General features: G+C 35.5%; 4 protein-coding genes and 12 long non-coding RNA genes across 21 annotated transcripts; 4 read left to right on the top strand and 12 right to left on the bottom strand.

Annotated features, from left to right (window-relative positions):
- Window positions 1–27,630: 27,630 nt before the first annotated feature.
- On the bottom strand, window positions 27,631–29,020 carry LOC142230217 (uncharacterized). Its single transcript, XR_012720606.1, has 2 exons — window positions 28,935–29,020; window positions 27,631–28,875 (listed from the first exon to the last, which is right to left on the bottom strand). It is a non-coding gene; the product is annotated as an uncharacterized LOC142230217 (long non-coding RNA).
- A 5,922-nt stretch (window positions 29,021–34,942) lies between these two features.
- On the bottom strand, window positions 34,943–36,332 carry LOC142230193 (uncharacterized). Its single transcript, XR_012720599.1, has 2 exons — window positions 36,247–36,332; window positions 34,943–36,187 (listed from the first exon to the last, which is right to left on the bottom strand). It is a non-coding gene; the product is annotated as an uncharacterized LOC142230193 (long non-coding RNA).
- Window positions 36,333–56,219: 19,887 nt separating this feature from the next.
- LOC142230921 (activity-regulated cytoskeleton associated protein 2-like) lies at window positions 56,220–56,795 on the bottom strand. Its single transcript, XM_075301538.1, has one exon. The coding sequence runs from the start codon at window positions 56,793–56,795 to the stop codon at window positions 56,220–56,222; it is 576 nt and encodes a 191-aa protein (XP_075157653.1).
- Window positions 56,796–67,060: 10,265 nt separating this feature from the next.
- On the top strand, window positions 67,061–68,108 carry LOC142230920 (uncharacterized). The gene is made up of 2 exons (XM_075301537.1): window positions 67,061–67,178; window positions 67,651–68,108. The coding sequence occupies exons 1-2, from the start codon at window positions 67,061–67,063 to the stop codon at window positions 68,106–68,108; spliced, it is 576 nt and encodes a 191-aa protein (XP_075157652.1).
- Window positions 68,109–72,206: 4,098 nt separating this feature from the next.
- Window positions 72,207–73,982, bottom strand: LOC142229339 (uncharacterized). Of its 2 annotated transcripts, XR_012720383.1 has the most exons (3): window positions 73,890–73,982; window positions 73,291–73,827; window positions 72,207–73,204 (listed from the first exon to the last, which is right to left on the bottom strand). It is a non-coding gene; the product is annotated as an uncharacterized LOC142229339 (long non-coding RNA). The 2 variants fall into 2 exon arrangements; XR_012720382.1 differs by having other exon boundaries at window positions 73,291–73,982.
- Window positions 73,983–85,867: 11,885 nt separating this feature from the next.
- Naa15-16 (N-alpha-acetyltransferase 15/16) lies at window positions 85,868–209,215 on the bottom strand. Its single transcript, XM_075298576.1, has 5 exons — window positions 208,856–209,215; window positions 106,229–106,717; window positions 104,944–106,159; window positions 86,974–87,620; window positions 85,868–86,916 (listed from the first exon to the last, which is right to left on the bottom strand). Exons 1-5 carry the CDS (start codon window positions 208,910–208,912, stop codon window positions 86,710–86,712), a joined length of 2,616 nt encoding a protein of 871 aa, XP_075154691.1. The 5' UTR covers window positions 208,913–209,215; the 3' UTR covers window positions 85,868–86,709.
- Window positions 209,216–209,946: 731 nt separating this feature from the next.
- Window positions 209,947–211,398, top strand: LOC142229120 (uncharacterized). The gene is made up of 3 exons (XR_012720338.1): window positions 209,947–210,337; window positions 210,403–210,829; window positions 210,894–211,398. It is a non-coding gene; the product is annotated as an uncharacterized LOC142229120 (long non-coding RNA).
- A 406-nt stretch (window positions 211,399–211,804) lies between these two features.
- Window positions 211,805–212,761, top strand: LOC142231777 (uncharacterized). The gene is made up of 3 exons (XR_012720916.1): window positions 211,805–211,933; window positions 212,136–212,241; window positions 212,307–212,761. It is a non-coding gene; the product is annotated as an uncharacterized LOC142231777 (long non-coding RNA).
- A 3,245-nt stretch (window positions 212,762–216,006) lies between these two features.
- Window positions 216,007–216,966, bottom strand: LOC142229724 (uncharacterized). Its single transcript, XR_012720477.1, has 2 exons — window positions 216,543–216,966; window positions 216,007–216,482 (listed from the first exon to the last, which is right to left on the bottom strand). It is a non-coding gene; the product is annotated as an uncharacterized LOC142229724 (long non-coding RNA).
- A 1,187-nt stretch (window positions 216,967–218,153) lies between these two features.
- LOC142229901 (uncharacterized) lies at window positions 218,154–219,113 on the bottom strand. Its single transcript, XR_012720525.1, has 2 exons — window positions 218,690–219,113; window positions 218,154–218,629 (listed from the first exon to the last, which is right to left on the bottom strand). It is a non-coding gene; the product is annotated as an uncharacterized LOC142229901 (long non-coding RNA).
- A 1,453-nt stretch (window positions 219,114–220,566) lies between these two features.
- On the bottom strand, window positions 220,567–221,451 carry LOC142229407 (uncharacterized). Its single transcript, XR_012720399.1, has 3 exons — window positions 221,276–221,451; window positions 220,847–221,210; window positions 220,567–220,782 (listed from the first exon to the last, which is right to left on the bottom strand). It is a non-coding gene; the product is annotated as an uncharacterized LOC142229407 (long non-coding RNA).
- A 3,317-nt stretch (window positions 221,452–224,768) lies between these two features.
- LOC142229183 (uncharacterized) lies at window positions 224,769–226,772 on the bottom strand. 5 transcript variants are annotated; one of them, XR_012720351.1, is made up of 6 exons: window positions 226,632–226,772; window positions 226,130–226,509; window positions 225,667–226,068; window positions 225,382–225,547; window positions 225,220–225,317; window positions 224,769–225,154 (listed from the first exon to the last, which is right to left on the bottom strand). It is a non-coding gene; the product is annotated as an uncharacterized LOC142229183 (long non-coding RNA). The 5 variants fall into 5 exon arrangements; XR_012720353.1 differs by having other exon boundaries at window positions 225,382–226,068; window positions 226,130–226,239; window positions 226,301–226,509; XR_012720350.1 differs by having other exon boundaries at window positions 225,382–226,068; window positions 226,130–226,370; window positions 226,425–226,509.
- A 5,105-nt stretch (window positions 226,773–231,877) lies between these two features.
- LOC142229558 (uncharacterized) lies at window positions 231,878–233,124 on the top strand. Its single transcript, XR_012720429.1, has 3 exons — window positions 231,878–232,416; window positions 232,482–232,844; window positions 232,909–233,124. It is a non-coding gene; the product is annotated as an uncharacterized LOC142229558 (long non-coding RNA).
- Window positions 233,125–236,834: 3,710 nt separating this feature from the next.
- On the bottom strand, window positions 236,835–237,344 carry LOC142229163 (uncharacterized). Its single transcript, XR_012720345.1, has 2 exons — window positions 237,106–237,344; window positions 236,835–237,048 (listed from the first exon to the last, which is right to left on the bottom strand). It is a non-coding gene; the product is annotated as an uncharacterized LOC142229163 (long non-coding RNA).
- Window positions 237,345–239,566: 2,222 nt separating this feature from the next.
- On the bottom strand, window positions 239,567–240,320 carry LOC142229886 (uncharacterized). The gene is made up of 2 exons (XR_012720521.1): window positions 239,838–240,320; window positions 239,567–239,780 (listed from the first exon to the last, which is right to left on the bottom strand). It is a non-coding gene; the product is annotated as an uncharacterized LOC142229886 (long non-coding RNA).
- Window positions 240,321–240,702: 382 nt separating this feature from the next.
- Window positions 240,703–241,505, bottom strand: LOC142231902 (regulator of telomere elongation helicase 1 homolog). Its single transcript, XM_075302565.1, has 2 exons — window positions 241,318–241,505; window positions 240,703–241,262 (listed from the first exon to the last, which is right to left on the bottom strand). Exons 1-2 carry the CDS (start codon window positions 241,376–241,378, stop codon window positions 241,126–241,128), a joined length of 198 nt encoding a protein of 65 aa, XP_075158680.1. The 5' UTR covers window positions 241,379–241,505; the 3' UTR covers window positions 240,703–241,125.
- Window positions 241,506–288,358: the final 46,853 nt, after the last annotated feature.

The raw sequence follows: 288,358 nt of genomic DNA, 5'->3' as shown, positions 1-288,358 counted from the left end.
GTTCGTGACGTAGAATCATGTATGGCTGATCTATACGACAGCAAAAACTTTGGTATATGATTGTCCCAGTTTCGTTGGCCGTTATCCACCACCTTTCGAAGATGTTCTTCCAGAGTGCGATTAAACATTTCTACCATGCCATCAGACTGCGGATGCAATGGCGTAGTCCTTGTTTTCTTGATACCAAGGGAGTCACACATCTCTTGGAATATGGCCGATTCAAAATTTCTTCCTTGGTCTGAGTGTATCTCGGACGGCACACCATAGCGACATATCCAGTTCTAGTCGACTACGTCTACAATCGTCTTCGCCTCTTGGTTTGGAATGGCATAAACTTCTGGCCACTTGCTGAAGTAATCCATGACCAAAAGGACATATCGGTTTCCAGAATCACTTACTGGGAAAGGCCCTGCAACGTCCATTGCTATTCTTTCAAATGGCGCTCCTGGACTATACTCTTGCATAAGACCTCTACTTTTTCGTCTTGGCCCTTTCGCCTTTATGCACTTTTCACAATTTGCCACCCATTCAACAATTGATTTCTGGCATCCAACCCAGTAGAATCGTTGCTTCACTTTCTCTGCTGTTTTGGTTATTCCTAAGTGACCTTCACTAGGTCCATTGTGGAATTCCATCAAAATATCCTTTACCTTGGAATCTAGCACGATTATCAAGTTACGGCTATTCTTGCCATATTCACTTTCCCACTTACGTTGTAGGGTTCCGTTGACTATACATAGACTGTCCCATTGAGCCCAGTATGATTTCATTAGTGGACTTTCGGCTGTGATGTCCTTCTTGCTAGGTTTCTTATCTTCCTCCTTTGTCGAAATAATTTTTCTCAAGGTTGGGTCTTTGCGCTGTTCTGTTGGCCAGTCTGTGCCAGATTCGATGTGTAACTGCCTGACATTTACAACTGTCTCCTTTGGTTCACCCTTCGAGTAGCGTGTGCTTTCTATATTGCAATGCCGTCGTGTCAAGGCTTGATCAATAACTTGTTTGCCACCTTTTCTATTATCCGCAAAATTTGAATTTGAGTCGCTTGGCATTCTGGTCACCTTCTTATGATTATTGTTTAATGGAGATGGCGAGATTGACCTCGTTTTACGCCACGCTTTACATTCCCGGGAAAGATGTCCAGCCTTATCACAGTTGTAGCATTTTATTCTAGATTTATTTGCTTGCTGCTTCATTTCTTGCATTATCTGCCTTAGAGCCTCTTTTACCAATTCAATGACTGATTTGGATTCTTCACACTCGGTGAGGCCGTGCCAGCAATCTCGCAGTCTCTTGTGCAAGGGCAAACGTTATTGTTTCTGCGAATGTAGCCTTTTGTGACGCATATGTGGCACATTTTATATCAGGGTCTCTAATTCCATTCCCAAAGGTCTCGATCTTGATGCGGTCCACAAGTGGATGACTTTCTCCTGGATATGTCAAAAGCACCAACCGCTCAACCTCTGTTGCAAAGTCTTGTAGAGTCTCATTTGACTTCTGGACTCTTCAAGGCTGTATTCAGGGGGGGGGGGGGGATGAGGGGGATCAAACCCCCCCGAAATGAATGAATATTTTTATATAAATAAATATATATTTTTAGCTGCATAGAAAATTCTTATCGAAGATGTTGAAGAAAAGCTGGAAGTTTTATTTTGAAGAACGCTTACCTATAAAACTTGCACAAATCATAGAATACTAGTTGAAAAGCCCGTCAAACGATGGTCGAAAAAAACAAATTATTTTTGTTCTCGCACCACAAATTTCATTTTTGGAAAATTTATTTCTGCTTTTTATGTGTGTTTGTTGTTCTTTTTGTCAACATGACTCGCTTTGTTTGGCCACAGCAACAACAACGAAACAGCCAAACACACATGTGTAAATGAAATGGCGCAAAACCTGCGAAAAGAAACTGCCTAATTCAGCGATGGAAGCAATAAAGAGATTTTTCCAAACGTGCATATTCTTTTAAAAATTTTGGTCACTTTGCCAGTTACTCAGGGATGGAAAATACAATTTTTAAGAAAGTACAAAAAAGGTATTTTTTGAGCGGAAAGATACTTTTTACTAAATTTCAACAAAAATTTCACTGGAAGATTATTGTCAAGAGACTGAATTTTAAAGAAAATAAAATTTTGACAAAATTTTCTATAGAAATAAAATTTTGCAAAAATTTCCTATAGAAATAAAATTTTTACAAAATTTTCAATTGAAATAAAATTTTGACAAAATTTTCTATAAAAATAAAATTTTGCAAAAATTCTATATAGAAATAAAATGTTGACAACTATTTCTACTATTTCGATAATATAGAATCGCATTCTTTTTTCGACTAAAACTTTCTTGAAGTTCAATAAAATCCTGTTTTTGACTATGTCTTTTACAAAATCTAGATTTTCTTCCCGCATGAACATGTCTGTTTTGCCATATGTATAAAAGACTATTAGCAAATAAGGTTGATAAAGACTTTCTCAAAATATTAAAATATTTTGTCAAAGCTATTGTACCATAAATCTGATATCGACTCAAAAATGTCTACACAAAAGGTACTAAATCATTCGCGGGGGTACTACGGTACTGACCGTGGTGAAAAAGGTTTGAAAAAAGTACTATAGTACTGCATTTTCCATCCCTGCAGTTACTACGTGCTCATCCGAACGTTCATTTTCAACAATGAAGAGATTAAAGACGTATCTTAGAAATTCGACTAGCGAGAGTAGACGCGAAGGATTGGCATTAATGTCGGTTCATCGCCGAATAAATGTGCCGACTGAAGAAGTCATTGATTTATTTGCTGCCCAAAAAGCCCGTCGGCTCAATTTAATATTATAACAAGTATATACAGCACTAAGTTCGGCCGGGCCGAATCTTAAATACCCACCACCATGAACCAAATATTAGGGTTTCCTTTGAAATTTCAGGAGGGCTTGAGGACTTGAGGATATTCCCGAAGATAAATTTAAAGATTTCACCTATGAGGACTATATCAGATTCTGGATTTACACAGTCTCACATAAGTTTACATACCCTTGAGGTTTTTACCTTATAACTAAACATGTTTCTTGTTGTTGTTTATATTCCAGACTAAAAACATCTTCTTGAAAATGGACAAATACTTTGTTTTTCAAATTAATTTACAAAATCTAAAGCATATATATGCATATTTTATTATATTTTAATAATTAAAGAAAATACAATTTCTTAAACCGTATGTAAACTTGTGTAAGACTGTGTATAAGAACCATTTTTGTTTGAGTTTTAAAGGAATCATTAACATCTCTTGTAAGTGTGCAAGAAAATTATAAAATAAAGTCTTGATTTGAAATCTTAAATCTGTAGAAGTAAAATCTGGAAATTTTACATTGAGTTTCAAGCAATTTTCATGATCAGTGCGCCTTCTACACCCTCAAGAAGTGAAGTCGGTCTATTTGGAGGCATTACCAAATGGATCGATAAAAACTTAATCCGATACACGTATTTGTGGTCCTACAATACCTCTAGATTTCCAATTTCAGGTAAATTGAATAAAAACTGCGGTTTCTATAAGCCCAAGAAGTAAAATCGGGAGATCGGTCTATATGGGGGCTATACCAAAACATGGACCGATAATCACCATTTTTGCACACCTCTTTATGGCCATAAAATACCTCTAGGTTTCAAATTTCTGGCAAATTGGATAAAAACTACGATTTCTATAAGCCCAAGACCCCAAATCGGGAGGTCGGTTTATATGGGGACTATATCAAAACCTGGACCGATATAGCCCATCTTCGAACTTGACCTGCCTGCAGACAAAAGACGAGTTTGTGCAAAATGTCAGTACGATTGCTTCATTATTGAAGACTGTAGCGTGATTACAACAGACAGACAGCCAGACAGACAGACGGACATGGTTATATCGTCTTAGAATTTCTCCCCGATCAAGAATATATATACTTTATATAGTCGGAAATCGATATTTCGATGTGTTACAAACGGAATGACAAACTTATTATACCCCCGTCACCATTCTATGGTGGTGGGTATAAAAATATTGTATACATACCTATGCATAAATAAAATTTTCTACACATGAGATTATATGATTTTTTTTTTTAAAGTTGAAAAATTAAATTAAAAAAAAACGCTTTTGCAGCTGAGCTTTGTTTCCTGTAGAGATTCTATTCAACCGTCGAACTGAACGGACGTGTTTTCTAATAGCGGAGTATTTCATCGTAATAAGTACTTATTACGAATTTCACGTGTGGTGGAAATAATAAACAACCATGCAGTGAAATTCAAAGTCATCCACTTGTTGCTAACTTCAGGGTCCAGTGGACGGGTAACGACTGAAGTTATAAATTTGGGCAGCGATCAAGAGTCAGGCCCAATTAGTCGACCTGTAGACGGGTCGACTGGCGGTGACACTTTGGCAAGTCGAACCTTTTCTAAGGTGACGACATCAAAAGGAGGCAATCCCTCTCGAAAGAGATTCAAGGAACGAAGAAATGCTTTGTTTATACTAAAGAAATTAGGATCAGTCGACCCAAGCACGTTGTCGGCTAAGTAAAGCGATTCCTTAAAATGGGCTCAAGGAATTCTTGAAGCTGGAAAAAGGGAACGATCACCGGATGAGCTGCCATCATCTAAACGGGATCAAAGATCGTTTGCCTTAGTTGCAAAAGACAGCCTTGTGATGGTTATTATTAATAAAGGAGCATTGGACGTTATAATTCCAAGGCAAAAATGGGGGGAAATTGAGAACGCGATGTCTGGTGTCTACTCAAAGATGCGAAAAAAGTTTTCCGGACCAAGTCCTCGACGGCAAGATGCTTGATGGTATCAAGGACGATATAAGTTAATAGCTTTTGCGGACCAGAGGTCTATGGGTTGCTTTAAAGCTGCATTGATGCTAATTGGTGAAGTTTGGGAAGGAGCCGCTTTGGAGTTAGTCGATAAAAAAGACATACCGGCTAAATCTCGAGCACATGCATGGATACCCGCAAACCCTCCTGATCCTGAGTCAATACTAGAGAGACTAAAAGAATGTAACCCAGATCTTCCAACCGCCGATTGCAAGGTTGGTCGTTTGGATGAGGTGGATGGACCAAGACGGCATGCGGTGTTTATATTAAACGTAGAGTCGCTGCCACATTTAGCCCAGACCCAAGGACGTGTATGTTATGGCTTTCATGATATCCATATGAAGGTATACAAAAGCGATCAGCCAAAGGATTCCGGAACGGACAAGCCTCCGGTAGAGGTGACGGTGGTTGAACATTTGGATGGTTCTACGGTTCCTCCATATAAATCTTCACCATTGTAAGGCCGCTTGTGCTGCCTTAAAAGTTCTCCTGATGAAAGGAGACATAGATATAGTTCTTATTCAAGAACCATACATATATAAGGAAAAGATCTGCGAATTAAGCACTCCGGGTTTCAAACTTTTGCATAATACCGGTAACGATATAAATCGAGCATGCATAATTGCTAAAAACGAACTAAACTTGTTTCTACTTCCTTCATTGAGCAATGCAGACACTGTCGTAGCCAGTCTAGAGATATCCAAATGCAAATATTGGGTATCTTCGGTCTACATGGGACATGATAGGGAGATGCCACCCTGTGCCGTTAAGACCTTAGTTGAGGAGTCACTAAAAACAAAGACAAAACTCATTATGGGATGCGATGCAAATGCACATCATAGTAGCTGGGGAAGTAGTGATACTAATGCAAGGGGAGAGTCGCTAATAGAGTTTATTTTGCGTACTAACCAGGTAGTTTGCAATAAGGGAGATGCACCAACCTTCGTCACCAGGAACAGACAAGAGGTTTTGGACGTCACGTTGACCTCTCCGGAACTGAATGATATCTGAGTGGAAAGTTTTGAGGGAACATAGCTTCTCAGATCATCGCTACATCAGTTTCAGATTGGCTGTTCGTACTTCAAAGACCATATTTCCGCCAAATGTTAGGAAAGCTGATTGGAATAGGTATAGGGAATCGTTCAATTTGATGATACCGGAAATGCCAGAGACAAATATGAGCACTGTGCGAGATATCGAACACGCAGTGGAGCGGATTACTAAGGCGTTCAACATGTCACTGAAAGCTGCTTGCACTAGAGGAAAGCCAAGGGGAAAAAATCGGCCGCCATGGTGGACTACGGAGTTAAGTAATATGAGGAAATCCTGCAGGAAGCTCTTTAACAAAGCAAAGTTCACAAGAGCTCCGGAGGATTGGGACACTTACAAGATGAATCTGAGATCATATAAACGAGAACTGAGAAGGTCTCAACAAAACTCTTGGGACGATTACTGTAGCAGTATTGAGAATACGCCAGAGGCTTCCAGACTACGGAAGGTACTAGCATCCACTAACACCGCTCCAGGTTTCATTAAAACATCGGAGGGAAATTGGACAACGTCCAGTGAGGAGACGTTGGAGGTACTTTTGGACACACACTTCCCTGGAAATCAGACGGTTGAAACATGTTCTGGCGGTGTAACAGAGGCCCAGCGGTCATTTCCTAGCGAGGAAATTGTGTCGGAATCTAGAATAAAATGGGCTTTAAATAGCTTTGGACCATTCAAATCCCCCGGACCTGATGGAATTATTCAGGCGGAATTACAAGCAGTGGCTGAAACAATTATCCCCTGGTTGACGGTGATATATATAGGATGCATCAACTTAGCATATATTCCAGAAAAGTGGAGGGAAACAAAAGTCGTCTTCATACCTAAAGCAGGAATAGCCTCTCGAGTGCGAAGGATTTCCGACCAATCAGCTTATCCTCACTCCTACTTAAGACCCTGGAGAAGATGATAGACATGTATCTTAGAACTAGCGTGGATTCAAGTTTGCTCTCGAAACGACAGCATGCATACTCGAAGGGCAGGTCTACTGAGACCGCATTGCATGAACTATTCAGCTTTATTGAAAGCTCACTATCTGTCAAAGAATACACAATCGTGGCGTTTCTAGACATCGAAGGGGCGTTCAATAATGTCCATCCGAGCTCGATATTAAATGGACTGAAAACTCTGAATGTTGATCCAGATATTCTTAGGCTGTTAGACGAACTTCTAATAAAGATACGTATTTCAGCCACACTAGGGCAAAGGTATGTGAACAGAGGCACTCCCCAAGGAGGAGTTCTATCACCTCTTCTTTGGAATGTTGCTATAAACAACCTTCTGGTTTCCCTAGAAAAAGAAAGGATAAAAGTGGTGGCATACGTAGATGATGTGGCGCAAGCAGTCAGGGGAAAATTCCCATCCACAATCAGAGATATTATACAGAGAGCTCTCCGGGTGACTGAGAAATGGGCGAAAGATAAAGGTCTTGGTGTAAATCCAGCAAAGACAGAACTAGTCATGTATTGCAAAGATCGCAAAACTCCCACGGTTAGGCCCATTTCCTTTGGGGGTACTGAAATTCCCTTTGGTGCATTGGCTATACACGGCAGTAGTTAGACCTATAATGCTATATGGTGTTGTAGTCTGGTGGCCGGCACATCAGAAACCGACTTGTTTAGATAAAATTCAGCGTATGGCGAGCTTATGTATCTCAGGCGCATTTAGTAAGACAGGAACAGACTCCCTTAATGTCATGCTACATCTATTGCCTTTAGACATTTTGGCCAAACAGTCAGCTGCAACAACGACTGTGCGGTTGCGCGAGCTATCGCTGTGGTCGGAAAAAATGTACGGTCATAGTTCGGTCCTCAAAGTAACGCCAGACGTGCCTAACGTAGTGGATTACACCCTGGCAAAACCACTTTTCGACAAAAAAGTTTGAAACTCTAATTCCCAACAGTGAGGCGTGGTGTACACAGACCTCGGGAAATAAAAGATATATAGATTTCTATACTGATGGCTCCAAATTGAATGGACAAGTGGGGTTCGGAGTATATTCTAAAGATCTGGAAATTCGAATAGCGAAAAGATTACCTAATCACTGTAGTGTTTTTCAGGCTGAAATATTGGCAATAAGAGAGGTGGTGAATTGGCTGAGAAGTAATGTTCCAACAAATATTGGCATTAATATATACTCAGACAGTCAACCTGCAATAAAATCCTTGGACTCTGTGTTCCTTAACTCGAAAACGGCCAGAGACTGCCGCAAATCTCTCAACGAGATGGCTGAACAGTGCAATATTCACCTAATATGGGTGCCTGGCCATAGGAACATACCGGGGAACTGCGAAGCAGATGTGTTAGCAAGGCTAGGACCTACCTTACATATTCCAGGGGAACTAGAATATGTTGGTATGCCTCTGGCCACCTGCAAGCTCTTTCTGCGTGAGAAGGCTGTTATGATGGCCAATATTCGATGGCAGAATTGCAAGGGTTGTAACGACACCAAGCAAATATGGCCCCATTTCAACTTAAACCGCACACTAGATATGCTAGTGTTCTCAAGGCGTCAGATATCACTCCTGATATCTGCTATAACGGGTCGCTGCCTGATACGCGAATTTGCAAAAACTATAGGTGTGAAGTATAATGACTATTGTATAAGCTGTCATGATGTGGAGGAAAAGGAATCAATTAAACACCTCTTGTGTGAGTGTCCTGCTTTTTGTGTAAGGCGTAAGCGAATTTTAGGAGCATATAGCTTTAGATTACTGGCTGACCTGGAAAACGTTAAATTAAGCAGTTTGTTAATGTTTTTGGAGCAATCTGGTTGGTTCCACAAAAGTAAATAATAGAGAAGGTTCAGTGGTTAAGACTAGAAGTGCCCATATGTAATAGGTACTTTTAGTTAAATGTGGTATCACAATGGACTGAATAGTCTAAGTGAGCCTGAAATTTAATCGGGCTGCCACTTTAACCTAACCTAACATTGCTTCATGTAGTCTGCTGCTCCAGTTTGCTCAATTCCTTTTTTAAGTCTTCCACTCGAAGTTCATTAAACTTCATTGTTGATTTTTTTTTTCGTTATTTCACTTCTGACACCAATTGTTGCGTTTTTATATTGATACGTATTTAATTACCTGAAAATTAAAACACAGTTCTCTTCAAATAACGACAATCTACAATTTATTTGTTTAACTGATTGGTTTCACTTATTTGCTCTACGATGTGTACTGTATAAACTTTAGCTTACGACTGACTTGACTGCTCTCTCCGCTAGGGGTTTATATACCGAGATATGACGATTTCGAATGTTCTCGCTAATTGGCCTACAACCTTCTAGATTAATCTACTACCTGGTAGATGTCGCACGGGCGACATCGCACATATTTATCGACTTATGTTCATTGTCTCGGCTATCTAGAACTTTCTATGGGGCGTTATTATACAGGCGATACGGCACACATATCAATAATACCAGAGAATGAAGCCGACCCATTTTTGTCGGCGGCGGCTAACACTGAATTTTTGCCTCCGGCGGCGGCGGCTTGACGGCTAAGCCGATAAAAAATTGTCTGTTCGGCGGCGCACAATTATCTATTATAAAATCAATTTAAAGTTTTCCGAATTGTAATGAGATTAGTTGTACAACCAATCTTACAATCAAATTTACATTTCATTCAAATTTTTGAGCTAAATTTTTGTAAAACTATTATAGCAACTTGATACTAATTGATTGAAAGTGGAAAGTTAAAAAAAATTTTGGCAGAATCTATAACAAAAATTATTAAATTTTTCTGATATAAATCAATATTTTAGATTAATTGGCGGCTAAATTTGAGTCGAGATGAGTCGACATATTCGGCGGCGGCGTCGACTGCTAAAAACGGGTCGGCGACGGCTAAAATCGGCGGCGCGACTCGGCGGCTTCATTCTCTGAATAATACTCGTCATTGGTTTCGGACGTGTTGTCTTGTGGCTCCACTAAATCAATAATTATCGACGGAAAACATTGTCAGATCGCTACCAAAAACTAATTAATCTAACAAATAAACACGCTACATCAATATAATGCAAGTGAAATAAGTGATTGTTTTTACAAATGGCAAATTGCAAATCAATAAGTACATTATCACATAAACAATCAATCATAAACAGAGAGAGTGCGAAGTGTTTCTTGATAATAAACGTCACACACTAGTCTCTCATCTTAATGAAAGCTTTTATCTGACATAACATTTAATTAAATGCTTAAAGGCCGTTAAATTCAAACAAATTAACTACAACATTGAATAATATTTTCATCTGAAAATTATACCACAAAAAAATTTGTTTTTCTTAATTTTCATGGTTCATGTCCGAAATAAGATTATTGCAGGGTGCTTCAAACTTTACATATTTTTCAATTACTCCACACCGCCCTCTGTATGCCTATTTCTAGCACACAGATCGAGCTCATAAGCGAATACAAAACCCAACATACAAATAAAGGGTGATTCTTTTGAGGTTAGGATTTTCATGCATTAGTATTTGACAGATCACGTGGGATTTCAGACATGGTGTCAAAGAGAAAGATGCTCAGTATGCTTTGACATTTCATCATGAATAGACTTACTAACGAGCAACGCTTGCAAATCATTGAATTTTATTACCAAAATCAGTGTTCGGTTCATTTCATCATTGAATTTTATTACCAAAATCAGTGTTCGGTTCATTTCTGGTTGAATGGCTACGTAAATAAGCAAAATTGCCGCATTTGGAGTGAAGAGCAACCAGAAGCCGTTCAAGAACTGCCCATGCATCCCGAAAAATGCACTGTTTGGTGTGGTTTGTACGCTGGTGGAATCATTGGACCGTATTTTTTCAAAGATGCTGTTGGACGCAACGTTACGGTGAATAGCGATCGCTATCGTTCGATGCTAACAAACTTTTTGTTGCCAAAAATGGAAGAACTGAACTTGGTTGACATGTGGTTTCAACAAGATGGCGCTACATGCCACACAGCTCGCGATTCTATGGCCATTTTGAGGGAAAACTTCGGAGAACAATTCATCTCAAGAAATGGACCGGTAAGTTGGCCACCAAGATCATGCGATTTGACGCCTTTAGACTATTTTTTGTGGGGCTACGTCAAGTCTAAAGTCTACAGAAATAAGCCAGCAACTATTCCAGCTTTGGAAGACAACATTTCCGAAGAAATTCGGGCTATTCCGGCCGAAATGCTCGAAAAAGTTGCCCAAAATTGGACTTTCCGAATGGACCACCTAAGACGCAGCCGCGGTCAACATTTAAATGAAATTATCTTCAAAAAGTAAATGTCATGGACCAATCTAACGTTTCAAATAAAGAACCGATGAGATTTTGCAAATTTTATGCGTTTTTTTTTAAAAAAAAGTTATCAAGCTCTTAACAAATCACCCTTTACAATACTCGTCACAATTACTGTTGACACAAACCGGAGATATCAAAACAAAGATAAAAAAATTTCAGCGAAGACAATACCCAACATAAACATACTAAACCCATCAAATCACTATGGACACACCTACGCAAAAACGCCTGCAAAAATCATTACTTGAAAGTGAATCAAAAAATCCTCGCACTTTTCTAGGAAATATTGATTCACCTTTCAAACTGATGCAAGCTATGGACAAACGATTCGATAAACTAACTGAAACGATCGAAGCTAAACTGATGACTATGTTGAATGAAAGTGAGAAACGAATTCTACCACAACTAGAAAAAAGTTAGACTCGATTAATGAGCAGTTAAGAGCAGTGACTGTAAGAGTCGACAAAATTGAAGCTGCGACAAAAGATGCTCTAATAGCCATGAGGCAAGAAATTAATAAGATTGAGACGGAACTCAAAGAGCAAAATAACAAATATAAAATACTTAAAACTGAATTAAAAGAGCAAAAGAACAATACGGTTGCATCTGATCTTCGTATTAGTGGAATACCTTTCTTGCAGAATGAAAATTTGCCTGAAATTTTTTACAATATATGCTGAACAATAAACACTCCAACGCCAGCTTACCAGTATGTATACAGGCTCCAAAACCAAAATAACAAACATAAAGATAATTCGCGTGATGCAGCAATCATTTTCAAGATGTGGTCTCCCTATGATAAGAATTTCTTTCTCAAATCATTATCGATCTACAGGAGGCAGAACAAGAATTTCAACTTCAAGCTTTCACATATTGGATTTATTTCAGATTTTACATTTTTTGTCAATGAAAGTTTAACTAAGCCGAACTACTTAATACTACAGGAAGCTGTACGACTAAAACGACAGAAACTATTACACAGTGCTTTTTCAATGCGTGGTTTCGTGTATGTTAAAAAACTGCTGATGGCCCTTCGATTCGGATTTTGGAAATGGATGACTTGAACAATAATATTTTTTTTGAACAAGAGGATGCTTTCCGAAACCAAAAACAAAATCCACATCAAATCCAAGCAGCTAATTAACATCATAATACATAAAATTTGTCACACAAATTTTTTTCTAGAATTGTCTTTATATTACATCAGTACTTATGTTAAACACTATTGCATAATAATTATTTTTTGTTTTTGAATCTTCTACGACTTTTTATCTTGAGCAAACACGGGATAACTGCATCTCTGACAAATACTTTCATCTGCATTACTTTATTTTTAAATCAGATCGTTCCTATGACACACAATGGTGACATAGGTTTAAGTTCCACAGAAGGTACAGCCAATATGATAAAGATTCTATGTAAACAGCGTAGAGGTATAAAAAATTGGCATCTGAATCCCCAAAGCTTGAGGAACAAAATGGATGAATTCCGTATAATCTTTGAAACTTCGGACGTTGACCTTGTTTGTGTTTCTGAGACATGGCTGAATTCAGATGTTAGACCATTTAGTATCACTTAAGGGATACCGAGTTTTTAGAGCTGACAGAGGGAGGCTGGGGGAGGTGTTGCCATTTATGTCAAGCATGGAATAAAATGTAGATTTATTAGTAGTTCTATGTGAATGGATATTAGCTCCGTTCGAGAACCCGATAATTTTTGATAATTATTACAAATGTTTACTGGAAGTCGTTCGTTTACATCAAAACGACAGCAAAAGAGAGCCGGAGAGAGACTACATTTGACAGCTATGCGATAGAGAAATTGTAAGTTTTTGCTAGAGATTTTTTTTCCAGTAAAATCTTGCAAACCATAGCATACGTTGCCAGCTGGTTATTGATAATAAACAAAGAACCAATACAATGTACATGTTCGGCAACTACGATTGGAAGTGAAATATACAAGATTCGTTTTTTGTTTTCAATGTTTTAGCAGGTGAAATTTTCATTGTGCAAATAGTTACTGGATACCGTTCGTGTACTTTTCAGCAATTTTAAGCAAAGAGTGTAAAATACACTCTTACTCTCTTGCTAGTTTTTACTGGTTATTTTTTACTGGAAAAGTACGCGAACAGACCTAATATCGAATATATATTTCTTGAGGTGACGAATGGTTCCTCCAATTTGCTGGTTGGATGTGTATATAGGCCAAACAATAGTATTTCCTTGGACGATTTTATGACGATTCTTGACTCTTTAACTGTTCGCTATGAAAATATAGTTATAGCTGGGGATTTTAATAGTAATGCTCTCATAGATTTCAGATTTGTTGATGCTATGCTATTGTGGGGCCCACTCTGTATTTAAATACTTTATGTTTAAATATTTGATTTTCACAAAGAGACTAGATTTTTATGTTCAAACAAATACCAATAAAGATATTATTAATTTTTTGATTTTTCCTTTAAACAAAAGTGAACTTTTAAATTCGCTCTCAAAAATACCTATAAATTGGTGACCCCGACATGTCGACGGAAGACAATGGAAGTTCCTCAAATGGAGGAGCAACTGGTTCAGCTCAACAAGCGAATTCAACACCTGAAATCGCAGCAACTACCACGGTTCAAAAATTACCACAATTTTGGACGGAGCAGCCTCAATTATGGTTCATACAAATTGAATCCATATTCCAAATATCCAGAATTACAAGGGATGAAATCAAATACTCCCATGTTGTTGCTAGTTTGGATTCTACTTATCTGAAGTTTATTGGTGATATTCTCATCTCGCCTCCACCTATCAACAAATACGAAGCCATTAAAACAAGGTTAATTAGTTCATTTGAAATTTCAGAGGAAGCGAAATTGAAAAAATTATTTAGCGGTTTAAGTATCGGCGATATGAAGCCATCTCATTTCTTGCAAACTATGAAGGCGCTCGCAACTGGTAATGATGTCAGCTCAAATGTGCTCAAAACGCTTTTTTTGGAGCAATTGCCGGAGAATATACGTTCAATTTTAGCAACGAGCAATTTGAACCTTGATCAATTAGCCCTACAAGCTGACAAAATTGTGGAAATAACGCACCCCCAAATAGCTAATGTCAGTCTCACTGATAAGTTTAGTCAACTCACCGCAAAAATCGAAGCTATAGACAGAAAACTCAACACATATGCAAAAGAAAGAAATGAACAGGCTGGGAAAAGAAACCATCGTCGCAGTCGCAGTAAGTCCCAAGGACGTAAAGACTGGTGTTGGTATCACAAAAAGTTTGACATAAAGGCTACCAAATGCGTCGCACCTTGCAACCATCCATCCGCAAAAAACTAAGTGCTATTTCGGGTCCAGCGGCCCCCGAAATACCAATAACTACAACATGCCGCTTATTAGTTAAGGACAACACAACCAAGCGTACATTTTTAATTGACACTGGTGCCGATATTTCGGTGATACCACCAATGTTAAAGAAACAAACGTCAATAAATAGTGCTTTTCCCATGAAATTGTACGCAGCAAATGGTACGGAAATTCGAACTTACGGTACTCAATTGCTACAAATTGATTTTGGAATGCGACGACCCTTCCCGTGGATATTTGTAGTAGCAGACGTAACGCATCCGATTGTGGGTTCAGATTTCCTCAAACATCACCATTTACTACCAGATCTAAAAAACCGCATTTTAGTTGACGGAAAGACGTTTTTCAAAACTCCGGTCAAAATTGATCGTTCACAAGTGCCAACGTTATTAAAATAGAGAGTTCTCCATATAAAGATTTCGTAAAAAAGTTTCCAGAAATCATAAGTGTGAATTCTTCACTGAAATGTAACAAGACAACAAGCGCTATACATTTCATCGAAACATCTGGAAGACCGGTTACAGCAAAAGCTCGAAGACTTGATCCTAAAAGATTGGAAATAGCCAAGAAAGAATTCCAATTCATGCTGGATCAAGGTATTATACAACCCTCAAAGAGCGAATGGGCTAATCCGTTACATATGGTGCCAAAATCTAACGGAGATTGGCGTCCTTGTGGAGATTATCGGTTTCTAAATAAAATAACTACTCCAGATAAGTATCCTATTCCATTTATAACTGATTTTACCCATAATGTTAGAGGATGTAAAGTTTTTTCAAAATTGCATCTCGTACGTGCCTACCATCAAATAAGAGTTAACACTGCCGATGTACCGAAAACGGCTATAATTACTCCATTTGGGCTGTATGAATTCTTGAAGATGCCTTTCGGATTGAGAAATGCAGCACAAACATTCCAAAGATATATGGATGAAGTTTGTCGTGGCCTCGCATTCGTTTTTGTGTACATTGACGATGTATTAATTGCGTCCAAAAACGAAGACGAACATATGAATCACCTCAAAATACTATTCGAACGTCTTAGACATCAGGGAATCCTTATCAATCCTGGCAAATGTACATTCGGCGTAGATAATATTGATTTCCTTGGTTTCAATATTTCATCAGAGGGTCTTAAACCTACCACATCAAAAGTTGAAACCATTATCCAATACCCAAAACCAAAAAATGTTATGGAACTCCGCAGATTTATGGGGATGTTAAATTTCTACCGCAAGTTCATGCCTAGCGCTGCAAAGTATCAGGCGCGACTTAACGATTGTTTAAAAGGAGCTGTAAAAAACGATAAAACTCCTATTGTTTGGAATGAAGATCTTGAAGCCGACTTCAAGGAATGCAAAAACCTACTATCAACCGCTACCATGCTATCTCATCCTCAATTTGAGGGAGAAATTTGTTTGAAAGTAGATGCTTCGAACACGGCAATCGGCGCAGCCTTAGAGCAATTCGAAAATGGTAATTGGAAACCATTGGGTTTTTTTTCTAAGAAACTTTCAAAAGCCGAGACAAAATATAGCACGTATGACCGAGAATTGTTAGCTGCTTATTCAGCCATCAAGTATTTCCGGCATCTATTGGAAGGTAACAAATTTGTTCTATACACGGATCATAAGCCTTTAATCTTTGCATTTAACCAAAAACCCGAAAAGGTTACATCAAGACAATTTCGCCATCTAGACTACATATCACAATTTACGACAGACATTCGTCACATATCTGGAAAATTCAATGTAGTCGCAGACGCTTTATCACGCATTGACGAAATCGTGCATATAAATTACGAGGCTATTGCGAAAGATCAAAAAATAGAGGATTTCCAAACCCTTGGTAACAAAACATCACTCAATTTTAAACTCTTGACAATACCAAACAGTAACATTTCTTTATATTGCGATGTTTCAACCAAACACGCAAGGCCGTATATTCCACTTCAATACCGCAAGATGATATTCAACAACATACACGGACTTTCCCATCCTGGTGTACGTTCAACTAAACGTTTGTTAACCCAGAAGTACATCTGGCCATCCATAAAAAAGGATTGTGCAAACTGGGTCAGAAATTGCAAAATTTGTCAAGCTTCAAAAATCAATAGGAACACAAAGTCTCAATACGGAGACTTTCCTGTAGAAACTCAACGATTTTCCACGATTCACATGGACATAGTCGGTCCATTACCACCTTCCGAAGAGTTTCAATACTTACTAACAATAATAGATCGTTTTACACGATGGATAGAGGTGATTCCGATGAAAAGAATAACGTCCGAGGAAGTTTGCAGAAAATTTTTCGAAGGTTGGGTATGTCGATTTGGTTGCCCACAAAGAATACAAACAGACAGAGGTAGACAATTCACTTCAAAGACATTTGCAGATATGATAAAAAAGATAGGCGCTGAACATCAAAAGACAACCGCGTATCATCCGCAAGCCAATGGAATGATTGAGCGTGTACATCGCACTTTGAAAACGGCACTCATATCGCAAGAAAACATACAGTGGACAAAAACATTAGCCACAGTACTACTTGGTATGAGGACAGCTTACAAAGAGGATCTGAAAACATCAGCAGCCGAACTAGTATATGGCGAAGTTTTACGCTTGCCGGGCGATTTCTTGAAAGAAAGTTCAGACTACAATGCAACTCCCTCAGAAGTTTTATCCTACCTTCAGCAGTCGTTTAACAATCTAAGACCGGTCCCCACCAGTAGACATACCAATCAAAAACCATTTGTCCACAAGGACTTAAATCAAACATCACATGTTTGGATAAAATCACAACCAACCAAACCGTTACAATTCAAATACACTGGTCCCTACAAGGTGCTTCAAAGGAATGACAAGTATTTCAAAGTCCAAATTGGCAGCAAAGAAGAAAACATTTCAATAGATAGATTGAAACCAGCGTTTATTGAAAAGGAAATAGCTGAACAGAGAATTAGCGTAACAAATACTTGTCCGTCTAAAATGGTGTCGTTTAAGTAAGCTTAAACTAAGAAGGGGGTAATGTGGGGCCCACTCTGTATTTAAATACTTTATGTTTAAATATTTGATTTTCACAAAGAGACTAGATTTTTATGTTCAAACAAATACCAATAAAGATATTATTAATTTTTTGATTTTTCCTTTAAACAAAAGTGAACTTTTAAATTCGCTCTCAAAAATACCTATACTATCATTAGGCCTCTTTTCTGTTAATAATACTACACCTACACATTATACTTCTACCAACGAGACCTTACTGGACCTTTACTTTGTTAGTGATTTATCGAATATACTATTGTATGATCAACTTTCAGTACCTTGCTTTTCATGTCATGGCCTTATTTTCCTGACATATGACTATCACTTGGATGTCAGAAAACATTTTATCAAGTTTCGTGATTTTAGGAATATTAATTACGATCGACTGAATGTAGAGTTTGACAGCATTGACTGGGGTTTGATTTATAGTATGGTATCGATCGATGACCAATTGACTTATCTTGAGGAAAATATAGTTAGGCTTTACGATATAGCGGTGCCTTTGAGAAGTAAGACCATATGCCCAAGAAATCGTCCTTGGTTTACACATCAAGTTGCAAATGCCTTAAGAGTAAGAGATGTTGCCTACAGGAGGTGGAAGAGATATAGAACTCCTGAATTACGCGGTGAGTACCGTAATGCAAGGAGGAAAGCTCATGATAAAGAAAGCTAAGTCTAAATACTATATGTCTAAATTTGGTGATGCCATTGGATCGAAACGGATATGGAGTTTGGTACGCGAGCTTGATGTCGGTGGAAAGGGCAATTATGTGGATGAAGAATCAATTGATGTTGACGATATTAACGAGAAATTTTTAGACATTCCCATGCGGGACGCTGATTCCTCCTTCTATGATATGACAACCGTTGCTTTCGATAATCGTTTTGAGTTCATTGGAGTAGATGAGATGCATGTCCAGGCAAGTGTCATGTCCATTAAATCTAACTCTATTGGTGCTGATGGTGTAGACCCAAAATTTGTCAGAATCATATTGCAAGCACTCCTCCCCTTTATTACCTTTATATTTAATAGGATAATAACTAATAGTTATTACCCAAGTAAGTGGAAGGTTGCTCGGATAGTTCCTGTACCAAAGACAAGTGGAGATTACAGACCCATAGCGATTCTTCCGTTCCTCTCAAAGGCTCTTGAGCGTGTTTTGAGGAACCAGATGGTTGAGTACTTGCGCAGAAATGCCATGTTAACGGTGGTGGTAAACAGGGGTGTTCCGCAAGGTTCTATATTGGGACCCTTGCTTTTCTCCCTATATTCTAATGATCTACCTATGCAAGTAAGGCACTGTCGGATGCGAATGTATGCAGATGATATTCAGTTATATATTGGGTGCGAACTGTCAACAATTGGTAGCTGTGAGGCATTATTGAATGAGGACCTGGAAAGGATATCAATGTGGGCATCGGCCAATTGCCTTACTATTAACCCAATGAAATCTAAGTGTTTGGTGATTAAAGGGCGAACAGTGAGGTCTAGGATTAATGTCGACATAAAAATAGATAATCAGACGATTGAGATAGTAGAGCGTGCCAGGAATCTTGGGGTAATATTAAACAGTACTCTGACGTGGTCCGATCACATTACTGCCATGTGTGGACGAGTCTATTCAATACTTCGGACACTATGGCGATCACAACATTGTACTCCTCTAAGAATAAGGGTTATCTTAGCCAAATCATTTTTGCCTATTATGCTATACGGTTGTGAACTTTTTGCTAAGTGCGATGCTTTAAGCATGCAGAGACTGAATAGGACGTACAATAGCATTACTCGCCACGTCTATGGCATACGAAGATATGATAGTATTTCAGCTTTCTCCGAATGTTTATATAATATGACTTTTCACAATCTTCTTAAGTTAAGAGTCCTTATTTTCCTGCATAGGATTATTTATAGTGGTCACCCTGTGCATTTATTTCAACGCTTGCGTTTCTCAAGATTTAATAGGGGAAAAAGATTAATTTTACTTCGTCATAGTTGTTTGGTCTCAGAGTGGCAATTTTTTATTAACTCCATCCATCTGTGGAACTCGCTTAGTCATAATATTCAATGTATAAATAACGCAGTTGATTTTAAGAATAATGTTATCTCGTTTTTGAGTAATAATTAAATTTGATTCTCTCTTTTTGTTTTCTATATTGTTTGCTTTCCAATTTTAAAATCTTAAAATAATGTTGATTTTGTATTTATGCAATATGTACCTTTATTTATACCTTTCCGTTATTTGTTATTAAAAATTTATTTTACTTTTTCTTCTTTTTGCTTTTATTTTCAAATTTAAATTTTAATATTTTTTCCCTTTACCTGTTATTATAAATTTTATTTTATTATTTTTTTATTTTTTTAATCGTTTTACTATTTTCAAATTTAAATCTTAATATTTTTCAGTCTGTGATTTATATATTGTTCAAATTCTAAACTTCCTTCAATTTAATATATTAATGTTATTTTGCTTATAGATTTTCTTTTGATTAAATAATTTAAGTTAACTTTACATTGTATTTATATAATATTTAATTGTACATTATGATCTTAAACTTCCCATGCTGGAATATGAGACCTTCGTGGTCCTGTGCATGGGAAAGCAAATAAAGAATAATAATAATACTTTTAAGCTTATTTTCATCTTGGCTAGTGCATTCACCATCTGGTAGATGTCGTGCAGGCATAAGGGATTATGGTCATATTACCGATAATTATAACAGTAAAACAAAAGGTGTTACTTTTACAATGAACGATTGGAAAACTAAGAAAACAAAAGATGTTTAGGAAAGTACTAGAAAATAAAGAAATGACTCTAACAAGTTATGACGTAATTTTATCGTTACAATTTGAAATTTAAATTAACGGAAACTAATTTAAATAAACTTATATCTAGAAATATCACATTCGTAACAATATTGTTCAAGTATTTACTCCAGCTTCCACTCTTTGAGAAACTCATGTTCTATATCAAGGAGTCCTGAGCTGAACGAACACAAATCTATTGATATAAAAATGCGCTATTTATACTAAATTGACAAAGATCTGTATATATAGTCATATATATTGGTCATCACATTTACATCATAAGGTGAGTACTAAGTTCGAGTTTAGCCGCTAAAGTGAAAACTAAATCAGTAAAAAAAGGCGTAAAATATGTATAATATTTGTTGCGTATTTCATTATAACTTGATGGGGAATAGCCCAAAGCAAATTTTCACTAGGTTTGTATTCCTTAAAATAGATTATTAAAGAAAGGTAATCGTGAAAAAATGGCGATTTTAGCGGCTAAACTCGAACTTAATACCCACCTATAGAAAAGAAAACTGCACAATTAAAGTAAACGAGTTGATTTTTTCATTTATTTTTAATAGAAACCCTTCAAGACTAATGTATTTTATTTAGCACCAAACTTAGATAATGTAAATCATTTCCCGAGTCAAATTTATCATTTATTATTTTTACATATTACGCAAATAATTAAAATATGAATTACACCCATAGAAAAATTATTACCATACGGGCTCAAATCGAAACCGTACGTTAGTGATAGTTAGTCAACCCCGTATGGTACAATATCAATACCGAATGGTACAGGCGGTACAAGCATGAAACTACCATTCGGTATTATGAAAGTACCAATATGATATTGAAAATAATACCTAAGCGGTACTATTATTTATACCATAAAGGTATTGATGTATAAACAGTGCGGTATTACCAAATAATACCAAAATGGGATTGGTTTAATAATATTTAGTTTAATAAAACACACGTAAATTGTCTTTGTTACGTACTTCATTTAATACATAACATACATACAAAAACCTAATCATTTCTCCCAATTCAGATCCATGTCGCAATTCAGGCACAGCATCCCTCAAGTCATTTCTCTATGCAAATTTTTTCTCCCAATTCTGCTACATGTCGCAATTCAGGCACTGCATCCCTCAAGTCGTCTGTTGTTGTATTTGGAAGGTTTTTGTATGTCAGTTGCGCATCTAATTATAGGATGATCGAATTAGAAAACATAAATAATGCTAAACAATATTATACTTACCTATACTTCGCATTATTCACTGAATTCATTTAATTTTCGTCATCTTATCCCAAACTATTGTTATTTACAAGCCACATGAAAAAAACTAAACTACCAAGGCGACCAATTACAATTGGTCGCAACGTCTACATATCATGTGTTACGGCGTTGTGATAGTCAATACCACAATAATACCGGATGTAAATTATTTGATACAAAGTGGTACCAAAATTAAAAGATAACGTGAATCAATTTATTAATACCAAACGGTAATGACCACATACCGCCTTTTTTCTACCAGCGTATGAATATCGGAATAAATTAGGAATTCTCCGACATTATCAGCATCCTGTATGCAATTGAGGCTGTAATATATTTGACAAAGTTTCTCCAGTCATGATCCCCTCTTCCATTACGATTTGTACAATTTCTTGCTCGGACAAGTATGTTTTACAAAAGAATTGAGTCCGCTGGCCTCTAAAAATTGGACAAACAGCTAAGAAATGGTAAAGTGTCTCTCTCTCCGAAAGGTTGCAAAGCGAACATTGATCATCTGCATTGCGATTATGTGAATTTAGATATATTAAGTCCACACGTGCCTTTAGAATCCATGTAATCTCTCAAGGTTGAAGAGTGTATAGATGGCTTTCTTCTTTTCCCGTTTCGATGTATAAAGCGTAATTTGGTGTACATTCTGGTAATCGTAGAACTAGTTTAAGGAAGAAGTGTTGAAGCTGGTCTACTTGTTCGAAATTTCCATATCCCCAAATTAGCCCCGTATGCCTTTACTGATCTACATGCAGCCGTGTACAAATTTTCCAAGGGAAATATCGTCCTTTCTCAAAAAGTTATTCCATGTGCACTTTATAGCACTTTTTGCATGGTTATTTCGAGTCTGCATATGTTTCGAAAATTTCATCTGTGGTGTTAGTATTACTCCTAAATACTTGTAGGTTATATTAAGGTTAGGTTAAAGTGGCAGCCCGATTAAGTTTCAGGCTCACTTAGACTATTCAGTCCATTGTGATACCACATTTAACTAAAAGTACCTATTACATATGGGCACCTCTAGTTTTAACCACTGAACCTTCATTATTATTTTCTTTTGTTGAACCAACCAGATTGTTCCAAAAACATTAACAGACTGCTCAAGTTAACGTTTTCCAGTTCCGCCAGTAATCTAAAGCTATATGCCCCTAAAATTCGCTTACGCCTTAAGACCGGTACTCTGTTCGGTTTTCGCGTTGAAACTCTATACAAAACCAAAAAGTGCGAAAAACTAGCAAAATTTTTTCAATTTGTGGTACTTTGTTTATTTCGAGTTGAAAAACTGACGTTTATAGCATTAAACATCTCACACAAGAGGTGTTTAATTGATTCCTTTTCCTCCGGATCATGATAGCTCATACAGTAGTCATTATAAAGGGTGATTCTTTTGAGGTTAGGATTTTCATGCATTAGTATTTGACAGATCACGTGGGATTTCAGACATGGTGTCAAAGAGAAAGATGCTCAGTATGCTTTGACATTTCATCATGAATAGACTTACTAACGAGCCACAACGTCGAATTTTCAGTGAATGGGCCCTAGAAAAGTTGGCAGAAAATCCGCTTTTTTATCGACAAATTTTGTTCAGCGATGAGGCTCATTTCTGGTTGAATGGCTACGTAAATAAGCAAAATTGCCGCATTTGGAGTGAAGAGCAACCAGAAGCCGTTCAAGAACTGCCCATGCATCCCGAAAAATGCACTGTTTGGTGTGGTTTGTACGCTGGTGGAATCATTGGACCGTATTTTTTCAAAGATGCTGTTGGACGCAACGTTACGGTGAATGGCGATCGCTATCGTTCGATGCTAACAAACTTTTTGTTGCCAAAAATGGAAGAACTGAACTTGGTTGACATGTGGTTTCAACAAGATGGCGCTACATGCCACACAGCTCGCGATTCTATGGCCATTTTGAGGGAAAACTTCGGAGAACAATTCATCTCAAGAAATGGACCGGTAAGTTGGCCACCAATATCATGCGATTTGACGCCTTTAGACTATTTTTTGTGGGGCTACGTCAAGTCTAAAGTCTACAGAAATAAGCCAGCAACTATTCCAGCTTTGGAAGACAACATTTCCGAAGAAATTCGGGCTATTCCGGCCGAAATGCTCGAAAAAGTTGCCCAAAATTGGACTTTCCGAATGGACCACCTAAGACGCAGCCGCGGTCAACATTTAAATGAAATTATCTTCAAAAAGTAAATGTCATGGACCAATCTAACGTTTCAAATAAAGAACCGATGAGATTTTGCAAATTTTATGCGTTTTTTTTTAAAAAGAAGTTATCAAGCTCTTAACAAATCACCCTTTACTTCACACCAATAGTTTTTGCAAATTCGCCTATCAGGCAGCGACCCGTTATAGCAGATATCAGAAGTGATATCTGACGTCTTGAGAACACTAGCATATCTAGTGTGCGGTTCAAGTTTAAATGGGGCCATATTTGCATGGTGTCGTTACAACCCTCGCATTCTCCCATCGAACATTTGCCATCATGACAGCCTTCTCACGCAGTAAGAGCTTGCAGGTAGCCAAAGACATACCAACAGATTCTAGTCCCCTGTAATATGTAAGGTAGTTTCTAACCTTGCTAACTCATCCATTTCGCAGTTACCCGGTATGTTCCTATGGCCAGGCACCCATATTAGGTGAATATTGTACTGCTCAGCCATCTTTTTTGGAACCAACATTTTTTGGAACATTACTTCTCAGCCAATTCGTCACCTCTCTTATTGCTAATATTTCAGCCTGAAAAACACCACAGCGAGAACTTTCGATGCAGATTTACAGTTGGTCCCGTTGTCGGTATAAATTTCATTTGGTATCCCTCTGCGAACCATGAAATTGCGTATGCACATAATACATTAACTGTTATCTAAGCTAAGTGCAATTTTGAGATGTAGAGCTCGAATGGTGAGGCACGTGAATTGTACACCCCATCTCTTTTCTTTTATGCGCTTTACAGACTATCAGTTATTCCGGACGGAATGTCGGTGTTTGTAAAGAATCTTACAGTGTGTCAGATCGATACGACTTGTCGGCGATGACTAAATAATCGGTAAATGTGTTATCGATCCCATAAACATGTCGCAGTATCGATTGTGCCTTCGGACTTATCTTATAATGTGCACAATATATAGGATATGTTCGACACGAGCACTGTCGTCCGTAATAACTGATAATCTGTAAAGCGCATTATGTACCGAAGTAGTAAATGCCCACGTAAGTGATTGGCCTCTCAAAACTTGCTAGCTCGAAGGTTGAAACGTTGATATTTGTGGCGTCATAGGTGAGCGGATGCATTTTTACAAGAAGAGAACCAACCAGATTGTTCCAACAACATTAGCAGACTAAAGCTATATGCCCCCAAAATTCGCTTACGCCTTACACAAAATGCAGGACGGCAAATGTTCGATGGGTTGAGTATATCGTATCAGTAGTTGCGCAAAATGTGATTTATCAGCGATAATTAATAGGATACCTTTCTTCATAGCTACATGCATTCTTTAGGCGTCCTCCTACACGTGGCAAACCCAATTTGTCTAGGTTAGGTTAGGTTAGGTTAGGTGGCAGCCCGATGTATCAGGCTCACTTAGCCCAATAAACTCAAACGTTTGAAAAATGCTAAATTTCAACAATTTTTCAAACATTTTTTCAAATGATTAGGGTAATATTCACGTTGAGAAATTGTTGAGAAAATCGCGTTCTCAACAAAAAACAGACATTACCCTCAACAGTGAAATTCAACACATTAGCAATAATATCTCAAGTGTTATCCTCAAATTGAAATGCATCGCTACTCAATAATTTGTCAAACAATTTTCGATGCGAGTCAAATTCAAAATTAACATCGTTGCAAATACTTTTCAACCTAAATTTGTATGAATGATATCCCCACTTCAAATTGAAAGTCAAAGCCAAAATTCTATGAATTTTGTATAATTTATTCATTTTCATCAAAATAAAATATATAATAATAGACTACACTACATAATACACTACAATACCAATTGATAAATAATAATCTTATTAAACATATCAACAAATAAGAACAAAAAAAAAAACAAACAAACAACAAAACTTTAAATATCTTAAACATTATTAGTAAACACTTTTGCATTAATAATTCGATTTCCTTCCTTTTGGTGTCATAAAACAACATTAAAATTTGCGGGCAATTTGAAATTAGGAACGTACTGGACCGCGTGTTAGAATTGATTTCCAGCAGAAGGAATTCACAAAATATCCATTTTAAACTGATAATAGCATATGAATTAAACTGACGATGTGAAGCACATTTTCATCCAGTAGTTGTTAATTTCAACAATTTGTTGTTTTTAACAATTTTAATTGGTTGCACTTGTAATGTTTCTGGAAACGTTTTCTTGTCGATAAGCCACTCATTTTTCATTGGTCAGCTTCTTACAGCCTGTTTCTGTATGTCGAACTATCGATCGACTAAAATGCATAGAAACAGCTGATGTTTAGTTATAAATTCAGCTGTTTGTTTCCATTTCAGTCGATTGGTTCAGTCGCTCGTTCGACATACAGAAACAGGCTGTTAATGTTTGAATGAATGTAGCATCCAAAGATTTTAGTTTTCTGCAAACAGATTTAAATTTAGTGACTTCTCTAATGCGCTTTACAGACTATCAGTTATTCCGGACGGAATGTCGGTGTTTGTAAAGAATCTTACAATGTGTCGGATCGATACGACTTGTCGGCGATGACTAAATAATCGGTAAATGTGTTATCGATCCCATAAACATGCAGCAGTATCGATTATGTCTTCGGACTTAACTTATAATGTGCACAATATATGGGATATGTTCGGCACACACAACGAAAAACTTGTCAAAAATTATACTATAAAAGCATACAATTTACCTAATTTACTAGTATGAAATACGACTTTAGAAGTTTTTTCGGCAAGGGATACAGAGATGAACTGCTAAAATTGTCACAATAATGTTATTGGTAAATCATACCAAAAATTGGCAAACTTTACAAATTTTTAACTCGGTTATTTGAGAAAGCATTTTCAGGCAGAAATTAAAAAAAATAATTAAATAATGTTTATATAATATGACTTTTCACAATCTTCTTAAGTTAAGAGTCCTTATTTTCCTGCATAGGATTATTTATAGTGGTCACCCTGTGCATTTATTTCAACGCTTGCGTTTCTCAAGATTTAATAGGGGAAAAAGATTAATTTTACTTCGTCATAGTTGTTTGGTCTCAGAGTGGCAATTTTTTATTAACTCCATCCATCTGTGGAACTCGCTTAGTCATAATATTCAATGTATAAATAACGCAGTTGATTTTAAGAATAATGTTATCTCGTTTTTGAGTAATAATTAAATTTGATTCTCTCTTTTTGTTTTCTATATTGTTTGCTTTCCAATTTTAAAATCTTAAAATAATGTTGATTTTGTATTTATGCAATATGTACCTTTATTTATACCTTTCCGTTATTTGTTATTAAAAATTTATTTTACTTTTTCTTCTTTTTGCTTTTATTTTCAAATTTAAATTTTAATATTTTTTCCCTTTACCTGTTATTATAAATTTTATTTTATTATTTTTTTATTTTTTTAATCGTTTTACTATTTTCAAATTTAAATCTTAATATTTTTCAGTCTGTGATTTATATATTGTTCAAATTCTAAACTTCCTTCAATTTAATATATTAATGTTATTTTGCTTATAGATTTTCTTTTGATTAAATAATTTAAGTTAACTTTACATTGTATTTATATAATATTTAATTGTACATTATGATCTTAAACTTCCCATGCTGGAATATGAGACCTTCGTGGTCCTGTGCATGGGAAAGCAAATAAAGAATAATAATAATACTTTTAAGCTTATTTTCATCTTGGCTAGTGCATTCACCATCTGGTAGATGTCGTGCAGGCATAAGGGATTATGGTCATATTACCGATAATTATAACAGTAAAACAAAAGGTGTTACTTTTACAATGAACGATTGGAAAACTAAGAAAACAAAAGATGTTTAGGAAAGTACTAGAAAATAAAGAAATGACTCTAACAAGTTATGACGTAATTTTATCGTTACAATTTGAAATTTAAATTAACGGAAACTAATTTAAATAAACTTATATCTAGAAATATCACATTCGTAACAATATTGTTCAAGTATTTACTCCAGCTTCCACTCTTTGAGAAACTCATGTTCTATATCAAGGAGTCCTGAGCTGAACGAACACAAATCTATTGATATAAAAATGCGCTATTTATACTAAATTGACAAAGATCTGTATATATAGTCATATATATTGGTCATCACATTTACATCATAAGGTGAGTACTAAGTTCGAGTTTAGCCGCTAAAGTGAAAACTAAATCAGTAAAAAAAGGCGTAAAATATGTATAATATTTGTTGCGTATTTCATTATAACTTGATGGGGAATAGCCCAAAGCAAATTTTCACTAGGTTTGTATTCCTTAAAATAGATTATTAAAGAAAGGTAATCGTGAAAAAATGGCGATTTTAGCGGCTAAACTCGAACTTAATACCCACCTATAGAAAAGAAAACTGCACAATTAAAGTAAACGAGTTGATTTTTTCATTTATTTTTAATAGAAACCCTTCAAGACTAATGTATTTTATTTAGCACCAAACTTAGATAATGTAAATCATTTCCCGAGTCAAATTTATCATTTATTATTTTTACATATTACGCAAATAATTAAAATATGAATTACACCCATAGAAAAATTATTACCATACGGGCTCAAATCGAAACCGTACGTTAGTGATAGTTAGTCAACCCCGTATGGTACAATATCAATACCGAATGGTACAGGCGGTACAAGCATGAAACTACCATTCGGTATTATGAAAGTACCAATATGATATTGAAAATAATACCTAAGCGGTACTATTATTTATACCATAAAGGTATTGATGTATAAACAGTGCGGTATTACCAAATAATACCAAAATGGGATTGGTTTAATAATATTTAGTTTAATAAAACACACGTAAATTGTCTTTGTTACGTACTTCATTTAATACATAACATACATACAAAAACCTAATCATTTCTCCCAATTCAGATCCATGTCGCAATTCAGGCACAGCATCCCTCAAGTCATTTCTCTATGCAAATTTTTTCTCCCAATTCTGCTCCATGTCGCAATTCAGGCACTGCATCCCTCAAGTCGTCTGTTGTTGTATTTGGAAGGTTTTTGTATGTCAGTTGCGCATCTAATTATAGGATGATCGAATTAGAAAACATAAATAATGCTAAACAATATTATACTTACCTATACTTCGCATTATTCACTGAATTCATTTAATTTTCGTCATCTTATCCCAAACTATTGTTATTTACAAGCCACATGAAAAAAACTAAACTACCAAGGCGACCAATTACAATTGGTCGCAACGTCTACATATCATGTGTTACGGCGTTGTGATAGTCAATACCACAATAATACCGGATGTAAATTATTTGATACAAAGTGGTACCAAAATTAAAAGATAACGTGAATCAATTTATTAATACCAAACGGTAATGACCACATACCGCCTTTTTTCTACCAGCGTATGAATATCGGAATAAATTAGGAATTCTCCGACATTATCAGCATCCTGTATGCAATTGAGGCTGTAATATATTTGACAAAGTTTCTCCAGTCATGATCCCCTCTTCCATTACGATTTGTACAATTTCTTGCTCGGACAAGTATGTTTTACAAAAGAATTGAGTCCGCTGGCCTCTAAAAATTGGACAAACAGCTAAGAAATGGTAAAGTGTCTCTCTCTCCGAAAGGTTGCAAAGCGAACATTGATCATCTGCATTGCGATTATGTGAATTTAGATATATTAAGTCCACACGTGCCTTTAGAATCCATGTAATCTCTCAAGGTTGAAGAGTGTATAGATGGCTTTCTTCTTTTCCCGTTTCGATGTATAAAGCGTAATTTGGTGTACATTCTGGTAATCGTAGAACTAGTTTAAGGAAGAAGTGTTGAAGCTGGTCTACTTGTTCGAAATTTCCATATCCCCAAATTAGAGCCCCGTATGCCTTTACTGATCTACATGCAGCCGTGTACAAATTTTCCAAGGGAAATATCGTCCTTTCTCAAAAAGTTATTCCATGTGCACTTTATAGCACTTTTTGCATGGTTATTTCGAGTCTGCATATGTTTCGAAAATTTCATCTGTGGTGTTAGTATTACTCCTAAATACTTGTAGGTTATATTAAGGTTAGGTTAAAGTGGCAGCCCGATTAAGTTTCAGGCTCACTTAGACTATTCAGTCCATTGTGATACCACATTTAACTAAAAGTACCTATTACATATGGGCACCTCTAGTTTTAACCACTGAACCTTCATTATTATTTTCTTTTGTTGAACCAACCAGATTGTTCCAAAAACATTAACAGACTGCTCAAGTTAACGTTTTCCAGTTCCGCCAGTAATCTAAAGCTATATGCCCCTAAAATTCGCTTACGCCTTAAGACCGGTACTCTGTTCGGTTTTCGCGTTGAAACTCTATACAAAACCAAAAAGTGCGAAAAACTAGCAAAATTTTTTCAATTTGTGGTACTTTGTTTATTTCGAGTTGAAAAACTGACGTTTATAGCATTAAACACCTCACACAAGAGGTGTTTAATTGATTCCTTTTCCTCCGGATCATGATAGCTCATACAGTAGTCATTATAAAGGGTGATTCTTTTGAGGTTAGGATTTTCATGCATTAGTATTTGACAGATCACGTGGGATTTCAGACATGGTGTCAAAGAGAAAGATGCTCAGTATGCTTTGACATTTCATCATGAATAGACTTACTAACGAGCCACAACGTCGAATTTTCAGTGAATGGGCCCTAGAAAAGTTGGCAGAAAATCCGCTTTTTTATCGACAAATTTTGTTCAGCGATGAGGCTCATTTCTGGTTGAATGGCTACGTAAATAAGCAAAATTGCCGCATTTGGAGTGAAGAGCAACCAGAAGCCGTTCAAGAACTGCCCATGCATCCCGAAAAATGCACTGTTTGGTGTGGTTTGTACGCTGGTGGAATCATTGGACCGTATTTTTTCAAAGATGCTGTTGGACGCAACGTTACGGTGAATGGCGATCGCTATCGTTCGATGCTAACAAACTTTTTGTTGCCAAAAATGGAAGAACTGAACTTGGTTGACATGTGGTTTCAACAAGATGGCGCTACATGCCACACAGCTCGCGATTCTATGGCCATTTTGAGGGAAAACTTCGGAGAACAATTCATCTCAAGAAATGGACCGGTAAGTTGGCCACCAATATCATGCGATTTGACGCCTTTAGACTATTTTTTGTGGGGCTACGTCAAGTCTAAAGTCTACAGAAATAAGCCAGCAACTATTCCAGCTTTGGAAGACAACATTTCCGAAGAAATTCGGGCTATTCCGGCCGAAATGCTCGAAAAAGTTGCCCAAAATTGGACTTTCCGAATGGACCACCTAAGACGCAGCCGCGGTCAACATTTAAATGAAATTATCTTCAAAAAGTAAATGTCATGGACCAATCTAACGTTTCAAATAAAGAACCGATGAGATTTTGCAAATTTTATGCGTTTTTTTTTTTAAAGAAGTTATCAAGCTCTTAACAAATCACCCTTTACTTCACACCAATAGTTTTTGCAAATTCGCCTATCAGGCAGCGACCCGTTATAGCAGATATCAGAAGTGATATCTGACGTCTTGAGAACACTAGCATATCTAGTGTGCGGTTCAAGTTTAAATGGGGCCATATTTGCATGGTGTCGTTACAACCCTTGCATTCTCCCATCGAACATTTGCCATCATGACAGCCTTCTCACGCAGTAAGAGCTTGCAGGTAGCTAAAGACATACCAACAGATTCTAGTCCCCTGTAATATGTAAGGTAGTTTCTAACCTTGCTAACTCATCCATTTCGCAGTTCCCCGGTATGTTCCTATGGCCAGGCACCCATATTAGGTGAATATTGTACTGCTCAGCCATCTTTTTTGGAACCAAAATTTTTTGGAACATTACTTCTCAGCCAATTCGTCACCTCTCTTATTGCTAATATTTCAGCCTGAAAAACACCACAGCGAGAACTTTCGATGCAGATTTACAGTTGGTCCCGTTGTCGGTATAAATTTCATTTGGTATCCCTCTGCGAACCATGAAATTGCGTATGCACATAATACATTAACTGTTATCTAAGCTAAGTGCAATTTTGAGATGTAGAGCTCGAATGGTGAGGCACGTGAATTGTACACCCCATCTCTTTTCTTTTATGCGCTTTACAGACTATCAGTTATTCCGGACGGAATGTCGGTGTTTGTAAAGAATCTTACAGTGTGTCAGATCGATACGACTTGTCGGCGATGACTAAATAATCGGTAAATGTGTTATCGATCCCATAAACATGTCGCAGTATCGATTGTGCCTTCGGACTTATCTTATAATGTGCACAATATATAGGATATGTTCGACACGAGCACTGTCGTCCGGAATAACTGATAATCTGTAAAGCGCATTATGTACCGAAGTAGTAAATGCCCACGTAAGTGATTGGCCTCTCAAAACTTGCTAGCTCGAAGGTTGAAACGTTGATATTTGTGGCGTCATAGGTGAGCGGATGCATTTTTACAAGAAGAGAACCAACCAGATTGTTCCAACAACATTAGCAGACTAAAGCTATATGCCCCCAAAATTCGCTTACGCCTTACACAAAATGCAGGACGGCAAATGTTCGATGGGTTGAGTATATCGTATCAGTAGTTGCGCAAAATGTGATTTATCAGCGATAATTAATAGGATACCTTTCTTCATAGCTACATGCATTCTTTAGGCGTCCTCCTACACGTGGCAAACCCAATTTGTCTAGGTTAGGTTAGGTTAGGTGGCAGCCCGATGTATCAGGCTCACTTAGCCCAATAAACTCAAACGTTTGAAAAATGCTAAATTTCAACAATTTTTCAAACATTTTTTCAAATGATTAGGGTAATATTCAAGTTGAGAAATTGTTGAGAAAATCGCGTTCTCAACAAAAAACAGACATTACCCTCAACAGTGAAATTCAACACATTAGCAATAATATCTCAAGTGTTATCCTCAAATTGAAATGCATCGCTACTCAATAATTTGTCAAACAATTTTCGATGCGAGTCAAATTCAAAATTAACATCGTTGCAAATACTTTTCAACCTAAATTTGTATGAATGATATCCCCACTTCAAATTGAAAGTCAAAGCCAAAATTCTATGAATTTTGTATAATTTATTCATTTTCATCAAAATAAAATATATAATAATAGACTACACTACATAATACACTACAATACCAATTGATAAATAATAATCTTATTAAACATATCAACAAATAAGAACAAAAAAAAAAAACAAACAAACAACAAAACTTTAAATATCTTAAACATTATTAGTAAACACTTTTGCATTAATAATTCGATTTCCTTCCTTTTGGTGTCATAAAACAACATTAAAATTTGCGGGCAATTTGAAATTAGGAACGTACTGGACCGCGTGTTAGAATTGATTTCCAGCAGAAGGAATTCACAAAATATCCATTTTAAACTGATAATAGCATATGAATTAAACTGACGATGTGAAGCACATTTTCATCCAGTAGTTGTTAATTTCAACAATTTGTTGTTTTTAACAATTTTAATTGGTTGCACTTGTAATGTTTCTGGAAACGTTTTCTTGTCGATAAGCCACTCATTTTTCATTGGTCAGCTTCTTACAGCCTGTTTCTGTATGTCGAACTATCGATCGACTAAAATGCATAGAAACAGCTGATGTTTAGTTATAAATTCAGCTGTTTGTTTCCATTTCAGTCGATTGGTTCAGTCGCTCGTTCGACATACAGAAACAGGCTGTTAATGTTTGAATGAATGTAGCATCCAAAGATTTTAGTTTTCTGCAAACAGATTTAAATTTAGTGACTTCTCTAATGCGCTTTACAGACTATCAGTTATTCCGGACGGAATGTCGGTGTTTGTAAAGAATCTTACAATGTGTCGGATCGATACGACTTGTCGGCGATGACTAAATAATCGGTAAATGTGTTATCGATCCCATAAACATGCAGCAGTATATGTCTTCGGACTTAACTTATAATGTGCACAATATATGGGATATGTTCGGCACACACAACGAAAAACTTGTCAAAAATTATACTATAAAAGCATACAATTTACCTAATTTACTAGTATGAAATACGACTTTAGAAGTTTTTTCGGCAAGGGATACAGAGATGAACTGCTAAAATTGTCACAATAATGTTATTGGTAAATCATACCAAAAATTGGCAAACTTTACAAATTTTTAACTCTGTTATTTGAGAAAGCATTTTCAGGCAGAAATTAAAAAAAATAATTAAATAATGTTTATATAATATGACTTTTCACAATCTTCTTAAGTTAAGAGTCCTTATTTTCCTGCATAGGATTATTTATAGTGGTCACCCTGTGCATTTATTTCAACGCTTGCGTTTCTCAAGATTTAATAGGGGAAAAAGATTAATTTTACTTCGTCATAGTTGTTTGGTCTCAGAGTGGCAATTTTTTATTAACTCCATCCATCTGTGGAACTCGCTTAGTCATAATATTCAATGTATAAATAACGCAGTTGATTTTAAGAATAATGTTATCTCGTTTTTGAGTAATAATTAAATTTGATTCTCTCTTTTTGTTTTCTATATTGTTTGCTTTCCAATTTTAAAATCTTAAAATAATGTTGATTTTGTATTTATGCAATATGTACCTTTATTTATACCTTTCCGTTATTTGTTATTAAAAATTTATTTTACTTTTTCTTCTTTTTGCTTTTATTTTCAAATTTAAATTTTAATATTTTTTCCCTTTACCTGTTATTATAAATTTTATTTTATTATTTTTTTATTTTTTTAATCGTTTTACTATTTTCAAATTTAAATCTTAATATTTTTCAGTCTGTGATTTATATATTGTTCAAATTCTAAACTTCCTTCAATTTAATATATTAATGTTATTTTGCTTATAGATTTTCTTTTGATTAAATAATTTAAGTTAACTTTACATTGTATTTATATAATATTTAATTGTACATTATGATCTTAAACTTCCCATGCTGGAATATGAGACCTTCGTGGTCCTGTGCATGGGAAAGCAAATAAAGAATAATAATAATACTTTTAAGCTTATTTTCATCTTGGCTAGTGCATTCACCATTTGGTAGATGTCGTGCAGGCATAAGGGATTATGGTCATATTACCGATAATTATAACAGTAAAACAAAAGGTGTTACTTTTACAATGAACGATTGGAAAACTAAGAAAACAAAAGATGTTTAGGAAAGTACTAGAAAATAAAGAAATGACTCTAACAAGTTATGACGTAATTTTATCGTTACAATTTGAAATTTAAATTAACGGAAACTAATTTAAATAAACTTATATCTAGAAATATCACATTCGTAACAATATTGTTCAAGTATTTACTCCAGCTTCCACTCTTTGAGAAACTCATGTTCTATATCAAGGAGTCCTGAGCTGAACGAACACAAATCTATTGATATAAAAATGCGCTATTTATACTAAATTGACAAAGATCTGTATATATAGTCATATATATTGGTCATCACATTTACATCATAAGGTGAGTACTAAGTTCGAGTTTAGCCGCTAAAGTGAAAACTAAATCAGTAAAAAAAGGCGTAAAATATGTATAATATTTGTTGCGTATTTCATTATAACTTGATGGGGAATAGCCCAAAGCAAATTTTCACTAGGTTTGTATTCCTTAAAATAGATTATTAAAGAAAGGTAATCGTGAAAAAATGGCGATTTTAGCGGCTAAACTCGAACTTAATACCCACCTATAGAAAAGAAAACTGCACAATTAAAGTAAACGAGTTGATTTTTTCATTTATTTTTAATAGAAACCCTTCAAGACTAATGTATTTTATTTAGCACCAAACTTAGATAATGTAAATCATTTCCCGAGTCAAATTTATCATTTATTATTTTTACATATTACGCAAATAATTAAAATATGAATTACACCCATAGAAAAATTATTACCATACGGGCTCAAATCGAAACCGTACGTTAGTGATAGTTAGTCAACCCCGTATGGTACAATATCAATACCGAATGGTACAGGCGGTACAAGCATGAAACTACCATTCGGTATTATGAAAGTACCAATATGATATTGAAAATAATACCTAAGCGGTACTATTATTTATACCATAAAGGTATTGATGTATAAACAGTGCGGTATTACCAAATAATACCAAAATGGGATTGGTTTAATAATATTTAGTTTAATAAAACACACGTAAATTGTCTTTGTTACGTACTTCATTTAATACATAACATACATACAAAAACCTAATCATTTCTCCCAATTCAGATCCATGTCGCAATTCAGGCACAGCATCCCTCAAGTCATTTCTCTATGCAAATTTTTTCTCCCAATTCTGCTCCATGTCGCAATTCAGGCACTGCATCCCTCAAGTCGTCTGTTGTTGTATTTGGAAGGTTTTTGTATGTCAGTTGCGCATCTAATTATAGGATGATCGAATTAGAAAACATAAATAATGCTAAACAATATTATACTTACCTATACTTCGCATTATTCACTGAATTCATTTAATTTTCGTCATCTTATCCCAAACTATTGTTATTTACAAGCCACATGAAAAAAACTAAACTACCAAGGCGACCAATTACAATTGGTCGCAACGTCTACATATCATGTGTTACGGCGTTGTGATAGTCAATACCACAATAATACCGGATGTAAATTATTTGATACAAAGTGGTACCAAAATTAAAAGATAACGTGAATCAATTTATTAATACCAAACGGTAATGACCACATACCGCCTTTTTTCTACCAGCGTATGAATATCGGAATAAATTAGGAATTCTCCGACATTATCAGCATCCTGTATGCAATTGAGGCTGTAATATATTTGACAAAGTTTCTCCAGTCATGATCCCCTCTTCCATTACGATTTGTACAATTTCTTGCTCGGACAAGTATGTTTTACAAAAGAATTGAGTCCGCTGGCCTCTAAAAATTGGACAAACAGCTAAGAAATGGTAAAGTGTCTCTCTCTCCGAAAGGTTGCAAAGCGAACATTGATCATCTGCATTGCGATTATGTGAATTTAGATATATTAAGTCCACACGTGCCTTTAGAATCCATGTAATCTCTCAAGGTTGAAGAGTGTATAGATGGCTTTCTTCTTTTCCCGTTTCGATGTATAAAGCGTAATTTGGTGTACATTCTGGTAATCGTAGAACTAGTTTAAGGAAGAAGTGTTGAAGCTGGTCTACTTGTTCGAAATTTCCATATCCCCAAATTAGAGCCCCGTATGCCTTTACTGATCTACATGCAGCCGTGTACAAATTTTCCAAGGGAAATATCGTCCTTTCTCAAAAAGTTATTCCATGTGCACTTTATAGCACTTTTTGCATGGTTATTTCGAGTCTGCATATGTTTCGAAAATTTCATCTGTGGTGTTAGTATTACTCCTAAATACTTGTAGGTTATATTAAGGTTAGGTTAAAGTGGCAGCCCGATTAAGTTTCAGGCTCACTTAGACTATTCAGTCCATTGTGATACCACATTTAACTAAAAGTACCTATTACATATGGGCACCTCTAGTTTTAACCACTGAACCTTCATTATTATTTTCTTTTGTTGAACCAACCAGATTGTTCCAAAAACATTAACAGACTGCTCAAGTTAACGTTTTCCAGTTCCGCCAGTAATCTAAAGCTATATGCCCCTAAAATTCGCTTACGCCTTAAGACCGGCACTCTGTTCGGTTTTCGCGTTGAAACTCTATACAAAACCAAAAAGTGCGAAAAACTAGCAAAATTTTTTCAATTTGTGGTACTTTGTTTATTTCGAGTTGAAAAACTGACGTTTATAGCATTAAACACCTCACACAAGAGGTGTTTAATTGATTCCTTTTCCTCCGGATCATGATAGCTCATACAGTAGTCATTATAAAGGGTGATTCTTTTGAGGTTAGGATTTTCATGTATTAGTATTTGACAGATCACGTGGGATTTCAGACATGGTGTCAAAGAGAAAGATGCTCAGTATGCTTTGACATTTCATCATGAATAGACTTACTAACGAGCCACAACGTCGAATTTTCAGTGAATGGGCCCTAGAAAAGTTGGCAGAAAATCCGCTTTTTTATCGACAAATTTTGTTCAGCGATGAGGCTCATTTCTGGTTGAATGGCTACGTAAATAAGCAAAATTGCCGCATTTGGAGTGAAGAGCAACCAGAAGCCGTTCAAGAACTGCCCATGCATCCCGAAAAATGCACTGTTTGGTGTGGTTTGTACGCTGGTGGAATCATTGGACCGTATTTTTTCAAAGATGCTGTTGGACGCAACGTTACGGTGAATGGCGATCGCTATCGTTCGATGCTAACAAACTTTTTGTTGCCAAAAATGGAAGAACTGAACTTGGTTGACATGTGGTTTCAACAAGATGGCGCTACATGCCACACAGCTCGCGATTCTATGGCCATTTTGAGGGAAAACTTCGGAGAACAATTCATCTCAAGAAATGGACCGGTAAGTTGGCCACCAATATCATGCGATTTGACGCCTTTAGACTATTTTTTGTGGGGCTACGTCAAGTCTAAAGTCTACAGAAATAAGCCAGCAACTATTCCAGCTTTGGAAGACAACATTTCCGAAGAAATTCGGGCTATTCCGGCCGAAATGCTCGAAAAAGTTGCCCAAAATTGGACTTTCCGAATGGACCACCTAAGACGCAGCCGCGGTCAACATTTAAATGAAATTATCTTCAAAAAGTAAATGTCATGGACCAATCTAACGTTTCAAATAAAGAACCGATGAGATTTTGCAAATTTTATGCGTTTTTTTTTAAAAAGAAGTTATCAAGCTCTTAACAAATCACCCTTTACTTCACACCAATAGTTTTTGCAAATTCGCCTATCAGGCAGCGACCCGTTATAGCAGATATCAGAAGTGATATCTGACGTCTTGAGAACACTAGCATATCTAGTGTGCGGTTCAAGTTTAAATGGGGCCATATTTGCATGGTGTCGTTACAACCCTTGCATTCTCCCATCGAACATTTGCCATCATGACAGCCTTCTCACGCAGTAAGAGCTTGCAGGTAGCCAAAGACATACCAACAGATTCTAGTCCCCTGTAATATGTAAGGTAGTTTCTAACCTTGCTAACTCATCCATTTCGCAGTTCCCCGGTATGTTCCTATGGCCAGGCACCCATATTAGGTGAATATTGTACTGCTCAGCCATCTTTTTTGGAACCAACATTTTTTGGAACATTACTTCTCAGCCAATTCGTCACCTCTCTTATTGCTAATATTTCAGCCTGAAAAACACCACAGCGAGAACTTTCGATGCAGATTTACAGTTGGTCCCGTTGTCGGTATAAATTTCATTTGGTATCCCTCTGCGAACCATGAAATTGCGTATGCACATAATACATTAACTGTTATCTAAGCTAAGTGCAATTTTGAGATGTAGAGCTCGAATGGTGAGGCACGTGAATTGTACACCCCATCTCTTTTCTTTTATGCGCTTTACAGACTATCAGTTATTCCGGACGGAATGTCGGTGTTTGTAAAGAATCTTACAGTGTGTCAGATCGATACGACTTGTCGGCGATGACTAAATAATCGGTAAATGTGTTATCGATCCCATAAACATGTCGCAGTATCGATTGTGCCTTCGGACTTATCTTATAATGTGCACAATATATAGGATATGTTCGACACGAGCACTGTCGTCCGTAATAACTGATAATCTGTAAAGCGCATTATGTACCGAAGTAGTAAATGCCCACGTAAGTGATTGGCCTCTCAAAACTTGCTAGCTCGAAGGTTGAAACGTTGATATTTGTGGCGTCATAGGTGAGCGGATGCATTTTTACAAGAAGAGAACCAACCAGATTGTTCCAACAACATTAGCAGACTAAAGCTATATGCCCCCAAAATTCGCTTACGCCTTACACAAAATGCAGGACGGCAAATGTTCGATGGGTTGAGTATATCGTATCAGTAGTTGCGCAAAATGTGATTTATCAGCGATAATTATTAGGATACCTTTCTTCATAGCTACATGCATTCTTTAGGCGTCCTCCTACACGTGGCAAACCCAATTTGTCTAGGTTAGGTTAGGTTAGGTGGCAGCCCGATGTATCAGGCTCACTTAGCCCAATAAACTCAAACGTTTGAAAAATGCTAAATTTCAACAATTTTTCAAACATTTTTTCAAATGATTAGGGTAATATTCAAGTTGAGAAATTGTTGAGAAAATCGCGTTCTCAACAAAAAACAGACATTACCCTCAACAGTGAAATTCAACACATTAGCAATAATATCTCAAGTGTTATCCTCAAATTGAAATGCATCGCTACTCAATAATTTGTCAAACAATTTTCGATGCGAGTCAAATTCAAAATTAACATCGTTGCAAATACTTTTCAACCTAAATTTGTATGAATGATATCCCCACTTCAAATTGAAAGTCAAAGCCAAAATTCTATGAATTTTGTATAATTTATTCATTTTCATCAAAATAAAATATATAATAATAGACTACACTACATAATACACTACAATACCAATTGATAAATAATAATCTTATTAAACATATCAACAAATAAGAACAAAAAAAAAACAAACAAACAACAAAACTTTAAATATCTTAAACATTATTAGTAAACACTTTTGCATTAATAATTCGATTTCCTTCCTTTTGGTGTCATAAAACAACATTAAAATTTGCGGGCAATTTGAAATTAGGAACGTACTGGACCGCGTGTTAGAATTGATTTCCAGCAGAAGGAATTCACAAAATATCCATTTTAAACTGATAATAGCATATGAATTAAACTGACGATGTGAAGCACATTTTCATCCAGTAGTTGTTAATTTCAACAATTTGTTGTTTTTAACAATTTTAATTGGTTGCACTTGTAATGTTTCTGGAAACGTTTTCTTGTCGATAAGCCACTCATTTTTCATTGGTCAGCTTCTTACAGCCTGTTTCTGTATGTCGAACTATCGATCGACTAAAATGCATAGAAACAGCTGATGTTTAGTTATAAATTCAGCTGTTTGTTTCCATTTCAGTCGATTGGTTCAGTCGCTCGTTCGACATACAGAAACAGGCTGTTAATGTTTGAATGAATGTAGCATCCAAAGATTTTAGTTTTCTGCAAACAGATTTAAATTTAGTGACTTCTCTAATGCGCTTTACAGACTATCAGTTATTCCGGACGGAATGTCGGTGTTTGTAAAGAATCTTACAATGTGTCGGATCGATACGACTTGTCGGCGATGACTAAATAATCGGTAAATGTGTTATCGATCCCATAAACATGCAGCAGTATCGATTATGTCTTCGGACTTAACTTATAATGTGCACAATATATGGGATATGTTCGGCACACACAACGAAAAACTTGTCAAAAATTATACTATAAAAGCATACAATTTACCTAATTTACTAGTATGAAATACGACTTTAGAAGTTTTTTCGGCAAGGGATACAGAGATGAACTGCTAAAATTGTCACAATAATGTTATTGGTAAATCATACCAAAAATTGGTAAACTTTACAAATTTTTAACTCGGTTATTTGAGAAAGCATTTTCAGGCAGAAATTAAAAAAAAATAATTAAATAACAAAAAATGTACTGTTTCTATTTGCTAAAATATATTGTGAAGTTAGTAAAAGAGAGACAGTGGAAATAATACATTTCCCATATTTAAATGATCGCTTTTTCAATAATATCCCCAAATAAAACTCAAAATGTCTTATTGCTATATTGTTGCAAAATATTTATTACACACGGAAAGCAGAAAACGTTACAATAGCAATTTAAAAAATAATATTAGACAATATCATTGAATTTATAAAATAATCTCAGTACAGATCGGTATAAAATTCGTGTTTCACAGAAAAATTTAAACTAAAAGTTGAACCAAAAACAATAACTTCACTTTTCGTGGCTACATTCAATATAATTTGTAGGGTATGAATGAAAACAATTACAAAACTTTTTTTTTAATAAACAAAAGTAATTGCGAAATACGAACTCAGTACCGGTATAAAGATATTAAAGGAAAATTTAAACCAATGTTATGGAGCTAGTTATTTATAGGGTATAATTCAGTTCTGTATAAACAATTATAGTCAAAGAAAATAAAGATTCACATATTTAAAAGATATTTGTAAACAATTTGTCATTTGATATTATTCATTAGGTACAGTTTTTTAAATCGTTGACGAAAGTAACAACATTTGGGACTGACTTTTCAAGAGGGAAATCAAATAAGTATGTTTCTACAAAAAGCCACAAATTTTTACATTCCAATGCAAATGCATGGTTTATAGTCTTGTGTAATTTAAATGAGAAAATTATTGCATCTAAATAAGAATGAAATTTAAGGACGACTTTCCCAAACGCCACAAAGCACCCTTTATATGAAATGTGATCTGTTACTAAAATTGTTATTTCCTCTTCATTGCTTTCATATTGGGAAATATCTTGTATTTGTTTAGTAAAGCTGTGTTGAGAGTTGACTATTGTGGTCTTTTTACGAACTCCATTTTTCCAATACATACTTGGTTTCAATATTCCATGAAGCATTGTGAAAATTTTTGCCGTCTTCTCATCTACAAAAAAATTTAAGGTTACATATATTTTTTACTAAAATGATATTTTACAAAGCACATACCAATTTCAATCGATTCCGCTGCCATTAGACTTCGTAACATATTTAAAAGAATAGGGTCCTTAATCCATAATGGAAATATTTTCTCGTGGTTATTCAATAATTTAGTCCAATTTTCGTAGTTGAATGAATAATTTGGAAAAGAAACGTTATAATCTATATCAACCTGAAAAAGAAAGTTTTTTTTTTTTATTTTGTTTAGACTGCCAAATATACGGAATACATTTTTATGAAACTTAAAATGGTACAAACAAATATATATCGCCATATTTTCGGCCAAATCTTAAATACCATTATGGATCGCATGCAAGAGGTGTTTAAATTCTAGCCGGTTTTTCTTTTTTCTATATTTTCTGTAGCAAATACCTCAACCATGGAGGGTTCGGCCGAACTATGCACCAATTTAAGATGGGTTTGAATATAGTACGCAAATTTAATTATTTTAAAAAATATGATTTGTGAGAACGATGCAAAGTTCGGCTTAATCGAAGACTATATATCCTCCAACATGGATCTTAGATTAAAAGCACTGCTGCAAAAATCTTGAATAAACCAATGATTTCATTTTCAAATCTGTTTTTATTTATTTTTCTTAAGGTCGGTACTATGTTCGGTTTTTAAGTTGAAAATCACTTTATATTCTAGATCTAGTTAAATCTAGATGGAATCTCAACGACAAAGAGAGTTCGTAAAACTTTAAGGTGTGTACTATGTTCGGCTTTCGAGTTGAAATCACTTTATTTTCGTGATTACTTTTGGAGAAATAATCAAAATTAAAAATGAAAACAAATATATTCCCGCAAAGTCATGCCGAAATCTAGAGGAACAAGAAACTGCGTATCAATTGAGTTAATTTATCAGCTTTATATTGATCTGCCTTAATAAAGTAACCGCAAAAATTTCAACTCGAAAACGAATATAGTACTTACTTTTAAATTAAAGTAGCCTCGAAAATTTCAACGCGAAAAGGAACATAGTACCGGCCTTTATACGTTATTACTTACCAAATCTGCAATCCTTTCGTCTTTGTAAATTGGCCATAAATCAATGGTTGTTTTAATACAACCTTTCAAAGTTTTCTTTCTGTATGTTGAAGTTAATGACCATTTCTGTTTAATAATTGTCCAATCTTTAATATAGTATAACATGTTTCTTTCCACTTCCATTTCTTTCTCATTTTCTATTAATCCAATAATAAGTGACTCATCCTTTGGACTTGACTTATTTTTACAAGATAAATGTATATCAATTTTTTTCAAGTATCGTTTTTGACCTTGGTATCTGTCCCATATTTTACCTTTGGGAGGTTGATTCTTTTTGTGTTGAATAAAATAGGTTTCCTAGACAAAAATAATATTATTCAAACATATTTAAGTGTATTTTAAACGAACATATGTCGTAATAACAAAATAAAAGTAGGAATTTAGGGGTCAAATATGTAGTGAAGCAATGAATTAAATATTCAAAAGAAAGTGCTTTGCCTTTTGTCTTCTCAGAATGCTAATATTAAAATGTTGCCAGCCACATAAAAAATGCTATCGTTTCAGCGGGCAAAAATTTTATCAAAATTTTTTTAATTGAAAATTTTGTCAAAATTTTATTTCTATAGAAAATTTGTCAACATTTTATTTCTATAAAAAATGTTTAGAGAGGAAAATTTTGTCAAAATTTTATTTCTATAGAAATTTTGGCAAAATTATATTTCTGTAGAAAATTATGCCAAAATTTTATTTCTGTAGAAAATTGTGTCAAAATTTTATTTCTCTAGAAAATTTTGTCAACATTTTATTTCTATAGAAAATTATGTCAAAATTTTATTTCTATAGAAAATTTTGTCAAAATTTTAATTTTATAGAAAATTTTGTCAAAATTTGATTTCTTTAGAAATATTTGTCAAAATTTTATTTCTCTAGAAAATTTTGTCAACATTTTATTTCTATAGAAAATTATGTCAAAATTTTATTTCGTTGTTGTTTTTTTATTTCAGCTTAAAACCATACATTGACTAAACTACAAGAGTAGCTTAACCAACAGAGGAAAAGAATGTTTGTCAAATTTATTTGGGCAAAGCCCTATAGACTGCAAGATGGTTGGATGGACGCACGTTTCGGAATTACCACATTCCTCATCAGCATCCTCTACTTGCAGCAAAACTATCAACCAATTATCAGAATAAATTCAGGCAGTTTATTAAACCCAACAAAAACCACACTTGAACCCTCCGAAAAAAGGTTTTACATTGATAGCCGGCTTATGCCGAAATAAACTCGAAACAAACATATCTCTTTTCCTATGCCACTGTCAAATCATCGATTTGAATTCACATGGCTGGGTTTATTTTGAGCGTGCCTCCTCTTCTTTTTCCATTTGTTTTGTTTTGTTATTGTTGGTTTTGTTCTTTAAGCATTGTTGTTGTTTTTTTATTTCAGCTTAAAACCATACATTGACTAAACTACAAGAGTAGCTTAACCAACAGAGGAAAAGAATGTTTGTCAAATTTATTTGGGCAAAGCCCTATAGACTGCAAGATGGTTGGATGGACGCACGTTTCGGAATTACCACATTCCTCATCAGCATCCTCTACTTGCAGCAAAACTATCAACCAATTATCAGAATAAATTCAGGCAGTTTATTAAACCCAACAAAAACCACACTTGAACCCTCCGAAAAAAGGTTTTACATTGATAGCCGGCTTATGCCGAAATAAACTCGAAACAAACATATCTCTTTTCCTATGCCACTGTCAAATCATCGATTTGAATTCACATGGCTGGGTTTATTTTGAGCGTGCCTCCTCTTCTTTTTCCATTTGTTTTGTTTTGTTATTGTTGGTTTTGTTCTTTAAGCATTGTTGTTGTTTTTTTATTTCAGCTTAAAACCATACATTGACTAAACTACAAGAGTAGCTTAACCAACAGAGGAAAAGAATGTTTGTCAAATTTATTTGGGCAAAGCCCTATAGACTGCAAGATGGTTGGATGGACGCACGTTTCGGAATTACCACATTCCTCATCAGCATCCTCTACTTGCAGCAAAACTATCAACCAATTATCAGAATAAATTCAGGCAGTTTATTAAACCCAACAAAAACCACACTTGAACCCTCCGAAAAAAGGTTTTACATTGATAGCCGGCTTATGCCGAAATAAACTCGAAACAAACATATCTCTTTTCCTATGCCACTGTCAAATCATCGATTTGAATTCACATGGCTGGGTTTATTTTGAGCGTGCCTCCTCTTCTTTTTCCATTTGTTTTGTTTTGTTATTGTTGGTTTTGTTCTTTAAGCATTGTTGTTGTTTTTTTATTTCAGCTTAAAACCATACATTGACTAAACTACAAGAGTAGCTTAACCAACAGAGGAAAAGAATGTTTGTCAAATTTATTTGGGCAAAGCCCTATAGACTGCAAGATGGTTGGATGGACGCACGTTTCGGAATTACCACATTCCTCATCAGCATCCTCTACTTGCAGCAAAACTATCAACCAATTATCAGAATAAATTCAGGCAGTTTATTAAACCCAACAAAAACCACACTTGAACCCTCCGAAAAAAGGTTTTACATTGATAGCCGGCTTATGCCGAAATAAACTCGAAACAAACATATCTCTTTTCCTATGCCACTGTCAAATCATCGATTTGAATTCACATGGCTGGGTTTATTTTGAGCGTGCCTCCTCTTCTTTTTCCATTTGTTTTGTTTTGTTATTGTTGGTTTTGTTCTTTAAGCATTGTTGTTGTTTTTTTATTTCAGCTTAAAACCATACATTGACTAAACTACAAGAGTAGCTTAACCAACAGAGGAAAAGAATGTTTGTCAAATTTATTTGGGCAAAGCCCTATAGACTGCAAGATGGTTGGATGGACGCACGTTTCGGAATTACCACATTCCTCATCAGCATCCTCTACTTGCAGCAAAACTATCAACCAATTATCAGAATAAATTCAGGCAGTTTATTAAACCCAACAAAAACCACACTTGAACCCTCCGAAAAAAGGTTTTACATTGATAGCCGGCTTATGCCGAAATAAACTCGAAACAAACATATCTCTTTTCCTATGCCACTGTCAAATCATCGATTTGAATTCACATGGCTGGGTTTATTTTGAGCGTGCCTCCTCTTCTTTTTCCATTTGTTTTGTTTTGTTATTGTTGGTTTTGTTCTTTAAGGCATAAGCCGGCTATCAATGTAAAACCTTTTTTCGGAGGGTTCAAGTGTGGTTTTTGTTGGGTTTAATAAACTGCCTGCATTTATTCTGATAATTGGTTGATAGTTTTGCTGCAAGTAGAGGATGCTGATGAGGAATGTGGTAATTCCGAAACGTGCGTCCATCCAACCATCTTGCAGTCTATAGGGCTTTGCCCAAATAAATTTGACAAACATTCTTTTCCTCTGTTGGTTAAGCTACTCTTGTAGTTTAGTCAATGTATGGTTTTAAGCTGAAATAAAAAAACAACAACAATGCTTAAAGAACAAAACCAACAATAACAAAACAAAACAAATGGAAAAAGAAGAGGAGGCACGCTCAAAATAAACCCAGCCATGTGAATTCAAATCGATGATTTGACAGTGGCATAGGAAAAGAGATATGTTTGTTTCGAGTTTATTTCGGCATAAGCCGGCTATCAATGTAAAACCTTTTTTCGGAGGGTTCAAGTGTGGTTTTTGTTGGGTTTAATAAACTGCCTTAATTTATTCTGATAATTGGTTGATAGTTTTGCTGCAAGTAGAGGATGCTGATGAGGAATGTGGTAATTCCGAAACGTGCGTCCATCCAACCATCTTGCTGTCTATAGGGCTTTGCCCAAATAAATTTGACAAACATTCTTTTCCTCTGTTGGTTAAGCTACTCTTGTAGTTTAGTCAATGTATGGTTTTAAGCTGAAATAAAAAAACAACAACAATGCTTAAAGAACAAAACCAACAATAACAAAACAAAACAAATGGAAAAAGAAGAGGAGGCACGCTCAAAATAAACCCAGCCATGTGAATTCAAATCGATGATTTGACAGTGGCATAGGAAAAGAGATATGTTTGTTTCGAGTTTATTTCGGCATAAGCCGGCTATCAATGTAAAACCTTTTTTCGGAGGGTTCAAGTGTGGTTTTTGTTGGGTTTAATAAACTGCCTGAATTTATTCTGATAATTGGTTGATAGTTTTGCTGCAAGTAGAGGATGCTGATGAGGAATGTGGTAATTCCGAAACGTGCGTCCATCCAACCATCTTGCAGTCTATAGGGCTTTGCCCAAATAAATTTGACAAACATTCTTTTCCTCTGTTGGTTAAGCTACTCTTGTAGTTTAGTCAATGTATGGTTTTAAGCTGAAATAAAAAAACAACAACAATGCTTAAAGAACAAAACCAACAATAACAAAACAAAACAAATGGAAAAAGAAGAGGAGGCACGCTCAAAATAAACCCAGCCATGTGAATTCAAATCGATGATTTGACAGTGGCATAGGAAAAGAGATATGTTTGTTTCGAGTTTATTTCGGCATAAGCCGGCTATCAATGTAAAACCTTTTTTCGGAGGGTTCAAGTGTGGTTTTTGTTGGGTTTAATAAACTGCCTGAATTTATTCTGATAATTGGTTGATAGTTTTGCTGCAAGTAGAGGATGCTGATGAGGAATGTGGTAATTCCGAAACGTGCGTCCATCCAACCATCTTGCAGTCTATAGGGCTTTGCCCAAATAAATTTGACAAACATTCTTTTCCTCTGTTGGTTAAGCTACTCTTGTAGTTTAGTCAATGTATGGTTTTAAGCTGAAATAAAAAAACAACAACAATGCTTAAAGAACAAAACCAACAATAACAAAACAAAACAAATGGAAAAAGAAGAGGAGGCACGCTCAAAATAAACCCAGCCATGTGAATTCAAATCGATGATTTGACAGTGGCATAGGAAAAGAGATATGTTTGTTTCGAGTTTATTTCGGCATAAGCCGGCTATCAATGTAAAACCTTTTTTCGGAGGGTTCAAGTGTGGTTTTTGTTGGGTTTAATAAACTGCCTGAATTTATTCTGATAATTGGTTGATAGTTTTGCTGCAAGTAGAGGATGCTGATGAGGAATGTGGTAATTCCGAAACGTGCGTCCATCCAACCATCTTGCAGTCTATAGGGCTTTGCCCAAATAAATTTGACAAACATTCTTTTCCTCTGTTGGTTAAGCTACTCTTGTAGTTTAGTCAATGTATGGTTTTAAGCTGAAATAAAAAAAAAACAACAACAATGCTTAAAGAACAAAACCAACAATAACAAAACAAAACAAATGGAAAAAGAAGAGGAGGCACGCTCAAAATAAACCCAGCCATGTGAATTCAAATCGATGATTTGACAGTGGCATAGGAAAAGAGATATGTTTGTTTCGAGTTTATTTCGGCATAAGCCGGCTATCAATGTAAAACCTTTTTTCGGAGGGTTCAAGTGTGGTTTTTGTTGGGTTTAATAAACTGCCTGAATTTATTCTGATAATTGGTTGATAGTTTTGCTGCAAGTAGAGGATGCTGATGAGGAATGTGGTAATTCCGAAACGTGCGTCCATCCAACCATCTTGCAGTCTATAGGGCTTTGCCCAAATAAATTTGACAAACATTCTTTTCCTCTGTTGGTTAAGCTACTCTTGTAGTTTAGTCAATGTATGGTTTTAAGCTGAAATAAAAAAACAACAACAATGCTTAAAGAACAAAACCAACAATAACAAAACAAAACAAATGGAAAAAGAAGAGGAGGCACGCTCAAAATAAACCCAGCCATGTGAATTCAAATCGATGATTTGACAGTGGCATAGGAAAAGAGATATGTTTGTTTCGAGTTTATTTCGGCATAAGCCGGCTATCAATGTAAAACCTTTTTTCGGAGGGTTCAAGTGTGGTTTTTGTTGGGTTTAATAAACTGCCTGAATTTATTCTGATAATTGGTTGATAGTTTTGCTGCAAGTAGAGGATGCTGATGAGGAATGTGGTAATTCCGAAACGTGCGTCCATCCAACCATCTTGCAGTCTATAGGGCTTTGCCCAAATAAATTTGACAAACATTCTTTTCCTCTGTTGGTTAAGCTACTCTTGTAGTTTAGTCAATGTATGGTTTTAAGCTGAAATAAAAAAACAACAACAATGCTTAAAGAACAAAACCAACAATAACAAAACAAAACAAATGGAAAAATTTTATTTCTATAGAAAATTTTGTCAAAATTTTATTTCTCTAGAAAATTTTGCCGAAATTTTATATCTATAGAAATTTTGTCAAAATTGTATTTCTATAAAAAATGTTTAGAGAGGAATATTCTTCAAAATCTACCAAAACATTGCGTTATAGTGAAACTTACCAGACACTCTGTTGGAAAACATTCGACTATTTGGTGTGCTAATTCTTTACATTTTGCAACACTTAATTTTTCCAGTTTTTCAATAAAAAACTGTACAATCTTTCGCACAATAAATGTCCTATTAGCAGGCGATAGAATCTGTTTGATGTTGTATGTTGCAATTACATGTCGGCCATCTGGTGTCGCATTCAATATATCTCGAACCTAATAAAAAAGAAATTTTTCAACAATCACAATAAATTCAAAGCAGAATTTGATACAGATCTATTTAATTCATGTTAAAAATCAGTAAATTGCTTCTAGTTACCGTATTATAACTTGAAAAGGCGATACATTTCGCATCAGAATTGGAAAAATTTTGATTCTTTTTAATATCATTTGTATCTAGTGAATATTGGGGTTTGACTAAATTGTGTGATTTTGGCTGAGTTTTTCTTTCGCATTGTAATAGATTTTGTAGAGGTTTTGATGCGGTATAATTCCAATTTCCCCAGAAATAATAACGCGCAAGATTTCTACATAAGACGTTATAAACTTTATTTAGTAAAGTTTAAGTTTACACAATATATTTATATATTAACAATCGTTAATGCCTCAGGCATAAACACAAGTGACTGCTTTCGCTTTCGCCAAGTGTTGTTTGCCGTCGGCAAAGCAAGATTAAAGACAACCGGCCACGCTAATGCGTTCCCCAAGTAGTCTTAGCTCTTACCTCAACGACTGGTAAGCCAGTAACTAAACTTTATGCTTCTATGCATCTCCTTTTATAATAACACAGAACGATTTACAATTATTGCTCAATAAACATATGAGAGTAATGATAGATCATAAACCTATGCATACAAGTGAGAATCAAACAATTAGTTACTCAAGTACTCAATTTAACACTCTAAATAACTCTCTTTCTCTTTTGTTTGTTAAATATTACAAGCTTCTTACACTCAATTACAATGAAACATAAAAGTATGCGTCATATAAACAAAATAGAAACGGTAGAAATATTTATCTTTTCAATGTATGTAATTGTTAGTGATGAAATATATAAATATAAGAAAAATATAATAAATGCATGTATAATGATTTAAATATAAAAATGAAATATGTCGTATAATAATAACATGCGCTACAATCTCCCCCTTTGGAGTGCGACAACGACTCGATGGCACGACAACGACCTAGGACTTCTTTGGTCTTCCTCGCTTGCGTATGGGATGAACTGGTTTACGGTTGTTATCTCGGAACATAGTTAAAGCGGATGAATGATATGTTCTCAAAGGTACATCTAAATTATCAGGTGCGGCGATTTCATAAGAAGTAGAACCAATTTTCTTTATAATGATGTAGGGACCATCCCTTTTCGGCACAAATTTAGAAGTCAGTCCTTTTGATGATTGGCTTAGCACATGAGTATTGACCATAACTTTGGAACCAATATCGAAATTCGGCTGAGGTCGTTTATGGGCATCATAAGCTCTTTTGTTCTCATCCTGTCTATGTTGCTCGGATTCTACGGCGTCTTTGTAGATCTTAGATAGATTCTGTAGATATTTGGTTATTTGTGGAATAAAGTTTTCGCTTTCCACAACAGACCGTAGATCATTTTGGACGTCATCTATTGTTCTTAACTCACGGCCAAAAGTTAAATAGGAGGCTGTGAATCCAGTAGACTGGCATTTAGATGTGTTCATCGCGAACCGTATAGCACTGAGATGGGTTGCCCAAGTGTTGTGATGGGATTGAACCAGAATAGCTAATTGCGCCTTCAGATCACGGTTCTTGCGTTCGACTGGGTTAGCTTGTGGGTGGTAGACTGGCGTGAATTGCTGTTGTATATTTAGACAAAAAGTCACTTGTTGCATTATGGCGGAAATAAATTGGACACCATTGTCGCTTTTAAGACGTCTAGGTACACCATATCTGAGAAAAACTTCCTCGATCAACATTTTTGCACAATTTTCGGCTGTAGCTTCTTTAAGGGCAAACAGTTCTACCCAACGGGATGCTATATCTTCCGCTATGAGTATCCACTGAAATCCGTTTTCTGTCAAAGGTAACGGACCAAAAAGATCAACAGCCAATACCTCAAAACGTTGCTTGGAACTTGTTGTTTTCATTAGACCGACTGGTTTCACATTTGATGCTTTGAATCGTTGGCATTCAACACATGTCTTGACATATTTGGTTATTTCGGCTCTCATGCCTGGCCAAAAATATCGGCTTGCGATTCTCTGTATTGTCCTTTCAGCGCCATAATGACCAGCTGTGCTTTCGTCGTGGTAGATTTTAAGGATATCATTTCGCTCATGCTCGGGAATAACTAATTGAGCTTCATCGGTTTCGTCGCTATTATATCGATACAAAACACCATCATTCATAACATAACCACGATTTAGCCAGTGGCTTAAATTTTCATTTTCCGATTCTATAGAAATAATGATTTCTTTAAGTTTTTCGTCCTTAAACTGTTCATCTCGCACTTTTTCGGGAGTTTTGTGTGGGAAATCGATTTGAAAACTGAATAAAGGCATACTACCAGGATCATCATCTTTTTCATTAGGTCTGGATAACATATCAGCAACCGAGTTACTTTTCCCAGGAGTGTATTCGACACGAAAATTGTACTGCTGGATTTGCAATGCCCATCTGGCAAGGCGACCAACAGGACATTTCATGGTTAGCAACCACTTAAGAGGCTGATGATCAGTCATAAGGATAATTTCAGCGCCTTCGATATATCCTCGAAATTTTGAACATGCCCACACGATTGCATGTGCTTCTCTTTCGGTGGTTGAATAATTTCTTTCAGCACTAGAAAGTAGTCTGCTGATATACTCAATCGGATGCTCGTCAGGGCCCTCCCCCTGGATCAAAACTGCACCGAGAGCGATTGAACTTGCATCTGTTTTAATTATGAATGGTAGTCCATCTTGTGCTTGCTTTAAAACCGGTGGGGTTATCAGCTTATCCTTCAGAGCCTGGAAAGCTTTTCTCTGGGTATCTCCCCACATCCATATTGCTGTTTTCTTGGTTAGATCGGTGAGAGGTTTTGCTATCTGGGCGTAGTTATCAATAAATTTTCTATACCAAGAACAGGTTAGGATAAACGAAATCAGTTGCTTGACGTTCTTTGGTTCCTTTTTCTCCGAAATTGCCAACGTTTTAGCCGGATCGATAGCTATACCATCTGGAGTTAAAATGTGACCAAGGTATCTTACCTCTTGACAGCAAAATCGACATTTAGCATTATTAACTCGCAGGTTAAACAGTTTCAAACGGGCAAACACTAAGTTTAAATCATTCATATGAGCCTTAAAAGAAGGAGAACATATAATTAAGTCATCCAAATAGGCCAGGATCATCATGTCCTTCAACGGGGCTTTAAAGCGATCTATCAGGCGTTGGAATGTTGCTGGTGCATTTCTAAGGCCAAAAGGCATTCGTGTGAAACGGAACAGGCCAAATGGAGTAATGAAACAGGTCTTGTCTCTGTCTTTTGAAGTAACTGCGATCTGGTAGTAACCGCTCTGGAGATCAAGCGTGGTCATGAACTTCGTACTTTTTGCTGCATGGATCAAGTCATCTATACGGGGCAATGGGTATCTGTCTGGCTCTGTAATAGCATTTAACTTTCTGTAATCAACACAGACTCCTATACCACCATCTCGTTTTGGAACCATTACAACCGGTGAAGCCCAGGCAGATTCACATTCCTCAACTATACCCAGCTCAAGCATTCGGTCCACTTCTACTCTCAACTCTTTACTTTTTGCGAAAGACAATCTATATGCCGGCGATGCTATAGGCTGATGATTACCTGTATTTAGGCTGTGCTCCATATAAGGAGTTGGCTCTCCGATTTCACCAAAAATTACGCAATGTTTTTGCAAAAGTTGGTCTAACTCCCGTTTTTCATTATATTGTAAAAATTCGCCATCTGATTGTTTTAGAATTTTGAAATCGACCATTAACATCGGTATGGGAATTGGGTCAATATTCTCAGTATCATAGACCAAATTAGGAGATCCAAAGAGATTTGACTTAGAACCACGATTAGGCGTGTCTTTTTCACTATCTGGCAAACAATCTTTAAAAATAGCCTGAATCGAATGAGGTGAGTAATCATTTCCCGTAATTTCTGGACCATAACTTTCAAATTCTGCCATATGAACTTCGTGGTGATACTGTTTTGGTTTCGTTGGTCCATCTCTCATAAGATCCTTTTGAACTGGTTCTCTAGTGGTTTTCCTTTTCTTGCTAGATACTAGTTGTGTTCCTTTACGTACTACTAGTTACTACTTTTACTAGTTTTTACTAGAAACCGTTCCTCAACCCCAAAAAATAGTAAAAGTAGTAAACAATTTTAAGAGAACAATGTCAAAATGCATGTCTCTTTTAAAATTTTTTTACTACAAGTTACTCGACAAATTCTTTCGAGTAAAAGTTGTAGATATGTCATTACAAAAATAATTATTTGTTTTCAAATTTTCAAAACTAAAGTAGTTCCAAATCGCTTTTTTTTGGAAATAAATCTGTAACTTTTTAATGGATTAAGATATCATCATAATTTTTTTTTTGTGCCAAAGCTGAAATGTTTTTCTCTATATTTAGAGGTTTGTAGGTCCCTAGTGGATTCACGGGCTGGTCTATAGACGTTGGAAGTTGGACACCTCGGATGTATGCAATTTAGTGTTACTTGGCAAACGCGCAATTATGCACCGATTTTCATGATTTTTGCTTTGCTGGATAGAACTTATAAACTACCATAAAAAGATTGTGTATGTGTGCGAATATATCTAATATTTCCGAGATAGGGCCTTACAATTTATTTTTTTGCAAAATTTGAACAAAGTGGGGTCTGTATTTTGAGTCTAGAAGGACTACATTCCTTATAAAATTCTACGTATTCTGGAGGAAAATTTTGTGCACCTTTGTGCTTTAGATTTAACGTGTAGACTCCACAATTTGGAATTTCAAAACAATGCCGAACCAATACCACTTGCTTCGAAAAAAGTACCAAAACATTGACCGACTCACACCAAATTCGGCACACCCTTTAATGGACCAAAAGTACCTCTACGTTTTGAATTTCATGCAAATCGGATAAAAGTTTTAATGTCTATGTCATGAAGACCCCAATACGGGGGTCGGTTCATATGGAAGCAAAATCGAAACTTAGGCCGAAGTAGTCCCATCTTCAAAATTGACCTGCATGTAGAAGAAAAACGTGTCTGTTAAAATTTCAGCACTATAGGTTCATTATTGAAGGAAGTAGCCTGATTACAACAGATAGCCAGACAGAGAGACATCGTCTTATAATTTCTCCCTGATCAAGACTATATATACGTTATATAGTTAGAATTCGTTATTTGTATGTGTTACAAACGGAATGAAAAACCCCACCTTATAAGATACTGATAATATGCGCTATTACTCTACTTTATGGCCCAGAAGCCAGAGTTTTACTTTGGTTAAAAATTTTGCAAAAGGAGTACTTTTTATAACAAAGTAAAAACCATAGCTTCTTTCTATCGTAATAAGGATTTCAAAGTTTCCTGCAAAAAATCTGCCATTTGGCAAAAAAATTTTCGATATAAAAGTATTTAATTTACCTACATGTTTTGAAAATATTTATTCAAATCACAATGCTTCTTTTGTTTTTTATTTGACATTTTTAAAATTTTTACTATATTTTCGTTCCTGTACATTTAACAAATATAGAAATCTGAGAGGATTTTCAATATTTCTCTCTTTTACTACTTTTTACTACGAGTAAAGTAAAGGAACACACCTACTTTGATTGTTTCAAGTAGGTTCAAATTCAAAGGAAGCAATTCAGGGAATTCAAAATGTTTACTGGGATCGTCCTCGAAATACCAGTAACCTTGACCCATATTTAAAACAATGGCCGCTTGCTCTAGAAAATCAGAACCTAACAGGGTTCGATTATTGTTAGCATAAGGCAATATGACGAATTGTACATCAAAGGATCTTCCACCAATTGCAATCTTACAAACCGTCGACAGGCATTCTTGCACAGATCTGCTTCCATCTGCCAAAGAAATTTCCATCCGTACATTATTGTATACACAATCGTGAAAATCCAAAATTGCCTTTAGATTTGCACTGGCAATGCTAGTTCGTGCTCCCGTATCTAAATATGCTTGGCCAGGGACTCCGAACATGTGAATATTGGCCACAGGAATCTCTCTTCCGACTAATCGAAGAGTCATTGTATTAAAATTTACAAAGCCTTCTGGATTTTGTTGCCTTTTGTTACCGCTACAATATGGACAATTCGCGCGGACGTATCCCGGTGTATTGCATCCATAACATGCCAATTTGGGTTTTGCCGTGGTAGTTTGTGCGATAATAGTAGCTTCTTGTCTAGCCTCAGCTTCATACTTCTCCCTTTTAAAACAATTGTCTCTCGTATGTCCTTTCTTTCGACAATACGTACAACGAACTGGACCACCGACGGACAGAACCTCAGTGTTCACAGACTTTCGTTTATAGCTTCTTCAGCCTCCCGTGCATCCTTGAGTAATTCGTCGAAGTTCACTACTTTGTGTCGAAAAACTCTATCACGGATTTGGACATGAAGCATTCCAAATAGGATATCGATTTGATCGCCTTCCGATGGAGCTTTTGGAAGTTTCGCGAATAATGCCCTTTTCTTTCGTATGAAAGTATCAGTTGCCTCGTTTTTCTGCTGTTTTCCCTCGAATATCTCAGCATATATACGCCATGCAGGTTTCGGTGGACAGAATGAATCACGCAACATTTTAAGGACATCTTCAAATTTCTTCGCCTTACCTTTCACACCACTCCACCACTCAGAAGCGTCACCCAGCAACAGCATCGGCATGCTATTGATAGCATCATCATCTCCAATCTTCCCCACAGTCTTGAAAGTTGTAATGGCTGATATAAACTCCTCAAGTTTAGCCGGATCTCTCTCACCGTTGTAACGAGCAGTACAGTGGCTATACGTTCCGGGCTTCACATTGGCAGTTGATACAGCCTGCATCAATTTCTCAAACTGCTCCGTTGTTAAAGTTGGGTTAGTCATGTTTTGTAATCTTGGACTTCTTCGTGAGGTAACAGGTTCCATACAAATCCAAACAAAACTGGCCACTACGGATGGGCGCCAAATTTATGTAGAGGTTTTGATGCGGTATAATTCCAATTTCCCCAGAAATAATAACGCGCAAGATTTCTACATAAGACGTTATAAACTTTATTTAGTAAAGTTTAAGTTTACACAATATATTTATATATTAACAATCGTTAATGCCTCAGGCATAAACACAAGTGACTGCTTTCGCTTTCGCCAAGTGTTGTTTGCCGTCGGCAAAGCAAGATTAAAGACAACCGGCCACGCTAATGCGTTCCCCAAGTAGTCTTAGCTCTTACCTCAACGACTGGTAAGCCAGTAACTAAACTTTATGCTTCTATGCATCTCCTTTTATAATAACACAGAACGATTTACAATTATTGCTCAATAAACATATGAGAGTAATGATAGATCATAAACCTATGCATACAAGTGAGAATCAAACAATTAGTTACTCAAGTACTCAATTTAACACTCAAAATAACTCTCTTTCTCTTTTGTTTGTTAAATATTACAAGCTTCTTACACTCAATTACAATGAAACATAAAAGTATGCGTCATATAAACAAAATAGAAACGGTAGAAATATTTATCTTTTCAATGTATGTAATTGTTAGTGATGAAATATATAAATATAAGAAAAATATAATAAATGCATGTATTGATTTAAATATAAAAATGAAATATGTCGTATAATAATAACATGCGCTACAATTTGAATTTGAATAAAAGCTATCTTCATCTTCTCCATCACTGTAGAACTCGAGGCACTCAATGTCAATATATTCGGCTTTGTCTGCCATAGCTTAAGAGAAAAAACTGCAAAAAATTGTTTAATAGTAATGATGTATAGCAGAAAGTAAGAGGTTGTTTACTTTTAGATAAAATATTTTTTAAATGAAATATTTTTTTGGTCGCACCAACTTTTTTCCATTTTTTAAAGTGTGTGGCCATGTTGGAGGTCTATCAAAATGATTTGTTTCGAGTAGATCATGAATACAGTTTTCCGAATTTTGAATTTCATAAGAAAGATAGTGGGAACTCCATGTATAGACTTCTTTCTGAACTTTCAGATAAATATTCCGGGTTTCTAACACAACTACTTCTAGAAGTAAATATAAGTCTGTTGTTTCGTTTTCATCTGATTTTGTTAAGTATTGGCCTGATTTGTATTGGTATCCACAATAACAAATTTCATTAAATATCTTTAGATTATTTTTATTTGCATCGAAGTGAAGGCAATAGAAATCTTTGTCAGTATTCTTTCTTTCATGTAATTCATTGTATTTGAAGTCTTCGTTTTTGCTTTTGACCATTTGATTAACAAATTTAAGGCTACTTTTTTTAGCTATAGAGAATAAAATATTTTTTCTGCTCTTCGTGCATTTTGCATAGTCTTTCAACTCCTTATGCTTTGCTTCGTATCTGAAGCACCAGTACTCCTTCAATGGACCGGAATATTTCATTACCCTAGGGTAATGAGTTAGTATATGATACTTTGGTCTCAGATGGTCATTAAAAATTCGAATATACTCTTTGTTGTGGATCTCAATTAATTGCTTCAATTCTTCTAAATGATAGGGTTTAAAAGAAGAACGATGGCAAATATCCAAAATTTGCAAAAATATAAGAAAGAAAAGCCAAACTTCATCGCCGGGTGCAACTTTTTCGCCAATTATGAAAGGCAGGCAATGTAAAAAGTTCCACATTTCTCTAGCAGATGTGTCAAGTCTTCGACGTTCTAAATGTTTCTTTGTGATATCTTTGAAAGTGTAACAATTATCATACGAAAACGTGTTTTTTATTTCATTCAATTCTTTTAGACTCAAAACTTTCTCTCTGATAAAGTAATTCAATATATGACACACATTATAATGTGCTATTCCTTCGTATATGTCATGCATCAAATCGACCGCAAAGTTTTCGGTTACGTGAAATCCTGGTATTTTATTAAAAACTGATTCATTCTGGAGTCCTTTCATAACATCAATGTTGTAATTTTCTGGATTTCTTATACTTGTAGGATTCTCTAATGCTAATTTTTTTGTGTTATCTTTACTTTCTGTGCAGAAACGACAAAACTTTGTTGCCGAAAATGATTTTGAAAAATTTAGTATTGAATTTATGCCTAAATTATCACCAGTTATTGCAGCTAGACTAAATCGAACATTTACGTTTTTCCCATACAAAGTGAAATTAATACCAAAATCTTGAAGACCAACAATTTCGTCTATAAGTCCCTTTAGTAGTTGTTCCTGGTTATACTTTTTTATATGTTTTGATTTATATAATGCGGCTATAAATATGTTGTCTAATTTGGAGGATTTGTTTACTTTTGGAAATGAGTAATAAAAGCCAGTAACATTTTGAGTGCCCGAATGTGAACCCAATGCATTATTGGTTTCGAAGTCATCTGTGTATAAAAAAAATGGTATTACAATCTTATCAGAAAAATGCTTCGATTTCCAAGATTCGCCATCCATATAGCTACTAATGTCACTTTTCGTCGATATTCGATTTCCGTAGCATTTAAAAAATTTTTCTAAATAGTTTTCTTTTTCAAAGAATGTTTTTATTTGGAAACGAATTGGCATAAGTGTATAAGACTCATAATATGTTAATCGTTGTCGTTTCTTGCCAACTTTTCGTGAACTGACTTGAGTTATAGTTATCACTTTTGGAGATTTATAAAGCTGTTGTTCTTTTAAGTGCTTAATTAGTTTGTAATGTGTGTTAATAGAGCTAAATGATGACGGAATGAAGCGTATTAATTCATTTAAAGAATAACTTTCAATTTGGGGCGCAATACTCATCAAAAATTTTACCAGCGGATTTAAAATATGGCTTTCGATTTTTTCAATCACAAATTGCACATCTTTAAAGGTAAAATTATTTTTATCTTGTAGAGAAATTACAAAACGTAGAATATTTTCTTGGTATTCCTTTTGGAAATCAATACTACTAGATGTAGAAACTTCAATTTTACTCGATTTTTCTTGGTTCCTGATTGATTCATTTGAAGAAAGATGAAAATTGTCCTCTGTTTCTGGCTGAATAAAATCCTTGTTATGGTTTGTAACTTCATGTTGCATTTTCAGATGTCTCTTGAAAACAGAGGAGCTGGTAAATCCCAATTTGCAATTAGCAAAAGGACATCGAAATGTGCTTGATAAACCATGAAAGTGTTTGAAATGACGAACGAAATTGTCCACATTTTTAAATTCAATATTGCACATCTCACAATTCATTTTCACTGTAAACGAATATAGTACCGGCCTTATGGTATGTTTTGTAATGGAAAATGGAACTTACCTTTTTCGATTGAGAAATATATTATTCCAAAATTAAATTGGATCCCTTTTGTTCCTTCTGCTTTTTGCGCCAGCTGACTAAAAATATGAGTTGCCGTACATAATTTAACAGGTTCCATTTGACGTTATGCACTTCGAAAAGTTGCCATATTAAAAATATGGAAATTTATCATGTTCTTGTAATAGTTGCCATATTTTATTGTAGAGACACACGATTTAAAATGGAAATTTAACTAATTTTAGAAATATGCAACTGTCATTAGAATAATATTATAAGGGACTTAATAACTTAGCATGAACCAAGTTTACTTTGTAAAATATTCGAATTGCCGGTTCATAAATCAACAAAAGCTTGTATAAATCGGTGTATCTTCATATAAAAAAAAAATTACAAAGTCAACTTAGGTATTTCGTTTTTTGTGTGCACGAGCACTGTCGTCCGGAATAACTGATAGTCTGTAAAGCGCATAAAGTGTTGATTTAATTTTTCATATTGACGTACCAATTATTATAAACAATTTGAAGCAGTTCCAGTTAATTGTCCACCATTTTTTCATCGGTCAGCTTTTTAATGTTTTCAAGAACGTAGAATCCATAATTTTAGTTTTCTGCAAAGAGATATACATTTAGTGACTTCCTTAAAGTTTTATTTCATTTATTATTTTCACTTACCTATTTTTATAAACTATTTGGTTATTTGTCTAAAATTTTCCATTTTTTTATTTCTTGCAATTGACCACGAACTTCGTTGCACATATAAGTATTGAAAACCACATGGTTTTTTCGTTGCATTTTAGGGTAGTGTTTTGTCAAAGTTTTCTCATATTATCTTCAACAACTTTTCAAAGATTTCGTCAACATTTTGGCAAATTGGAAGTAATCGCAAACAATTTGAAGATGTATTGAAGATGAGCTATTTCAAGTCAAGTTGAATTTATGTTGAAAATTATATTTACCCTCAAGGCCGGTATGCACCTCTAGCGAAATTTTCGGTAGCAAAAATTTATTTAAGTCTACAACAAAAAAACAGGGCTGTGTAAACAAATTTTAAACCAGCTAATCGCTTTTAAAAATTGTGAATATATGTTCTAAATATTCCTCAAATAAATTGTTTATTATTTACAGACCTTTTAAAACTTTTACGCACACACTGATTGTAATAAATTAAATGTTTGCTGCCAAAATATGCCTTCGACAACCCTGTTATTTTCATTAGAGGTGCGTACCAGCTTACGAAATTGAACGCTACCGAAAATTTCGTTAGCATAAATAGCAATGCATTTCTTATGGGAATGAAATTTTTCGCTAGAGGTGCATACCGGCCTTCAAACTGAAAAGTTGTTGCATTTGAAAAACGCTCATCCTGTGTTTATTGGGAGACTATTCAGTCCATTGTGATACCATATTGGTGAACTTCTCTCTTATCACTGAGTGCTGCCTGATTCCATGTTAAGCTCAATGACAAGGGACCTCCTTTTTATAGCCGAGTCCGAACAGCGTTCCACATTGCAGTGAAACCACTTAGAGAAGCTTTGAAATCCGCAGAAATGTCAACAGCATTACTGAGGTGGAATAATCCACCTCTGAAAAACTTTCTGGTGTTCGGTCGAAGCAGGAATCGAACCCACGACCTTGTGTATGAAAGGCGGGTATGCTAACCATTGCACCACGGTGGCTCCCAATTTTAGGGGCATATAGCTTTAGATTACTGGTGGGCCTGGAAAACGTTAACTTAAGGAGTCTGCTAATGTTGAAACAATCTGGTTGATTCAACAGAAGAAAATAATCGAGAAGTTTCAGCGGTTAAAACTAGAAATGTGTATATATACCCTGCCAAAATTTTTTGAATTTGACGGCGCTTCTGAGAATCCCCACCACGTCGAAAAGAATCGTATACGACATCCAAAAATCGTCGGAAAAGCGCTGTCACTATTGAAAAGTTGTATCACGCCATGTTACTACAAAAAGTATCGTATCGGTGCAATTATTAGGGTTTTTTTTAAATAAATTTAGAACGACGCCAATAATGCGCTTTTTAGACTATCAGTTATTCCGGACGACAGTGCTCGTGTCGAACATATCCCATATATTGTGCACATTAGAAGTTAAGTCCGAAGGCATAATCGATACTGGGATCGATAACACATTTACCGATTATTTAGTCATCGCCGACAAGTCGTATCGATCCGACACACTGTAAGATTCTTTACAAACACCGACATTCCGTCCGGAATAACTGATAGTCTGTAAAGCGCATAAGAGCCCCTTCAAACAATCAGAAAAAGTGCTTTTTAAGATAGTTGTAAAAGAATCATTGTGGTCAAGTAAAATACTATTTTTTAGATGCTTATTAATTTGATTAAACATTTACAAATTCTTATATATATAACATTTATACCACTATCGCAACACATTTAACATAATTTTTGTCATTAATAATAGAATGATTGATTTACTAGTGCACCCAGACAAATTCGTTGCTTCAACCGAATTATTTGCCAACCGAAAGCAGGTGGTTCCATCAACTATCAATGATATCTGTCAGCACAACTAACATTTGGCAATTGTAACTACATGGTAGTATGTTGGATCAACTTTGCATTGGTTGTCGCAATTTCATATTAATTGTTTTGTTTGTTGGTGCAACCAACATTTCTCGATTTTCTTTACTATTATCCTAACCAAATTCCAATATCAAATGAAAGGGCAGATTAAGTAGAGATTTTATTAATTTATTACAAGATTAACAATCATAATAAACTACGAAAATAAATACAAAAGGTGCTAACAACAAAGGCTTTTGATCTACATATATGTGAGATCAATTTACATTACAATTTACAATTTTTTATAGGTAATGTTTGTATACCAATGACAGATGGTTATTAGGTTGCAATTATGTGGTCAAACTACAGAACCTAATTCAATATATACTTGCCAGAAATTTCTTCCTTAAGCCTCTAGATATAAATACAGATCGACTTAGACTCGTCCTGTATTCGTAATACAATAAAAAAGCTCGCTTGCCGTAAAAAGTATTTGTGTTTGTTGGTGTATGAAGCCTGCAATTTTTATGGAAACTTTTGTAATATTCCTTTTTTATAAATCGGTGCGATACTTACCTGAAGGCAACTTCTTTTCTTTATTCAATGTATTGCAAATTTTGTAGCGTCATACCATTTACCATGTCGATGTTGATATAAATATTTATTTGTTGCAACTACTACCTTACGCCCGTCCTATAATTGAACTAAGATTCTATTAGTATACTCAACTTTTGGTTGTACCAGCCATTTGTTGATTCCCATGATGTAGGTCTCACTATGCTGGTGGTTAGTTCAACTATTTTATGCAGCATAAAACCAAATTTATCGACATTAGTTATTGTAACCAATTGAATGGTTATGGGAATTTCGTTTTGATCCTGTGAACTTTTTTATGGTCGTGTTGGATGTATAATGGGGAAAATAATCAAAACATTGCTCTTGTAACAAATGTCATCATTTCCTCATTGTAATTATCGAATTGCAACCAACCATTTCTCTGGGTGTGGCAAGTTACATGTTGCAGCGTCTATGAGCCAGTTCGTTTATTCCCGATGGAGGCAGCGTGTCTGTAAAATATTTCAGGCTCACTTAGACTACACGCTCACAAAAAATCGCTTCTGTAACATATACTCCCAAACATATTTTGCTTCAAGCATATACATATTTGGGTATTGCCCAAACATTTATATGTTTGATCTCTTCCCATATATAATATGTTTGAAAGCATATTGGTCTAAACAATATATGTTTGGGTAGTCTAAGTTCCAAACATTTTGTATTTTTGCATCCAAATTCAATAATGTTGTCTTCCAAAACAACAATATGTTATTATATGAACATATAATATGTTTGGAAGCATTTTGCACCCAAAATTATTATATGCTTAAAAAAAAATTCTCAAAATTTTATTTATTTATTTATATATTTACAATCATAATGAATTATGAAAATAAACAGGTAATATAGGTGCTGACAACATAGGTTTTCGACCTGAATGCTCAAAATTTTGTTTCTGCCCAATTGTATATTCCCCCACATCTTTCGCACTTCCACGAGATTTTTTAGTTCTTAGCACCTTTTTCTGTAATACAAACATTGTAGAAGAAATTATTCAATTGTATGATTTTTTTTATTTTAATTTTGCCTTTTGCCGGACGGGGATTCGAACACCGGACCACACAGTTTGTAAGGATCAAAGAAGTAGCTGATCAATTGCCCAAGGAAAAATAAAATGTTAATTTTGTAATAACAAGCAACAACCACCAACTTAATTCAATATCGCTCCCTGTTAAATAGCGCTCCAAGCTACTAAACACATATATGTTTATAGGCTATTTCTAAATTAATATATGTTTGCATCCAAGCATATTATATTTACAAACATTTTATGTCCCAAACATAATATGTTCTAACATATTAACATATATGTCCCAAACATGTTATGCTAGTTTATGAACATTATATGCTTGCACTCAAAAATATTGTGTTTAAAAATTTGTGTTCCAAACATATAATGTTTATAGCCAAACATATGAAAAACAGTCTTTTTCAACCGTGTATTCAGTCCATTGCACAGTGGTCGGTGCTGTATGGAGTTAGCGGCCAAAAATACTTCCAGTATATGTATCATCGTGAAACGGCTTTGTAATTATGCCAGAACTATTTAATGATAAAATGGAATTGATTGACGACGTTTTGATATAGTCCCCTATATTGAGGAATCTCCCGATTTTACTTTTTTGGCTTCTAGAAACTGTACTCTCCATCCGATTTGGCTGAAAATTGGAATCTAGGGGCATTTTTAGGACCAAAAATAGGTGTGCTGAAAATCCCAGCAAAAAAATTTGGAAGTTCTTCCAAAGGCACAACTTTAAAAGCACTTCCAGAAGATGCACTCCCAATGATGTTCTTTATTTTAACTACTCAGGAAGTTCTTTTAATTCAAATTTTTATAACTTCGTTTTTTCATACTTTTAATGCGTAATTTTAACTTTTTTTGTTTCAAATAGGTTATAAACAGAGCACGAATTCATAAAATGGTACAAATCATTTAAATTTTGTCGAGAAAAATTCTAAATCCAATCTGAAAAGATTGTGAATTTTTGAAAATATTTGAGGTCAAACGTTTCCGACAAGCGTTAGAATCCATTAAAAATTATAAAAAATTATAAAAATTATTTATTTGACAAAATATCACAGCATTTGTTAATTTACATCCAAAACATTGAATTCGGATCATACCTAAAGAAGTGATGCAAATTCAGTGCAAGGGCTGTTGAAATGGAGGACTTCCGTCCTATGACAAGCCCATGTTAAATTCATCGCTTCTGCGTCAATTTTGCACCACTTCCACATCCAAAAAGAACATTTTCATTACTTTTTGGGCGACGCTTTTTTTGCTGGGATGGTGTGTATCGGTCCATGTTTTGGTATAGACCCCGGTTTTACTTCTTGGGCTTCTAGAAACCATAGTTTCTATCCGATTTCCCTGAAATTGGACATCTAGATCACGACCACAAATAGGAGTGCTGAAAATGGTGCCTATCGGTCCATGTATTTATATAGCCCCATATAGACCGATATCCCGATTTTACTTCTTGGGCTTCTAGAAACCGTATTTTCTATTCGATTTCCGAGTCCATGAGTTGTTATAGCTTCTAGAAACAATAGTTTTTATCCGATTTTCATGAAATTATATATCTTGTGGTATTTTATATAGTCATTGAAAAACAAGATTTTTTGAAAATTCGCCCTATTTTCATCGATATATTTTGAACCACTTAACTTATCACAGATCCAATTATACACGTCATCTCAATATCTTGCATTCAAGTGCCAACAATGATATAGTCTAACTCGTGTTATAATTTGTTTAGTGAAAAAAGTCAGAAAAACTAAAAATTACCTACACGCAAAAAAATAATTCTTTCCTCCCAAACGAAATTTTAGACAAACAAAGTTCGTTTCTCATTTGCTTTTCGTTGAAAGGAAGTACATTTGGAAGAAAAGTATATACTTTTTGTGATAAACGTTTATTCTTTTCCAGGATGTAAAAACAATTTCATAAAGACTAACTCAAAAAAAAATTTTTCTGGCTAATTGCATTTTCCCTCACATCTTTCTCACTTCCACGAAGTTTTTTAGTTCTTAGCACCTTTTTCTGTAATACCAACAATGTAGAAGAAATTATACGATTTTATAAATTTTTAAAATTTTTTTACCTTTCGCCTGGACGGAGAATCGAACCGCGGACCATGCACTTTGTAAGCCAACACACTAACCACTGAGCTATGTACCTGTTATGGTCATCAATAGATAAATATCCATATAAGTTATATTTATATAGCATAGCTTGCGGCGCCCACGAACCGAATAAACAAAGTTTATTTAACAGAAACAAACATTTAGTTTGGCACCGTGGAGCAGTGGTTGCTACGTCCGACTTGCATGCCAAGGGTCGTGGGTTCGATCCCCGCTTCGACCAAAGTTTTTTTTTTGTTTTTTTTTTTTACATATATTCCAGATATGTTCGGAAGATTCCGAAAAAATGTTCAACATTACATTGTACTATATTAAATTTTGAACTGTAAACTGTGTCTTATTAAAGACCTAAAGTCGGAAAAGAACAGTGTTTGATATAAACGAAATGGACTGTGTTGTTGTTTCAAAAATAACTTTTTTTATTGAAAAAATAAAAATTTTGTAACAAACGAATTTTTTTGGTGATAAAAGTTTAAAATTTTCGAAGCAATTCAAAAAACTCTAACAAAAGAAAAAAGTTTTCGGTACACGTTTTCCAAACGTTTTTTTTCTTTGCGTGTATATATTTAATTAAAAACCCAAACAAGCCGGGAAAATTAGAATGTTCTGGGTCTGGGATGCCGCTGCCAAAAGTAATGGCGCTTTTCTCAATGGCTATATGCACAGCGGACCTGATCTATTAAAACCCCTTGTCAATGTGTTGCTAAATTTCCGAGTGGGTAAAGTTGCAGTTTGCGGAGATATAGCAGAAATGTTTCACCAAATAAAAGAGAAAGCGTGAAGCACACTCAAAGATTCCTGTGGTAGGACCAAAATGATCTTCCGGAGGTAGCCGAGTGTTTATGTAAGGTGTTCATTAACATTTGGAATTTCATGTGCTCCATGCATAACACATTACGTCCGAGATTTCACGCCGCTGCTGGATTTCACATTCGAAACTGGTCTTACTTAGTCCTTACCTCTACAGTGAAACCTACAAAAGGCTTTAGAAATACAGAAAAGATTTTGGGTATGTATTGGGACCCCAATAAAGATGTTTTTGTATACATTTTCAGATTTACCAGATTTCTGCGAGACATACCACAGGAATAATTCCCACGAAGAGAGAACTGTTGCAAGCTCTGATGTCCATTTTCAATCCACTGGGCTTTATATCATGATATACAACAACACTCAAAATTCTTCTTCAAGAAGTCTGGCGATCTGATATCAATTGGGATGACGAAATCCACAACTGTTTATATATTAAATGGCACAATTGGAAAGCTGCAATCGACCTTATATCAGCTTTTGAGATTCCAAGATGTTACTCCCAATATTTGAACGAAGCAACACAAATAGAATTACACACATTGGTTGATGCGGGTGAAGACGTTTACACAGCAGTTTGCTACATCCGGATCGTAACTCAACACCTGTGTGATGTTGCCATAATTGCAAGCAAATCTAAGGTAGCTCCATTGAAACCAATGTATATTCCCAGATTAGACCTACAACCTGCTATCATTGGCGTGAGAATTGCGGAAAAAGTTCTGGAAATCAGTCGATTAAATGTCACATCGAAATACTTCTGCAAAGACTCCGAAACAGTTTTACAGTGGCTTCGCATGGATCCCAAAAAGTTCCAACAATTTGTATGCACCGTGTAGGTGAAATAATGGAAGTCACATACATAACACAATGGCGATGGGTGCCTTCAAAAATTAATTCTGCAGATCTTGCAATAAAATATCAACATAATTGGAATGTTTCAATGTGGATCACGGGACCCCAATTTCTTCGCGAAAGCAGGTCAACTTGGCCAGTATATATGAAATTAGACGTGTGCGGCAATGACGAAATTAGCTATCATTTTCTTCACATTCATAAAGAAAAAGCTGCTACTTTAAATGTGGCATATTTTTCCATCTGGAGGAGACTGTATCGAGCTGTAGCTACGTTCATACTTTACGTTAAAAGGCTGAAGTTGAGCGCAAAGGAGACAATTATGTTACCAAATCAAGTTTCCTACAATATGGTACAGCAAGCTCAATGCATTCTATAAAAATATGCACAAAAAACTGAATTTCGCGAAAAAAAATATATTGTTTAAAAAATGGTAAGCTTACCCAAAAATACAGTAAAATTATCAAAATTTTAATGTCTTTCTAGATGACTGATTAACTTCAGCGTACGGCTTGCTTGTGTTTCTCAGGCGCATTCAGTAAGACAGGAAGAGATTCCCTTAATGTCATGCTGCATCTATTGCCTTTGGATATTTTGGCTAAACAGTCAGCTGCAACAACGGCTTTGCGGTTGCGCAAGCTATCGGTGTGGTCGGAAAAAAAGGTAGTTCACAGTTCGGTCCTGAAAATAATGCCAGATGTGCCTAACGTAGTGGATTACACTCTGGCGAAAACACTTTTCGACAAGAAGTTTGAAACACTAATTCCCAAAAGTGAGGCGTGGTGCTCAGGGAATAAACGTCATATAGATTTCTACACTGATGGCTCCAAATTGGATAGACAAATGAGTTTCGGAGTATATACTAAAGACCTGGAACCTCGAATAGCGAAAAGATTACCTAATCACTGTAGTGCTGAAATATTAGCATAAAGAGAGGTGGCGAATTTGCCGAGAAATGTTCCAAAAAATGTTGGCATTAATATATACTCAGACAATGAAATCCTTGGATTCTGTGTTCCTTAAGGCCGGTATGCACCTCTAGCGAAAAATTTCATTCCCATAACAAATGCATTGCTATGTATGCTAACGAAATTTTCGGTAGCGTTCATTTCGTAAGCTGGTACGCACATCTAATGAAAATAACAGGGTTGCCAAAAGCATATTTTGGCAGCAAACATTTAATTTATTACAATCATTGTATGCGTAAACGTTTTAAAAGGTCTGTAAATAATAAACAATTTTTTGAGGAATATTTGGAAAATATATTAACAATTTTTAAAAGCGATTAGCTGATTTAAAATTTGTGTACACAGCCCTGTTTTTTTATTGTACACTTAAATAAATTTTTGCTACCGAAAATTTCGCTAGAGGTGCATACCGGCCTTTAACACGAAAACGGCCATCGACTGCCGCAAATCTCTCAACGAGATGGCAGAGCAGTACAATATTCACTTAATATGGGTGCCTGATCATAGGAACATACCGGGGAACTGCGAAACGGATGAGTTAGCAAGGTTAGAAACTACCTTACATATGAGTTAGTAAGGTTAGAAACTACCTTTCATATTCCATAACAGCCGGTAGCCTCTGGCTACCTGCAAACTCATACTGCGTTAGAAGGCTGTTATGATGGCAGATGTTCGATGGGAGAATTGCAAGAGTTGTAACGACACCAAGCAAATATGACCCCATTTAAACTTAAACCGCACACTAGATATGCTAGTGTTCTCAAGACATCAGATTTCACTCCTGATATCTGCTATAACGGGTCGCTGCCTGATAGGCGATTTTGCAAAAACTATTGGCGCGAAGTATAATGATTACTGTATGAGTTGTCATGATGCGGAGGAAAAGGAATCAATTAAACACCTCTGGTGTGAGTGTCTTGCATTTTGTGTACGGCGTAAGCGAATTTTAAGGGCATATAGCTTTAGTCTGCTAATGTTTTTGGAACAACCTGGTTGGTTCAACAGAAGAAAACAATCGAGAAGGTTCAGCGGTTAAAACTAGAAGTGCCCATATGTAATATGTACATTTAGTTAATGTGGTATTACAATTGACTGACTTTAACCTAACCTAACTTGGATGACGTCGTTCCTAAACGAAGACGTTGTAAATCATCATGTGACTACTCTTCTGGTTCGTCATCATATATCACATGAGACCGTCATCAACAACATTAAAGGCAAATACCATATACCACGTCTACAAGTCCTGTTCAAAAGCGTGAGAAATTCGGGCTCAACTGCAGTTTATGGGCCCCTCACCGAATTGCTTAAAATTAATATATGTTGTGTCATTCGGTGAGCTGATTCCAACAAAGTGACCCATACCCGGGGGAAGTACCCGGGTCTTGAGATATAGCCCTTCAAAGGGTCAATAAAAACTTGATATATCTCTTTTGTTTTTTGTCCAATCTAGAAAAACTTGGTATCATATGAAGGCTTATTCAATGCACTTTTATATATAAATAAAAAAACCCTATCCTATTTTTTTGTTATTTTCGTTATATCTCAAAAAGACTTCGATTATACCCTAACATTTTTTACACATAGATTGAAAGCCTATATTCTGGCCTTTCGATTGATGTACAACATGTCTTTATAAGTCCACTTTTAGCAAAGTTATGGAGTTTTTATTCTGAGAAGAAAAATAAAAATGTAAAGGGTGATTTGTTAAGAGCTTGATAACTTTTTTAAAAAAAAAAAAACGCATAAAATTTGCAAAATCTCATCGGTTCTTTATTTGAAACGTTAGATTGGTCCATGACATTTACTTTTTGAAGATAATTTCATTTAAATGTTGACCGCGGCTGCGTCTTAGGTGGTCCATTCGGAAAGTCCAATTTTGGGCAACTTTTTCGAGCATTTCGGCCGGAATAGCCCGAATTTCTTCGGAAATGTTGTCTTCCAAAGCTGGAATAGTTGCTGGCTTATTTCTGTAGACTTTAGACTTGACGTAGCCCCACAAAAAATAGTCTAAAGGCGTCAAATCGCATGATCTTGGTGGCCAACTTACCGGTCCATTTCTTGAGATGAATTGTTCTCCGAAGTTTTCCCTCAAAATGGCCATAGAATCGCGAGCTGTGTGGCATGTAGCGCCATCTTGTTGAAACCACATGTCAACCAAGTTCAGTTCTTCCATTTTTGGCAACAAAAAGTTTGTTAGCATCGAACGATAGCGATCGCCATTCACCGTAACGTTGCGTCCAACAGCATCTTTGAAAAAATACGGTCCAATGATTCCACCAGCGTACAAACCACACCAAACAGTGCATTTTTCGGGATGCATGGGCAGTTCTTGAACGGCTTCTGGTTGCTATTCACTCCAAATGCGGCAATTTTGCTTATTTACGTAGCCATTCAACCAGAAATGAGCCTCATCGCTGAACAAAATTTGTCGATAAAAAAGCGGATTTTCTGCCAACTTTTCTAGGGCCCATTCACTGAAAATTCGACGTTGTGGCTCGTTAGTAAGTCTATTCATGATGAAATGTCAAAGCATACTGAGCATCTTTCTCTTTGACACCATGTCTGAAATCCCACGTGATCTGTCAAATACTAATGCATGAAAATCCTAACCTCAAAAGAATCACCCTTTATTATTACTGAAATATTTTCTCCCCTTGTGTTTGCGTTAGCCAACTTTGGACTCTGTCCATAGGAGAAAGTCTTAAACCCCGGCCGAAAGCCGGCTACATTTCCCCCCTTGGGCCAGCGTTAGCCCACTTAGGACACTGTCCATAGGAGAAAGTCTTAAACCCCGGCCGAAGGCCGGCTACATTTCCCCCCTTGGGCAAGCGTTAGCCCACTTTGGACTCTGTCCATAGGAGAAAGTCTTAAACCCCGGCCGAAGGCCGGCTACTCTCCCCCTTTGGGTTAATACTTATAACATACAAAAATTATTTCAGTAATAAAACTTCTTCTACTCAGAATAAAAATTCCATAACTTTGCTAAAAGTGGACCTATAAAGACATGTTGTACATCAATCAAAACGCCAGAATATAGGCTTTCAATCTATATATAAAAAATGTAGGGTATAATCGAAGCGTTTTTGAGATATAACGAAAAAAACAAAAAAATTGGGTAAAAATTTTCTTTTTTTATTTTTATCTAAATTAAATATAAAAAAATATATATACAGTATAAAAGTGCATTGAATAAGCTTTCATATGCTACCAAATTTGTCACGCTTGGGCAAAAAACAAAAGAGATATATCAAGTTTTTATTGACCCTTTGGAGGGCTATATCTCAAGACCCGGGTACTTCCCCCGGGTATGGGTCACTTTGTTGGAATCAGCTAATCGAATGACACAACATATATTAATTTTAAGCAATTCGGTGAGGGGCCCATAAACTGCAGTTGCTCCGAAATTCGTGCCAAATTTGTAAAAATGCATCCGCGTCACCTATGACGCCACAAATATCAACGTTTCAACCTTCGAGACTAGCAAGTTTTGAGAGGTCAATCACCTACGTGGGCATTTACTACTTAGGTCCATAAAAGAAAAGAGATGGGGTGACAATTCACGTGCCTCACCATTCCAGCTCTACATCTCGAAATTTCACTTAGCTTAGATAACAGTTCCTGTATTATGTGCATACGCAATTTCATGGCTGGCAGAAGGATACCAAAGGAAATTTATGTCGACAACGAGACCAACTTTATATCTGCCTCGAAAGTTCTCGCAACTGAAATTAACTACAAGATGATTTCACTCGATGGCGTAAAATGGGTTTTCAATCCGCCTGCAGCGCCACATATGTGTGGAGCCTGGAAGAAATTAGTGCAGTAAGTTAAAACAGCACTTTACCAAATATGCCCACAGATTACATTCACCGACGAAACAACCAAAAATGCATTTGCTGAAGTCGAGTTTATGGTAAACTCAAGACATCTTACATTCGTTTCACTAGAATCAAACGACGATGAAGCATTGGCCCCAAGTCATTTGCTGATTGGATCATCCGATGGCCACAAAAAAGAAAATTTCGAATGAGCCGATCTACGACAACGGTGGCATCAAACTCAGCTCTTTGTAGATAAATTTTGGAAGCGTTGGATTAAAGAATATACACCTATACTCACAAGAAGGGGAAATGGTTAGAGAAAACGGCACCACTTAAAGTCGGAGATATCTTTATTATTATAGACGATAGCTTACCTTGCCATTGCTGGAAGAATTGGGGAACGGTTATTGCCAAAGACGGACAAGTGCGCCAAGCAACAGTCCAACCAGCAAACAGTATTTACCAACGACCAGCAACAAAATTAGCAAAATTGAATATTGGAATTACAGCAAGGTAAACTCCTCCATTCGACTCATTTACGAGGGGGGGAATGTTGCCGCCATAAATCAACGAGATAAAAGTATTAACTTATTAAAATATTTTTCATTTTAAATTTTTAATTATTTCAATAGGGACACATTCCATTAGAATTTGCAAAAGTTAATATGTACATATATTAATGTAACAAATATTTGTTTATTTACTTCTTCATATGTACATACCAAACGTCTGCAACGAATACTTCAAGCACACGCCACACAATTCGAGTAGTAACTTCAGTGTCCATTTCTCAAACGAGTGAAATTGTGAGCCAAAACAAATAGAACCCAGTAAAGCAAGCACCCAACAATGTTTTGAAGTATTCGAATGTAATCGGAATTCCAAATCCATTCGTTTTATAATTTCCATTTCTGTGTAGATGAAGTTATTTCGTTTTCTCAACTATAAGAGTATGCTACACACACATACACACCATTCCTATTTTGTTTATTGTTGGCACATACAATAAAAAGCACAGACCCGCTCACAGCCTGCATTCATTGACTTCTGCCAATCAACTGATCGACGATTGCAGTGTTGCCAACTCCCAAAGGCCAAAAAGCACCAAAATATATTATAAAAAATATATTATAAATATAACATACCACCTTCCACCACAAAATCGAAAATTAAATGCTCTCTAAAAAAAAAAAAAACTTCAGAAGATGTATTATAGAACTTTTGTGAATTGAATTTTAAGAAGTTAAGGTGGGTATTAAGATCGAGTTTAGCTGCTAAAATAGTCATTTTTTTACAATTACTTTTCTTTAATAATTAATTTTAAGGAATACAAACTTTGTGAAAATTTGCTTTTGGCTATTCCCCATCAAGTTATAATAAAATTTGCAGCAAATATGCATAATTTTATGCCTTTTTTACTGATATAGTTTTCACTTTAGCGGCAAAACTCGAACTTAGTACTCACCATTATGAACCGCTATTCAAGTATACACTTTGATCAGTTTTATTGCTTTCGTCCAATTCATTTTGATCAGTGATGTTTTTCAACTTTGAAAATATTAATATATGGAAGGAGTCTATTGCTTATTTCAGTTGTGCGTGCTTTTGTGAATTTAATACAAACGTTTTTAATTACATCTTTACCAAATTCAAAAATTCGACACTCATCGCTCGACTTTCCTACAGAATACCCTAAATAACAATATTAATTACAAAATAATCAATACCAACTTCATAACAATCAAATTCTATATTTGGCAATAAATTTGAGTTTCTTGTGCTCTTGAAAGTCTAATCAAAATTTTTGTATCAATTAAACTTAATACTGTTCAAAATAAAAAAAGCACCAAAAGCACTAAATGAAAATGCCAGAAAGCACCAAGTTGGTGCTTTTTTTGAAAAGGCACCAAAAAGGCAATTTGGTGCTTTTTAGAAATCAAAAAGCACTAAATTTGGTGCTAAAAGCACCAAATTGGCAACACTGGACGATTGTGTTTGTCTTTTGTTTGATAGTTACTTCGTGTCTCATACGAAGTTTCGTCGTTGCTAAAGCAAAGTATTCTATCTTCACTAAAAATGTTTTGATTTACTCGTTTCGTGACGATTACTTCAAAACCAAAATATTGAAAAGAACTGTAACACGATTCCCTTTGAATGTGATGGCTCTGCAATGCTTGACACTGTAATAGTTTTACAGTGGTTTTGTTTTATTCATTAAGGTGGGTATTAAGTTCGAGCTTAGTCGCTAAAATCGTCATTTTTTCACGATTTTCTTTAATAATCCATTTTAATGAATACAAACTTTGTGCAAATTTACTTTGGAATATTCCCCATCAAGTTATAATGAAATCTGCAACAAATATGTATAATTTTATGACTTTTTTTACTGATTTAGTTTTCACTTTAGTGAAAATTAGCGGCTAAACTCGTACTTAATACTCACCTTTAATCGAAGTATTCGAAGTTTCGTGGAGTGTATTGCCTGCACTAGAACATCGGTTACTTCGAATAGGCTTGTGCAGGCCTTTGGTCCGCCTATTTATTATAATTCCTTCTGCTTTCATATTTGTTTATGATATTTGTTGAAATAACTTTGTATGATAATACTGTATTACAACACAATTAATTTTAACGTAGTAGGTTTGCTACATTTACTTTATATTCAAACATTCTAATATTCTTTTTGTTCACTCTAATTTTAAACGTCATTAAATAAAGACAAACTTCCATTGCTTAAATTATTTGTCTCAATAGGTTATGGGCCTACACTCATAACGAAATTGCCAAAAAAAAACAGGATCGCGATTTTGATTTTCTATTACTCTGTGTGTCGGATAAAGGAAAATCTGAGGAAAGCTGTGTGCTAGATGTAGTTTGGAATAAGGCGTTGATATATAAATTGGTAAATTCGTGGAGACATGACGTCGTACAATGGTCGAATTCCGTTGTTGAACGGAAGCAATTTTTCAACATGGAAGACGCAGATGGAAGCAATTTTACATAAAAATCGATTATTAAATATCGCATTGGGTATTGAGAAATGTCCTGCATGTCAAGGTATATCGGACACCGCGTCGAATGCTGAAAAAATTTGTTATGAAAACAAAGTCAGAGACTTCCAAGAAAGAGATATGGATGCAAGAGCTGAAATTTTATTATGTTTAGAGCCGAGTATTGTTAACATGGTAAGAAATATCAAAACTTCGTCGGAAATGTGGACATATTTGCAAGATACCTTTGACCGAAAGTCAATAAGAAAGAAAATTGAGTGCTACAGAAAACTTCTAAATTTAAAGATGTTGGATAACCAGAATGTTTCAGAGTTTATGACACACATTTGTGTGTCATCAATCCTAGAAATGGGAGTCAAACTTGATGAAGATTTGCTCTCTGTTGTTTTAGTTGATGCACTACCTGGAACATTTTCGGCAATCAAAGCGGCGGTTGATACAGCGAATGAATTTCCAAAAATTGATGTTTTGAAGTCAAGACATCTTGAAATTGGCAACATAGTCGAAGTAGATCAAGATGCTGCAATGAAAGTAAAGCATTATCGGAACAAAAAGAACTATGTATCCACGAGCTACAAAAGAAACGGGGAAGAAGGTATGTACAAGTCTGAAATTAAGTGTTACCGATGTAAGAAAAGGGGGCATAAGGCAAACGATTGTAGGACAAATTTGTCTGCTGAAAAAAGTTCACATGAAGACGGCGATAATATTTTAGGAGCTGTAGAGAATGTTTTTTCTGCTAAATCTTTTCAAGATTGGGTAATAGACAGCGCAGTATCCTCGCACATGTGCAATCAGCAATCCCTATTTGTAAATATTGATTCAAGATATGCAGGGACAGTTAAATTAGCGGATGATAAAGAAATTTGTATAAAGGGCAAAGGGAAAGTCGGAGTTTATGTTATAGTCAATGGTCGTCGATCCCTTGTATATTTGGAGAACACGCTTTATGTTCCAGACTTAAAACATAATCTTATATCAACAAGCAAGGCGACGGATTTGGGCTGTGATGTGACCATGAAAGGTTCGAAGGCCCTGATTTCTAGAAATGGAAAGATATTGATAGAGGGTTGCAAAAGAAATAATATCTATATCGTTCATATGTGTGACGAGGTAACCAGTTCAGTACAGAAGTCCGAAAAGGAAATTTTCAAATTATGGCACGGACGCTACGGACACTTAAATGCTAAGGATTTGATTAAATTGGTATCTAATAATATGGTCGAAGGGATGCCAAATTTAAAGAATCAGGATATAGATTGTATTGCGTGCATACGTGGTAAGCAAACCCGATTTCCGTTTCCACACAAAAGTGACAAATCAACCAAAGAAATTTTGGAATTAATCCATACAGATTTGTGTGGACCCATGAATTGTGTATCAATGGGTGGAAGTCATTATTTCGCAACATTCATCGATGATTATTCTCGCAAAACGTATGTTTATTTTATGAAACGGAAAGACGAATATTTGGACAAATTTAAGGAGTTCAAGGTAATGGTTGAGAATGGAACTGGAAAAAGAATTAAAATATTACGTAGCGACAATTCTAAAGAATTAGTAAGCGCTGAATTCTTGAAGGGAAATGGTATAAGAAGGCAACTTTCGGCAGAATATACACCACAACAAAACGGAGTTGCTGAACGCATGAACAGAACATTGGTTGATATGGGTCGTTGTTACATGCTTGAAGCAAATTTTCCGCAAAGTCTTTGGGCAGAAATGATAAATACCGCTGTTTTTATCAGAAATAATTGTCCAACCAATTTGAATAATTCGATAACTCCTGAGGAAATGTGGTCGGGAAAAAAGCCTTGTGTTAAGTTTTTTCGCCAGATTGGATGTAAGGCATATGCGTTGAACAAGAAAGATAAATCTAAATGAGATGCTAAATCTTCTGAATATGTATTAGTCGGATACTCAAATGAATCGAAAGCTTACAGATTATGGAAACCAGGAACTAGGACCATAACAAAGAGTAGGGACGTAAAGTTCATTGAGAGCGCATTATATAAACAAAATGAGACCCCTTATGGTCAAATGTTTTACGAATTCGAATTATTAAAACCCACTCGATCTGGAAATGGATCACCAGGTCAAATTAGCTCAGACATTGAAGAAGAAAACGATTCGTCACAAATGCAGGATGATGATGATTTTGTTGATTCTATAAGTGGTACAGAAGCCGAAAATACTGCAGGCCCGCAGAACAATTTATCAGAAATTCCAGTTCAAGGGGAATCAATTAAGGAAAGACTGCGATCCTGGGCTTTTAAGAAATGTAACGAATCTTCAAATAAGGTATCAGAACATTTGATGGATCCAAAGTCATTACGTGAGGCATTGACATCAAATCAAGCAGATTCCTGGTATAGAGCCATGGAAGAGGAATATGCGTCACTAATGAAGAATTATACCTGTACATTAACTGATTTACCAGAAGGAAGAACTCCTATGGGATGTAGATGGGTGTTCAAATCAAAAATAAAACCGGACGGAACAATAGAAAAAAGAAAGGCCAGATTAGTTGCAAAAGGGTATACTCAAGTACCAGGCTTGGATTACATGGATACTTATGCTCCTGTCGTGAAACAAACATCCTTACGGTTGATATATGCTCTATCTGTTGAATTCAATTTATACCTTCGTCAGCTTGATGTTTCTACAGCTTTTTTAAATGGAAAATTGGACGAGGAGATATATATGCAACGACCAGAAATGTTTGTGCAGGAGGGATCGAAGAATAAGGTATGTAAACTTCAAAAATCTATTTACGGACTTAAGCAATACGGAAGGCAGTGGTTCAAATGTATAGATACTGTAATCAAGAAATTTGGCCTCCATCAATCGAAATACGATCAATGTGTTTACTACTTCAATGATAATAAGACAATGATGATAGTCGCGCTGTATGTTGATGACATTGTCATCGCCTGCAATAGTATGGAATATACTAATAAATTTGTACAGGAATTGCAATCGAATTTTGAAATCCGTGACTTAGGTGTTCCTAAACATTGTATTGGCATAGAAGTGGACGTTAAGCCTGAGGAAATATCTATTTCACAGTCGGGATATATAAAACAACTTGTAAAAAGATATGGTTTGGAAAATTGTAAACCGGTACGAATACCTATGCCTGCTAACATTAAACTTGAAAGCGAACCTGCCTATGAAAGAGATTCAGAAAAAGTAGACGAGAAAGCTTACCAGGAATTAATTGGGTATTTGCTATATATTTCACTTCATAGTCGGCCAGATATTACTTGCGCTGTTAGCATGTTATCTCAATTTTCCAATAACCCAAGAGAACAACATTTAAATGCTGCTATCCATGTACTCAAATAGTTAGGTACGACTAGCGATGCAATCATAAAGTACAAAAAATCCTCAAAATCGATTACAGGATTTTGTGATGCAAATTGGGCTCAAGATGTAAACGATCGAAAATCTCAATCTGGATTTTGCTTTATATTAGCAAACGGAGTTGTAACATGGGAATCTAAAAAGCAAAAAGTTGTGGCGACTTCAAGTGCTGAAGCAGAGTATATTGCCCTAACGGAATCAGCAAAAGAAGCATTATACTTGAGCTACATCCTTGAAGAACTGGGATTTAGAACCACAGAGCCAATAATAATACATACGGATTCTCAAAGTGCTCAACAGATGGCTAAATTTCACTTCATCAAAGACACAATTGAACGAGGACTTGTCGAATTAAAATATTTACCAAGTGAATCGATGGTAGCCGATTTCTTCACGAATCCCGTACCAAAGCCGAAACATTATTATTGTTGTAATAACATTGGAATTAATTTTAATTTAGATTAATTAAATAATTTTGAATGCTATAAAATTACTTATGTTGAGGAGGCATGTTGAAATAACTTTGTATGATAATACTGGGTTACAACACAATTAATTTTAACGTAGTAGGTTTGCTAGATTTACTTTATATTCAAACATTCTAATATTCTTCTTGTTCACTCTAATTTTAAACGTCATTAAATAAAGACAAACTTCCATTGCTTAAATTATTTGTCTCAATAATATTCAACCCCGTATAGAATTCTAACGGTCCATATTCATTTGTCACGTATGACAATCAATAGCTACTACCTAACCGCGGATTGTTGCGAGAGTCACCGAGATCTGTGAAGAGGAAGCCCTTGATGACTCAATTGAAGCGGCTGATGTGACGGTGGTTGAAAATTTGGATGGTTCTACGGTTCCTCCAGATAAATCTTTACCATTGTAAGGCCGCTTGTGCTGCCTTAAAAGTTCTCCTGATGAAAGGAGACATAGGTATAGTTCTTATTCAAGAACCATACATATATAAGAACAAGATCTGTGAATTAAGCACTCCGGGTTTCAAACTTTTGCATAATACCGGTAACGATATAAATCGAGCATGTATAATTGCTAAAAACGAACTAAACTTGTTTCTGCTTCCTTCATTGAGCAATGCAGACACTGTCGTAGCCAGTCTAGAGATATCCAAATGCAAATATTGGGTATCTTCGGTCTACATGGGATATGATAGGGAGATGCCACCCTGTGCCGTTAGGACCTTAGTTGAGGAGTCACTAAAAACAAAGACAAAACTCATTATGGGATGCGATGCAAATGCACATCATAGTATTTGGGGAAGTAGTGATACTAATGCAAGGGGACCATTAGTACAATACCATATTTCCGCCAAATGTTAGGAAAGCTGATTAGATTAGGTATAGGGAATCGTTCAATTTGATGATACCGGAAATGTCAGAGACAAATATGAGCACTGTGCAAGATATTGAACACGCAGTGGAGCGGATTACTAAGGCCTTCAACATGTCACTGAAAGCTGCTTGCCCTAGAGGAATGCCAAGGGGAAAAAATCGGCCGCCATGGTAGACTACGGAGTTAAGTAATATGAGGAAATCCTGCAGGAAGCTCTTTAACAAAGCAAAGTCCACAAGAGCTCCGGAGGATTGGGACACTTACAAGACGAATCTGAGAACATATAAACGAGAACTGTGAAGGTCTCAACAAAACTCTTGGGATGATTACTGTAGCAGTATTGAGAATACGTCAGAGGCTTCCAGACTACGGAAGGTACTAGCATCCACTAACACCGCTCCAGGTTTCATTAAAACATCGGAGGGAAATTGGACAACGTCCAGTGAGGAGACGTTGGAGGTACTTTTGGACACACACTTCCCTGGAAATCAGACGGTTTAACCATGTTCTGGTGGTGTAACAGAGGCTCAGCGGTCATTTCCTATCGAGGAAATTGTGTCGGAATCTAGAATAAAATGGGCTTTAAATAGCTTTGGACCATTCAAATCCCCCGGACCTGATGGAATTACTCCGGCGGAATTACAAGCAGTGGCTGAAAGAATTATCCCCTGGTTGACGGTGATATATAAACGATGTGTAAACTTAGCATATATTCCAGAAAAGTGGAGGGAAACAAAAGTCGTCTTCATACCTAAAGCAGGAAAAGCCTCTCACTCGAGCGCGAAGAATTTCCGACCAATCAGCTTATACTCATTCAATCTTTATCACAATGGACTGAATAGTCTAAGTGAGCCTGAATCTTAATCGGGCTGCCACTTTAACCTTATACTCATTCCTACTTAAGACTCTGGAGAGGATGATATACATGTATCTTAGAACTAGCGTGCAGTGAGATTCAAGTTTGCTCTCGAAACGACAGCATGTATACTCGAAGGGCAGGACTACTGGCGTTTCTAGACATCGAAGGGGCGTTCAATATTGTCCATCCGAGCTCGATATTAAATGGACTGACAACTCTGAATGTTGATCCAGGTATACTTAGGCTGTTAGACGAACTTCTAATAAAGAGACGTATTTCAGCCACACTAAGACAAGCAAACATACAAAGGTATGTGAACAGAGGCGCTCCCCAAGGAGGAGTTCTATCACCTCTTCTTTGGATTGTTTCTATAAACAACCTTCTGGTTTCCCTAGAAAAAGAAAGGATAAAAGTGGTGGCATACGCAGATGAAGTGGCGCTAGCAGTCAGGGGAAAATTCCCATCCACAATCAGAGATATTATACAGAGAGCTCTCCGGATGACTGAGAAATGGGCGAAAGATAATGGTCTTGGTGTAAATCCAGCAAAGACAGAACTAGTCATGTACTGCAAAGATCGAAAAACTCCCACGGTTAGTCCCATTTCCTTAGGGGGTACTGAAATTCCCTTTGGTGAGTGTGCAAAATACCTTGGCGTTATTTTGGACAGGAAGCTGAATTTTAGGCTTAATATTGAAGAGAGGGCGAGAAAAGCCACGATAGCTTTGTACTCGTGCAAAAAGGCAATAGGGAAAAAGTGGGGACTAAAACCAAAAATTGTGCATTGGCTGTACACGGCAGTAGTTAGACCTATAATGCTATATGGTGTTGTAGTCTGGTGGCCGTCACTTCAGAAACCGACTTGTTTAGATAAAGTTCAGCGTATGGCGAGCTTATGTATCTCAGGCGCATTTAGTAAGACAGGGACAGACTCCCTTAATATCATGCTACATCTATTGCCTTTAGACATTTTGGCCAAACAGTCAGCTGCAACAACGGCTGTGCGGTTGCGCGAGCTATCGCTGTGGTCGGAAAAAATGTACGGCCATAGTTCGGTCCTCAAAGTTATGCCAGATGTGCCTAACGTAGTGGGTTACACCCTGACAAAACCACTTTTCGACAAAAAGTTTGAAACTCTAATTCCCAACAGTGAGCCGTGGTTTACACAGACCCCGGGGAATAAAAGATATATAGATAGACAAGTGGGGTTCGGAGTATATTCTAAAGATCTGGAAATTCGAATAGCGAAAAGATTACCTAATCACTGTAGTGTTTTTCAGGCTGAAATATTGGCAATAAGAGAGGTGGTGAATTGGCTGAGAAGTAATGTTCCAACAAATATTAATATACTCAGACAGTCAACCTGCAATAAAATCCTTCGACTCTGTGTTCCTTAACTCGAAAACGGCCATAGACTGCCGCAACGAGATGGCTGAGCAGTACAATATTCACCTAATATGGGTGCCTGGCCATAGGAACATACCGGGGAACTGCGAAGCAGATGTGTTAGCAAGGCTAGGAACTACCTTACATATTCCAGGGGAACTAGAATCTGTTGGTATGCCTCTGGCCACCTGCAAGCTCTTACTGCGTGAGAAGGCTGTTATGATGGCCAATATTCGATGGCAGAATTGCAAGGGTTGTAACGACACCAAGCAAATATGGCCCCATTTAAACTTAAACCGCACACTAGATATGCTAGTGTTCTCAAGGCGTCAGATATCACTCCTGATATCTGCTATAACGGGTCGCTGCCTGATACGCGAATTTGCAAAAACTATAGGTGCGAAGTATAATGACATTGTATAAGCTGTCATGATGTGGAGGAAAAGGAATCAATTAAACACCTCTTGTGTGAGTGTCCTGCTTTTTGTGTAAGGCGTAAGCGAATTTTAGGAGCATATAGCTTTAGATTACTGGCGGACCTGGAAAACGTTAACTTAAGCAGTTTGTTAATGTTTTTGGAGCAATCTGGTTGGTTCCACAAAAGTAAATAATAGAGAAGGTTCAGTGGTTAACGCTAGAAGTGCCCATATGTAATAGGTACTTTTAGTTAAATGTGGTATCACAATGGACTGAATAGTCTAAGTGAGCCTGAAATTTAATCGGGCTGCCACTTTAACCTAACCTACTACCTAACAAGAGGGCAAATGAGTTTGGACATATCAGTCGATTAATAGGTCACGGTCAAATACAAAATTATTTTAAAACGCTCGTTTTAGTTATTTATATTAACTTAAATAAATAGTTAAAACACATGGAGTGCTCTTAAACATTTTGTGTTTTATTTAAACTCGACTCAGTCAACCGTGCCGCAACAGACCCACTAGGGACCTTTAGAGGAAAATACGTCAGCTTTCACATAAAAAATTGATATCTTTATCCGTTCAAAAGTTACAGAATTATTCGTTTTTTCCAAATCGTTTCACAGTTCACACCGAGTTGAGATGTTTTAATTTGACAGTTGCCATAGAATCTAGAAATTGTCATTTACTATAAATTCAAATATATGAAACAATTTTTCAAATTAATGCAGCGACCGCAAAAGAGAAAAAATTAAGGTACTCGTTAAAATATTAGTGGATCTAATTAGATATTATCAGATTTCAAAATTGGCCACATTGGATCTAACCAGATATGATGTGATATAATTAGATGTAACTAGAAATGATTCCATACATATATTTTGAAAAAGAGTATGTTCAGCCAGAGCATATTCCAAGTTAGGGGCGTTTACATGTTTTGGAGGAAAACTTGTGTTTTGAACTTGCGTTTTTGTATAGGGAAAACGACTTTGAAATGCTTATAAAGGGAAACATTTCAAACCCCAAAACATGCTTGGTGAGAACGCCATATAAGGCATTAGATCTAGACCAACTTTCTGATTCTGATCAGATCTAATACTGCTCATATCTAATTAGATCTCTCAATTTTTACTCGGGTATTTTCAAACCCCTATCTAGACCAATTTTCTGATTCTGATCAGATCTAATACTATAGCAATTAGATATAATCATATCTTACCGATTTTCGGATCTGCTCATATCTAATTAGATCTCTCAATTTTTACTTGGGCATTTTCAAACCCCTATGTTTTGCAAAGCCATTGAAATTTATTAGTTTTATAAAATTTATTTCAAAATACTTTGAAAAGAGTATGTTTAGTCAAAGCAAGTTTTCAAGCTGAAACCGAGCTTGTTTTGACGGTTACTTTTTTGAATCAATCAATTCCTAGGATCTTCTCCATCAATAATTTGACAAGATTTGTTAAAAATATATTCGTATTCATATACATTTTTGCAGTTTTATTGTTGTTTTGGTGAACATAGTACAACCCTGCCAGCATTTCAAAGTTCCATTTCAAAGATAGACGCTGCAATATGTAACTTGCTATTTAAAACTCAACATCATTCTTTTATTAATGCAAAAAATTATGTTAAATGTGATGAGATAAACCGAAAAATGTTATATTTAAAAGAAATTATAAATGTTTAATCAAATCAATAAACATCTACACAATCGTGTTTTACTTGACCACAATGATTCTTCTACAATTACCTTAAAATGCACTTTTTCTGATAGTTTGCAGGGGTTCTTATTGGCGTCCTTCGAAATTGATCTAAATAGGCACCTAATAATTGCACTGATGAGAAACTTTTTCGTAGTAACTTGGCGTGGTACAACTTCTCAATAGTGACGGCGCTTTTCCGACGAGTTTTTGATGTCGTATATGATTGTTTTCGACGTGGTGGGGATTCTCAGAAGCGCCCCCAAATTCAAAAAATGTTGGCAGGGTAAACATTTACTTGTTCGTTTTCTGCTTTTAATATAAACTTTGCTCACACCTGGCCAGATTCTTGGCTACGCCAAGTACAAGGACAATAACAGATCCCAAAGCTATAAAATTGAAGACCACACTGAAATTCTTGGACCTAGGGTTGTCCAGTCAACCGTTTTGAAAATGATGTCGGAAGTCCTATATGCAACTGAAGCCACAATATGCATTCAGTGGATAAAGCTTGAAATTCGATTAAAACATTGCCGTTAAATAGTTATTGAATACACATTTACTTTACTAACAGGGCTCTCTTCATCATCATCCTCTACTACGGCATGGGGCTGACAAGGACTGGACTGCAAACCCCCAATTGGAGTATGTTTATTTCCTACAAAAATACAAACAACTCTACAATAACAACAGCAATTATTCAGAATAAATTCGGGGAATTTTAACTCGAAACTTTCCGAAGAAGATAGTGGATGATGATGAGGAATGTAGGAGCAAATTATAATTACAAACGATTTCCGATGTTTTACTTTGTAGTTTTTAGTTATTGTCATATAGATGAAGATTTCATACTATGGTTTCTCAATTTTTTATTGTTTTCAATTTCAATATTTTCCTTTTATCTTATTTATATAAAATACATTAAAATTGTAGTTTGTTGTTCATTTTAACAATGGCTGATTCTGGGCATATGAGTTTGTTTGGGAATAATTGGTTCACTAATCATAGGTTCTCCACCTCTTTTTTATATTTATGGTAAAAATTGGTCTTCATCTTTCCACGGCCAATCTGAAAAAATATGCAACTACTTTTATTTATATTTATCACTTTTTCAGTTATGCGTGTTCGTGATTTTAACAGTCAAATAAAAGTGAACAAAATAATTTCAGTCATATTAATTGATCAGTATGTATTGTAAAACATTTCTAAATTTGACATGTTGTCAATATTCTAATCGTATGTCTATTTACCAAATTTCAAATTGTACACTGGTTCTTATAATCATATTAAAATTGAAGCTTATTTAAACATTATAAATTTATATATAGTTTCAATCTATTATTATTCCATGTTTGTTTGTTAATCGGCGAAAATATCAAAACTGATGGGTAATAAACTTCTTTTGAAAGGAATTTTCTAGCAATAAATATGTCAGGATAGAACCAACGACTAACCTATTGCTCCAATATGCTACTTTACTTAGGTCGTTAGAAATTGTTATTATTTTTTATAAAAAGTTTGATGCGTGATAGATTTTCACAATTTGTATTATTAGATGTTAAACTTTTTTGTCCCGTCGAGTTGTTTAATGTGAGCTTTTATTAATTTGTGTTTACAGTTAAAATTAATGAAGTGTCGATGCTGCAGTGGTAATAGAAGATGCTGCTGATATCTAGACAATTAATATAATTTCATTACAAGTCTGCTTTCGTCTTATCCACATGTTGACCATCATCTGTATAATCGTCTTCGGTGATTTTGTCTTTTGTTGTTTCTATACAATCACGAAATAGGCGAGCATATTTAAAGCGTTTATGGCAAGTTGCTTTGTAAGTTAACAAGGCTGCTTCACAACTGCCAAAGACACCATCACGCAGCGATTCGAATATCTTTGTAGCGTCCTGTAGAAAAAATTAATTAATTATATATATTTCGAAGTCTAGTGTAAATCAGCTTACCTCCAATTTAAGTTTCGCTACGTCGTAAGAAGTTATCAACGTAATGGCCTTATCTTTTTTCTTTGCATCTAGTTCATACATGATACGTGCAGCTTCGTATAAATGCAATATGGAAGAATTGTGCTTGGCAATGAACTCCTCATTCAATTGCTGAGCACTCTTAGTTCCTATCAGTTCTTGAACGGCTTTGTCCACCACCATTTTGGCATGAACATTCAAATCATTCGCCAATTTTGGCAGTCCTTGTATCAATTGAACTATGCAACGATGCACTTGCGGATGTTCAGCATCTATTGCCAGTGCACGTTTAATAGATTGAATCATAAGTAGGATTTTACTCTTGCGGGAATATAATTCAAAGGCCAGCAAATGTGTTTCGATGTGTTCTTTGGCTAATTGCTGAAGTGGTTTCAATAACTCAATGGCCTTCTCCAAGGGATCTTCTGGACGTTCCAGTTTTTCAGGTATTAGTTCATCGAGTTGTGGAGCCTCAGGGTCTGCTTCCTGATTCGCCTGTTGTTTAGATTTTTGATGCTGTTCGCGTTTGATTTGTGCTTGAGCCGCTTGTGCACTTTCGAGTTCAGCTTTTTTCTTTGCTTTACGTTGCTTACTGCGAAGTTTTTTTAATTCTGATGGTGGTAGATTTTCTGAAATAAACGAAACAAAAACAGAAGTTAAGAAACAAGTACATAAAAAATATTAAAACGTGGATGTTGTCTTTGTTATTACACAGATTGTAATCGCAATCTCATAGTGAAATCGCTTTTCTGATTTTTTTTGAATTCAGATTATTAAAGAAGGGTTAATTGGATATTTGGCAAATGCCATTCGAACTCCGGTGAAATAGGATGCACAGAATGATGCGAAACAACATGGAGAGGACTTCACCATTTTGTATGAGGGTATGAGATCTGATTCGGACTTATAATTAAGTAGAATAACTACAGAACATCATACGTTCGTCCGAGAACATATGAGATTTCAATTCGGCATTGACGATTTTAGTCAGCATTTGGCAGGCAAGGAAATTGGTTTCATGGGTTTAGGTTAGGTTAGGTGGCAGTCCGATGTATCAGGCTCACTTAGACTATTGTGATACCACATTGGTGAACTTCTCTCTTATCACTGAGTGCTGCCCGATTCCATTTTAAGCTCAATGACATGGATTTGTTCATTGGAGGGATATGCTATGTTTGTAGTGCTGGTGAAATACATGGGGGGCAAACTGATGGTTAATCAGAAAAATGTGTTTCAAGAATACTGTACCCCAAAGTCGAAACACATCTATATGTGTAAAATCCCAATTATGTTTGTTAATTTGTTTTTTTTTTCTTCCGCGTAAGATCGAAAACGGGTGAACCAATTTTCTTGAAATTTTCGGGAAATGGGAAGGGCGAACACGTGGTGAAATTAGGTTACCTAATTTTTCGGAAAATGGAATTAAGTTCTCCATTTTACTTGAAATTTTCAGGGAAGGTTGGAGACGGACTCTAGTCAAAGATTCGATACTTTATTTTTTAATTTTTAGGCAGACCAGGGGGGCTTTCGCTTTGGCTGAATTTTTTAAATTATAGTGAAAACACTAAACTTCTCCGATTAACTTGTAATTTACAAGTTAAGTTATAAAATTGACGTGGGATACTTAACTTTTTGATATTTGGATGGGGGACAGGAAACAAAGAGTATTTTTATCTCTGCGAGGGCAGTTCGGAAACTTCTTAGCCTAGCATAAAAAGCGCGGTATAAACAGAAAAAAGTTAAGTGTTTTGGAAACTTCCATCTCCAGATCGCACGAACCGATTTCCACGGTTTTGCATTCGTTGGAAAGGTCTCGCGCTCCGTAAGGTTAGCAAAGAAAATTCTACAAAAGTTTCAAAGAAAAAGCAGGAAAATCTTTTTTATATATAGCGCCATTTCGGATGCATCTCCGGAACGCACAAACCGATTTCCACGGTTTCAACGGAAAGTCTCGGGCTCCGTGAGGTTTATAGCTCAGAAAATTCAAGAAAAGTTTAAACGGAAAATCGGGAAAATCGTTTTGTACATACAGCGCCGTCTTTGATGCAACTCCAGAACTCACGAACCGATTTCCACGGTTTTGCATTCGTTGGAAAGGTCTCGGGCTCTGTGAGGTTTATACATATAGAAAATTCAAGAAAAGTTTCAACGGAAAAGCTGGAAAATCTTCTTTTACATACAGCGCACATTACAAAAAATTATAACTTGAATTCATCTCAGTTGCTTTTTATTTTTAATTTTTTTAATTTTATTTTTTCAAATGAATTGTCATTAAATTTTTTCAAATGAATTGTCATTCAATAAAATATATGTTTATATTGCGAAATATTTAAGAAGTTGCAAAAGTGATGTGACAAATGTTCATGTGGCAAACCGCCATTGTGTACACTGTGAAATTGTGAAAAAATATTAAAAAAATAATAACTTAATCGTTTACTAACATTTCATATATATTATTCAACCGTCGAACTGAACGGACGTGTTTTCTAATAGCGGAGTATTTCATCGTAATAAGTACTTATTACGAATTTCACGTGTGGTGGAAATAATAAACCACCATGCAGCGAAATTCAAAGTCATCCACTGGGTTGCTAACTTCAGGGCCCAGTGGACGGGTAACGACTGAAGTTATAAATTTGGGCAGCGACCAAGAATCAGGCCCAATTAATCGACCTGTAGACGGGTCGACTGGCGGTGACACTTTGGCAAGTCGAACCTTTTCTAAGGTGACGACATCAAAAGGAGGCAATCCCTCTCGAAAGAGATTCAAGGAACGAAGAAATGCTTTGTTTATCCTAAAGAAATTAGGATCAGTCGATCCAAGCACGTTGTCGGCTAAGCAAAGCGATTCCTTAAAATGGGCTCAAGGAATTCTTGAAGCTGGAAAAAGGGAACGATCACCGGATGAGCTACCATCCTCTAAACGGGATCAAAGATCGTTTGCCTCAGTTGCAAAAGACAGCCTTGTGATGGCTATTATTAATAAAGGAGCATTGGACGGTATGATTCCAAGGCAAAAATGGGGGGAAATTGAGAACGCGATGTCTGGTGTCTACTCAGAGGTGCGAAAAAAGTTTCCCGGACCAAGTCCTCGACGGCAAGATGCTGGATGGTATCAAGGACGATATAAGTTAATAGCTTTTGCAGACCAGAGGTCTATGGATTGCTTTAAAGCTGCATTGATGCTAATTGGTGAAGTTTGGGAAGGAGCCGCTTTGGAGTTAGTCGATAAAAAAGACATACCGGCTAAACCTAGAGCACATGCATGGATACCGGCAAACCCTCCTGATCCTGAGTCAATACTGGAGAGACTAAAAGAATGTAACCCAGATCTTCCAACCGCCGATTGGAAGGTTGGTCGTTTGGATGAGGTGGATGGACCAAGACGACATGCGGTGTTTATATTATACATAGAGTCGCTGCCACATCTAGCCCAGACCCAAGGACGCGTAAGTTATGGCTTTCATGATATCCATATGAAGGTATACAAAAGCGATCAGCCAAAGGATACCGAAACGGACAAGCCTCCGGTATAGTCAGCAATGAAAAAATCTCCTAGCGAAGCCGAAGGAGACATAAAACCTACAGACTATGGCGAAAATCATATGCGGGAAGTTTCTACAGGCTTAAGCCTCACCAAAGCTGAACCGCGGATTGTTGCGAGAGTCACCGAGATCTGTGAAGAGGAAGCCCTTGATGACTCAATTGAAGCGGCTGATGTGACGGTGGTTGAAAATTTGGATGGTTCTACGGTTCCTCCAGATAAATCTTCACCATTGTAAGGCCGCTTGTGCTGCCTTAAAAGTTCTCCTGATGAAAGGAGACATAGATATAGTTCTTATTCAAGAACCATATATATATATAAGAACAAGATCTGTGAATTAAGCACTCCGGGTTTCAAACTTTTGCATAATACCGGTAACGATATAAATCGAGCATGTATATTTGCTAAAAACGAACTAAACTTGTTTCTGCTTCCTTCATTGAGCAATGCAGACACTGTCGTAGCCAGTCTAGAGATATCCACATGCAAATATTGGGTATCTTCGGTCTACATGGGACATGATAGGGATATGCCACCCTGTGCCGTTAAGACCTTAGTTGAGGAGTCACTAAAAACAAAGACAAAACTCATTATGGGATGCGATGCAAATGCACATCATAGTATTTGGGGAAGTAGTGATACTAATGCAAGGGGAGAGTCGCTAATAGAGTTTATTTTGCGTACTAACCTGGTAGTTTGCAATAAGGGAGATTCACCAACCTTCGTCACCAGGAACAGACAAGAGGTTTTGGACGTAACGTTGACCTCTCCGGAACTGAATGATAAGATATCTGAGTGGCAAGTTTTGAGGGAACATAGCTTCTCAGATCATCGCTACATCAGTTTCAGATTGGCTGTTCGTACTTCAAAGACCATATTTCCGCCAAATGTTAGGAAAGCTGATTGGAATAGGTATAGGGAATCGTTCAATTTGATGATACCGGAAGTGCCGGAGACAAATATGAGCACTGTGCAAGATATCGAACACGCAGTGGAGCGGATTACTAAGGCCTTCAACATTTCACTGAAAGCTGCATGCCCTAGAGGAAAGCCAAGGGGAAAAATCGGCCGCCATGGTGGACTACGGAGTTAAGTAATATGAGGAAATCCTGCAGGAAGCTCTTTAACAAAGCAAAGTCCACAAGAGCTCCGGAGGATTGGGACACTTACAAGATGAATCTGAGAGAATATAAACGAGAACTGAGAAGGTCTCAACAAAACTCTTGGGATGATTACTGTAGCAGTATTGAGAATACGTCAGAGGCTTCCAGACTACGGAAGGTACTAGCATCCACTAACACCGCTCCAGGTTTCATCAAAACATCGGAGGGAATTGGACAACGTCCAGTGAGGAGACGTTGGAGGTACTTTTGGACACACACTTCCCTGGAAATCAGACGGTTGAACCATGTTCCGGCGGTGCAACAGAGGCTCGGCGATCACTTCCTATCGAGGAAATTGTGTCGGAATCTAGAATAAAATGGGCTTTAAATAGCTTTGGACCATTCAAATCCCCCGGACCTGATGGAATTACTCCGGCGGAGTTACAGGCAGTGGCTGAAAGAATTATCCCCTGGTTGACGGTGATATATAAACAATGTGTAAACTTAGCATATATTCCAGAAAAGTGGAGGGAAACAAAAGTCGTATTCATACCTAAAGCAGGAAAAGCCTCTCACTCGAGTGCGAAGGATTTCCGACCAATCAGTTTATCCTCATTCCTACTTAAGACCCTGGAGAGGATGATAGACATGTATCTTAGAACTAGCGTGGATTCAAGTTTGCTCTCGAAACGACAGCATGCATACTCGAAGGGCAGGTCTACTGAGACCGCATTGCATGAACTGGTCAGCTTTATTGAAAGCTCACTATCTGTCAAAGAATACACAATCGTGGCGTTTCTAGACATCGAAGGGGCGTTCAATAATGTCCATCCGAGCTCGATATTAAATGGACTGACGACTCTGAATGTTGATCCAGGTATACTTAGGCTGTTAGACGAACTTCTAATAAAGAGACGTATTTCAGCCACACTAGGACAAGCAAACATACAAAGGTATGTGAACAGAGGCACTCCCCAAGGAGGAGTTCTATCACCTCTTCTTTGGAATGTTGCTATAAACAACCTTCTGGTTTCTCTAGAAAAAGAAAGGATAAAAGTGGTGGCATACGCAGATGATGTGGCGCTAGCAGTCAGGGGAAAATTCCCATCCACAATCAGAGATATTATACAGAGAGCTCTCCAGATGACTGAGAAATGGGCGAAAGATAATGGTCTTGGTGTAAATCCAGCAAAGACAGAAATAGTCATGTACTGCAAAGATCGCAAAACTCCCACGGTTAGGCCCATTTCCTTAGGGGGTACTGAAATTCCCTTTGGTGAGTGTGCAAAATACCTTGGCGTTATTTTGGACAGGAAGCTGAATTTTAGGCTTAATATTGAAGAGAGGGCGAGAAAAGCCACGGTAGCTTTGTACTCGTGCAAAAAAGCAATAGGGAGAAAGTGGGGACTAAGACCAAAAATTGTGCATTGGCTATACACGGCAGTGGTTAGACCTATAATGCTATATGGTGTTGTAGTCTGGTGGCCGGCACTTCAGAAACCGACTTGTTTAGATAAAGTTCAGCGTATGGCGAGTTTATGTATCTCAGGCGCATTTAGTAAGACAGGAACAGACTCCCTTAATGTCATGCTACATCTATTGCCTTTAGACATTTTGGCCAAACAGTCAGCTGCAACAACGGCTGTGCGGTTGCGCGAGCTATCGCTGTGGTCGGAAAAAATGTACGGTCATAGTTCGGTCCTCAAAGTAATGCCAGATGTGCCTAACGTAGTGGATTACACCCTGGCAAAACCACTTTTCGACAAAAAGTTTGAAACTCTAATTCCCAACAGTGAGGCGTGGTGTACACAGACCCCGGGGAATAAAAGATATATAGATTTCTATACTGATGGCTCCAAATTGAATGGACAAGTGGGGTTCGGAGTATATTCTAAAGATCTGGAAATTCGAATAGCGAAAAGATTACCTAATCACTGTAGTGTTTTTCAGGCTGAAATATTGGCAATAAGAGAGGTGGTGAATTGGCTGAGAAGTAATGTTCCAACAAATATTGGCATTAATATATACTCAGACAGTCAACCTGCAATAAAATCCTTGGACTCTGTGTTCCTTAACTCAAAAACGGCCATAGACTGCCGCAAATCTCTCAACGAGATGGCTGAGCAGTACAATATTCACCTAATATGGGTGCCTGGTCATAGGAACATACCGGGGAACTGTGAAGCAGATGTGTTAGCAAGGCTAGGAACTACCTTACATATTCCAGGGGAACTAGAATCTGTTGGTATGCCTCTGGCCCCCTGCAAGCTCTTACTGCGTGAGAAGGCTGTTATGATGGCCAATATTCGATGGGAAAATTGCAAGGGTTGCAACGACACCAAGCAAATATGGCCCCGTTTAAACTTAAACCGCACACTAGATATGCTAGTGTTCTCAAGGCGTCAGATAGCACTCCTAATATCTGCTATAACGGGTCGCTGCCTGATAGGCGAATTTGCAAAAACTATAGGTGCGAAGTATAATGACTATTGTATAAGCTGTCATGACGTGGAGGAAAAGGAATCAATTAAACACCTCTTGTGTGAGTGTCCTGCTTTTTGTGTAAGGCGTACGCGAATTTTAGGAGCATATAGCTTTAGATTACTGGCTGACCTGGAAAACGTTAACTTAAGCAGTTTGTTAATGTTTTTGGAGCAATCTGGTTGGTTCCACAAAAGTTAATAATAGAGAAGGTTCAGTGGTTAAGACTAGAAGTGCCCATATGTAATAGGTACTTTTAGTTAAATGTGGTATCACAATGGACTGAATAGTCTAAGTGAGCCTGAAATTTAATCGGGCTGCCACTTTAACCTAACCTAACCTAACATTTCAATTGGAAATCATCAAATCAAATACGTGTATTGTGCAAATTTTTAGTGAATTTAAACAACAGACATTTGTCTTTAAGGTAGTAAGTTAAAATGTGTAAATTATGGGGATCGTGCATTTGAAGTTAACTACACCACTCTGTCCATAGAACAAAATGCCTTTAGGGCGACGTGCGAACATCGGCCGCCTCACAAGACATGCAAGCCAGCAACAAGTGTATTCACAAAATTTAAGGGAAGAAAGACAAAATATAATAAGAGAAAATGTCCGATTGATACAACGCGTGAGCACACGAAAATCATTGGCATAATACAATCGCTTGGCATTCCAATATGATCCCATTGCGAAATGCAGTGATGATGAAAATTTAGATATTGGACCAACGACTATATGCCGATATTGCAATGCGTTAAAGTTCAAAAGAGAAACGGCTGGATTGTGCTGCGCAAGTGGACAAGTCAAACTGGATCCATTACTTACATCACCACAGCCACTGAAACCATTGTTCGATGGAAGTGATCCCGATTCCAGCAATTTTCTTCAACACACCCTTGAATACAATAACTGCTTTCGCATGACTTCCTTTGGAGCTAATATGATTCGAAAAGGCGGTTTAATGCCGACTTGCAAGGTAAAAGATACAACACATATAACAAATCACTCACACCAACATAATGAATTGCAACACATAACAACTACGTGTACACGATCAGAAGTCACACCGTATTTCTTCAATAAATGATTGTTTGCAAATACAGATACAAGAACAAATATATCATTTGCATGGTTCAATGGTGCCAACATTAGATGAACCGCATCAATTTCTGCAAATTTATTTCATTTCGTCGTTTGTGGATCAGCTAGGTTAGGTTAGGTTAAAGTGGCAGCCCGATTAAGATTCAGGCTCACTTAGGCTATTCAGTCCATTGTGATACCACATTAACTAAAAGTACCTATTACATATGGGCACTTCTAGTTTTAACCGTTGAACCTTCTCGATTATTTTCTTCTGTTGAACCAAACAGATTGTTCCAAAAACATTAGCAGACTGCTTAAGTTAACGTTTTCCAGGTCCGCCAGTAATCTGAAGCTATATGCTCCTAAAAGTTGCTTGCGCTTTACACAAAATGCAGGACACTCACACAAGGGTGTTTAATTGATTCCTTTTCCTCCGCATCATGGCAGCTCATACAATAGTCATTATACTTCGCGCCTATAGTTTTTGCAAAATCGCCTATCAGGCAGCGACCCGTTATAGCAGATATCAGGAGTGATATCTGACGCCTTGAGAACACTAGCATATCTAGTGTGCGGTTTAAGTTTAAATGGGGCCATATTTGCTTGGTGTCGTTACAGCCCTTGCAATTCTCTCATCGAACATTTGCCATCATAACAGCCTTCTCACGCAGCATGAGCTTGCAGATAGCCAGGGGCATACCAACAGGTTCTAGTTCCCCTGGAATATGTAAGGTAGACCCTAGCCTTGCAAACTCATCCGCTTCGCAGTTCCCAGGTATGTTCCTATGGCCAGGCACCCATATTAGGTGAATATTGTACTGCTCAGCCATCTCGTTGCGGCAGTCTATGGCCGTTTTCGAGTTAAGGAACACAGAGTCCAAGGATTTTATTGCAGGTTGACTGTCTGAGTATATATTAATGCCAATATTTGTTGGAACATTACTTCTCAGCCAATTCACCACCTCTCTTATTGCCAATATTTCAGCCTGAAAAACACTACAGTGATTAGGTAATCTTTTCGCTATTCGAATTTCCAGATCTTTAGAATATACTCCGAACCCCACTTGTCCATTCAATTTGGAGCCATCTGTATAGAAATCTATATATCTTTTATTCCCCGGGGTCTGTGTACACCACGCCTCACTGTTGGGAATTAGAGTTTCAAACTTTTTGTCGAAAAGTGGTTTTGCCAGGGTGTAATCCACTACGTTAGGCACATCTGGCATTACTTTGAGGACCGAACTATGACCGTACATTTTTTCCGACCACAGCGATAGCTCGCGCAACCGCACAGCCGTTGTTGCAGCTGACTGTTTGGCCAAAATGTCTAAAGGCAATAGATGTAGCATGACATTAAGGGAGTCTGTTCCTGTCTTACTAAATGCGCCTGAGATACATAAGCTCGCCATACGCTGAACTTTATCTAAACAAGTCGGTTTCTGAAGTGCCGGCCACCAGACTACAACACCATATAGCATTATAGGTCTAACTACTGCCGTGTATAGCCAATGCACAATTTTTGGTTTTAGTCCCCACTTTTACCCTATTGCCTTTTTGCACGAGTACAAAGCTTTTCTCGCCCTCTCTTCAATATTAAGCCTAAAATTCAGCTTCCTGTCCAAAATAACGCCAAGGTATTTTGCACACTCACCAAAGGGAATTTCAGTACCCCCTAAGGAAATGGGCCTAACCGTGGGAGTTTTTCGATCTTTCGAGTACATGACTAGTTCTGTCTTTGCTGGATTTACACCAAGACCATTATCTTTCGCCCATTTCTCAGTCATCCGGAGAGCTCTCTGTATAATATCTCTGATTGTGGATGGGAATTTTCCCCTGACTGCTAGCGCCACTTCATCTGCGTATGCCACCACTTTTATCCTTTCTTCTTCTAGGGAAACCAGAAGGTTGTTTATAGCAACATTCCAAAGAAGAGGTGATAGAACTCCTCCTTGGGGAGTGCTCTGTTCACATACCTTTGTATGTTTGCTTGCCCTAGTGTGGCTGAAATACGTCTCTTTACTAGAAGTTCGTCTAACAGCCTAAGTATACCTGGATCAACATTCAGAGTTGTAAGTCCATTTAATATCGAGCTCGGATGGACATTATTGAACGCCCCTTCGATGTCTAGAAACGCCACGATTGTGTATTCTTTGACAGATAGTGAGCTTTCAATAAAGCTGACTAGTTTATGCAATGCGGTCTCAGTAGACCTGCCCTTCGAGTATACATGCTGTCGTTTCGAGAGAAAACTTGAATCCACGCTAGTTCTAAGATACATGTCTATCATCCTCTCCAGGGTCTTAAGTAGGAGTGAAGATAAGCTGATTGGTCGGAAATCCTTCGCACTCGAGTGAGAGGCTATTCCTGCTTTAGGTATGAAGACGACTTTTGTTTCCCTCCACTTTTCTGCAATATATGCTAAGTTGATGCATCCTATATATATCACCGTCAACCAGGGGATAATTGTTTCAGCCACTGCTTGTAATTCCGCCTGAGTAATTCCATCAGGTCCGGGGGATTTGAATGGTCCAAAGCTATTTAAAGCCCATTTTATTCTAGATTCCGACACAATTTCCTCGATAGGAAATGACCCCTGAGCCTCTGTTACACCACCAGAACATGGTTCAACTGTCTGATTTCCAGGGAAGTGTGTGTCCAAAAGTACCTCCAACGTCTCCTCACTGGACGTTGTCCAATTTCCCTCCGATGTTTTAATGAAACCTGGAGCGGTGTTAGTGGATGCTAGTACCTTCCGTAGTCTGGAAGCCTCTGACGTATTCTCAATACTGCTACAGTAATCATCCCAAGAGTTTTGTTGAGACCTTCTCAGTTCTCGTTTATATTCTCTCAGATTCATCTTGTAAGTGTCCCAATCCTCCGGAGCTCTTGTGGACTTTACTTTGTTAAAGAGCTTCCTGCAGGATTTCCTCATATTACTTAACTCCGTAGTCCACCATGGCGGCCGATTTTTTCCCCTTGGCTTTCCTCTAGGGCAAGCAGCTTTCAGTGACATGTTGAAGGCCTTAGTAATCCGCTTCACTGCGTGTTCGATATCTTGCACAGTGCTCATATTTGTCTCTGGCATTTCCGGTATCATCAAATTGAACGATTCCCTATACCTATTCCAATCAGCTTTCCTAACATTTGGCGGAACTATGGTCTTTGAAGTACAAACAGCCAATCTGAAACTGATGTAGCGATGATCTGAGAAGCTATGTTCCCTCAAAACTTGCCACTCAGATATCTTATCATTCAGTTCCGTAGAGGTCAACGTGACGTCCAAAACCTCTTGCCTGTTTCTGGTGACGAAGGTTGGTGCATCTCCCTTATTGCAAACTACCAGGTTAGTACGCAAAATAAACTCTATTAGCGACTCTCCCCTTGCATTAGTATCACTACTTCCCCAAATACTATGATGTGCATTTGCATCGCATCCCATAATGAGTTTTGTCTTTGTTTTTAGTGACTCCTCAACTAAGGTCCTAACGGCACAGGGTGGCATCTCCCTATCATGTCCCATCCAATATTTGCATTTGGATATCTCTAGACTGGCTACGACAGTGTCTGCATTGCTCAATGAAGGAAGCAGAAACAAGTTTAGTTCGTTTTTAGCAACTATACATGCTCGATTTATATCGTTACCGGTATTATGCAAAAGTTTGAAACCCGGAGTGCTTAATTCACAGATCTTGTTCTTATATATGTATGGTTCTTGAATAAGAACTATATCTATGTCTCCTTTCATCAGGAGAATTTTTAAGGCAGCACAAGCGGCCTTACAATGGTGAAGATTTATCTGGAGGAACGGTAGAACCATCCAAATTTTCAACCACCGTCACATCAACCGCTTCAATTGAGTCATCAAGGGCTTCCTCTTCACAGATCTCGGTGACTCTCGCAACAAGCCGCGGTTCAGCTTTGGTGAGGTTTGAGCCTGTAGAAACTTCCCGCTTATGATTTTCGCCATAGTCTGCAGGTTTTATGTCTCCTTCGGCTTCGCTAGGAGATTTTTTCACTGCTGACTCTACCGGAGGCTTGTCCGTTTCGGAATCCTTTGGTTGATCGCTTTTGTATACCTTCATATGGACATCATGAAAGCCATAACTTACGCGTCCTTGGGTCTGGGCTAGATGTGGCAGCGACTCTATGTTTAATATAAACACCGCATGTCGTCTTGGTCCATCCACTTCATCCAAACGACCAACCTTCCCATCGGCGGTTGGAAGATCTGGGTTACATTCTTTTAGTCTCTCTAGTATTGACTCAGGATCAGGAGGGTTTGCCGGTATCCATGTGCTCTAGGTTTAGCCGGTATGTCTTTTTTATCGACTAACTCCAAAGCGGCTCCTTCCCAAACTTCACCAATTAGCAACAATGCAGCTTTAAAGCAATCCATAGACCTCTGGTCCGCAAAAGCTATTAACTTATATCGTCCTTGATACCATCCAGCATCTTGCCGTCGAGGTCCGGGAAACTTTTTTCGCACCTCTAAGTAGACACCAGACATCGCGTTCTCAACTTCCCCCCATTTTTACCTTGGAATCATACCGTCCAATGCTCCTTTATTAATAATAGCCATCACAAGGCTGTATTTTGCAACTGAGGCAAACGATCTTTGATCCCGTTTGTGATGGCAGCTCATCCGGTGATCGTTCCCTTTTTCCAGCTTCAAGAATTCCTTGAGCTCGCTTTGCTGAGCCGATAACGTGCTTGGGTCGACTGATCCTAATTTCTTTAGGATAAAAAAAGCATTTCTTCGTTCCTTGAATCTCTTTCGAGAGGGATTGCCTCCTTTTGATGTCGTCACCTTAGAAAAGGTTCGACTTGCCAAAGTGTCACCGCCAGTCGACCCGTCTACAGGTCGACTAATTGGGCCTGACTCTTGGTCGCTGCCCAAATTTATAACTTCAGTCGTTACCCTCCACTGGGCCCTGAAGTTAGCAACCCAGTGGATGACTTTGAATTTCGCTGCATGGTGGTTTATTATTTCCACCACACTTGAAATTCGTAATAAGTACTTATTACGATGAAATCTCCGCTATTAGAAAACACGTCCGTTCAGTTCGACGGTTGAATAATTCGGCACACGAATTATTGCTATTATTTGTTTCCATTAACAATTCATTTAATTTTTCAACGAAGAAAATCTAAGCGCAATGAATTACTAGGCGTATCGTATGATGATTCGTACACATGAGGAGAATGTCATTCTTTAGTGCCGTCGGCTATTCCAACAATTCGCTGTCGATATGTATGTCAAAGTCGAGACCGAACGTTTAGGGTTCATCCGATTCAATCAGGCAAAGCTACGATCTGAGGAATATATACACTTGCGTGATGCTATTCATTCAGATGGTGATGTTCAGAATATTGGACGTCTGACTATTCTCCCATCATCTTATACCGGAAGCCCACTTCACATGCACGAATACGCTCAAGACGCTATGACGTACGTGCGAAATTATAGAACTCCGGATTTATTTATTACGTTCACATGCAATCCGAAGTGGACGGAAATTGAACGTGAGTTGGAACCGGGTCAAAAACTGCAAGATCGCCATGAAATAATCGCCAGAGTATTTCAGCAAAAACTCAAGGTTATGATGGATGTCCTTTCTACGTATCGAGTTTTTGGTGACACACGTTGTTATATGTACTCGGTGGAATGGCAAAAGCGTGGACTACCGCATGCTCATATACTAATTTGGTTGCTGAACAAATTACATTCAAAGGAAGTGGACATCATAACCGCTGAATTTCCTGGTCCAGTCACTGATCCCCACCTACACGAGATTGTGACAATACAGATGGTGCATGGACTGTGCGGTGCATTAAATCCATTATCGCCTTGCATGGCTGATGGAAAGTGCCCAAAACGATATCCGCGACCATTAGTTGCTGAAACAGTCACAGGTAACGATGGATATCCAGTTTATCGTCGGCGTTCAAAAGAAGATAATTGTCAAACTATCAAAGTTAAAGTCAAAAATCAAGATATTGAGATCGGAAATGAATTTATTGTACCATATTGCCCGCTTGTATCACATTCGTGATATAAGCGCGACTTTGCAACGGAACTCTACTTTCGGTAAAAAGACTTATCCCGAATTTGATAGAGGCAACCATTATTAACGGAAAGTACCCAGGTAAATATGTATGCATTTCTCGAATACCAATGATTCCAACTGATCTTCCGTTTGACTTCAAAAGATTGCAATTTCCAGTTCGCCTTGCGTTCGCAATGACCATTAACAAATCATGAGGACAATCGCTTAGTGTTTGCGGGATAAATTTAGAAAATCATTGTTTTTCACATGGTCAGTTATACGTTGCGTGTTCACGAGTTAAGGCCTGGTTATGCATCTAAAAATGTAGCGTAGCCGTAACATAACGGCAACGTATGATTTTTTGGCAATTAGATAATTAAAAACAAAAACGTACCAACAAACTATCAAAAACTGGCAGAAGAAAAAAATGTTTTTACATGTTAAGGTGGGTATTAAGTTCGAGTTTAGCCGCTAAAATCGATAAAGTGAAAACTAAATCAGTAAAAAAGGCATAAAATTATACATATATTATAACTTGTTGGGGAATAGCTCAAACAAGTTTTCACAAAGTTTGTAGTCCTTAAAATGGATTAAGAAAAGTAATCGTGAAAAAATTGCGATTTTAGCGGCTAAACTCGAACTTAATACCCACCTTTAAATGAACTTCTCATCATCCATTTTACCCGAAAACAACACAATACCGCATTTTTAATGAAATATATTTTCAGGCTAATCGCATTTTCATCGATGACGCTTGTTTTTTGATCATCTGATACGACAACGACACGTAAATTTTTGTTTTTTTCCGAATTTTACGACACGCTTACGTTGTGTAAACGTTGGATAATCGTTTGTATGGGCTGTCGTATATCAAAAACAAACAGCTGACACGCCACGTTACGCTTACGTCCCGTTTTTTGATGCATAACCAGGCCTTTATGCGCTTTACAGACTATCAGTTATTCCGGACGGACTGTCGGTGTTTGTAAAGAATCTTACAGGTGTCGGATCGATACGACTTGTCGGCGATGACTAAATAATCGGTAAATGTGTTATCGATCCCATAAACATGGGATCGATAACACATTTACCGATTATGCCTTCGGACTTAACTTAGCACTGTCGTCCGGAATAACTTATAGTCTGTAAAGCGCATAAGGAAACCATCCGCTTTGTTTGTGTTAACTTTAGACCAACAAAAGTGGTTTACCAAAGAATAAACGAATAATTTGCGGACACGTATAACACTTCGATTCAGTAATTATTGCTTTGGATTCACTCTCATTTAGATAAGTTCAACTAAATAACACTATCTTTTTGTAATCGAAATAAATTCATTACTGCTGTGAAATGAAATAAAATTTTTCTTTTTCAAATATAAAATAAAATTAAAAATTTTGCTTCATCTTTTAATCATCAAACGAAATGTTACATAAGACGAAACTAGCAAAACGGGGAACGGTGTTTCTTAGTCTGTTCTAAATCTTATTGTGGAAATTATTAAATCATTTTGTTCTTGATTTTTTATTGAAGCTTAATATAAAGCATATTTTTGTGGATTGATAATTGAATTTAATTGATAAAACGCGTTTTTTAAACATATATTGCATGGACAGTAACAGGCAGAGTCGAATGTCTGAGTTTGATCAAGAAATACAGACACGAACCACAACCTTGGGAGTAGTTAAACACCAGGTATGGAAAAAAATGGTGATGATCTAGGAAATCAGGCAGATAGTCAGAGGCCTGCTTCGGAGAGATGTAATCGAAAGAATATTAGTCAACAGGATGGTATTAGTAGTATGTCGCCCAGCCGATTTGTTTGCTATTTTAGCTGTAAACAATGCTGTTTCAACTAACGAATGTTTGCTGAAACAATTACATCCTACTGCAGTCCCTTTTTCAGCAAAAACCTGCTGTTTTAGCAAACATTTCTGCTGTTGTGAATAACAAAATTTTTTGGGTGCAAGATCGAGAGAATGAATGGGAAGAAAAAATTGAATTTGTTTGTTTTTCTATCCTTTTGTTTTTAAGTTAATTAAAGCGAATGAACAAAAATGACACCCCCGCTGCTTAAGTTTAACGGGGAAGAAGTAAGGATAATATAACATATTATCATAAAATCACCGTTAACTAATTTATTTTGTATTTACATTCTCTCCTGTTATTGTTATGACACGTTAATGGTACTGAAACAAAATATGCCGTGAACTAAATTGTTCTCGATGTGCACAAGATCACGAGAAAACTCTTCCTCACGAAAGCAATCACGTTTACGATAAAATTGGCGTTCAAAATAAAATTCATGTTCACGGTAGAATTCACACTACCGAACAAATCAGCCTCACGATCTAATAGCGTTCATTGTTTGATGGTTAGCTGGTGAGCAATGTGTTACTTCTACTTCTTCTATTTGTACTTTACTGATGTTCCATATGTGCCGTGCGTACTATATTTTTATCCGACCAATAATCGACAAATCCCATTTCTTCGTCATAACATCAATTTCGTATTTACCAATTTTATCCTATATTATGGTGTCGCGAGGCACAAATACTATCATGAATTGTGCTAGGGATCTATAGTACAAACCAATAATCGATTTTTCGACTTTTCGATTATTGACTTTTAATCAAAAATCGATTTTCGATTATTTTTACCATTCAAAATTCGAATATTCGATTTTTCGTAATCGAATTTCATAGAAATAATGTTTATACAAAATATTCGATTTTATGAAATCTATTTTGTTTTTGCGAGTTGGAGAGAAATGCAAAAATTAGTGTTCTAGTCAAACATGTTATTTTTTTTTAAATTTGTTTAATATATTTTTAGAATGTTAAGTAGAAAATTTTTAACATGTACGAATCATTTATCATTATTTCACAAAATAAATTCAAGGAAATTGAAAACACAAAGGATTCATTTAAACCAATTTGATATTTAACTTAATCAAATCAATATTTTTGTTCTTATTGGTAATAGAATTCTATAAATAAAAATGAAGAAATATCTCGGTATTTTTCAATTAAATTGAAACCAATGAATATGAAAACAGAAAACACTAAAATCGAGTTTTGATAATCTTAAATCGATTTTGCGATTATTTTTAGGTTAGGTTAGGTTATGTGGCAGCCCGATGTATCAGGCTCACTTAGACTATTCAGTCCATTGTGATACCACATTGGTGAACTTCTCTCTTATCACTGAGTGCTGCCCGATTCCATGTTAAGCTCAATGATAAGGGACCTCCTTTTTATAGCCGAGTCCGAACGGCGTTCCACATTGCAGTGAAACCACTTAGAGAAGCTTTGAAACCCTCAGAAATGTCACCAGCATTACTGAGGTGGGATAATCCACCGCTGAAAAACTTTTTGGTGTTCGGTCGAAGCAGGAATCGATCCCACGACCTTGTGTATGCAAGGCGGGCATGCTAACCATTGCACCACGGTTAATAATCGATTTCGATTTTTTTAGATTTTCATGCCAAAATTCGAATAATCGATTTTCGATTTATAGATCCCTAAATTGTGCGTGGACATGAGTTTAACGTCGTTTGTGAGTGTGCGCCACTATTCATTTCGTGTACGTGCTTTTTGCCATACATATCGTGCGTGAATGTGAGTTCCTTGGCGAGTGTGAGTGAAATTTCACTCACGCGTATATCTGAAACATTTATTAAATTGCTTACCAGTGTCCATTTCTTCAATTGTCTCCTCAGGCTTAAGAGGTTTATCATACAAACGTATATAAACGTCAATGGCACATTTTGCTGCTTTAAAGTAGAACGGGTGACGTCGTAACACATCTTCCAATCGCAGGAGTCCCACATAGGCACGCATGGTCATTTTTCTCATACAATATGTGTGGAAATCAAATTGATCTTCTATAATCTCTGAATAATGGCGGTCCACTTCATGACATTTCTTCAAAGCCTCACCCCATCGTCCCATACGTTGATACGCCAACGCACACTCTGTCTGGAACCACATACATTGCATTTCGTTGAGGTTTTCCATTGCAGATACCCCCTCTCGTGTAAATTTTGCACAAATTTCTTCGGCCTCCTTGATTAAATTTGCTCGCATCATGTACTTAGCACACTTGGAATTTATATATCGATCCGCGGTGTCCATACTTTGGGCTTCATCTAGCCATACATAAGCCTCAACCTCATCTCCGGCATGCTTATAAATTCGACCCTTGGCTATAAATAATTCTATAAGGGTTGGTGTATGTTCAATGGCGGCATTTATGTATTCCAAAGCCTTCTCAGTTTCACGTTTATGATCGTAATGTTGTGCTAAGAACAGAAGAGTCCATACCACAGTAGAGGCAGGTTCAACAGGTAAATTTTTGTCAGCGTCCTCACGCGAGAAATGACCTGACCGTGTAAGGTTCTCATAATACTGCAGTATCAATTCTTCCACTAACGTTGCCTTTTCGGGTTGAGAATATAGCGACCGAACATTAACAAATAGAGGAGGTACTCCCTTGCGAAGACCAAGCCTTAGATAATTATCTAGGACCGATTTGAAAGTATCACCGGTGGCAACATCCAAAGGCAATCGTTTTGGACACATCGCTCGAGGGTAGATTTGTTGAAAGTTTTTAAAAACACTTAATTTTTCGTCGACATCGGTAATTTGTTTAGCCAAGAAATATTGGTTATAGTATAGGGTGTTTTCTGGATTGCGATTAATTAGTTCTTCAAATATAATAACAGCTTTAGTGTGTTGACCTAATTTAATATACAAATCACCCATAGTTTCTTGAACGGCCAACTTGTCTACCATTTGGTTTTCGTATTTGATCAAATGATCCAATGCTTCCTGGAATTTTTCCGCTTCGACAAGAATTTGATTTTGGTACAGAAGCAATTCAGAGTGTCGGTAATCGTTGGGTTCCTATAGACGACATAAGAATTTAAGTAAACATATTAAGAAAAATTGGCGAATTATGGACACTTCACTTACAATTGATGTTTGTGACTGATTGAAAGCATCTAGTATACTATTGGCCATTTCTAAATCGCCCAACAAGTGATAACTCATTGCGAAACCGATCCAAGAGGCATGTTGAGATGGTCTTAATTTGAATAGATGATGTCTAGTTTCTTTATAACCTTCCAAGTCACGCATTTGTATTTGCAATAGTGACAAATCTTTAAGGATTTGTAAATTATCCTTTTCCCACTTTAAGGCATTGCGATAGCATTTAATGGCTTCATCATACTTTTTATCGCTACGTTGTAAAAGACCGTAAACATGCCAACAAACATGAGATCGTAGGTCGTTACGTAATCCTAGGCGTACATATTTGTAGGCTTCTTCTCGACGGCCAAGACCGTTGAGTGTCAAACCTTTCATGGCAAGGGTTTCGCCATGTTCTGTGTATTTTGGATTCGAGAGGATCTGCTTTGCCAACTTCAGACCATTCTTGTACTGTTTCATTTCGTAACATTTCTGAAAGAAATAAGGTTAGGTAAATATATATATATATATATATATATATATATATATATATATATATATATATATATATATATATATATATATATATATATATATATATATATATATATATATATATATATCTGAAATCTGAAGTGTCCTTATTTTTTTTGTACCCTAAATTTACATTTTATATTTAAAATAGTAAAAAGAATAAAAATAAAACGATAATGAATTTTAAAACATGTCAAAAACCATTTAAATATTGCATAAAATTAAAACTAGGTAAATAAAATCAGGAACAGTATGCAAAATTAACTAGCTTTTAGCAAAATTTCAATCTTTAGTACTACTGTCCCTATTATTTCGCACATAACACACATATATATATATATATATATATATATATATATATATATATATATATATATATATATATATATATATATATATATATATATATATATATATATATATATATATATATATATATATATATATATATATATATATATATATATATATATATATATATATATATATATATATATATATATATATATATATATATATATATATATATATATATATATATATATATATATATATATATATATATATATATATATATATATATATATATATATATATATATGTGTGTGTTATGTGCGAAATAATAGGGACAGTAGTACTAAAGATTGAAATTTTGCTAAAAGCTAGTTAATTTTGCATACTGTTCCTGATTTTATTTACCTAGTTTTAATTTTATGCAATATTTAAATGGTTTTTGACATGTTTTAAAATTCATTATCGTTTTATTTTTATTCTTTTTACTATTTTAAATATAAAATGTAAATTTAGGGTACAAAAAAAATAAGGACACTTCAGATTTTTCATCAAATAAAAAGGAAAAAATAAAAAAGTAAGACAAGATTACTTTAACGAATGTTACAAAAAACATTTTTTAATAGCTTAATATTTAGTGGACGATCCCTTGTTTGTTAATACTGCCTGGCACCGCCTAGGCGTGGAGTCGACTAAGTTCTGGCAGATTGAAACTGGTATAGCGTACCAAGAATCCTGAATAAGTTTCCAAAGTTCATCAGAGTTGGACGGACATTTTCCTCTTGTTGAAGTTTTTACGAAATTCCACGAGTTCTCAATCGGATTCAGATCCGGGGACTGTGGCGGCCACTCCAAGACAGTAATGTTATTGTCCTTAAACCACGTTTGTGTGTATTTTGCCGTGTGCTTGGGGTCCTTATCCTGTTGGAATATCCATCTGATTGGCATATTATCTTCAGCATACGGAAGCATACTATTTTGGAGAATTTCAACATAATTGACTGCTTTCATGGTGCCCTGTATACGGTACAAAGGTCCCACACCATTATACGAAAACGATCCCCAAACCACGATGTTACCACCGCCATGTTTGACGGTTTTAATGGTGTACTTGGGGTTTGTCGCTGCATTAACTGGTCTTCTTACGTGATGTAAACCTCGATCTGAGTTGAACAAATTGATTTTGGTTTCATCAGACCAAAGAATATTACGCCATTTTTCTTTAGGCCAACAGATATGCATTTCAGCGAATATTAACCTTTGTTCAATATTCTTTTTTGACAACATAGGCAATTTTCTGGCACTTCGAGCTCTTAAGCTACGGTCAGACTAGTCAAATATTTGATCAAAACTGTCAAATATTTCTTTGCCATAGTCTGACCAACAAACTTTTGTTTGAAGCAAACAACAAAACAGCTGATTTTCGGCAAAGAAAGATGTTTGACATCAAATAAATATTTACCATGTTTGATCATAGTGTGACCACCATATGGCAAATATTTGCGCCACATTCCGTCAAATATTTATTTGATCTTACAAAAATTTTGCAAGAGCAAGGTTAGGTTAGGTTAGGTTATGTGGCAGCCCGATGTATCAGGCTCACTTAGACTATTCAGTCCATTGTGATACCACAGTGGTGAACTTCTCTCTTATCACTGAGTGCTGCCCGATTCCATGTTAAACTCAATGACAAGGGACCTCCTTTTTATAGCCGAGTCCGAACGGCGTTCCACATTCCAGTGAAACCACTTAGAGAAGCTTTGAAACCCTCAGAAATGTCACCAGCATTACTGAGGTGGGATAATCCACCGCTGAAAAACTTTTTGGTGTTCGGTCGTAGCAGGAATCGAACCCACGACCTTGTGTATGCAAGGCGGGCATGCTAACCATTGCACCACGGTGGCTCCCTAACCATTGCACCACGGTGCAAGAGCAAACACGGTCAAACAAAAATATAAATTGTTTTATTTTAATGGAAAAGATGCATGTTTTTAATAAAAGATTAATGGTTATGCTCTATATGTGGAAGGCAGCGATTCGTGGATTCAATCCCATATGGGTAAAATGTGGGTGATAGGAGTATTTATGTGAATATTTGACGGTTCATTGATATAGGAGATATGATTGAAATTTTGTACGTCCAGGAGCAGATTTTATTTAAGGTGTGTACGTGACACAAAATTGTTGTTGCCTACGTAAATTGTGCTTATGGCAACAGCTTGAGTGTGTGTGATTAAAGGTCATGCGTGAGCGTGAGTCACGCAAATAATCTATTTGTGAGTGTGCGTGAGTAATAAAGAAATGCACTCACGCTTACCAATTGAATTCGCTTACAATTTTAGCCACACATATGATATTAAAAGCTTAGTAACAATCTCGATTTCAATGCTTACGTTGTCAGCCAGATTCACCAGCGAAATTATTCTGGCAAGAATAGGATTGACCATAAAACTAATAACGTCTATTATTTTCTTTAGTGAGGCGATAATTTCTAAGTCGAGAGAATTTTCTTGAGCCACGAGTATGTATGAGACTTTACAGAGATTTCGTGAATAAAGACATTTCTGATCGTGAGTATGCGTGAATCAAATTTTTACACTTGTGGGTGTGCGGACGTGAGCCTTTAAAAGATTTGCCTGAGTGAGGGTTCGTGAAAGTGACTCGTACCAAAAATATCGTGCGTGAGTAAAAATCTTTCGTCCTAGATGTTCGTGACCATGAGTAAAATATTGCACACCTCTACAATTTGTGAAGTTTAATATTTACCACTGTGTTGTAAAAAAATATTTTTATTTTTTTACACCCTGCGCCAAACAGGGTATTATAAATTAGTGCATACACGCTCACAAAAAATCGCTTCTGTAACATATACTCCCAAACATATTTTGCTTCAAGCATATACATTTTTGGCTATTGCCCAAGCATTTATATGTTTGATCTCTTCCAATATATAATATGTTTGAAAGCATATTGGTCTAAACAATATATGATTGGGTAGTCAACTTCCAAACATTTTGTATTTTTGCATCCAAATTCAATAATGTTGTCTTCCAAAAAACAATATGTTATTATGTGAACATATATGTTTGGAAGCATTTTGCACCCAAAAATATTATATGCTTAAAAAAAATTCTCCCAAACAATATTGTGCTCAAAATGTTATTTATTTATTTATATATTTACAATCATAATGAATTATGAAAATAAACAGGTAATATAGGTGCTAACAACATAGGTTTTTGACCTGAATGCTCAAAATTTTGTTTCTGCCCAATTGTAAAGGGTGATTCTTTTGAGGTTAGGATTTTCATGCATTAGTATTTGACAGATCACGTGGGATTTCAGACATGGTGTCAAAGAGAAAGATGCTCAGTATGCTTTGACATTTCATCATGAATAGACTTACTAACGAGCAACGCTTGCAAATCATTGAATTTTATTACCAAAATCAGTGTTCGGTTCGAAATGTGTTTCGCGCTTTACGTCCGATTTATGGTCTACATAATCGACCAAGTGAGCAAACAATTAATGCGATTGTGACCAAGTTTCGCACTCAGTTTACTTTATTGGACATTAAACCAACCACACGAATGCGTACAGTGCGTACAGAAGAGAATATTGCGTCTGTTTCTGAGAGTGTTGCTGAAGACCGTGAAATGTCGATTCGTCGCCGTTCGCAGCAATTGGGTTTGTGTTATTCGACCACATGGAAGATTTTACGCAAAGATCTTGGTGTAAAACCGTATAAAATACAGCTCGTGCAAGAACTGAAGCCGAACGATCTGCCACAACGTCGAATTTTCAGTGAATGGGCCCTAGAAAAGTTGGCAGAAAATCCGCTTTTTTATCGACAAATTTTGTTCAGCGATGAGGCTCATTTCTGGTTGAATGGCTACGTAAATAAGCAAAATTGCCGCATTTGGAGTGAAGAGCAACCAGAAGCCGTTCAAGAACTGCCCATGCATCCCGAAAAATGCACTGTTTGGTGTGGTTTGTACGCTGGTGGAATCATTGGACCGTATTTTTTCAAAGATGCTGTTGGACGCAACGTTACGGTGAATGGCGATCGCTATCGTTCGATGCTAACAAACTTTTTGTTGCCAAAAATGGAAGAACTGAACTTGGTTGACATGTGGTTTCAACAAGATGGCGCTACATGCCACACAGCTCGCGATTCTATGGCCATTTTGAGGGAAAACTTCGGAGAACAATTCATCTCAAGAAATGGACCGGTAAGTTGGCCACCAAGATCATGCGATTTGACGCCTTTAGACTATTTTTTGTGGGGCTACGTCAAGTCTAAAGTCTACAGAAATAAGCCAGCAACTATTCCAGCTTTGGAAGACAACATTTCCGAAGAAATTCGGGCTATTCCGGCCGAAATGCTCGAAAAAGTTGCCCAAAATTGGACTTTCCGAATGGACCACCTAAGACGCAGCCGCGGTCAACATTTAAATGAAATTATCTTCAAAAAGTAAATGTCATGGACCAATCTAACGTTTCAAATAAAGAACCGATGAGATTTTGCAAATTTTATGCGTTTTTTTTTTTAAAAAATTTATCAAGCTCTTAACAAATCACCCTTTATATTCCCCCACATCTTTCTCACTTCCACGAGATTTTTTAGTTCTTAGCACCTTTTTCTGTAATACAAACATTGTAGAAGAAATTATTCAATTGTATGATTTTTTTTATTTTAATTTTACCTTTTGCCGGACGGGGATTCGAACAGCGGACCACACAGTTTGTAAGGATTAAAGAAGTAGCTGATCAATTGCCGAAGGAAAAATAAAATGTTAATTTTGTAATAACAAGCAACAACCACCAACTTAATTCAATATCGCTCCCTGTTAAATAGCGCTCCAAGCTACTAAACACATATATGTTTATAGGCTATTTCTAAATTAATATATGTTTGCATCCAAGCATATTATATTTAAAAACATCTTATGTCCCAAACATAATATGTTCTAACATATTAACATATATGTCCCAAACATGTTACGCTAGTTTATGAACATTATATGCTTGCACTCAAAAATATTGTGTTTAAAAATTTGTGTTCCAAACATATAATGTTTATAGCCAAACATATGAAAAACAGTCTTTTTCATACATATATGGAAGGAGAAGAGATAGACACATAGAGTCTTTTACAATATTGCTCAGTGTCGGCATCTGAGCCGATCTAACCATGTCCGATTGTCTGTGAACACATTTTTGTAATTAAAGTCTAGGTCACAGGTTAAATCCAATCTATTTGAAATTTTGCACAAGTGTGTTTTGGAAGAAATCAGTTCAGATTTAGATATATCTCCCACATATATATTTCGCCCGATATTCTTATTCTTATATGCTTCAAATTTTGGGGAAGGAATACAATACAATAGAAGTGTGATAAATTTGACTGAAATCGATTCAGATTTTTATATAGCTCTCATATCTTTCGCCCGATTTAGATTCATATGACCACTGGAGGTCAAAATTTCACTCCGAGTTAAGTGTCATTTTGGCCAGATAGATAGATAATATATATATCGACCGATAAATCATAAATGCACTTTTACGAAATTGCATTAAAATGCTTTGTTTTCTAACATTGTGCTCCGCTCCAAGGCATTAGCTAAAGCTTTTTCATAAATGAAATATTTTTTATTGGAATAAAGTATTTATTTAATTTCATTGTAATTTTTCTTAATGTACACTTGGATATCGATATTTTAATTAGTTCCGCCTTATTCCCCATTAACTAGCTTTATTTATGTCACATCAGTGCTCAAAAACATTTGGTCAAACAAAATTATCCATTTTGATGATTTGATCAAACTTTTGTTGCAAGAAAATATTTGCCATAGTGTGAACACAGGTCAAACATGTTTTCCCTAACTTTTATTTGAACGTGTTTGATCAAATAAAAACTGTCAAATATTTGAACGCAGTGTGACCGCAAATAAAACTTTGTGTCAAACAGGTTCTGTTTGAAACAAATTCGATCAAACACATTTGTGTCAAATATTTGACTAGTCTGACCGACTTTAGATTTTCAAGAATAAGTGTTTTTCGAATTGTTGAAGTATCAACATCAATATTTAAATCATTTTTGATTTGTTTAGACCACGCAAATGGATTTTTTTACACATCGCACTATGTTTCGTCTCACTACAGGTGTAATTTTTGGTTTTCTGCCACGTCTTTCTGGCTTGGCTACCCACTTTACAGCATTTTCTACCTTCGACACTGCAAGCAATTCAGCCACTTTCCGATAAGAATTTCCTGAGTTGTACAATTTTTGGATATTTATACCCTGTGCCACACTGTGGAACAGGGTATTATAAGTTAGTGCATATGTTTGTAACACCCAGAAGGAGACGAGATAGACACATGGTGTCTTTGGCAATAATGCTCAGGATTGGTCCCTGAGTCGATATAACCATGTCCGTCTGTCCGTCCGTCCGTCCGTCTGTCTGTGAACACATTTTTGTGATCAAAGTCTAGGTCGCAATTTACGTCCAATCGCCTTCAAATTTGGCACATGTTCCCGATTTGGGTCAGAATAGAACCCTATTGATTTTGGAAGAAATCGGATCAGATTTAGATATAGCTCCCATATATATCTTTCGCCCGATATGCACTAATATGGACCCAGCAGCCAGAGTTTTATACCGATTTGCTTGAAATTTTGTACAAACATAACACTTAGTCGTATAGTCAAGTGTGGGAAATATGATTGAAATCGGTTCAGATTTAGATATAGCTCCCATATATATCTTTCGCCCGATATGGACTAATATGGTCCTAAAAGCCAGAGTTTTGGCCCAATTTAGTTTTGCACAGGGAGTAGATTTAGCATTGTAGCTATGCGTGCCAAATTTGGTTGAAATCGATTCAGATTTAGATATAGCTCCCATATATATCTTTCGCCCGATATGCACTTATATGGACCCAGAAGCCAGAGTTTTATCCCGATTAGCTTGAAATTTTGCACAAGGAGTACAATTGGTAGTATAGTTATGTGTGCTAAATTTGATTGAAATCGGTTCAGATTTAGATATAGCTCTCATATATATGATTTTCTGATTTCGACAAAAATGGTCAAAATACCAAAATTTTCCTTGTAAAATCGCCACTGCTTAGTCGAAAAGTTGTAAAAATGACTCTAATTTTCCTAAAATTCTAATACATATATATCGAGCGATAAATCATAAATAAACTTTTGCGAAGTTTCCTTAAAATTGCTTCAGATTTAAATGTTTCCCATATTTATTTTTTACTAAAATTGTGTTCGACCCTAGTGCATTAGCCAACTTAAATTTTGAGTGTATAGATTTTGTAAACGTCTATCAAATTCTGTCCAAATCGAGTGATATTTAAATGTATGTATTTGGGACAAACCTTTATATATAGCACCCAACACATTTGACGGATGTGATATGGTATCGAAAATTTAGATCTACAAAGTGGTGCAGGGTTTAATATAGTCGGCCCCGCCCGACTTTAGACTTTCCTTACTTGTTTTTCTTGTTACTGGGTCACAGTGCTTCGATCTACCCATATCTACATAGATAACAAGATCAAAAATACCAACGAAATTAAAATTTTCAGCCTAAACTCTTGTTTTTGCCTTTAAACGAACCAATTACGCCTTTTTATTCACTGTGGATATTAGTTTTCATCGAGTTTTCTAACTTATTTAAGCGAATTAACTTGCTGTCCCTAGACGGACGAAAAAGACTGTTTTTCATATGTTTGGGTATAAACATTATATGTTTGGAACTCAAAATTTTAAACACAATATGTTTGAGTAAACTAGCATAATATGTTTGGGACATATATGTTAATATGTTAGAACATATTATGTTTGGGACATAAAATGTTTGTAAATATAATATGCTTGGATTCAAACATATATTAATTTAGAAATAGCCCATAAACATATATGTGTACAAAGAGAGACAAAGTGTATGCTGGAAGTAAAATAATGAAAGTAACCAATTGGCACATTACAAATATAAAGGGTGATTTGTTAAGAGCTTGATAACTTTTTTTTTTTAAAAAACGAATAAAATTTGCAAAATCTCATCGGTTCTTTATTTGAAACGTTAGATTGGTCCATGACATTTACTTTTTGAAGATAATTTCATTTAAATGTTGACCGCGGCTGCGTCTTAGGTGGTCCATTCGGAAAGTCCAATTTTGGGCAACTTTTTCGAGCATTTCGGCCGGAATAGCCCGAATTTCTTCGGAAATGTTGTCTTCCAAAGCTGGAATAGTTGCTGGCTTATTTCTGTAGACTTTAGACTTGACGTAGCCCCACAAAAAATAGTCTAAAGGCGTCAAATCGCATGATCTTGGTGGCCAACTTACCGGTCCATTTCTTGAGATGAATTGTTCTCCGAAGTTTTCCCTCAAAATGGCCATAGAATCGCGAGCTGTGTGGCATGTAGCGCCATCTTGTTGAAACCACATGTCAACCAAGTTCAGTTCTTCCATTTTTGGCAACAAAAAGTTTGTTAGCATCGAACGATAGCGATCGCCATTCACCGTAACGTTGCGTCCAACAGCATCTTTGAAAAAATACGGTCCAATGATTCCACCAGCGTACAAACCACACCAAACAGTGCATTTTTCGGGATGCATGGGCAGTTCTTGAACGGCTTCTGGTTGCTCTTCACTCCAAATGCGGCAATTTTGCTTATTTACGTAGCCATTCAACCAGAAATGAGCCTCATCGCTGAACAAAATTTGTCGATAAAAAAGCGGATTTTCTGCCAACTTTTCTAGGGCCCATTCACTGAAAATTCGACGTTGTGGCTCGTTAGTAAGTCTATTCATGATGAAATGTCAAAGCATACTGAGCATCTTTCTCTTTGACACCATGTCTGAAATCCCACGTGATCTGTCAAATACTAATGCATGAAAATCCTAACCTCAAAAGAATCACCCTTTATATACACAAAGAAAATTTCATTAAATATAGGAAAAATACTACGTGTGAATATAAACAAGTATAAATTTACATATTATGAGTAAACATATATATGTTGTGATATAAGACTTCGCCAAAAATTGTATATGCTTAAGTAAAATAATAACATGAGTATTCGAAGAGAAAATTCATTCGGAACCAAGATAAAATATATTTGAAAAAAAGAACATGAGTTTTGTTTATCATTTTCGCATTACGTTTGTTTTTTTTTTTTCGTCAAAACAAATCGGAACGTAGGACGAGTAAGTCAAAATATTCAAACAAAGGTAATTAAAGGGATCTTCATAAAAACTAACGAAAGGGCACTAATGTGTGTGAAGATAAATACGTATTTAAAACCCTAGACACAAACCAATTGTAATAGATTAGGGTAAAAACATTTTGGGATTTTTTCGAAAAACTGATTTTTTGGAAAAACTACTGGGAATTTAAAATTAAAATTTCGCAGGAACAATGCCAGGGGAACACCCTACATAACGGTTTATTTATTTTGGAAATACATTAACCACCGCAAGAGATATGTGGTGGGACATTTGGCAATGGGAGGGGAATCATATCTCTGGAACGGGATATCCTGCCAGGACTACTTATGCGGCAGTGTATAGTCCTATGAAATACCTATCGAACAAGGTATAGCATATATCAAGATTTGATTTTTAAGACACCAAATACGCTCTTTTAATTTCTGTATTTATTATCCTAAATTTCTGGAGGGGATCAGTGGCCAAATTAATGTGCTTGTAACACCCTTCAATCAGAGGGTAAACATTTGTTGAAGCGATATTTCAGAACTCCAAAATTGTTCCTCCAATATTGGTTATTTTACCTATGAATTTTCGGAGGGGAGGAATGCGTCCAGGAGGAGTGGGGTACATCCTGCCGACATAGCTCCCACACAAATCCATACTCCTAAAGACGCCTTTTCGAACAAAAGAAACAGCGAATCAAGAATTGATTTTGGGATTGCTCCAGCTCCTCATCAATATGACCCTTTTTCAGACCAAAAAATACAAAACTGAATAGAAGCAAAGCAGAAAAATTTCGCACCAGATGCTTGGCCAGGAGCAGTGCTAATATCGATGGAACGGGATCTCCTTCCGACATATGTGTGTGAAGATAAATACGTATTTAAAACCCTAGACACAAACCAATTGTAATAGATTAGGGTAAAAACATTTTGGGATTTTTTCGAAAAACTGATTTTTTGGAAAAACTACTGGGAATTTAAAATTAAAATTTCGCAGGAACAATGCCAGGGGAACACCCTACATAACGGTTTATTTATTTTGGAAATACATTAACCACCGCAAGAGATATGTGGTGGGACATTTGGCAATGGGAGGGGAATCATATCTCTGGAACGGGATATCCTGCCAGGACTACTTATGCGGCAGTGTATAGTCCTATGAAATACCTATCGAACAAGGTATAGCATATATCAAGATTTGATTTTTAAGACACCAAATACGCTCTTTTAATTTCTGTATTTATTATCCTAAATTTCTGGAGGGGATCAGTGGCCAAATTAATGTGCTTGTAACACCCTTCAATCAGAGGGTAAACATTTGTTGAAGCGATATTTCAGAACTCCAAAATTGTTCCTCCAATATTGGTTATTTTACCTATGAATTTTCGGAGGGGAGGAATGCGTCCAGGAGGAGTGGGGTACATCCTGCCGACATAGCTCCCACACAAATCCATACTCCTAAAGACGCCTTTTCGAACAAAAGAAACAGCGAATCAAGAATTGATTTTGGGATTGCTCCAGCTCCTCATCAATATGACCCTTTTTCAGACCAAAAAATACAAAACTGAATAGAAGCAAAGCAGAAAAATTTCGCACCAGATGCTTGGCCAGGAGCAGTGCTAATATCGATGGAACGGGATCTCCTTCCGACATGGCATAAAAACCATTATAAAGCTCCAAGAAACACCTATACGGATTGATGTCACTTTATTCCAGAATTGATTTTGGTATACCCAGATACGCCTGTTCAAATGTGGCCCATTTCATAGCAGATTCTGGCCGGGAGCAGTGGCCATATCTTTGGAACGAATTATCCTGCCGACAAGGGATGACCACTGTTGTATAGTCCTAGGAACTTACTTTCCGGAATGGTGTAACTTTATTCCAGAATTGATTTTGGTATACCCAGATACGCCTGTTCAAATGTGGCCCATTTCATAGCAGATTCTGGCCGGGAGCAGTGGCCATATCTTTGGAACGAATTATCCTGCCGACACGAGATGACCACTGTTGTACAGTCCTAGGAACCTACTTTCCGGAATGGTGTCACTTTATTCCAGAATTGATTTCGGTATACCCAGATACGCCTGTTCAAAAGTGGCCAATTTCATAGCAGATTCTGGCCGGGAGCAGTGGCCATATCTTTGGAACGAATTATCCTGCCGACACGAGATGACCAATTTTGTACAGTGCTAGGAAGCTACTTTCCGGAATGGTGTAACTTTATTCCAGAATTGATTTTGGTATACCCAGATACGCCTGTTCAAATGTGGCCCATTTCATAGCAGATTCTGGCCGGGAGCAGTGGCCATATCTTTGGAACGAATTATCCTGCCGACAACGGATGACCACTGTTGTATAGTCCTAGGAAGCTACTTTCCGGCGTGGTGTCACTTTATCCCAGAATTGATTTCGGTATACCCAGATACGCCTGTTCAAATGTGGCCCATTTCATAGCAGATTCTGGCCGGGAGCAGTGGCCATATCTTTGGAACGAATTATCGTGCCGACATCAAATAACCACTGTTGTATAGTCCTAGGAAGCTACTTTCCGGCATGGTGTCTCTTTATCCCAGAATTGATTTCGGTATACCCAGATACGCCTGTTCAAATGTGGCCCATTTCATAGCAGATTCTGGCCGGGAGCAGTGGCCATATCTTGGGAACGAATTATCCTGCCGACAAGGGATGACCACTGTTGTATAGTCCTAGGAACCTACTTTCCGGAATGGTGTCACTTTATTGCAGAATTGATTTCGGTATACCCAGATACGCCTGTTCAAATGTGGCCCATTCATAGCAGATTCTGGCCGGGAGCAGTGGCCATATCTTCGGAAAGAATTATCCTGCCGACATGAAATAACCACTGTTGTATAGTACTAGGAAGCTGCTTTCCGGAATGGTGTCAATTTGTTCCAGAATTGATTTTGGTATACCCAAATACGCCTGTTCAAATTTGGAATCAATTGTAATAGATTAGGGTAAGAAAAAAAATTTTTTTTGTGTTTGCACAAAAGTGGCTTTAAAGAAAAACTATTTTGAATTTAAAGTAAAATTTTGCAAAAACAGTGCCGCTTATATAGCAATTTTGCTCTTTCTTAAATAAATTGACTACAACTAAAGTAGTGGTGTAAGACATTTGGCAACGGACGTATAAAAAAACTCCGAAACTCTTTTCCGGATTAATGTAACATTATTTCCAAATCAAAGTTGGTGTATGCAGATGCTTTACACTTTTTCCTAAATTTTATTATTAGTGTTTAAAATAAAAATAAATTCGAATAAAATTTTATCAAAAGTAAGCCAACCTTGATTTGAACCTGCATACTTAAATAAACCTTGATTCCAACTCACTCATCAACGAGTTAGGCCACTGCCTTGACGATAATCTGCGCAACGAAACTTTCCTATGACGTAATTCCAGGTTTTGTCTTTAATTAAACACAGGTAGACCTCAACATACATAGTTTCTGTAAGATGTCTACATTTCAATTACGCCATTTTGGTTAATGCTGAGGCTTACCTGTTTCAGTTGCTTTAACAGAGTCAAGAGGGTTACCAACTCCGAAAATTAATGACAATTAATTAATGAAAAATGAAAAACCTCTGTAGAAAGTTGGTATAATCTCCACACCCAGGAAATGTCATTAGAAGTAAATTGCACAAGTAATGAATTTTTATGAAACCCTTTGCTATATTGGGTTTCATAAAAACTACCACCAAACAAGTCGTGGTTTTGCACCTACTGTAAGTTTTTATTGTTATGATTCTTTAATGCTGAGAAAACTTTCGAAGATTGATATTTACCATAAGTAGTGAATTTAGTTGTTTTCCACAAATATCAGCACTGGAACCCAAATTTTTTGTTGCTGTGCATTCAAGAGATTTCTTGGTGCTAAGCAAAGATTGACTAAATTTATTTAATATTTTTTTTTATCTAATATATTGTTAAAATTCAAAATTTTAAGTAAAATTTATAAATCTTAGACACTGTATAGAGCTAAAGTGCATAAGTGCCGTTTAGGATTTCGTTAAGTTTGTAATTAAGTTTTTAAGGTATCTAGCGTACGATGAGTAGCGTAAACTTAAGGTAATACTATAATTAAAATGAAGATGTAAACTTAGTTTATTTAGACTTAGTTTGTTGTTAACTATTTGCGTAATACAATTTTTTGCTATACAGTGTAATTCATATAATCTTTATACGTGATGCAAAAGATTGGTATCATTCACAATTTGTGTGAATGAGATGCTCTTTGGGTTAAATATAAATATAATTTTAACAAATTTTAAATTCAAGAATATTATAAAATCGCTCAATGGCAACACTATGCCGCACGTGCAATGAGGGAGCAAAGAGAAAATGTATGCTTACCCTTTTAAAGCGCAAGAGAACCAATGTCGTAACACCGTTACTATTTCAATTTTTAAGGAAATGAGTGAAACCCCAATACACACATATAAGAGATCGTTATCATTTCTTGTAGTCGTTTAGTTGAGCTATTCGCTAAAGTATTCAGTGGAGTTAGGATGGTCTAGTAGGTTAAGCGTTTGGCGTATTTTACTTTATTCAACAGATGCGAGTTCGAGTCCACGTTTGATTGACTGTGACACGTTTTTATTTATTTTGATTACTGTATTGTTTTTTTTTTTTTACTAAAAAATTCATTTCATCGACTCAGAATTTCCCCACAACCAAGAATGTATAAATACACTCTATGGTGTCTGAAACCAATATTTTAATGCATTACAAACGGATTGACGAATTTAGTATACCCCCATCCTATGATGGAGGGTTTAAAAAATATGTATATACACATATATATGTATAAATATAGTCAAAAGTGGGCTCGAACACCTAACCCTTGAACAAAATTAGATTGTACCGAACGCTCAACCTATTCGGCTATGCCAATCATTTGAACTATGTGGCGAATAACTCAACTAAACGATATACCACTACAATTGCAAGTGTTAGTTCACGCTCAAGTATGTGTGTTTGCGTTTCCACCCCAAAATCCATTTCTCAAAAATTGAAATAGTAACGGGATTAAGTTATTTGGTTCTCTTTGGTTTTTAAAGAGTTAAATGGGTATTTTCTATTTGCTCTCACGTTAAATGTTGTAGTATTGCCAATGTTCTTTTTAATATACACCATAATATTTATTAGATTTATCTAGTTAAATTACAATAGAAATGCGGACATGATTTCAAGAAAAAAACTTATTATTAAATGAATTGCAATGAATTTGGTGCACGTAGGTCACTCGAAAATAAAGTGGTTGCAATTATATTTTTTGGTTTATAAAGTAAGAATGCCTACACTAAAAACAGTGAACGCACCATGGCATTAAAGTCAACTTAACTTTATTTTAGTTCATGAAAATTATTATGTTTTAGTTTAAATTTCCCCAATATGAGAAAATTATTTAAATTTAATAATTTTTGTGTGCATGTAGATGAACTACAAAAGAAGAACAAGTTACACAAATGAAAGATTTCGTATTTTTCAGAAAAAAGTTTAAAATTTCCTAAAATTTGTAAATTTTGCTAAAAATGAACAATGAATTTCTGGAACATGTCGAAAATTATTTACTTATTTTTGTCATATGTATGTTGAGGTCTACCCGTGTTTACTTAAAGACAAAACCTGGAATTACGTCATAGGAAAGTTTCGCTGCGCAGATTATAGTCGAGGGGGTGGCCTAACTCGTTGATGAGTGAGTTGAATTCAAGGTTTATTTAAGTATCCAGGTTCAAATCACGGTTCGCTTACTTTTAATAAAATTTTATTTGAATTTATTTTTATTTTAAACACTAATAATAAAATTTAGAAAATGGTGTAAAGCATCTGCATACACCAACTTTGACTTTGAAATAATGTTACATTAATCCGGAAAAGAGTTTCGGAGTTTTTTTATACGTCCGTTGCCAAATGTCTTACACCACTACTTTAGTTGTAGTCAATATATTTAAGAAAGAACAAAATTGCTATATAGGCGGCACTGTTTTTGCAAAATTTTACTTTAAATTCAAAATAGTTTTTCTTTAAAGCCACTTTTTTGCAAACACAAAAAAATTTTTTTTTCTTACCCTAATCTATTACAATTGATTCCAAATTTGACCAGGCGTATTTGGGTATACCAAAATCAATTCTGGAACAAATTGACACCATTCCGGAAAGCAGCTTCCTAGTACTATACAACAGTGGTTATTTGATGTCGGCACGATAATTCGTTCCAAAGATATGGCCACTGCTCCCGGCCAGAATCTGCTATGAAATGGGCCACATTTGAACAGGCGTATCTGGGTATACCGAAATCAATTCTGGGATAAAGTGACACCATGCCGGAAAGTAGCTTCCTAGGACTATACAACAGTGGTTATTTGATGTCGGCACGATAATTCGTTCCAAAGATATGGCCACTGCTCCCGGCCAGAATCTGCTATGAAATGGGCCACATTTGAACAGGCGTATCTGGGTATACCGAAATCAATTCTGCAATAAAGTGACACCATTCCGGAAAGTAGCTTCCTAGCACTGTACAACAGTGGTCATCTCGTGTCGGCAGGATATTTCATTCGAAAGATATGGCCACTGCTCCCGGCCAGATTCTGCTATGAAATTGACCACTTTTGAAAAGGCGTATTTGGGTATACCGAAATCAATTCTGCAATAAAGTGACACCATTCCGGAAAGTAGCTTCCTAGCACTGTACAACAGTGGTCATCTCGTGTCGGCAGGATAATTCGTTCCAAAGATATGGCCACTGCTCCCGGCCAGAATCTGCTATGAAATGGGCCACATTTGAACAGGCGTATCTGGGTATACCAAAATCAATTCTGGAATAAAGTTACACCATTCCGGAAAGTAGCTTCCTAGCACTGTACAAAATTGGTCATCTCGTGTCGGCAGGATAATTCGTTCCAAAGATATGGCCACTGCTCCCGGCCAGAATCTGCTATGAAATTGGCCACTTTTGAACAGGCGTATCTGGGTATACCGAAATCAATTCTGGAATAAAGTGACACCATTCCGGAAAGTAGGTTCCTAGGACTATACAACAGTGGTCATCCCTTGTCGGCAGGATAATTCGTTCCAAAGATATGGCCACTGCTCCCGGCCAGAATCTGCTATGAAATGGGCCACATTTGAACAGGCGTATCTGGGTATACCAAAATCAATTCTGGAATAAAGTGACATCAATCCGTATAGGTGTTTCTTGGAGCTTTATAATGGTTTTTATGCCATGTCGGAAGGAGATCCCGTTCCATCGATATTAGCACTGCTCCTGGCCAAGCATCTGGTGCGAAAATTTTCTGCTTTGCTTCTATTCAGTTTTGTATTTTTTGGTCTGAAAAAGGGTCATATTGATGAGGAGCTGGAGCAATCCCAAAATCAATTCTTGATTCGCTGTTTCTTTTGTTCGAAAAGGCGTCTTTAAGAGTATGGATTTGTGTGGGAGCTATGTCGGCAGGATGTACCCCACTCCTCCTGGACGCATTCCTCCCCTCCGAAAATTCATAGGTAAAATAACCAATATTGGAGGAACAATTTTGGAGTTCTGAAATATCGCTTCAACAAATGTTTACCCTCTGATTGAAGGGTGTTACAAGCACATTAATTTGTCATAAATTTTAGGTCAGAGGGTAGCTTCGTCCCTGAGATATGGCCACTGATCCCCTCCAGAAATTTAGGATAATAAATACAGAAATTAAAAGAGCGTATTTGGTGTCTTAAAAATCAAATCTTGATATATGCTATACCTTGTTCGATAGGTATTTCATAGGACTATACACTGCCGCATAAGTAGTCCTGGCAGGATATCCCGTTCCAGAGATATGATTCCCCTCCCATTGCCAAATGTCCCACCACATATCTCTTGCGGTGGTTAATGTATTTCCAAAATAAATAAACCGTTATGTAGGGTGTTCCCCTGGCATTGTTCCTGCGAAATTTTAATTTTAAATTCCCAGTAGTTTTTCCAAAAAATCAGTTTTTCGAAAAAATCCCAAAATGTTTTTACCCTAATCTATTACAATTGGTTTGTGTCTAGGGTTTTAAATACGTATTTATCTTCACACACATAGGGCACTATACACTGAACAAAAAGCATGTCCGGTTCCAAAGATTGTGTCTCCACTTTAACAATTTTGGTATTGATTCCGAACCAAAGAAGCGGAGAATACAAGTAAGGATGCTTTTATGACACAATTCTCTTTTAAATGGGGTTTTGTGTACTTGACTCTACGAAGCACATTTCAATTTTTCGCTTTTTCAGCTTTTTTTCATATGCTATAAAATGTCCCTTAAAAACAAGACTTCCAGTAGAAATTATGCTATGTTTCAAGTAAAAAATGTCTTTAAAATAAAGTATTGAAAAACATATCCTATTTTTTAATGATTTTTGCCTTGTAGTCAAGATGCAAAAATGCAACACATTTAAAGACAGTTTCATTAATTTTAAAGAATTTTTCTGAATTATTAAAGTCAAGTTGACCTTAGTCCAAAAATTTGTTCTTTCATGTTATGATACCCATTTTTAAGACAAATCACTTAATTATAACGACAACACGACTTCATTGAAAGCATCGACCTTGGAAAAACTTTATATTAGAGAAATGCGTCTTCTAAGCTAAGCAAAAGTTGTTTTCTTATTTTAAGGACTTGAACTCTTTGGCCTCACGACAATATTTTTTCAGTGCTCTCTTTTTAGAGTTGTGAAAGTAAAATGAAAACAGGGCGAAGCAGTGAAAAATTAAACAGTAAGATCTATAAAAACAAAGATTAGTTCCTCTTTATTAATGAGTAGACCAAGAGGAGTTGACGGATTTTTTCGAAAATAAAAGCGGGCATTGAGTTCGAGTTTTGCCGCTAAAATTATTTCTCATTTTAGCGGCAAAACCAGAATAACATTACAACTTTTTCCGGTAAATTGTATTATAACATGGTGGGGAAAGATCCAAAGCAACAATTGAATAAGTTTATTTTCTTTAAAAGAAATTATTAAAGAAACATAAAAGGGTAAACATGGTCATTTTAACGCGATAATACCAATTTATACCGGCCTTAAGAATTAAATTAAGTACAAAATTATTCGTTAATAAAAATTCATATTTATTTGTATTTCTAATTTACTGGTGTTACATGCTAGCAAACAATTGTTCACACCAAAATAAATTTATGTGCTGTTGTAAAATTACTGTTTAGAATTTAAATATAATGTGCTTTTGAATGAATGGTTATCGTTAACCTTAGGATTCGATGGAAAAATATTTTTATATACTCGAATTCACGTTCTTCTTTTGTAAGTTTTTGAATTTCTTCGAAAATTTTAAACTTGTATACAAAAACCTTTATTTGTTACACAATTTTTATTTTTGCAATAAACAAATAATATTTGATTTGAACTCAGTCCATTTCGTGTATATCAAGCATTTTTCTTTTCTGACTTTAAGTCTTTTATAAAACACACTTTACAATTTCGTAGTAAAAATTTAATATAATAGTATGTAATGCTGAACACCTTTTCGGGAACTTCCGAACGAATCTGGAATATATGTTAAAAAATATATTTAAAAAAAATGGTGTTGATCGAAGCAGGGATCGAACCCAGGACCCCTGTCACGCAAGGCGGACGACCAACCACTGCTCCACGCTGCCAACAAATGTATGTTTAACAATGTTATGTTGTTAAACAATGTTATGTTTGCATCGGCTTGTGGGCGCCGCAAGCTATGCTATATAAATATAACTTATAACGATAATTATCTCTTGATGACCATAACAGCTACGTAGCCCAGTGGTTAGTGTGCTGGCTTACAAACTGTGTGGTCCACTGTTCGAATCCCCGTCCGGCAAAAGGTAAAATTGAAAAAAATTTATAAAATTTAATAATTTCTTCTACAATGTTTGTATTACAGAAAAAGGTGCTAAGAACTAAAAAAAACTCATGGAAGTGAAAAAAATGTGAGGCAATATACAATTAGGCAGAAAATATTCAATATTCTTTGGGAGAAAATTCTTCTCATTTTGGGTCCAAAATGCCTCCAAACATATTATATGTTCACATAATAACATATAGTTTTTTGGAAGACAACATTATTGAATTTGGATGGAAAAATACAAAATGTTTGGAACTTAGACTACCCAAACATATTATATTGTTTAGACCAATATGCTTTCAAACATATTATATATTGGAAGAAATCAAACATATAAATGTTTGGGCAATACCCAAAAATGTATATGCTTGAAGCAAAATATGTTTGGGAGTATATGTTACAGAAGCGATTTTTTTTGAGGGTGTATTATTATGCAAAACCTAACGCAAGACTTTTTGAAACAATAATAAATTCTAATGAAATGTTAGCACATTTTTCACAATTTTGTAACGGGATTTGTTATTGTAGTGTGTAAGCAAAAAAAATTGTTGTACTCTATCAATCATTCTCTCATTTTACTTGCATTCGCAGGCAATCTTGATCTTGCCAGTCACTGTCCCTATTATTTCGCACATAACTATACATATATATAATCTGGTTTCAGGAAGAAGAGTAGTTGCACAACGGCACTTATAGATGTGATTGAATACATTCGCCAAAATATGGACAATAAAATGTTTTAATTTTTAGTTCTTCTCGATCATAGTAAAGCGTTTGATACCAAACACGGGATTCATTAATTATATGAAAACAATTCATAAAATAAAAAATACAGGCTTTCATTGGCTACGAATGTATACATAATATGAATGGAGTTTTTAATATTATAAATGAAGGATACATATTGTTCGTCATTGAAAAATATGTACTTTTCCATAATATATATTAAAAACGTCATGCAATATATGTAACTTTTCCTTTAGATTTTTCCCCTGATTCTTAATACCTGCATAATTGGTCAAAATGTGTGAACCCATTTACTAAAAACCGCATTATACTCCAACCAGTAAAGAACATAATTGTATGATATTTTATATTACTTATGAGCACCAACGCTTCCATTTAATATTGTTTTTTGTAAATTTTTTACAGCAATAAAAATGTCTTCGAACCGCGACGGCGACTCAAACTGTACTGAAAAACTCAACGTTATGTTTCGATTTTTTTTGTCTCGTATTATATGCTTGTATTGAGAGTAACTCTATGTTGTGGTTCTCTCACGCTAAGGGAAAACCAGTATTTTTTGATATATTAAGTAAAGTTTCATTGATTTTATGAAACCGTCCATATATATTATTAAAAAATTCATAATTTCACAACAAGTATTTACGAAAACAATATATTATGTAAGTGTACATATTTTTTATGGAAAAGCTCATAAATTTATAAAAATGTATGTACAAATTCATATTTATATTTATCTAGACGATGAATGGGACACATATGTACCATTAGTGTCGGTACCTTTTTAGAAAAAGTATGTAACCGAATTAGTCCATTTAAACCGTTATCGATAGAAGATAAATTGGTATACATAGCTACATGTGTTCTGTGTCGCACAGTGGGTTGAGCGGTAGGCAAAGTGGCGATTAATTCAGGGAAGCCGTAATTTTAAAATATTGTTATTTTTGATTGATGGATATTCATAAATACATAAAAAGGCATAACTAGAAACAAAAAAAAATTTAAAATTGTTGGTTTAATCTTTTATGGCCTTTTTTGTATTTTGGAAAAAGTGGTCTTATATCACAATTTTCGCTGTAACTTTTCAAAGAAAAACGATAAATTAGGAAATGCAACTGAAAATTAGAGCATACTTAATGTGCTTTTAGAAAAAAAAGTTTTTAAAAAATAAAAATTAATAAATATTTAATCTGTATTTATATACCCAAAATTTTAAATTAAAATCCGATAAAATCTGAAAAATAATTAAATCTTTTGGTAAAATCTACCATATCTGAAGGGTCAACGCGTGTGATTACTTCCCACCTCAGAAGATTAAATCGATCTTGAAGTGATTTTTTTCTGAATTCTTCATAATGTTATGTAACTCATGGCGAGAAATAAAAATTGTTTTGGGACTTGTTCCTGAAATTAGTCGAATTTTCAGTCGTTTAAAATTTGCAAAATACTATTCGTTTTCCCTTGTACCGAATAATTTACAAACACACAACACCTTCAATAAATAACATCACATTAAACAAAACATTGACAGTTAATAAAAAAATAAATGAACGTGGCAGTACCGAATCTTAAATACCATACGTATTAAATGCTTACCAATTAATTATCAATACATTGGTAGATGGAACATCATCAGCTTAAACCAAGATGACAACAGTACTCGTATGTTCGCACGTATGTACATAACCAACATTTATCATGTAGGGTACAAATGAAAAACTAAACTAATAGAGATGGAAGCGTGATCAATTTTTTTGATCAAAATTTATTTATCAAAACAGAAAATATAATTTTCTCATATTATTCAGATTTTCAAACGAAGCTTTGGAATTAATTAATTAATTTTTTTTTTCGTGAGTGCGCGTGATTTAAAATTACTCACGCACCCATCTCTAATAAACTGCACACTCAGTAGCTACAATAACAAATACTAAACGGAATATAAAGACAAAAGATAATAAGGTCAAAGTGATTTTTTGTTTGTTTTATTTTTTCATATATATTTTTAGCGACTGGAGTTATTTTACAAATTCTTTAATAAGTCAAAAAATGCAATAAAAAGGCAAAAAAATGTTTTGGAATTTAGAAGCTGAAACTTTATATTTTAAGAAAATATAAGCAGTTTTACCAAGTTTCACCGATAATTCAGTTGAAATCCAATACAAACATCAAAAATACCTCATTTTTTGAACAATTTCCTTATATTTTTTTTTCAATATTTCTAAAACATTTATCTAAACAAACAAATATTTATCATATGCTCAAATACCTGAAGTAGACGGCTCCATTATAAAATTTTCACTTTTAGAAGTCTTAATTAAAAAAATTATCACTGGAAATATGCAAATTTTCACTTTTAACCAATGCGCGCAAAAATAATAATAATTATTGAACTTTGAAGACACACTGCAAATAAAGTAAACAACTAAGAACTTTTATTTTGGCAAGTAGTGATGTAGAATTTTATCTTCTTTCAGCCGGTACCAAATACGGTTATTAAAGTTAAAGTTCATCTTTTGAATTAATCGCCACTTTCGATGGATTTCAACTCTCTGTGTGTCGATAGAATCTATTTTTTTGATAATTGGTTGATAAATGAAGATTTTACAACGGAAATACGAAATGGGACATATATGTCCCATACGTCGTCAAAGGGTTAAGTTTTGTTTGTGTTTTTTTTTGTCCATCTTCTTAAGGTAAGTGAAAAAAAGAATTCAATGTAAATGAATGTAATTATGCTTTGTTTATGATATATATGTTTTATGTTAAACAGTTTTGGTAGGTCGCCATGAAAATACCTTACATATTAAGACGAAATATCGGCAAAAAAAAGAAAAACAAATAACATCGAGCTTAATAAATCATTTCTTCCATTTCAAATATTAAACATTATGCGTTTTTTCGATACCATATCACATCCGTCAAATGTGTTGGGGGCTATATATAAAGGTTTGTCCCAAATACATACATTTAAATATCACTCGATCTGGACAGAATTTGATATTCTTCTACAAAATCTATAGACTCAAAATTTAAGTCGGCTAATGCACTAGGGTGGAACACAATGTTAGTAAAAAAATATGGGAAACATTTAAATCTGAAGCAATTTTAAGGAAACTTCGCAAAAGTTTATTTATGATTTATCGCTCGATATATATGTATTAGAAGTTTAGGAAAATTAGAGTCATTTTTACAACTTTTCGACTACGAAGTGGCGATTTTAAAAAGAAAATGTTGGTATTTTGACCATTTTTGTCGAAATCGAAAAAAACATATATATGGGAGTTATATCTAAATCTGAACTGATTTCAACCAAATTTGGCACGCATATCTACAATGCTAATTCTACTCCCTGTGCAAAATTTCAACTAAATCGGAGTTAAAAATTGGCCTCTGTGGTCATATGAGTGTAAATCGGGCGAAAGCTATATATGGGAGATATATCTAAATCTGAACCGATTTCAACCAAATTTGGCACGCACAACTCTTATTCTATTCCCTGTGCAAAATTTCAACTAAATCGGAGCAAAAAATTGGCCTCTGTGGTCATATGAGTGTAAATCGGGCGAAAACTATATATGGGAGATATATCTAAATCTGAACCGATTTCAACCAAATTTGGCACGCACTACAATGCTAATTCTATTCCCTGTGCAAAATTTCAACTAAATCGGAGCAAAAAATTGGCCTCTGTGGTCATATGAGTGTAAATCGGGCGAAAGCTATATATGGGAGCTATATCTAAATCTGAACCGATTTCAACCAAATTTGGCACGCACTACAATGCTAATTCTATTCCCTGTGCAAAATTTCAATTAAATCGGAGTAAAAGATTGGCCACTGTGGTCATATGAGTGTAAATCGAGCCAACGAATATATGGGAGCTATATCTAAATCTGAACCGATTTCAATAAAATTTGGCACACTTGACTACACTACTAATTGTACTCCTAGTGCAAAATTGCAACCAAATTGGGGTAAAACTCTGGCTTCTGGGACCGTATTAGTCCATATCGGGCGAAAGATATATATGGGAGCTATATCTAAATCTGAACCGATTTCAATAAAATTTGGCACACTTGATTATAGTACTAATCGTACTTCTTGTGCAAAATTTTATTAAGGTTAAAAAAATTAAGGTACTCTGCCTTCTGGGGCCATATATATATATATATATATATATATATATATATATATATATATATATATATATATATATATATATATATATATATATATATATATATATATATATATATATATATATATGGGAGCTATATATATATATATATATATATATATATATATATATATATATATATATATAGTGAGTGACAATACAATGGAAACTTTTTTATATTTCAATTTTTTTTATGATTTTAATGCAAAATAGCCACAGTTTATAATTAAAACGGAAGAAATAACAAAAACAAATATTTTATTGGTTGTTTATTTATTAAACAAAAATAAAATATTAACACAAAATCACAAGGAATTAAAAAGAAAAACAAAAATCTCATGTTATTCGTTTTTATGTTATTGGCAAAACAATGGAAACTTTTGTAATGAAACAGAAAACACATAAAAATCTTATATTAAATTTTAATATTTTGTTGGGTATCCCTTACTTTTGATCACGTCGTTGAGGCATGGAGTTAATTAAGTTGTCGATTACGTCTTTAGAAACCTTTTCCCACTCCGAAGTAACAGCTTCTATGAGATCTGATTTTTTTGTGTAATTGCGGGTACTAATATTGCGATATACTATTTCCCACAGATTTTCTATGGGGTTTAAATCCGGGGATTGGGCAGGCCATTTCAGAACTTCAACTTTATTCAACAATAGCCACTCGGTAACAACCTTGGAGGTGTGTTTTGGGTCATTGTCATGCTAGAACCGCCACACTAACAGCATGTTTTCTTCAGCAAATGGAAGCATGACATCATTTAGGATTTGTTTGTAGCCAATTCCAGTAAGGGTATTTGTAATAACATGAATTGGGCCCATTCCTTGACCAGAAAAACAACCCCACAACATTATGTTACCACCGCCAAACTTAACAGTTTTGTTTGTGTATTTGTGGTCCAGTCTTTTCCCTCTTCTCATCGGAAAAAAGAACAGTATTCCATTTCTGTCTAGACCAATTTATGTGCTCTTTAGCAAAATTTATCCGGGTGAGTCTATTTTTCTTTGAGATTAATGGTTTTTTCGCTGGACGATGACATTTAAGACCTGCTTCATCAGCTCGTCGACCAACGGTTCGGGCACTTATTTCCAGATTGAGATTATTAATGACTTCTTTAGGTAGTATTTTCGGACATTTTTTATATTCTCTTGTAATTAAATGATCCTGTCTTGGAGTTGTTTTGCGGGGCCTTCCTCCTAAATGTAAGGCGGTCATTGTTCCACATTCACGAAAATTTTTAATTATTTTTGAAATAGCTGATTTGTTCATCGAGTATTTTTCACATATTTCTTTCTGTTTTAAACCCGAGTTAAAATCATTTATTATTCGTATTTTTAGTTCTTCGCAAAACTTTACTCTTGCCATTATTTATTATATTCACTTAAACGAAATTGTGAACACGTTTGTCATTTAATAACGGTTTGTATTACATTTTTTATGTACTGTATTATGAATAAAATGGAATGGAAGAATATCTTCCCCCCTCTTTCTAAATACAAGGAGTAGGAACAGAAAAAAATCCAAAAAAAATACAACTCTGCAACTGATACTGCAAAGTTTCCATTGTTTTGCCAACATTGGTAAAACTTCAAAATTATTAGTTGTAAATTATTCTAAAAAAGTCCATTGAATACTAATGTTTTTTTAGCAATTTGGAGCTAATTGTGTTAAAACATTGTTTAATAATAAGAAATATAAGTTTTTTTTTTAACAAACAAAAACATAGGAGGGCCATAAATTTGAAAAATGAAATATTTTGAATAAGTTTCCATTGTTTTGTCACCCACTGTATATATATATATATATATATATATATATATATATATATATATATATATATCATCTTGTACCGTGTCGAGCTTCATGTGGACGGTTGTTTTATTACCAGGCAGGACCTTATAAGTCAGTCTTTTTAAGATTAAAAATAAAATTAGGAGCAACTGCACTTTACTGGCACGTCACTAAATCGCTTAAATTTCAAGGTACGTAATTTGGTGTGATGATTCCATCAAAGTAAAAATGTTGGTCCGGAAGTACCCGGGTCTTGAGAAATAACCTCTAAAAGGTCCCTAAACATTTTGCTATATCGCAGTCATTTATTTCTCAAATTGAAAGTAAGGACACGGGTGGCAGGCCTTCGGCCGGTGTTTAAGACTTTCTCCTGTGGCCAGAATCCAAAGTGAACTAACGTGAAAGTAGTGACATGGGTGACTGGCTTGGCCGGGTTTTGAGACTTTCCCCTACGGACGAAATCTAAAGTGAGCTAACGCGAAAGTAGTGAAGTGTGTGGCCGGCCTTCGGACGGGGTTTGAGACTTTCTCCTATGGCCAGAATCAAATGCGGGCTAACGTAAAAGTAGTGACATGGGTGACCGGCTTGCATTCGTTGGAAATGTCTCGGGCTCCGTGAGATTTACAGCAAAGAAAATTCAAGAAAAGTTTCAGCGGAAAATTTTTTTTACATACAGCGCCATCTCTGATGCAACTCCAGAACGCACGATTTCCGATTTCCACGTTCGTTCGAAAGGTCTCGAGCTCTGTGAGGTTTTGTAGATATAGAAAAGTTTCCATGGAAAAATCTTTTTTACATTACAGGTGTTTCCCACTGATGCACTAGGTCGCATGTATAGTTAGGTTAGGTGGCCGCCCGATATATCAGGCTTACTTAGACTATTCAGTCCATTGTGATACCACATTGGTGAACTTCTCTCTTATCACTGAGTGCTGGCCGATTCCATGTTAAGCTCAATGATAAGGGACCTCCTTTTTATAGCCGAGTCCGAACGGCGTTCCACATTGCGGTAAAACCACTTAGAGAAGCTTTGAAACCCTCAGAAATGTCAACAGCATTACTGAGGTGGAATAATCCACCTCTGAAAAACTTTTTGGTGTTCGGTCGAAGCAGGAATCGATCCCACGACCTTGTATATGAAAGGCGGGCATGCTAACCATTGCACCACGGTGGCTCCCAATTTTAGCTATATGCTTTAGATTACTGGTGGGCCTGGAAAACGTTGGTTGATTCAATAGGAGAAAATAATCGAGAAGTTTCGGCGGTTAAAACTAGAAATGTGTATATATACCCTGCCAACATTTTTTGAATTTGACGGCGCTTCTGAGAATCCCCACCACGTCGAAAAGAATCGTATACGACATCCAAAAATCGTCGGAAAAGCGCTGTCACTATTGAAAAGTTGTATCACGCCAAGTTACTACAAAAAGTATCGTATCAGTGCAATTATTAGGGGTTTTTTTAATAAATTTAGAACGAAGCCAATAATGCGCTTTTCAGACTATGCTGTTATTCCGGACGACAGTGCTCGTGCCGAACATATCCCATATATTGTGCACATTAGAAGTTAAGTCCGAAGGCATAATCGATACTGCTGCATGTTTATGGGATCGATAACACATTTACCGATTATTTAGTCATCGCCGACAAGTCGTTTCGATCCGACACACTGTAAGATTCTTTCAAAACACCGATATTCCGTCCGGAATAACTGATACAGTAATACCTCGATTTACGTCGTTATTGGTTCCGGAATTTGACGACGTTAATCGAAACGACGTAAACCGAATTAAAAATTGCTCATACTTACTCCCAAGTCCATTTATGTTGTATATGCATGTACATAATAAAAAACTTCAAAAATAAAGGTAATTCAGTAATTTCGGTAAGAATTTCAGAAAAAATGTTGGCGTTTCTGATAAAATGGGCGAAAAAATCGACGTCGTAAATCGAATGGCGACGTAAATCAAAGTTTTGTGGAACAAAAAATTTTACGACGTAAATCGAAACAACGTAAACCGAGACGACGTAAATCGTATAAGAGCCCCTTCAAACAAATAGAAAAAGTCCTTTTTAAGATAGTTGTAAAAGAATCATTGTGGTGAAGTAAAACACGATTTTTTAGATGCTTTTTAATTCGATTAAACATTTACAAATTCTTATATATATAACATTTATACCACTATCGCAACACATTTAACATAATTTTTGTCATTAATAATAGGATGATGTTGATTTACAAGTGCACCCAGAAAACAAATTCGTTGCCTCAACCGAATTATTTGCCAACCGAAAGCAGGTGGTTCCATCAACTATCAATGATATCTGTCAGCACAACTAACATTTGGCAATTGTAACTACATGGTAGTATGTTGGATCAACTTTGCATTGGTTGTCGCAATTTCATATTAATTGTTTTGTTTGTTGGTGCAACCGCCCTCGATTTTCTTTACTATTATCCTAACCAAATTTCAATATCAAATGAAAGGGCAGATTATATTGAGATTTTATTAATTTATTACAAGATTTACAATCATAATAAACTACGAAAATAAATACAAAAGGGGCTAACAACAAAGGCTTTTGATCTACATATATGTGAGATCAATTTACATTACAATTTACAATTTTTTATAGGTAATGTTTGTATACCAATGACAGATGGTTATTAGGTTGCAATTAACAGGTTGGCTGATAAGTCCCCGGTCTGACACATAGATGGCGTCGCTAGTATTAAATGAGTATTATTTTTATATAGTACCAACTAGAGGTCTGCATCGAATAACTTTTCACTACATGTATGCAATTCGCTATCGAATATAGTACATACACTGTCTTTCTCTCAGAGCGCAAGTAGTGAAGTGAAGAGAACACTTGCTTGTCAAATACCACCAAGTACTTATCCGAAACAATATGTGTTCCGAAAAAAGGAACAATAAAAATGTAAGTACTTGAGAAAAAGTACAACATGGATTCTCTTCACTTCACGTGGTACCACAAGTATTTCTCAGTTATGTGCGAAGTAAAACTTTCCATTATTATTAATCATAGATATGTATGTATATCACATATTTCATATATTTATGTATGTCACACACTTACCTTAACGTTTGCCGTTCTTTATAACAAACTAAAACATATATTATGGATAGTAACTGTTTTTTTTGTATTTCTGAAACTGCACGTGGTACATGGAGTACTCTATGAAGTTTTGTTCGCAACATACTCGACGTGATCACTCTGAGTACACTTCTATAAGAGAGAAAGAGGAATATGTGTTTGTTGGTAGTGAAGACATCAAAGTAGCAACAAGAAGTTACTCGTGGCTTTTGGTGTTCATCAAAATGTGTACCAATTGATTTGCGACTCTCTCATATAGATGTACTCATGTAGCAAGTACACGTGTACTCTGCATTTACAAATGGAATTGTGCAGACCTCTAGTACCAACCTTCAAATGATTCGTGTCAAAATTTGACGTCTGTAAGTCAATTAGTTTGTGAGATAGAGCGTCTTTTATGAAGCAACTTTTGTTATTGTGAAAAAATGGGAAAAAAGGAATTTCGTGTTTTGATAAAATACTGTTTACTGAAGGGAAAAAACACGGTGGGAGCCAAAGCTTGGCTTGATAATGAGTTTCCGGACTCTGCCCCAGGGAAATCAACAATAATTGATTGGTACGCAAAATTCAAGCGTGGTGAAATGAGCACGGAGGACGGTGAACGCAGTGGACGCCCGAACCACCTCTTACCGAAGAAAACATCAAAAAAAAATCCACAAAATGATTTTGAATGACCTAAAATGTTGATCGAGATAGCAGAGGTCTTAAAGATATCAAAGGAACGTGTTGGTCATATCATTCATCAATATTTGGATACGCGGAAGCTCTGTGCAAAATGGGTGCCGCGCGAGCTCACATTTGACCAATAACAACAACGTATATATGGCTCCATCACTACACTCCTGAGTCCATTCGAAAGTCGGCTGAACCGTCTCCGAAGCGTGGAAAGACTCAAAAGTCCGCTGGCAAAGTAATGGCCTCTGGTTTTTGGGATGCGCATGGAATAATTTTTATGGGGCTTCGAATTGCTTCCCCACCCACCGTATTCTCCAGATCTGTCCCCCAGCGACTTTTTCTTGTTATCAGACCTCAAAAGGATGCTCGCAGGGAAAAACTTTGGCTGCAATGAAGAGGTGATCGTCGAAACTGAGGCCTATTTTGAGGCAAAACAGAAGGAGTACTAACAAAATGGTATCAAAAAATTGGAAGGTCGTTATAATCGTTGTATCGCTCTTGAAGGGAACTATGTTGAATAATAAAAGCGAATTTTATGGCCTAGGTCGAATTTATCGCATTACTTATAAAATGACTCTGTTCGAATATAGCAATATATTGGAGAACACAATGCTGCCGTACGCGGAAGAAAACATACCTCTAAGGTGGGTGTTTCAACAAGACAACAATCCTAAACACACTTCTCGCTTTATTAAAAATTGGTCCCAAGACAATGACATAACCCTTCTATATTGGCTTACTTAGCCACCAGACGGTAAACCCATTGAAAACCTTTGGGGAGAGTTAAAATACAGAAGGAATGAAACATTGAAAAATAAACAACAACTTTGGAATTTTGTGCAGATTACATGGTATGAAAACTCAGATGAAACCAGTCGGAAGCTTGTAAGCAGTATGTCAAAGCGAGTATAAAATGTTTTCAAAATAAAGTTGGATACACTGGTTATTGATAATGTAACAAAATTATGCTCAATTTAAACAAAAAAAATAAATAGACCTGTATATTTCACGATTTAGAAAATGTACTTATTATTTTGTCCATTCATATTTGACTATAACTTTGTCTTATTTGGATTAGCTTTTCATTTCACTTGTCTTTTCCAGAAAATTATTTACTTTTAAGTTAAATGTATGTCATTAGTATGAATTTTAGACTTTATTTTGCTTTTCAATAAATATATTTCTTAAATTTACCATGGAACATAAAAAAACTTTACTGTACTTATTAATTTGACCAGATGTGTATATCGACGGTGAGGAAAGGATTGCTCATCGGATTCCTGTATCTCATTTATCAGATTTTCTGAACTAAAGGTATACCTATTTATTAAGGGTTATTAAGTTGTTAGAGTTCAAAAATTCTAATAGACTGTCCCCTTTTATTTGTGCTTGTACTACCCCACGCTATGTGATATGAGCAGAGAATGAAGCCGCCGAGTCGCGCCGCCTAATTTAGCCTCCGCCGACCAGTTTTTGCCAGTCGAAGCCGCCGCCGAATATGTAGACTCATCCCGACTCAAAATGAACCGCCAATTGATCAAAATATTGATTTAAATAAAATAAATATTAGTAATTGTTTTATTTTTTGTCAAAATGTTTGACTTTCCACCCAAAATCCGTCAGTATAAGTTGCTATAATTATTTTGCAAACATTTAGCTCCGAAAATTTGAATGAAATGTAAGTTAGATTGTAAGATTGGTTGTACAACTATCTCATTACCATACACTGGTAGAAAAACGTTTCGCACGATTAACGAACGGGCGTCGTTGATTATTTTTCGTTAATATTACGAAATGTTTCGTTATAAGAACGAAAGTGATCGTTAATACAACGGGATCAAAGATCGTTTGCCTCAGTTGCAAAAGACAGCCTTGTGATGGCTATTATTAATAAAGGAGCATTGGACGGTATGATTCCAAGGCAAAAATGGGGGGAAATTGAGAACGCGATGTCTGGTGTCTACTCAGAGGTGCGAAAAAAGTTTCCCGGACCAAGTCCTCGACGGCAAGATGCTGGATGGTATCAAGGACGATATAAGTTAATAGCTTTTGCAGACCAGAGGTCTATGGATTGCTTTAAAGCTGCATTGATGCTAATTGGTGAAGTTTGGGAAGGAGCCGCTTTGGAGTTAGTCGATAAAAAAGACATACCGGCTAAACCTAGAGCACATGCATGGATACCGGCAAACCCTCCTGATCCTGAGTCAATACTGGAGAGACTAAAAGAATGTAACCCAGATCTTCCAACCGCCGATTGGAAGGTTGGTCGTTTGGATGAGGTGGATGGACCAAGACGACATGCGGTGTTTATATTAAACATAGAGTCGCTGCCACATCTAGCCCAGACCCAAGGACGCGTAAGTTATGGCTTTCATGATATCCTTGTGAAGGTATACAAAAGCGATCAGCCAAAGGATACCGAAACGGACAAGCCTCCGGTAGAGTCAGCAGTGAAAAAATCTCCTAGCGAAGCCGAAGGAGACATAAAACCTGCAGACTATGGCGAAAATCATATGCGGGAAGTTTCTACAGGCTCAAACCTCACCAAAGCTGAACCGCAGATTGTTGCGAGAGTCACCGAGATCTGTGAAGAGGAAGCCCTTGATGACTCAATTGAAGCGGCTGATGTGACGGTGGTTGAAAATTTGGATGGTTCTACGGTTCCTCCAGATAAATCTTCACCATTGTAAGGCCGCTTGTGCTGCCTTAAAAGTTCTCCTGATGAAAGGAGACATAGATATAGTTCTTATTCAAGAACCATACATATATAAGAACAAGATCTGTGAATTAAGCACTCCGGGTTTCAAACTTTTGCATAATACCGGTAACGATATAAATCGAGCATGTATAATTGCTAAAAACGAACTAAACTTGTTTCTGCTTCCTTCATTGAGCAATGCAGACACTGTCGTAGCCAGTCTAGAGATATCCACATGCAAATATTGGGTATCTTCGGTCTACATGGGACATGATAGGGATATGCCACCCTGTGCCGTTAAGACCTTAGTTGAGGAGTCACTAAAAACAAAGACAAAACTCATAATGGGATGCGATGCAAATGCACATCATAGTATTTGGGGAAGTAGTGATACTAATGCAAGGGGAGAGTCGCTAATAGAGTTTATTTTGCGTACTAACCTGGTAGTTTGCAATAAGGGAGATGCACCAACCTTCGTCACCAGGAACAGACAAGAGGTTTTGGACGTAACGTTGACCTCTCCGGAACTGAATGATAAGATATCTGAGTGGCAAGTTTTGAGGGAACATAGCTTCTCAGATCATCGCTACATCAGTTTCAGATTGGCTGTTCGTACTTCAAAGACCATATTTCCGCCAAATGTTAGGAAAGCTGATTGGAATAGGTATAGGGAATCGTTCAATTTGATGATACCGGAAGTGCCGGAGACAAATATGGGCACTGTGCAAGATATCGAACACGCAGTGGAGCGGATTACTAAGGCCTTCAACATTTCACTGAAAGCTGCATGCCCTAGAGGAAAGCCAAGGGGAAAAATCGGCCGCCATGGTGGACTACGGAGTTAAGTAATATGAGGAAATCCTGCAGGAAGCTCTTTAACAAAGCAAAGTCCACAAGAGCTCCGGAGGATTGGGACACTTACAAGATGAATCTGAGAGAATATAAACGAGAACTGAGAAGGTCTCAACAAAACTCTTGGGATGATTACTGTAGCAGTATTGAGAATACGTCAGAGGCTTCCAGACTACGGAAGGTACTAGCATCCACTAACACCGCTCCAGGTTTCATTAAAACATCGGAGGGAAATTGGACAACGTCCAGTGAGGAGACGTTGGAGGTACTTTTGGACACACACTTCCCTGGAAATCAGACGGTTGAACCATGTTCCGGCGGTGTAACAGAGGCTCAGCGATCATTTCCTATCGAGGAAATTGTGTCGGAATCTAGAATAAAATGGGCTTTAAATAGCTTTGGACCATTCAAATCCCCCGGACCTGATGGAATTACTCCGGCGGAGTTACAGGCAGTGGCTGGAAGAATTATCCCCTGGTTGACGGTGATATATAAACAATGTGTAAACTTAGCATATATTCCAGAAAAGTGGAGGGAAACAAAAGTCGTCTTCATACCTAAAGCAGGAAAAGCCTCTCACTCGAGTGCGAAGGATTTCCGACCAATCAGCTTATCCTCATTCCTACTTAAGACCCTGGAGAGGATGATAGACATGTATCTTAGAACTACCGTGGATTCAGGTTTGCTCTCGAAACGACAGCATGCATACTCGAAGGGCAGGTCTACTGAGACCGCATTGCATGAACTGGTCAGCTTTATTGAAAGCTCACTATCTGTCAAAGAATACACAATCGTGGCGTTTCTAGACATCGAAGGGGCGTTCAATAATGTCCATCCGAGCTCGATATTAAATGGACTGACGACTCTGAATGTTGATCCAGGTATACTTAGGCTGTTAGACGAACTTCTAATGAAGAGACGTATTTCAGCCACACTAGGGCAAGCAAACATACAAAGGTACGTGAACAGAGGCACTCCCCAAGGAGGAGTTCTATCACCTCTTCTTTGGAATGTTGCTATAAACAACCTTCTGGTTTCTCTAAAAAAAGAAAGGATAAAAGTGGTGGCATACGCAGATGATGTGGCGCTAGCAGTCAGGGGAAAATTCCCATCCACAATCAGAGATATTATACAGAGAGCTCTCCGGATGACTGAGAAATGGGCGAAAGATAATGGTCTTGGTGTAAATCCAGCAAAGACAGAAATAGTCATGTACTGCAAAGATCGCAAAACTCCCACGGTTAGGCCCATTTCCTTAGGGGGTACTGAAATTCCCTTTGGTGAGTGTGCAAAATACCTTGGCGTTATTTTGGACAGGAAGCTGAATTTTAGGCTTAATATTGAAGAGAGGGCGAGAAAAGCCACGGTAGCTTTGTACTCGTGCAAAAAGGCAATAGGGAAAAAGTGGGGACTAAGACCAAAAATTGTGCATTGGCTATACACGGCAGTGGTTAGACCTATAATGCTATATGGTGTTGTAGTCTGGTGGCCGGCACTTCAGAAACCGACTTGTTTAGATAAAGTTCAGCGTATGGCGAGCTTATGTATCTCAGGCGCATTTAGTAAGACAGGAACAGATTCCCTTAATGTCATGCTACATCTATTGCCTTTAGACATTTTGGCCAAACAGTCAGCTGCAACAACGGCTGTGCGGTTGCGCGAGCTATCGCTGTGGTCGGAAAAAATGTACGGTCATAGTTCGGTCCTCAAAGTAATGCCAGATGTGCCTAACGTAGTGGATTACACCCTGGCAAAACCACTTTTCGACAAAAAGTTTGAAACTCTAATTCCCAACAGTGAGGCGTGGTGTACACAGACCCCGGGGAATAAAAGATATATAGATTTCTATACTGATGGCTCCAAATTGAATGGACAAGTGGGGTTCGGAGTATATTCTAAAGATCTGGAAATTCGAATAGCGAAAAGATTACCTAATCACTGTAGTGTTTTTCAGGCTGAAATATTGGCAATAAGAGAGGTGGTGAACTGGCTGAGAAGTAATGTTCCAACAAATTTTGGCATTAATAAAGGGTGATTTGTTAAGAGCTTGATAAACGCATAAAATTTGCAAAATCTCATCGGTTCTTTATTTGAAACGTTAGATTGGTCCATGACATTTACTTTTTGAAGATAATTTCATTTAAATGTTGACCGCGGCTGCGTCTTAGGTGGTCCATTCGGAAAGTCCAATTTTGGGCAACTTTTTCGAGCATTTCGGCCGGAATAGCCCGAATTTCTTCGGAAATGTTGTCTTCCAAAGCTGGAATAGTTGCTGGCTTATTTCTGTAGACTTTAGACTTGACGTAGCCCCACAAAAAATAGTCTAAAGGCGTCAAATCGCATGATCTTGGTGGCCAACTTACCGGTCCATTTCTTGAGATGAATTGTTCTCCGAAGTTTTCCCTCAAAATGGCCATAGAATCGCGAGCTGTGTGGCATGTAGCGCCATCTTGTTGAAACCACATGTCAACCAAGTTCAGTTCTTCCATTTTTGGCAACAAAAAGTTTGTTAGCATCGAACGATAGCGATCGCCATTCACCGTAACGTTGCGTCCAACAGCATCTTTGAAAAAATACGGTCCAATGATTCCACCAGCGTACAAACCACACCAAACAGTGCATTTTTCGGGATGCATGGGCAGTTCTTGAACGGCTTCTGGTTGCTCTTCACTCCAAATGCGGCAATTTTGCTTATTTACGTAGCCATTCAACCAGAAATGAGCCTCATCGCTGAACAAAATTTGTCGATAAAAAAGCGCGAAACACATTTCGAACCGAACACTGATTTTGGTAATAAAATTCAATGATTTGCAAGCGTTGCTCGTTAGTAAGTCTATTCATGATGAAATGTCAAAGCATACTGAGCATCTTTCTCTTTGACACCATGTCTGAAATCCCACGTGATCTGTCAAATACTAATGCATGAAAATCCTAACCTCAAAAGAATCACCCTTTATATACTCAGACAGTCAACCTGCAATAAAATCCTTGGACTCTGTGTTCCTTAACTCAAAAACGGCCATAGACTGCCGCAAATCTCTCAACGAGATGGCTGAGCAGTACAATATTCACCTAATATGGGTGCCTGGCCATAGGAACACACCGGGGAACTGCGAAGCAGATGTGTTAGCAAGGCTAGGAACTACCTTACATATTCCAGGGGAACTAGAATCTGTTGGTATGCCTCTGGCCACCTGCAAGCTCTTACTGCGTGAGAAGGCTGTTATGATGGCCAATATTCGATGGCAGAATTGCAAGGGTTGTAACGACACCAAGCAAATATGGCCCCATTTAAACTTAAACCGCACACTAGATATGCTAGTGTTCTCAAGGCGTCAGATAGCACTCCTAATATCTGCTATAACGGGTCGCTGGCTGATAGGCGAATTTGCAAAAACTATAGGTGCGAAGTATAATGACTATTGTATAAGCTGTCATGACGTGGAGGAAAAGGAATCAATTAAACACCTCTTGTGTGAGTGTCCTGCTTTTTGTGTAAGGCGTAAGCGAATTTTAGGAGCATATAGCTTTAGATTACTGGCTGACCTGGAAAACGTTAACTTAAGCAGTTTGTTAATGTTTTTGGAGCAATCTGGTTGGTTCCACAAAAGTTAATAATAGAGAAGGTTCAGTGGTTAAGACTAGAAGTGCCCATATGTAATAGGTACTTTTAGTTAAATGTGGTATCACAATGGACTGAATAGTCTAAGTGAGCCTGAAATTTAATCGGGCTGCCACTTTAACCTAACCTAACCTAATACAACGAAATCAATCGTTAAAAGACAATTTTGTGTTTTGGTTTTTCGTTATATTAATGAAACACGTTTCGTTAATATTACGAATATTAACTTTGTAATTTTTTCAAGAATTAGAATAAAAAATTTTCCAAGATGGAATTATTATAATCATTTGCACATAGAGAGTAACTTTTGGAAACTTTTAGCCTTTAAAATAGTCGTTATATATACTCCGAAACTGGAATTGAAAATTTCATTTGTAAAACGAAAGCGACCGTTAATATAATGATATGGATCGTTAAAAAATAAAATTTAAATTGTCATATTTCGTCATATTAATGAAATATGTTCATTAATAATACGAATGGGAGTTTGAGTATTTCTGCCTCTCCTTACTCTCTCTATCTAAAACGTCTCTCCATACTCTCTCTCTCTCTCTCTAATACGTCTGTAGCGTCTATGTAATTTGTACATACACATGTAAGCATGGCAATAAGCACATGTTTGCGTGTGCGCCTTGAAAAACAAACGGTAAAAAGTTCAACAGAAAACTTGTCTGATGGGCAAACCTTAACAACATTTACGTTCTTTTCGCTGAAGAGTGCACAGGCTCATTACAGTTTCGTTGTGAATAATAAACATAGATGGTGGGTGAGTTAAATTGGTGCTTTTGTATATTCGCAAGAAATTTAGTATAAATTTTTAATCTTTAGTGAAAATGCCCCGGGGGAAGTGAACTTTCAGATGAAGAAGGCGGAACAATTGCAAAAAAATTGGATAAATGGACACGGCGATACGATTATCATTTGGTCTAAGAAATACATAAAGGGCATTTTTCTTAAGTGAAAGGCACAATATATGATTATTAAATTACTTAATTTATCAATAAATATTATTTCCTAGTGTATATAAATCATATTTCAAAGATCTTAACAAAAAATAATACACTACCAATGACTACATTCATATGCAATAATTGGTTGGGTTTCATTAATATAACGCTTTGGTTCATTTATACAACGTTCGCCTTTCATTCATACAATGAAAAACTGGATTCATACAATGAATTATTTTCGTTCATACAACGTATAAGCTGCATCCATACAATGAATAAATTTCATTCATACAACGAATAATATTCGTTAATACAACGAAAAGGCTACGTAATAGCAACGTAATTATTCGTTAATACTACGAAATGTATTCCATAAATGGTTTCGTAAATATAACGTAAAATTACGTTGTTCTAACGAAATGCTACGTTGGCTGACTTTTAATGAAGAATTTCGTTAATACAACGTAGAAATTCATCGTATTAACGATACTTTTTCTACCAGTGTACGAATAACTTCAGATAGATTTTATAATGGATTATTGTCCGCCGCCGAATAGACAAATTTATATTGGCTTAGCCGTCAAGCCGGAGGCAAAAAATTAGTGTCAGCTGCCGCTGACAAAAATGGGTCGGCTTCATTCTCTGGGTGTGAGTTGGCATCACAGCCCACTAACACTTCGTTACCAGTTTGTTTTACTTTGCTTACCGGACGCTGCAAATCCGACGATGGTGATAGCATCAGATGTTGTCAACTAGTCAAAACAATGGCCGATGATATGGGAAACAAAGCGGAATCAATGGAAGATTAATTAAACTCTTGATGAAAACTCACTTTTCGAGAAACGACTGTACAAAACGAAACCACGTTACGAAGAGTAGATGGCAGAGGTTTACTATAACGGACATTATGGTTAGAGGAGCCGTAAAGTTTCTCTCCCTTTAAGTCATCAGGTCCCGGCGGGATTTTCCCTGCACTAATACAAAGTGAAGCATATCTTCTAGCACCTCAATTAGCTGTCATCTATGCAGCATACACTCCGAAGGACAGGCTGGAGGCAAAAGTAGTATTTATACCCAAACCGGGCAAAGCGAATTATGCAGTTCCAAAATCTTTCAGACCGACCAGTCATACAGCATTTCTACTCAAAACCATGAAACGCATCGTAGACACCACGATAAAGATATTAAAATAAAAAAACAAAAATACTAAGGTTCAAAAAACATGCCTACGTGAAGGGAAGATCAGTAGATAACATATGGCCCTGCATGAGGTAGTTCACAATATTGAAAAATTTTTTGACGCCAAGATGACCAATATAAGGTAAACCAGGCGCTACGGGAGCTGTCGATTGTACGATACAAAAATAAGCGACAAAGTTATACGGGGAACACCACAGGATGCAATTTTATCACATCTATTGTGGGTAACCACCATTAACAGTCTGCTGATGATTCTAACTAAGGAAGTATTTGACCATACTATTAAGCAGACGATGTTATAATACTTCTGAAGAGGATGGATTCAAACAAGCTATGGTCTAGCCCAATCATACAAATCATATAAATATAAACCCAGAGAAGCCTAATATATGCCTTTTCACCAGAAAGACGAAGTTCGGCCAATACGTGGAACCTTGCTTTTTAAGCAATACAATAGCTGTATCTGGCACGGTGAAATATTTAGGAGTAATACTTGACAGAAAGCTGAATTGGAAGTGTTACAGTCTAAACGAGCCTGAAACTTTAACCTGAAACTTTAACCACTTTAACCTAACCTAACATCAAGGAGATGGCAGAGAAAGCACACAGATGCTGGGCGCTATGCCGAAGAGCTATTGGCTCAAAATGGGGACTAAATCCCAAAAAGTCGCTCAGGATATACACCAGCGTAATAAGACTTATGGTGATGTACGCATAGTTAAGTTGAAAACCAATATAGAAGAAATGCGACGTAGAAACCCCGTAACGGGTCCAACGGACATGTTGTCTTGGTATAAGCTGGGCTATGAGGACAACTTCAACTAGAGCGCTAGAAACGATTCTATACGTCCTACCTATAGAGATACATATAAAAAGTGAAGCAGCAATGATAGCAATGAGACTCAAGATGATGGGAAAATGGTACCAAATGAGGAACAAATCAAACCATCAGAGGATAATTGAAGTGACGATAGGAGACACGTCCGATATAGGAGTACTCCATGATTGTATACCTGGAGAAACTCTAGCGACCGGTTGTGAAATTCTTATACCGGCAAACGGGGTCTAACGGAACCCTCATTGAAGCCCCTTATGGTAAAAATTTTTACACAAACAGATCGATCACGGAGGGTGTAAAATGGCTCATTACAAACACAAGGCAAGATGGCTATACGATCTATAGCATCTGTTACAGCCACTTCGAATAAATATAGTTAAATAAGAGTCATATTTTCAACAAACACTGTTCTCATTTGCATACCATATATGAATTACAAAATTGCTTTTGCATTCTCTCGCATTGAAAAGTTGTTGATGTAAAACATTGGTTTTGCTGTAACTGTCTCTTTATATATTTTTGCCTTAGTTATCTATCCCAGCCAGATCTATACTAAAGGCTGTTGAAAGGTTCATTCGCCCGAACCAAAACATGTACAGTCTACACACAGAAAACAATTTGTTTGGAAATCAGTTGTATTAACGAAAATTGTACACTCAGAATTAAATATCAGTTGTGCTGATCTATTTCTTTCAATCACAAGCGTTTGTCTGTCTTTAATATCATTTGATTATAATTTCAATAGATTTTCGTTTGTAATTGCAAACAAATGGTTGCAGCAACTAATTGTCTCTTTTGAGAAAAAAATTATTTGAATTCGATAGATATGACCTACCTAAAATAAACTGTCATTTAGTAGTTCTAACTGATATTTGGTATTCTCAGTCGAATGCCGGTTGATGAATTCTCAAATGTCGTTTTTATTTTATTTACTATCAAAGGAAGGTATATTTTTGTAGGCTTCAAATTGGTTTAAAAAAGAAACGTATATATATTGTATACAGGAAAGGAATGACAATATTAGCTATGGTTTTTAACTTTCCATTGATCCTGTCATTTTGTATCTGGTAATAGCTGTGGACCATTTTTGATGTGGGCTTATGCTTCGAAGATATGATATATTTGTGGGTAAGTTCTGGAATTAGTTTTATAAACTCTAGCAGTTTAATTTCCCTACGATAGTGACCCATTTTTAAGCTATGCAGCACTATGTACTTTGGACGACACCTTGGGCATCAACTCTGGTTAACCAGCGATATAGTCCTGGATTGTAAGAAGCTACATTTCAGATACGAAAGCAGTTGGATGTGGAAAATCTTACTAAATCTGCACGATTTTATCAATTTTCTCACACCGCGAATTTTCAATTATTGATATCCATAAAAAAGGACAATATATTTTTGATGCCGTCGAAGTTAGGTACATAATGTCCGAGAAAATAACAATGCTACATGTTCACCGTCAAAAAAAATGTTTGCTCTAAGAATCTGGGTGTGGATACATTTTGAAGCAATAAGTAGAGAATCTAGACAAAATTTTTATCTACTAATTACATACATTTAGCGTATTTAAATTTATTTGTACCACTATACCTATATGTAAATAAAATAAAATATATTTCTATATTTTTAATTAGGTCATAGGATATTTTTAATTAGGTCATGAGTATTATTTAGGTTGGGCAACACAACCGAATGATGTAGGTAGTCACAACCAATATCGTCGGCAGACCCAACCAACACCATGTGTGGTATTACTGCCAACTGGTAGTTGCTACAACTGCCAAAAGGAGGTTGGCAATAAATTCGATTGTCACAACCAATCTGTATTCTCTGTGTAGGCGTGTATAGATTTGTATCTGGCGTTTTCTTTTCAATGACTCTATTAATCAAGTTCCTTAATCTAAATTTGTCCATAAAGCTCGATTAATAATTGTAAAATTAGATATCAGGCTAACATGAAAAATAATAAGCAACGAAGAGCCCGTCGTAAAACTAGGAAAAACACTACTAATGTACGCGTTAGAATTGTTGTTGTCTCCTTCAAACTAGTTTCTGTAAGTTGTCACATGTTGATGTTGACTGTAGAAACAAAAAGCATTGTTCGATTGTTCACCACTTAGGTGAATTCAAACAAATAGCTTCTAAAAATAAATTTCGTGTTGTTGCATTACTGCAGTAACAAAACGAAATAAAAATAAGATTAAGGGACTTGTAAGTTATATGAAAAGATGATGTACAGTGGGAGAAAAAATGATTCAATTTGTAAGAGGAAAATTCCGAAATGTTTTCTCCATAAGGAGTTAGCATAAAGGGCCCAAAATTAAGTTATCTCTTCCAGCCAGATCTATACTAAAGGCTGTGGAAAGGTTCATTCGCCCGAACCGAAACATGTACAGTCCAGGCGTGTATAGATTTGTATCTGGCGTTTTCTTTTCAATTGCTCTATTAACCATGTTCCTTAATCTATATCTGTCCATAAAGCTCGAAAAATAATTGTATAATTAGATGCAATGCATTTGGACGTCAATTGCCTGTTTCGGTATCAGGCTAACATGAAATATAATAAGCAACGATGGGCCCGTCGTAAAACTAGGAAAAACACGACTAATGTACGCGTTAGAATTGTTGTTGTATCCTGGAAACCAGTTTCTGTAAGTTGTCACATGTTGTTGTAGTTGACTGTAGAAACAATAAGCATTGTTCGACTGTTCACCACTTAGGTGAATTCTAACAAATTAGCTTTCTAAAAATAATTTTCGTGTTGTTGCATTACTATGTAACAAAATGAAATAAAAATAAGATTAAGGGACTTGTAAGTTATATGAAAAGATGATGTACAGTGGGAGAAAAGATGATTCAAGAGGAAAATTCCGAAATGTTTTCTCCATAAGGAGTTAGCATAAAGGGCCCAAAATTGAGTTATCTCTTCCAGCCAGATCTATACTAAAGGCTGTGGAAAGGTTCATTCGCCCGAACCGAAACATGTACAGTCTAGGCGTGTATAGATTTGTATCTGGCGTTTTCTTTTCAATGACTATTAATCAAGTTCCTTAATCTAAATTTGTCCATAACAAGAAAAATAACTTAGACTAACATGAAAAATAATTTAGCCAGCATAGTTATATTGAAGTAATATTTTTGGAGCAAGTATATATACCTTTTGTATATACATACACTTAGCTGTAAGATGAAATTGAAATCGAATAAACTTTAGTTATACATCACCGTTCGAGACTAGCAACACTTGTCTTCTTAATAAAAAGAATGTGACTTTATCTTTTTTAAAGAAAAAAGACTTGATTTTTGGGCCCAATTTTTGGTGGAAATAGCTCTGCTAGGAAAAAAGCTTCCAGCGATATCATTGGCGCCTGAGCAGGGACAGGATTAGTTGAAACGTGAAAAATAAAAAAATCCACTTATTTTCTGGGAATTGGAAATATTGGAGGATTCCTACCTCAACTATGACAGGGCTCAAAAATTATATTTGGGAGCTTCTGGAAATCCAATAAAGGGGAGTCGAATTTTGATGAACATCGGATTTCAACAGACTTGAAAGACTGGCGTTGGGGGCAGAATCTTCATCGTATTATTCCAAGCAACCACCTCCTATGTAACAGCTCACGTGTGTCAGTCCAGGTAAATCTGAGTAATTACATTGCAAGAAATTTTGGTGTTAAGAAAACAATTAAAAATTAATACGATTAGCAATATATATTTCGAAAGGTTTTTATTTTGGATTTTCTTAATTGATTAAATTTAAAATGTCAAAAGGACAGAAAAGTAGCCAGCGATACTGGACTTATTTAAATATCGCGAGAATCACGCTACTTTAACTTTTCCCGAGTTTGATAGTCGCTGTTTTCTCAAATTTGTAATGTACAAACATCTTTGGAGCAAGGATCGGAAGAAGAAGATAAACGACAACGGTTTGATTTGGTATATGCCAAGTAAAATCAAAAATTGTATATGCTATATCTCAGTTTAGAAGAACTTCGGCCAATGTAAATGACTAAAATACGTTTGATCAAATTATAAACTGTTCTTTAGTCCTAGGAAGCCGCTCGTCCAATTTACCAGAATTGAAGCTGCCTATATTCTATGGCAAATATTCTGAGTGGACTAATTGGCATAACACCTTGCAATCCATGGTACATTCCGACGACGATCTTGATGATCTTTCTAAATTCGTCCATTTGCGATCATGCTTAGGTACAATACCTTTCGGCACCATTGAATATTTAGAATTAACAGGGGAGACTTATCCAAAGACTCTCTATTTGTTGAGAAAGCGTTTTGAGAATAAATCGGTAATTTTACAGTCACACGTAAAGGAAATCTTAGACTTAGAGCATATTTCTCAACCTTCATCAATATCTTTGCGTCGTCTTATTGGTGCGGTAAATTCGCATTTGCATTCATTAGAGACTAGGGTCTGTCGAGGAACTTAGGGATGTTTTGATATTTTACTTGGTTAGACTAAAATTGGATGAGTACACTTTGTCAAAATGGCATGAAGATTCAAATGTAAAAGAATTCATGGAAAATTTGGTGACCTTTTTAAAAAGCCGCTGTCGTTCTTAGAGAATTGCGAATACAACTCAAATAATAACTCTACTCGAACGAACAAGAATAGTTATATTAACAATGTTAGACGAAATCCGCATGGAAAGGTTTTATCTGTGACCACTACCAAACCAAGCAATAGCGTCCGACTTGCGAAGAGTCACACCAGCTGAGCCATTGTACGAAGTTTTTTAACATTAACTTCGAAGCGAAAAATAACCAGTAATGATAGGCTAATAAAAAGGCCATGATATCATTACATGTACTACGGTACACTCTGTGTACTTCGTACAGACAATTAGTCTAAATGCGCATCACAGATGATAAATGCATTGAAAAATAATTCTATCTAAGAGATTGCAAAGCATCTAATTGCGAAAATTGCAACAGACCTCACCATAAATTGTTACATAGAGAGAACATGAAGAATGGGAAATCTATGACTGGAGATAGTAATAGGCGAACAGACGGATGGTTCAGTTTTGTACAGTTCGATGCATTCGGTATCGACCATGCATTTTGTGGCTACTGATAGAATTCTCGTTCGAGAAGTAAACTGTAGTTTCCACGAGACTCGTCATGTGCTGGATTCAGGTAGTCAGTTAAATATTCACCCTTATTCCTGAAGTCGCCCTCGCCGTCGCTTTTTGTCGCTTTTCCTCTGTCGCCACTAATTGGTATTCCGTTCGTCGATATATTCTGCTATCGAAGAAAATTGGTATTCCTGGTGTCGTTTTTTGTCACCAATATCGTCGCTTTTTGTTTAAATTTACCAGCTTTAAATTTACCAGCGACGAGTTTAGTGTTTAATTTTTGAAGAAGTTTTTAGACTTTATTAATCGAACAATTGAAAAATAAATTTAAAAAACAGAAATCGGTAAGAAGTAAAGTGACTAATCTTCAACAATTACAAAAAAATGGGAAAAATCAGTATATATAGCAATTATGGTCATCACATTCGCATCATAGAAAAGAACACTGTACAATTAAAGTAAACGTGTTGATTTTCAATTCCATTTATTTTTAATAAAAACCCTTCAAGGCCAATGTATTTTATTTAGCACCAAACTTAGATAACAAATGTGTCCTTCACGAACTTTGAATGATCCTTGGGCACATAATGTCAACGTCGTTCCAATTGTATATGCCGGATGTTGTTATTGTCCTAATGTAGATATCTAAATCATTTCCCCGAGCCAAATTTATCATTTATTTTGATTTTCCAAGTCAAAATTGGATTACAAACAAATAGCATTTTAAACGCAAATAATTAAAATTCAGTTTTGTATATCAGCTGATTGTTTTCTTTCATGATGATCCTTGTGCCATTAATCTAAGCGTCGTCTCCATTTTTATAGTTTTGGAAGCTTTTACTGTCCTTGAATATATATCCACATTTTTTCCCACGTAATTAATTTTTTTCTTGATTTTCCGACATAGAATTGCGTCGGAAATAAAAATATTTTAAGCCGAAAAAATTAAAATTCATTTTTTTTGCACATCAGCTGATTGTTTTCTAGTGATATCGACCTTTTATTACCGAGTATTGTAATTGGTACAAAAAGTAATCGTCGCCGTCGCCACTTCACAGCGACAGACGACAAAAATCGACGGCGAGAGCGAGTGCGACTTCAGGAATAAGGGTGATTATTACTCGAGATATTCCCATTCAATTAGGACTACTTCTCATTCTAACTTCAATGGTAATGAACGGCATACGTCAAATTGAGAAAAATATCATATAGAAGGTGTCCACTATTATTATGTCTCGCGTGAAGAATTTCAGCTGTAATTTGGAATTACATGTAATTCCAGATATCACGTCATACTCTCCAAATTGTTCAATGGAAATTAATCATTGGAATCTACCCAACAACATAAAACTGGGTGATCTCTTATTCCATAAGGCTGGGAGAGTAAATGTATTATTAGGCGTATTTTTGTACCAACTAGAGTAAACCGGCCCGCTTCTGACTACTTGCTTTTTCGTTAATATACAGAAATAGGGTGGTTATGCAGATGTAAAACGGACCGTCTTAACAAACGTCGTGTAAGGGGTGCTCCTTTCAACCAATTTTTTGTTTTTTAATTGTTATGTAATCAAATCGTTTGACAATCTTCTACATTTCCTGTGAATTACAAGCGTTTTTTGTCAAGGGGAGGTATACTTCTCTCAACATACCGTACAATAAATCGGAAAAGGTAAATGTAGTTAAAAATTGACCATATTAACATTTGTTAAAATGTTGGAAACGGAGAACATGAGTTTCTCAAATATATACCGGAAAATGAAGCACCCTCTACGTTGCCTGTCAACTTCATGTAAATTTAAGTTTTTTACTAAAAAAAAGTCTGGCAGAAGCTTGTGGAAAAATTATAAAATTATGTACCGAGTTCCCATTTATCGACAATCCCCTACTTTGAATTTTCAAAAAATCGGGCAAAGGGGAACTCCTCTCCCCTCGCTCCTCCCCGACCAGATATCGTAAATTCACGTACCCTATATTCATTCCACATACTACCCAACTTCACTATTCATGTACCCTGTATAAATTTAATCATCTTCTCCCAATTTCAAGTAAATCGGAGAAGGTTAGACGTCACTTTCTCTGCAAATTGCAAGAAAATTTGTATACTTTCCTTCAAGTTCCATAGTGTGGGGCAAGGGCATAACCTTCCCCTACGGCCTTTGTAAATTTCAAGTAAACTTGAGAATTCTATTTTTTTCAGTTTTAGAGGATGTGTCCCTCCCCGTCCCAATATCGATAAATGATATAGCGTATATTGTGTAGACGTCCCAGAAAATCTGAAACAAATTATAAGACCAATTTTTATACAGCAGGGTAAGGGGAGGCCCTTTCCGAATATCACAAAATCAAATATCCATTATAATAATATAACCTACCCCGCATCCTCTGTAAAGTTCAAGTAAATTGGAAAAGTGTAATTGTTTCACGGTATGTACTTAATTCTCCGTAAAATTTCAGTAAGTCGACAAATTTTATTTTTTTCACTGTTCTCTAAAAAAAGTTGGACAAAGGGAAGGCCCCTCATCTACCAAATATCGAAAAATAAAGTAGCTGTTCTTTAACTTAGCTGTTCTTTCACTTTTCCGTTGAAACTTTTCTTTAATTTTCTTTGCTATAAACTAAAACAGAGCCCGAGACCTTTTCAATGAATGCAAAACCGTGGAAATCGGTTCGTTCGTTCTGGAGTTGCATCAGAGATGGCGCTGTATATAAAAAAGATTTCCCGCTTTTCCGTTGAAAATTTTCTTTGCTATAAACCTTATGGAGCCCTTTCTAACGAATGCAAAACCGTGGAATATCACTAGAAAACAATCAGCTGATGTGCAAAAAATTAATTTTAATTTTTTCGGTTTAAAATATTTTTATTTCTGACGCAATTCTATGTCGGAAAATCGAGAAAAAATATTAATTTGACGCGGAAAAAGTGGATGTAAATTCAAGAACAGTAATAGTTTCCAAAGCTATAAAAATGGCGACAACGCTCAGATCAATGGCACAAGGATCATCGTAAAAGAAAACAATCAGCTGATGTGCAAAACTGAATTTTAATTATTTGCGTTTGATGTTATTTGTTTGTAATCCAATTTTGACTTGGAAAATCAAAATAAATGATAAAAAGTTTGACTCAGGAAATGATTTACATTATCTAAGTTTGGTGCTAAATAAAATACATTGGTCTTGAAGGGTTTCTATTAAAAATAAACGGAATTGAAAATCAACACGTTTATTTTAACTGTGCAGTTTTCTTTTCTATAATGTGAATGTGATGACCATAACTACTATATAAAGATCTTTGTCAATTTAGTATAAAGAGCGCATTTTTATATCAATAGACTTGTGATTGTGGTCAGCTCAGGACTCTTTGTCAAAGAGTGGAAGCTGGAATAAATGCTTGAACAATATAGATTTTTTAATAATAGTTACAGCTTTTCTACCATTTGTAACAAAGGCCAAAGGCATTGAACTACAAACTATTTGTTCCAACCGGTTTTAAATCGTTGGAGTCAGTCTACCTCATCTAATGGTTGATCTCTAGATCAGATCAATGCTAATAGAGTCTAATTCCCCTAAGTATTTATGGAATGAAGCTGCTCTATCAGCTGTCTACATTATTAACAGATGTCCTACTCGAGCTCTTGATAATAAAGTAACTCCTGCAGAAATATGGTATGGTAAAAAGCCCAGTTTAGAAAAAATAAGAGTTTTTGGATGCAAGGTATATGTTTGGGTGCCAGATGTAAAAAGAAAGAAATTAGATCCAAAAGGGAAAAAATGACTCTGATTGGTTAGGCTCTCAATGGTTACCGATTGTGGGACATGGAAAATAGAAAAGTTGTAGTGGCACGTGACGTCAAATTTGACGAAGAATGTTGCAAGAATTCAAATAAATAATATGTCACGAGGAATTGTAACAGTTCTAGCTGTGGGAATATCTGTGGGAATAGATATTTCTTTCATCAGTTAGACGTCAAAACTGTTTTTCTGCACATACATTTAAATGAAAATATATACATGGCAATACCTGATGGTCTGTGGGAACTACCTTCCCAACACTTCCATTTTATTTACTTGTTAGTCTTAAATGTAAAAATGGCCTTTGCTGCAAACTTGAGAAATCCATATACGGATTGAAGCAAGCACCTTAATGTTAGAATGATAAATTCAATAATTTAGTTGTCTCTCTGGGCTTTTTACTTTCAAAACATGACTACTACCTCTATGTGAAGAAAAATAAGAAAAACAATGACGTACTTTTTTAATATTGTATGTAGATCACCTTCTTAAATTGTGAATCTGAGCCCATTATTGTGAATCTGAGGCAATTATTTATTTTTTGTTCAACTTTTAATTTATTTATAATTAGTTGTCTGCTAGATGAATTATTATTCTTATAATCTTACACAAGTTTAAATTTTTCATAAAATTTGCGATTTTAATTGTAGTTCGATTTTTCTTTAGATTTGCGTCAAAACTTTATTAAAAAATGTGTACGTTTATTTCCGAGAAATAAAATTCAATTGAAAAATTGTGTTTATTGAATTAAAGTGTTAAAAAAAACAATCTCTCATTTTCAGGGCTGTGGAGTCGAGTCAATTTTGCTCGACTCCGGCTCCGACTCGGACTCCAGCATTTCTTATTAACCTCGACTCCGACTCCGGAGTCGACTCCTGGGGGTGTACCTAAATCTCATTTTAACAGTATTCCAATTGTATTTTTAAGGTTCCAAAAATAGACCGATATAAGTATTCTATTTTGCCATATGTATTTATAAGTCCAAACGAACTCTAATTTTAAATGTTGATATGACTCGACGATTTCCTCAGCATTTTTGGGGTGAGAACTCTACATTTTAATTTCAGTCCAATAAATTAAAATACGACACAAGACTATATATTTGTATAAACCGGAAGAACAACTAAATTGAGGATTTATTTAAATCTGAACCAAATTAGATCACTCTGTAGAAACTATCAAGTCAATTGGAGGAAAATGCCATTAAAAATGGGATTAAAATATGAAACATTCTACCATATTTCCCCAACTCTGGCGTACACATACATGGGAGCTGTATCTAAATCTGAACCGATTTCAACCAAATTTGGCACAATTAAAGATACTATTAAATGTACTCCTTGTGCAAAATTTGAAGCATGTCAGGGCAATATTCTGGCTTTTGAGGTCATATAAGTTCAAATCGGACGAAAGATATATATGGGAGCTATATCTAAATCTGAACCAATTTCAACCAAATTTGGCACACATAACGATACCATCAAACGTACCTCTCGTGCAAAATTTGAAACAAATCGCGGCAAAACTCTGGCTTTTGAGGCCATATAAGTTCAAATCGGACGAAAGAGATATATGGGAGCTATATCTAAATCTAAACCGATTTCAACCAAATTTGGTACACTTACCGATACTATTAAACATACTTCTGTTGCAAAATTTGAAGCAAGCCAGGGCAAAACTTTGGCTTTTGAGGCCATATAAGTGTAAATCGGACGAAAGATATATATGGGAGCTATATCTAAACCAATTTAAATCAAATTTACCCAGCATTGGTAGAATGTCACTACTGCTCTCTATTCAAAATTTCACGAAAATCGGTAGTAAACGTTGGCCTCTGTGGTCATATGAGTCTAAATCGGACGAAAGATACATATGGGAGCTATATCTAAATCTGAACCGATTTGGCTCATATTTTGCAAGTTTTTCGAGACTCATAAAATATTCGGGGACAAATATATATGGCAGCTATATTTAAATCTGAACTGATTTTTTCCTAAATCAATAGCGATTGTCTCTGTCCCAAAAAACCACCCTATGCCAAATTTGAGGACGATCGGACTTAAACTGCGATCTGTACACAAAAATACATGAACAGACAGACAGACGGACATCGCTAAATCGATTCAGAATTTAATTCTAAGACGATCGGTATTCTAAACGGTGGGTTTCATACTTTTCTTCTTTGCGTTACATACAAATTCACAAACTTATTATACCCTGTACCACAGTAGTGGTGAAGCGTATAAAAATGTAATGTGTCGGATATATAAAACAAACATAAACTGACAAAAATTAGGACGGGCGGAATAACAACTATCATACAACATATGGCAGGAATAGCTGGACAGTTACGGATATTGTTTCTATAGAAATAAAAAGGTGAAACATTGATTTATAAATGGTCTATCAGTTATGGACATTACAGGCCATTAATTTAATGTAAAGAATTTCGAGTGGCTTTGATGAAACAAACTCTCTCCCAAAAGACCGGCAGTGGTTTAATTTAAAATTACAGCTTCCAAAGACATCGGGTGTATATTTCTCAAGTAATTATGTAGGGCTATCTCAAAATCTGGACCGATGGGAAAATTCAGCATTTGTTTATGAATCTCAAATAACTCTAATTTCAAAATTTCTGATAAATCGAATGAAAATTTTATACTGGGAAAAATTTCATAAAAAAATCGGAAGTTGGGTTTAAATGTGTTGTCCGGTATGACACAGGGCTGTGGAGCGGGAGTCCTTGTGCAAAATTTGAAGCATGTCAGGGCAATATTCTGGCTTTTGAGGTCATATAAGTTCAAATCGGACGAAAGATATATATGGGAGCTATATCTAAATCTGAACCAATTTCAACCAAATTTGGCACACATAACGATACCATCAAACGTACCTCTCGTGCAAAATTTGAAACAAATCGCGGCAAAACTCTGGCTTTTGAGGCCATATAAGTTCAAATCGGACGAAAGAGATATATGGGAGCTATATCTAAATCTAAACCGATTTCAACCAAATTTGGTACACTTACCGATACTATTAAACATACTTCTGTTGCAAAATTTGAAGCAAGCCAGGGCAAAACTTTGGCTTTTGAGGCCATATAAGTGTAAATCGGACGAAAGATATATATGGGAGCTATATCTAAACCAATTTAAATCAAATTTACCCAGCATTGGTAGAATGTCACTACTGCTCTCTATTCAAAATTTCACGAAAATCGGTAGTAAACGTTGGCCTCTGTGGTCATATGAGTCTAAATCGGACGAAAGATACATATGGGAGCTATATCTAAATCTGAACCGATTTGGCTCATATTTTGCAAGTTTTTCGAGACTCATAAAATATTCGGGGACAAATATATATGGCAGCTATATTTAAATCTGAACTGATTTTTTCCTAAATCAATAGCGATTGTCTCTGTCCCAAAAAACCACCCTATGCCAAATTTGAGGACGATCGGACTTAAACTGCGATCTGTACACAAAAATACATGAACAGACAGACAGACGGACATCGCTAAATCGATTCAGAATTTAATTCTAAGACGATCGGTATTCTAAACGGTGGGTTTCATACTTTTCTTCTTTGCGTTACATACAAATTCACAAACTTATTATACCCTGTACCACAGTAGTGGTGAAGCGTATAAAAATGTAATGTGTCGGATATATAAAACAAACATAAACTGACAAAAATTAGGACGGGCGGAATAACAACTATCATACAACATATGGCAGGAATAGCTGGACAGTTACGGATATTGTTTCTATAGAAATAAAAAGGTGAAACATTGATTTATAAATGGTCTATCAGTTATGGACATTACAGGCCATTAATTTAATGTAAAGAATTTCGAGTGGCTTTGATGAAACAAACTCTCTCCCAAAAGACCGGCAGTGGTTTAATTTAAAATTACAGCTTCCAAAGACATCGGGTGTATATTTCTCAAGTAATTATGTAGGGCTATCTCAAAATCTGGACCGATGGGAAAATTCAGCATTTGTTTATGAATCTCAAATAACTCTAATTTCAAAATTTCTGATAAATCGAATGAAAATTTTATACTGGGAAAAATTTCATAAAAAAATCGGAAGTTGGGTTTAAATGTGTTGTCCGGTATGACACAGGGCTGTGGAGCGGGAGTCGGAGTCTAAAGATTTTGCTCGACTCCGACTCCGACTCCGGCTAAACCAAATTTTTTAAAACACTTCACATTTTTGTAACTAAGCAAGTTTTTACGCAAATTAGTTTCCATTGCGTTATTCATTCGATCAATGTACAGCATGATTGTAAATGAAAATCAACTTCCAATTACGGCTATCTTTTTATGTTTCCTAGAATGTTAGACTAGCAGATGGGTTGTATCGATCCATTTTAATGCCCATATCAATTTATTTGAAATATTTCGAACAATCGAAATTATTTTTTTTTATTTTATTTTAAGGCCATATTCATATGTGGAATATTGACAGAAAATTTTTTCAAAGTTGTTTTTTTATAGAAAATTTTGTCAAAATGTTATTTCTATAAAAAGTTTTGTCAACATTTTATTTCTATAGCAAATTTTGTCAAAATTTTATTTCTATAAAAAATGTATTCAAAATTGTATTACTATAGTTTTCTATAGAAAAAAATATTTCTATATATAGAAATATTTTTTTCTATAGAAAATTTAGTCAAAATTTTATTTCTATAGAAAATTTTGTTTCTATAGAATATTTTGCAAAATGTTATTTCTATAGAAAATTTTGCAAAATTTTGTTTGTTACACAAACATTTTTTCAAAATTTTATTTCTATTGATAATTTTATTTCTATAAAAAAAAGTCAAAATTTTATTTCTATAAAATTTTTGCGAAAATTTTATAGTAATAGATTTTTGTATTAGAAAATTTGGTCAAAATTTTATTTCTATAGAAAATTTTGCCAAAATATTATACTAATAGATTTTTTTATTAGAAAATTTGGTCAAAATTTTATTTCCATAGAAAATTTTGTCAACATTTTATTTCTATAGAAAATTTAGCCAAAATTTTGTTTCTGTAGAATATTTTGCAGAATTTTATTTACTACACAAAAATTTTTCTAAAATTGTATTTGTATTGATAATTTTTCCAAAATTTTATTTCTATAAGAAAAAATTGTCAAATTTTATTTCTATAGCAAATTTTCTCAACATTTTTTTTCTTACTGATGCTCACTGATACTCACTGCTGTAAAAAATGTATTCAAAATTTTATTACTATAGAAATATTTTTTATACCCTGTGCCACACTGTGGAACAGGGTATTATAAGTTAGTGCATATGTTTGTAACACCCAGAAGGAGACGAGATAGACACATGGTGTCTTTGGCAATAATGCTCAGGGTGGGTCCCTGAGTCGATATAACCATGTCCGTCTGTCCGTCCGTCCGTCCGTCCGTCCGTCTGTCTGTGAACACATTTTTGTGATCAAAGTCTAGGTCACAATTTACGTCCAATCGCCTTCAAATTTGGCAAATGTTCCTGATTTGGGTCAGAATAGAACCCTATTGATTTTGGAATAAATCGGTTCAGATTTAGATATAGCTCCCATATATATCTTTCGCCCGATATGCACTAATATGGACCTAGCAGCCAGAGTTTTATACCTATTTGCTTGAAATTTTGTACAAACATAACACTTAGTCGTATAGTCAAGTGTGCGAAATATGATTGAAATCTGTTCAGATTTAGATATAGCTCCCATATATATCTTTCGCCCGATATGGACTAATATGGTCCTAAAAGCCAGAATTTTTGGCCCAATTTAGTTGAAATTTTGCACAGGGAGTAGATTTAGCATTGTAGCTATGCGTGCCAAATTTGGTTGAAATCGATTCAGATTTAGATATAGCTCCCATATATATCTTTCGCCCGATATGCACTTATATGGACCCAGAAGCCAGAGTTTTATCCCGATTTTGCACAAGGAGTACAATTGATAGTATAGTTATGTGTGCTAAATTTGATTGAAATCGGTTCAGATTTAGATATAGCTCCCATATATATGATTTCCTGATTTCGACAAAAATGGTCAAAATACCAAACATTTCCTTGTAAAATCGCCACTGCTTAGTCGAAAAGTTGTAAAAATGACTCTAATTTTCCTAAACTTCTAATACATATATATCGAGCGATAAATCATAAATAAACTTTTGCGAAGTTTCCTTAAAATTGCTTCAGATTTAAATGTTTCCCATATTTATTTTTTACTAAAATTGTGTTCGACCCTAGTGCATTAGCCAACTTAAATTTTGAGTGTATAGATTTTGTAAAAGTCTATCAAATTCTGTCCAAATCGAGTGATATTTAAATGTATGTATTTGGGACAAACCTTTATATATAGCACCCAACACATTTGACGGATGTGATATGGTATCGAAAATTTAGATCTACAAAGTGGTGCAGGGTTTAATATAGTCGGCCCCGCCCGTCTTTAGACTTTCCTTACTTGTTTCTATATAAAATTTGGCAAAATTTTGTTTGCTACACAATTTTTTTTTTAATTGTATTTCTATTGATAATTTTTTCAAACTTTTATTTCTATAAAAAATTTTGCCAAATTTTATTTCTATAAAAATTTTATTCAAAATTTGATTTCTATAGAAAATTTTGCAAAATTTTATTTACTAGGCACAAATTTTTCCAAAATTGTATACTCACTGATACTCACTGCTAAGTCGAAAATTTGTAGAAATGGCTCAAATTTTCAAATTTTTCATTGAATGAATCATAAATGCATTTTTGCGAAATTGTCTAAACAATTATAAATATTTCCCAAATATTGCCCGAGATTTTGTAGAAGTCTGATTTGAGATTTTATCAAAATGTAGATATAAATACAAAGTTGTGCAGAGAATATTACAATCGGCCAGCCCATGATATTAGCAATTTCACGCACTTTTATTCGTCGATCATTTAATACCATATCATGCACTTTGGCTATTTCTTTTGTTGTTATTGATGTTTTTGGTCTTCCACTACGTGGTTCATCTTCAATGCTTGTACGACCACGTTTAAATTCAGCAACCCCATTTTTTACTGTTGCATATGAAGGAGCACTTTCACCTAACATATTCACCAATCATTATGAATTTCTTGTCCCGATAGACCTTTTTTATGTAAATATTTAATGACAGCACGCATTTCTAATTTTTCCATTGTAAAAAAATTGCAGATGCGTCTTTTTTGAACACCTTTTTCTATATGAAGGAGTTGCCAGATCGAAACAAAATTTAACATGTGTTCATAACAGAGATTGAAGTTTCTAAAGCACTTAACATTTTTCTGTTTATACCGCGCTTTTTGTGCTAGGCGAGAATCCCAAACACGTTTCATAAAGTCCGTTTTTACCATCGGATAGAGCACTAAAAGATCTATCTTTCACATATAAATCTGGAAACCCATCTTTCTCCATATGGCCACAGTGGTCACTTTTCTCTCGAGGTGCAGTGCCTCCACTTTTTTCCAAGCCATATATTGAGACTGCCAAACACATTTAGCTGTATCCGTTATTACCATCGGATAGAGCACTAAAACATCTATCTTTCGCATATAAATCTGGAACCCCATCATTTTCCATTTGGCCACAGTGGACACATTTCTTTCTGTGTCGTATATGCAACATTACTGCGATTCGGAAAATTTCTGAGAAAAGGTTTTAGTTCAAATCGAAAGCTATCGTATCAGTTTATCTTTTGTTAAAATTTTTCTATCTCTTCCCGTTTGGCCAATTTATGCCAATTTCTATTGAGGATTATATCGCAAAAAAATTTTATTCGTATATAACTCATTTTTTCACATAGAGGTGGCACTGAAACGAATTTTCATGTAAGGATTTATTTTCCCTTAAGGTGAGTACTATGTTCGATGTTTTCACCAAAACTCTAAATTAAAAGTACAAATATATTTACGAAGACGATTATATTTTGATCAAGTCTTACCGAATAATGGATGGAAAAGATCCAAGGAATTGATTACAACTAATTCTATATTTCTAAATTAATTAATTAAAAAAAGTAACCGTGAAAACAAGCTGGTTTTCAGGTTGAAAACTGAACATAGTACACAGCTTTAAGGTGGGTATTAAGTTCAAGTTTAGCCGCTAAAATCGTCATTTTTCACGATTACTATTCTTTAATAATCCATTTTAAGGAATACAAACTTTGTGAAAATTTGCTTTAGGATATTCTACATCAAGTTATAGTAAAATTTGCAACAAATATGTATAATTTTATGCCTTTTTTACTGATTTAGTTTTCACTTTAGCGGCTAAACTCGAACTTAGTACTCACCTTTACATAAATCAAACTGCAAACTATGTATTCTTTTATTTTCTACTACTTTTACTGCGTGAAAGGAAAAGAACCCAACTATTTTAGTTTGAAAATTTACTGAGTCATTGATGACTTGAGGTTACATCGTAAATTAATTTATCATGATTTAAATAGTAGTAGTGAATTTATTTAAATGTGCCAATTTTTAATTTGTACTTTATGGTCAAACAACAAATGCCACTTGGAATAGATTGAAATGCATTCTGGCTATTCTTTAAAAATAATGTCCTTCGCTTATCAATACCTGTAAAATTTTAACAATGCCAAATAAAAAACAAAAGAAGTGTTGCGATTTGAATAAATATTTTTAAAACATGGAAGCAGATAAGTTAGGTTAGGTTAGGTTAAAGTGGCTGCCCGAATAAGTTTCAGGCTCACTTAGACTATTCAGTCCATTGTGATACCACATTCAACTAAAAGTACCTATTACATATGGGCACTTCTAGTTTTAACTGCTGAACTTTATTATTTTCTTTTGTTGAACCAACCAGATTGTTCGAAAAACATTAACAGACTGCTTAAGTTAACGTTTTCCAGGTCCGCCAGTAATCTAAAGCTATATGCTCCTAAAATTCGCTAACGCCTTACACAAAATGCAGGACACTCACAAAAGAGGTGTTTAATTGATTCCTTTTCCTCCGCATCATAACAGCTCATACAGTAGTCATTATACTTCACACCAATAGTTTTTGCAAATTCGCCTATCAGGCAGCGACCCGTTATAGCAGATATCAGGAGTGATATCTGACGTCTTGAGAACACAAGCATATCTAGTGTGCGGTTCAAGTTTAAATGGGGCCATATTTGCTTGGCGTCGTTACAACCCTTGCAATTCTCCCATCGAATATTTGCCATCATGACAGCCTTCTCACGCAGTAAGGTAGTTCCTAGCCTTGCTAACTCATCTGCTTCGCAGTTCCCCGGTATGTTCCTATGGCCAGGCACCCATATTAGGTGAATATTGTACTGCTCAGCCATCTCGTTGAGAGATGTGCGGCAGTCGATGGCCGTGTTCGAGTTAAGGAACACAGAGTCCAAGGATTTTATTGCAGGTTGACTGGAACATTACTTCTCAGCCAATTCGCCACCTCTCTTATTGCTAATATTTCAGCCTGAAAAACACTACAGTGATTAGGTAATCTTTTCGCTATTCGAAGTTCCAGATCTTTAGAATATTCTCCGAAACCCACTTGTCTATCCAATTTGGAGCCATCAGTGTAGAAATCTATATATCTTTTATTCCCCGGGGTCTGTGTACACCACGCCTCACTGTTGGGAATTAGAGTTTCAAACTTTTTGTTGAAAAGTGGTTTCGCCAGAGTGTAATCCACTCTGTTAGGCACATCAGGCATTATTTTGACCGAACTGTGACCGTACATATTTTCCGACCACAGCTTAGCTCGCGCCGTTGTTGCAGCTGACTGTTTGGCCAAAATGTCTAAAGGCAATAGATGCAGCATGACATTAAGGGAATATGCGCCTGAGATACACAAGCACGCCATACGCTGAACTTTATCTAAACCTGCCGGTTGCTGAAGTGCCGACCACCACACTACATCACCATACAGCATTATAGGTATATCCACAGCCGTGTATAGCCAATGCACAATCGGTTTTAGTCCCCACTTTTTCCCTATTGCCTTTTTGAACGAGTACAAAGCTACCGTGGCTTTTCTCGCCCTTTCTTCAACAAAGTTCAGCTTCCTGACCAGAATAACGCCAAGGTATTTTGCACACTCACCAAAGGGAATTTCAATACGCCCCAAAGGATATGGGCTTAACCATGGGAGTTTTGCGATCTTTGCAGTACATGACTAATTCCGTCTTTGCAGGATTTACTCCAAGACCATTCTCTTTCGCCCATTTCTCAGTCATCTGGAGGGCTATCTGTATAACATCTCTGATTGTAGATGGGAATTTTCCCCTGACTGCTAGAGCCACATCGTCTTCGTATGCCACCACTTTTATCCATTCTTTTTCTGGGGAAACCAGAAGGTTGTTTATGGCAACATTCCAAAGAGGTGAAAGAATTCCTCCTTGGTGTGTGCCTCTGTTCACATACCTTTGTATGTTTGCTATCCTAGTGTGGCCGAAATAAATCTCTTCATTAGCAGTTCGTCTAGCAGCCTAAGTATACCTGGATCAACATTCAGAGTTGCCAGTCCATTTAATATAGAGCTCGGATGGACGTTATTGAATGCCCCCTCGATGTCTAGAAACGCCACGATTGTGTATTCAGTGACAGATAGTGAGCTTTCAATAAAGCTGACTAGTTCATGCAAAGTGGTCTCAGTAGACTTGCCCTTCGAGTATGCTGTCGTTTCGAGAGCAAACTTGAATCGATGCTAGTTCTAAGATAAATGTCTATCATCCTCTCCAGAGTCTTAAGTAGGAATGAGGATAAGCTGATTGGTCGGAATCCTTCGCACTCGAATGGGAGACTTTTCCCGCTTTATGTATGAAAACGACTTTTGTTTCCCTCCACTTTTCTGGAATATAGGCTAAGTTTATACATCCTTTATATATCACCGTTAACCAGGGGATAATTCCGGAGTAATTCCATCAGGTCCGGGGGCTTTGAATGGCCCAAAGCTATTTAACGCCCATTTTATTCTATATTCCGATACAATTTTCTCGATAGGAAATGACCGCTGAGCCACTGTGGCACCGCCAGAACATGGTTCAACCGTCTGATTTGCAGGAAAATGTGTGTCCAATAGTATCTCCAGCGCCTCCTCACTGGACGTTGTTCAATTACCCTCCGATGATTTAATTAAACCTGGAGCGGAGTTAGTGGATGCTAGTACCTGGTCTGGTAGCCTCGGACGTATTCTCAATACTGCTGCAGTAAACATTCCAAGAGTTATGCTGAGCCTTTCTCTGTTCTCGCCTGTTAAATATACTTATTTCGATGTTTCACAATTTTAATTCTATAGAAACAATATTCATAACTGTCCAGCTATTCCTGTCACCTGTTGTATGGTAGTGTTTATTTAAAATTCCGCCCGTCCTAAGTTCTTGCAGTTTATGTTTGTTTTATATATCCGACACATTAACATCTAAACTTTCTATCTGATTAGCCTGATATTTTGATTTTTGTGTATTTTTCTGTTGTATATAGATTCATTTTTTAATAATTATGCTAAACTTCTGGAAGCAAATTTTTTGTGTTTTTACAAATACATATTCTGTCCATATTTTGATGTAGTCTCTATATAGTCTTGTATCGTATTTTAATTTATTGGCCTGAAATTAAAATGTCGTCGAGTCGTATCAAAATTAAAATTAGAGTTCTTTTGGACATATAAACACATATGGCAGAATATAATACTTATATCGGTCTATATTTGGTACACTACACCTTAAAATTACAATTGGAATACCGTTAAAATGAGATTTAGGTACACTAATTGGAGTCGACTCCGGAGTCGGAGTCGAGGCTAATAAGAAATGCTGGAGTCGGAGCCGGAGTCGAGCAAAATTGACTCGACTCCACAGCCCTGGGTTTGACTAGTACTCCTTGTGCAAAACTTGAAAGCAAACCAAAACTCTGGCTTCTGGGTCATATATGGGGGTATGTCATTCCGTTTGTTACACATACAAATAAAAATTTCTCACTATAGAAAGAGAGAAATTATATTACGATATAACGATGTCCTTGTAAAGGGTGATACGGTCAAAACTTGGTCAATAAAAACTTGACGTATTTCTTTCAATTTTGCATTTAAAAAACCTGAACACCCCTCATTTTGAAGGTGTGTGTGTGTGATTTTGGAATTCACTCTTCAGTTGTCAAAATGCCGTCCAAGCAAGAAGAGCAGCGTATCAAAATTTTGCTCGCGCATCGCGAAAATCCGAGCTACTCGCACGCAAAGCTGGCAAAATCGCTAAAAGTTAAAAAATATTTCTATATATAGAAATATTTTTTTCTATAGAAAATTTAGTCAAAATTTTATTTCTATAGAAAATTTTGTTTCTATAGAATATTTTGCAAAATGTTATTTCTATAGAAAATTTTGCAAAATTTTGTTTGTTACACAAACATTTTTTCAAAATTTTATTTCTATTGATAATTTTATTTCTATAAAAAAAGTCAAAATTTTATTTCTATAAAATTTTTGCGAAAATTTTATAGTAATAGATTTTTGTATTAGAAAATTTGGTCAAAATTTTATTTCTATAGAAAATTTTGCCAAAATATTATACTAATAGATTTTTTTATTAGAAAATTTGGTCAAAATTTTATTTCCATAGAAAATTTTGTCAACATTTTATTTCTATAGAAAATTTAGCCAAAATTTTGTTTCTGTAGAATATTTTGCAGAATTTTATTTACTACACAAAAATTTTTCTAAAATTGTATTTGTATTGATAATTTTTCCAAAATTTTATTTCTATAAGAAAAAATTGTCAAATTTTATTTCTATAGCAAATTTTCTCAACATTTTTTTTCTTACTGATGCTCACTGATACTCACTGCTGTAAAAAATGTATTCAAAATTTTATTACTATAGAAATATTTTTTATACCCTGTGCCACACTGTGGAACAGGGTATTATAAGTTAGTGCATATGTTTGTAACACCCAGAAGGAGACGAGATAGACACATGGTGCCTTTGGCAATAATGCTCAGGGTGGGTCCCTGAGTCGATATAACCATGTCCGTCTGTCCGTCCGTCCGTCCGTCCGTCTGTCTGTGAACACATTTTTGTGATCAAAGTCTAGGTCACAATTTACGTCCAATCGCCTTCAAATTTGGCAAATGTTCCTGATTTGGGTCAGAATAGAACCCTATTGATTTTGGAATAAATCGGTTCAGATTTAGATATAGCTCCCATATATATCTTTCGCCCGATATGCACTAATATGGACCTAGCAGCCAGAGTTTTATACCTATTTGCTTGAAATTTTGTACAAACATAACACTTAGTCGTATAGTCAAGTGTGCGAAATATGATTGAAATCTGTTCAGATTTAGATATAGCTCCCATATATATCTTTCGCCCGATATGGACTAATATGGTCCTAAAAGCCAGAATTTTTGGCCCAATTTAGTTGAAATTTTGCACAGGGAGTAGATTTAGCATTGTAGCTATGCGTGCCAAATTTGGTTGAAATCGATTCAGATTTAGATATAGCTCCCATATATATCTTTCGCCCGATATGCACTTATATGGACCCAGAAGCCAGAGTTTTATCCCGATTTTGCACAAGGAGTACAATTGATAGTATAGTTATGTGTGCTAAATTTGATTGAAATCGGTTCAGATTTAGATATAGCTCCCATATATATGATTTCCTGATTTCGACAAAAATGGTCAAAATACCAAACATTTCCTTGTAAAATCGCCACTGCTTAGTCGAAAAGTTGTAAAAATGACTCTAATTTTCCTAAACTTCTAATACATATATATCGAGCGATAAATCATAAATAAACTTTTGCGAAGTTTCCTTAAAATTGCTTCAGATTTAAATGTTTCCCATATTTATTTTTTACTAAAATTGTGTTCGACCCTAGTGCATTAGCCAACTTAAATTTTGAGTGTATAGATTTTGTAAAAGTCTATCAAATTCTGTCCAAATCGAGTGATATTTAAATGTATGTATTTGGGACAAACCTTTATATATAGCACCCAACACATTTGACGGATGTGATATGGTATCGAAAATTTAGATCTACAAAGTGGTGCAGGGTTTAATATAGTCGGCCCCGCCCGTCTTTAGACTTTCCTTACTTGTTTCTATATAAAATTTGGCAAAATTTTGTTTGCTACACAATTTTTTTTTTAATTGTATTTCTATTGATAATTTTTTCAAACTTTTATTTCTATAAAAAATTTTGCCAAATTTTATTTCTATAAAAATTTTATTCAAAATTTGATTTCTATAGAAAATTTTGCAAAATTTTATTTACTAGGCACAAATTTTTCCAAAATTGTATACTCACTGATACTCACTGCTAAGTCGAAAATTTGTAGAAATGGCTCAAATTTTCAAATTTTTCATTGAATGAATCATAAATGCATTTTTGCGAAATTGTCTAAACAATTATAAATATTTCCCAAATATTGCCCGAGATTTTGTAGAAGTCTGATTTGAGATTTTATCAAAATGTAGATCTAAATACAAAGTTGTGCAGAGAATATTACAATCGGCCAGCCCATGATATTAGCAATTTCACGCACTTTTATTCGTCGATCATTTAATACCATATCATGCACTTTGGCTATTTCTTTTGTTGTTATTGATGTTTTTGGTCTTCCACTACGTGGTTCATCTTCAATGCTTGTACGACCACGTTTAAATTCAGCAACCCAATTTTTTACTGTTGCATATGAAGGAGCACTTTCACCTAACATATTCACCAATCATTATGAATTTCTTGTCCCGATAGACCTTTTTTATGTAAATATTTAATGACAGCACGCATTTCTAATTTTTCCATTGTAAAAAAATTGCAGATGCGTCTTTTTTGAACACCTTTTTCTATATGAAGGAGTTGCCAGATCGAAACAAAATTTAACATGTGTTCATAACAGAGATTGAAGTTTCTAAAGCACTTAACATTTTTCTGTTTATACCGCGCTTTTTGTGCTAGGCGAGAATCCCAAACACGTTTCATAAAGTCCGTTTTTACCATCGGATAGAGCACTAAAAGATCTATCTTTCACATATAAATCTGGAAACCCATCTTTCTCCATATGGCCACAGTGGTCACTTTTCTCTCGAGGTGCAGTGCCTCCACTTTTTTCCAAGCCATATATTGAGACTGCCAAACACATTTAGCTGTATCCGTTATTACCATCGGATAGAGCACTAAAACATCTATCTTTCGCATATAAATCTGGAACCCCATCATTTTCCATTTGGCCACAGTGGACACATTTCTTTCTGTGTCGTATATGCAACATTACTGCGATTCGGAAAATTTCTGAGAAAAGGTTTTAGTTCAAATCGAAAGCTATCGTATCAGTTTATCTTTTGTTAAAATTTTTCTATCTCTTCCCGTTTGGCCAATTTATGCCAATTCCTATGGAGGATTATATCGCAAAAAAATTTTATTCGTATATAACTCATTTTTTCACATAGAGGTGGCACTGAAACGTATTTTCATGTAAGGATTTATTTTCCCTTAAGGTGAGTACTATGTTCGATGTTTTCACCAAAACTCTAAATTAAAAGTACAAATATATTTACGAAGACGATTATATTTTGATCAAGTCTTACCGAATAATGGATGGAAAAGATCCAAGGAATTGATTACAACTAATTCTATATTTCTAAATTAATTAATTAAAAAAAGTAACCGTGAAAACAAGCTGGTTTTCAGGTTGAAAACTGAACATAGTACACAGCTTTAAGGTGGGTATTAAGTTCAAGTTTAGCCGCTAAAATCGTCATTTTTCACGATTACTATTCTTTAATAATCCATTTTAAGGAATACAAACTTTGTGAAAATTTGCTTTAGGATATTCTACATCAAGTTATAGTAAAATTTGCAACAAATATGTATAATTTTATGCCTTTTTTACTGATTTAGTTTTTACTTTAGCGGCTAAACTCGAACTTAGTACTCACCTTTACATAAATCAAACTGCAAACTATGTATTCTTTTATTTTCTACTACTTTTACTGCGTGAAAGGAAAAGAACCCAACTATTTTAGTTTGAAAATTTACTGAGTCATTGATGACTTGAGGTTACATCGTAAATTAATTTATCATGATTTAAATAGTAGTAGTGAATTTATTTAAATGTGCCAATTTTTAATTTGTACTTTATGGTCAAACAACAAATGCCACTTGGAATAGATTGAAATGCATTCTGGCTATTCTTTAAAAATAATGTCCTTCGCTTATCAATACCTGTAAAATTTTAACAATGCCAAATAAAAAACAAAAGAAGTGTTGCGATTTGAATAAATATTTTTAAAACATGGAAGCAGATAAGTTAGGTTAGGTTAGGTTAAAGTGGCTGCCCGAATAAGTTTCAGGCTCACTTAGACTATTCAGTCCATTGTGATACCACATTCAACTAAAAGTACCTATTACATATGGGCACTTCTAGTTTTAACTGCTGAACTTTATTATTTTCTTTTGTTGAACCAACCAGATTGTTCGAAAAACATTAACAGACTGCTTAAGTTAACGTTTTCCAGGTCCGCCAGTAATCTAAAGCTATATGCTCCTAAAATTCGCTAACGCCTTACACAAAATGCAGGACACTCACAAAAGAGGTGTTTAATTGATTCCTTTTCCTCCGCATCATAACAGCTCATACAGTAGTCATTATACTTCACACCAATAGTTTTTGCAAATTCGCCTATCAGGCAGCGACCCGTTATAGCAGATATCAGGAGTGATATCTGACGTCTTGAGAACACAAGCATATCTAGTGTGCGGTTCAAGTTTAAATGGGGCCATATTTGCTTGGCGTCGTTACAACCCTTGCAATTCTCCCATCGAATATTTGCCATCATGACAGCCTTCTCACGCAGTAAGGTAGTTCCTAGCCTTGCTAACTCATCTGCTTCGCAGTTCCCCGGTATGTTCCTATGGCCAGGCACCCATATTAGGTGAATATTGTACTGCTCAGCCATCTCGTTGAGAGATGTGCGGCAGTCGATGGCCGTGTTCGAGTTAAGGAACACAGAGTCCAAGGATTTTATTGCAGGTTGACTGGAACATTACTTCTCAGCCAATTCGCCACCTCTCTTATTGCTAATATTTCAGCCTGAAAAACACTACAGTGATTAGGTAATCTTTTCGCTATTCGAAGTTCCAGATCTTTAGAATATTCTCCGAAACCCACTTGTCTATCCAATTTTGAGCCATCAGTGTAGAAATCTATATATCTTTTATTCCCCGGGGTCTGTGTACACCACGCCTCACTGTTGGGAATTAGAGTTTCAAACTTTTTGTTGAAAAGTGGTTTCGCCAGAGTGTAATCCACTCTGTTAGGCACATCAGGCATTATTTTGACCGAACTGTGACCGTACATATTTTCCGACCACAGCTTAGCTCGCGCCGTTGTTGCAGCTGACTGTTTGGCCAAAATGTCTAAAGGCAATAGATGCAGCATGACATTAAGGGAATATGCGCCTGAGATACACAAGCACGCCATACGCTGAACTTTATCTAAACCTGCCGGTTGCTGAAGTGCCGACCACCACACTACATCACCATACAGCATTATAGGTATATCCACAGCCGTGTATAGCCAATGCACAATCGGTTTTAGTCCCCACTTTTTCCCTATTGCCTTTTTGAACGAGTACAAAGCTACCGTGGCTTTTCTCGCCCTTTCTTCAACAAAGTTCAGCTTCCTGACCAGAATAACGCCAAGGTATTTTGCACACTCACCAAAGGGAATTTCAATACGCCCCAAAGGATATGGGCTTAACCATGGGAGTTTTGCGATCTTTGCAGTACATGACTAATTCCGTCTTTGCAGGATTTACTCCAAGACCATTCTCTTTCGCCCATTTCTCAGTCATCTGGAGGGCTATCTGTATAACATCTCTGATTGTAGATGGGAATTTTCCCCTGACTGCTAGAGCCACATCGTCTTCGTATGCCACCACTTTTATCCATTCTTTTTCTGGGGAAACCAGAAGGTTGTTTATGGCAACATTCCAAAGAGGTGAAAGAATTCCTCCTTGGTGTGTGCCTCTGTTCACATACCTTTGTATGTTTGCTATCCTAGTGTGGCCGAAATAAATCTCTTCATTAGCAGTTCGTCTAGCAGCCTAAGTATACCTGGATCAACATTCAGAGTTGCCAGTCCATTTAATATAGAGCTCGGATGGACGTTATTGAATGCCCCCTCGATGTCTAGAAACGCCACGATTGTGTATTCAGTGACAGATAGTGAGCTTTCTATAAAGCTGACTAGTTCATGCAAAGTGGTCTCAGTAGACTTGCCCTTCGAGTATGCTGTCGTTTCGAGAGCAAACTTGAATCGACGCTAGTTCTAAGATAAATGTCTATCATCCACTCCAGAGTCTTAAGTAGGAATGAGGATAAGCTGATTGGTCCTTCGCACTCGAATGGGAGACTTTTCCCGCTTTATGTATGAAAACGACTTTTGTTTCCCTCCACTTTTCTGGAATATAGGCTAAGTTTATACATCCTTTATATATCACCGTTAACCAGGGGATAATTCCGGAGTAATTCCATCAGGTCCGGGGGCTTTGAATGGCCCAAAGCTATTTAACGCCCATTTTATTCTATATTCCGATACAATTTTCTCGATAGGAAATGACCGCTGAGCCACTGTGGCACCGCCAGAACATGGTTCAACCGTCTGATTTGCAGGAAAATGTGTGTCCAATAGTATCTCCAGCGCCTCCTCACTGGACGTTGTTCAATTACCCTCCGATGATTTAATTAAACCTGGAGCGGAGTTAGTGGATGCTAGTACCTGGTCTGGTAGCCTCGGACGTATTCTCAATACTGCTGCAGTAAACATTCCAAGAGTTATGCTGAGCCTTTCTCTGTTCTCGCCTGTTAAATATACTTATTTCGATGTTTCACAATTTTAATTCTATAGAAACAATATTCATAACTGTCCAGCTATTCCTGTCACCTGTTGTATGGTAGTGTTTATTTAAAATTCCGCCCGTCCTAAGTTCTTGCAGTTTATGTTTGTTTTATATATCCGACACATTAACATCTAAACTTTCTATCTGATTAGCCTGATATTTTGATTTTTGTGTATTTTTCTGTTGTATATAGATTCATTTTTTAATAATTATGCTAAACTTCTGGAAGCAAATTTTTTGTGTTTTTACAAATACATATTCTGTCCATATTTTGATGTAGTCTCTATATAGTCTTGTATCGTATTTTAATTTATTGGCCTGAAATTAAAATGTCGTCGAGTCGTATCAAAATTAAAATTAGAGTTCTTTTGGACATATAAACACATATGGCAGAATATAATACTTATATCGGTCTATATTTGGTACACTACACCTTAAAATTACAATTGGAATACCGTTAAAATGAGATTTAGGTACACTAATTGGAGTCGACTCCGGAGTCGGAGTCGAGGCTAATAAGAAATGCTGGAGTCGGAGCCGGAGTCGAGCAAAATTGACTCGACTCCACAGCCCTGGGTTTGACTAGTACTCCTTGTGCAAAACTTGAAAGCAAACCAAAACTCTGGCTTCTGGGTCATATATGGGGGTATGTCATTCCGTTTGTTACACATACAAATAAAAATTTCTCACTATAGAAAGAGAGAAATTATATTACGATATAACGATGTCCTTGTAAAGGGTGATACGGTCAAAACTTGGTCAATAAAAACTTGACGTATTTCTTTCAATTTTGCATTTAAAAAACCTGAACACCCCTCATTTTGAAGGTGTGTGTGTGTGATTTTGGAATTCACTCTTCAGTTGTCAAAATGCCGTCCAAGCAAGAAGAGCAGCGTATCAAAATTTTGCTCGCGCATCGCGAAAATCCGAGCTACTCGCACGCAAAGCTGGCAAAATCGCTAAAAGTTAAAAAATATTTCTATATATAGAAATATTTTTTTCTATAGAAAATTTAGTCAAAATTTTATTTCTATAGAAAATTTTGTTTCTATAGAATATTTTGCAAAATGTTATTTCTATAGAAAATTTTGCAAAATTTTGTTTGTTACACAAACATTTTTTCAAAATTTTATTTCTATTGATAATTTTATTTCTATAAAAAAAGTCAAAATTTTATTTCTATAAAATTTTTGCGAAAATTTTATAGTAATAGATTTTTGTATTAGAAAATTTGGTCAAAATTTTATTTCTATAGAAAATTTTGCCAAAATATTATACTAATAGATTTTTTTATTAGAAAATTTGGTCAAAATTTTATTTCCATAGAAAATTTTGTCAACATTTTATTTCTATAGAAAATTTAGCCAAAATTTTGTTTCTGTAGAATATTTTGCAGAATTTTATTTACTACACAAAAATTTTTCTAAAATTGTATTTGTATTGATAATTTTTCCAAAATTTTATTTCTATAAGAAAAAATTGTCAAATTTTATTTCTATAGCAAATTTTCTCAACATTTTTTTTCTTACTGATGCTCACTGATACTCACTGCTGTAAAAAATGTATTCAAAATTTTATTACTATAGAAATATTTTTTATACCCTGTGCCACACTGTGGAACAGGGTATTATAAGTTAGTGCATATGTTTGTAACACCCAGAAGGAGACGAGATAGACACATGGTGCCTTTGGCAATAATGCTCAGGGTGGGTCCCTGAGTCGATATAACCATGTCCGTCTGTCCGTCCGTCCGTCCGTCCGTCTGTCTGTGAACACATTTTTGTGATCAAAGTCTAGGTCACAATTTACGTCCAATCGCCTTCAAATTTGGCAAATGTTCCTGATTTGGGTCAGAATAGAACCCTATTGATTTTGGAATAAATCGGTTCAGATTTAGATATAGCTCCCATATATATCTTTCGCCCGATATGCACTAATATGGACCTAGCAGCCAAAGTTTTATACCTATTTGCTTGAAATTTTGTACAAACATAACACTTAGTCGTATAGTCAAGTGTGCGAAATATGATTGAAATCTGTTCAGATTTAGATATAGCTCCCATATATATCTTTCGCCCGATATGGACTAATATGGTCCTAAAAGCCAGAATTTTTGGCCCAATTTAGTTGAAATTTTGCACAGGGAGTAGATTTAGCATTGTAGCTATGCGTGCCAAATTTGGTTGAAATCGATTCAGATTTAGATATAGCTCCCATATATATCTTTCGCCCGATATGCACTTATATGGACCCAGAAGCCAGAGTTTTATCCCGATTTTGCACAAGGAGTACAATTGATAGTATAGTTATGTGTGCTAAATTTGATTGAAATCGGTTCAGATTTAGATATAGCTCCCATATATATGATTTCCTGATTTCGACAAAAATGGTCAAAATACCAAACATTTCCTTGTAAAATCGCCACTGCTTAGTCGAAAAGTTGTAAAAATGACTCTAATTTTCCTAAACTTCTAATACATATATATCGAGCGATAAATCATAAATAAACTTTTGCGAAGTTTCCTTAAAATTGCTTCAGATTTAAATGTTTCCCATATTTATTTTTTACTAAAATTGTGTTCGACCCTAGTGCATTAGCCAACTTAAATTTTGAGTGTATAGATTTTGTAAAAGTCTATCAAATTCTGTCCAAATCGAGTGATATTTAAATGTATGTATTTGGGACAAACCTTTATATATAGCACCCAACACATTTGACGGATGTGATATGGTATCGAAAATTTAGATCTACAAAGTGGTGCAGGGTTTAATATAGTCGGCCCCGCCCGTCTTTAGACTTTCCTTACTTGTTTCTATATAAAATTTGGCAAAATTTTGTTTGCTACACAATTTTTTTTTTAATTGTATTTCTATTGATAATTTTTTCAAACTTTTATTTCTATAAAAAATTTTGCCAAATTTTATTTCTATAAAAATTTTATTCAAAATTTGATTTCTATAGAAAATTTTGCAAAATTTTATTTACTAGGCACAAATTTTTCCAAAATTGTATACTCACTGATACTCACTGCTAAGTCGAAAATTTGTAGAAATGGCTCAAATTTTCAAATTTTTCATTGAATGAATCATAAATGCATTTTTGCGAAATTGTCTAAACAATTATAAATATTTCCCAAATATTGCCCGAGATTTTGTAGAAGTCTGATTTGAGATTTTATCAAAATGTAGATCTAAATACAAAGTTGTGCAGAGAATATTACAATCGGCCAGCCCATGATATTAGCAATTTCACGCACTTTTATTCGTCGATCATTTAATACCATATCATGCACTTTGGCTATTTCTTTTGTTGTTATTGATGTTTTTGGTCTTCCACTACGTGGTTCATCTTCAATGCTTGTACGACCACGTTTAAATTCAGCAACCCAATTTTTTACTGTTGCATATGAAGGAGCACTTTCACCTAACATATTCACCAATCATTATGAATTTCTTGTCCCGATAGACCTTTTTTATGTAAATATTTAATGACAGCACGCATTTCTAATTTTTCCATTGTAAAAAAATTGCAGATGCGTCTTTTTTGAACACCTTTTTCTATATGAAGGAGTTGCCAGATCGAAACAAAATTTAACATGTGTTCATAACAGAGATTGAAGTTTCTAAAGCACTTAACATTTTTCTGTTTATACCGCGCTTTTTGTGCTAGGCGAGAATCCCAAACACGTTTCATAAAGTCCGTTTTTACCATCGGATAGAGCACTAAAAGATCTATCTTTCACATATAAATCTGGAAACCCATCTTTCTCCATATGGCCACAGTGGTCACTTTTCTCTCGAGGTGCAGTGCCTCCACTTTTTTCCAAGCCATATATTGAGACTGCCAAACACATTTAGCTGTATCCGTTATTACCATCGGATAGAGCACTAAAACATCTATCTTTCGCATATAAATCTGGAACCCCATCATTTTCCATTTGGCCACAGTGGACACATTTCTTTCTGTGTCGTATATGCAACATTACTGCGATTCGGAAAATTTCTGAGAAAAGGTTTTAGTTCAAATCGAAAGCTATCGTATCAGTTTATCTTTTGTTAAAATTTTTCTATCTCTTCCCGTTTGGCCAATTTATGCCAATTCCTATGGAGGATTATATCGCAAAAAAATTTTATTCGTATATAACTCATTTTTTCACATAGAGGTGGCACTGAAACGAATTTTCATGTAAGGATTTATTTTCCCTTAAGGTGAGTACTATGTTCGATGTTTTCACCAAAACTCTAAATTAAAAGTACAAATATATTTACGAAGACGATTATATTTTGATCAAGTCTTACCGAATAATGGATGGAAAAGATCCAAGGAATTGATTACAACTAATTCTATATTTCTAAATTAATTAATTAAAAAAAGTAACCGTGAAAACAAGCTGGTTTTCAGGTTGAAAACTGAACATAGTACACAGCTTTAAGGTGGGTATTAAGTTCAAGTTTAGCCGCTAAAATCGTCATTTTTCACGATTACTATTCTTTAATAATCCATTTTAAGGAATACAAACTTTGTGAAAATTTGCTTTAGGATATTCTACATCAAGTTATAGTAAAATTTGCAACAAATATGTATAATTTTATGCCTTTTTTACTGATTTAGTTTTTACTTTAGCGGCTAAACTCGAACTTAGTACTCACCTTTACATAAATCAAACTGCAAACTATGTATTCTTTTATTTTCTACTACTTTTACTGCGTGAAAGGAAAAGAACCCAACTATTTTAGTTTGAAAATTTACTGAGTCATTGATGACTTGAGGTTACATCGTAAATTAATTTATCATGATTTAAATAGTAGTAGTGAATTTATTTAAATGTGCCAATTTTTAATTTGTACTTTATGGTCAAACAACAAATGCCACTTGGAATAGATTGAAATGCATTCTGGCTATTCTTTAAAAATAATGTCCTTCGCTTATCAATACCTGTAAAATTTTAACAATGCCAAATAAAAAACAAAAGAAGTGTTGCGATTTGAATAAATATTTTTAAAACATGGAAGCAGATAAGTTAGGTTAGGTTAGGTTAAAGTGGCTGCCCGAATAAGTTTCAGGCTCACTTAGACTATTCAGTCCATTGTGATACCACATTCAACTAAAAGTACCTATTACATATGGGCACTTCTAGTTTTAACTGCTGAACTTTATTATTTTCTTTTGTTGAACCAACCAGATTGTTCGAAAAACATTAACAGACTGCTTAAGTTAACGTTTTCCAGGTCCGCCAGTAATCTAAAGCTATATGCTCCTAAAATTCGCTAACGCCTTACACAAAATGCAGGACACTCACAAAAGAGGTGTTTAATTGATTCCTTTTCCTCCGCATCATAACAGCTCATACAGTAGTCATTATACTTCACACCAATAGTTTTTGCAAATTCGCCTATCAGGCAGCGACCCGTTATAGCAGATATCAGGAGTGATATCTGACGTCTTGAGAACACAAGCATATCTAGTGTGCGGTTCAAGTTTAAATGGGGCCATATTTGCTTGGCGTCGTTACAACCCTTGCAATTCTCCCATCGAATATTTGCCATCATGACAGCCTTCTCACGCAGTAAGGTAGTTCCTAGCCTTGCTAACTCATCTGCTTCGCAGTTCCCCGGTATGTTCCTATGGCCAGGCACCCATATTAGGTGAATATTGTACTGCTCAGCCATCTCGTTGAGAGATGTGCGGCAGTCGATGGCCGTGTTCGAGTTAAGGAACACAGAGTCCAAGGATTTTATTGCAGGTTGACTGGAACATTACTTCTCAGCCAATTCGCCACCTCTCTTATTGCTAATATTTCAGCCTGAAAAACACTACAGTGATTAGGTAATCTTTTCGCTATTCGAAGTTCCAGATCTTTAGAATATTCTCCGAAACCCACTTGTCTATCCAATTTGGAGCCATCAGTGTAGAAATCTATATATCTTTTATTCCCCGGGGTCTGTGTACACCACGCCTCACTGTTGGGAATTAGAGTTTCAAACTTTTTGTTGAAAAGTGGTTTCGCCAGAGTGTAATCCACTCTGTTAGGCACATCAGGCATTATTTTGACCGAACTGTGACCGTACATATTTTCCGACCACAGCTTAGCTCGCGCCGTTGTTGCAGCTGACTGTTTGGCCAAAATGTCTAAAGGCAATAGATGCAGCATGACATTAAGGGAATATGCGCCTGAGATACACAAGCACGCCATACGCTGAACTTTATCTAAACCTGCCGGTTGCTGAAGTGCCGACCACCACACTACATCACCATACAGCATTATAGGTATATCCACAGCCGTGTATAGCCAATGCACAATCGGTTTTAGTCCCCACTTTTTCCCTATTGCCTTTTTGAACGAGTACAAAGCTACCGTGGCTTTTCTCGCCCTTTCTTCAACAAAGTTCAGCTTCCTGACCAGAATAACGCCAAGGTATTTTGCACACTCACCAAAGGGAATTTCAATACGCCCCAAAGGATATGGGCTTAACCATGGGAGTTTTGCGATCTTTGCAGTACATGACTAATTCCGTCTTTGCAGGATTTACTCCAAGACCATTCTCTTTCGCCCATTTCTCAGTCATCTGGAGGGCTATCTGTATAACATCTCTGATTGTAGATGGGAATTTTCCCCTGACTGCTAGAGCCACATCGTCTTCGTATGCCACCACTTTTATCCATTCTTTTTCTGGGGAAACCAGAAGGTTGTTTATGGCAACATTCCAAAGAGGTGAAAGAATTCCTCCTTGGTGTGTGCCTCTGTTCACATACCTTTGTATGTTTGCTATCCTAGTGTGGCCGAAATAAATCTCTTCATTAGCAGTTCGTCTAGCAGCCTAAGTATACCTGGATCAACATTCAGAGTTGCCAGTCCATTTAATATAGAGCTCGGATGGACGTTATTGAATGCCCCCTCGATGTCTAGAAACGCCACGATTGTGTATTCAGTGACAGATAGTGAGCTTTCAATAAAGCTGACTAGTTCATGCAAAGTGGTCTCAGTAGACTTGCCCTTCGAGTATGCTGTCGTTTCGAGAGCAAACTTGAATCGACGCTAGTTCTAAGATAAATGTCTATCATCCACTCCAGAGTCTTAAGTAGGAATGAGGATAAGCTGATTGGTCCTTCGCACTCGAATGGGAGACTTTTCCCGCTTTATGTATGAAAACGACTTTTGTTTCCCTCCACTTTTCTGGAATATAGGCTAAGTTTATACATCCTTTATATATCACCGTTAACCAGGGGATAATTCCGGAGTAATTCCATCAGGTCCGGGGGCTTTGAATGGCCCAAAGCTATTTAACGCCCATTTTATTCTATATTCCGATACAATTTTCTCGATAGGAAATGACCGCTGAGCCACTGTGGCACCGCCAGAACATGGTTCAACCGTCTGATTTGCAGGAAAATGTGTGTCCAATAGTATCTCCAGCGCCTCCTCACTGAACGTTGTTCAATTACCCTCCGATGATTTAATTAAACCTGGAGCGGAGTTAGTGGATGCTAGTACCTGGTCTGGTAGCCTCGGACGTATTCTCAATACTGCTGCAGTAAACATTCCAAGAGTTATGCTGAGCCTTTCTCTGTTCTCGCCTGTTAAATATACTTATTTCGATGTTTCACAATTTTAATTCTATAGAAACAATATTCATAACTGTCCAGCTATTCCTGTCACCTGTTGTATGGTAGTGTTTATTTAAAATTCCGCCCGTCCTAAGTTCTTGCAGTTTATGTTTGTTTTATATATCCGACACATTAACATCTAAACTTTCTATCTGATTAGCCTGATATTTTGATTTTTGTGTATTTTTCTGTTGTATATAGATTCATTTTTTAATAATTATGCTAAACTTCTGGAAGCAAATTTTTTGTGTTTTTACAAATACATATTCTGTCCATATTTTGATGTAGTCTCTATATAGTCTTGTATCGTATTTTAATTTATTGGCCTGAAATTAAAATGTCGTCGAGTCGTATCAAAATTAAAATTAGAGTTCTTTTGGACATATAAACACATATGGCAGAATATAATACTTATATCGGTCTATATTTGGTACACTACACCTTAAAATTACAATTGGAATACCGTTAAAATGAGATTTAGGTACACTAATTGGAGTCGACTCCGGAGTCGGAGTCGAGGCTAATAAGAAATGCTGGAGTCGGAGCCGGAGTCGAGCAAAATTGACTCGACTCCACAGCCCTGGGTTTGACTAGTACTCCTTGTGCAAAACTTGAAAGCAAACCAAAACTCTGGCTTCTGGGTCATATATGGGGGTATGTCATTCCGTTTGTTACACATACAAATAAAAATTTCTCACTATAGAAAGAGAGAAATTATATTACGATATAACGATGTCCTTGTAAAGGGTGATACGGTCAAAACTTGGTCAATAAAAACTTGACGTATTTCTTTCAATTTTGCATTTAAAAAACCTGAACACCCCTCATTTTGAAGGTGTGTGTGTGTGATTTTGGAATTCACTCTTCAGTTGTCAAAATGCCGTCCAAGCAAGAAGAGCAGCGTATCAAAATTTTGCTCGCGCATCGCGAAAATCCGAGCTACTCGCACGCAAAGCTGGCAAAATCGCTAAAAGTTAAAAAATATTTCTATATATAGAAATATTTTTTTCTATAGAAAATTTAGTCAAAATTTTATTTCTATAGAAAATTTTGTTTCTATAGTGTCATGTTCTTCGTCTCTAAAATCATTGCCTTCCTCAACGCCACTTGCACCGTTAGACTTTCGTCCTCTTCACACAGTCGTTCGAAAATGAAATTTGGCAAACCCATCACAAATTGATTTAGAACGAAGGCTTCCAAGTTTGCACCAAATTTACAATTAAGAGCTAATGTCTTAACACGGGCATACCACTCAGCCACGGTCTCACTGTCGTGTTTTGTTGATACATGGAACTTTTTCCTTTCACTGAACACAATAGTTGGTGGTGTGTAGTGGGTATCCAATATAATGCACAATTCATCATACCGCTTGGTTACAGGAGCATCCGGACTACACAAACTGTGTAACATTTTATAAACCACGGCACCAATTGATTTTAATAAAATCGACTTCTTCACATTGTCATCCGTGCAACTTATTTCACAAAAATGTATGTCCAAACGTTCTTTCCATACATTCCATGACTCCACATTAGGATTAAATTCCGTCACATTCGATGTTTGAAACACAGCAATTTGACTAGCGGCAAAACTTTGATTTGCTTCATCCATCTTGGCAGGCATTTCTTTTTTTTACTGTTTGTTTTGTTTTATTTGTTAAATTATTTAATTTATTAACTTATTAAGTTTTACTCTTTTATCCTCGTCGCCATTAATTGTGGTGTACTAATCAAATGAGAAACGACGATGCGTTCTTCTTTACTTCAAAATGCAGAGTGTTTTTTATTTACTCAATACAAAGCTTAGAACTAGATATGTTAAAGCATTTATATATGTACATGTGTGTATGTGTATGTTAACGAAAAGATGCAAGCATATAAATAGATGAGAATTGAGAGTAAGAGTGAGAGTTATTTTTACATTGTTGCAAATAGATACAAAAGAAGATAATGAGTGAAACACTGTTAGATGATACCAATGTATAATAGATTGGACCGTAACACTATATATAGAATATTTTGCAAAATGTTATTTCTATAGAAAATTTTGCAAAATTTTGTTTGTTACACAAACATTTTTTCAAAATTTTATTTCTATTGATAATTTTATTTCTATAAAAAAAGTCAAAATTTTATTTCTATAAAATTTTTGCGAAAATTTTATAGTAATAGATTTTTGTATTAGAAAATTTGGTCAAAATTTTATTTCTATAGAAAATTTTGCCAAAATATTATACTAATAGATTTTTTTATTAGAAAATTTGGTCAAAATTTTATTTCCATAGAAAATTTTGTCAACATTTTATTTCTATAGAAAATTTAGCCAAAATTTTGTTTCTGTAGAATATTTTGCAGAATTTTATTTACTACACAAAAATTTTTCTAAAATTGTATTTGTATTGATAATTTTTCCAAAATTTTATTTCTATAAGAAAAAATTGTCAAATTTTATTTCTATAGCAAATTTTCTCAACATTTTTTTTCTTACTGATGCTCACTGATACTCACTGCTGTAAAAAATGTATTCAAAATTTTATTACTATAGAAATATTTTTTATACCCTGTGCCACACTGTGGAACAGGGTATTATAAGTTAGTGCATATGTTTGTAACACCCAGAAGGAGACGAGATAGACACATGGTGTCTTTGGCAATAATGCTCAGGGTGGGTCCCTGAGTCGATATAACCATGTCCGTCTGTCCGTCCGTCCGTCCGTCCGTCCGTCCGTCTGTCTGTGAACACATTTTTGTGATTAAAGTCTAGGTCACAATTTACGTCCAATCGCCTTCAAATTTGGCAAATGTTCCTGATTTGGGTCAGAATAGAACCCTATTGATTTTGGAATAAATCGGTTCAGATTTAGATATAGCTCCCATATATATCTTTCGCCCGATATGCACTAATATGGACCTAGCAGCCAGAGTTTTATACCTATTTGCTTGAAATTTTGTACAAACATAACACTTAGTCGTATAGTCAAGTGTGCGAAATATGATTGAAATCTGTTCAGATTTAGATATAGCTCCCATATATATCTTTCGCCCGATATGGACTAATATGGTCCTAAAAGCCAGAATTTTTGGCCCAATTTAGTTGAAATTTTGCACAGGGAGTAGATTTAGCATTGTAGCTATGCGTGCCAAATTTGGTTGAAATCGATTCAGATTTAGATATAGCTCCCATATATATCTTTCGCCCGATATGCACTTATATGGACCCAGAAGCCAGAGTTTTATCCCGATTTTGCACAAGGAGTACAATTGATAGTATAGTTATGTGTGCTAAATTTGATTGAAATCGGTTCAGATTTAGATATAGCTCCCATATATATGATTTCCTGATTTCGACAAAAATGGTCAAAATACCAAACATTTCCTTGTAAAATCGCCACTGCTTAGTCGAAAAGTTGTAAAAATGACTCTAATTTTCCTAAACTTCTAATACATATATATCGAGCGATAAATCATAAATAAACTTTTGCGAAGTTTCCTTAAAATTGCTTCAGATTTAAATGTTTCCCATATTTATTTTTTACTAAAATTGTGTTCGACCCTAGTGCATTAGCCAACTTAAATTTTGAGTGTATAGATTTTGTAAAAGTCTATCAAATTCTGTCCAAATCGAGTGATATTTAAATGTATGTATTTGGGACAAACCTTTATATATAGCACCCAACACATTTGACGGATGTGATATGGTATCGAAAATTTAGATCTACAAAGTGGTGCAGGGTTTAATATAGTCGGCCCCGCCCGTCTTTAGACTTTCCTTACTTGTTTCTATATAAAATTTGGCAAAATTTTGTTTGCTACACAATTTTTTTTTAATTGTATTTCTATTGATAATTTTTTCAAACTTTTATTTCTATAAAAAATTTTGCCAAATTTTATTTCTATAAAAATTTTATTCAAAATTTGATTTCTATAGAAAATTTTGCAAAATTTTATTTACTAGGCACAAATTTTTCCAAAATTGTATACTCACTGATACTCACTGCTAAGTCGAAAATTTGTAGAAATGGCTCAAATTTTCAAATTTTTCATTGAATGAATCATAAATGCATTTTTGCGAAATTGTCTAAACAATTATAAATATTTCCCAAATATTGCCCGAGATTTTGTAGAAGTCTGATTTGAGATTTTATCAAAATGTAGATCTAAATACAAAGTTGTGCAGAGAATATTACAATCGGCCAGCCCATGATATTAGCAATTTCACGCACTTTTATTCGTCGATCATTTAATACCATATCATGCACTTTGGCTATTTCTTTTGTTGTTATTGATGTTTTTGGTCTTCCACTACGTGGTTCATCTTCAATGCTTGTACGACCACGTTTAAATTCAGCAACCCAATTTTTTACTGTTGCATATGAAGGAGCACTTTCACCTAACATATTCACCAATCATTATGAATTTCTTGTCCCGATAGACCTTTTTTATGTAAATATTTAATGACAGCACGCATTTCTAATTTTTCCATTGTAAAAAAATTGCAGATGCGTCTTTTTTGAACACCTTTTTCTATATGAAGGAGTTGCCAGATCGAAACAAAATTTAACATGTGTTCATAACAGAGATTGAAGTTTCTAAAGCACTTAACATTTTTCTGTTTATACCGCGCTTTTTGTGCTAGGCGAGAATCCCAAACACGTTTCATAAAGTCCGTTTTTACCATCGGATAGAGCACTAAAAGATCTATCTTTCACATATAAATCTGGAAACCCATCTTTCTCCATATGGCCACAGTGGTCACTTTTCTCTCGAGGTGCAGTGCCTCCACTTTTTTCCAAGCCATATATTGAGACTGCCAAACACATTTAGCTGTATCCGTTATTACCATCGGATAGAGCACTAAAACATCTATCTTTCGCATATAAATCTGGAACCCCATCATTTTCCATTTGGCCACAGTGGACACATTTCTTTCTGTGTCGTATATGCAACATTACTGCGATTCGGAAAATTTCTGAGAAAAGGTTTTAGTTCAAATCGAAAGCTATCGTATCAGTTTATCTTTTGTTAAAATTTTTCTATCTCTTCCCGTTTGGCCAATTTATGCCAATTCCTATGGAGGATTATATCGCAAAAAAATTTTATTCGTATATAACTCATTTTTTCACATAGAGGTGGCACTGAAACGAATTTTCATGTAAGGATTTATTTTCCCTTAAGGTGAGTACTATGTTCGATGTTTTCACCAAAACTCTAAATTAAAAGTACAAATATATTTACGAAGACGATTATATTTTGATCAAGTCTTACCGAATAATGGATGGAAAAGATCCAAGGAATTGATTACAACTAATTCTATATTTCTAAATTAATTAATTAAAAAAAGTAACCGTGAAAACAAGCTGGTTTTCAGGTTGAAAACTGAACATAGTACACAGCTTTAAGGTGGGTATTAAGTTCAAGTTTAGCCGCTAAAATCGTCATTTTTCACGATTACTATTCTTTAATAATCCATTTTAAGGAATACAAACTTTGTGAAAATTTGCTTTAGGATATTCTACATCAAGTTATAGTAAAATTTGCAACAAATATGTATAATTTTATGCCTTTTTTACTGATTTAGTTTTCACTTTAGCGGCTAAACTCGAACTTAGTACTCACCTTTACATAAATCAAACTGCAAACTATGTATTCTTTTATTTTCTACTACTTTTACTGCGTGAAAGGAAAAGAACCCAACTATTTTAGTTTGAAAATTTACTGAGTCATTGATGACTTGAGGTTACATCGTAAATTAATTTATCATGATTTAAATAGTAGTAGTGAATTTATTTAAATGTGCCAATTTTTAATTTGTACTTTATGGTCAAACAACAAATGCCACTTGGAATAGATTGAAATGCATTCTGGCTATTCTTTAAAAATAATGTCCTTCGCTTATCAATACCTGTAAAATTTTAACAATGCCAAATAAAAAACAAAAGAAGTGTTGCGATTTGAATAAATATTTTTAAAACATGGAAGCAGATAAGTTAGGTTAGGTTAGGTTAAAGTGGCTGCCCGAATAAGTTTCAGGCTCACTTAGACTATTCAGTCCATTGTGATACCACATTCAACTAAAAGTACCTATTACATATGGGCACTTCTAGTTTTAACTGCTGAACTTTATTATTTTCTTTTGTTGAACCAACCAGATTGTTCGAAAAACATTAACAGACTGCTTAAGTTAACGTTTTCCAGGTCCGCCAGTAATCTAAAGCTATATGCTCCTAAAATTCGCTAACGCCTTACACAAAATGCAGGACACTCACAAAAGAGGTGTTTAATTGATTCCTTTTCCTCCGCATCATAACAGCTCATACAGTAGTCATTATACTTCACACCAATAGTTTTTGCAAATTCGCCTATCAGGCAGCGACCCGTTATAGCAGATATCAGGAGTGATATCTGACGTCTTGAGAACACAAGCATATCTAGTGTGCGGTTCAAGTTTAAATGGGGCCATATTTGCTTGGCGTCGTTACAACCCTTGCAATTCTCCCATCGAATATTTGCCATCATGACAGCCTTCTCACGCAGTAAGGTAGTTCCTAGCCTTGCTAACTCATCTGCTTCGCAGTTCCCCGGTATGTTCCTATGGCCAGGCACCCATATTAGGTGAATATTGTACTGCTCAGCCATCTCGTTGAGAGATGTGCGGCAGTCGATGGCCGTGTTCGAGTTAAGGAACACAGAGTCCAAGGATTTTATTGCAGGTTGACTGGAACATTACTTCTCAGCCAATTCGCCACCTCTCTTATTGCTAATATTTCAGCCTGAAAAACACTACAGTGATTAGGTAATCTTTTCGCTATTCGAAGTTCCAGATCTTTAGAATATTCTCCGAAACCCACTTGTCTATCCAATTTGGAGCCATCAGTGTAGAAATCTATATATCTTTTATTCCCCGGGGTCTGTGTACACCACGCCTCACTGTTGGGAATTAGAGTTTCAAACTTTTTGTTGAAAAGTGGTTTCGCCAGAGTGTAATCCACTCTGTTAGGCACATCAGGCATTATTTTGACCGAACTGTGACCGTACATATTTTCCGACCACAGCTTAGCTCGCGCCGTTGTTGCAGCTGACTGTTTGGCCAAAATGTCTAAAGGCAATAGATGCAGCATGACATTAAGGGAATATGCGCCTGAGATACACAAGCACGCCATACGCTGAACTTTATCTAAACCTGCCGGTTGCTGAAGTGCCGACCACCACACTACATCACCATACAGCATTATAGGTATATCCACAGCCGTGTATAGCCAATGCACAATCGGTTTTAGTCCCCACTTTTTCCCTATTGCCTTTTTGAACGAGTACAAAGCTACCGTGGCTTTTCTCGCCCTTTCTTCAACAAAGTTCAGCTTCCTGACCAGAATAACGCCAAGGTATTTTGCACACTCACCAAAGGGAATTTCAATACGCCCCAAAGGATATGGGCTTAACCATGGGAGTTTTGCGATCTTTGCAGTACATGACTAATTCCGTCTTTGCAGGATTTACTCCAAGACCATTCTCTTTCGCCCATTTCTCAGTCATCTGGAGGGCTATCTGTATAACATCTCTGATTGTAGATGGGAATTTTCCCCTGACTGCTAGAGCCACATCGTCTTCGTATGCCACCACTTTTATCCATTCTTTTTCTGGGGAAACCAGAAGGTTGTTTATGGCAACATTCCAAAGAGGTGAAAGAATTCCTCCTTGGTGTGTGCCTCTGTTCACATACCTTTGTATGTTTGCTATCCTAGTGTGGCCGAAATAAATCTCTTCATTAGCAGTTCGTCTAGCAGCCTAAGTATACCTGGATCAACATTCAGAGTTGCCAGTCCATTTAATATAGAGCTCGGATGGACGTTATTGAATGCCCCCTCGATGTCTAGAAACGCCACGATTGTGTATTCAGTGACAGATAGTGAGCTTTCAATAAAGCTGACTAGTTCATGCAAAGTGGTCTCAGTAGACTTGCCCTTCGAGTATGCTGTCGTTTCGAGAGCAAACTTGAATCGACGCTAGTTCTAAGATAAATGTCTATCATCCACTCCAGAGTCTTAAGTAGGAATGAGGATAAGCTGATTGGTCCTTCGCACTCGAATGGGAGACTTTTCCCGCTTTATGTATGAAAACGACTTTTGTTTCCCTCCACTTTTCTGGAATATAGGCTAAGTTTATACATCCTTTATATATCACCGTTAACCAGGGGATAATTCCGGAGTAATTCCATCAGGTCCGGGGGCTTTGAATGGCCCAAAGCTATTTAACGCCCATTTTATTCTATATTCCGATACAATTTTCTCGATAGGAAATGACCGCTGAGCCACTGTGGCACCGCCAGAACATGGTTCAACCGTCTGATTTGCAGGAAAATGTGTGTCCAATAGTATCTCCAGCGCCTCCTCACTGGACGTTGTTCAATTACCCTCCGATGATTTAATTAAACCTGGAGCGGAGTTAGTGGATGCTAGTACCTGGTCTGGTAGCCTCGGACGTATTCTCAATACTGCTGCAGTAAACATTCCAAGAGTTATGCTGAGCCTTTCTTACTTATTTCGATGTTTCACAATTTTAATTCTATAGAAACAATATTCATAACTGTCCAGCTATTCCTGTCACCTGTTGTATGGTAGTGTTTATTTAAAATTCCGCCCGTCCTAAGTTCTTGCAGTTTATGTTTGTTTTATATATCCGACACATTAACATCTAAACTTTCTATCTGATTAGCCTGATATTTTGATTTTTGTGTATTTTTCTGTTGTATATAGATTCATTTTTTAATAATTATGCTAAACTTCTGGAAGCAAATTTTTTGTGTTTTTACAAATACATATTCTGTCCATATTTTGATGTAGTCTCTATATAGTCTTGTATCGTATTTTAATTTATTGGCCTGAAATTAAAATGTCGTCGAGTCGTATCAAAATTAAAATTAGAGTTCTTTTGGACATATAAACACATATGGCAGAATATAATACTTATATCGGTCTATATTTGGTACACTACACCTTAAAATTACAATTGGAATACCGTTAAAATGAGATTTAGGTACACTAATTGGAGTCGACTCCGGAGTCGGAGTCGAGGCTAATAAGAAATGCTGGAGTCGGAGCCGGAGTCGAGCAAAATTGACTCGACTCCACAGCCCTGGGTTTGACTAGTACTCCTTGTGCAAAACTTGAAAGCAAACCAAAACTCTGGCTTCTGGGTCATATATGGGGGTATGTCATTCCGTTTGTTACACATACAAATAAAAATTTCTCACTATAGAAAGAGAGAAATTATATTACGATATAACGATGTCCTTGTAAAGGGTGATACGGTCAAAACTTGGTCAATAAAAACTTGACGTATTTCTTTCAATTTTGCATTTAAAAAACCTGAACACCCCTCATTTTGAAGGTGTGTGTGTGTGATTTTGGAATTCACTCTTCAGTTGTCAAAATGCCGTCCAAGCAAGAAGAGCAGCGTATCAAAATTTTGCTCGCGCATCGCGAAAATCCGAGCTACTCGCACGCAAAGCTGGCAAAATCGCTAAAAGTTAAAAAATATTTCTATATATAGAAATATTTTTTTCTATAGAAAATTTAGTCAAAATTTTATTTCTATAGAAAATTTTGTTTCTATAGAATATTTTGCAAAATGTTATTTCTATAGAAAATTTTGCAAAATTTTGTTTGTTACACAAACATTTTTTCAAAATTTTATTTCTATTGATAATTTTATTTCTATAAAAAAAGTCAAAATTTTATTTCTATAAAATTTTTGCGAAAATTTTATAGTAATAGATTTTTGTATTAGAAAATTTGGTCAAAATTTTATTTCTATAGAAAATTTTGCCAAAATATTATACTAATAGATTTTTTTATTAGAAAATTTGGTCAAAATTTTATTTCCATAGAAAATTTTGTCAACATTTTATTTCTATAGAAAATTTAGCCAAAATTTTGTTTCTGTAGAATATTTTGCAGAATTTTATTTACTACACAAAAATTTTTCTAAAATTGTATTTGTATTGATAATTTTTCCAAAATTTTATTTCTATAAGAAAAAATTGTCAAATTTTATTTCTATAGCAAATTTTCTCAACATTTTTTTTCTTACTGATGCTCACTGATACTCACTGCTGTAAAAAATGTATTCAAAATTTTATTACTATAGAAATATTTTTTATACCCTGTGCCACACTGTGGAACAGGGTATTATAAGTTAGTGCATATGTTTGTAACACCCAGAAGGAGACGAGATAGACACATGGTGTCTTTGGCAATAATGCTCAGGGTGGGTCCCTGAGTCGATATAACCATGTCCGTCTGTCCGTCCGTCCGTCCGTCCGTCCGTCCGTCTGTCTGTGAACACATTTTTGTGATTAAAGTCTAGGTCACAATTTACGTCCAATCGCCTTCAAATTTGGCAAATGTTCCTGATTTGGGTCAGAATAGAACCCTATTGATTTTGGAATAAATCGGTTCAGATTTAGATATAGCTCCCATATATATCTTTCGCCCGATATGCACTAATATGGACCTAGCAGCCAGAGTTTTATACCTATTTGCTTGAAATTTTGTACAAACATAACACTTAGTCGTATAGTCAAGTGTGCGAAATATGATTGAAATCTGTTCAGATTTAGATATAGCTCCCATATATATCTTTCGCCCGATATGGACTAATATGGTCCTAAAAGCCAGAATTTTTGGCCCAATTTAGTTGAAATTTTGCACAGGGAGTAGATTTAGCATTGTAGCTATGCGTGCCAAATTTGGTTGAAATCGATTCAGATTTAGATATAGCTCCCATATATATCTTTCGCCCGATATGCACTTATATGGACCCAGAAGCCAGAGTTTTATCCCGATTTTGCACAAGGAGTACAATTGATAGTATAGTTATGTGTGCTAAATTTGATTGAAATCGGTTCAGATTTAGATATAGCTCCCATATATATGATTTCCTGATTTCGACAAAAATGGTCAAAATACCAAACATTTCCTTGTAAAATCGCCACTGCTTAGTCGAAAAGTTGTAAAAATGACTCTAATTTTCCTAAACTTCTAATACATATATATCGAGCGATAAATCATAAATAAACTTTTGCGAAGTTTCCTTAAAATTGCTTCAGATTTAAATGTTTCCCATATTTATTTTTTACTAAAATTGTGTTCGACCCTAGTGCATTAGCCAACTTAAATTTTGAGTGTATAGATTTTGTAAAAGTCTATCAAATTCTGTCCAAATCGAGTGATATTTAAATGTATGTATTTGGGACAAACCTTTATATATAGCACCCAACACATTTGACGGATGTGATATGGTATCGAAAATTTAGATCTACAAAGTGGTGCAGGGTTTAATATAGTCGGCCCCGCCCGTCTTTAGACTTTCCTTACTTGTTTCTATATAAAATTTGGCAAAATTTTGTTTGCTACACAATTTTTTTTTAATTGTATTTCTATTGATAATTTTTTCAAACTTTTATTTCTATAAAAAATTTTGCCAAATTTTATTTCTATAAAAATTTTATTCAAAATTTGATTTCTATAGAAAATTTTGCAAAATTTTATTTACTAGGCACAAATTTTTCCAAAATTGTATACTCACTGATACTCACTGCTAAGTCGAAAATTTGTAGAAATGGCTCAAATTTTCAAATTTTTCATTGAATGAATCATAAATGCATTTTTGCGAAATTGTCTAAACAATTATAAATATTTCCCAAATATTGCCCGAGATTTTGTAGAAGTCTGATTTGAGATTTTATCAAAATGTAGATCTAAATACAAAGTTGTGCAGAGAATATTACAATCGGCCAGCCCATGATATTAGCAATTTCACGCACTTTTATTCGTCGATCATTTAATACCATATCATGCACTTTGGCTATTTCTTTTGTTGTTATTGATGTTTTTGGTCTTCCACTACGTGGTTCATCTTCAATGCTTGTACGACCACGTTTAAATTCAGCAACCCAATTTTTTACTGTTGCATATGAAGGAGCACTTTCACCTAACATATTCACCAATCATTATGAATTTCTTGTCCCGATAGACCTTTTTTATGTAAATATTTAATGACAGCACGCATTTCTAATTTTTCCATTGTAAAAAAATTGCAGATGCGTCTTTTTTGAACACCTTTTTCTATATGAAGGAGTTGCCAGATCGAAACAAAATTTAACATGTGTTCATAACAGAGATTGAAGTTTCTAAAGCACTTAACATTTTTCTGTTTATACCGCGCTTTTTGTGCTAGGCGAGAATCCCAAACACGTTTCATAAAGTCCGTTTTTACCATCGGATAGAGCACTAAAAGATCTATCTTTCACATATAAATCTGGAAACCCATCTTTCTCCATATGGCCACAGTGGTCACTTTTCTCTCGAGGTGCAGTGCCTCCACTTTTTTCCAAGCCATATATTGAGACTGCCAAACACATTTAGCTGTATCCGTTATTACCATCGGATAGAGCACTAAAACATCTATCTTTCGCATATAAATCTGGAACCCCATCATTTTCCATTTGGCCACAGTGGACACATTTCTTTCTGTGTCGTATATGCAACATTACTGCGATTCGGAAAATTTCTGAGAAAAGGTTTTAGTTCAAATCGAAAGCTATCGTATCAGTTTATCTTTTGTTAAAATTTTTCTATCTCTTCCCGTTTGGCCAATTTATGCCAATTCCTATGGAGGATTATATCGCAAAAAAATTTTATTCGTATATAACTCATTTTTTCACATAGAGGTGGCACTGAAACGAATTTTCATGTAAGGATTTATTTTCCCTTAAGGTGAGTACTATGTTCGATGTTTTCACCAAAACTCTAAATTAAAAGTACAAATATATTTACGAAGACGATTATATTTTGATCAAGTCTTACCGAATAATGGATGGAAAAGATCCAAGGAATTGATTACAACTAATTCTATATTTCTAAATTAATTAATTAAAAAAAGTAACCGTGAAAACAAGCTGGTTTTCAGGTTGAAAACTGAACATAGTACACAGCTTTAAGGTGGGTATTAAGTTCAAGTTTAGCCGCTAAAATCGTCATTTTTCACGATTACTATTCTTTAATAATCCATTTTAAGGAATACAAACTTTGTGAAAATTTGCTTTAGGATATTCTACATCAGGTTATAGTAAAATTTGCAACAAATATGTATAATTTTATGCCTTTTTTACTGATTTAGTTTTCACTTTAGCGGCTAAACTCGAACTTAGTACTCACCTTTACATAAATCAAACTGCAAACTATGTATTCTTTTATTTTCTACTACTTTTACTGCGTGAAAGGAAAAGAACCCAACTATTTTAGTTTGAAAATTTACTGAGTCATTGATGACTTGAGGTTACATCGTAAATTAATTTATCATGATTTAAATAGTAGTAGTGAATTTATTTAAATGTGCCAATTTTTAATTTGTACTTTATGGTCAAACAACAAATGCCACTTGGAATAGATTGAAATGCATTCTGGCTATTCTTTAAAAATAATGTCCTTCGCTTATCAATACCTGTAAAATTTTAACAATGCCAAATAAAAAACAAAAGAAGTGTTGCGATTTGAATAAATATTTTTAAAACATGGAAGCAGATAAGTTAGGTTAGGTTAGGTTAAAGTGGCTGCCCGAATAAGTTTCAGGCTCACTTAGACTATTCAGTCCATTGTGATACCACATTCAACTAAAAGTACCTATTACATATGGGCACTTCTAGTTTTAACTGCTGAACTTTATTATTTTCTTTTGTTGAACCAACCAGATTGTTCGAAAAACATTAACAGACTGCTTAAGTTAACGTTTTCCAGGTCCGCCAGTAATCTAAAGCTACATGCTCCTAAAATTCGCTAACGCCTTACACAAAATGCAGGACACTCACAAAAGAGGTGTTTAATTGATTCCTTTTCCTCCGCATCATAACAGCTCATACAGTAGTCATTATACTTCACACCAATAGTTTTTGCAAATTCGCCTATCAGGCAGCGACCCGTTATAGCAGATATCAGGAGTGATATCTGACGTCTTGAGAACACAAGCATATCTAGTGTGCGGTTCAAGTTTAAATGGGGCCATATTTGCTTGGCGTCGTTACAACCCTTGCAATTCTCCCATCGAATATTTGCCATCATGACAGCCTTCTCACGCAGTAAGGTAGTTCCTAGCCTTGCTAACTCATCTGCTTCGCAGTTCCCCGGTATGTTCCTATGGCCAGGCACCCATATTAGGTGAATATTGTACTGCTCAGCCATCTCGTTGAGAGATGTGCGGCAGTCGATGGCCGTGTTCGAGTTAAGGAACACAGAGTCCAAGGATTTTATTGCAGGTTGACTGGAACATTACTTCTCAGCCAATTCGCCACCTCTCTTATTGCTAATATTTCAGCCTGAAAAACACTACAGTGATTAGGTAATCTTTTCGCTATTCGAAGTTCCAGATCTTTAGAATATTCTCCGAAACCCACTTGTCTATCCAATTTGGAGCCATCAGTGTAGAAATCTATATATCTTTTATTCCCCGGGGTCTGTGTACACCACGCCTCACTGTTGGGAATTAGAGTTTCAAACTTTTTGTTGAAAAGTGGTTTCGCCAGAGTGTAATCCACTCTGTTAGGCACATCAGGCATTATTTTGACCGAACTGTGACCGTACATATTTTCCGACCACAGCTTAGCTCGCGCCGTTGTTGCAGCTGACTGTTTGGCCAAAATGTCTAAAGGCAATAGATGCAGCATGACATTAAGGGAATATGCGCCTGAGATACACAAGCACGCCATACGCTGAACTTTATCTAAACCTGCCGGTTGCTGAAGTGCCGACCACCACACTACATCACCATACAGCATTATAGGTATATCCACAGCCGTGTATAGCCAATGCACAATCGGTTTTAGTCCCCACTTTTTCCCTATTGCCTTTTTGAACGAGTACAAAGCTACCGTGGCTTTTCTCGCCCTTTCTTCAACAAAGTTCAGCTTCCTGACCAGAATAACGCCAAGGTATTTTGCACACTCACCAAAGGGAATTTCAATACGCCCCAAAGGATATGGGCTTAACCATGGGAGTTTTGCGATCTTTGCAGTACATGACTAATTCCGTCTTTGCAGGATTTACTCCAAGACCATTCTCTTTCGCCCATTTCTCAGTCATCTGGAGGGCTATCTGTATAACATCTCTGATTGTAGATGGGAATTTTCCCCTGACTGCTAGAGCCACATCGTCTTCGTATGCCACCACTTTTATCCATTCTTTTTCTGGGGAAACCAGAAGGTTGTTTATGGCAACATTCCAAAGAGGTGAAAGAATTCCTCCTTGGTGTGTGCCTCTGTTCACATACCTTTGTATGTTTGCTATCCTAGTGTGGCCGAAATAAATCTCTTCATTAGCAGTTCGTCTAGCAGCCTAAGTATACCTGGATCAACATTCAGAGTTGCCAGTCCATTTAATATAGAGCTCGGATGGACGTTATTGAATGCCCCCTCGATGTCTAGAAACGCCACGATTGTGTATTCAGTGACAGATAGTGAGCTTTCAATAAAGCTGACTAGTTCATGCAAAGTGGTCTCAGTAGACTTGCCCTTCGAGTATGCTGTCGTTTCGAGAGCAAACTTGAATCGACGCTAGTTCTAAGATAAATGTCTATCATCCACTCCAGAGTCTTAAGTAGGAATGAGGATAAGCTGATTGGTCCTTCGCACTCGAATGGGAGACTTTTCCCGCTTTATGTATGAAAACGACTTTTGTTTCCCTCCACTTTTCTGGAATATAGGCTAAGTTTATACATCCTTTATATATCACCGTTAACCAGGGGATAATTCCGGAGTAATTCCATCAGGTCCGGGGGCTTTGAATGGCCCAAAGCTATTTAACGCCCATTTTATTCTATATTCCGATACAATTTTCTCGATAGGAAATGACCGCTGAGCCACTGTGGCACCGCCAGAACATGGTTCAACCGTCTGATTTGCAGGAAAATGTGTGTCCAATAGTATCTCCAGCGCCTCCTCACTGGACGTTGTTCAATTACCCTCCGATGATTTAATTAAACCTGGAGCGGAGTTAGTGGATGCTAGTACCTGGTCTGGTAGCCTCGGACGTATTCTCAATACTGCTGCAGTAAACATTCCAAGAGTTATGCTGAGCCTTTCTTACTTATTTCGATGTTTCACAATTTTAATTCTATAGAAACAATATTCATAACTGTCCAGCTATTCCTGTCACCTGTTGTATGGTAGTGTTTATTTAAAATTCCGCCCGTCCTAAGTTCTTGCAGTTTATGTTTGTTTTATATATCCGACACATTAACATCTAAACTTTCTATCTGATTAGCCTGATATTTTGATTTTTGTGTATTTTTCTGTTGTATATAGATTCATTTTTTAATAATTATGCTAAACTTCTGGAAGCAAATTTTTTGTGTTTTTACAAATACATATTCTGTCCATATTTTGATGTAGTCTCTATATAGTCTTGTATCGTATTTTAATTTATTGGCCTGAAATTAAAATGTCGTCGAGTCGTATCAAAATTAAAATTAGAGTTCTTTTGGACATATAAACACATATGGCAGAATATAATACTTATATCGGTCTATATTTGGTACACTACACCTTAAAATTACAATTGGAATACCGTTAAAATGAGATTTAGGTACACTAATTGGAGTCGACTCCGGAGTCGGAGTCGAGGCTAATAAGAAATGCTGGAGTCGGAGCCGGAGTCGAGCAAAATTGACTCGACTCCACAGCCCTGGGTTTGACTAGTACTCCTTGTGCAAAACTTGAAAGCAAACCAAAACTCTGGCTTCTGGGTCATATATGGGGGTATGTCATTCCGTTTGTTACACATACAAATAAAAATTTCTCACTATAGAAAGAGAGAAATTATATTACGATATAACGATGTCCTTGTAAAGGGTGATACGGTCAAAACTTGGTCAATAAAAACTTGACGTATTTCTTTCAATTTTGCATTTAAAAAACCTGAACACCCCTCATTTTGAAGGTGTGTGTGTGTGATTTTGGAATTCACTCTTCAGTTGTCAAAATGCCGTCCAAGCAAGAAGAGCAGCGTATCAAAATTTTGCTCGCGCATCGCGAAAATCCGAGCTACTCGCACGCAAAGCTGGCAAAATCGCTAAAAGTTAAAAAATATTTCTATATATAGAAATATTTTTTTCTATAGAAAATTTAGTCAAAATTTTATTTCTATAGAAAATTTTGTTTCTATAGAATATTTTGCAAAATGTTATTTCTATAGAAAATTTTGCAAAATTTTGTTTGTTACACAAACATTTTTTCAAAATTTTATTTCTATTGATAATTTTATTTCTATAAAAAAAGTCAAAATTTTATTTCTATAAAATTTTTGCGAAAATTTTATAGTAATAGATTTTTGTATTAGAAAATTTGGTCAAAATTTTATTTCTATAGAAAATTTTGCCAAAATATTATACTAATAGATTTTTTTATTAGAAAATTTGGTCAAAATTTTATTTCCATAGAAAATTTTGTCAACATTTTATTTCTATAGAAAATTTAGCCAAAATTTTGTTTCTGTAGAATATTTTGCAGAATTTTATTTACTACACAAAAATTTTTCTAAAATTGTATTTGTATTGATAATTTTTCCAAAATTTTATTTCTATAAGAAAAAATTGTCAAATTTTATTTCTATAGCAAATTTTCTCAACATTTTTTTTCTTACTGATGCTCACTGATACTCACTGCTGTAAAAAATGTATTCAAAATTTTATTACTATAGAAATATTTTTTATACCCTGTGCCACACTGTGGAACAGGGTATTATAAGTTAGTGCATATGTTTGTAACACCCAGAAGGAGACGAGATAGACACATGGTGTCTTTGGCAATAATGCTCAGGGTGGGTCCCTGAGTCGATATAACCATGTCCGTCTGTCCGTCCGTCCGTCCGTCCGTCCGTCTGTCTGTGAACACATTTTTGTGATTAAAGTCTAGGTCACAATTTACGTCCAATCGCCTTCAAATTTGGCAAATGTTCCTGATTTGGGTCAGAATAGAACCCTATTGATTTTGGAATAAATCGGTTCAGATTTAGATATAGCTCCCATATATATCTTTCGCCCGATATGCACTAATATGGACCTAGCAGCCAGAGTTTTATACCTATTTGCTTGAAATTTTGTACAAACATAACACTTAGTCGTATAGTCAAGTGTGCGAAATATGATTGAAATCTGTTCAGATTTAGATATAGCTCCCATATATATCTTTCGCCCGATATGGACTAATATGGTCCTAAAAGCCAGAATTTTTGGCCCAATTTAGTTGAAATTTTGCACAGGGAGTAGATTTAGCATTGTAGCTATGCGTGCCAAATTTGGTTGAAATCGATTCAGATTTAGATATAGCTCCCATATATATCTTTCGCCCGATATGCACTTATATGGACCCAGAAGCCAGAGTTTTATCCCGATTTTGCACAAGGAGTACAATTGATAGTATAGTTATGTGTGCTAAATTTGATTGAAATCGGTTCAGATTTAGATATAGCTCCCATATATATGATTTCCTGATTTCGACAAAAATGGTCAAAATACCAAACATTTCCTTGTAAAATCGCCACTGCTTAGTCGAAAAGTTGTAAAAATGACTCTAATTTTCCTAAACTTCTAATACATATATATCGAGCGATAAATCATAAATAAACTTTTGCGAAGTTTCCTTAAAATTGCTTCAGATTTAAATGTTTCCCATATTTATTTTTTACTAAAATTGTGTTCGACCCTAGTGCATTAGCCAACTTAAATTTTGAGTGTATAGATTTTGTAAAAGTCTATCAAATTCTGTCCAAATCGAGTGATATTTAAATGTATGTATTTGGGACAAACCTTTATATATAGCACCCAACACATTTGACGGATGTGATATGGTATCGAAAATTTAGATCTACAAAGTGGTGCAGGGTTTAATATAGTCGGCCCCGCCCGTCTTTAGACTTTCCTTACTTGTTTCTATATAAAATTTGGCAAAATTTTGTTTGCTACACAATTTTTTTTTAATTGTATTTCTATTGATAATTTTTTCAAACTTTTATTTCTATAAAAAATTTTGCCAAATTTTATTTCTATAAAAATTTTATTCAAAATTTGATTTCTATAGAAAATTTTGCAAAATTTTATTTACTAGGCACAAATTTTTCCAAAATTGTATACTCACTGATACTCACTGCTAAGTCGAAAATTTGTAGAAATGGCTCAAATTTTCAAATTTTTCATTGAATGAATCATAAATGCATTTTTGCGAAATTGTCTAAACAATTATAAATATTTCCCAAATATTGCCCGAGATTTTGTAGAAGTCTGATTTGAGATTTTATCAAAATGTAGATCTAAATACAAAGTTGTGCAGAGAATATTACAATCGGCCAGCCCATGATATTAGCAATTTCACGCACTTTTATTCGTCGATCATTTAATACCATATCATGCACTTTGGCTATTTCTTTTGTTGTTATTGATGTTTTTGGTCTTCCACTACGTGGTTCATCTTCAATGCTTGTACGACCACGTTTAAATTCAGCAACCCAATTTTTTACTGTTGCATATGAAGGAGCACTTTCACCTAACATATTCACCAATCATTATGAATTTCTTGTCCCGATAGACCTTTTTTATGTAAATATTTAATGACAGCACGCATTTCTAATTTTCCATTGTAAAAAAATTGCAGATGCGTCTTTTTTGAACACCTTTTTCTATATGAAGGAGTTGCCAGATCGAAACAAAATTTAACATGTGTTCATAACAGAGATTGAAGTTTCTAAAGCACTTAACATTTTTCTGTTTATACCGCGCTTTTTGTGCTAGGCGAGAATCCCAAACACGTTTCATAAAGTCCGTTTTTACCATCGGATAGAGCACTAAAAGATCTATCTTTCACATATAAATCTGGAAACCCATCTTTCTCCATATGGCCACAGTGGTCACTTTTCTCTCGAGGTGCAGTGCCTCCACTTTTTTCCAAGCCATATATTGAGACTGCCAAACACATTTAGCTGTATCCGTTATTACCATCGGATAGAGCACTAAAACATCTATCTTTCGCATATAAATCTGGAACCCCATCATTTTCCATTTGGCCACAGTGGACACATTTCTTTCTGTGTCGTATATGCAACATTACTGCGATTCGGAAAATTTCTGAGAAAAGGTTTTAGTTCAAATCGAAAGCTATCGTATCAGTTTATCTTTTGTTAAAATTTTTCTATCTCTTCCCGTTTGGCCAATTTATGCCAATTCCTATGGAGGATTATATCGCAAAAAAATTTTATTCGTATATAACTCATTTTTTCACATAGAGGTGGCACTGAAACGAATTTTCATGTAAGGATTTATTTTCCCTTAAGGTGAGTACTATGTTCGATGTTTTCACCAAAACTCTAAATTAAAAGTACAAATATATTTACGAAGACGATTATATTTTGATCAAGTCTTACCGAATAATGGATGGAAAAGATCCAAGGAATTGATTACAACTAATTCTATATTTCTAAATTAATTAATTAAAAAAAGTAACCGTGAAAACAAGCTGGTTTTCAGGTTGAAAACTGAACATAGTACACAGCTTTAAGGTGGGTATTAAGTTCAAGTTTAGCCGCTAAAATCGTCATTTTTCACGATTACTATTCTTTAATAATCCATTTTAAGGAATACAAACTTTGTGAAAATTTGCTTTAGGATATTCTACATCAAGTTATAGTAAAATTTGCAACAAATATGTATAATTTTATGCCTTTTTTACTGATTTAGTTTTCACTTTAGCGGCTAAACTCGAACTTAGTACTCACCTTTACATAAATCAAACTGCAAACTATGTATTCTTTTATTTTCTACTACTTTTACTGCGTGAAAGGAAAAGAACCCAACTATTTTAGTTTGAAAATTTACTGAGTCATTGATGACTTGAGGTTACATCGTAAATTAATTTATCATGATTTAAATAGTAGTAGTGAATTTATTTAAATGTGCCAATTTTTAATTTGTACTTTATGGTCAAACAACAAATGCCACTTGGAATAGATTGAAATGCATTCTGGCTATTCTTTAAAAATAATGTCCTTCGCTTATCAATACCTGTAAAATTTTAACAATGCCAAATAAAAAACAAAAGAAGTGTTGCGATTTGAATAAATATTTTTAAAACATGGAAGCAGATAAGTTAGGTTAGGTTAGGTTAAAGTGGCTGCCCGAATAAGTTTCAGGCTCACTTAGACTATTCAGTCCATTGTGATACCACATTCAACTAAAAGTACCTATTACATATGGGCACTTCTAGTTTTAACTGCTGAACTTTATTATTTTCTTTTGTTGAACCAACCAGATTGTTCGAAAAACATTAACAGACTGCTTAAGTTAACGTTTTCCAGGTCCGCCAGTAATCTAAAGCTATATGCTCCTAAAATTCGCTAACGCCTTACACAAAATGCAGGACACTCACAAAAGAGGTGTTTAATTGATTCCTTTTCCTCCGCATCATAACAGCTCATACAGTAGTCATTATACTTCACACCAATAGTTTTTGCAAATTCGCCTATCAGGCAGCGACCCGTTATAGCAGATATCAGGAGTGATATCTGACGTCTTGAGAACACAAGCATATCTAGTGTGCGGTTCAAGTTTAAATGGGGCCATATTTGCTTGGCGTCGTTACAACCCTTGCAATTCTCCCATCGAATATTTGCCATCATGACAGCCTTCTCACGCAGTAAGGTAGTTCCTAGCCTTGCTAACTCATCTGCTTCGCAGTTCCCCGGTATGTTCCTATGGCCAGGCACCCATATTAGGTGAATATTGTACTGCTCAGCCATCTCGTTGAGAGATGTGCGGCAGTCGATGGCCGTGTTCGAGTTAAGGAACACAGAGTCCAAGGATTTTATTGCAGGTTGACTGGAACATTACTTCTCAGCCAATTCGCCACCTCTCTTATTGCTAATATTTCAGCCTGAAAAACACTACAGTGATTAGGTAATCTTTTCGCTATTCGAAGTTCCAGATCTTTAGAATATTCTCCGAAACCCACTTGTCTATCCAATTTGGAGCCATCAGTGTAGAAATCTATATATCTTTTATTCCCCGGGGTCTGTGTACACCACGCCTCACTGTTGGGAATTAGAGTTTCAAACTTTTTGTTGAAAAGTGGTTTCGCCAGAGTGTAATCCACTCTGTTAGGCACATCAGGCATTATTTTGACCGAACTGTGACCGTACATATTTTCCGACCACAGCTTAGCTCGCGCCGTTGTTGCAGCTGACTGTTTGGCCAAAATGTCTAAAGGCAATAGATGCAGCATGACATTAAGGGAATATGCGCCTGAGATACACAAGCACGCCATACGCTGAACTTTATCTAAACCTGCCGGTTGCTGAAGTGCCGACCACCACACTACATCACCATACAGCATTATAGGTATATCCACAGCCGTGTATAGCCAATGCACAATCGGTTTTAGTCCCCACTTTTTCCCTATTGCCTTTTTGAACGAGTACAAAGCTACCGTGGCTTTTCTCGCCCTTTCTTCAACAAAGTTCAGCTTCCTGACCAGAATAACGCCAAGGTATTTTGCACACTCACCAAAGGGAATTTCAATACGCCCCAAAGGATATGGGCTTAACCATGGGAGTTTTGCGATCTTTGCAGTACATGACTAATTCCGTCTTTGCAGGATTTACTCCAAGACCATTCTCTTTCGCCCATTTCTCAGTCATCTGGAGGGCTATCTGTATAACATCTCTGATTGTAGATGGGAATTTTCCCCTGACTGCTAGAGCCACATCGTCTTCGTATGCCACCACTTTTATCCATTCTTTTTCTGGGGAAACCAGAAGGTTGTTTATGGCAACATTCCAAAGAGGTGAAAGAATTCCTCCTTGGTGTGTGCCTCTGTTCACATACCTTTGTATGTTTGCTATCCTAGTGTGGCCGAAATAAATCTCTTCATTAGCAGTTCGTCTAGCAGCCTAAGTATACCTGGATCAACATTCAGAGTTGCCAGTCCATTTAATATAGAGCTCGGATGGACGTTATTGAATGCCCCCTCGATGTCTAGAAACGCCACGATTGTGTATTCAGTGACAGATAGTGAGCTTTCAATAAAGCTGACTAGTTCATGCAAAGTGGTCTCAGTAGACTTGCCCTTCGAGTATGCTGTCGTTTCGAGAGCAAACTTGAATCGATGCTAGTTCTAAGATAAATGTCTATCATCCTCTCCAGAGTCTTAAGTAGGAATGAGGATAAGCTGATTGGTCGGAATCCTTCGCACTCGAATGGGAGACTTTTCCCGCTTTATGTATGAAAACGACTTTTGTTTCCCTCCACTTTTCTGGAATATAGGCTAAGTTTATACATCCTTTATATATCACCGTTAACCAGGGGATAATTCCGGAGTAATTCCATCAGGTCCGGGGGCTTTGAATGGCCCAAAGCTATTTAACGCCCATTTTATTCTATATTCCGATACAATTTTCTCGATAGGAAATGACCGCTGAGCCACTGTGGCACCGCCAGAACATGGTTCAACCGTCTGATTTGCAGGAAAATGTGTGTCCAATAGTATCTCCAGCGCCTCCTCACTGGACGTTGTTCAATTACCCTCCGATGATTTAATTAAACCTGGAGCGGAGTTAGTGGATGCTAGTACCTGGTCTGGTAGCCTCGGACGTATTCTCAATACTGCTGCAGTAAACATTCCAAGAGTTATGCTGAGCCTTTCTCTGTTCTCGCCTGTTAAATATACTTATTTCGATGTTTCACAATTTTAATTCTATAGAAACAATATTCATAACTGTCCAGCTATTCCTGTCACCTGTTGTATGGTAGTGTTTATTTAAAATTCCGCCCGTCCTAAGTTCTTGCAGTTTATGTTTGTTTTATATATCCGACACATTAACATCTAAACTTTCTATCTGATTAGCCTGATATTTTGATTTTTGTGTATTTTTCTGTTGTATATAGATTCATTTTTTAATAATTATGCTAAACTTCTGGAAGCAAATTTTTTGTGTTTTTACAAATACATATTCTGTCCATATTTTGATGTAGTCTCTATATAGTCTTGTATCGTATTTTAATTTATTGGCCTGAAATTAAAATGTCGTCGAGTCGTATCAAAATTAAAATTAGAGTTCTTTTGGACATATAAACACATATGGCAGAATATAATACTTATATCGGTCTATATTTGGTACACTACACCTTAAAATTACAATTGGAATACCGTTAAAATGAGATTTAGGTACACTAATTGGAGTCGACTCCGGAGTCGGAGTCGAGGCTAATAAGAAATGCAGGAGTCGGAGCCGGAGTCGAGCAAAATTGACTCGACTCCACAGCCCTGGGTTTGACTAGTACTCCTTGTGCAAAACTTGAAAGCAAACCAAAACTCTGGCTTCTGGGTCATATATGGGGGTATGTCATTCCGTTTGTTACACATACAAATAAAAATTTCTCACTATAGAAAGAGAGAAATTATATTACGATATAACGATGTCCTTGTAAAGGGTGATACGGTCAAAACTTGGTCAATAAAAACTTGACGTATTTCTTTCAATTTTGCATTTAAAAAACCTGAACACCCCTCATTTTGAAGGTGTGTGTGTGTGATTTTGGAATTCACTCTTCAGTTGTCAAAATGCCGTCCAAGCAAGAAGAGCAGCGTATCAAAATTTTGCTCGCGCATCGCGAAAATCCGAGCTACTCGCACGCAAAGCTGGCAAAATCGCTAAAAGTTGCCAAATCAACCGTTACAAATGTAATTAAAGTGTTTGGGGAACGTTTGTCGACAGCCAGGAAGTCTGGATCGGGGGGAAATCGAAAATCGGAAGCCGCTGAGACGACAAAGAGAGTTGCCGGTAGTTTCAAGCGAAACCCTAACCTCTCTCTCCGAGATGCCGCAAATAAGCTGGGTGTATCGTCTACAACCGTGCATCGAGCCAAAAAACGAGCCGGACTATCGAGTTACAAGAAGGTAGTGACTCCAAATCGCGATGATAAACAAAATACGACGGCCAAAGCGCGATCCCGGAGGCTGTTCACGACGATGCTGACGAAGTTTGACTGCGTGGTAATGGTGAAAGAGTGTTTTAATAAACGTCTGCTGCCTTTCCAGAAGAATCACGGTTTTGGCATCTTGCCATTACGGTAAAAAAGGCCATGGAGTGGTACGCCGCCAGCATCGTGCAGGTGGTTCCCAAGGACTAGAACCCTCCCAACACGCCAGAGCTCCGCCCAATTGAGAAATACTGGGCTATTGTCAAGCGGAACCTAAAGACGACCAAAAAAACTGCTAAGGACGAGCAGCAGTTCAAGGCAAACTGGCTTTCTGCGGCGAAGGTGGACAAGGTGACTGTACAAAATCTGATGGCAGGTGTCAAGCGTGAGGCCCGGCAATTCGGATTTGGAAAAACGAAAGCCTAACTGAACATTTTTCCTGAATTTTATACAAATTGAACTTGAAAAAGAAATTTAATTTGATTTTTTTAAATAAACGATTTCACCGATTTACACGCGTTTTCCCTTGACCAAATTTTGACCGTATCACCCTTTAATAAAACAACCTCCTTCGATAATGAACCTATAGTGCTGAAATTTTGCGTAGACTCGTATTTTGTCTACAAGCAGGTCAAGTTCGAAGAACGTAGAAGAACTTTTGGTCCATTAATAGGAGTGGCGAATATGGTGTTAGTCGGTCAATGTTTTGGTACTTTTTTTTCGCAACAAGTGGTATTGGTTCGGTATTGTTTTGAAATTCCAAATCTTAAAATGGTTCTTCTTTGTTAAAATTTTGCACTACAATAAATTGTAAGGCTCATGTCACTCGATCTATTAGAGATATTTCGGAGCGCAAACTATATTTTTTATAGGGGATTATAAGTTCTATGCAGCAAAGAAATAAATTTGGAATTGAATACTAAAACAATATTTAATACCCGAGATAACCAACTTCCAACGCCTATACGCCAGCCTGTGGGTCTACTTAGAGGAAAAACTAAACTAAACTTAGAGGAAAACACACCAGATTTCGCACAAAAAAAAAAAAAAACAACCATGCTAAAATCGTTATCCATCAAAAGTTGCAGGATTATTTCCACAAAAAAAAAACGAGTTGAAACTTTGGGTTGTAAAATTTATAGAGTAAACAATTATTTTTGTCATGACATATCTACTCCTTTTGAAAGGAAGAATTTGTCGAGTAACTTCTAGTAGTTCTCTTAAAATTGATTACTACTTTTATTATTTTTTTAGGTTGAGGAACGGTTTCTAGTAAAAACTGGAAAAAGTAATAACTAGTAGTAGGAAATGGAACATAACTATTGATATTAATACAGCCTTTTTTTCTATTTTTGATCAATATTAGACATTACCCTAAACTTTGAGGTTATGTGTTACAAATTGGCACAAAGATTTAATGAACATTTTCAGACATATTATTGAAACCCTTTATAACCGCATGATATATTGTCATACAGCAGCACAAATGTACATAGTTTTTATAATCACACTCATTCAGTCAGCTAGTGGGAGGTGGTGGTTGCAACTAACGAGCACAACGAATATCTTACAAAAGCTCCAGCGAACTTTAAAAGGATAAGAACGTACCATTAACTTCCGAAAGAGAGCGCTCTCCTTGGGTGGCAGTGGATCGCTGGAAGGCATATTTTCCTCCTATTTATGAATTTCTTCTCACGAAACACCGGTTGTTATACTGCTGCTCTTGGCGAGATTTATCTGAAACACGCGTCTGCAGACCGTCGATTAAAAACACCAACACTCGAGTATCGTTGGAACTATATCCCTATAACTAATTGACTTGGAATACAACGAATTTTCCCTTTTAATCTTTTACTGAATTTTGTGGAACACCGACCTCAGAGCAGAGGAATATCTTAATTCACGACTCGCACAAAAAATATACTCGACACAAAAAAGACTTTGCCAATACCAACAAATTATCCACATGCACGAAGATGTCAAATTGACATTTCAAATATTGAACAGTATTTGTCTCAGGGTTGACAAAGTTGATTCTTTTGTACTTTTTTTTATACTTTTCGAATGCCGAAAGCACCGCGAGCCTTTACACACACAATGACTGTAATAAATTAACAACCTATTTCTGATATCCGAACGAAAGCAATTGCGAACGAACGGTACCCAATAAACACAGGATGAGCGTTTTTCAAATGCAAAAACTTTTCAGTTTGAGGGTAAAAATAAACAAAAGTCAACTTGACTTGAAACAGCTCATCTTTAATGCGCTTTACAGATTATCAGTTATTCCGGACGGAATGTCGGTGTTTGTAAAGAATTTTACAATGTGTCGGATCGATACGACTTGTCGGCGATGACTAAATAATCGGTAAATGTGTTATCGATCCCATAAACATGCAGCAGTATCGATTATGCCGTCGGACTTAAATTATAATGTGCACAATATATGGGATATGTTCGACACGAGCACTGTCGTCCGGAATAACTGATAGTCTGTAAAGCGCATAATACATTGTTTGTGAATTACTTCAATTTGTCAAAAGGTTGATGAAATCTTTGAAAAGGCGTTGAAGATACCCAATAAACACAGGATGAGCGTTTTACAAATGCAACAACTTTTCAGTTTGAGGGTAACTATAATTATCAACATAAATTCAACTTGACTTGAAACAGCTCATATTCAATACATCTTCAAATTGTTAGCGAATTACTTCCAATTTGCCAAAATGTTGACGAAATCTTTGAAAAGGGGTTGAAGATAATATGAGAAAACTTTGACAAAACACTACCCTAAAATGCAACGAAAAAACCATGTGGTTTTCAATACTTGTTTGTGCAACGAAGTTCGTGGTCAATTGAAAGAAATAAAAAACATTTTAGACAAAAAACTGAATTTACTCCAAATAGTTTCTAATAATACGTAAGTGAAAATAAAAAAATGATATGAAACTTTAAGGAAGACACTAAATTATATCTCTTTGCCGAAAACTAAAATTATGGATTCTACGTTCTTTAAAACATTAAAAAACTGGCCGATGAAAAAATGTTGGACATGTAACTGGAACTGCTTCAAATAGTTTATAATAATTGGTAAGTCAATATGAAAAATTAAATCAACACTTTAGAGAAGTCACTAAATTTAAATCTCATTGCAGAAAACTAAAATATTTGGATGCTGCATTCTTGGAAACATTAAGAGGTTGACCAATGAAAAATGATGGTGGCTTATCGAAAAGAGAAAGTTTCCATAAATCAAAGTACAATGAATTAAACTTGGTATTTATGCTTTTCCATATCAACTACTGGGTGATAATTCGCATCACGCCTATAGTTTAATTTACATCGCATCATCGGTTTAATTTGATATTTTGTGAATTGAAATTGCTGGAAATTTATTCTAACTCTCTAGTCATCAAGTTCCTTGCTAATTTCCCGAATTTTAATGAGTTTTACAAGAATTTTGTGACACCAACGTTCTTGAGGAATTTTGTGGGTTTCAATACATTTTGTGCCACGAAGTACGTGGTCAGTTATTTTTATTGACATAAAACTGAAATTAATCCAAAACGGTAATTATAATTGGTAAGTCAAAATAAAAAGTGAAATGAAAACGTAATGGAAATCACAAAACTCGATTGTTTTGCAGAAAACTAAAATCATTGGATATTATATTCTTGGAAGATGTTGACCGGTGAAAAAATGATGAAGGAAACAACAAAGAAAAGATTCCAGAAAACTTGCAAAGTGCAACAGTTCCTAAATCAAGAACTTCTGGATGAAAATGTGCATTACATCAATTTACATTCCGTCATCAGTTTGATATTTTGTGAATTCCTCTTGATGGAATCTATTCTAACACGCAGGCCAGCAAGTTCCTCGATAGTAATTATTTGAAATTGTCAGCATATTAATTAATAATTAATTAATTAATAGTTATGTGACACCAACATTATGGGGGAAATTATACATGAAAAATGTTTAAGTTATTTAAAGTTGTATTGATAGTTTTAGTTATTAATACCTTTAATAAGATAATTATGTTTTGATTGGTATTATAACATATTATTATTTTTTTATATTGTTAATGTTATTTTTAATATTATTATATTTTTAACGAAAAAAATTAATAAAATGTACAAAATCACTAGAAATTTAGTGTTGACTTTCAGTAAGAACTGGGATTGACTTTCATGCAAATTGTGGTTAGAAAATGTTTGCAGCAATATTAGTTTTTAATTTGTCTCACATTGAAAACTGTTTGAGAAATTATTGAGTAGCAATGCATTTCAATTTGAGGATTACAATTGAGAGATTATTGCTATTGTGTTGAATTTTACTGTTGAGGGTAATGTCTGTTTTTTGTTGAGAACGCGATTTTCTCAACAATTTCTCAACTTGAATATTACCCTAACCCTTTGAAAAAATGTTTGAAAAATTATTGCATTTTAGTATTTTTCAAACGTTTGTGTTTATTGGGTAATATGAGAAAATTTTGACAAAACACTACCCTAAAATGCAACGAAAAAACCATGTGGTTTTCAATACTTAATTGTGCAACGAAGTTCGTGGTCAATTGGAAAAAATAAAAAATTGGTAAATTTTAGAAATAACTGAATTTACACCAAATAGTTTCCCAATAAACACATGATGAGCGTCTTTCAAATGCAACAACTTTTCAGTTTGAGGGTAAATATAATTTTCAACATAAATTCAACTTGGCTTGAATTAGCTCATCTTCAATACATCTTCAAATTGTTTGCGAATTACTTCCAATTTGCCAAAATGTTGAAAAGGTGTTGAAGATAATATGAGAAAACTTTGACAAAACACTACCCTAAAAAATGAAATAAAACTTTAAGGAAGTCACTAAATGTATATCTCTTTGCAGAAAACTAAAATTATGGATTCTACGATCTTGAAAACATTAAAAAGCTGACCAATGAAAAAATGGTGGACAATTAACTGGAACTGCTTCAAATTGTTTATAATAATTGGTACGTCAATATGAAAAATTAAATCAACACTTTAGAGAAGTCACTAAATTTAAATCTCTTTGCAGAAAACTAAAATCTTTGGATGCTACATTTTTGCAAACAATAAGAAGCTGACCAATGAAAAATGAGTGGCTTATCGACAAGAAAAAGTTTCCAGAAACATTACAAGTGCAACCAATTAAAATTGTTAAAAACAACAAAATGTTGAAATCAACAACTTCTGGATGAAAATGTGCATCACATCGTCAGTTTAATTCATATGCTATTATCAGTTTAAAATGGATATTTTGTGAATTCCTTCTGCTGGAAATCAATGCTAACACGCGGTCCAGTACGTTCCTAATTTCAAATTGCCCGCATGTTAATAAATTTTAATGCTGTTTTATGACACCAAAAGGAAGGAAATCGAATTATCAATGCAAAAGTGGTTACTAATAATGTTTAAGGTATTTAAAGTTTTGTTGTTTGTTTTTTTTTTTGTTCCTATTTGTTGATATGTGTAAGAAGATTATTATTTATCAATTAGTATTGTAGTGTCTTATGTAGTGTAAAGTGTTATTATATATTTTATTTTGATGAAAATGAATACATTATACAAAATTCATAGAATTTTGGCTTTGACTTTCAATTTGAAGTGGGGATATCATTCATACAAATTTAGGTTGAAAAGTATTTGCAACGATGTTAATTTTGAATTTGACTCGCATCGAAAATTGTTTGACAAATTATTGAGTAGCGATGCATTTCAATTTGAGGACAACACTTGAGATATTATTGTTAATGTGTTGAATTTCACTGTTGAGGGTAATGTCTGTTTTTTGTTGAGAACGCGATTTTCTCAACAATTTCTCAACTTGAATATAACCCTAATCCTTTGAAAAAAGTTTGAAAAATTGTTGAAATTTAGCATTTTTCAAACGTTTGTGTTTATTGGGTTATAATAAAAGATAAGTGAAAATAAAAAATTAAATAAAACTTTAAGGAAGTCACTAAATGTATATCTCTTTGCAGAAAACTAAAATTATGGATTCTACGTTCTTGAAAACATTAAAAAGCTGACCGATGAAAAAATGTTGGACAATTGACTGGACCTGCTTCAAATAGTTTATAATAAATGGTAAGTCTATATGAAAAATTAAATTAACACTTTAGAGAAGTCACTAAATTTAAATTTCTTTGCAGAAAACTAAAATCTTTGGATGCTACATTCTTGCAAACATTAACCCTCTAGAACACACTTAAAGACAACCAAAATGAATAAAATAAAAAGAAAACTTAGTTGAACCTGTTCAAAAGCCTTTGCAGCATACACTGAATTTTACCGTATACATTTTTCTTGATTAGTATTTTTGCTTTTGTGTCGTTAATATTGAATATTTAATCAGCTGACAAAAAAAATTGGGGCATTAGAGGGTTAAGAAGCTAACCAATGAAAAATGAGTGGCTTATCGACAAGAAAACGTTTCCAGAAACATTTCAAAGTGCAACCAATTAAAATTGTTAAAAACAACAAATTGTTAAAATCAACAACTCCTGGATGAAAATGTGCATCAATCGTCAGTTTAATCTACAACCTTCTATCTGTTTAAATGGATATTTTGTGAATTCCTTCTGCTGGAAATCTATTCTAACACGCGGTCCAGCACGTTCTAATTTCAAATTGCCCGCATATTAATAAATTTTAATGCTGTTTTATGACACCAACAAGAAGGAAATCGAATTATCAATGCAAAAGTGTTTAAAAATAATGTTTATGTTGATAGGTTTAATAAGATTATTTTTTATTCAAGGCATATTAAAGAGGTAAAGTCATGCAATCAGGTGACTAATATCGACATTCATCTTGTCAAAGGCTTTGTTTACGTTTAGTAGGTTTGTTTACATTCTTTGTGTACATAAATATTACAATACAACAACACTACACATACACAAAATTTCAATTTAAGTGACCTGCCATTTTAAGGCCGGTACTATGTTCATTCTTGCGAAAAATTTTTATGGAAACCATTATTTCGCACAAAGAAAGCGGCGTTTTTTTAGGTAGCTTGGAGCGCTATTTTACAGGGAGCGATATTGGATTAAGTTGGTGGTTGTTGATTGTTTTTACAAAATAACATTTTATTTTTCCTTGGGCAATTGATCTGCTATTCCTTTGATCCTTTGTATAGTTTCGGAACAAAATAATGGTCCGTGTTTGATTTATAAACCCGCACAAATAGTTTTTAATAAATAAATTATTTCTTAATTCACATTGCAAATGGCGCCGTGCTATAAACGTCAGTTTTTCAACACGAAAAAAACAAAGTATCACAAATGGAAAAAATTTCGCAAATTTTTCGCATTTTTTGGTTTTGTATGGAGTTTCAACGCGAAAACCGAACAGAGTACCGGCCTTTAGTTTGACTTTCTAAATATCATGGGGTGTACACACGTTTGCTCGTGACTTTACCTTTAATTAATATGCCTTGTTTTTTATTCAATTGGTATTGTACACCCAGAGAAATGGTTGGTTGCAATTCGATCATTACAATAAGGAGATAATAACAGTAACTTATTTTTTGTTACAAGAACAATGTTATATATCCAACACAACTGTAAAAAAGTTCACAGTTGAGAAATTATTGCTATTGTGTTGAATTTTAGTGTTGAGGGTAATGTCTGTTTTTTGTTGAGAACGCGATTTTCTCAACAATTTCTCAACTTGAATATTACCGTAATCTTTGAAAAAATGTTTGAAAAATTATTGAGTTTTAGTATTTTTCAAACGTTTGTGTTTATTGGGAAGTTATAAAAAAATTTGCAACAAATATGTATAATTTTATGCCTTTTTCTTACTGATTTAGTTGTCACGTTAGCGATTTTAGCGGCTAAACTCGAACTTAGTACCCTCCTTTAAGGTGGGTATTAAATTCTAGTTTAGCCTCTAAAATCGTCGTTTTTTCACTAAAGTGAAAACTAAATCAGTAAACAAGGAATAAAATTATACATATTTGTTGCAGATTTCATTATAACTTGATGGGGAATAGCCCTAAGAAAATTTTCACAAAGTTTGTATTCCATAAAATGGATTATTAAAGAAAAGTAATCGTGAAAAATGACGATTTTAGCGGCTAAACTCGAACTTAATACTCACCTTTAAGGTTTTTCACGATTACTTTTCTTTAATAATCCATTTTAAGGAATATAAACTTTGTAAAAATTTGCTTTGGGATATTCCCCATCAAGGCCGGTATGCACCTCTAGCGAAATTTTCGGTAGCAAAAATTTATTTAAGTCTACAACAAAAAAACAGGGCTGTGTACACAAATTTTAAACCAGCTAATCGCTTTTAATAATTGTTAATATATGTTCCAAATATTCCACAAATAAATTGTTTATTATTTACAGACCTTTTAAAACTTTTACGCACACAATGATTGTAATAAATTAAATGTTTGCTGCCAAAATATGCTTTTGACAACCCTGTTATTTTCATTAGAGGTGCGTACCAGCTTACGAAATTGAACGCTACCGAAAATTTCGTTAGCATAAATATCAATGCATTTCTTATGGGAATGAAATTTTTCGCTAGAGGTGCATACCGGCCTTCAAGTTAGAATGAAATCTGCGACAAATATGTATAATTTTATGACGTTTTTTACACCCAGAAAACAAATTCGTTGCCTCAACCGAATTATTTGCCAACCGAAAGCAGGTGGTTCCATCAACTATCAATGATATCTGTCAGCACAACTAACATTTGGCAATTGTAACTGCATAGTAGTATGTTGGATCAACTTTGCATTGGTTGTCGCAATCTCATATTAATTGTTTTGTTTGTTGGTGCAACCCCCCTCGATTTTCTCTATTATTATCCTAAGCAAATTCCAATATTAAATGAAAGGGCAGATTATATTGAGATTTTATTAATTTATTACAAGATTTACAATCATAATAATCTACGAAAATAAATACAAAAGGTGCTAACAACAAAGGCTTTTGATCTACATATACGTGAGATCAATTTACATTACAATTTACAATATATGATAGGTAATATTTGTATACCAATGACAGATGGTTATTAGGTTGCAATTATGTGGTCAAACTACAGAACCTGATTCAATATATACTTGCCAGAAATTTCTTCCTTAATCCTCTAGATATAAATACAGATCGACTTAGACTTGTCCTGTATGCTTAATACAATAAAAAAAGCTCGCTTGCCGTAAAAAGTATTTGTGTTTGTTGGTGTATGAAGCCTGCAATTTTTATGGAAACTTTTGTAATATTCCTTTTTTATAAAACGGTGCGATACTTACCTGAAGGCAACTTCTTTTCTATGGGATAAACTTTATTCAATGTATTGCGGACAATTATCAAGTAAATGCTGTTCCCCGTTTTGCAAATTTTGTAGCGTCATATCATTTACCATGTCGATGTTGATATAAATATTTATTTGTTACAACAACTACCTTACGCCCGTCCTATAATTGAACTAAGATTCTATTAGTATACTTAACTTTTGGTTGTACCAACAATTTGTTGATTCCCATGATGTAGGTCTCACTATGCTGGTGGTTAGCTCAACAATTTTATGCAGCATAAAACCAAATTTATCGTCATTGGTTATTGTAACCAATTGAATGGTTATGGGAATTTCGTTTTGATCCTGTGAACTATTTTATGGTCGTGTTGGATGTATAATGGGGAAAATAATCAAAGCATTGTTCTTGTAACAAAAAATAAGTTACTGACATCATTTCCTCATTGTAATGATCGAATTGCAACCAACCATTTCTCTGGGTGTACTCATTTAGTTTTCACTTTAAAGGCCGGTATGCACCTCTAGCGAAAAATTTCATTCCCATAAGAAATGCATTGCTATTTATGCTAACGAAATTTTCGGTAGCGTTCAATTTCGTAAGCTGGTACGCACCTCTAATGAAAATAACAGGGTTGTCAAAAGCATATTTTGGCAGCAAACATTTAATTTATTACAATCATTGTGTGCGTAAAAGTTTTAAACGGTCTGTAAATAATAAACAATTTATTTTTGGAATATTTGGAACATATATTAAAAATTTTTAAAAGCGATTAGCTGGTTTAAAATTTGTGTACACAGCCCTGTTTTTTTGTTGTAGACTTAAATAAATTTTTGCTACCGAAAATTTCGCTAGAGGTGCATACCGGCCTTAAAGCCTAGTACTAAGATAACGTTTTCGCACGAAAAACTGTTATACTCCATATAAAAAACGTTAGCGCGGAATATATGCGAAATCTTTGTTTTGAGCATTTTCAAACACATATTTATACAACCCTGGATTTTTCGCACGAAAAAATAGGCAGGTATATTATTTCGCATAAATAAGTTAACATCCCTGGGCTTGAGACCCTATTTACCGAGATAAATGAAGATATTCGTTTTTCGCAAAAACGAACTTAGTACTAGGCATAAGGTGGGTATTAAGTTCGAGTTTAGCCAATAAAAACGTAATTTTTTCACGATTACTTTTCTTTAATAATCCATTTTAAGGAATACAAACTTTGTGAAAATTTGCTTTGGGCTTTTCCCCATCGAGTTATAATAAAATTTGCAACAAATACGTATAATTTCATGCATTTTTCTTACTGATTTAGTTTTCACTTTAGCGATTTTATCGGCTAAACTCGAACTTAATACTCACGTTTAGCGAAAATTATCGGCTAAACTCGAACTTAATACCCACCTTTATACAAAATTCATAGAATTTTGTCTTTGACTTTCAATTTGAAGTGGAGATATCATACAATTTTGGTTGAGAAGTACACCCAGAAAACAAATTCGTTGCCTCAACCGAATTATTTGCCAACCGAAAGCAGGTGGTTCCATCAACTATCAATGATATCTGTCAGCACAACTAACATTTGGCAATTGTAACTGCATAGTAGTATGTTGGATCAACTTTGCATTGGTTGTCGCAATCTCATATTAATTGTTTTGTTTGTTGGTGCAACCCCCCTCGATTTTCTCTATTATTATCCTAAGCAAATTCCAATATTAAATGAAAGGGCAGATTATATTGAGATTTTATTAATTTATTACAAGATTTACAATCATAATAATCTACGAAAATAAATACAAAAGGTGCTAACAACAAAGGCTTTTGATCTACATATACGTGAGATCAATTTACATTACAATTTACAATATATGATAGGTAATATTTGTATACCAATGACAGATGGTTATTAGGTTGCAATTATGTGGTCAAACTACAGAACCTGATTCAATATATACTTGCCAGAAATTTCTTCCTTAATCCTCTAGATATAAATACAGATCGACTTAGACTTGTCCTGTATGCTTAATACAATAAAAAAAGCTCGCTTGCCGTAAAAAGTATTTGTGTTTGTTGGTGTATGAAGCCTGCAATTTTTATGGAAACTTTTGTAATATTCCTTTTTTATAAAACGGTGCGATACTTACCTGAAGGCAACTTCTTTTCTATGGGATAAACTTTATTCAATGTATTGCGGACAATTATCAAGTAAATGCTGTTCCCCGTTTTGCAAATTTTGTAGCGTCATATCATTTACCATGTCGATGTTGATATAAATATTTATTTGTTACAACAACTACCTTACGCCCGTCCTATAATTGAACTAAGATTCTATTAGTATACTTAACTTTTGGTTGTACCAACAATTTGTTGATTCCCATGATGTAGGTCTCACTATGCTGGTGGTTAGCTCAACAATTTTATGCAGCATAAAACCAAATTTATCGTCATTGGTTATTGTAACCAATTGAATGGTTATGGGAATTTCGTTTTGATCCTGTGAACTATTTTATGGTCGTGTTGGATGTATAATGGGGAAAATAATCAAAGCATTGTTCTTGTAACAAAAAATAAGTTACTGACATCATTTCCTCATTGTAATGATCGAATTGCAACCAACCATTTCTCTGGGTGTATTTGTAAAGATGTTAATTTTTAATTTGAATCGCATCTAAAATTGTTTGAGAAATTATTGAGTAGCGATGCATTTCAATTTGAGGATAACACTTGAGAAATTATTGCTAATGTGTTGAGTTTTACTGTTGAGGGTATACATAAACAGACATTATAATTTCTGTTTTATGTTGGAACGCGATTTTCTCAACAATTTCTCAACCTTTGAAAAATGTTTGAAAAATTGTTGAAATTTAGCATTTTTCAAACATTTGTGTTTATTGGGTAGTCACTCATTTTCGTCTAGATTTGGGTTTCTCTAATGCGCTTTACAGACTATCAGTTACTCCGGACGGAATGTCGGTGTTTGTAAAGAATCTTAAGGTTGAGTCACATATCATGCGTTAATCCGTGCGTTGATGGAAGTGTTGATATTTTTTAGTTTTAAACACTGTAACAAAACTGTTGCTTTCAAAGAGAAAATTCAACTCTTCAATCAATGGACCTTTACAGTGTGTCGGATAGATACGACTTGGCGGCGATGACTAAATAATCGGTAAATGTGTTATCGAACCCATAAACATGCAGCAGTATCGATTATGCCTTCGGACTTAACTTATAATGTGCACAATATATGGGATATGTTCGACACGAGCATTGTCGTCCGGAATAACTGATAGTCTGTAAAGCGCATAACTCCTTTTCGTTCGTTCGCATGGCTTACGTTACTGTCAAATGCTACCATTACCAGATCTCAATTATTTGAATTTCTTGAAAAAGGCCCATACATTTTAAAAATTACCCAATAAACACAAACGTTTGAAAAATACTAAAATTCAATAATTTTTCAAACATTTTTTCAAAGGATTAGGGTAATATTCAAGTTGAGAAATTGTTGAGAAAATCGCGTTCTCAACAAAAAACAGACATTACCCTCAACAGTAAAATTCAACACAATAGCAATAATTTCTCAATTGTAATCCTCAAATTGAAATGCACCGCTACTCAATAATTTCTCAAACAGTTTTCAGCGTGAGAAAAATAAAAAATTATCATTGTTGCGAATACTTTCAAACCACAATTTGTATGAAAGTCAATCCAAGTTCTAACTGAAAGTCAATACTAAATTTCTAGGGATTTTGTAAATTTTATTGTTTTTTTCGTTAACAAATATAATAATCTTAAAAATAACATTAATAATATATAAAAATGATAATCAAAATGTAATTATCTTATTAAACGTATTAATAAATAAAACTATGAATACAACTTTAAATATCTTAAACATTTTTACACGTATAATTCCATTTCCTCCATAATGTTGGTGTCAAATAACTATTAATTAATATGCTGGCAATTTTAAATAATTACTATCGAGGAACTTGCTGGCTTGTGTGTTAGAATAGATTCCAGCAAGAGGAAATCACAAAATATCAACCTGATGACGGGATGTAAATTGATGTAATGCACATTTTCATCCAGAAGTTCTTGATATAGGAATTGTTGCACTTTGTTTTAATTGGTTGCACTTTGTAAGTTTTCTGAAAACTTTTCTTTGTTGTTTCCTTCATTGGTTTTTCATCGGCCAACATCTTCCAAGAATATACCATCCAATGATTTTAGTTTTCTGCATAACAATCGAGTTTTGTGATTTCCATTATGTTTTCATTTCACTTTTTATTTTGACTTACCAATTTGTATTTCTTCCAACTGACCACGTACTTCGTGATTTCCTCAAGAACGTTGGTGTTACAAAATTGTTGTTATTAAAATACTGGCAATTTTCAGGAACTTGATGACCAGATAATTGGAATAAATTTCCAGCAATTTCAATTCACAAAATAACAAATTAAACCGATGATGCGATGTAAATTAAACTATCGATGTGATGCGAATTATCATCCAGTAGTTGTTGATATGGAAAAGCATAAATACCAAGTTTTTTTGGTTGCACTTTGATTTATGGAAACTTTCTCTTCTCGATAAGCCACTACCATTGTTCATCGGCCAGCCTCTTAATGTGTCCAAGAATCAGCATCCAAATATTTTAGTCTTCTGCAAAGAGATTTGAGTTTAGTGACTTCCTTAAAGTTTTCATTTCGTGTTTTAATTTTACTTACCAATTATTATAAGCAATTTCAATTGATTATTAAAAAATTTCCACATTTTTGTATTTCTTCCACGAACTTTGTTGTCCAAAGTAGTATTAAAAACCATGTGGTTTTTTCGTTGCATTTCAGGGTAGTGTTTTGTCAACGTTTTCTCCAATTATCTACAACACATTTTCAAAGTTTTCGTCAACTTGAAGATGTATTGAAGATGAGCTTTTTCAAGTCAAGTTGAATTTATGTTGAAAATTATATTTACCCTCAAACGGAAGAGGTGTTGCATTTGAAAAACGCTCATCCTGTGTTTATTGGGTATTTTAGACTATTTCCGCAACACAACAATTTGGAAAATTCTGAAATTGATAATTTGATTAACGATTTCAACGAGACGTATAGGTCTATACATAACTCTCATTGCCAACAAATCCAAACCGATGATAATAAATTCCCGTTATCAGAATGAACAAAAAATTGTTCAAAATTAAACACAACTGGCAGAGCCAATTAAAAAATATCTTTCATCGTACTAGAAACAGAGTGAGTAGTGAATATACCATTCTTTCTAAACAAATTAAGTTATTGAAGATAGTAATAAAATAATCTGTTAATATTGAATAAGCAGAAAAATTCAAAAATAAATTGCAAAACATCAAACCAGGTCCGTCCGCCTTCAAGGAAATATACAAAATAACGGGTAAATTAAAATCCCCCTTCTGCAGTCAAATCATTATCAACAATGATATTTCCAAGAATCCTAATGTAATAGCCAATCATTTCCAACAATATTACAACACCGTCTTCCAGAGAACTGTTCCACTTCAACCAGTTTCGGACTTAAATACAAAAGTGACCGCTTATATCGGGGCTTCATCTCCACATATATATTCATTTGATGATGATTTCAACGCATTTAAAAATTCTGACAACTTCCATTTCACAAATATAGAGCGGTTTGGAAATAGTATCCATCGTATAAATAATAAAAAATCAAGTGGTATTGATGGGATATCAAATTTTATTATTAAAAAATTCCCCAGCACAACATTGAAACTACTTACATGTTTATTTAATCACTGTATTAATAATGGTTATTTCACTTCTGTATGCAAAGTTGCAAAAATATTGCCGATAATGGCCGGTATGTACCTCTAGCGAAAAATTTCATTCCCATAAGAAATGCATTGCTATTTATGCTAACGAAATTTTCGATAGCGTTCAATTTCGTAAGTACGTACGCACCTCTAATGAAAATAACAGGGTTGTCAAAAGCATATTTTGGCAGCAAACATTTAATTTATTACAATCATTGTGTGCGTAAAAGTTTTAAAAGGTCTGTAAATAATAAACAATTTATTTGAGGAATATTTGGAACATATATTAACAATTTTTAAAAGCGATCAGCTGGTTTAAAGTTTGTGTACACAGCCCTGTTTTTTTGTTGTAGACTTAAATAAATTTTTGCTACCGAAAATTTCGCTAGAGGTGCATACCGGCCTTAAAGAAGAAAACTGACAGCGTGGTACCATCTGATTTTCGTCCAATATCCCTCCTGTCTAATATTGGGACACTTTTTGAACATGTCCTAAAAGAGAAAATAGAAAATGATTACATAATTGATCCAATACCAAATTACCAATTTGGTTTCAAAAAAGGTCACTCCACCCAACATGCGCTTTTGAAATTTCACAACGACATAACATCAAATCTCAATAATAAAATATGCAATGTTGCCATTGCCCTGGACATTCAAAAGGCATTTGATTCCGTATGTCACATGGGAATCCTATATAAACTTGTGGGAGTAGAGACAGACCCATTTTTGTGAAAATACTCCCCAGCTATTTCACGGGCAGAAAATTCTCAGTAAATATTCAAGGGATATCGTCCAGACTAGGGGAAGTAAACAGCGGAGTACCACAGGGCAGCGTTCTGGTCCCATTTCTCTTCAACATTTTTCTGAGTGATTTTCCACACACTCACGCAGACTCACAGGCAATTCTATATGCTGATGATTGCTTAATGTATGCACACAACACTTCTCCGGCAGATGCGTTACATAAAGCAACACAACACCTCCAACGTATTACCGACTACTACATAAAGTGGGGAATATCAATTAATGCTTCAAAATCTGAAGCGATATGCATAAGAAACGCCTCTGGCAAAGGCCCCAGGTTTGTAGTCCCTGAGAGCAAGTCACTGAAACTCACTCTAAATGGCATCGAAATTCCCTTTGAGACGGAAATAAAATATCTGGGAGTCACATTCGACAACTTAAGGCCGGTACTATGTTCATTCTTGCGAAAAAAATTTTATAGAAACCATTATTTCGCACATAGAAAGCGGTGTTTATTTAGGTAACTTGGAGCGCTATTTTACAGGGGGCTATATTGAATTAACCCAATAAACACAAACGTTTGAAAAATGCTAAATTTCAACAAATTTTCAAACATTTTTTCAAAGGATTAGGGTTATATTCAAGTTGAGAAATTGTTGAGAAAATCGCGTTCTCAACAAAAAACAGACATTACCCTCAACACTGAAATTCAACACATTAGCAATAATATCTCAAGTGCTATCCTCAAATTGAAATGCATCGCTACTCAATAATTTGTCCAACAATTTTCGATACGAGTCAAATTCAAAATTAACGTCGTTGCAAATAATTTCAACCTAAATTTGTATGAATGGTATCCCCACTTCAAATTGAAAGTCAAAGCCAAAATTCTATGAATTTTGTATAATTTATTCATTTTCATCAAAATAAAATATATAATAATACACTACAATACATAATACACTACAATGCCAATTGATAAATAATAATCTTATTAAACATATTGTTACGTTTTTTTTTATTTAGGCGTTTTTAATTACCCGACAATTAAAACACAGTTCTTTTAAATAACGACAATCTACAATTTATTTACTATGACTTCACACTTTACAATTCGTTCACACTGGAGTTATTCGTTTGACGCTTTAATTAAGACTGACTCGTTAGCAGCATGCGAGCGCTTTTATATATGACATTTTGGCAATACGAGAACATTCTGGTAGCACTACAATATTCTGGCAACGCCAGAACATTCTTAGACAATGCTAGAAGGATCTACGACCATTAAGCTGTTCATCTGGTGGCTGCCAAACACATACACACTCACATAGATATATGTTCGCATTACTACAACAACAAAAATAATGACAATAGACAATGAGATGACATGAAATGAGAATGCAGAATAGCAAAGCAAAGGGGTTGCTATTCTATGAGAGAGAGTAAGAACTAACATTACGGTAAGCAAACAAAAGAACATAAATGAAATTCAGGAAAATACTAGAAAATGAATAGATGATTCCAACAAGTGATAGCGAAATTTTATCGTTACAATTTGAAATTTTAAATTAACGGAAACTAATTTAAATAAACTTATATCTATAATTATCAAATTCGTAACAATATCAACAAATAAGAACAAAAAAAAAAACAAACAACAAAACTTTAAATATCTTAAACATTATTAGTAAACACTTTTGCATTGATAATTCGATTTCCTTCCTTTTGGTGTCATAAAACAGCATTAAAATTTATTAACATGAGGGCAATTTGAAATTAGGAACGTACTGGACCGCGTGTTAGAATTGATTTCAAGCAGAAGGAATTCACAAAATATCCATTTTAAACTGATAATAGCATATGAATTAAATTGACGATGTGATGCACATTTTCATCCAGAAGTTGTTGATTTCACCAATTTGTTGTTTTTAACAATTTTAATTGGTTGCACTTTTAATGTTTCTGGAAACTTTTTCTTGTCAATAAGCCACTCATTTTTCATTGGTCAGCTTCTTATTGTTTGCAAGAATGTAGCATCCAAAGATTTTAGTTTTCTGCAAAGAGATTTAAATTTATTAACTTCTCTAAAGTGTTGATTTAATTTTTCATATTGACGTACCAATTATTATAAATTATTTGAAGCAGTTCCAATTAAGTGTCCACCGTTTTTTCATTGGTCAGCTTTTTAATGTTTTCAAGAATAATAATTTTAGTTTTCTGCAAAGAGATACACATTTAGTGACTTCCTTAAAGTTTTATTTCATTTTTTATTTTCACTTACCTATTTTTATAAATTATTTGGTTATTTGTCTAAAATTTTCCATTTATTTATTTCTTGCAATTGACCACGAACTTCGTTGCACAAATAAGTATTGAAAACCACATGGTTTTTTCGTTGCATTTTAGGGTAGTGTTTTGTCAAAGTTCTCTCATATTATCTTCAACAGCTTTTCAAAGATTTCGTCAACATTTTGGCAAATTGGAAATAATTCGCAAACAATTTGAAGATGTATTGAAGATGAGCTATTTCAAGTCAAGTTGAATTTATGTTGAAAATTATATTTACCCTCAAACTGAAAATTTGTTGCATTTGAAAAACGCTCATCCTGTGTTTATTGGGAAGTTAGTGGTTGCTGCTTGCTATTACAAAATTAACATTTTATTTTCCTTGGGCAATTGATCTGCTACTCCTTTGATCCTTTGTATAGTTCCGGAACAAAAATATAATCCGTGTTTGTGTTATAAACCCACACAAATAGTTTTAATAAATAAATTATTTCTTAATTCACATTGCAAATGGCGCCACGCTATAAGCGTCAGTTTTTCAACTCGAAAAAAAAAACAAAGTACCACAAATGGAAAAATTTCGCTAGTTTTTCGCATTTTTTAATTTTGTATGGAGTTTCAATGCGAAAACCGAACAGAGTACCGGCCTTTACTGAAGTTCAACACTCATGCCCGATCAACACTGAAAAAGACAAAACGTATACTTGGGTCATTCTCATACATTCTAGGTAATAAATATTTACCTCAAAAGACAAAACTCCTACTATATTAAGTAGCAATAAGGCCAGTCTTAATATACGGATTTCCAATTTGGTTCACTATCTCCCCGACAGTGGCAAATTAATTAGAAATCCTTGAACGAAAAATATTAAGAAAATGCGTCAACAATATCTATGAAACGTCTGGAGTCCAACCATTTTGTAGGTATGCCCTTAACCTTCAGCGCACATTCTTCGAGAAGCTTGCAGAACATGAAATGATTTGCTGAGTACAATATATAACATTGAGAAAAACTCTAACTGGTCTGATTCTAAATACCTCCCGTCTGTTGCCATAATTAACGAAATCCTTGACAATGAATCAGCCAATTATACCATGCCGCAATTCTTCCAGAAAACAACACCTGGAACACATAGAGGATAAATTGATAATCATAATTAACTCACTTTTATAATCTAGTCTGTAAGAAGGATTATGTGCAATTATTTACATTAGACCATCAGTCATATTACAATACCTACGTACCTACTTTATGCTTATGCATATTCGTTTCAACTGTGATATAATTTGTTAAGTCATTTTAAGTGTTTTGTAGTCGTAGATTTAGTATTACTTATTTATTTACTTTAACAACAGACACTCGCGCTCTGTAAGAAAACAACACAGGTTAATGAGCAGGCCTTTTTTTCATTCATCTCATGTGCATTGTACGCACAATCGATATTTTTTACTACAAAGCAAGAGCTATTTTACATTCTTTAACTGTGTATTAGAACAAGACAGATATAGTTCTAAGTTTACCACTAACTTATCGATAAGTTCATATCATCAATGTAATCGAAATTAATAAGTCTCAAATAAACATACTTAGGGCCAGTTTCTCAATGTCTTGTTATTATTTATCGTGTCGATAAAACAGCTGATCCCATACAAAAATTTTACTAACCGGAGGTCTATCCACCGGTTAAAATTAATCGGAGGATGAGAAACTGGCCATTACTCAATAATTTTTTAACAAATTAGCCAGCGTAGAGAGATAAGGATTTGTGTTTCCATATTTCTACAATAATTGCAGTTCAGTTCTCTTTTTAATGAGTGTTTCATTCGAAATGTATGTGTTTGTTCGTGTTAGACTTTTCCTTAAACGGTCCCTATGGCGGTTATAAAGAAAAAGTAGGTCGATATAAATCACTTTTATCACATATTTAACATACATTAAAACATTTAATAAATTTATAAATTATTAAGTTTTTCCGGTACTCCGGCCGGTACTCTGTTCGGTTTTCGCTTTGAAACTCCATACAAAACCAAAACATGCGAAAAACTAGCGAAATTTTTTCTATTTGTGGTACTTTGTTTTTTTTTTCGAGTTGAAAAACTGACGTAACTCGCGTAGTCAGTATTTTCATAACATGGCGCCATTTGCAATGTGAATTAAGAAATAATTTATTTATTAAACTGATTTTTGTGAATTTATAACACAAAAGTGGATCTGATTATTATTTAAAAATGTAATCTGATGATTGATAAAACAAAGTATAACATGGAGTTGTATTTCCATAATAAACTAGCAACCAACATCTAGCCGCTCCCTACTATATGGTAGAATATAACAGCCTGTTTCTGTATGTCGAACGAGTTCAATCGATCGACTGAAATTCATAGAAACAGCTGTTTTTTGGTTATAAACTCAGCTGTTTGTTTCCATTTTAGTCGATCGACAGAGCTCATTCGACATACAGAAACAGGCTGTAAATAATGTACATATATAACATGAAATTTAAACACAAATGTTAACAAAATAAAAGCTTTATTTGGTGAATTATATTTTACAATCGTTTCATTTGTACTGGGCATCGGGATAATAAACACAAAACATAATTTAAACAAAAGGAGGCACAGCAATTGATGTTCCAAAACAAGCATTAGCACTTCAACCAACATGTATAGTACCGAGGTAACAATGAATGGAATCACAAGAATTAATTGCTATGTTCCAAAAAATAAAATGCAGCACTGTAAAATTAATTTTTTAATTCCAAAGATATTTGTAAAATAACTTCGCCTGCTTCTTCTTTTTCAAATTATTTATTTTGTATGCGTGTGTGTAAATCGAGCCACTAGTTGCGTATGTATATGTAATCATTTCGTGACAGTCTGCGATGTTGTCAATACATTTCGACGAAATAAACGCAAAAAATTCCCAAATTGGCTGTTTTTTCCCCTCAAAATATATTGTCAACACTTTCATTTTTCAACGCGAAACAATGATTGAGTGGAACTTTTTTCGCACCAACAAACAGAGTACCGGCCTTAATGTCGTTCATATCAGTCGAACGAAAGCCTTCGTTTCGGATATGAGAAATTGGATGTATATGTTTGCTCCATGAGTTGTCAATATCTCTCCAAAATGTGCTTTTGACAACCCTGTTATGAACAAAAATTTCCCTTAAGGCCGGTACTCTGTTCGGTTTTCGCGTTGAAACTCCATACAAAACCAAAACATGCGAAAAACTTGCGAAATTTTTTCCACTTGTGGTACTTTGTTTTTTTCGAGTTGAAAAACTGACGAAACTCGCGTATTCAGTATTTTCATAACATGGCGCCATTTGCAATGTGAATTAAGAAATAATTTATTTATTAAACTGATTTTTGTGAATTTATAACACAAAAGTGGATCTGACTATTATTTAAAAATGTAATCTGATGATTGATAAAACAAAGTATAACATGGAGTTGTATTTCCATAATAAATGAGCAACCGACATCTAGCCGCTCCCTACTATATGGTAGAATATAAATAATTTATATAATATGAAATTTAAACACAAATGTTAACAAAATAAAAGCTTTATTTGGTGAATTATATTTTACAATCGTTTCATTTGTACTGGGCATCGGGATAATAAACACAAAACATAATTTAAATAAAAGGAGGCACAGCAATTGATGTTCCAAACAAGCATTAGCACTTCAACCAACATGTATAGTACCGAGGTAGCAATGAATGGAATCAAAAGAATTAATTGCTATGTTCCAAAAAATAAAATGCAGCACTGTAAAATTAGTTTTTTAATTCCAAAGATATTTGTAAAATAACTTCGCCTGCTTCTTCTTTTTCAAATTATTTATTTTGTATGCGTGTGTGTGTAAATCTAGCAACTAGTTGCGTATGTATGTGTAATCATTTCGTGACAGTCTGCGATGTTGTCAATATATTTCGACGAAATAAACGCAAAAAAGTCCCAAAATGGCTGTTTTTTCCCCTCAAAATATATTGTCAACACTATCATTTTTCAACGCGAAACAATGATTTAGGGGAACTTTTTTCGCACCAACAAACAGAGTACCGGCCTTTAGTGGTGCGTACCAGCTTGCGAAATAAATAGCAATGCATTTCTTATGGGAACGAAATTTTTCCCTAGAGGTGCATACCGGCCTTAAAAGTTTTAAGAGGTCTGTAAACAATCAACAATTTATTTGAGAAATATTTGGAACAAATATAAATAGATTTTAAAAGCGATTAGCTGTTTTCAAATTTGTGAGCATTATTCTCTACATTCTCTACACAAACTGTTTTTTGTTGTAGACTTTTTTGCTGCCAAAAATTTCGCGAGAGGTGCATACCGGCCTAAAATATGAACGTTTCCCAGATATCAACTCAATTCTTAAGATTATAAATTGAAGAAATAAAGATGTACCAAAATGAGGCTATTTCCCTGCCAACATTTCTTGAATTTGACGGCATTTCTCAGAATCCCCACCACTTCGAGAACAATCATATTCGACATCCACAACTCGCCGGAAAAGCACCGTCACTATTGAGAAGTTGTATCAAGCCAAGTTACTACAAAAAAGTATCACATCCCTACCAGCATTTCAAAGTTCCATTTCATCATCATCGCTTCCACAGACTCGTAAATGTCACAACCACAATCGCCAACTGTGATGGGGGAAGCATATCAAAAAGTAATAAATGTACATGAAAGTATTTTGCCATCACTATTGTTAGAAGAGCCATTGTATATTTTGTAAAAATAAAAACGAAAATAAAGTGCTAAGAACATAGTTATTACGCTTAAAATTGTGAAAGGTATATGGTGAACAATTTTCGACTTTCCAAATGGAATAAAGTGATTGTTTTTTCAGATATTTTTCCAGACACGCTGCCTACATCGAGAATAAAAAAAAGGCTGATAGACGCTGCAACAAGAAACTTGCTATGTGTAAATCAACATCATTCTTTTATTAATGACAAAAGTTATAATCCTTTTGTGCTTCATCGATTTAAGCAAAAATATCAAAGCACCCAATTTTTCTCAGATAAACGCGATCTTGCTTTTTATGTTATGTGTCACAAATTCCATTTCAAATGAATTCATTATTCAAAGGACCTTATCGTTTACTTCGATTTTTGATGAAATTGTGCTTTTAGTATACCTCATGTATAATAAATTCTTACTCAACGTGTACCATAAATTCAATTTGTCGAGTATGAAATCTAAGGGCCGTTTACACTGAATGAAGACTCCAATTTATTAATAAACAATCATAAAAAGCCACAATTTTAACTTATTCCAATTATTTTATCGGGATAAATCCCGTCCCGAAAATGCCGGGATTGCGGCACATAATTTATCCCGGGTAACAGCCGTAGCTTCACAAAATATAAAATGGCTCTTGTAACAATAGTGATGACAAAATACTTTCACGCACATTTCATATTTTTTGATACGCTTCCCCATCACAGTTGGCGATTGTTGTAGTGTCACTTACGAGTCTGTGGTAGCGATGAGGATGAAATGGACCTTTTCTGGCAGGTTTGTAGTTTTTATTATAGGCCGGTATGCACCTCTAGCGAAATTTTCGGTAGCAAAAATTTATTTAAGTCTACAACAAAAAAACAGGGCTGTGTACACAAATTTTAAACCAACTAATCGCTTTTAAAAATTGTTAATATATGTTCCAAATATTCCTCAAATAAATTGTTTATTATTTACAGACCTTTTAAAACTTTTACGCACACAATGATTGTAATAAATTAACAGCCGTATTCATAAAAAGTTAATTGACGTTTATAAACGATTGATAAATTATTTCGTGAAAAATAGCATTCATAAACAATTAATAGCTTACCAAACCTTTAACAAGTCTTTGGTAAATTGTAAAAATTTATTGTAGGATGTACCCTTCTTTAACTCATTGATAAAATTGCAAAATGCTTTTTTGGGCAATACCTATTAATGTATCGCTGTTTTATGCTATTTTGTATATCATTATATGCCAATGCGTATAAAATGGGCGATCTTTTCTTATAAAAACCCTATTTTTATACCATTTTTCAAAATACTATTCCAAATAAGAGAACTGCAGAAATAGACGTACAAAATGCATTCCTACTAATATTATGTAAATTTAACGTCATCTTAAACTTCCTTTTGTTACTTTAATGAAAAATGCGTCGAAAATTAGCTCGAGAAATTAAATAGATTAATTCCATTAGATTAGTGATGTGTTTTGAATAACAATAGACTTTATATTCGAATACAATCCGGTTCGGTCAATACTAATATTGATACTAACATATTGACTAATTATAAAATGATTGTATATTGTGAGTAATGCATTCTGTATAAATTAATTTAGCCTGGAAAATTATGTTTCGCCACAAAATCATTAAAATGTTGAGACTTTATTTTTATTAAGATCAATCGGTTATAATTCGATCTTCATCACTACGATGAAAATGACAAGATGTAACGACATGTGTTGCCACCTGATCACTAAAAACGCATGATAACTATAATAGTGTTATTAATGATTAATGAATACCAATTTTTATATAAGGCTTATAGAATAAAAAGAGCGTGATAGTTATCACTGGTTTAGAGTGCGCGTTAATGATTTTTTATGAATAAGGCCGTAAATGTTTGCTGCCAAAATATGCTTTTGACAACCCTGTTATTTTCATTAGACCCAATAAACACAGGATGAGCGTTTTTCAAATGCAACACCTCTTCAGTTTGAGGGTAAATATAATTTTCAACATAAATTCAACTTGACTTGAAAAAGCTCATCTTCAATACATCTTCAAGTTGTTTGCGAATTACAACCAATTTGGCAAAATGTTGACGAAAACTTTGAAAATGTGTTGAAGATAATTGGAGAAAACTTTGACAAAACACTACCCTGAAATGCAACGAAAAAAACCACGTGGTTTTCAATACTACTTTGGACAACAAAGTTCGTGGAAGAAATACAAAAATGTGGAAATTTTTTAATAATCAATTGAAATTGCTTATAATAATTGGTAAGTAAAACTAAAACACGAAATGAAAACTTTAAGGAAGTCACTAAACTCAAATCTCTTTGCAGAAGACTAAAATATTTGGATGCTGATTCTTGGACACATTAAGAGGCTGGCCGATGAACAATGGTAGTGGCTTATCGAGAAGAGAAAGTTTCCATAAATCAAAGTGCAACCAAAAAAACTTGATATTTATGCTTTTAAATATCAACAACTACTGGATGATAATTCGCATCACATCGATAGTTTAATTTACATCGCATCATCGGTTTAATTTGTTATTTTGTGAATTGAAATTGCTGGAAATTTATTCCAATTATCTGGTCATCAAGTCCTGAAAATTGCCAGTATTTTAATAACAACAATTTTGTATCACCAACGTTCTTGAGGAAATCACGAAGTACGTGGTCAGTTGGAAGAAATACAAATTGGTAAGTCAAAATAAAAAGTGAAATGAAAACATAATGGAAATCACAAAACTCGATTGTTTTGCAGAAAACTAAAATCATTGGATGGTATATTCTTGGAAGATGTTGGCCGATGAAAAACCAATGAAGGAAACAACAAAGAAAAGTTTTCAGAAAACTTACAAAGTGCAACCAATTAAAACAAAGTGCAACAATTCCTATATCAAGAACTTCTGGATGAAAATGTGCATTACATCAATTTACATCCCGTCATCAGGTTGATATTTTGTGATTTCCTCTTGCTGGAATCTATTCTAACACACAAGCCAGCAAGGTCCTCGGTAGTAATTATTTAAAATTGCCAGCATATTAATTAGTAGTTATTTGACACCAACATTATGGAGGAAATGGAATTATACATGTAAAAATGTTTAAGATATTTAAAGTTGTATTCATAGTTTTATTTATTAATACGTTTAATAAGATAATTACATTTTGATTATCATTTTTATATATTATTAATGTTATTTTTAAGATTATTATATTTGTTAACGAAAAAAATAATAAAATTTACAAAATCCCTAGAAATTTAGTATTGACTTTCAGTTAGAACTAGGATTGACTTTCATACAAATTGTGGTTTGAAAGTATTCGCAAGAATGCTAATTTTTTATTTTTCTCACGTTGAAAACTGTTTGAGAAATTATTGAGTAGCGATGCATTTCAATTTGAGGATTACAATTGAGAAATTATTGCTATTGTGTTGAATTTTACTGTTGAGGGTAATGTCTGTTTTTTGTTGAGAACGCGATTTTCTCAACAATTTCTCAACTTGAATATTACCCTAATCCTTTGAAAAAATGTTTGAAAAATTATTGAATTTTAGTATTATTCAAACGTTTGTGTTTATTGGGGAGGTGCGTACCAGCTTACGAAATTGAACGCTACCGAAAATTTCGTTAGCATAAATAGCAATGCATTTCTTATGGGAATGAAATTTTTCGCTAGAGGTGCATACCGGCCTTATGACACTAGCAATCTAGGCGAACTCCGTTCGCCGTGTTTGCTAGCTTCGTTTTACGTATCATTTCGTTTGGGGATTAAAGGCCGGTATGCACCTCTAGCGAAAAATTTCATTCCCATAAGAAATGCATTGCTATTTATGTTAACGAAATTTTCGGTAGCGTTCAATTTCGTAAGCTGGTACGCACCTCTAATGAAAATAACATGGTTGTCAAAAGCATATTTTGGCAGCAAACATTTAATTTATTACAATCATTGTGTGCGTAAAAGTTTTAAAAGGTCTGTAAATAATAAACAATTTATTTGAGGAATATTTGGAACATATATTAACAATGTTGTTTTGTTATAGAGGTGCATACCGGCCTTAAAAGATGATGAAACATTTTTTTTGTTTTATATTTGAAAAGGAAAAATTTTATTTCATTTCACAACAGTAATGAATTTAGTTCGATTACAAAAATAATTTTTTATTTAGTTGAACTTGTCTAAGTAAATGCAAGTGAATCCAAAGTAATTACTGAATCGAAGCGTTATACGTGTCCGCAAATTAATCGTTTCATTGAAGTACTCCAAGGTATATTAATTAAAGGTAAAGTCACGAGCAAACGTGTGTACCCCCCATGATAATTATAATGCCAAACTAAAATGGCAGATGACTTAAGTTGACATTTTGTGTATGTGTAGTGTTGTTTTCAGCCAACAATTTTTTATTACAAAGAACAAAAAGTCATTTGAAGTTAAATATATGCTTAAAGGTAGGTATTATGTTTATTGGCACGAAAAAAAGTCCCTAAATCATTCTTTCGCGTTGAAAAATGAGAGTGTTGACAATAGACTTCGAAGGAAGAAAACAGCCATTTTGGAAATATTTCGCGTTTATTTCTCCGAAATTTAATTGACAACATCGCCAAACGTCATAAAATTATTACATATGTATACGCAGCGGCTGATTAGATTGTTTACACACACGCATTCATGATAATTGTTTTGAAAAGTTTTTTCTACCAGTTTTTAAATTGTTTTGCAACCAAACCTCCCACAGCACTGGACACTAATAATTGTTAAGAATATAACGCCAGCCGCTCTACTCCTGGTGTCTTACCACATTCGGCAACAGCTTTAACGACATGTGGTACATTGTCGTCTTCTTCAGCTTTTCCAAATGGATACCGTCAATTTGTAACGCCCATCTAACAAACATATAATTCCGGTGTTATGCTAACTTTTACATCATGCGCAGCAATGGACTCATTCATCAACAAACTTAATTCGTTGGTGTCCACAATATCTACACAATCGCATTGCAATACCAGCGGACAAGAGTGTACTTATGCCCGCGCTGTTGCCGCCTCACTAGCAATCCAGTGGTCACCACCACGGTTCCCACAAAGGATAATGACGCCATTTCATTTGCCAATGTTGTTACCTCGGGGGGAACAACATCATGGGGTGACCAGTTAAAACACGTACATCGTACAATAGCTATAGTCAAAGTGAAACTTTTTGTTCAATCAACATAAGCCTATAACTCACGTTCAAGGGTAGTTCCTAAGCAAAAGTCACTGTTCCCGACTTATATTTCGCAAGATAATTCGTCACAAAGGGATGCTAGTGTTCTATACCAGGAACTCTTCGTTGACTGAAATTAATACATTGAGATGTAAAGTGGCTGGTTTACTGAAGAATGTTTCGTGTTATACTCTCCCAATGTATAATTTTATAACTATTTCAGTCACGTTATAAAATTCAACCAGTGTTTTGAATCGATAAAATGCAAGATATATGCATAATTAATTTTTGCATTTTATTTTTGGAACATAGCAATTTATTCTTGTGATTCCATTCGTAGCTACCATAGTACTGCAACATCAATCGCATTGCCTTCTTTATAATTACGATGCACGGCCAGCATTTGTGTTTATTATCCCTATACCCAGTAAAAAGAAACGATTGTAAAATGAATTCAATAAATAGAACTTTATTTTGTTAACACTTTTCTATAAATTTCATGTTATGTACATTATTTCTATTCTATCATGTAGTAGGGAGCCGCTAGATGGTGGTTATTACGAAAACACCACTCCAAGTTATTTTTATTTTGTCAATCGATCTTATTGCATTTTTAAATAACAATGCGAACCACGTTTGAGTTGTAATTTCACACAAATCATTTGAATAAATAAATTATTTCTTAGTTCACATTGCAAATGGCGCCATGTTTTGAAACTAACTAATCTCAACATATGGAAGGATTTAACACGATCTAATTAGGGACTGTGCGCTTTACGTCAGTTTTTCAACTCGAAAAAAAAACAAAGTACCACAAATGAAAAAATATTTCGGTAGTTTTTCGCATTTTTGGTTTTGTATGGGATTTCGCTGCGGAAACCGAACATAGTACCTACCTTAAGGCAGACATCAATACAAAACAACAACAAAAAATGGGGCAAAATTTTTCCGCTACATAAGCGAACGGTATCCTTGTCTCAGTGAATTGGCCTGGGAACAATGCGTAAGTGTGGAGTGACATGTAACAAGTTGGAGGAAATAATTATGAGCTTCTTCTGTATTCTATTTAGGTTCCCGATTTTGATAATCTTTATTTGGATATGAATGACATTATTCACAATTGCTCCCATTCCGATGATACAAACATCCATCTCAACATAACAGGAGGACATATTCAACTATATTGACAAGTTGTTTTTTCTAATTAAACCACAAAAATTATTCTTTCCCTGCCAACATTTTTTGAATTTGGGGACTCTTTTGAGAATCCCCACTACGTCGAAAACAATCATATACGACATCAAAAACTCGTCGGAAAAGCGCCGTCACTATTGAGAAGTTGTACCACGCCAAGTTACTACAAAAATGTTTCGCATGAGTGCAATTATTAGGTGCCTTTATAGATCAATTTAGAACGACGCCAATAAGGGACCCTCCAAACAATCAGAAAAAGTGCATTTTAAGATAGTTGTAAAAGAATCATTGTGGTCGAGTAAAACACGTTTGTTTAGATATTTATTAATTTGATTAAACATTTACAAATTCTTAAAAATATAACATTTATACCACTATCACATTACATTTAACATAATTTTTGGCATTAATGATGATGTTGAGTTACAAGTAGCGAGTTACATGTTGCTGCGTCTATCAACCAGTGTTTTTATTCCATGGAGGCAGCGTGTCTGTAAAATATCTGAAAAACAATCACTTTATTCCATTTGGAAAATCACCAAATTGTTCACCAATATACCTTTCACAATTTTAAGCGTATAATCTATGTTTTCAGAACTTTATTTTCGTTTTTATTTAATTAAAATATAACAAGCTGGTTGCGCTTGGCGTTTCACAAAAAAAATGGCTTTTTTAACAGTAGGGATGGCAAATTACTTGCATGTACTTTTTGATGTACCTTTTCATGATGGTTGAAGTGACATTTACGAGTCTGTGGTAACGATGAGGTTGAAATGGAACTTTGAAATGCTGGCAGGGATTATGGCCATTGACGGCGTGGTCCCTCGTGCAAAAATGAATCAACAGCGTAGTAGATGTTTTCGTTCAGCCAAGGAAGCTGAACTTTGGAACGATTAGCACAGAGCCTAGGTGAAGTGAGAGAACACGAACGATTCGGTAGCAATTGTATTACACCAGGAACAGAATTTATGGATCCTATGTGGCAGAAGTGCAGAGTTACCCATCAAAAAATTTGGAAGTTCTTCCAAAGGCACAACTTTAAAAGAACTTCCAGAAGATGTACTCCCAATGATGTTCTTCATTTTAACTACACAGGAAGTTCTTTTCATTCAATTTTTTATAACATGTTTTATTCATATTTTTAATTGGTAATGTTAAATTTTTTGTTTCAAATTGGTTAAAAACTGTTTAAGAATTCATAAAATGGTATAAATTATTTAAATTTTGTCGAAAAAATGCTAAATTCAATCTGAAAAAATTATGAATTTTTGAAAATATTTGAGGTCAAACGTTTCAGACAAGCGTTAGAATCCATTAAAAATTATAAAAAATCATAAAAATTATTTATTATTTATCTTTCCGATATTATGAGGTATTGCTAAATTCAAATTCTAAAAAATGCTAAATTCTATTTGCTTTCCGTGCAGATGTGTCCAATAAATAGTTATAGGACATAAATACATTGTCTGCATCTTCAATCAATTCTTTGGCTCCATAATATGGACACATTTTGAGTTTTTACCTACTTTAACCAAGTCTTCAATGTCCATTGAATCCAGATCATCTTTGCGCGATTCCACACGATGATGAAAGGCACAAGTTCTTTTTTGGACTCGCAATCGACAAATCGATCTGTGTTTTATTTGAATTGCCCTGTTCTCGCAATACCTCGACATATATACACAATTGATCTCTGGATCCCAAAACCACCGCTCTCGTAAATGAGTAAGATGTCCGCTTTAATTCTTACATAGCTTGCGTTAGTTGTGAATGGGTACCTCAAGTACCCATTATATATATTATTTTAGGAAGACCCCAGCTACCACCCTTGGGCTTTGCACGAGCAATCATTTACAGGTGCTCCGCTTAAATAGGATTGTTTTTAAAATAAATGGTGGCGGTGCTGTTTGTTGTATTTGCATCTTCATTTCCTCTTTTCGGGATTTCCTCTTTTCGGGACCCAGTAAAAAGAAACGATTGTAAAATGAATTCAATAAATAGAACTTTATTTTGTTAACACTTTTCTATAAATTTCATGTTATGTACATTATTTCTATTCTATCATGTAGTAGGGAGCCGCTAGATGGTGGTTATTACGAAAACACCACTCCAAGTTATTTTTATTTTGTCAATCGATCTTATTGCATTTTTAAATAACAATGCGAACCACGTTTGAGTTGTAATTTCACACAAATCATTTGAATAAATAAATTATTTCTTAGTTCACATTGCAAATGGCGCCATGTTTTGAAACTAACTAATCTCAACATATGGAAGGATTTAACACGATCTAATTAGGGACTGTGCGCTTTACGTCAGTTTTTCAACTCGAAAAAAAAAAACAAAGTACCACAAATGAAAAAATATTTCGGTAGTTTTTCGCATTTTTGGTTTTGTATGGGATTTCGCTGCGGAAACCGAACATAGTACCTACCTTAAGGCAGACATCAATACAAAACAACAACAAAAAATGGGGCAAAATTTTTCCGCTACATAAGCGAACGGTATCCTTGTCTCAGTGAATTGGCCTGGGAACAATGCGTAAGTGTGGAGTGACATGTAACAAGTTGGAGGAAATAATTATGAGCTTCTTCTGTATTCTATTTAGGTTCCCGATTTTGATAATCTTTATTTGGATATGAATGACATTATTCACAATTGCTCCCATTCCGATGATACAAACATCCATCTCAACATAACAGGAGGACATATTCAACTATATTGACAAGTTGTTTTTTCTAATTAAACCACAAAAATTATTCTTTCCCTGCCAACATTTTTTGAATTTGGGGACTCTTTTGAGAATCCCCACTACGTCGAAAACAATCATATACGACATCAAAAACTCGTCGGAAAAGCGCCGTCACTATTGAGAAGTTGTACCACGCCAAGTTACTACAAAAATGTTTCGCATGAGTGCAATTATTAGGTGCCTTTATAGATCAATTTAGAACGACGCCAATAAGGGACCCTCCAAACAATCAGAAAAAGTGCATTTTAAGATAGTTGTAAAAGAATCATTGTGGTCGAGTAAAACACGTTTGTTTAGATATTTATTAATTTGATTAAACATTTACAAATTCTTAAAAATATAACATTTATACCACTATCACATTACATTTAACATAATTTTTGGCATTAATGATGATGTTGAGTTACAAGTAGCGAGTTACATGTTGCTGCGTCTATCAACCAGTGTTTTTATTCCATGGAGGCAGCGTGTCTGTAAAATATCTGAAAAACAATCACTTTATTCCATTTGGAAAATCACCAAATTGTTCACCAATATACCTTTCACAATTTTAAGCGTATAATCTATGTTTTCAGAACTTTATTTTCGTTTTTATTTAATTAAAATATAACAAGCTGGTTGCGCTTGGCGTTTCACAAAAAAAAATGGCTTTTTTAACAGTAGGGATGGCAAATTACTTGCATGTACTTTTTGATGTACCTTTTCATGATGGTTGAAGTGACATTTACGAGTCTGTGGTAACGATGAGGTTGAAATGGAACTTTGAAATGCTGGCAGGGTTATGGCCATTGACGGCGTGGTCCCTCGTGCAAAAATGAATCAACAGCGTAGTAGATGTTTTCGTTCAGCCAAGGAAGCTGAACTTTGGAACGATTAGCACAGAGCCTAGGTGAAGTGAGAGAACACGAACGATTCGGTAGCAATTGTATTACACCAGGAACAGAATTTATGGATCCTATGTGGCAGAAGTGCAGAGTTACCCATCAAAAAATTTGGAAGTTCTTCCAAAGGCACAACTTTAAAAGAACTTCCAGAAGATGTATTCCCAATGATGTTCTTCATTTTAACTACACAGGAAGTTCTTTTCATTCAATTTTTTATAACATGTTTTATTCATATTTTTAATTGGTAATGTTAAATTTTTTGTTTCAAATTGGTTAAAAACTGTTTAAGAATTCATAAAATGGTATAAATTATTTAAATTTTGTCGAAAAAATGCTAAATTCAATCTGAAAAAATTATGAATTTTTGAAAATATTTGAGGTCAAACGTTTCAGACAAGCGTTAGAATCCATTAAAAATTATAAAAAATCATAAAAATTATTTATTATTTATCTTTCCGATATTATGAGGTATTGCTAAATTCAAATTCTAAAAAATGCTAAATTCTATTTGCTTTCCGTGCAGATGTGTCCAATAAATAGTTATAGGACATAAATACATTGTCTGCATCTTCAATCAATTCTTTGGCTCCATAATATGGACACATTTTGAGTTTTTACCTACTTTAACCAAGTCTTCAATGTCCATTGAATCCAGATCATCTTTGCGCGATTCCACACGATGATGAAAGGCACAAGTTCTTTTTTGGACTCGCAATCGACAAATCGATCTGTGTTTTATTTGAATTGCCCTGTTCTCGCAATACCTCGACATATATACACAATTGATCTCTGGATCCCAAAACCACCGCTCTCGTAAATGAGTAAGATGTCCGCTTTAATTCTTACATAGCTTGCGTTAGTTGTGAATGGGTACCTCAAGTACCCATTATATATATTATTTTAGGAAGACCCCAGCTACCACCCTTGGGCTTTGCACGAGCAATCATTTACAGGTGCTCCGCTTAAATAGGATTGTTTTTAAAATAAATGGTGGCGGTGCTGTTTGTTGTATTTGCATCTTCATTTCCTCTTTTCGGGATTGCAGCCATTCCAAAGATGAACATAAGGTTTTACCGGTTCCTATGAGAAAGCTTTTGTTTTATTGGTGGTTACATTGTTATACATTATTTTATACCCGTTGGGGATTCCAGAAAACCATTTGATCCATCTCGTAGACATATGATGGCCTTTTCCATATAAGCTCTTTGAACTTCATAGGGATCCCATGATTTATTGCTATTGTATCTCTTAGATTCCTTAATGCCTCAATTCGTACGCTCGAACCATAGTGTTTCAGTTTAGCAATACATTCTTCAACATTTATTTGCCTTATGCCTCCGTCATATTGTGATTCTTTGAGCTGTTCCCGAATTGTAATTTTGCGCACTTTGAATTCGGTTTTACGTTTTTGTGAACATAGTATATATATATATATATATATATATATATATATATATATATATATATATATATATATATATATATATATATATATATATATATATATATATATATATATATATATATATATATATATATATATATATATATATATATATATATATATATACATATATATATATATATATATATATATATATATATATATATATATATACATATATATATATATATATATATATATATATATATATACATACATATATATATATATATATATATATATATATATATATATATATATATATATATATATATATATATATATATATATATATATATATATATATATATATATATAAATAAAAGAGTTTTTTTAAGAAAATTCTGTTTTTTTCTCCACAGTTTCTAACAAGTAGGCAAAAGTTTCGTAAAACTTACCCCATACTAATAACACAATGTACAAGTTAACACCCCTAATATTAACAATAGAGGAATTTTCCATTACTTAAATTTTTGCTGACACTAAGTCTGTTCAATTTTTTCGCATCCGCTTGTAATAACCCAAATTAACATTAATTCTCAAGAAACAAAAAGCAGACTTGCTGCATTTCTTTAATAACCCAAAATAACATTATTTCTCAAGAAACAAAAAGCAGAATTGCTGCATTTCTTTAATAACCCAAAATAACATTATTTCTCAAGAAACGAAAATCAGACTCGCTGCATTTTTCATATTAAATTCAACTCAAGTGAATTTGTTTCACAATTTCGCTGACCTTGCATTTATTTCCCTCAGGTGATGTGTGCCTTAGTTTTAAGTTATTTCTTAGCTTTATTATTTCATTAAGTTTTTCAATCAGTCTCTTCTGGAAACTCGAAATAAATGGTTGGCCACCAAGGCCAATGAAACCAAACAGAAAAGTGTTAATAAATTAACATCAATTTAACTGGCGCCCGAGAAAAAAAGGCCGGTCCGGTGAATAAAGTGTAACACTGGCGTCCTTAAAAACCAATAATTATTAGCCCGAGGAAAAAAAAAGAGGCCGGTCCGGTAAATAAAGTGTAATACTGGCGTCCTTAAAAATAAACTTATTAGAATATCGGTTAGGCCCCGTAGTAGTATAATTACAAACCGGCGGTATTAATGTGCCCACCTAACTGGCACTAATAACACAAAATAAAAGAAACTACGTTGTTGGCTAACATTGAAAAAATAATGAAAACATTGAAATAGAAAGTCGAAATCAAAAAGTTATTGTGAAAATCTAAAATTTAAAAAAAATATAAGAAGCTAAGATCAAACTGTGCTTTGTGAGAGTGCATGTTCTTAATGGTGGCTCAAATACAATAAAAAACTAAAGAAGAATTATGTAAAAAAAAAAAAAAAAATTGTAACTGTGGCAAACTGTGCTTTGTGCGAGTGCATGTTCTTAATGTTGACTCAAATAAAATAAAAAACTAAAAAGAAGAATTAGCTAAAAAAATTGTAACTGTGACAAGAAAATAAAAACAATTGGTTGTTAACCTAACGTGAAAAAAAATCATCGAGGGAAAAGAGGAAAAAATCCGAGTATAAAAAAGAAGTGAAAAAATCAACAAAATACATCCCATACTAGAAGAAGAAAATCAAGAAGCGGAAAACCCAACAGCAGCGGCAGAAGCAATACAACAACACCAAATAAACAAAAAATAAATTATTGTAAGTTTTGTAAATTTATCTATTGCTTTATTATAAGATTAAGATGGCAAACCCAAATAATCTAATAAGACCCCCTGTACTTCCCCCAAACCCCGCTCCTTCTACTTCCCAAAATGCCCAACTGAGTATAGACGATTTGACAGACCTTATAAGAAATATATCGGTAGATGTTTTAAGGAGACAGGGCCCGCAAATTATAGAGTCCACCCTCAATCCAAACGCAGTACCTGTAAACGTAAGTGACCAGTCGATTGAGGAGAGATATAGGACAAACTTAAGCGATCTGGATAAAATACCAGACGTCGTGAAATGTTTAAAGGAATTCTCAGGTCAACCTGGAGAATTCAATTCATGGAAGAAAAGTGTCGATAGGATTTTGGCAATTTATGAGCCACTAATAGGGACACCAAAATACTATGGTATTTTGAGCGTCATAAGAAACAAAATTGTCGGTAATGCCGACATAGCCTTAGAATCTTATAATACTCCATTAAATTGGAATGCTATTTCTCAATGTCTACTGAGTCACTACGGTGACAAAAGAGACCTCTCTACTCTCGAGTACCAAATGACGACTTTGGTTCAAGGGAATAATAGCATTCAAGAATTCTATCAGAAAGTTTACACGCATCTTTCGCTGATTCTGAATAAATTGGGATGTCTTCAAATGGGTAATGAAGCATTGAATTTGATAACGAAATCGTATAGAGAAAAAGCCCTTGACACGTTTGTGAGGGGATTAAATGGTGACTTGCCTCGACTCCTTGGAATGAGGGAGCCAATTGACCTTCCGCAGGCATTACACCTTTGTTTGAAGCTTGAAAACCAAAATTTCCGTACGAATCACGCTAACAATTCAAGGAAATATCAAGCACCACCAGTTCCTCCTAAACAGACATTTCATCGAAACAAAGGCCAAACGTTTTATCCACACTTAGCCCATATTCCACAACCTAATACAAGACCGTTTCAGTCAAATATGCAAAGAAACACTAATAACCCCCCAAGGCCACCAAAGCCTCAACAAAGCCGGAACCAATGGAGGTTGACCCAAGCATTCATTCTCGTCGAATAAATTATATGAATAAACCGCACCAAAATAATTTTTTTGGGAAAAGGCCTCAAAATTTTCAGAGCCAGCAGCAGTACAAACAACAAAGGACATATCACATCAACAGGATATGAACAGGAAGAAGCGGAGCCACAGCAATTTGAAGAATTCAGCGATATTAATTTTTTAGCTTTATGAGCTCTTCGCTTCCATATTTTGCAGTTAAAGCGGAGGGCGGAAAAATCTTAAAATTTCTCGTAGACACAGGCTCTAGTAAAAATTATGTCAAACCAGAATTAGTAAAGAAACGTATACCAAATGAAACTCCCTTTTATGCTAAGTCAATTGTGGGAGACATAAAAATAGATGAACACACGTATGTAAAACTTTTCAATTTTGATAACGAGATTAAATTCTATTTGATGGCTTCTCTAAAAACCTTTGACGGAATTCTGGGAAATGACACTCTTAGAGAACTAGGAGCAATAATTTACACTGATAAAAATTACATGGTATTTAAAAATGGTTTTAAAATTTGCCTCAAGCAACTCTCTACTCAGAGCGTTAACTCTATAAACATCGAAATGGAGAACTTAACTCCGGAACAAAAAGAGGTAATAAAGAACATCGTAAGCGCTCATTATGGTCTCTTCTCCGAGCCTGATGAAAAACTTACATATACGACAAAAGTGGTGGCAGATATTCGAACGTCTTCAGATGCCCCGGTATATTCGAAATTTTATCCGTACCCTGCATCTCTAAAAAATGAAGTGGAGTCCCAAGTGAAAGGACTTCTGAACGATGGCATCATAAGACCATCAAGATCACCATACAATTCTCCGGTATGGGTGGTCCCAAAAAAACCCGATGCGGCGGGAAATAAGCAATACCGCTTAGTTATTGACTATAGGAAATTGAACTCTGTGACCATGGCAGATAAATATCCAATTCCAGAAATATCTGAAGTAATATCGCAACTGGGCAATAGTAATTTTTTTTCGGTTCTTGACTTAAAAAGTGGTTTTCACCAGATTCCACTAAAAAAATCTGATATTGAAAAAACTGCGTTCAGCGTAAACAACGGGAAGTACGAGTTTACCCGTTTACCCTTTGGATTAAAGAATGCATCATCCATTTTTCAACGCGCGCTGGACGACATACTTCGGGAATATATCGGAAAATGCTGTTACGTCTACATAGACGATATAATTATATTTAGCGCAACCGAAAGGGAATATTATTCACATATAAAAAATATTTTTAAAACATTGGAAGAAGCCAACATGAAGGTCCAGTTGGACAAATGCCACTTCTTTAAGAAAGAAGTCGAATTTCTAGGGTATATTATTACTCCTTCTGGGATAAAAACAAATCCAGAAAAAGTGAAAGCCATAAGAAATTTTCCTCAACCTCGAAATTTGAAGGAACTCCGTAGTTTTCTTGGTTTGTCAGGGTATTATAGGCGGTTTATAAGGGATTACTCGAAATTAGCCAAACCCCTGACATCCCTTTTAAGAGGGGAAGGAGGACGTACGTCCAAACATAAATCATCAAAGTTTGAAATTTCATTGGATGACGAAGCAATAGAATCTTTCATGAACATAAAACGATCACTTACATCAGAGGACATTATCCTTGCTTATCCTGATTATAACAAGGATTTTGTATTGGTCACAGATGCTTCGAATTTTGCAATCGGAGCGGTGCTTTCGCAAAATGGAAGACCGATATCTTTTATTTCTAGAACTCTTAATAAAGCGGAAGAGCACTACGCCGCTAACGAAAAAGAAATGCTAGCCATCATATGGGCTCTAAATTCGTTAAGAAATTATTTATATGGATCAGCTAAAGTAAAAATATTTACTGATCACCAACCATTAACATATGCCCTCAGCAACAAAAATAACAATAGCAAAATGAAGAGATGGAAATCAATACTCGAGGAATATAACTACGAGTTATTTTACAAGCCAGGCAGGACAAACGTGGTGGCCGATGCCTTGTCCAGAATACCTGAAACTAAGGTTAATACCTTATCAATAGCAACAAATTCAGATGAAAGTTCATCCCAAAATTTGATATATTGCGTAGACACGCCTATCAATGCGTTTAAGAACCAGATATTTTTGAGTACAGACAACGCATCAACTTACCAATTTAAAATAATTTTCCCTACCTATCATAGGCATATCATAACAGAAACGGATTATTGTGAGTCAAAATTGATAGCTATTTTGAAGCGATACCTCAATCCATCGGTCATAAATTGTATTAAAACCGAGGAACGCATCATGGGAAAAATACAAGAGTTATATTCTTCACATTTTGGGAAATACAAAATAAGATTTTCACAGAAACAGGTTGATGATGTTACAGATAAGGAAGAACAAGAGAATATAATTATTAGAACTCATAACAGAGCACATAGAAATTGTAGAGAAAACCGGGTACAAATACTTGAAAAATACTACTTTCCATCCATGGCAGGAAAGATAAAGAAAATAATAAAAACCTGTATAATATGCAAGGAAAATAAATATGAACGTCATCCGCCGAAAGACACAATTCAAGCGACACCCATCCCACAGTTTCCCGGACAATTAGTTCATTTGGATATCCTTGTAATGGGAAAGAATTTAATACTTACGGCGATCGATAAATTCTCGAAATATGCTGAAGTTAAACCAATTAAATCCAGAGCGACAGAACACATACGTCAACCTTTAAGAGACATTCTTTCTTCCTTCGTACCAGGAAAAATAGTAATGGACAATGAAAAATCCTTCAATTCTGAGTCAATGAAACATATGATCGAAAACGAGTTTAAAATTCAGATTTTTAGAACGGCTCCATATACCAGTTGTTCCAATGGCCAGGTTGAGCGCTTTCATTCAACGCTCCAGGAAATAATGAGATGTATCCAAAGAGAAATGCCGAAATGGACTTTCCAGGAATTATTGGAGAATTCTACAAGGGAATATAATTTCACAGTTCATACAGTTACCGGTAAAAGACCTATAGATATATTTTTCGGAAGGAGAATCAGTAATGATCCGAGTCTCCTTAAAAAAAATAGAGAAGAAACAATAAAAAAACTTTCCGAAAAGCAAATCGCGGATTTAAATTATCACAATAAGAATAGAACTCCTCCAAAGCGTTATTCGGAAGGAGACATAATTTTCGTTAAAATAAATAAAAGATTGGGGAATAAACTATCTCCTCGCTATAAACAGGAAATAGTCGCTGAAAATTATAACACAACAATAAAAACTAAATCGGGAAGGATCGTCCATAAAAACAATATAAGACAGTCATAATAGGTGAAAACAAAATTATGTTATTTCGCAAACTTTTAATTTTTACAGGATACAATATGCAGACCCTTTTATTTATTTTGGTATGGATGAAACTAGCATATGCCCAACAGATTAACGTCCAGGATCTGTCCAATAACAATGGGTACGTGCCAATAAAAATCGGTGAAGTTAAAACGATCCGTAGCTATGACAAGGTCCTACATTGCATTAATCTGACCTTGTACGAAGAGACCCTGTCGCTGATATCGGAAAACGTGGACACCCTCAAGGCTACATCGTTCGAAGAAAAGCAGCTTCTACACACCATCAATGAGAATTTCATTTTATTAAAGGCAAAGATAGCCAACCTGCGTATTCATACCAGACCTAAGAGAGGTTTAATAGATGTGCTAGGGAAAGGATTGAAATTTGTGGCAGGAACAATGGATAGTGACGATGAAAAAGAGATTCGGGAAACTCTAGCCAAAGTTCATGAAAAACAATATTCAAGTCTGTTAAATATGAATAAATTGGTACATTTAAACGATTTCATGTCAAATCAAATCAGGAATATAACACGTCATATAAACAGACAGCAAATTACAATAAGTAAATTTATAAAAAACTTCCAGGAAGAAATGCAAAATCGAATTGCAACCTTGGAAGATGAAGTTGTATTTATCGAGCATTCCTACCGTATTAACAATGATATTTTGTACTTCCGTAACCATATAGACGACATTGGACAAGTAATATTCTCAAGCAAATTGGGTGTCATACCCTCGGACATCTTGACAGAAATGGAACTTAATCTAATTACCGATTTTGACAGTTATATGGGCATGCAAATCGTAGTGGCATTCCAAGAAAATAATATCATACTTACCCTATTAATTCCACAATTCTCCCAAAATATCCTATCCAAAATAAAGTTTGAACCTCTCCCTAATCGTCTCAATAAATCAATTGTGTTAAGTAAATATGAACTATTAGTTGATAAAAACAATAAAATATATGATGTTAATGTAAAAAATAATTTAGAAAAATATTTAATTGATATTGAAGACAATTGTGTAACCAGTATCCTAAAATTTACCGAAGCAGAATGTAAATTAGGGAAATTTGAAAAAACATCCATTGTTGAGATTATACCCGGAATTGTTGTTTTTAAAAATTTTTATGGAAAATTAACACATGATTGTAACAAATTTGAAATTAATCAAAAAGGAACATTTCTTGTAAAGTTTGAAAATTGTAAAATAAATGTATTCAATAAAACTTATAGTAATGTAAACTTAAAAATGTTTGAAACACTTATCTTACCAAATTTAATAACCACTGTTAAGGAAAATAAAAATGTATCAACAGCAGAGTTAACTTTAGAAAATTTATTTGTAAACCAGCTACAGAATGATGACAAAATTCAACTATTAATGGAAAGAAACCAGAATGTTCATGTTTTAAGTTTAAGTTCTGATTTATTAATAATAGTTTCTATAATTATTGTGACACTAATGTTAATCTGTGTTATAAAAAATAAACAGAAAATCCATATATCACCTGAACCACAATTAATTAATGAAAACGTTGCAAGAAGAGGTCCATTTTTACAATTAACTACATCATAATACTTACCTTTCATTATTAATCTTATCGATCGCGGACGATCGATTTAAGGGGGGAAGAGTTAACACCCCTAATATTAACAATAGAGGAATTTTCCATTACTTAAATTTTTGCTGACACTAAGTCTGTTCAATTTTTTCGCATCCGCTTTTAATAACCCAAATTAACATTAATTCTCAAGAAACAAAAAGCAGACTTGCTGCATTTCTTTAATAACCCAAAATAACATTATTTCTCAAGAAACAAAAAGCAGACTTGCTGCATTTCTTTAATAACCCAAAATAACATTATTTCTCAAGAAACGAAAAGCAGACTCGCTGCATTTTTCATATTAAATTCAACTCAAGTGAATTTGTTTCACAATTTCGCTGACCTTGCATTTATTTCCCTCAGGTGATGTGTGCCTTAGTTTTAAGTTATTTCTTAGCTTTATTATTTCATTAAGTTTTTCAATCAGTCTCTTCTGGAAACTCGAAATAAATGGTTGGCCATCAAGGCCAATGAAACCAAACAGAAAAGTGTTAATAAATTAACATCAATTTAACTTACACACTATTTGGAACATATATTAACAATTTTTAAAAGCGATTAACTGGTTTAAAATTTGTGTACACAGCCCTGTTTTTTTTTGTTGTAGACTTAAATAAATATTTGCTACCGAAAATTTCGCTAGAGGTGCATACCGGCCTTAAACCACATTTTTTGTCTTTTGGTCTGACGTTAACACAAACAAAGCGGATGGTTTCCCAATTCGTGATCACGCAACGTATAACTGCCCATGTGAAAAACAATGATTTTCTTATTTCCGTTAATCGTACTTTCCATTAATAATGGTTGACTCAATCAAATTCATCATAAGTATTTTTACCGAAAGTCGAGTATCGTTTCAAAGTCGGGGTGGATTCAAATTACGTAATATAATAACAACTGTACCAACTATGAGTTGCAAGTTATGTGGAAATCCTGTTAAATACAGAGAGCTCAAAAACTCGGTTGGATGATTTACAACATCATCGGGATTTGTTACGGAATCAACGGAATTGTATGTTACCAAATCACCAGCAATTTTTGATTGAATGGTGAAATAGTGCGTGTACATCATTATGTCGCATCAACTGAGACTTTTCCATTTCGCTAACAATTGTTTAGAAAATTTTGCAGCACTTTGATCATTCTGAAGTTGAACTCTCATATTGATTTTGGCCCACGTACATTTGCCAACAGCAGTCGCAAATAAACACATTCATCATTTCTAGGACGAACAGTATACATGCGACCTAGTATATCAGTGGAAAACATCTGGGGCCAATCTGGAACTGGGGTTCCTTGTTTGCGTCGCAAAGACTTTGTAATTATAACAAGATTGCCTTTTGTTCTTGATTAGATAAAAGTGCACGGCTTTAGGTTGACACACGTTCGTTATCTATTTTGCTTGTTGGCAGGTTTCTTTGCAAAATTTTCTCCAATTCCTCTTTAAAATTGTATTCGTAGCAATCATATGTCTAAATAGCTGTGTTCGGGGGAACTCTAATGTGTAATAATTTGTGACTTAAATTAAAGAAGTTAAAAGAGGGAAACATTTTAAACCAAAATTAAAACTGTTAAGTAAAAATTCCTATTTTCTCAGAAAAACTGTACAAAACTTAACGCAGAAAGAACAGCAGGGAACATAATATACATCTTTTAATGATTTACATCTTAAGGTGGGTATTAAGTTCGAGTTTAGCCGCTAAATTGCCGCCTTTATGTGAGATTGCATAAATAAATTTAATGAAATATCGTCATATAATTATAAAGAAACCATATTGGTCATTATGTCTTGTATTGCAATGCAATTTGCAAAGATACTTTGCCAATAAAGGCACAACAAAATAAAAATAAACACAATTTACTTGAAGTAATTTCTTTTGGCATAAATGTTGAATGTCTTTTCTTTTTTAGATTCGTAACATCATACCCATTTTTTTCCAACTCTCTCATACATGTATGGAGCTAAACTCATGAGCCTATTGGAAAAAAAGAGGAAGCATATAGACATCTTGTTGAATCAGATAATCTTTGTTGCGTCGTTGTAATTTCATTGTTGATTGATTCCAAGTGTAATACTTGGGCATTTCAACGTACATCAGCGTCGATGCGAATGGATCTGCTTCACACATTGCAAAGAAGCTAGTCAATGTTGTCGATGGTGGTCTCGACTTTGACATACATATCGACAGAGAATTGCTGGAATAGCCGACGGCACTTCAGAATGACATTCTCCTCATGTGTACGAATCATCATATGATACGCGTAGTAATTCATTGCGCTTAGATTTTTATTCGTTGATACGCCTGAAAATGCAAAATTAAATGAATTGTTAATGGATCGACTATCTTCAACGTGAAGTCGTATCCGCTTTGCCCTTGCCAATAAATGATTGTATATTAGGGCTGTTTTCTTTTAACACTGGATGCAACATTTGTATGGGCTATCGAGAACATCGTTGCACTGGTGTTCTATCCAGAACATCTCATCAGTGCAAGTCGCACCGATGTTGCCAGGTTGTATTTTGATAAAGTGACGATTCTTCAATTTACAATAGCAATGTATTGGGACTAATTTATCGAAAAACATGAAATTCAAAGTGGTACAGTGTCATAAATAATCACAGCAGTGAATATTTATTACTAATTGGAGCATTTCATTCATTAAAAATACAAGATTTCGCTTCTTTTCTGTGATTGTTTTAAACAGCTGATGACAGTGTTGCATTTTTTTGGAGATGTTCTGGATAAACGAGTACTCTGTTTTCTTTTAGTCCTTCACGGCTTAGGGTATCCAGTGCTAAAAGAAAACAGCCCTATTGTAACGCATCGTACAAACGATGTATCTGGTTTACACGATGATATTGCACGACAATATCTCGCGACTTAAAGCCGGTACTTTGTTCGGTTTTCGCGTTGAAGCCCATACAAAACCAAAAAATGCGAAAAACTAGCGAATTTTTTTCCATTTGTGGTAATGCAATGTGAATTAAGAAATAATTTATTTATTAAAACTATTTGTGAGGGTTTATAACGCAAACAAGGATCATATTATTGGTCCGAAAATATACAAAGGTTAAAAGGAGTAGCAGATCAATTGCCCAATTTGTAATAGCAAGCAGCAACCATCAACTAAATTCCATATCGCTCCCTGTTACCTAAATAAACGCCGCTTTCTATGTGTGAAATAATGGTTTCTATAAATTTTTTCGCAAGAATGAACCTAGTACCGGCCTTTTGTTGGATGGCCAACAATAATTCACCTGCGTGAAGGAGACCTTATACGGTGGGATAAATCCTGAGACACAACACGTTGCGGAGACAAATCCGCTTGTATAATGCACTTTACAGACTATCAGTTATTCCGGACGGAATGTCGGTGTTTGTAAATAATCTTACAGTGTGTCGGATTGATACGATTTGTCGGCGATGACTAAATAATCGGTAAACATGCAGCAGTATCGATTATGCCTTCGGACTTAACTTATAATGTGCACAATATAAGGGATATGTTCGACACGAGCACTGTTGTCCGGAATAACGGATAGTCTGTAAAGCGCATAAGGTCATGTTCGCGTGTCGCGGGGACATGTTGGCATAAAATCAAAACAACTTTAATTTTTTCTGGTTGGGAGGCACAAATCTTTGTTCGTACAGTGTAAAGTACAGTGTAAAGGTGGGTATTAAGTTCGAGTTTAAGCCTAATACTAAGATCTCGTTTTCGCACGAAAAACTGTTATACTCCATATAAAAAACGTTAGCGCGGAATAAATGCGAATTCTTTGTTTTGAGCATTTTCAAACATATATTTATACAACCCTGGACTTTTCGAACCAAAAAATAGGCAGGCAGATTATTTTGCATAAATAAGTTAACATCCCTGGGTTTGAGACCCTATTTACGGAGATATATGAAGATGTTGGTTTTTCGCAGAAACGAACTTAGTACTAAGCATTAGCCGCTAATTTTCACTAATGTGAAAACTAAATGAGTAAAAAACGTCATAAAATTATACATATTTGTCGCAGATTTCATTATAACTTGATGGGGAATATCCCAAAGCAAATTTTAACAAAGTTTATATTCCTTAAAATGGATTATTAAAGAAAAGTAATCGTGAAAAAATTACGATTTTAGCGGATAAACTCGAACTTAATACCCACCTTAAAGGTGAGTATTAAGTTCGAGTTTTGCCGCTAAAATCGTCATTTTTTCACTAAAGGTGGGTATTAAGTTCGAGTTTAGCCGCTAAAAGCGTCATTTTTTCACGATTACTTTTCTTTAATAATCCATTTTAAGGAATAAAAATTTTGTGAAAATTTGCTTTGGGCTTTTCCCCATCAAGTTATAATAAAATGTGCAACAAATACGTGTAATTTCATGCATTTTTCTTACTGATTTAGTTTTCACTTTAGCGATTTTAGCGGCAAAACTCGAACTTAATACTCACCTTAAAGCTGAGTACTATGTTCAGTTTTCAAGCTGAAAACCAGCTTGTTTTCACGGTTACTTTCTTTAATTAAATAATTTAGAAATATAAAATTAGTTGCAATCAATTCCTTGGATCTTTTCCATCCATTATTTGGTAAGACTTGATCAAAATATAATCGTCTTCATAAATATATTTGTACTTTTAATTTAGTGTTTTGGTGAAAAAATCGAACATAGTACTCACCTTTAAGTGAAAACTAAATCAGTAAAAAAAGGCATACAATTATACATATTTGTTGCAGATTTCATTATAAAGGTGAGTATTAAGTTCGAGTTTAGCCGCTAAAATCGCCATTTTTTCACGATTACTTTACTCTAATAATACTTTTTAAGGAATACAAACTTTTTGAAAACTTGCTTTGGGCTATTCCCCATCAAATTATAATAAAATCTGCAACAAATATGTATAATGTTATGCCTTTTTTTACTGTTTTAGTTTTCACTTTAGTGAAAAAAGTCGAACTTAATACCCACCTTAAATTGATGGGAAATAGCCCAAAGCAAATTTTCATAAAGTTTGTATTCCATAAAATGGATTATTAACGAAAAGTAATCGTGAAAAATTACGATTTTAAGGTGAGTACTATGTTCGTATTTTTCACCAAAACACTAAATTAAAGTACAAAAATCTCTATGAAGACGATTATATTTATAAAAAGTCTTGCGAAATAATGAATGGAAAAGATCTAAGGAATTGATTGTGAACTATTTTGTATTTATAATTTAATTAAATTAAAAAAGTAACCGTGAAAATAAGCGGGGTTTCAGCTTGAAAACTAAACATAGTACTCAGCTTTAGAGGCCAAACTTGAACTTAATACCCACCTAAAATCGTAATTTTTTTCACTAAAGTGAAAACTAAATTTGTAAAAAAGGCATAAAATTATACATATTTGTTGCAGATTTCATTATAACTTGATGGGGAATAGCCCAAAACAAATTTTCACAAAGTTTTTATTCCTTAAAATGGATTATTAAAGAAAAATTATCGTGAAAAGATGATGATTTTAAGGTTGGTATTAGGTGCAAGTTTAGCCGCTAAAATCGCAATTTTTCACGATTACTTTTCTTAATTAATCCACCGTAAGGAATACAAACTTTGTGAAAATTTGCTTTGGGCTATTTCCCATCAAGTTATAATGAAATCTGCAACAAATATGTATAATTTTATGCATTTTTTACTGATGTAGTTTTCACTTTAAGGTGGGTATTAAGTTCGAGTTTAGCCGCTAAAAACGTCATTTTTTCATGATTACTTGTCTTTAATAATGCATTTTAAGGAATACAAACTTTGTGAACATTTGCTTTGGGCTTTAGGTGAGTATTAAGTTCGAGTTTAGCCGCTAAAGTGAAAACTAAATCAGTAAGAAAAATGCATGAAATTATACATATTTGTTGCAAATTTTATTATAACTTGATGGGGAAAAGCCCAAAGCAAATGCTCACAATGTTTGTATTCCTTAAAATGGATTATTAAAGAAAAGTAATCGTGAAAAAATGACGTTTTTAGCGGCTAAACTCGAACTTAATACCCACCTTTAAGGTGGGTATTAAGTTCGAGTTTAGCCGCTAAAAATGTCATTTTTTCACGATTACTTTTATTTAATAATCCATTTTAAGGAATACAAACTTTGTGCAAATTTGCTTTGGGCTTTTCCCCATCAAGTTATAATAAAATTTGCAACAAATATGTATAATTTCATGCATTTTTCTTACTGATTTAGTTTTCACTTTAGCGATTTTAGCGGCTAAACTCGAACTTAATACTCACCTTTAGTGAAAAAATGACGATTGTTAAAATCGTCTAAACTCGAACTTAATACCCACCTTAAGCCTAGTACTAAGATCACGTTTTCGCACGAAAAACTGTTATACTCCATATAAAAAACGTTAAGCCTAATACTAAGATCACGTTTTCGCACGAAAAACTGTTATACTCCATATAAAAAACGTTAGCGCGGAATAAATGCGAAATCTTTGTTTTGAGCATTTTCAAACATATATTTATACAACCCTGGATTTTTCGCACGGAAAAATAGGCAGGCATATTATTTTGCATAAATAAGTTAACATCCCTGGGTTTGAGACCCTATTTACGGAGATATATGAAGATATTCGTTTTTCGCAGAAACGAACTTAGTACTAAGCATTAGCGAGGAATAAATGCGAATTCATTAGGGCTGTTTTCTTTTAGCACTGGATGCAACATTTGTATGGGCTATCCCGAACATCGTTGCACTGGTGTTCTATCCAGAACATCTCATCAGTGCAAGTCGCGCCGATGTTGCCAGATTGTATTTTGATAAAGTGACGCTTCTTCGATTCACAATAGCACTTTATTGTGACTAATTTATCGAAAAACAAGAATTTTAAAGTGGTACAGTGCCATAAATAATCGCAGCAGTAAATATTTATTACTAATTGGATCATTTCATACATTAAAAATGCAAGATTTCACTTCTTTTCTGTGATTGTTTTTAAACAGCTGATGACAGTGTTGCATATTATTCGAGATGTCCTAGATAAACGAGTACTCTGTTTTCTTTTAGTCCGTGACTGCTTAGGGTATCCAGTGCTAAAAGAAAACAGCCCTATTGTTTTGAGTATTTTCAGACACATATTTATACAACCCTGGATTTTTCGCACGAAAAATACCAAATAAACACAAACGTTTGAAAAATGCTAAATTTCAACAATTTTTCAAACATTTTTTCAAAGGATTAGGGTAATATTCAAGTTGAGAAATTGTTGAGAAAATCGCGTTCTCAACAAAAAACAGACATTACCCTCAATAGTGAAATTCAACACATTAGCAATAATATCTCAAGTGTTATCCTCAAATTGAAATGCATCGCTACTCAATAACTTGTCAAACAATTTTCGATGCGAGTCAAATTCAAAATTAACATCGTTGCAAATACTTTTCAACCCAAATTTGTATGAATGATATCCCCACTTCAAATTGAAAGTCAAAGCCAAAATTCTATGAATTTTGTTAATTTATTCATTTTCATCAAAATAAAATATATAATAATACACTACACTACATAATATACTACAATACCAATTGATAAATAATAATCTTATTAAACATATCAACAAATAAGAACAAAAAAAACAACAAAACTTTAAATATCTTAAACATTAGTAAAGACTTTTGCATTGATAATTCGATTTCCTTCCTGTTGGTGTCATAAAACAGCATTAAAATTTATTAACATGCGGGCAATTCGAAATTAGGAACGTACTGGACCGCGTGTTAGAATTGATTTCCAGCAGAAGGAATTCACAAAATATCCATTTTAAACTGATAATAGCATATGAATTAAACTGACGATGTGATGCACATTTTCATCCAGAAGTTGTTGATTTCAACAATTTGTTGTTTTTAACAATTCTAATTGGTTGCACTTGTTTGTAATGTTTCTGGAAACTTTTTCTTGTCGATAAGCCACCCATTTTTCATTGGTCAGCTTCTTAATGTTTGCAAGAATGTAGCATCCAAAGATTTTAGTTTTCTGCAAAGAGATTTAAATTTAGTGACTTCTCTAAAGTGTTGATTTAATTTTTCATATTGACGTACCAATTATTATAAATTATTGGAAGCAGTTCAAGTTAATTGTCCACCAGTTTTTCATCGGTCAGCTTTTTAATGTTTTCAAGAACGTAGAATCCATTTTTAGTTTTCTGCAAAGAGATATATATTTAGTGACTTCCTTAAAGTTTTATTTCATTTTTGTTTTCACTTACCTATTTTTATAAACTATTTGTCTAAAATTTTCCATTTTTTTTTATTTCTTGCAATTGACCACGAACTTCGTTGCACAAATAAGTATTGAAAACCGCATGGTTTTTTCGTTGCATTTTAGGGTAGTGTTTTGTCAAAGTTTTCTCATATTATCTTCAACACCTTTTCAAAGATTTCGTCAACATTTTGGCAAATTGGAAGTAATTCGCAAACAATTTGAAGATGTATTGAAGATGAGCTATTTCAAGTCAAGTTGAATTTATGTTGAAAATTATATTTACCCTCAAACTGAAAAGTTGTTGCATTTGAAAAACGCTCATCCTGTGTTTATTGGGTAGGCAGGCATATTATTTCGCATAAATAAGTTAACATCCCTGAGTTTGAGACCCTATTTACAGAGATAGATGAAGATATTCGTTTTTCGTAGAAACGAACTTAGTACTAAGCATTAAGGGCAAAACTTGAACGAACACACAACAAATTGGCGGACCTCTGTCGTAGTGTTTATACGAACGTGTAAGGCACGTTTGAAGATAGCGACGTCGCTAACTTTCGATAACAGAGTTATCAAAAAAAAAAAAAAATAACAGGGCGACACAGAGACGTAAAAAACTGAATTAATTCATGAAGGACAGACAGAATATTTAATGAAATTTTTGCTTTTTCGTGCTCAAAAATAGTGGTTACTACACAGAACATGGTGCAGAATACTATGACCTATAAATTGGTGTGCCACATGTGCCAGTTCAATGTAATTTAGTTAGTTATCTGTGGGTAATGGATTTTGAAGAGACAAAAAGAGCACATTCAGTTTAAAAAAAGAGCACACCCATAGAAAAATTATTAAAATTAATAATCGATACCGTACGTTATTGATAGTTAGCCAACCCCGTATGTTACAATATCAATACCGAATGGTACAGGCGGTACGCAAAGCATGAAAGTACCATTCGGTATTATGAAAGTACCAATATGGTATTGAAAATAATACCTAAGCGGTACTATTATTTATACCATAAAGGCATAGATGTATAAACAGTGCGGTATTACCAAATAATACCTAAATGGTATTGATTTAATAATATTTAGTTTAATAAAACACAAGTAAAATGTCTTTGTTACGTACTTCATTTAATACATAACATACATACAAAAGCCTAATCATTTCTCCATGCAGAGTTTTTCTCCCAATTCAGCTCCATGTTGCAATTCAGGCACTGCATCCCTCAAGCTGTGCTGCCGCTACTACTTCAATCGAAGTATTTTGCTTAATTTTCACAAATTTACTTCGTCACTCCTTCTTCCAAAAATCTGCTGCACTTTTTGTTCTGCTTCAAATTTTTAAATTTTTCCCCATATTACCTAATTGTTTTTCCTATTCCTTTAATTACGATGAACATAGTGGTTTTAATCATTGAACATATGCAAAACCTATTTTTCATCGCTGGAATGGCAACCCTTTATTTTTGCGTTGTACAAGTGTCCATGCGTGAATTGTCAAATTGTTGTGAGTAAATAACGTGTGGACATATGATGTGCAAGATGAATCGGTAAGTAGTGCAATAATTTCCGTGAAAAATATAAATATATTATTAATTATAAATTCTTTAATATCTTTAGCAAAGGAATACGCTCACCGACGCTATTGTTTTCTTTTCAAAAATGTATGCTACTTCAATTTTACTCAATCTACTCCACTTTTTTCCAAAATCTACTTCACTCAATTTTTCACTAGCGGCAGCACTGCCCTCAAGTCATTTCTCCAAGCAAAGTTTTTCTCCCAATTCAGCTCCATGTCGTAGTTCAGGCACTGCACCTCTCACGTCGTCTGTAGTTGTATTTGGAAGGTTTTTGTATGTCAGTTGCACATCTAACTAAAGAACGATCGAATTAGAAAACATAAATAATGCTAAAAAATATTATACTACCTTCGCTATATTCACAGAATTCATTTTTTCGTGTTACGGCGGTGTAATAGTTAATACCATAATAATACCGGATGGAAATGATTTGATACAATGTGGTATCAAAATTAAAAGGTAACGCGAATCAATTTATTAATACCAAACGGTAATGGCCACATACCGCTTTTTTTCTACCAGTGCACATATGAAAAAAAGAGCACACTTTTTCAAATAAAATAAAAACATTTAATTCCATAATAATTCATTTAAACATAAAAAAGGTTCATGTATATGGTTAGGGTAGGTTAGGTTAGTTGGCAGCCCGATGTATCAGGTTCACTTAGACTATTCAGTCCATTGTGATACCACATTGGGGAACTTCTCTCTTATCACTGAGTGCTGCCCGATTCCATGTTAAGCTCAATGACAAGGGACCTCCTTTTTATAGCCGAGTCCGAACGGCATTCCAAATTGCACTGAAACCAATTAGAGAAGCTTTGAAACCCTCAGAAATGTCACCAGCATTACTGAGGTGGGATAATCGACCGCTCAAAAACTTTTTGGTGTTCGGTCGAAGCAGGAATCGAACCCACGACCTTGTGTATGCAAGGCGGGCATGATAACCATTGCACCACGGTGGCTCCCTTCATGTATATGTTATACATAAAATAAACCACTTTCAACTCAAGCTAATTTTCTTACAATACTTTGAAAGTCATTTGTTTGGTGTTTTTGTGAAAAATGTTATTGAAAGAAGTTTGTTTGCATTTAGAACAGAGTACAAAGTGAAGCGACATCGACGTGCTCTTCTTCGGCTCTGATATATAAAGTAAAACCCCTGTCGTACATGTAGTTAACATTAAATTAATTTAAAGCTAGCTATTTCTCAATTAGTAGTAGATGACACTTGGATTGATTTTATATGGACTCAACTAACTATTTTAACATGGCGATGTCATAGGAAGTAGTCAATTGCCCAACTCTGCACTACTTTTATTAGCTTAAATTTAGTTACCAATACGTTAATTTAAAGTTAGTTAGTTTTTAATCAACTAAAAGTTAGTTTAATAAAAGTTGTCCCTAAAATCTCTATTTTTCAGCTTACTACAATAAAAGGGGGTTTAAAAATGTATACTTTAATAAAACAAACATTTATTCATATAAAAATTAAATAAGACACTTCAACTTCAAAATATAACAATACAGTTTTTTAGAGTACAGAACCGTTTCTTTTTTAAAAAGCCTTCTCAAATGCCGTTTGCTAACACCCTTCGTGTTCTTTTGTAAGAAATATTCATATAACCACACACAATAATTTTAAATATATTTTAGTTATTAAAACAATTTATACTTTTTCAGTAATTCTCTATTTTAAGAAACAATTTTTTAACGCCGTATTGTTTTTCTAATGAGTTTACAAAAAAATGACGATGTCTGCAATCGGAAGACATCCCAAGAAACACAGGATGAGCGTTTTTCAAATGCAACAACTTTTCAGCTTGAGGTTAAATATAATTTTCAACATAAATTCAACTTGATTTGAAACAGCTCATCTTCAATACATCCTCAAATTGTTTGCGAATTACTTCCAATTTGCCAAAATGTTGATGAAATCTTTGAAAAGGTGTTGAAGATAATATGGGAAAACTTTGACAAAACACTACCCTAAAATGCAACGAAAAAACCATGTGGTTTTCAATACTTATTTGTGCAACGAAGTTCGTGGTCAATTGGAAGAAATAAAAAAATGGAAAATTTTAGACAAATAACTAAATCTACTCCAAATAGTTTATAATAATAGGTAAGTGAAATTTAAAAAAATGAAATAAAACTTTAAGGAAACAATTAACATTGTTAAAAACAACAAACTGTTAAAATCAATAACTTCTGGATGAAAATATACATCACATCGTCAGTTTAATTTACATCCTATTATCAGTTTAAAATTGATATTTTTGAATTCCTTCTGCTGGAAATCAATTCTAACACGCAGTCCAGCACGTTCTAATTTCAAATTGCCCTCTTATTAATAAATTTTTACGCTAACAGGAAATCGAATTATCAATGCAAAAGTGTTTAAATGTTTAAGATATTTAAAGTTTTGTTTTTATTTGTTGATATGTTTAATAAAATTATTATTTTTCAATTGGTATTGTAGTGTAGTGTATTATTATATATTTTATTTTGACGAAAATTATACAAAATTCATAGAATTTTGGCTTTGACTTTCAATTTGAGGTGGGGATATCATTCATACAAATTTTGGTTGAAAAGTATTTGCAACGATTTTAGTTTTTAATTTGACTCGCATCGAAAATTGTTTGAGATATTATTGAGTAGCGATGCATTTCAATTTGAGAATAAAACTTGAGAAATTATTGCTAATGTGTTGAATTTTACTGTTGAGGGTAATGTCTGTTTTTTGTTGAGAACGCGATTTTCTCAACAATTTCTCAACTTGTATATTACACTAATCCTTTGAAAAAAATGTTTGAAAAATTGTTGAAATTTAGCATTTTTCAAACGTTTGTGTTTATTGGGATCGGTTGCCGTTAGTGTTGTATACACTTTTATTAATGTAATTTCTGCATTGCATAGTAGTTAGGTTAAAGTTGGTCTATCCAAGCAAACTTAAAGTTAGTGTTTTTGGTAGTCAGCTACTCATTTGACGGCAGGGACACTATTTAATTAGAAGATAACGGCATAGGAAAATCTCGTAGTGTGACATTTATGTAAAGGGTGATTTGTTAAGAGCTTGATAACTTTTTAAAAAAAAAAACGCATAAAATTTGCAAAATCTCATCGGTTCTTTATTTGAAACGTTAGATTGGTCCATGACATTTACTTTTTGAAGATAATTTCATTTAAATGTTGACCGCGGCTGCGTCTTAGGTGGTCCATTCGGAAAGTCCAATTTTGGGCAACTTTTTCGAGCATTTCGGCCGGAATAGCCCGAATTTCTTCGGAAATGTTGTCTTCCAAAGCTGGAATAGTTGCTGGCTTATTTCTGTAGACTTTAGACTTGACGTAGCCCCACAAAAAATAGTCAAAAGGCGTCAAATCGCATGATCTTGGTGGCCAACTTACCGGTCCATTTCTTGAGATGAATTGTTCTCCGAAGTTTTCCCTCAAAATGGCCATAGAATCGCGAGCTGTGTGGCATGTAGCGCCATCTTGTTGAAACCACATGTCAACCAAGTTCAGTTCTTCCATTTTTGGCAACAAAAAGTTTGTTAGCATCGAACGATAGCGATCGCCATTCACCGTAACGTTGCGTCCAACAGCATCTTTGAAAAAATACGGTCCAATGATTCCACCAGCGTACAAACCACACCAAACAGTGCATTTTTCGGGATGCATGGGCAGTTCTTGAACGGCTTCTGGTTGCTCTTCACTCCAAATGCGGCAATTTTGCTTATTTACGTAGCCATTCAACCAGAAATGAGCCTCATCGCTGAACAAAATTTGTCGATAAAAAAGCGGATTTTCTGCCAAATTTTCTAGGGCCCATTCACTGAAAATTCGACGTTGTGGCAGATCGTTCGGCTATTCATGATGAAATGTCAAAGCATACTGAGCATCTTTCTCTTTGACACCATGTCTGAAATCCCACGTGATCTGTCAAATACTAATGCATGAAAATCCTAACCTCAAAAGAATCACCCTTTATGTTCAGTTTACTTTTACCATTTATTGAATCGCGTTGTAGTAATATTTGTTGTGATGCATACAAACAGCACAAAAAGTACTTTGCTAAAAATAGAGCACTTTTGCGTGCTCTTTTGGTCTATCTTATTTTAAAAGCACATTTTGTAAAAAAGAGCACATGTGCTCTTTAAAAGAGCACGTCTGGTATCCCTATGGTCAGGACACTATTTCCCGTGTGGAGTCCAGGAATGGACTTCGTACACAAAAGTGACAACGGATATTGATAGAGGACATTATTCCTTACAATTTGGTATACCACATATATCCGAGTGTAGAACCAAATTTTCCAGAGACTCTTGGACGGACTGGTGGTCAGGACAGTATTTCCAGCGTTGAGGCCAGGAATGGACTGTGTACACAAAAGTGGCAACGGAACTTGGTAGAGGACATCAATACCTACAATTTGGTATACCACATGTATCTGGAAAACGGCGAGTGTAGAACAAAACTTTCCAGAAACTGTTGGACGCACTGGTGGTCAGGAAACTATTTCCCGCGTGGAGTCCAGGAATGGATTTCGTACAAAAAAGAGTCAACGGATATTGATAGAGGACATTATTCCTTACAATTTGGTACCACATATATCTGTGAAACGCCGAGTGTAGAACAAAATTTTCAATAGACTTCCAAAAGTCAGGCCCAATTAGTCGGCCTGTAGACGGGTCGACTGGCGATGACACTTTGGCAAGTCGAACCTTTTCTAAGGTGACGACATCAAAAGGAGGCAAACCCTCTTGAAAGAGATTCAAGGAACGAAGAAATGCTTTGTTTATCCTAAAGAAATTAGGATCAGTCTACCCAAGCACGTTGTCGGCTAAGCAAAGCGATTCCTTAAAATGGGCTCAAGGAATTCTTGAAGCTGGAAAAAGGGAACGATCACCGGATGAGCTGCCATCCTCTAAACGGGATCAAAGATCGTTTGCCTCAGTTGCAAAAGACAGCCTTGTGATGGGTATTATTAATAAAGGAGCATTGGACGGTATGATTCCAAGGCAAAAATAGGGGGAAATTGAGAACGCGATGTCTGGTGTCTACTCAGAGTTGCGAAAAAAGTTTCCCGGACCAAGTCCTCGACGGCAAGATGCTGGATGGTATCAAGGACGATATAAGTTAATAGCTTTTGCAGACCAGAGGTCTATGGATTGCTTTAAAGCTGCATTGATGCTAATTGGTGAAATTTGGGAAGAAGCCGATTTGGAGTTAGTCGATAAAAAAGACATACCGGCTAAACCTAGAGCACATGCATACCGGCAAACCCTCCTGATCCTGAGTCAATGCTAGAGAGACTATAAGAACTTAACCCAGATCTTCCAATTGCCGATTGGAAGGTTGGTCGTTTGGATGAGGTGGATGGACCAAGACGACATGCGGTGTTTATATTAAACATAGAGTCGCTGCCACATCTAGCCCAGACCCAAGGACGTGTAAGTTATGGCTTTCATGATATCCATATGAAGGTATACAAAAGTGATCAGCCAAAGGATTCCGAAACGGACAAACCTCCGGTAGAGTCATCAGTGAAAAAAGCGAAGCCGAAGGAGACATAAGTTTCTACAGGCTCAAACCTCACCAAAGCTGAACCGCGGATTGTTGCGAGAGTCACCGAGAGCTGTGAAGAGGAAGCCCTTGATGACTCAATTGAAGCGGCTGATGTGACGGTGGTTGAAAATTTGGATGGTTCTACGGTTCCTCCAGATAAATCTTCACCATTGTAAGGCCGCTTGTGCTGCCTTAAAAGTTCTCCTGATGAAAGGAGACTTAGATATAGTTCTTATTCAAGAACCATACATATATAAGAACAAGATCTGTGAATTAAGCACTCCGGGTTTCAAACTTTTGCATAATACCGGTAACGATATAAATCGAGCATGTATAATTGCTAAAAACGAACTAAACTTGTTTCTGCTTCCTTCATTGAGCAATGCAGACACTGTCGTAGCCAGTCTAGAGATATCCAAATGCAAATATTGGGTATCTTCGGTCTACATGGGACATGATAAGGGGATGCCACCCTGTGCCGTTAAGACCTTAGTTGAGGAGTCACTAAAAACAAAGACAAAACTCATTATGGGATGCGATGCAAATGCACATCATAGTATTTGGGGAAGTAGTGATACTAATGCAAGGGGAGAGTCGCTAATAGAGTTTATTTTGCGTAGTTTGCAATAAGGGAGATACACCAACCTTCGTCACCAGGAACAGACAAGAGGTTTTGGACGTCACGTTGACTTCTCCGGAACTGAATGATAAGATATCTGAGTGGCAAGTTTTGAGGGAACATAGCTTCTCAGATCATCGCTACATCAGTTTCAGATTGGCTGTTTGTACTTCAAAGACCATAGCTCCGCCAAATGTTAGGAAAGCTGATTGGAATAGGTATAGGGAATCGTTCAATTTGATGATACCGGAAATGCCAGAGACAAATATGAGCACTGTGCAAGATATCGAACACGCAGTGGAGCGGATTACTAAGGCCTTCAACATGTCACTGAAAGCTGCTTGCCCTAGAGGAAAGCCAAGGGGAAAAAATCGGCCGCCATGGTGGACTACGGAGTTAAGTAATATGAGGAAATCCTGCAGGAAGCTCTTTAACAAAGCATAGTCCACAAGGGCTCCGGAGGATTGGGACACTTACAAGATGAATCTGAGATCATATAAACGAGAACTGAGAAGGTCTCAACAAAACTCTTGGGATGATTACTGTAGCAGTATTGAAAATACGTCAGAGGCTTCCAGACTACGGAAGGTACTAGCATCCACTAACACCGCTCCAGGTTTCATTGAAACATCGGAGGGAAATTGGCCAACGTCCAATGAGGAGACGTTGGAGGTACTTTTGGACACACACATCCCTGGAAATCAGACGGTTGAACCATGTTCTGGCGGTGTAACAGAGGCTCAGCGGTTATTTCCTATCGAGGAAATTGTGTCGGAATCTAGAATAAAATGGGCTTTAAATAGCTTTGGACCATTCAAATCCCCCGGACCTGATGGAATTACTCCGGCGGAATTTCAAGAAGTGGCTAAAAGAATTATCCCCTGGTTGACGGTGATATATAAACGAATGTAAACTTAGCATATATTCCAGAAAAGTGGAGGGAAACAAAAGTCGTCTTCATACCTAAAGCAGGAAAAGCCTCTCACTCGAGTGCGAAGGATTTCCGACCAATCAGCTTATTCCGACCTTATCCTACTTAAGACCCTGGAGAGGATGATAGACATGTATCTTAGAACTAGCGTGGATTCAAGTTTGCTCTCGAAACGACAGCATGCATATTCGAATGGCAGGTCTACTGAGACCGCATTGCATGAACTAGTCAGCTTTATTGAAAGCTCACTATCTATCAAAGAATACATAATCGTGGCGTTTCTAGACATCGAAGGGGCGTTCAATAATGTCCATCTAAGTTCGATATTAAATGGACTGACAACTTCTAATAAAGAGACGTATTTCAGCCACACTAGGGCAAGCAAACATACAAAAGTATCCTCAAGGAGGAGTTCTACCACCTCTTCTTTGGAATGTTGCTATAAACAACCTTCTGGTTTCCCTAGAAAAAGAAAGGATAAAAGTGGTGGCATACGCAGATGATGTGGGGCTAGCAGTAAGGGAAAATTCCCATCCACAATCAGAGATATTATACAGAGAGCTCTCCGGATGACTGAGAAATGGGCGAAAGATAATGGTCTTGGTGTAAATCCAGCAAAGACAGAACTAGTCATGTACTGCAAAGATCGCAAAACTCCCACGGTTAGGCCCATTTCCTTAGGGGGTACTGAAATTCCCTTTGGTGAGTGTGACAAAATACCTTGGCGTTATTTTGGACAGGAAGCTGAATTTTAGGCTTAATATTGAAGAGAGGGCGAGAAAAGCCTTGTAGCTTTGTACTCGTGCAAAAAGGCAATAGGGAAAAAGTGGGGACTAAAACCAAAAATTGTGCATTGGCTATACACGGCAGTAGTTAGACCTATAATGCTATATGGTGTTGTAGTCTGGTGGCCGGCACTTCAGAAACTGACTTGTTTATATAAAGCTCAGCGTATGGCGAGCTTATGTATCTCAGGCGCATTTAGTAAGACAGGAACAGACTCCCTTAATGTCATGCTACATCTATTGCCTTTAGACATTTTGGCCAAACAGTCAGCTTCAACAACGGCTGTGCGGTTGCGCGAGCTATCGCTGTGGTCGGAAAAAATGTACGGTCATAGTTCGGTCCTCAAAGTAATGCCAGATGTGCCTATCGTAGTGGATTACACCCTGGAAAAACCACTTTTCGAAAAAAAGTTTGAAACTCTAATTCCCAACAGTGAGGCGTGGTGTACACAGACCCCGGGGAATAAAAGATATATAGATTTCTATACTGATGGCTCCAAATTGAATGGACAAGTGGGGTTCGGAGTATATTCTAAAGATCTGGAAATTCGAATAACGAAAAGATTACCTAATCACTGTAGTGTTTTTCAGGCTGAAATATTGGCAATAAGAGAGGTGGTGAATTGGCTGAGAAGTAATGTTCCAACAAATATTGGCATTAATATATACTCAGACAGTCAACCTGCAATAAAATCCTTGGACTCTGTGTTCTTTAACTCGAAAACGGCCATAGACTGCCGCAACGAGATGGCTGAGCAGTACAATATTCACCTAATATGGGTGCCTGGCCATAGGAACATACCGGGGAACTGCGAAGCAAATGTGTTAGCAAGGCTAGGAACTACCTTACATATTCCAGGGGAACTAGAATCTGTTGGTATGCCTCTGGCCACCTGCAAGCTCTTACTGCGTGAGAAGGCTGTTATGATGGCCAATATTCGATGGCAGAATTGCAAGGGTTGTAACGACACCAAGCAAATATGGCCCCATTTAAACTTAAACCGCACACTAGATATGCTAGTGTTCTCAAGGCGTCAGATAGCACTCCTGATATCTGCTATAACGGGTCGCTGCCTGATAGGCGAATTTGCAAAAACTATAGGTGCGAAGGATTGTATAAGCTGTCATGATGTGGAGGAAAAGGAATCAATTAAACACCTCTTGTGTGAGTGTCCTGCTTTTTGTGTAAGGCGTAAGCGAATTTTAGGAGCATATAGCTTTAGATTACTGGCGGAACTGGAAAACGTTAACTTAAGCAGTTTGTTAATGTTTTTGGAGCAATCTGGTTGGTTCCACAAAAGTAAATAATAGAGAAGGTTGAGTGATTAAGGCTAGAAGTGCCCATATGTAATAGGTACTTTTAGTTAAATGTGGTATCACAATGGACTGAATAGTCTAAGTGAGCCTGAAATTTAATCGGGCTGCCACTTTAACCTAACCTAACCTTCAATAGACTCTTGGACGCACTGGTGGTCAGGACAGCATTTCCAGCGCTGAGTCCAGGATTGGACTGCGTACACAAAAGTGACAACGGAACTTGGTAGAGGACATCAATACCTACAATTTGGTATACCACTGTATCTGAAAAACGCCGAGAACTGTTGGACGCACTGGTGGTCAGGACAGTATTTCCCGCGTTGAGGCCAGGAATGGACTTCGTACATAAAAGTGACAACGGATATTGATAGAGGACATTATTCCCTAAAATTTGGTACCACATGTATCTGGAAAACGCCGAGTGTAGAAAAATTTTCCAGAAACTGATGGACGTACTGGTGGTCAGGACAGTTTTCAAACTTAGAAGCCAAAAAAAAAAACACAAGTATATAAGGCCGCAAGTTCGGCCAGGCCGAATCTTATGTACCCACCACCATGGATTGCGTAGAAACTTCTACGAAAGACTATCATCCACAATCGAATTACTTGGGTTGTGGTATCTTAAAACTTCTTAACATCGTTTTCTAAATTGTGATTTAGTCCATACATGGTATATATTAGACAAAAAAGTTATGTATAGTTAAGTCTACAAATAATTACGAATCGATATGGACTTTTTGTACGTAGAGAGCCAGAATTGAAATATGGGAGTCGCTTATATGGGGGCTATATACAATTATGAACTTGATATGGACCAATTTTGGTGTGATTGGGGATCGATTTATTATATTTTGCCCTTCCAAGGGGCTCTGGAGGACAAATCTGGGGATCGGCTTATATGGGGCCTATATATAATTATGGACCGATATCGACCAATTTTTGCATGGGAGTTTGAGGCCATATATCAACACCACGTACCAAATTTCAACTGAATCAGATGAATTTTGGTCTTCCAAGGGGTTCCGGAGGTCAAATCTAGTGATCGGTTTATATGGGGGCTATATAATTATGAACCGATGTGGACCAATTTTTGCATGGTTGTTAGAGACCATATACTAACATCACGTACCAAATTTCAGCCGGATCGGATGAAATTTGCTTCTCTTAGAGGCCTCGCAAGCCAAATCGGAGGATCGGTTTATATGGGGGCTATATATAATTATAGACCGATGTGGACCAATTTTTGCATGGTTGTTAGAGACCATATACTAACACCATGTACCAAATTTCAGCCGGATCGGATGAAATTTGCTTCTCTTAGAGGCCTCGCAAGCCAAATCGGGGGATCGGTTTATATGGGGGCTATAAATAATTATGGACCGATGTGGACCAATTTTTGCATGGTTGTTAGAGACCATATACCAACACCATGTACCAAATTTCAGCCGGATCGTATGAAATTTGCTTCTCTTAGAGGCCTCGCAAGCCAAATCGGGGGATCGGTTTATATGGGGGTTATATATAATTATGGACCGATGTGGACCAATTTTTGCATGGTTGTTAGAGACCATATACTGACACCATGTACCAAATTTCAGCCGGATCGAATGAAATTTGCTTCTCTTAGGGGCCTCGCAAGCCAAATTTTGGGGTCCGTTTATATGGGGGCTATACGTAAAAGTGGACCGATATGGCCCATTTGCAATACCATCCGACCTACATCAATAACAACTACTGTGCCAAGTTTCAAGTCGATAGCTTGTTTCGTTCGGAAGTTAGCGTGATTTCAACAGACGGACGGACGGACGGACGGACGGACGGACATGCTCAGATCGACTCAGAATTTCACCACGACCCAGAATACATATACTTTATGGGGTCTTAGAGCAATATTTCGATGTGTTACAAACGGAATGACAAAGTTAATATACCCCCCATCCTATGGTGGTGGGTATAAAAAAACAATTGAACACGAAAATGAGAACAGAACTTAAAATGGGTAATTAATAACTAAAATTCTTTCGTATGTACCTAGATCATTTTTGTACATTTTTAAAATTAATATCATGTTTTCTCTTTTCATTAATTCCCTGCCAACACCACGTCGAAAACAGTCGTATACGATATCCAAAACTCCTCGGAAAAGCGCCGTCACTATTGAGAAGTTGTACCACGCCAAGTTACTACAAAAAAGTATCGCACGAGTGCAATTATTAGGTGCCTTTCTGGATAAATGTAGAACGACGCCAATAAGAGCCCAAAAACAATCAGAAAAAAATAGTTTTAAAAGATAGTGGTCAAGTAAACACGATTGTTTAGATGTTTATTAATTTGATAAAACATTTATAAATTCTTACAAATATAACATTTACACGACTATCACAGCACATTTAACATAATTTTTTGCATTAATAAAAGAATGGTGATGAGTTACAAGTAGCAAGTTACATGTTGCAGCGTTTATTAGCCAGTATTTTTATTCTCGATGGAGGCAGCGTGTCTGGAAAAATATCTGAAAAACTATCACTTTATTCCATTTGGAAAGTCAAAATCTGTTCACCAATATACCTTTCACAATTTTAAGCTAAATAACTATCTTTTCAGCACTTCATTTCATTGCTAGTTGCGCTTGGTGTTTCACAAAATATAAAATGGCTCAACAATAGTGATGACAAAATACTTACATATACATTTCATACTTTTTGATACGCTTCCCCCATCACAGTTTGCGATTTTTGTTGTGTCACTTACGAGCCTGTGGTAGCGATGAGGATGAAATGGAACTTTGAAATGCTGGCAGGGTTATTGTAATGATATGTCGATCGTGGAAAGGGTGCATATTTAAAACACATGCTTTGTAAGTTATCTAGTCCTGCCAGCATTTTTTGAATTTGACGGTACTACTGAGAATCCCCACCACGTCGAAAACAATCGTAACCGACATCCAAAACTCGTTGGAAAAGCGCCGTCACTATTGAGAAGTTGTACCACGCCAAGTTACTACAAAAAAGTATCGCATGAGTGCAATTATTAGGTGACTTTTTAGATCAATTTAGAACGACGCCAATAAGAGCCCCTTCAAACTATTAGAAAAAGTGCATTTTAAGATAGTTGTAAAAGAATCAAGTAAAACACTATTGTTTAGATGATTATTAATTTAATTAAACATTTATAAATTCTCTATTCAACCGTCGAACGGAACGGACGTGTTTTTCAATAGCGGAGTATTTCATCGTAATAAGTACTTATTACGAATTTCACGTGTGGTGGAAATAATAAACCACCATGCAGCGAAATTCAAAGTCATCCACTGGGTTGCTCAGGGCCCAGTGGACGGGTATCGACTGGAGTTATAAATCTGGGCAATGACCAAGAGTTAGGCCCAATTAGTCGACCTGTAGACGGGTCGACAGGTGGCGACACTATGACAAGTCGAACTTTTTCTAAGGTAACGACATCAAAAGGAGGTAATCCCTCACGAAAGAGATTCAAGGAACGCAGAAATGCTTTGTTTATCCTAAAGAAGTTAGGATCAGTCGACCCAAGCACGCTGTCGGCTAAACAAAGCGATTCCTTAAAATGGGCTCAAGGAATTCTTGAGACTGGAAAAAGGGAACGATCGCCGGATGAGCTGCCATCCTCCAAAACGGATCAAAGATCGTTTGCCTCAGTTGCTAAAGACAGCCTTGTGATGGCTATCATTAATAAAGGAGCATTGGACGGTATGGTTCCAAAGCAAAAATGGGGGGAAATTGACAATGCTCTGTCTGTCGTCTACTCACAGGTGCTGGAAAAGTTTCCCGGCCCAGATCCTCGACACCAAGAGGCTGGTTGGTATCAAGGACGATTTAAGCTAGTCGCATTTGAGGACCAGAGGTCTATAGAATGTTTTAAAGCTGCTCTGATACTAATTGGTGAAGTTTGGGAAGGAGCTGCTCTAGAGTTAGTTGAGAAGAAAGACATACCGGCTAGACCTAGAGCACATGCGTGGATACCTGCAAATCCTTCTGACCCTGAATCTATTTTAAATAGACTGAAACGATGCAATCCAGATCTTCCAACAGCTGATTGGAAGGTTGGCCGTTTGGATGAAGTGGATGCAGTGTTTATATTGAACACTCAGTCTTTGCCACATCTAGCAAAGTCCCAGGGCCGTGTATGTTATGGCTTTCATTATATCCAAATGAAGGTATATAAAAACGATCAGCTAAAGGATTCAGAAATGGACAAGCCTCTGTCTGAATCAGAAGTAAGGGGATCCTCTTGCAAAGTCGAGGGAGATTCCAAAGTTGAAGACATGGATAGACACCGTATGCGAGAGGAGGTTTCTATTGCCTCAGAACTCACCAAAGTTGAACCTATGGTTATTGCGAGAGTCACCGAGATCTCTGAAGAGAACATTCTTGATGACTCGATTGAAGCGGCTGATGTGACGGTTGTTGAAAATCTCGATGGTCCTACGGATCCTCCAGATAAATCTTCATCATTGTAAGGCTGCATGTGCTGCCTTAAAAGTTCTCCTGATATAGTTCTTATTCAATAACCATATGTTTATAGAAACAAAATATGTAAATTAAGTACTCCGGGGTTCAAACTATTGCAGTATACTGGTAATGATGTAAATCGAGCCTGTATAATTGCTAAAAACGAGCTCAACTTGTTTCTGCTTCCTTCAATGTGCAATACAGACACTGTCGTTGCCAGTTTAGAAATAGCCAAATGCAAATATTGGGTACCTTCGGTCTACATGGGACATGACAGGGAGATGCCTCCATGTACCGTTAAGACCTTAGTGGAAGAGTCACTGAAAACAAAGACGAAACTCATTATGGGATGCGATGCGAATGCACATCATAGTATATGGGGAAGTAGTGATACTAATGCAAGGGGAGAGTCGCTAATAGAGTTTATTTTGCGTACTAATCTGGTAGTTTGCAACAAGGGAGATGTCCCAACCTTTGTCACTAAAAACAGGACACAGGTTTTGGACATCACCTTGGCCTCGCAAGAACTGAATGAAATGATATCTGAGTGGCAGGTTTTAATTGAACACAGCTTCTCAGATCATCGCTACATCAGTTTCAAATTTGATGTTCATATCACCAAGATCATATTTCCGCCAAATGTTAGGAAAGCTGACTGGAATAGGTATAGGGAATCGTTCAATATGATGATACCGGAAATAACAGAGACAAATATGAGAAATGTGCAAGATATCGAATACGCAGTGGAGCGGATTACTAAGGCCTTCAACATCTCACTGAAAGCTGCATGCCCTAGAGGAAAGCCAAGGGGGAAACATCGACCACCATGGTGGTCTACGGAATTAAGTAATATGAGGAAATCCTGCAGGAAGCTCTTTAACAAGGCAAAGTCCACCAGAGCTTCTGAGGACTGGGACGCTTACAAGAAGATTCTGAGAGGATACAAGCGAGAACTGAGAAAGGCTCAGCATAACTCTTGGAATGATTACTGCAGCAGTATTGAGAATACGTCCAAGGCTTCCAGACTACGGAAGGTTCTAGCATCCACCAACTCCGCTCCAGGTTTCATTAAAACATCGGAGGGCAATTGGACAACGTCCAGTGAGGAGACGCTGGAGGTACTATTGGACACACATTTTCCTGGAAATCAGACGGTTGAACCATGTACTGGCGGTGCCACAGTTGCTCAGCGGTCGTTTCCTGTCGAGGAAATTGTATCGGAAACTAGAATAAGATGGGCGCTAAATAGCTTTGGACCATTCAAATCCCCTGGACCTGATGGAATTACTCCGGCGGAGTTACAAGCTGTAACTGACAAAATTATCCCCTGGTTGTCGGTGATATATAAAGGATGTATCAACTTATCATATATCCCAGGAAAGTGGAGGGAAACAAAAGTCGTCTTCATACCTAAAGCGGGAAAAGCCTCTCACTCGAGGGCGAAGGATTTCCGACCAATCAGCTTATCCTCATTCCTACTTAAGACTCTGGAGAGGATGATAGATATTTATCTTAGAACTAGCATCGATTCAAGTTTGTTCTCGAAACGACAGCATGCATACTCGAAGGGCAGGTCTACTGAGACCGCACTACATGAACTAGTCAGCTTTATTGAAAGCTCACTATCTGTCAAAGAATACACAATCGTGGCGTTTCTAGACATCGAAGGGGCGTTCAATCCATCCGAGCTCGATATTAAATGGACTGACAACTCTGAATGTTGATCCATGTATACTCAGGCTGTTAGACGAACTGCTAATGAAGAGACGTATTTCAGCCACACTAGGACAAGCAAACATAAAATGGTATGTGAACAGAGGCACTCCCCAAGGAGGAGTTCTATCACCTCTTCTTTGGAATGTAAATAGCCTTCTGGTTACTCTAGAAAAAGAAAGGATAAAAGTGGTGGCATACGCAGATAATGTGGCTCTGGCAGTCAGGGGAAAATTCCCATCCACAATCAGAGATATTATTCAGAGGGTCCTCCGGATGACTGAGAAATAGGCGAAAGACAATGGTCTTGGGGTAAATCCTGCAAAGACAGAATTAGTCATGTACTGCAAAGATCGCAAAACTCCCACGGTTAGGCCTATTTCCTTAGGGGGTATTAAAATTCCCTTTGGTGATTGTGCAAAATACCTTGGCGTTATTTTGGACAGGAAGCTGAACTTTAAGCTTAATATTGAAGAAAGGGCGAGAAAGGCAACTGTAGCTTTGTACTCGTGCAAAAAGGCAATAGGAAAAAAGTGGGGACTAAAACCAAAAATTGTGCATTGGCTATACACGGCAGTGGTTAGACCTACAATGCTATATGGTATTGTAGTCTGGTGGCCGGCACTTCAGGAACCGACTTGTTTAGATAAAGTTCAGCGTATGGCGTGTTTGTGTATTTCAGGCGCATTCAGCAAGACAGTAACAAATTCCCTTAATGTCATGCTGCATCTATTGCCTTTAGACAATTTGGCCAAACAGCTGCAACAACGGCTGTGCGGTTGCGCGAACTATCGCTGTGGTCGGAAAAAGGTTACGGTCACAGTTCTGTCCTCAAAATAATGCCAGATGTGCCTAACGTAGTGGATTACACTTTGGCGAGTCCACTTTTCGACAAAAAGTTTGAGACTCTAATCCCCAAACTGGCAACTCTAATCCCTAAACTGGCAACGACAGTGTATGTATTGCACATTGAAGGAAGCAAAAACAAGTTGAGCTCGTTTTTAGCAATTATACAGGCTCGATTTACATCATTACCAGTGTACTGCAATAGTTTGAACCCCGGAGTACTTAATTCACATATTTTGTTTCTATAAACATATGGTTCTTGAATAAGAACTATATCTATGTCCCCTTTCATCAGGAGAACTTTTAAGGCAGCACATGCAGCCTTACAATGATGAAGATTTATCTGGAGGATCCGTAGGACCATCGAGATTTTCAACAACCGTCACATCAGCCGCTTCAATCGAGTCATCAAGAATGTTCTCTTCAGAGATCTCGGTGACTCTCGCAATGACCATAGGTTCAACTTTGGTGAGTTCTGAGGCAATAGAAACCTCCTCTCGCATACGGTGTCTACCCATGTCTTCAACTTTGGTATCTCCCTCGACTTCGCAAGACGATCCGCTTACTTCTGATTCAGACAGAGGCTTGTCCATTTCTGAATCCTTTAGCTGATCGTTTTTATATACCTTCATTTGGATATAATGAAAGCCATAACATACACGGCCCTGGGACTTTGCTAGATGTGGCAAAGACTGAGTGTTCAATATAAACACTGCATACCGTCTTGGTCCATCCACTTCATCCAAACGGCCAACCTTCCAATCAGCTGTTGGAAGATCTGGATTGCATCGTTTCAGTCTATTTAGAATGGATTCAGGGTCAGAAGGGTTTGCAGGTATCCACGCATGTGCTCTAGGTCTAGCCGGTATATCTTTCTTCTCGACTAACTCTAGAGCAGCTCCTTCCCAAACTTCACCAATTAGTATCAGAGCAGCTTTAAAACATTCTATAGACCTCTGGTCCTCAAATGCGACTAGCTTAAATCGTCCTTGATACCAACCAGCCTCTTGGTGTCGAGGATCTGGGCCGGGAAACTTTTCCAGCACCTGTGAGTAGACGCCAGACAAAGCATTCTCAATTTCCCCCCATTTTTGAGTTGGAACCATACCGTCCAATGCTCCTTTATTTATGATAGCCATCACAAGGCTGTCTTTAGCAACTGAGGCAAACGATCGTTGATCCCTTTTTGAGGATGGCAGCTCATCCGGTGATCGTTCCCTTTTTCCAGCCTCAAGAATTCCTTGAGCCCATTTTAAGGAATCGCTTTGTTTAGCCGACAACGTGCTTGGGTCGACTGATCCTAATTTCTTTAGGATAAACAAAGCATTTCTGCGTTCCTTGAATCTCTTTCGTGAGGGATTACCTTCTTTTGATGCCGTTACCTTGGAAAAGGTACGACTTGTCAAATTGTCGCCACCTGTCGACCCGTCTACAGGTAGACTAATTGGGCCTAACTCTTGGTCATTGCCCAAATTTATAATTTCAAATTTAATGTCATGCTGCATCTATTGCCTTTAGACATTTTGGCCAAACAGTCAGCTGCAACAACTGCTGTGCGGTTACGCGAGCTATCGCTGTGGTCGGAAAAAAGTTACGGTCACAGTTCGGTCCTCAAAATAATGCCAGATGTGCCTAACGTAGTGAATTACACACTGGCAAAACCACTTTTCGACAAAAAGTTTGAAACTCTAATTCCCAACAGTGAGGCGTGGTGTACACAGACCCCGGGAAATAAAAGATATATAGATTTCTATACTGATGGCTCCAAATTGAATGGACAAGTGGGGTTCGGAGTATATTCTAATGATCTGGAACTTCGAATAGCGAAAAGATTACCTAATCACTGTAGTGTTTTTCAGGCTGAAATATTAGCAATAAGAGAGGTGGCGAATTGGCTGAGAAGTAATGTTCCAAAAAATGTGGGCATTAATATATACTCAGACAATCAACCTGCAATAAAATCCTTGGACTCTGTGTTCCTCAACTCGAAAACGGCCATCGACTGCCGCAAATCTTTCAATGAGATGGCTGAGCAGCACAATATTCACCTAATATGGGTGCCTGGCCATAGGAACATACCGGGGAACTGCGAAGCGGATGAGTTGGCAAGGCTAGGGACTACCTTACATATTCCAGGGGAACTAGAATTTGTTCTGTATGCCCCTAGCTACCTGCAAGCTCATACTGCGTGAGAAGGCTGTTATGATGGCAAATGTTCGATGGGAGAATTGCAAGGGTTGTAACGACACCAAGCAAATATGGCCCCATTTCAACTTTAACCGCACACTAGATATGCTAATGTTCTCGAGACGTCAGATATCACTACTGATATCTGCTATAACGGGTCGCTGCCTGATAGGCGATTTTGCAAAAACTATTGGCGCGAAGTATAATGACTATTGTATGAGCTGTCATGATGCGGAGGAAAAAGAATCAATTAAACACCTCTTGTGTGAGTGTCCTGCATTTTGTGTAAAGCGCAAGCAACTTTTAGGAGCATATAGCTTCAGATTACTGGCGGATCTGGAAAACGTTAACTTAAGCAGTCTGCTAATGTTTTTGGAACAATCTGGTTGGTTCAACAAAGAAAAATAATCAAGAAGGTTCAGCGGTTAAAACTAGAAGTGCCCATATGTAATAGGTACTTTTAGTTAATGTGGTATCACAACGGACTAAATAGTCTAAGTGAGCCTGAATCTTAATCGGGCTGCCACTTTAACCTAACCTATAAATTCTTATAAATATAACATTTTTTGCATTAATAAAAGAATGATGTTCAGTTTCAAGTAGCAAGTTAGATGTTGCAGCGTCTATCAGCCAGTGTGTTTATTCTCGATTGAGGCAGCGTGTCTGGAAAAATATCTGAAAAACTATCTCTTTACTCCATTTGGAAATTCGCAAATTGTTCACCAATATACCTTTCACAATTTTAAGCATAATAACTATGTTTTCAGCACTTAATTTTCCTTTTTATTTAAATAAATTATAATAAGCTAGTTGCGCTTGGCGTTTCGCAAAATATAAAATGGCTCTTCTAACAATAGTGATGGCAAAATACTTTCATGTACATTTTGTACTTTTTGATATGGGACATTTACGGGTCTGTGGTAACGATGAGGATGAAATGGAACTTTGAAATTCTGGCAGGGAGGTGACTCTGCTAAAAGTGACAAGCATATTTTTCCTCTGTTGGTTAGTTCAGTCAACACAATGGTTTTAAGCTGAAATCAAAAACAACAATAATGGTTGGAGAGAAATGCCAAAAATTAGTGTTCAGACAAACATATTACTTTTTTTAATTTGTTTAATATATTTTTAAAATGTTCAATATAAATTTTTTAACACGTACGAATTATTTATCATTATTTACCCAAACAATTACCCCTACAAATTCAAGGAAATTGAAAACGCAAAGTATTCATTTCCACCAATTTGATATTTTATTTAATCAAATTAGAATTTTTATTCTTAATGGTAATAGAATTCTATAAATAAAAGAATCTTTTGGACCACTGTCAATCTTTTGGACCACGAAAAGTCGTATCAAGGAACACAACTTCTGCCTTGCAAAAAATATAATTCCAGACTTTCTCTCGCAGGAATAGGACGGCTAAACTGTATCTTAAATATTTCATTAGTAATATTTACTAAATTTACAAATGATGCGTTTACTTTATTAAAACAGTTCATTATAAAAAAAAGAGAGAGAAATTCTTTACATAGTTGATCACCTGCACAGTCTCTTTTACGTTTCATTCATAATTGACAGACAAAACTCACATAAATAGTGTAGCAAGGCAAGTGAAATAACTACATAAACCAACTATAAATTTCAAAGTGTTACTATCAATGTACACAAAAAATATAAATAAATCGGTTCTGAAAACTTCCCACGTCCATTAATAGAAAATATATCTTATAATGTGTGCAACCTTCGCCGTTTCTTTCTTCTCATAAAAAATTGTAAAAAAAACCAACACAAAAGTGTAAATATTAATTTGGAAGTGGAAAAAAAATTATCAAAAAAATTTCGAAACAGCCCAGCAAAAAAATTTGGAAGTTCTTCTTAATGCGCAACTTTAAAAGCACTTCCAAAAATGTCCTCCCAAAGATGTTCTTTATTTTAACTGCAAGGGATTTCATTTGAGTAATTTTTTCATATTTTTAATGGGAAATTTAAAATGTTATTGTTTCAAATGGGTTAAAAACGGATTAAAAATTAATAAAATAGTGCAAATTATTTTAATTTTGCCGAAAAAAATGCTAAATCCTTTCTAGAAAAATTAGGAATTTTTGAAAATATTTGATGTCAAACGTTTCAGACAAGCGTTATAATGCATTAAAAATCATAAAAAATTTTAAAAAATATTTATCACAAAATTCTTTATTCACATCCAAATCACTGGATTCGCATCACACCTTAAGAAGTGATGTAAATTCACTGCAACGCACAGTGTCGTGAGGGCGGCCAAAAATCAAAAATATCACTGTACTAGTTTTTAAAAAAGGTTGATTTCTTTTTACAAACAACACTTCATTTATGTTAAATCAAAAGGAATTTTTAAAAAATGTTATATTTCCAAAAAGTTATGAGCATTCAAAGTTAATAGTTCTAGTAAAAAATATCGATATATAAAAATTATAAAAATTACCCAAATTTAATTCTGTAAGTTCAAAAAAAATTGTCGGTAAAGCAGTATAATTTAGGATTGGATAAACGTGTTAGAATATAATGATATGTCAACTCGCTATTTGTGCTCGTTTGGTGGATCATATGGGGTTTACCGTTACACCGAATGTAAACAAAAAGCGAAAAACACTTTTTTAATATTTTAATATAATATTTGGGCAAGTGTGTAGAGTATAAAAAATTTAGTTTCGCGTCCCCGTTCATCCCCCTTTCATTTATTCTTTAAATTTTCAGTGTCGAGACAGGTGGAAATTCGACAAATTACGCTTGGTATTACATGCCAGCCACAGTTCATAAAATTCTTGTTCATGATGTAGAATTCATAAAACATTCATACGAGAAAAAATAGTCGTGAGTCAACCAATAAGGATTTAATTAAAAGAATGATTTTGCAGTCTGAACCAAATATTACTATTCAAAGGAAATAATAAGAAGGCTAATGGCCAGTTTCTCATCCTCCGATTAATTTTAACCGGTGGATAGACCTCCGGTTAGTAAAATTTTTGTATGGGATCAGCTGTTTTATCGACACGATAAATAATAACAAGACATTGAGAAACTGGCCCTAAGAATTATAATGAAATAACTTAATTTCTTATCCAAAGTGAATCCAATACTGAGGAATGTTCTGGAACTATAATTGCAGAAAAGTTTTTGAGTCAGTACGAATCGAGTGATACGGATTATGACATCTTTAGTGAATAAGGAAAACTATTTAGTTTTATTTATTTAATTATTTCCTTAATATTTTGTTAATCAATAATAATGAATTTGAAACATATATGTTCCTATCTCTTATTAAATATAATAATAGTAATTGGCAAATGAAAAACAAAAAAATATTTATAATATTTAAAATGATTTTCTTATTTGGTATCAAGGACATATGGGATGTAGACGTATTTTGTAAGATGAAATTAAATATACTAATCAAAAATTCATCAAGGACAAATCAAGCCAACTTTGGTTCAATTCCAACAACAATTTTGGAAAATATAATTTTTTGTTGATTTCAGGATATATGGGAGGTGGGCGTGTCCTTTGAGATAATTTCATATAACTCACCACAGTTATCAGTAACATATCAGAGATAAATCGAGCCAAATTTGGTGCAATTCCAAGAGCAATTTTGGAAAATATAAGGTTTTTCATTTCAGGATATATGGGAGGTGGGCGTGTCCTTTGAGATAATTTCATATAACTCACCACAGTTGTCAGTAATATATCAGAGATAAATCGAGCCAAATTTGGTTCAATTCCAAGAACAATTTTGGAAAATATAAGGTTTTTCATTTCAGAATATATGGGTGGGGGCGAGTCCTTGGGCCGATTTTCGCAAAACTTCATTTTTTTCCATTCCTACTTATAATAATAATGTGTACCAATTTTCATTATTCTACGATAACTCCTTCTATTTCTGGGCGCCGTTTATATGACAAGCCCATGTTAAAATCACCGCTTCTGCACCAAATTTGCACCAATTACGGATCCAAAAAGAACATTTTCACTACTTTTTTGGCGACGCTTTTTTTGCTGGTAGGTAATATAAATCATAGTTGGATTAAAAAAAAACAAAAACCGAAAAAATTAAGTGAAAACGATGTGGTTTTGTTAGAGTTAATTGTGCTTTGGTGACTAACTGTATATAGTACAGCAAGTGTAAAGAAATTCTTTTTCTAGAAAGAAAGTATTTTTTTCTTTTTGAAAGAAATTTCCTATTCTGCTTTCAAGTAACAAAACATGAAACTGGGGTGTCCCGAAGTTGGTCTAAACCATTTTTTTCTAAAACCGGACTTGTGTGGGTATGGATCTAAAATATCAATATATAGTCTTTGAAACGGACGGACAGAAACGGACTGATTAGCCATAGGGGGCTTCATTATCTGATTGGGAGCCTTGGTTGTTTTACAAACCTCACATTCCTATTGTCTCACGCCTTTAACCATACCTGGCCAAAAGAAATTTCTTCTGAGGATTTCCAACAGTTTTTATCATTCCCCCATGGGCTGCAACTTTGGAATCATGCGCAATTGATATTGTCTTAAGGCTGGTACTCTGTTCGGTTTTCGCGTTGAAACTCCATACAAAATTAAAAAATGCGAAAAACTAGCGAAATTTTTCCATTTGTGGTACTTTGTTTTTTCGAGTTGAAAAACTGACGTTTATAGCATGGCGCCATTTGCAATGTGAATTAAGAAATAATTTATTTATTAAAACTATTTGTGTGGGTTTATAACACAAACACGGATTATATTTTTGTTCCGAAACTATACAAAGGATCAAAGGAGTAGCAGATCAATTGCCCAAGGAAAATAAAATGTTTATTTTGTAATAACAAGCAGTAACCACCAACATAATTCAATATCGCTCCCTGTAAAATAGCGCTCCAAACTTGGTTATCATGAATCTCATCGCCCATATAATGGCTTGTACGATAATACACATACTTGTTCACAATTCTCATATCTGGCAACTTTCTCCCGTAACTGTTGATAGTACCCATTGTCGAAACAGGGTGATGCCAGGTCTATTTCCGGTTCAAAAATTTCGATGCTGGAAATCTCATCGCTGTGCAACCTTGAAAGGACATCAGGGACGACATTGTGGGTTCCTTTTCTATGACTGATGGTGAATTTGTAGCCCTGTAATTAGAACACCCACCTGGCCAATCTTCCCGTAAGGTCCGGTTGTCGCATTAACCATAATAAACTTGAATGGTCGGTAACTACTTCGAACTCTTGTAGTTCTAAGAAGCACCGACATTTTTGCTCGCCTCAATGGCCGCTAAGCATTCTCTCTGTAACGCTGTAATTACGTTGCGCCGAGGTTTGTGCTGCGTTACACAGCCTTAACGGCATGAAAACAAATTGGTATAGAGACCTGCCCGGAGCTGTGGACACACACTGGTAGAAAAATGTTTCGTACTATTAACGAACGGGCTTCGTTGATAATTTTTCGTTATAAGAACGAAAGTGATCGTTAAGACAACGAAATACTCGTTAAAAGAAAATTTTGTGTTTTGGTTTTTCGTTATATTAAAACACGTTTCGTTAATATTACGAATAATAACTTTGTAATTTTTTCAACAATTAGAATAAAACATTTTTCCAAGCTGTTATTATTATGATCATTTGCACTTAACTTTTGGAAACTTTTAGCCCTTAAAACAGTCGTTTTACATACTCCGAAGCTGGAATTGAACATTGCATGAAATATGTTCATTAATAATACGAATGTGAGTTTTAGTATTTCTGCCTCTCCTTACTCTCTCTCTCTCTCTAAAACGTTTCCCCATACTCTCTCTAATACGTCTGTAGCGTCTATGTAATTTGTACATAACAGTTTGGCTGATAAGTCCCCGGTCTAACAAAGATAAACACATTTTTTGTCAAAATTCGTTTTTATTATTCAACATAGTTCCCTTCAAGAGCGATACAACGATTATAACGACCTTCCAATTTTTTGATACCACTTTGGTAGAACTCCTTCGGTTTTGCCTCAAAAGAGGCCTCAGTTTCGGCGATCACCTCTTCATTGCAGCCAATTTTTTTCCCTGCGAGCATCCTTTTGAGGTCTGAGAACAAGAAAAAGTCGCTGGGGGCCAGATCTGGAGAATACAGTGGGTGGGGAAGCAATTCGAAGCCTAATTCATGAATTTTTGCCATCGTTCTCAATGACTTGTGGCACGGTGCGTTGTATCGGTGGAACAACACTTTTTTCTGCTTCATATGGGGCCGTTTTACCGCGATTTCGACCGTTAAACGCTTCAATAATGCCATATAATAGTCACTGTTGATGGTTTTTCCCTTCTCAAGATAATTGATAAAAATTATTCCATGCGCATCCCAAAAAACAGAGGCCATTACTTTGCCAGGGGATTTTTGAGTCTTTCCACGCTTCGGAGACGGTTCACCGGCCGCTGTCCACTCAGCCGACTCAAGAGTGTGGTGATGGAGCCTTGTTTCATCCATTGTCACATATCGACGGAAAAACTCGGGTGTATTACGAGTTAACTGCTGCAAACACCGCTCAGAATCATCAACACGTTGTTGTTTTTGGTCAAATGTGAGTTCGCGCGACACCCATTTTGCACAGAGCTTCCGCATATCCAAATTTTGATGAATGATATGACCAACACGTTCCTTTGATATCTCTAAGGCCTCTGCTATCTCGATCAACTTCATTTTACGGTCATTCAAAACCATTTTGTGGATTTTTTTGATGTTTTCGTCGGTAACCATCTCTTTCGGGCGTCCACTGTGTTCACCGTCCTCCGTGCTCATTTCACCACGCTTGAATTTTGCATACCAATCAATTATTGTTGATTTCCCTGTGGCAGAGCCCGGAAACTCATTATCAAGCCAAGTTTTTGCTTCACTGGTAGAAAAGGTTTCGTTATATTAATGAAATGTGACATTAAAATTGAGCCAATGAAACAAATTCATTGATATAACAAAATTTTTGGTTATTATAACGAATTTTCTGTTAGTCAACGAAACGTTTCGTACTATTAACGAATATTTTCATTGTCTTAATGAAAATGTTTCGTTGTATCAATGAAAAATTTTCATTGGCTCAATTTTAATGAAATTTTCTTTGTGTGTTCCACCGTATTTTTTCCCTACAGAAAACAGTATTTTATAAAGGGTGATTCTTTTGAGGTTAGGATTTTCATGCATTAGTATTTGACAGATCACGTGGGATTTCAGACATGGTGTCAAAGAGAAAGATGCTCAGTATGCTTTGACATTTCATCATGAATAGCCGAACGATCTGCCACAACGTCGAATTTTCAGTGAATGGGCCCTAGAAAAGTTGGCAGAAAATCCGCTTTTTTATCGACAAATTTTGTTCAGCGATGAGGCTCATTTCTGGTTGAATGGCTACGTAAATAAGCAAAATTGCCGCATTTGGAGTGAAGAGCAACCAGAAGCCGTTCAAGAACTGCCCATGCATCCCGAAAAATGCACTGTTTGGTGTGGTTTGTACGCTGGTGGAATCATTGGACCGTATTTTTTCAAAGATGCTGTTGGACGCAACGTTACGGTGAATGGCGATCGCTATCGTTCGATGCTAACAAACTTTTTGTTGCCAAAAATGGAAGAACTGAACTTGGTTGACATGTGGTTTCAACAAGATGGCGCTACATGCCACACAGCTCGCGATTCTATGGCCATTTTGAGGGAAAACTTCGGAGAACAATTCATCTCAAGAAATGGACCGGTAAGTTGGCCACCAAGATCATGCGATTTGACGCCTTTAGACTATTTTTTGTGGGGCTACGTCAAGTCTAAAGTCTACAGAAATAAGCCAGCAACTATTCCAGCTTTGGAAGACAACATTTCCGAAGAAATTCGGGCTATTCCGGCCGAAATGCTCGAAAAAGTTGCCCAAAATTGGACTTTCCGAATGGACCACCTAAGACGCAGCCGCGGTCAACATTTAAATGAAATTATCTTCAAAAAGTAAATGTCATGGACCAATCTAACGTTTCAAATAAAGAACCGATGAGATTTTGCAAATTTTATGCGTTTTTTTTTTTTTTAAAAGTTATCAAGCTCTTAACAAATCATCTTTTAAAAACACGAAATTCCTTTTTGTCCACTTTTTTTATTATAACAAAAGTTGCATCACAAAAGACGCTCTATCTCACAAACTAATTGACTTACAGACGTCAAATTTTGACGCGAATCATTTGAAGGTTGCATTTGAAGTACACTGGTAAAAAAATGTTTCGTTCTATTAACGAACGGGTTTCGTTGATTATTTTTCGTTAATATTACGAAATTTTTCTTTATAAGAACGAAAGTGATCGTTAATACAACGAAATCAATCGTTAAAAGACAATTTTGTGTTTTGGGTTTTCGTTATATTAATGAAACACGTTTCGTTAATATTACGAATATTAACTTTGTATTTTTTTTTTCAAGAATTAGAATAAAAAATTTTTCCAAGATGAAATTATTATAATCATTTGCACATAGAGGGCAACTTTTGGAAACTTTTAGCCCTTAAAACAGTCGTTTTATATACTCCGAAACTGGAATTGAAAATGTCATTTATAAAACGAAAGCGATCGTTAATATAATGATTATGGATCATTAAAAAATAAATTTTAAATTGTTAATTTCGTCATATTAATGAAATACGTTAATTAATAATACGAATGGGAGTTTGAGTATTTCTGCCTTTCCTTACTCTCTCTCTCTCTCTCTCTCTCGAAAACGTCTCTCCATACTCTCTCTAATACGTCTGTAGCGTCTATGTAATTTGTACATACGCATCTAAGCCTGGCAATAAGCACATGTTTGCGTGTGCGTCTTGAAAAACAAACGGTAAAAAATTCAACAGAAAACTTGTCTGATGGGCAAACATTAAAAACATTTACGTTCTTTTCGCTGAAGAGTGCACAAGCTCATTACAGTTTCATAGATGTGTGAGGTGAGTTAAATTGGTATTTTTTGTATATTCGCAAGAAATTTAGTGTAGATTTTTAATCTTTAGTGAAAATGCCCCGGGGAAGTGAACATTCAGATGAAGAAGGCGGAACAATTACCGTAATGAACCTTGGTTCCAGAAAAATTGGACAAATGGACACGGCGATACGATTATCATTTTTTGATCTTAGAAATAAGAGGCTTTTTTTCTTAAGTGAAAGTCACAATATATGATTATTAAATTACCTAATTTATCAGTAAATATTATTTCCTACTGTATATAAATCATATTTCAAAAATCTTAATAAAAAAATCACTACCAATGACTACACTCAAATGCACTAATTGGTTGGGTTTCATTAATACAACGATTGTGTTCATATATACAACGTTCGCCTTTCATTAATACAATGAAAAAACTGGATTCATACAATGAATGATTTTCATTCATACAACGTATAAGTTGCATCCATACAATGAATAAATTTCATTCATACAACGAATAATATTCTTTAATACAACGAAAAGGCTACGTAACAGCAACGTAATTATTCGTTAATACTACGAAAGGTATTTCATAAAGGGTTTCGTAAATATAACGTAAAATTACGTTGTTATAACGAAATGCTACGTTGGCTGACTTTTAATGAAGAATTTCGTTAATACAACGGAGAAATTCATCGTATTAACGAAACTATTTCTACCAGTGTATGCATTTAATACTAGCGACGCCATCTATGTGTCAGACCGGGGACTTATCAGCCAACCTGTTACACATGTAAGCATGGCTTTAAGCACATGTTGCGTGTGCGTCTTGAAAAACAAACGGTAAAACCATGGCTGAATAAGGAGGTTGAATCACGATAACAAAAACAACAAATTTCAATATGTTGTTTACAATTTTAAGAAGTCAAAATCAGCTGATAAAAGAATCGCATGGCATTGGTAAAAGTGGCAATTATTTATTCTTTCAATTGTCCTGAAAAAATAATAAAAATCCAGAGAAAAATAAAGGTTCAAATTTAATTGTGTCACCTATGAGTGATTGTGAAGTGGATAATTCATCCGAGGAACGCCGATATGAGACAAATAAGACTATAATACCCACCAAAGTTAAGAATGGAAGTCAGTCAAATGGATCTTCGCCATCTATTAACAAAAACAGTTTATGATGCAGTTTAAAAACTGATGTGCGTGGTATTTTGGGTCTGGAATATGTTATCAAGATACTCAAGTCATCTTTGAACAATTCTCCAGCTATGAATGCGCGAGTTTGTTTGAGATGCATTTGCTATGCAGTGTCATTTGGAGAGCTGCAATCACCATAAACATATGATTTTGACATCTTAAAACAAAGATTATCTGAAATAACAAGATGTCTATATGCTTCCTCTTTTTTTCCAATAGGCTCATGAGTTTAGGTCCATACATGTATGAGAGAGTTCGAAAAAAATGGGTATGATGTTACGAATTTAAAAAAGAAAAGAAAATGAAGAATTTTCAATTTGGTTAATAGGCCTGTTTCTGCACTCTTTTCATTCAACATTTATGCCAAAAGAAATTACTTCAAGTAAATTGTGTTTACATTTATTTTGTTGTGTCTTTATTGGTACTGTATCTTTACAAATTGCATTGCCATACAAGACATAATGACTAATATTGTTTATTTATAATTATATGATGATAAAAATGGCAATTTTAACGGCTAAACTCGAACTTAATATCACCTTAAGATGTAAATCATTAAGAGATGTCAATTATGTTCCCTGGTGTTCTTTCTGCGTTAAGTTTTGTACAGTTTTTTCTGAGAAAATAGGAATTTTTTAAAGAGGAATTGGAGAAAATGTTGCAAAGGAATTGGA

This window comes from Haematobia irritans, chromosome 3 (genome assembly GCF_050003625.1).
Source record: "Haematobia irritans isolate KBUSLIRL chromosome 3, ASM5000362v1, whole genome shotgun sequence".
Lineage (NCBI taxonomy): Eukaryota > Metazoa > Arthropoda > Insecta > Diptera > Muscidae > Haematobia > Haematobia irritans.
The sequence above is the reverse complement of the archived record's forward strand: the minus strand, read 5'-3'. Positions and strand labels throughout refer to the sequence as shown.

Excerpts from the sequence above, each read along its gene's own strand:
- LOC142230921 (XM_075301538.1), bottom strand. The coding sequence starts at position 56,795 with ATGACTAACCCAACTTTAACAACGGAGCAGTTTGAGAAATTGATGCAG.
- Naa15-16 (XM_075298576.1), bottom strand. The coding sequence starts at position 208,912 with ATGCCTTCCAGCGATCCACTGCCACCCAAGGAGAGCGCTCTCTTTCGG. Across the intron at positions 106,718-208,855 it reads CTCTCTTTCGGAAGTTAATG|AAATGTTACGAAATGAAACA; the intron begins GTACGTTCTTAT and ends TATTTCTTTCAG. Across the intron at positions 106,160-106,228 it reads ATCAGTCACAAACATCAATT|GAACCCAACGATTACCGACA; the intron begins GTAAGTGAAGTG and ends TGTCGTCTATAG.
- LOC142231902 (XM_075302565.1), bottom strand. The coding sequence starts at position 241,378 with ATGGAAAAGGCCATCATATGTCTACGAGATGGATCAAATGGTTTTCTG. Across the intron at positions 241,263-241,317 it reads TTTTCTGGAATCCCCAACGG|GAACCGGTAAAACCTTATGT; the intron begins GTATAAAATAAT and ends GCTTTCTCATAG.
- LOC142230920 (XM_075301537.1), top strand. The coding sequence starts at position 67,061 with ATGTTCTGGGTCTGGGATGCCGCTGCCAAAAGTAATGGCGCTTTTCTC. Across the intron at positions 67,179-67,650 it reads GTTGCTAAATTTCCGAGTGG|AAGTCTGGCGATCTGATATC; the intron begins GTAAAGTTGCAG and ends TTCTTCTTCAAG.